The sequence below is a fragment of the Peromyscus californicus genome, unplaced genomic scaffold (assembly GCF_007827085.1).
Source record: "Peromyscus californicus insignis strain IS unplaced genomic scaffold, ASM782708v3 Scaffold_4__1_contigs__length_199733344, whole genome shotgun sequence".
Lineage (NCBI taxonomy): Eukaryota > Metazoa > Chordata > Mammalia > Rodentia > Cricetidae > Peromyscus > Peromyscus californicus.
Genome location: NW_026294562.1, coordinates 139,607,266 through 139,895,623, shown reverse-complemented (window position 1 = coordinate 139,895,623; position 288,358 = coordinate 139,607,266).

Below are 288,358 nucleotides of genomic sequence, written 5' to 3'. Positions count from 1 at the left end.
ATCCAGTATTTCTGTACTTTCCTCCCTTTCCTCCATTTGGAAATGTAATGAATATCCTGATCCAGTATATGTTGGAAATATGTGCTCTTCTTTTTTGTTTTGATTTTATAAGGTTACAGTTAAGAGACAGCCTGAATCTCAGAAGAGACTGTGAACTTCAGACATTAAAATAATTTTAATACTGTTATAGACTATGGGAACTTTTAAAGTTAGACAGAATGCATTTTTGCATTATGATATGGCTATAAGACTTAGGGGTCTAGGAAGTTGAATGTGGACCTTAAAAAAGGGAGTGGCATGATTAGGAGGTGTGGCATATTTGGAGTAGGTGGAGCCTTATTAGAGGAAATATGTCACTGCGGGGAGGTGAGTTTTGAGGTCTCCTATGCTTGAGCTATGCACACTGTGGCATCAGTTCAGTTCCTGCTGCCTATAGTTCAAGATGTAGAACTCTCAGCTCCTTTTCCAGCACCATGTCTGCCTGTGTGCCACCCACAGTGAAGATAATGGACTAAATCTCTGAACTGTAAGCTAACCTCAATTAAAGATTTTCCTTTCTAAGAGTTTCCTTGGTCATGATGTCTCTTCACAGCAATAGAAACCCTAACTGAGACAACAGATGAGGTTCACTGGGATGGCAAAGATGGCTTCTGGTAGATGTTTGAACATTGATAATGTATGTAGAAAATACCAATCACACACTCCTCCTTACAGGATACCTTCAGATTGAGACTTCTCCCCTACAGAGAATTCTCCCCAGTATTACCTAAACTTGCCTCCTTTTTCAGGTATATATCATTCACCTGACTATTCATTCAGCTGCATAAATAAGATCATTGATTAAGATGCATAAAATAAATGCACTGAGGTTCCAGGTACAGTTGGTACTCTCTATCAGAGCAAGCAAATCCTATCCAATTCCAACTTTTAAGTGCATGTCTCTTTGTTTCTGTCCATATTTCAGCCACTTGTTGCCATAGTTAACACAGTACCCAAAGCTCCAAAGAACACCATGCCACAAGTAAGTCCCAAAGGAAAAAAAATGCACCCCACCAGGAGATGTGATCCACAAGTACATAGAACCTCTTTAATGAAGTAATTTTTGAAAGCCTGTAGGAAGTAAAGCCAGAGTACAGGCAATGTCACCCTGCATAGTCTCTACAGAGAAACCACATGACAGAGCATATTCACAAGCTATGTCCCCTCAAAACATTCTCTGGTTTACTTCACTTTCACCTTATTATTCCTGTCAAGAATTTTGAACACTAAAAATATGCTATAACTAAAATAACAACCACCACAAAATCACACAAAGAAGGAAGAGCAACAGCATCAAAGGAAAGCCACATAAAGATTGATCAATCAATGGAGTAACATACTTGTAAATCACATGTAATAAGAATCTACTATCCAATATATGTTAAATAAAACTGCAACCTTAACAGTAATGTCTAAACTTGACGAGCAAATTTTATGAATAGAGATTTCTCCAAAGTAACTATCGCAGTATCCAAAAAAATTATACACACATTTTCAATATTTTCAGTCTTACTGAAATACAAATCTAAACAGCTTTGAGAAAGACTACACAAATCTAAGAGACATACTATTAACTGGAGATGTCACTGTATGCAGCATGCCCTTTGGCATATGTTGAATTCTTGTGTGAAATATTTCACAATAACAGAGAATTTAGGGATAAATTTACGAGATTGCAAACTGCCTGCTTGAAGTAACATGCCATTAGCTTTTTGGAAAAGCATGCAATGCTGGGAAAAATAAGACATAAAACTACTGATCCAAGGCCTTGCAGAAAAGGCAACTCATAGTTCAAAGACAATTTTTAAACTTGCCACTTCAATCCTAACCAACACAAACATTGCACCAAACCTCAAGAAAAAGAAAAAAAACATACCATAGACACTATGCCTGTATTCCAAAATATACTTACAATTTGCAGTTGCTAAAAGAAGATGTTGTTCATGGTCACTAAAGTTACTATATGATGTGATAGGTAGTCTCCTTACATGTGTATCAATCATTTACCAGGTACAGTGAATCATACAATGAATGTAAGAATGCACTTTTATAGTGTGGAAGTGTGGGCTTCTGGAAAGGCCCATGAATCTTCTTTGATGCACTTGTTCTGAATCTTCTGTGTCACCAGTATCCTAATTGTTATCATCTCTGCTAGCCTTAACTGTGAAGTTTGTTGCTGAGGACTAGCACTAGAGCAAGCAAGGGCTTCGTTAGTAATAGATAACAGACTGAAGTGCCCATCATGGCAATGCAACTTCATGTTCCCAAAGCATCTGAGTATGTTCACCTAAGTCAACACTTAAGATTTTCCAAGTACTGACCTGACTTAGACTTTACTTTTATTGAAAATGATTTTATTGTTTCTTTGTTGTTTGTGTTCTGACAATGTTTTTTTTTTTAATTAAAACTGCTCATCCATTAGCTCAGGCTTACTACGGACTTGCTATTACACTCAAACTCAGCCCATTTCTGTTAATCTATATGTCACCACATTTTCCGTGGCTTTACCTGTAAGATCCAGCTCCATTTACTTCCTTAATGCATTTTAAAAAAAAAATGTTATAGAATCTTTACTCCAAAATAATCCTTTGAAAAAGAATTAATTTGACTTGGATGTGGTTAATCATGACATTGTTGACCAAACTTTCAAAAGAATAGATTAAATTTGAAAACAAAAATCAGCGACTATAGCATCTTAAATTCCATGCATAAAAGTATGCTGGTATTTGAGAAAGGTTCACAGACAAGAAAGTTAAAACAAACAAAATCACATATTGATATTAAAACCTGCTTTACTACTACTGGTCACAAATAAATAAACATAGTATAAATTTTTCTTAGATATATTCCAGCATATTTGAAAATACCATTAAGGAACACCAAGTATATGGGAAGGGTGAAGGTCCCTAACAACATGTTTGATGACTGGATTTAAACTTAAATACCTCATAATAGAATGAGTTTACTGACTCCATAACGCAATCCTCTGAAATAAACACACAAATACATAAATAAATATCTTTTAAAAAGGAAATTTTGAAAGTACATAAAAGTGTTTGAGATTTACATTACTCTAAGAACTGTAGTGATAATTCTCTAGAGACGCCAGACTTTGTCTCTCTCTCTCTCCTTCTCTCTCTCTCTCTCTCTCTCTCTCTCTCTCTCTCTCTCTCTCTCTCTCTCTCTCTCTCACACACACACACAGGCACACATGCATGCATGCATGCACGCACGTGCGCACATGTGCATACATACACACACCACTACCACCCCACGTACATATATTTCTATTCATATATTTCAAAATACTTTGAAAACCTCTGCACACAATGGAAACATGGGTTATATTCTCTTGAGCTATACTCTATTCAACCATGCAACCACAATCAATTCTTTGTCTGACCTCATCTTTCCTGATACTCTTTGTAGCCTCCTGGGTATGATAACTCAAAAAACATCTTAATTCAGCCTATGATGCATTAAGACATTAATGGCAAGAATTTATCAAAGATACTTTGCTCAAGCATACTTTAGATGCTCTATTTCATTAACATTAGTATATTGAACGCTTGCTGGTTTGTGGATAATCCTGTTGTCTCTATGGGATGTTAAAACAGCTTACTTAATTTCTGAAAAAAACAGACAGCCTCCGTGATGGCTGCTCACCAGTGCTTTAGTTGGCTGTATTAATTCACATATTTTATTTAAATCACAGTGTTTTTATTGGGACTGACCCTCAGCACCTGGTCCTACACTCCTCAAACATATGTATCTTGATTTTCATGTATCTTCTGTCCTCTTTTACTATAGAACATTCTGAAAATTTTGACAATATTTACCTAGTAAGAGGATTTCTTTCTGTTCACACCTACATGAGGATTTTCTCAGGATTTTTCACTGCTCTGTATGTATGTATATATGATTATGCATCTGTCCTTGTTTGTTTTCTATTGCTGTGATAAACACCAGGACCAAAAGCAACTTGTTGATGAAATGGTTTATTTCATCTTACAGCTTATAGCACTTCATAAAGGGAAGTCAAAGCAGTAACTCATGGACTTGGGGACCTGGATTTTGGAAGTAAGAAGAGGCCACAGAACAATGCTACTTATTAGCTTGTTCACTATGGATCATTTAACTTACTGTTTTATACACTCTGGGACAATATACCCAGAATAGAAATTTCTCAAAATAGGCTGGTCCCTCCCTCATCAATCATTAATTTAGAAAACATTCCAAAGTAAATTCCACAAGGGTCAAATTAATGAACAAAATTCTTCATTTGAGATTCACTCATCCCAAATATGTCCATGTTGTGTCATGTTAACAAAAACTAACAAGCACAGTGTATGAGTATGAGAAACATCAGATTTGTGCCTGAATACACAATGCATAGCATGTTGGATTGCAGTGAGACCATCTACATCAAGAACTGCATGTAAAAAATGAATTATTACCATTTAAAGTCATACAAACAAAATAAACATCAATTAGTTCAGGTACATTTTGGGTTTAGTTATTCATTACCCAGGATTCACTCATGAAATGCAAGGGGTAAGAAAGAAATTAAAGCTCCAAGTGTGCAAAACCAATGAGCCTAAATATGTGCTGCCATGATCTTAGCAGTGAAGCCTGTGAGCCAGGACATCTGCCATTGCCCTCAAGGCTCCAGATCACAGCAGATTATTATATTATATTATATTATATTATATTATATTATATTATATTATGTTATGTTATGTTATGTTATGTTATGTTATGTTATGTTATGTTATGTTATGTTATATTATATTATATTATATTATATTATATTATATTATATTATATTATATTATATTAAACTATATAATTTATATTAAACTAGGAGTCCTTATGCTGCTCAGTATGCACTCACAGTGTACTGGAAGATTTTTTATTGCTTCTTAGACACTTCCCAGGTGTCTGTTTTGTTTCTTGCATTCTTTCCTGCTATTTCACTAGGATTTTCCCACCCATGTACAACATTCTGTTACACTAACAGAACTAACTAAATTGCTTTCAGCTGAAACAACAACACTTGGTCTTTGCGATCCACCAGTCCAGACTACGAATCCTTCTCTATTGCATTCGGCAGTACATTATGTGATGTAATTCTAGTATAGTTACAAGAGAACTCCTGATGTGGTCCATGGATTATAAGACACTCTGATATGAAATACATAAATATGAACCCCATTTTTAGTGGGTTAAATTATTTTTCTCCATGAGTGCCCATTTCTCAGGAGTACACATAGAGAATAGCCAGTATAATCAGTATGTTACTTGAAGAAAAATTATTCAATAAAATTTCAGCAATTTAACAAAATTAATTCATATGCTATTAGCGATAAGAGTTACTATTGGACTATTGCAATTTCTACTGTATATGATAACAAAAGCTTGCAGTTTTATATTGTATATCAATGTGAATAAAACCTCAACATTATCATTAAAAAATTCAATACACTCACCCTTCAGGTTTCTAGTCCACTGTCATTCATAATGTCATCAGGATGATCCATGTAGATATCCATATGGAGAAAATCTTCCCTCCTGACCAGATTCTAGGAAAATGACAGATGCAACAATTAAGTGGCACTGCTGAGCCTTTCTCATCCCACAGTCCACATAAAAATTCACATCAACTACCACTCAGTTACAGGGTGATAGTATAAAATTTCTTGGCTGTCAGACAGCCTAGGTCCCATTAAAGATACTGTCAGCAGATGTCATAGCTCTAAGCTCTCAGCGAGTCCCTGGTGACAGGTGAGAACTGACCCTGATGTAGTAATTCTTCACAGGAACAGCAGCACTCTCGTGTTTCTGTCTGATTCGGAAGGCTGAAGTGAATTATCCTTGTTGCAACTGAAGTAGGACTCCAAATCTGCATCAGGAATAATCAACCTTAAAGCAGAAGCACTGGCCTCAGAAATAAGATCAAATTCCAAGCAGAGATAACAGGAGCAGGTGACTCTGGGGGAAATCCCTGCAAGTCCCTGCACATGCTGGGTGTCTTGTGGCTCTGTCTCCTGCATATCTCAGGAGCACCCGCCCCCTTCTCTACTGAGCAGCTTGCAGTCAAGCCCCTGGCTAGAGCCTGGAATTAGCTGAGAGCTGGACTCCTGCCAGGAGCCTGACTGACAAAAAGTCTATGTGAATGGACCCATATCAACTCTGGTTGCCTTTGATTGGTGGGCTGTGTGCATGATAATAAAGAACAGATTAAGAACCAATCAGGAGAGAGATCTCAAACCTAGGAATGCAAAGTAAAGCCTGCTGTTGCCTGGGAGATCTCCATAGTAGCTGCTGCTCCTACTCCTCCCACAAATCCCACCCCACCCCACCCCTGGTGTTGCAACAGGCTTGGCGGAAGTGGAAGGAGAAAGAACAAATATTTATATTTCCACTGAGTTCTGGTTCTGAAAATTGACAACAGAATAAACCTGCCAGTAATGCCTGGAAGCTCAAGCCTGGATGTGGCCATTCATAGGCACAGTCGTGGCGCTTTATGAAAGAAAGTCTCCATTTCTGCCTGGTGACTCTGATTGTGAGTGTGTCAAACGGAGCCTGCTGCTGACTCTTTCCAATCCTCCTGTGACAGTTTCCACAAGACATGTGGTTTTCTGATAATCTATAGCACTGAATCACAATTTATCTTTGTTACAGCTCACAAAATAAAGGCTTGAATTACCTAAAGAAACGACTGACTCTACCCCTGATTGAGACATATACAGAATTAATAGGGAGTGTATTAATGTATCAGACTGGTAAAGAAAGAATTTAGGAGAAATTTATTTTAGAAAAGAAATAGTAAAATGTAAGCATATTTTCATCATTCCATATGTGGGAACATGGGAATTATTAAAATGCAGATATACACTGTGTGCATGCTTATGGAGAATGGATAACTTCTGAACTACTTTTCAGGTATCATTCATCTTTTCCAATAATATTTTACTTAATATTGATAAATACCTATAATATATCAGGAAAAAAACCTAACCCCAATTTTCTACCCTAGAATTACTTCACTATTTCTAGTACTAACATTCCATCACAACTTATCAAGATCTTTTATTTTGAATATGCACTAAATACATTTAGTGCTATCTGTATTTTTGTTTGATTGGTTTTCAAAAATATGCTAACACCATCTACTGAGACATCAACAGACTCTCATGGAAAGCCTCCCTGAAGAAGTTTGACTGCCCCTGTAGCCCATCAAGTGTCCAGTCTCTCTAATAAAGGTGGGACTTCATGAATCCTGCTTCTAGCCATAAGAATATTTCAGCTGGCTTGATCCTGTCCAAGAATTGTGTACACAGCCCTACCTATTATGAGTTCAACTATTACAATTGCAACTGTGCTGTCATGTCCAGCAAATACTGTTTCAATGCAGAGGTCTACTACTTCTGACTCATTTGAGACAGCATTTCTAACTGGACTGGATTTTACCATGTAGTCTGGTCCAGATGGCCAGCAAGATACAGAAGTATCTCTGGCTTTAACTGTCAAGACCTGGAATTGCTTGTTCATACCACTATGACTGTTTTCTTTGTATGTGTATGCTAGAGATAAAACTTAGGTGTTTATATCTTCAAGGCACACACAATGCTGGCTGAGCCATCTCCCAGCCCTGCAGATTTGACATTAAAAGCAAAAATAATTGACTGAATGTATTCTTACACTGGTGTCTACCCATCTCTTTCTCCAATTGGTGCAAATGGTGTCTGTGTCTCAGGGTCCAACTCTTGGTCCAATCAGATCTCTTGGTCCAATCAGAACTGGCAGAGTCTGTGTCTCAGGGAGCAGCTGTCATCTCAGAGGATGGGTATGTTTGAGGGGTAGATTAATATAGATAGATAGATAGATAGATAGATAGATAGATAGATAGATAGATAGATAGATAATTTGAGCTGGGGATATGGCTCAGGTTGGTAGAGGGCTTGTCTAGTATATGTGGGACTGTGAGTTTGATTAGAAGTGTGTGTGTGTGTGTGTGTGTGTGTGTGTGTGTGTGTGTGTGTGTGTATACATTTGTAATATACACTGATTGCTTGTTTGACATACCTTAACTGTCATCATAGAGCCTTCATACAGTAAATGATGGAAACAGATGCAGAGATCCACAACCATGCACCAGGCCAAGCTCTGGGAGTCCAGTAGAAGAGAGGGAAGAGGGATTACATGAGCAAGGGGGGGGGTCCAGATTATGATGGGGAAATCTATAGAGACAACTGAACCAAGCACAAAGAAATTCACAACCTTTAGACCGACAGCTGTGAAACCTGCATGGAACTGGACTAGACCCTCTGCATACAGGAGACAGTTGTGTAGCTGTGTCTGTTTGAGGGTCCCTGGCAGTGTGATCAGGATTTTGTCCCTGGTGTGTGAGCCTGCTTTCTGGATCCTTGCTCACTTTGCTCACCTTGCTCACCCCTGATAAAGCTGGGAGGTGCTTGGTCCTGCCTCAACTGAATGTACCAGGATTAGCTGTCCCCCTATGGGAGATCTTACCCTGTTGGAGGAAGTGATGAGGGGTGGGAGGGAAGGTGGGGGGTTGGGAGGAGGGATGAGAGGGGGATCTGTGGTTGGTATGTAAAATGAATAAAAAATTTTAAAAAATAAAAAATAAATATAAGAAGAAATCATTGACTGAATATATGTCTGAGGTCACACATAAACTCACTCTATGGAGTCTTCCAATTTTGTTCTACCCCAAATCTGTCTATGACTCCCTACACAAGTTCAATTTGATTTTCTGAATACTTGCCTAAAACCCTTAAAAATGGGAAATTATCTGAGTTGTGCCCCTCTGAGCCACAAACATGAACTAAACATTAGCAGCACAGAGCACTTTCCTATACATTCCATGCCACATGTGAACCATGCCTCTGCCAAAGTCCTCACCACATTGAATGTGCTTTACAATAATTTCCTAGTCTCTTTCATTTGAAAAGCAGCAGTTTATATGATCAGGTCCCACTGTTCACTAGGGATGCTATTCTATGCATAGCATAGGATTTGTTAATATGTGTGCCTGGAAGAATTAGTTTAGTTTGAAACAATGTTAGTTCTTCCAAATTTACAAGATAGAGAACAGTTATGTTACAAGAATGACAAATATTAATAGTAAGAATTATTTTACTCACCCTCCCAACTCCTTTCCTCCCTTTCCATTCCTGCTGGCCCAAATCCTTTCCAACTGCACCCTCCTAACATGTCACCCCTTTTCTTCATTCCTTCTTCCATGCTTGTCTGTTTCTTTCCACCTTCTTTCTTCTCCCCCTTCTTTCTTTGTTTTAATTTTTTACAAAATATGGCAAAGAAAATTCCAAGGATTTCTGAATGTTGACTTGACTTACCATAATCATAAGATTTCATACATAAAGTCAACAACAATATCCAATAAGGTTGATTGAGTTATTGGTAACATGTTATGAATATGAAACAAGTCCTGGCTCCCCTGGCAGCTTCTAGGCACTTACACAGAAGATATCATGACTGCAATAGCAGACATTGCTCCCAGTGTGACTGATATATGGACCATGTAAGGACCATCCCAGAGTATTTGTAATAAACATCATAGTGGAGAATAATTTTTCTCAGTAGATGTTCTGGAAGCCAAACAACAGGGACATAAATTTCACACTGTACATAAAAGTTTAAAGACTATTATATATGTGCATATAAACTCATGTGCAAGACTATACATACAACATAATACAGTATTTAATAAAGATAGTACATAGTATACATTTATTGTTCCTAGGTGAAAGGAAGACCTAACTCTTCTATCTATGTTCCTGTTGGGTGATATTCCAACAACAGAATGAATATTTACCTGTTTGTCCCAAACATAACACCAATGATAGAAAAACAACTAGATTTCAACCCAGTCTAGATCCATAAACTGATTATTCTGCCAAATATGTTTCATGGAAAATTGGCAATCTTTTTTAGTTTGTGAGTGTATTTTTTTATTTCTGTGGATTAACATTTCACAGATAACTCGTGGAGCCTCAGATATTACATTCTGCCATATTTTGATTAAACATTTCAATAAAATATGAATAATTTAGCACAATCCACTTTTTCCCTGTTAGTAAGATGCATTGACTTAATAATGGGATGCTGCGATCATAATTTATGACACAATTAATTATCATAATTTTGTGGTGTGTCCACATATCTTGAATATAAACGTACTCTTTATTATAAAGTGATTATAACATACTTATATTTGGTATTTCAGTTTCTCTACCTGCTCCAACTTTATCAATATGGTACATCAAACTACTGTTTAGTGAACAGATCCTCAGTCATTTTCTCTGGGCCATTCATTCCACTTCCACACCAGGAACTTTTCATCCAGTTCTCTTAATTTCTCTAATGTTGATCAGTATGGTGAACCTGGCTCTGCTTCTTGCCCAGAGCAGAAGAAAAAGAGAATGAGTTCATGATCTCCCTTGCTGTATGTGTTGTTCATTTTGGGTCCCTGGGTCATCCATCAGAGAGTCTCAAGGTTGCTATTGCGGCTGTGGTAGCAGCTGTTTTCTCTCCATGCAACATACCTGGCTGTTGGTAAAAGCCTTGGCTGTGCAAATCATGCCCCCCACTATCAGATCTTCTTACGGAAGACAGAGATAAACTTATTAACCTGGAAGGATAATTTCCCACATTAGGAATAGGTTTTTGTCTTCATCTATATTGCTTTAGGGGTGCCCTCTGTGAGGTTCTAATGAGGAATTAAACCTCCTAGTTCATTATCACAGAATTTTGTTCTGTTTCAATATTTTTTCTCCCTTAGGAACTCAAGTTCAACCCAAATCTTGCTAAATTTGCCTTCCAGTACACAACATAGATCTTTTCCTTTACTTTTCCATTCTCTTATCTTCTCCATATACAACACTAATATATAGACACTCCTTACATGCTGGTCTATGTCACTTAAAAATGCAAAGGACTTTCAATCTTTTAAAGATTATGCTGAACAAAGGGCTCAGCAAAGCCTCTAGATGTCCATAACAAAACCCTTGTTGTGAACCCAGTACTATCAGCCCCAATCAACTGGGCTTCATACATAGTCTTCCTCACACTTAGTTGGCTCAGGAGTGTGTACCACACCTCCACTATCCTCTAACATCTGATTTCCATAGGGTCTTCTTTGCTGATGCACAAGTATTCCTAATGGCTCACTTGAGACTGATACCATTTGTACTATGTCAATTGTTTTTCTAGGTCACCTGCTTCCTCATTACTGCATGACTCTTCCCAAGGGGATCCAGGTTTTGGGAACCCTGATAGTGCTTTATATTACTGCTCTAATCTGTATCCTATCCCAATATTGTGGGGGGTCCTTATTTACCTAATTACTATATCCCCATCTAATATTAACCTCACCTTTTAATCTGGTGTTATCAATCTGTCATTCCATCAACTCTGAGGCACAGAAACATTTTTCTCTGAAATCTCTAAGTGATGAAATACTTTCATTATTGCATGTGTTTGTTGAGTTGTCTCTACTTATCTCATTTGATCATCGCTACTGAATTTTTGTCCTCTAAAAATGCTCACTAAGAAGTGCAACTTTAAGGGAATAAAATTAGCATGGGATGTATAATAGTTGCAAGTTGATATGTAAAAATATGACCAGAAAAGGGATTTGTGATTTCCAATTGCAACTCAGGACAAATTATTTTAATTCCATTCATATACATAACTTACCACACTAAAGTGATAGGTCAGAACAGGACTCAAATGAACAGATACTAGATACTACATGGAGATTACAAGTCTAAACTCTGAGCCTTGAAAAAAAATAGAAGTAACATTTTACAGATTGAATTGGATATATTTAAGAATATATTTAGGAATATTCATGCAATATCAAAAAAGAGGAGCATAAGTTTGAAGGGGAGAGGGAATGGATATATAGAAAGGTATGGAAGGAAAGCAAAGGGGGAATTGTAATAAAAAATCTCAAAATAAAAATATGAAAGCAAAACAAATTTTAGTATAAAAATTCTTTCCAAGGTAGCACAGACAGGCCTCTTACCTTACCTAATCTCAAATAATGGAATGTACAGACAGGGAAGAGTTAAAAAAATGCATCCTTTTTTTTTTAACCATAACACACAGCATTAACATTGTACACCTGACAACAGCAGCTGGATTGAGAAGTGGAATCTGCGAGGCATTGATACTAGCAGGGTGAAAACAAAGGAGGCTGTGCACGTTTACAGTTCTTTGTTCTCAGATGGCCACTGCTACCAAACAAGAGAGTGTCTGTCAGCACAAGCTCCCATCCCTAAACTACCTCTGTGGGTTTTTTTTTTCCTCCCTCTCACCAGAGGCTCCGTGGGGGAGGGGGGAAGGGAGACAGAATCACTATGAGTTTCCCAGGAAGCAGACTCAGGAGACCAGCATTGAAGTGCAGATCCACTTTAGTGTGTATGTTCACCGGCATGTATGCAAGCATTATTGAATCAGCTAATGTCATATCCAGTTACTATTCAATGAGGACGAATGGCACACAACCCAAATTACGTGAGGATGTACGGGGGTCTGGGGGGAGGGGCAGTATGTCCAGGCAATGTGTCTGCAGACAAAGGGAAGGAAGCAGGCAATACCCTGAGCTCTGGCACCAAATTAGAGGGTCTCCAGTTATCTGGGACTCCATTATGAGTCATCTGGTGTTCCAGAGACTCAAATCTGCTCAAACAGCCACAGGAGGTGTTGGAGCTTCTCACGTACCCTTTTAGTGACACCATCTGAACAGAGACTGCCCCAATGGCCCTGCTTATTATACAAGCTCCCAATTTAAAGCCTTCTGTGCTGATTAGAACATTGCTCATAGCATAAGAATTCCTACAAGCCCCAAGAACAAGCAATAGTTGAGAGTGCAAACACTTTTCTTTAAAAATAATTAGGAAAAAGGGGGAAATGAGATTCATACACATCCACAAGAAAAATTAATATCAGCATTATTTTGGTTAAATTTCTTAACTTTTGATAAATCTGGATTAACTCCCACCTATAAGCAATGGGGAGGCATGGTCCATCCAGCTACACCACAGCCACTATTACTCAATGGAGGAGTCCCGCCCCACTACTAACAACAGGTTGAGGTTTTGCTTCTGTTTTCCCAGGAGCACAAAAACCCATTTAGGTGCCTTGCCCAACTGTCAAGCTGTACACAGAGAATGGACAGCCCTTAGACGACAATAGACATTCTTTCATGGGACAAGAGGGAAGATGATCTCGTCCAGGGAGACACTTCCTATGCGAAAGCAATATGCAGACGCGAGGAAGCCAGGAGGAGGACCCCAGAGTAGGAGACATCACCAATTTGGAAGACTTGCTTCAGATTTCCCCATAACTTGGGGAGCCCGTAAAGCCTTCATAACCCAGGTCCAGGTTCAGGCTTTGTTTTGGGCCTCAGTTAGAGTCTCACTGTGTCTAATGCCAGTCACCTTGAACTCTCACTTGCAGGCCATATACAGTGCCAACCCTAATGACACCCAATATACCTTTATTTGTATCTCCCAATACCAAACTCATCTTAACTACTTCTTGGCCATAAAACTCAAAAGACAGTACCTTACTGGGACATGGAATTTTTCTTTACATACCCTTTTCCAACAATTACATCAAGACATTATCCAAATTAATGCCACCAAGGTGGATATCATAACTTTGTCTGATATGACAGACTTTTTTAAAGGGGTAGCTCAAAATTTGATCTCTATGTTCTCTCCAGAAAAGCTTGTCATATATGGATTGTTGCCCCTGCTCTTGCAGAAAATAGTATTGAGTATAAAAAATCAAACACTCAAAAGGTATTCCTCATGGAACTATTTAGTCTTGAATTAATAAAAAAGGGGGAACATGAGGGGGTCAGTCTCTGTTTAGATGGTGTCACATGGAACATGAGAAGTACCAGCACCTCCTGTAGCCGTTTGAGCAGACCTGAGTCTCTGAAACACCTGATGACCCATTATGGAGTTCTAAATAACTAGAGACCCTCTAATTAGGCACCAGAGCTCAGAGCATTACCTGTTTCCTGCCCTTTGTCTGTAGACACACTGCCTGGACATCCTGCCCCAAGTATACTCTAACATAATTTGGGTTTCGTGCCATTTGGTCTCATTGGACAGTAACTCAATATGACTTTAGCTGAGTAGATAATGTATGCATATATTCCTGTGAACATACACACTAAACCAAATCTGTACCTCCATGCTGGTCCCCTGAATCTGCTTCCTGGGAAACTCATCGTGACTCTGTCTCCCTCCTCCCTCCCCCACAGAGCCTGTGATAAGAGCGAGAAAAATTCCACATGCCTCCAATTAATAACTGAAAGCAAATGAAAAGTTAATTTTCTCCAATGGAGTCTCACTGTATATATGAATCACCTGTAATGGCTGAGCACAGCACTAGATGGCTCCACAAAAAGCACTCGCTGTTTTGGGGAGTTCTTTGTCTCATAATGCTTTGTCAGTGATTTTTTTTTCTTTACAAGTCCTTTGCCTATATAGTATAACTTCTGGTTTATGTCTTTATCGGTTTTCTGTGGGAATCAGCATGTGTTTCTCTGCATCCATATGTGTTTGTTTTTACTTTTTCTTTGACTGTATTTCTTCTGCTTATTTGTTTTAGCCCATTCTTGTTTGGTTCGTAGTAATAGTAACATCAGCAGTGGTGGTCATGCTGGTGGTAGTAGTACTGGTCACTGTCATCATCATCATCACCATCATCATCATCATCATCATCATCATTGTCATACTAGTAGTAGTCATAGTAGTAGTAGTAGTAGTAGTAGTAGTAGTAATAGTATATGCCTGTTTTATATTCTAGTGAAAAAGAAAGGAAGGGAGGAAGGAAGGAAGGAAGGAAGGAAGAAGAAAGAAAGAAAGAAAGAAAGAAAGAAAGAAAGAAAGAAAGAAAGGAAGGAAGGAAGGAAGGAAGGAAGGAAGGAAGGAAGGAAGAAAGAGTGTAGCTTTGGGTGGGTTTGTAATTGCAGAGGATCTGGCAAAAGTTGGGGGAGGGGACTGTAATAAGTATATATTGTAGGAAATTAAATCTATCATCAGTAAAAATGAAACCCCACTCCAAAATAAAGAGGATGTCATCTGCTTAAGACATAATTTTTTAGAACTCAAGGTATCATGTGAGAGCTGTACTTAAATGCCATTTCCTCACATATAAGTTCCACAAAAGAATATGAGGAGCAACAAAGCCCCTTTCTCTTAAGGCTGAGATTAATCACCCTTCTTTCATATGAAGCCAGAATCCAAAACTTAGTAAGAATGATATATCTTAAAGGAGCCCTCAATGGAAGGACTTACATTATCTCTGGTTCCCTCTGATTGACTGAGTGTGTGCATTCACATAGAGAATGGAATTAGGACCAATCAAGAGAGATTTCAAGCAATTTAGGAATGAAAATCAAAATCCTGCTGTAACCAAGGAGATTTCCATCAGAACTGCTGTTTTATCTATCTCTGCCTCCTCATTGTGTGTTATAGCAGAAGTAGGAGAAATGAAAGGAAAACGAGAGAAAATTTGTAATCAGGCTCTGGGCTCTGATTCCAATGGATAATAGTCAAAGCCAGTCAGTTTTATATGGGTCTGTGCATACATCTGGCTGCTTGGACCTAGATACTTGCTCTTTACTAGAAAATCTCCATTTCTGTCTGGGCCCTTCTGGTTTTATTTTTTATTTTATTAATTTTTAATCTTTTTATTATTAAGATATTTTCTATTCATTTTACATACACATATCCCCCCTTCTTCCTCTTCCCACCCCTAGCCTTCCCCCTCAACTCTCCCCCATTCCCACCTCCTCCAAGTCAAGGTCTCCCATGGGGAGTCAACAGAGCCTAGTACATTCAGTTGAGGCAGGTCCAAGCCCCTTCCCACTGCACCAAGGCTGCACAAGGTGTCACACCTTAGGCACTAGGCTCCAAAAAGCCCACTCATGCACCAGAGACATATCCTGATCCCCCTGCCTGGGGGCCTCCCAAACAGTTCAAGCTAAACAACTGTATACAGAGGGCTTCGTCCAGTCCCATAGGGGCTCCAAAGCTATTGGTCCTGAGTTCATGGATTTCCACTTGTTTTGCTGGCCATGTCTGTACATTTTCCCATGATGATCTCGATGTCCCTTGCTTATAGAATCCTGAATCTCTCTCATCTAATAGACTCTTGGAGCTCGGCCTGGTGCCCAGCCATAGATCTCTGCATCTGCTTGCATCAGTAACTGGATGAAGGCTCTATGATGGCAGTTAGGGTGTTCACTAATCTGGTTACTGGAGTAGACCAATTCAGGCACCCTCTTGACTATTGCTAGTAGTCTAAGGAGAGGTCATCCTTGTGGATTCCTGGGAACTTCCCTAGCACCCTGTTTCTCCCTATTCCCATGATGTTCATTTATCAGGCCCTTCTGATATTAACTCTAGACTGCTAATCACAGCTTGCTGATGATTCTTTGCAATCTGCTTCTGTAAGTTTCTCCAGGTGCTATAATTATACACATGAGCCATAAATCAGGATTAAAACTTTATATCTATGAGAGCGCCCCACAAAGAGCTACTTGGATTAAAGAAAGAAATGGTGGGTGTCAGACCTGGCCAAACAATATTCCCTATGAGAATAAAGTGTCTTAAAGTTTCATAATGATAAAGTAATAATTAAAGAATACTTTTAGAAAAGAAAGTGGGAAATCTGTACATATTTTCACTATTGTTTGTATGTGTGTGTGTGTGTGTGTTCATACTGGTTTTGATGTGGGGCATGAACACATGTGTTTATGCAGGTGACAGCCAGAAAACAAACTCTGTTTTTCTCTATTGTTTTCATTTCTTAAAAACATTTTAATCAATATAAATATATAAATATTGTACATTCATAAAAATTCACCCTCCAAGCTCTAATCCATAATTCCTCCCTATCCCTAATTATCATTATTGTGACCTAACTTCATGAAATCTTTCTCTCTTCTCTTTGCCTGTGTGTGTACATGGGTGTGTATCTACTTTCTTATTTATTTTTGAGAATATAATATAATTACATTTCTTCCTTAACTTCTCTCATTCAAACACTCCCATATAAAACTCATCATTCTCCTTCAAATTTATGGCCTCATTTTTTATTAGTTGTTGCTGCATGTATATATGTATATGTATATACACACATTTTCTTAAATACAAACTGATCAGCCTGTCCAGAGATGCCTGAATGTATGTTTTCAAAGCTGATGATTTTGTACTAGAAAACAAACTGGTGCTTCCTTCCCTGGGAATGACCACATCTCTCTTTCCCAGCTTTGCTCAGCTGCCTACTCAACTCAGTTATTGACAGTCGTGTTGCTGAGACTTTATGGGTGGAGCTTCTGATATTACAAGGAGATACAATATCATATACAACCCCCTAATAATTTGACTCTTATAATTTCCTATCCCTTTTTCTGCAATACTCCATGAGCCTTAGGTTTGGGAACATTGTGTAGATGTATCCATTAGTACTGTGCAATCTTCCAAAGGACTAAGTCAAACAACAGCCCTAAACAGTTGTGATGCCTATGAGTCATATTAATGAACAGTGTGCATAATAAACCTAAGGGGCAAGTTGTGGATGATGACTCTGAGGAAACAGCATCTTACAGACCCAACAGGATGGGTAAGCCTGAACTGACAGAGTTTGTGATAGCAAATAAGACATGCACAGATTTAATTTTGTTTCTCTCAGTCCTACAGCTAAATCCATCAACCTCATCAGCAATATGACGTTATCATTCAATTCTGAAATGTATTTAACAGTTGTTGCAAAAACCCTTATTGGTTTAGAAATCCCTAAGGTCTCTGTGGCCAAAATCTACTAGGGAGGAAATCCACTGCTAGCACTAGGATTCCCAAATAATAATGTCAGGATTTCAACAAACATCTGCTTTGATCTTTTGTTGACCTTTCAACATTTATAGGCAAAGGCGATTGTAAACTTTCCAACCACTAGGGTATAACTTGTGCCTTCCCCAACCATAAAAAATTCCAAGAATTCTGCAAAAAAACTTGTAATTTGTACCCTTTGTTAAATAAATTCCGTGTTTTATTTTTCAGGAGCAGTCACATGTCTCTTAAATCTGCAAAACACTCAAATGTTAGCATTATGCTACACACACACACACACACACACACACACACACACACACACACACACATATATATATATGTGTGTGTGTATATATATATATATATATATATATATATATATATATAGAGAGAGAGAGAGAGAGAGAGAGAGAGAGAGAGAGAGAGAGAGAAGAGGAGAGAGAGGATGGGCAGAACAATGGCTCAAATCCCTGAGCCACTACAGTATATTTAATAATAGGATTTCAGAGATAAACTTGGTGTCTTTGTTAGAGTTTCTATTGCCATTCCCAGGCAGAAACCAGTCACACACCTATCAACCATGCCTGCGACTGCATTCCACACAGAAAAAGACTGCTATCCTGTGATTTCCCTAACCAGCAACCACTGCCCAGGTAGCTTCACCTTTGTGACATAACTCACAACACTCTTCCCTGTTCATGCCCCCGCCACAATTGCCCTACTCCCTTACATGGAAAAGCTACCACGGAAAAATTTACTCTCTAATATCCACTACTGCATGCAAATTTTGTTCAGTTCTTGTCTCCTTCCCCATATCAAGAACATCATTGATCTTCCCAGTCTCACGGGCAGTTTTATTGTATCTTCCCAACTGCTCCACAAGTTGATAAAATGTCTTCCCATGGAGACAGATTTACACATCTATAACTTCTCTTGATATCTCATTGGGAAACTAATTTACATTTCTACCAAATTTTTCTCTGGGTAATCAATGATATTTCATGGTTACCTAAGGAGCACAGGTATTGCGGGTTATTTGATCATACTGTGAAAACAGAAACTGTGTTAATAAAATCAACTTTGGGTCAGGGGCAGAGCCAGCAACTAGTGGACAGGAATTAGCCATAGAGAGTACAGAGGAGTCAAGAAGATAAACAGAGATGCTCAGGAAGGAGTAGGGAGGGATTTGAAGTTTTGTTGTTGTTGTGGGTTTTTTGGTGTTTTGGTTTTTTTGTTTTGTTTTGTTGTTTGTTTGTTTGTTTTGGACATTGTCTCTAGTTGCTCTCTTGCTAGGTATCCAGCCAAAAAGGAATGTCAGCTGGTTGCTCCTTGACCTCTCTGAGCTACCAGGTTTTACCCCAACATCTGACTTCCACAGCTTTATTGATAAATAGGATGATAGAGACTTAGTTCAACAACTGTATCTGGTGGCAGCAGCAGAGACTGTGCCCAGTGGGACCAGAAGACACTACCAGAGAGTGGTGAAATTAGACACGACACATCCCTATTAAGCCTGGAATGCCAGAAAGGAGAATCACTGCAGATGCTTGAAGTACAGCACTCTGACTGCAGCAGACTGGTGCTGAATCTCTTCTGGTACACTGACCCTGCAGGACTGAGTGGTGGCACCTACATTTAGTGCTTCTAAGGGATGCTCTGAAAATGTTTCCTTTAACACACGACAAACTACTTTTTTTTTAATTTATTTTGCAATACAATTCAGTTCTACATATCAGCCACGGATTCCCTTGTTCTCCCCCCTCCCGTCCCCCTCACCTTCCCCCCAACCCCCCCCCCCATTCCCATCTCCTCCAGGGCAAAGCCTTCCCCACAGACTGAGGTCAACCTGGTAGACTCAGTCCAGGTAGGTCTAGTCCCCTCCTCCTAGGCCGAGCCAAACAATCCTGCATAGGCCCCAGGTTTCAAACAGCCAACTAATGCAATGAGCACAAGATCTGGTCCCACTGCCTGGATGCCTCCCAAACAGATCAAGCCAATCAACTGTCTCACCCATTCGGAGGGCCTGATCCAGTGGGGACCCCTCAGCCATTGGTTCATAGTTCATGTGTTTCCATTCATTTGGCTATTTGTCCCTGTGCTTTATCCAACCTTGGTCTCAACAATTCTCGCTCATATAAACCCTCCTCATTCTCGCTAATTGGACTCCCAGAGATCCACCCGGGGCCTAGTCATGGATCTCTGCATCCAGATCCCTCAGTAGTTGGATGAGGTTTCTAGCACAACAATTAGGGTGTTTGGCCATCAGGGAAATGCAAATCAAAACAACTCTGAGATACCACCTTATGCCTGTCAGAATGGCTAAGATCAAAAACACTGAAGACACCTTATGCTGGAGAGGATGTGGACCTAGGGGAACTCTCCTCCACTGCTGGTGGGAATGCAAGCTTGTACAACCACTTTGGAAATCAATATGGCGCTTTCTTAGAAAATTGGGAATCAATCTCCCCCAAGATCCAGCTATACCACTCTTGGGCATATACCCAAGAAATGCTCAACCACACCATAAGAGCACTTGTTCAGCTATGTTCATATCAGCATTGTTTGTAATAGCCAGAACATGGAAACAACCCAGATGCCCTTCAACTGAAGAATGGATAAACAAAATGTGGTACATATACACAATGGAATACTACTCAGCAGAGAAAAGCAATGGCATCATGAGGTTTGCAGACAAATGGATGGATCTAGAAAAAATCATCCTGAGTGAGGTAACCCAGACTCAGAAAGACAAACATGGTATGTACTCACTCATAGCAGGATACTAGACATGAAACAAGGATGACTTGTCTGCTACTCACATCACCAGGGAGGCTACCTGGAAAACAGGACCCCAAGAAAGACACAGGGATCGCCCAATGACAGAGAAATGGAATGAGATCTACATGAACAGCCTGGTCATGAGTGGGGGTAATGAAGAGAAGGGTCGAGGGAAAGAGAGCTTGGGGGAGCGGGAGATCCCAGCTGGATCAACAACAGAGAGGGAGAACAAGGAATAGGAGACCATGGTAAATGAAGACCATATGAGAATAGGAAGAAGCAAAGTGCTAGAGAGGCCCACAGAAATCCACAAAGATACCCACACAACAGACTGCTGGCAATGGTCGAGAGACAGCCCGACAAACTACTTTTATACTTAGGCCAGTCACTTGTGGGCTTTGCGTCCTAACTCACTCAACTGGCTTGTACTTTAATTTCAGGCCATGCACACCTTGAATTAAAAGCAACTTTAGTTGTCTTTTCATTTCTTTATGTCATATAACTTCAGATTATTTCGCAGCTTGCTTTCATGCTAGAAAACCTAAAGAATAGATGAATTTGAACAAGTTTTCCTGATCCCCAAACCACCTACCCTTAGGTGCCTATGAATATCTATTCACAATGCATGGACCCAAGATCAAAACTTGGGTTAACAATGAATTCAGCACTGGAATGTCTATCCATATGGAACTTTTCTATATTTATCGACAGTGAAATCTGCCCTTTGCCTTCCAACCAAGGAAGATAAATGTCTCCATGCACTCCGGGTTAGGCATAAGTTCTCTCCCTATATTCTGTTGAGGGAATCTCCACACAGTCATAATCAAAGTTCACTTTTCCATGGGAATACAATCTTCCTACTCTCCTCATTGTTTTTGGAGATGGAGAGTGACTGGGATTTCCAACTGAGTACATGGTGGGATGGTAACCCTCTCAGAAGAAGCTTCTGGAGTGAGTGCCTGATAGACAAGGCCACATTGAAGTTCTCCACCACGACTTTCAATCAGTTACATGAACTTGAGGAGTTCTAAAATCCTGGATGAGATTGGTAAGAACAAACTTTGAGCAAACTCTGCCAGGCTCTGCCAAATGCAGGCACTCTTTTTTTTTTTTTTTTTTTTTGGTTTTTCGAGACAGGGTTTCTCTGTGTAGCTTTGCGCCTTTCCTGGTACTCGCTTTGGAGACCAGGCTGGCCTCGAACTCACAGAGATCCGCCTGCCTCTGCCTCCCGAGTGCTGGGATTAAAGGCGTGCGCCACCACCGCCCGGCTGCAGGCACTCTTTTCCTGAGGGAGAATAACTGTGCCTTACTGATTGAAACAAACTGTCTCCTCTATTGATATCAGACAGGCTTCTTTTCTGTCTTCTGTCACTCTGCACTGCCTCAGAAATCTGACATCTGGTGCTGGAACCCAGTAAAGGTAAAGGATTCTGCTGGTGGCATGAGCCCTCCATACAGACCTCCTTGGTTCTCACTCAGTTGCTAGCTCTTAGGGCCCTGACTGGGCCTGACAGTGCCATGTGTCTCTCAGGCAGTCATTCTTTAAATCTCCTTCACCACCCTTCTCTCTTCTCACTCCCCTTTATTGTTCTCAGACAAAATCTCACCTACAGATGAGAGGCCTTCCTCCATTAAACCAGACCATGCATCCAACACCTCCCTAAATGTTAGGACAAGGTAACCTTGGGACCTAGTTGAGATGCACACATTTAGGTCTTGGGGAATAATAAGTCCCTTTTGAGACTTTCTCAATGACTCTGAGAGCTTTCCACAAGCCTCGTGGTCCTGGGAGTCCTGGAAGTTACCACATTTGGGGATGCTGCTCCTACTTTCCAGGCACATTTGGGAAATCTGATACAAGGGTGAAGCTCTGAGGAGCTACAATTTTACCCTTGTTTTTACTTCAGTTTTACACCTTCCATGATTTCCTAATTACACACCTGCAGGCCATCTATAAACTAACCAAAAGTAAAACAATGAAAATGAACAAACAAGCAAAATCTGGCCTCAATATACCTTGGACAATGACCACTGCTGGCCTGAATTTGAGGCTTCCAATTGTAATATTTAAGCTGATGTATATAATTTCATAATATGAAATGAATAATGGTCTGAGACCTTCCTCCCCATATAATTAACAACTCACTCAAACCCTCTTCATCCCTATCACTCAGCTCCCACTTGCAATGTTGCCCAGAGCCTGAACTTAATTAACTCCTGTTCTCCCTTCTTCCAATTATCCACCGGGGATAATGCTAAGTGCGGCATAAATTCAAGATAATTCCCCAGCCTGGACAGCTTGCCAGGAAGGGCGATGAGGGACTGCTGGACCTATGAGGCAGAAATTGCCAAATGTAAGTGGAGTAACCACTTTTACTTTTCTACCTCTATGGAAACCCCAGGCATCCCAGCAGCCTTGTCAGCAAGTGAGTTCAGCACCCCACCTCAGATTAGTCATGAGAGCAGGACATATTTTTCTGGGCAAGACAAGTTTTTTTCTAAGTGGAGAAAGCCCCTTGGCTTCACATCTTGGAAGGAATACTGGAAACAAAAGTACATTGAGTCCTAATGTGCAACATTTCTACTGGATCTTCAAGCATGCTTATCATAACTGAGATAGGATAGTCTTTATGTTCCAGGTATTTTTTTTTTGCTTTATGCCTATTGTCTGCCTTTGTTTCTGCACCAACAAATGAAGATAATCTTGCTTTTGCTTTTATAGTTTTCTCTTTAATGGTCTCTAGGTTGCAGGTATTTAATATCTTTAGAAGATAAAAAAAATACTTGTTAATCTTTCCAAGTCATCTGACTCTACCTGTAAATACATACAAACTGGTCAAAACTCTACATAGAGGTAATTTTCAATTAATACATTATACCATATGTGTAACTTGGATTCAACTTTTGTGTAGTGAAATGAAAAGGAACAACAAATAGATATGAGAAAATTATTTAAATGGATGTAAAATATAAGTTATGTGTTTAATTTAAAAAATATCTTGATGAAAATGGATTTTTGTATGACTGTCCTAAGAATGAAAAAAATATAAAGATGAAAACAAAGTCATGAATACTTAGCCAAGTGGCAGAAGGTCTGAGTAAGTAACGTAAGTCTACAGAAAATTCAACTTAAGGATGACATGTGTTTGACAACTAAGGTTTACACACTTCTAGCACTATAATGGTCTGTTCACTGTAACAAATACTAACTTAAAAGATGTATATCTAATCATGTCTGTCTTTTCTAATTTTATTAAGCTTTAGCAACTTCGAGAAACTGAGTTATATAAAGAACTGTTGTTTTATAAAACTTTTGCTGTATAAAGATCAGGAAAATGCAGTTACCAGTCTTTCCTTAGGTAGTTTTAATGGCTTAAAGTTTACTTTGACACTAAAAGAACTTCAATTAAAAAATCCTAATTTTTGAGCCTTCGAACCTGCAACAAGAATAAATTATGAAATCCTAACCTTGTAAGAATTACTACCCTATTAAAAACTGTTACATCAAAGAATACTGAGACATAAAAATAAACGGTCAGTCAACTTATAAATGTGTTTGTAGCTATGTTAAGTATAAATGTAACTCATTTACAGAAACAAGCTTTGAAAGGAGAGCAATTTATAGTTCACATTATAGGGTCTTCTGTATGTATTGTTAAAGTTCAGTCTAAAACAAGTAACTCAAAACAAGGTTGAAGTAAAATTAAAGTTTATTTACTATAAAATAGTACTCAAAATTAGGCATAAAAACTTGGCTATGAAAGCTTGAGTGATTGAATAAAATGGGTTAAATTTATAAATATACTTGCCAAACAGGACATCCTGAAGCTCAAATAGTACCCTTTCTCTTAGATATGACCGACTTCCACCAGAGTAAACTACATGCTTATCTCATTATAAGATGAGGATACTTGTGGAAATAGCACTTGTCAGAAGTATGCTGGTCCAGTCTCCAGCTTGGTTGAACTGACAAGCTCCAGCTATGTAAGCCAGATCAGGAATACCACATCTTTCTATAGAGAAAATGAACTACTGCTCATATTTCACATGACAGGGGCATGAATTCTCTTTCCCAGTGTAGGATCTTAGAGTCTGTATCCCTATCCTAAATGTCTAAACAACAGAGAGGCAAATTACTCTCTCCTGAATGTCAGACAAACTTACATATAAGGATGCTGTGAACAGGGAAGTCTTGTACGTTAGCCTAAAACCCAACTTGTATGAGGCCTGCATGATAGGTAGTTCAGTTGGCCATGCCCCTTACTCTGGCTTTCAATTCTTCTTCCTTGCAAAACTAATTCCATGGTCCATATCTTAACCACCCGAGGCTGCCATCTACTCTGCCATCAAACTTATAGCTTTGGGTAATTACTCAGAATGTTGAAGTGGTATCTTTGCTAGAATATCCTATAAAAATGACTCAATAGGATTCTATTTATTTTATTAATTGTCAATCAGGTGCTGAATTTAACAGACATCCTTTACAAATCTTCCAGATGTTTGTTCCTAATGCAGGAGCCTGATGGGTAATTATAGTTACTTGTAGCAGGAATCTTAAAAGGTCTTATTAATAAAAACAAACCTGGAGCCAGGTATTAGGGTGAATGCTGAATGTTCAGAGAAACAGAACAGGCCACAGCTAACCTCACCTCGCCAACTTCTCAGCCTATCCTGTTTCCTCAAACTGGAAGTCTCTCAGTCCTCATCTGGAATGAATCTCAGCTGAATGGCTGCTAAAAGCCTAAAAGTTTAACCAGCTCTAGTTCCTTATCCTCACGCCTTATATACCTTTCTGCTTCCTGCCATCACTTTCTTGGATTAAAGGCATGTGTCACCATGCCTGGCTGTTTCCAGAGTGGCTTTGAACTCACAGAGATCCAGACTGATCTCTACCTTCAGAATGCCAGGATTAAAGGTATGTGTGCTACCATTTTCTGGCCTCTATATCTAGTTGATGTTCTGTTTTCTGACCCCAGATAAGTTTATTAGGGTATACAATTTATTGGGGAACACAATATCACCACAGTTACCTTTCCTCCTTTCCTTCTACAGATTTCTGGTACATGGTTCAGCAACTTCTACAACTACATTTTACCTTGCTAAACAAAATTTGTATTAATTATTATATTGAACTCTTAATGATTCCAACAAGGCTGTGATACAGCAGAACTAATGTATAATTCTGAACTTCTGCTTGGCTAGAAGAGGTTTCAAGCTTCTCCACCAAACTAATGGTCTTCCATCTTGTGATCAACAACAGTGACACAAATCACCAGTGCTAAGACCTATGAAAAAGCCCTCCAAAGACTGCTGAGATGGTTCTCTTGCCTGTTTTCTTCATTCAATAGAGACAAATGTGCTGTAAATATTTTATCTATTCCCTCAGTAAAATTTAAGATACTACTAAAACAGCTTCAATTTTTGTATGTTACAAATATGACCTCCCTTGCATAACTTGCTTGAAGAATAAGCACTGTTGCCAAATTGCTGTTTGGTATTCTGAACTACTGCTGGCTCTTCAGTTTTATTTGGGGAGCTTAGAAGGATCCTCCTCTTAGGCCACTCCAATTTCTGCCCCTTATACATTACCCCTCTGTCAGCTAAAAGGATGTAACACCCCTCTTTCTCCTTTGTGCTCTTTTTATCTCTGTTCATATTTGTTTACCATCTCTACATATATCTCTGTCTCATTATAACCTCACCTTTCCCAGCTGTAACTATTGATCCATCATTCCACCAACATTGAGTCATAAAAACCTGTTCTTCTGAGATCTGAAGGGGTTGAAATATGTCCACTTGTTCATGAACTTTCTTGACTTGTGTCTAGTGTTTCTTACTTGACTGTCTTTCCTGCTCACGAATTTTTGCCCTTTCAAAGTACTCTACAAGAAAGGAAACTTGAAGAGAATAAAAATAACACAGGGCACACAACAGGTGCTATATGTTGTGTAATAAATATCTTTAGGAAAATGTTTGTGATTCCAATGAACAACACAGACAAAGAAATATAATGACATTAGCCTGAATTAGAACAATGAAATGACTGGCTGGAACAAGATGCTAATGAAGAATGCTAGTCATTACATTGAGAGTGTGCATCAAAAAGGCAAAAGAAAATTTTGGTGAGTAATGTTCTTTTTATGGAAGTATGTATACAGCCTTCTTTCCTTGCCTGTCCTCAAAGAATGGAGTGGGTAGAAATGGAGGAGAATTAAAAAAAACTGTATTTGTCACATAGCAGTAACAACTTACAACTGACAGCTGAATTTGGATTGGAAGGAAGAAATTCTGAGAATATTATTGGCAACAGAATGGCAACAAAGTGGATAAGGTTACAATACTTTGCTTTCAGATGGCTGTTGGGTGCAAGATAAGACAGTGTCAACAAATGTTATAGCTCTAAGTTCCCGGTGATCCTCAGGATGGCAGGTTACAGCTGCCTGACACAGCAATCCTTCACAGAGTGTATCCACCAAGAGAGTGTAAGGTATAAGATTTCTCCTATCTCTGTCATTTTCAGAAAGCTGAAGTGAACCATCCATCTATCAGATAAAGCTGAATCTAAGGCTGAGTAATGAATGATATCCCTGAATGCAGAAATGTGGCCTCAGATGAGTAAAAATTTCTCAACAGTTGAAGTAAGTGCCTAAGCACTCTAAGGAGGACAGTAGTGAATCCCAGAAAGTCTGTCAAATTCTGGATTTCCATTGGTTCTGTCCAAACTGCAGATCTAGGCAGCAGTCCTTCATCTCTGGGATGTGCTTGATAGTCAAGCCCTTTGCTAGAACCTAGAACCATCTGAAAGCTGGACTCCAGCCCAGGAAACTGTCAAAAACACTGTGAGCATGGATTCATATTCGCTCTGGATGGATCTGATTGGCGGAGTGTGTGAAAATAAAGGATGGATAAAGTGCCAATCTTCACAAAGAAATGGAGAGAGGAAGCTCAAACCAAGGAATGTAAATCAAAATTCTAACCTAGGAGGACTCCATTAGGAGGGCTGTTACAGCCAGGTATTCTGCCTCCTTGTTTATTGCCACAGAAACAGGGAGAGGGAAAGGAGAAAGACAGAAAAGAATGCAATCAATCTCTCTCATCTCTGGCTACAAAGATAACACACAAAAACTGGCAGTGGTGCCAGGCTGCTGAGAATGTATCTAGCTTCATCATGGCTGTTTACTATAACCCTTTCATTTTTTTTTTTTGGCTGGGTTCTTCTGACTGTAACTGTTGGCTACTAAGTGAAATACCCTGGTGACCCTATTCAATCTCCCTGTGTCAGTTTTCCAGACTCTATGGTTATATTCATGAGTTATCAAACTGGATCATATTTTTATGTCCATTAGAATGCACTACTACAAAAAGTTGTTTGCTCATGTAATCCCTCTTCCCTCTCTTTGACTGGACTTCTGGAGCTCAACCTGGTGCTTGGTTGTGGATCTCGGCATCTGCTTCCATCAGTTACTTGATGAAGGCTTTATGATGACAGTTAAGGTGTTCACCAACTGATTATCAGGATAGGCCAGTTCAGGCACCCTCTCCACTATTGCTAGGGGATTTCCCTAGCACCAGGTTTCTCTCTTACCCCATAATGTCTCCCTCTATCAAGGTATCTCTTTCATTGTTCTCTTACTCCATCCCTCCCCCCAGCTCGACCATCCTCTTCCCTCATGTTCTCATCCAAAGAGGGTCATGATCATAATGGAGAAATCTACAGAGAGAACTTAAGCAAGCTCATAGGAACTCACAAAATTTAGACCAACAGCTGTGGAACCTGCATCAGATCAGACTAGACTCTGTGCATATGAGATACAGTTGTGGAGCTGAGGCTATTTGAGGGGCTCCTGGCACTGAGATCAGGATCTGCCACTGGTGCATAAGCTGGCTTTCTGGAGCCCATTACCTATGGTCAGGACACCTTGCTCACCCTTGAGGCAGGGGAAGGGCTGGGTCCTGCCTCAACTGAATGTACCAGACTTTGCTGTCTCCCCATGGGAAAACTTACCCTTTTGGAGGAGAGGATGAGGGGAAGGCCGGGGAGGGGTTAGTGAGAGGTGGGGGATTAGGAGAAGGGATGAGAGAGGGATCTGTCATTGGTATGTAAAATGAATATTTTTTAAAACCAAAGTTGTTTGCATTAAATAAAGATATGGTAGGTCCCAACCCTGAATCAGCAATATTATAAATAAGCATGGAGTGTATTATAAATGTCATATTGGTAAAGAAATCATTTAAGCTGCTTTTTAGAAAATAAATAATTAAAAGCTATGTGTAGTTTTACCATGCTCTCTCTCCCTCCCCTTCCCGCTCTCTTTCTCATGCATGTGTGTTTGTGTACCTGTTTATATGTGTTGACACACAGATCTTTTTCATTTGTTTCTGCAGGGAAAATACATGTGTGGATACATTTGATGGCCAGTGTGTGTGTGTGTGTGTGTGTGTGTGTGTGTGTGTGTAATATTTTCTGAAGTAGCTTAAAATATTTTAAAATCCAGGGAAAATGGAAGATTAAAAAAAGAAACCGTGCCTTTCAGACACAGCATAACTGACATACATATGATCTGACAGAGAATGTGTCATATTTCACAAGACCTGTAGAGGGCCAAACAAGATGCGTTCCCAGCACTGAGAAGCTAAAGGGAATATGCTCTCACATTTTTAACCAACAAGCTATCTCCAGTCGACAAAAACTTGCGAAGGAAAAATAAGTTTTCCCAAATGGACTCATACCATATATACAAACAATGCACAGTGTCAGGCATCATGGCCATCAGTAGCCCTCAAGTCAAAATGTACTACACTGTAGTTTTGGATATTTTTTTTCTCACAATGTTTTGTCTGAACCCTTTCTTGCCTTCCTTGTCTATTATCTATCACGCATTCAGAATTTGTGATTTTATGGGTAGTGTTGGTGTGCCCGTATCTTTGCATGTATATTCCTTCTTTTGTTTTTATTTTGCTTCCAGTGTTTTATTTTGTGTTTTTCTCTCTCTGTTAATTTTATCACATTCTGGGTTGTTTGTTCTTTTATTTTATTGTATATTTTTGAAAAGAGAGAGAGAGAGAGAGAGAGAGAGAGAGAGAGAGAGAGAGAGAGAGAGAGAGAGAAAGTGAATGGAGTTGGATGGATGGGGAGGTGAGGGGGATCAGGAAGGAGAGGATGGGAAAAACATAACAAGAATATATTATATTAAAATATTTTTGATTAAAAATACTTTATTCAATGTTAAAGTATATTGTGTTTATAAAATTTGCCCTTATCATTATCATCACTAGTCTATTTTAACTTCATGCTACCTCTCTCTCTCTCTCTCTCTCTCTCTCTCTCTCTCTCTCTCTCTCTCTCTCTCTGCTATATAACAAATGAGTCAATTTAGTGTTGCCTGCACATATGCATGGATGTAAGACAATTAACTGGAAAATGGGTAGACTCTCAGTACAAATATACCTGAAGGAACCTGACTCTCTTATCCCTAGTAGCCCATCAAATATAGCAGCTACTCCGACAGAGGTGGAACTTCATGAGTCCTTCCTCCAGCTATAGTGGGATATTGGCTGGTTTGATCTATTACAAGTCATGTGCATGTAGTCCTAGTTTTGGGAGTTCATGTGTCCAGATGTTGTTATGTGCAGCAAATACTCTTATGATGTAGATGTCTAGTACTTCTGGTTCATTTGAAACAGTTTATTTCAATGGAATAGAATTTACCAAGTGTCTCGGCTAGATGCTCAATGAAACTCAGAGTTCAGCCTAACACTTCCCCTCATGTCCTGAGAGACCTAGGCCACCCCATACCACCATGCCTTAATTTTCACATATGGCTTACAAAACATCGGCCCTATGAGTGTGTGCGCATGCACACACACACACGCAACACACACACACAACACACACACACAACACACACACAACACACATACACAACACACACACACAACACACACAACACACATACACAACACACACACACAACACACACACAACACACACACAATACACATACAACACACACACACTACACACACACAACACACACACAACACACACACATACACACACACAACACACACACAACACACATACAACACACACACAACACATACAGAACACACACACAACACACACACTACACACACACAACACACACACAACACACACACACAACACACACACACACACATACACACACACATCTATATATACATTGGTTGGATTATCTAAAGAAATGGTGTGTTCTAGCCATGGAGCCCCTTGTAGTATGGTAGTAGTAAAGAAATAATTTGAGAGGTATATTTTTAAAACAAAAATAGTCAAAATCTATTCATATTTTCACCAGTATTGTGGGTAATATATGTGTATTTTACTATTGTGGTAAGCACATACTCTGAATGTCTATGGAAGCTAGAGAAGTGCTCCTGGATTTTTTCTCTGGTACCTTCCTTTGAAACTATTTTTCTTCTTAATATACACATACTATATGTTTGAAAAGGTCCATGTCCTTTACCCTAGCTTTTTCTTCCTCTCCAATGTCAACTAATATTCTACCAAAATTTCATGTGTTCTCTTCTTTTAATGCACACTCAATCCGTTCAGTGCTGTCTATGTGCCTAGATGTGGGACCAAACATTTATTACTGGACTGGATTTCACCATGTAGACTAGGATAGCTCTTCAGCTAGATCCAGAGTTTTCCCTGCCTCTAAACTTCAATCCTCCAGATGGCTTGCACATACCACTATGTCTGTTTTAATGTACATACTAGAAATAAATCATGGGTGGTCATAATTGTAAGACAAGCACATTGCTGGCTGGTCTATTGTCCCAGCCACACATATTTTAACTTAAAATAATCAGCTGAATAAAAGGTAACTCAAATTTTCATTCACCCTGTCTGTGATAGTGTCCTCCGAGATCCACTTCTAAGCGTCATTTTTAGTTTTCTGAATACAGGACTGAAGTCTCAGGAAATGGACAAGTATCTGTGCTATTCTCCTTTGAGCACCACACATGTAGTGGAACAGGAACAGCACAGAGCTTTTTCCCACATATTTCTTGTCACACATTGACCAAGCCTTGTCAAAATCCCTGCATATAATCATTCTTCTTTCCAAAAAGTTCTTTCTTTCCTTTGATATTCAGTAATTTCTATGAATAGGTTTAACTGTACAAAATTGATGCCATTGTACATTGAATAGGTTTTATTAATGTAGTTGGATGGGAAAATTACACTTTGAAGTAATGTAAGTAAGTGAAGGGACCAAGCAGACACCATAATAGGCTGCTCAGTCTTCTCTCAGAGATCAGGCCTCAATTTCAGTTTCCTGAGACCTGAGCAAGCAGTTTCTGGGAGGGCCATTATCAAAAGACACAGTCCTTGCAGTAGCTCCCTTTCTGCATGTACTCTAACCGCTCAAGGTTCAGTCAGTCATTTACTGTCAGGGACCCTCACCAACTGAGAGCAATGTGTATGAGTCAAGGACAGAGCGTAGGATACTGAGTCAGCCCCCACAGTCAGTATGTGCTAGGCCAGCCAGCTTAGATGGCAGCTTAAGGACAGAGCCTGGGACTTGTCCAGGCCTGCCCAAAAATGATAATTGTAACCCCCAACCAGTAAATTCAAAGGTTACATACCCTCACCCTCATATCATAAGGATTATATCACTCACCCAATTATATGACACAAAGGCTTGTGCCACCCTGCTTGTGGTTTTTCCCTTTAAAAACCCTTCATTCTGAGAGTTCAGGGCCGTCCTCCTCCACCTGCTGTGTCGGCGAGTTGGACATGGACCAAACCCAGGCTTGCTTGTTATCAATAAACCCCTGTGTGTTTTGTATCAGATATCAACTCTTTGTGGTCTTGTGATGTAGGTACAACATAAGTATTCCAAACCATAAAATAGAACACAATTTTTACTGCAAGAATAGCATAAGTTTATTGTGATGATATATTGTGTACCCTATTAAACTTATCTGGGGATCAGAGGACAGAGCCAGCCACTAGATTAGATATAGAGGCCAGACAATGGTGGCACACACCCTTAATCCTATCACTTGGGGGGCAGAGATTCATCTGGATATCTGTGAATTCAAGGCCATACTGGGAACAGAGTTAGGCAGTGGTGGCCCATGCCTTTTATCCCAGCACTTGAGATCACATGCCTTTGCTTGGAAAGCACACACATCTTTAATCCCAGGAAGTGATATGGATGGGTGAAGAATGGTATATAAGGCGTGAGGAGACAGGAACTAAGCAGCAGTTCAACTGAGACCCTCAGGAGTGAGGACTCAGAGGCTTTCAGTCTGAGCATTCGTGGAAACAGGATCAACTGAGGAGTTAGCGAGGTGAGGTTGGCTGTGGCTTGTTCTATTTCTCTGATCTTTCAGTGTGCACCCCAATAACTGGCTCTGGGTTTTTCTATTAATAAGAACTTTTAAGATTCATGTTACAGTTTAAGGATTATATCACTCCCTTTCCCCACTACCATTCATCTCATTCTATTCGTGGTGGATATAATCCTTTCCAACACCTGCTCCCTTCTACTGCCATGTTATTCCTTTCCGTTTTTGTCCTCTCAATAGTCCTTTCTTCTTTATGACTGACTATTTTTAATTTCTACCTTCTCATGCTCCCTAATTTTATTGTTTTTGTTTACAAATATGACAATTAAATGTAAAAATACCTCTGAATGTAGCCTTGCTTTTCAGAAATTAACTAAATAATTTACATAACAAAACCATCAATAAACGTGGTCTCATCAGGGAGATCAAGAAACGTGTACTATTTATGGAGGGAAGATACAAGTAAAACAGAAGAAAAGAGAAGAAATAATAACAATAGGGATGCTTAAAAAGTTACAAGAAATAACACTACCAACTACATATCTAAAAATATATAATAAATATAAATAAATAAACATATTAAGTTTAAATTAACTTTTCTCATGTGATCAGGCAATGCCATCTCAACCAAACAAAATGCCAATAACAGGTATAAGAAGCCCTCCTTTGATTTGCTATTTGGGTCTGTCCAAGAGACTCTCAGACCATACAGATCATTTCTCTTGCCTGTGGTGGGCCCTGAAAGCTAGAGAGTAAGTCCCTATTGCTGAAAACAACATACACTTCAGACACAGGGTCTAGACTTCCTTGAGCTCAAATGAATCTGAATGCCTTTTACCTGAGAACTAATTTTCAAGGTACCAGAAAATGCCATGAAAGCTTTTAAAGGAAGGAAGCAAACAACAGTCCTACCCAGCGGTGACACCTATGAATCAAAATATCTACCAACATGACATAATAACCACTCAAAAAGGACTCATGCAGAAACTAAGATACCAAGACTTTTACTAGTGTCTACAGCAATCCTCAGAGACTTCCCTTCAATGTGGGTCTGGAGGAAGAGAAAAAGATTTTAGGTGGCCATACTCTAAGAAATATATGGTGGGCTGGCCGGGCGGTGGTGGTGCACGCCTTTAATCCCAGCACTCGGGAGGCAGAGCCAGGCGGATCTCTGAGAGTTCGAGGCCAGCCTGGGCTACCAAGTGAGTCCCAGGGAAGGCGCAAAGCTACACAGAGAAACCCTGTCTCGAAAAAGCAAAAAGAAAAAAGAAAAAAAGAAATATATGGTGGGTGTTTATGCACAGGCAGTGTGTATAGTTAGGTTCAACATAACCTAATTAGTCCATTGAATGTTACCTGCATGTATGATTTTCAAGCTGACCATTGGTACTAGGGAACCAAAGGTGGGGTTTTCCCTGGAAAAGGCCATATCTTCCTTTCTCAACTTTGCTCAGTTGCCTATCATTCTTTCTGACAAGGGATGAGGCCTTGTGTATTCTGTCCAGTTTAATGTACCCATGAAATCTCAATGATAAGGATATCTAAGGGAGAATAATATAAGGACTCTTCAAGTTGAAATGCCAATGTGGATGATGGAAAACTCATGTACCACTGCCAGTTGAGGAAATATAAGCAAGGATAGGCATAAGAAGAGATAGAGAAGCATTATTCTCCTGGGATGTGTCCTTGGATGTAACAGAATAGCACAAGATTTCAGCCCTAAAAATAGACACAAGCACAGAGAAGCACAGACACATAGACACAGACATAAACAGACACACACACACACACACACACACACACACACACACACACACACACACACACACATAACCCCCCATACACACACAAAAAGTGGAGGAGGCAAGGAGAAAGAGAAATAATTATATCTGTGTAGACAAATTTCTAAACAGTCTTATTAAATAAGAAACACAGAGCCAAATACAGGGGTGAAAGCCGTAGAGATCAGAGAAATAGGAATAGCCACCAACTAAACTTAGCTCACCATACCATCATAGCTTCCCAAGAGAACCAGCTTCTTTCTGTCTAACCTGCCCCTTTATTGCCTTGCTGTTCTAAATTCTTATTGGTTCTCAGCCCAGCCACCTCACTTCCTCATCACTGCTTGTCTGTACAGACCTCCAGGTCTCTATGGTTGGTACTGGGATTAAAGGCATGTGTCACCATGCTTGGCTGTGTCCTTGAACACACAGAGACTCTGCCTGCCATGTGATTTGATTAAGGGCATGTGCTACCACCGCCTGACTTCTTTTTATGGTTGGCTATCGATGTCGTCTGATCTCCAGACAAATTTTATTCATTAACATACAAATAAAATACCACCACATTTCAGCACAAATAAAGTATCACCACACATATGAGCAACATCGAATGAACATTAGATATAGTTGGACATTAGATATAAGTAATTATATGGATGTACCTACAAAAATTAATAAGAATAGTTCATGAATTTGAAAGCAAATGGGGCTCATATGGGGGGAGCTAAAGGTGAAAGAAGAATGGGTGGAAATAATCTAAATAAAGCACTTATGTGTGAATTCGTCAATACACATAAATACTTAAAAGATTACTAAAATATATACATGTATAAATGGAACTTCAATAATCACCTTACAATAGGGGAGACAGTCCCCACCTAGTTACTTTATGTCACCAAATAAAACCTCCAGTGTCAGGAATGAGTTCTTTACTGTTTAGTAATTCATTAGCAGGGTCAAATAGGCTTCTCGAAAATCATATTCTACAGAAAAGGCTATCAATTAATCTCCACAACCTGATGGTAAGGCCCTATTATGAGGCATACTGCTTATTTATGACATCAAGAAGTTTCACTCCTAGTGATTAGAAATTCTGAAGTTGGAAGGTACTCTGCACAGTACTGGAAGAGAACAGAAATCATCACTACCATCCAGATACAACCCCTGCCACCTACAACTGTGACCTTACTGTAGGATAAAGTGGGTATACAGTAACAAAAATGTTATGTAATTTAATAACCAATTTTTATTGGATTTAAGGGTCATTCCATAAGGTGTAGTCCATATCTGACACTGCTAATGGACAAGAACCTAAGTCTTAGGTGAAAACCCACTACTATTATTTGGCTAAAAGAAATCTAGCAATAAAATTACTCTTGTATACCAGTGAATTTTTCAACACTCATCAAAATCTTCTTGCTGTGGCTGGGAAATAATACAGAAACTTACAACTGGACAGCATGTTGATGATGAGAGACTATGGTGCACTTATTCCTAAATGGAATATCATCATCAAAACTCTCCCTTCATGCCTCTTGGATCTATGCAGAAGAGGAGGTGGAATGATTAGGAGGCAGAGGTGGCAGATGACTCCAATAAAACAGCACTTTCCAGATGCAACCTGGAGTGGTAAACCTGAACTCACAAAGAGTGTGACAGCAAATAAGACCTGAACAGGCTCAATCTTATTTCTCCAAGTCCCACATTCACAGCAATCCACATCACTATCAGTAGGACCTTACCTCTGGTGCCCAATGTGAGGGGCTTGACCCTTGGAAAAGTTAAGAAAGGTTCTTTTTAAATAGAAATAAGGGACAGGATCTTTTACTTCTCACCCAAAGAGTTGTGAATGTAAATTAGAGTATGTTAAATTAACAGAGGGACAGAGGAGAAATTTTCCTCAAGGCTTGTTTTGGCAGGGTGGTGACCACTATGGCTTCAGTGTTGAACTATCTTTTTTTATTGTTTGTTTTTTGTTTTTGTTTGTTTGTTTGTTTGATTTTTGTTTTTCAAGACAGTGTTTCTTTGTGAACTAGTCCTGGCTGTCCTAACACTCAATCTATAGACTAGGCTGGCCTCAAACTCACAGAGATCTGCTTGCCTCTGCCTCCTGAGTGCTGGGATTAAAGGTGTGTAACACCCACCTGCCAGCTCAGTGTTGAATTGCCTTTGATGACCATAGTCTCAGACACCTGAACATAATGAAGAGTAATGTCTGTATTCTGGCTCATGGGTTTTCCATTTATCTTACCAAACATCGGTCTCAAGGTGCACATTTTGTTTTTTCTAGGCTTCTCCCATCCTATTTGCTACATGTGTCCAAAGGGTTCCAGCTTCAGAGGGTGGCACATGGTGCTCTATATTACTGGTGTAATCCAGGCCCTCTTTTTTTTTTTTTTTTTTTTTTTGGTTTTTCGAGACAGGGTTTCTCTGTGTAGCTTTGCGCCTTTCCTGGAACTCACTTGGTAGCCCAGGCTGGCCTCCAACTCACAGAGATCCGCCTGGCTCTGCCTCCCGAGTGCTGGGATTAAAGGCGTGCGCCACCACCGCCCAGCTAATCCAGGCCCTCTTACAGTTGTGTCCCCCCATAGCTATAAAGAACATTAAGCAACACTTTACATCTGTCAGAATGGCTAAGATCAAAAACACTGAAGACACCTTATGCTGGAGAGGATGTGAACCTAGAGGAACTCTCCTCCACTGCTGGTGGGAATGCAAGCTTTTACAACCACTTTGGAAATCAATATAGCGCTTTCTTAGAAAATTGGGAATCAATCTCCCCCAAGATCCAGCTATACTACTCTTGGGCATATACCCAAGGAATGCTCAATCATACCACAAGAGCACTTGCTCAGCTATGTTCATATCAGCATTGTTTGTAATAGCCAGAACCTGGAAACAACCTAGATGCCCTTCAACTGAAGAATGACTAAATAAAATTTGGTACATATACACAATGCAATACTACTCAGCAGAGAAAAACAGTGACATCATGAGGTTTGCAGGCAAATGGATGGATCTAGAAAAAATCATCCTGAGTGAGGTAACCCAGACTCAGAAAGACAAACATGGTATGTACCCATTTCTCTTCATTTGTCCAAAATACCTGTTGGTGGATGCCAATACCAAATTATAAGCCTCACATAGCTTTTTATGGCAACAGTTGCTACCTTAAACCAGAACTATCACTCATAGCTGACATTCACCATAAGACAGCTTTTAGAAGGCAAGAGGTCTTTGTGCTCACAGATAAGCACTATGGAAACCAGGAATGATAAGCATGTAGACCTGTCTCTTCAGTGGAAGTGATGTATATACCTGTTTTCCAACCTAAACCTGCAAGTGGATGTTGTTAATAGCCTGGTGATCTGTGCTGTCTAGAGGACCAAGTTATATCCAAATTCCCCAGACTAATATGTTTATCCCATACTTTTCCTCCTTAGAACTTTAGTTTTGATTCTCAGTCAATAGAACGTGTGCTTATGTGTACAGGTGTCTCGTGTACTTTATGGCCTGATGACTTCTATGTTATCTGTATATCTGAGACCACACCATATCCTAGGCCCATAAGTTATAGAACCCATCTTGTTGTTATAGGACACATGTATTTTGCAAAAAAAACAATGTAATCATATTTTAAACTTCATTTGGCACATAGAATTGAGATTGTTATGAGAAAATCTTTTACTAAAATTGTACTATACTTCAATATGTCTAAAATAAACTGCCTCATGTCCAGCCCTTAAAGTTTGTACTAACACCAGCTACTGAGTTGTGTTGAACCAGGTTTCCTCTGTGCCTCATGTGGATTGTTGCTCTGCTGGGGGTAGCATTTGCAAAGAACCTCACCTCTGGTGCCCTATGTGAGGGGCTTGACCCTTGGAAAAAGTAAGAAAGGTTCTTTTCAAATAGAAATAAGGGACAGGATATTTTACTTCTCACCCAAAGAGTTGTGAATGCAAATTAGAGTGTGTTAAATTAACAGAGAGACAGAGGACAACTTTTCTTTAAGACTTGTTTTGGCGGGGTGGGTAGAATGGTATATGTGACCACTATGGCTCCTGGTGGTTACTCAGTGATTCACACTTGGGACTCACTCTCCCAGGTAATCTGACTGGAACTTAAAGTCCTCTAGCCTATGGTCCTTTCAGCCACCTTGTTCTTGTCAAGCTCCAGGCTTAGAACAGTGTCTGCGGCAACGTGGAGCTTGAAATAATGTCTGATGCGAGGAATAATGGGTAAGACACCATGAGCTAGTACTCAGAAGCCCCAGAGTTTAGATATTTGTTTGACTGATTTTTGTTTGTTTGTTGTTTTTGGTATTTTCCCTCACAGAGGGAATAATTCAATATAGCTAGATCAAAGGCACCATCATGGGAGAAGAAATAAATAAAAAAGCCAATTTCTAGCACAGGAACAATTGCAACTAGAACATAGAGCACCTGTGCCTGTGACGCTTAAATTTTCTGAGGTATTGGTCATTCAGTATATGGATAGCATTCTCCTCTCCTGTTTGGCTAGTCAATACTTAAATAAATACTTAACGTACATGATGAATAAACTATAATAGCTAACTTTAAAACTTTGTGCCGTGTCAATTCAGTTGGGTATTTGTCTACTATGATCTACCTATCACTATTGAGGATTTGGCTTCATTATGTAAGTTAAATTCTACAAATGTAACTCTCAGTTAAGTTCTATAAGAAATGTAAAACCGGAAGCAGAGTGCGTTACTAGACCACTAAGTAATGCTGCTAGTTAAGTAGTATCTCATAGAATTAATCCCTTACTTATCACTTACTATCCTTCCTCTCTCTTCATCTACTGGAACTATATATCAACAAGGTAATCTTATTTTAGAAATTTATGCATATCATAATTTTCCATAAGGATCCATAACTCCTTCTTTACAAGAAATTATAGACTTTATAATGATGGGAAGTATATGTTTTAAACAATTTATTGATAATGAGCCTATAGAAATAATTGTACCAGGAAATAAAATACAAGTAGAATACTTATTACATACTGACAATAATGCATTAATCTGTCACTCAGGATATGTCAATAATCACTACCCACAAGATCCTCTTTTAAAATTATTTGAAGAGTACCCCATGAGTATTTACTATAACTAGATCTAAAACCCTATTGAGATTGTTCTTAATGCTTTTACAGATGGACTGTGAAAAGGACAAGGAGCATATATTTTATATACAAATTCCAAATGTGCCACAAAAAAAGATTGTATCCATTCCTGCTTGTGGAGCTGGACAGTCTAAACTCAGTGCATTCAATCTGCTTTTATTCAATGTTTCTCAGCCACTGAATATTTTAACTGACTCTGCAATTTATTTAAATTTTTAAAGCTTATTGGATGGATTAAGAATGAATCAGAGACTTCCAGTCATGATGTTTAGCTTTGGAACTTGAGTTTGTACATTGTCACCTAAAGCTGGCATCCTGGAGGAAGACTGATGCTAAATATTTACTGACCTCATATATAAATTAGTACATGAAGGATAAGAATGCACTGAGAATGTAAACAAACCTAACTTGAGAGAAAAATATGTTGAAGAAGGATTATTAATGTAGAAACGATATAATGGAAGGAAACATCTGGAATGAGGGTTCAAGGATGGGGCCTCATAAACATAAATTTGGAATGGATGGGGCATGAGTAGCTTGGAGACAGAAACGGAAAAAAAAAGAATTTTTTTTTAAAAGAAGTATTTAGTATGCTCCTTCAGCTGAGTTTCCTTGCCTTTAAAAAAGAATATGAAAAGAAAAATAAATCAAGACTTATTGAAACATAACAGTAATACTAAACTGCTGACACCTCTGTCTCTAGAGAACACAAGCAGGAAAAGCATGCCTAGGAGGGAAGCCAGAAACAACCATGACTGTTGCTGGCAAGAGGGTGTTCCAAAGGGTTGGTTCATTGTGTTGTCTGTTCCTGACACTACAGATACTTTCCCTGCTGGTGCCTGGTCAAATGACACATATATCCAGTGGCACACACACTTGCAGAATTAACAAAATAAGGAATTTCATCTTGTCTTTTACATAAAATAAAAATAACAATGTAAGTAGTCTTAGGATGGATTTAAGAAGAAAAATAAGAGTAAATTGAAATTAAAAAGTGTTTTTTAAATATTTCTTCTGGATATTATGATGGCCAAAAAATATCAACGTAATTTCATGTTTCTCAAATTCCCTTGGAGTCCAAAAGAGGTTAAACCAAAGTTAAAATTATTAGGAGTTAGATTATTTTTTTAATATTTTTTATTTAATAAAATTTTCTTTCCTCTTACATACCAACCCCTGTTCCCCTTCCCTCCCCTACTTCCACTCCTCCCCCACCTCCCCATTCCACCTTCATCCCCTCCTGATAGAGGGTAAGGCCTCCCTTGGGTAGTCAACACAGGCTGGCATACCAAGTTGGGGCCAGACCTAGCCCCTCCCCCTGCATCAAGGCTGTGTAAGGCATCACATCATAGGAAGTGGGCTCTAAAAAGCCAGTTCATGTACCTGGAATAAGTCCCATTACCAGGAGACCCACAAACACATCAAGCCATGCAACTTTCATCCACATTCAGAAGGCCTAGTGCGGTCCCATGCCGGTTCCCCAGCTGTCAGTCCAGAGTCCATGAGCTCCCACCATCTTGGGTCAGCTGTCTCTGTGGCTTTTCCCATCATTATCCTGACACCCCTTGCTCCTATAATCCTTCCTTCCTCTCTTCAACTGAACTCCAGAATCTTGGCCAAGTGCTTGGCTGTGGGTCTCTGCATCTGTTTCCTTCAGTCATTGGATGTAGGTTCTATGATGGCAATTAGGGTAGACACTAGTCTGAATGCAGGGGAAGGCTAGTTCAAGCACCTTCTCCACCATTGCTATGAGTCTTAGCTGAGGACAATCGTGAGTTTCTGGGGTTTTCCCTATCTGCAGATTTCTCCCCATTCCCTTAATGGTACTTTCTGTCAAAATATCTCTTTCATTGTTCTTCCTCTGTCTCTCCCCCAATTCAACCATCTCCAGCCCTCATGTTCCCACCTCCCATCCCCTTCCCCCCTTGCCCACTCCCAGTTTACTCAGGAGATCTTAACCTTTTCTCCTTCATGGGGTGATCCATGTGTATCCCTCTTAGTGTCCTCCTCTTTACCTAGCTTCTCTGGGGTTGTGGATTGTAGCCTGGTTATCCTTTGCTTTGCATCTAATAATCACTTATGAGTGAGTACATACCATGTTTGTCTTTCTGAATGGAGTTAGATTATTTTAAAGATTTCATCTAAAATTATTTTTATTATAGCCTGAGAACCTGTTATGTCAGACTGTCTCTGTAAAATGTAGTAAAAACTAAAGCCTCCTAGTTTTTATAGCATGAACCTGTTATGATTTGATATTTTACACATTTTTATTTCATTTACAGTATCAGCTGAATATAAACTTTCATGCTTATATGGAAAATATCAATTGTTTTCTCCATCATGATTTTCTAGGATTATTTCCCAGACTATATATCCTATTATCTTATATGAGACTCTTCTTAAATGCAAATTAAAATTGCCCCATATAGAGTCCTATATATCCTGTTATCTGATATGAGACTCTTCTTAAATTCAAATTCAAAGTGCCCTGAATTTTAAAGATCACAAATCTTAAAGTTTAAGGTTTAAATCTTTAAAAGTTAATGACTATTGTTAATTAATTTTTTTTAATTTTGTGCTTGACCTTGGTCTGGCATAAATGGTAAGAGTCTGACAAGAGAATGTTAGAGGAGGGTCATGAGGGCTTCCTTCTACTAAAGGCATTATTTTTATACAGCATAAAGGCATTATTTTATATAGTATTCCAAGATTCTAGTGTATAATTAGTAATGGGTAGACATCAGCTTGATGTCTGAAACTATGGCTGACTGTGTCTAGGACCTTCTCTGCTGTCAAGTATGTAGAGACATGTGCTTGAATACTCTATGGGCATACATAATGCTTCTCTCTAACTAACCAGCGACAGAGCACAGCCTGTCACCGATGTGACATGAAGGTCTAGGAGCTCCAGGAAAATACCATTATGCCATATGTGGAATTTGACTTTGTGAAATAACTCTTGATACATTTCTTTTCTAGGACTCCCATTTGAACTAAATACTAATAATGGTTCTCTGCTTATGTTTACATATTATTTGAGCAATTTTAATAATTTAATAATCAGAGGAAGAAGCTATTGTGGAATGACACCATCAAATACTAAATTGGCAATTTTAAAAAATAAAAAAAGGATACTGTAGACACCCACCTAAATTTATGTTTAGCTATGCCAACTTTATTTTATTTTTACTTAAAAGAATAAAGCTTTTGTTCTGCAAATGTATTTTGTCCTAAAGAAGATACAACATAAATCACATGGTAAATGAAAAGTCAGAGAAACTAATCAATGGAAAGGGCCTGACATTCGTCTCACATCAGATGAGATTATATTTCTGTCTTTCCAGAAAATGAACAGATGGATCCCACTCTGATGCATTTGACCAGGATGGCATCCCTGAGACCAATGAACCAATGGGACTTCTGAAGGCAGAGGAAAATTCCAGCAAAAGTTATCCCAAGAGGAAGGGTAAGAAGATCACTTGCAGAGATATGCAAACTTTTAAAAATTTATCAAGCTGAGGCTTTGAGAAAACAACAAGGACACAATACTATTGACCCTAAAATGATACTGTTATGTATTCTAACTTTAATGCATGTTAACTTTCAGTCAATTCTGTTAATGTAGAATCCAAATGTTTTTTTTTTTTTATCAGAAGGGATAATAGATACACCTGTAATAGGAGACAGTGTGATAATTTTTGCAATGCTAAGGATAATTTTTATTCTGTAGAACAAGATAGTATACAAATATTTAGTCACATGAATTGGGGGATATTTTGGTTGTACTTATATAACTGATTAGTTAAAATGAAATAGTATGGATTTTAGAATAATTAAGTATTTTGTAGAAAACTCTGATAGCAGAATGTATTTTTGTATGAAGAGGAAAAGGGGAAGACCTGATGTAATCCTTACCAAAATTGCTATTATTGTACCTAGAAAATCACAATCTGTTGCCAGCTGTCTAGAAAATAATCTCTAGCACATGATAGTGAACAAAAACAATCTTTTTGCATCAGAGGAGACCCATATTTTCCTGGGCTCTTAAAACAAAATTGATATGGCAGAGTAGTCACTCACATGCACTATGCACAAATAACCAGGAGCAAAATAGAATCTACCTGCACCCATGTTCATAGGGCTTCTACTAATATTTGTCAATGGTGTTTTTCCTTCACATTGTTTATGCTTTAAATGTACATATATCCCTCCTCTTGTAATTCCACCTCTAATCATACTCTTCTCTCTGAAAAATAATGGCCTTTGCAATGGACATATTTTTGTTTTGGTTGTAAAGGTTTATGTGAGGTTGGCTGTATTACATCCATTTTGTTAAGTATTTAGAGTCAATCAATAGAATTAAGATAGCTTTCCCAAAAATTGTAATGATTCCTTGTATCTATTGAATCCTGTAATGGTTGCCGCCACAATGGCTCTTTATTGCCTATCTCAGAAATGATTACTGGAGTACAAAGAAAGGTCTCAAATGATGCCCTGTACCATTAGCAAAACTATCAATATAAAGCAAAAATATTAGCAGAGAATAATCAAGAGAGCATGAATTGAAGATCACAATTTTACAAAATAGGGGTACTATAGATTATTTGTTGCTCAAGCATAATCTTGGTGGCAAACAATTTCTTGGCATGTGTTGCTTTGATGTGTCAGATTTTTCTCATACTATTGATAATCAAATTAATTATTTGCATAAAGAGATAGACAAAATTTCTCAAGTTGCCTTTAAATGGCCATCTTGGTTAAGATGACATTCCCCTTGCTTGGTCCCCTGTTACCTATTCTTATAATCCACTTATGCATTCATATATGAATTAGAATACACATAGAGGCAATGCAATCAGTCAAGCTCTATATTACAGCCACTATTATTTCTTTGAAAACTTAGAAATAGGGAGATGTATGAGGGCATGAGGTCTTTGTACTCACAGATAAGCACTGTGGAAACCAGGAATGTTAAGCATGCAACCTGTTCCTTCAGTGGAAAAGATATGTGCCAGTGGTCTTTTCCAATAAGCAGCAGGTGGCAATTAAAGTTCGGGGTGTCAGCCCACCAGGAAGCAAAACTCTGATGGGTAAATCTCAGATAGGCAAGGCCCGGAGACCACAGACTCCAGAATGTCTTTTGCTTCTTGCCACTTCCATTTTTCTCTGGTATCTGCCATGGTGTGGATGGGGGTGAGGAGACCCCCATTACCTGTAATGTAGTGTAACATGAATTGCTAAATGGTCTTATTAATTAAAAAAAAACCCTGGAGCCAGATATTGGGGTGAAAGCTGAAAGATCAGAGGGATGGAACAAGCCAGCCACATGTTCTTACTGCTAGGAAATCCTAAGCCCAAGAGAGAGCTACTTCCTGTATACTCATGCCTATATACCTTTTTGTGCCCAGCCATCTTACTTCCTCTCTCTGTCCAGCTCTATCACTTCCTGTCTGTCTGTACAGACCTCCAGACCTCTATGGTTAACTAGTGCTGGGATTAAAGGCATGTGCCACTATGCCTGGCTCTGTTCCCAGTGTGACCTTGCACTCACAGAGATCCAGATGAATCTCTGCCTCCCGAATGCTAGGATTAAAGATGTGTGCTACCACTGACTGACCTCTATGTTTAATATAGTGGCTGGCTTTGTCCTTTGATCCCCAGACAAGCTTTATTTCTTAGATCACAAACAAAACATCACCACAATGCAGTGTGTTTATGTCATGGATATATCCTGTTCTACTGGGCATTTTACCTATGCATTTTTTGGAAGATGGTTCTTCCTAAGCTGCACTTTCTAATTGATGATAATAATGTGAGTTTAAATAGAGTTTTGATGATTGAAAATAAATACAAGGAAGTGTCACACAGCTAGGGCCTATAAGTTTCACTTAAGGAGCTGCACAGATCATAGTTTAGGTTAATGATTAAGAAAATCAAGTGAGTCCCAGCAGTCAGGTTGACTTGAATTCTCTTAATTTTAATGATGAAAGATGCATTCACATGTTTCAGTGCGTCTCATAGCTAAAAGAAAGACTTAGAATGACCTGAGGTTAGATTAAAATGTTTTGATAATAGTTTTGAAATTAAAAATCCTAGAAGTTCACAAGGACACACAGCTCAGGGATAGCTTTATTAGGTTAGGGATCAAAAACAAAACAACCCAATTATTAGCTAACATTCTTTCCTTGCTAGGACTGGTTGGTGATCAAAGATGATGATTAATTCCTTGTTCCCATTTCTTCCCTCAATATCTTGATATAAAATCTGTTGATGAGGGGGTATGTACCCTAAAGACTTAAAGTAGAGGTGACTGATTTTCATGTTTAAACATTTAGGTTTATGATTCCTTTAAGGTTCCTTATAAGATTATCTTTAAAGATAATCTAATAAGGTGATTGAATCTTTCTTTGTAAGCACAATATATAGCCTGCCAGCAAAAGAACTGGCTGAGAAAAATGCCCTGCTTGCTCACACTCTGTTAATCTATAACAAGTTCCTTAGATGCAAATATATGTGGATTTTTTATATGACTTTATTTCAGTTATGTAAGGGAAATGAAAAACATGTTTTTTACCTATATTCATTATAATAATTCACTCGCAAGTTAGAATGTAACCACATGCCTGAAAGATTTTGTTGGGATATATAAGCTATAGTGGAAAAATAAAACAAGAAGAATACAGAAGAAGAATAAAGAAAAGGACCAAAAGAAACCATCAAGAGAGTGTGTGACTTTTCCCTTACCCCCTCAGATAAAAATGGTCTAGTATGCCAACTCTGTGGATTCCTTTCAAGCCCTGCACTGCTAGAGGTTGGCCCTCAGGACAGCAGTAGATATGTATACCTGTTTTCCAAACTGAATGCTGAGAATTGATGATGTTAATAGCCTGTTCTGTCTGTATGGCTAGGCCACACTTGAATTCCCCCAGATTACTGTGTTTATTCCAGACTATTCCTCTTTAGAACTTTATTTTAATTTTGTTTCTCATTCAATAGAACCCAACCTTACAGGAGATGTCTCATGTACTTTAATGTCTGGTGACCTCTATGCTATCTGTATGACTGAGACCAACCATATCCTGGGCCCTTAAGCCATAGGTAGAGGTCACATGTACTTTGCAAAAAAAAAAAAATTCAAGGTAGTCATGCCTTATACTTTATCGTGCACACAGGTTTGAGATGATTGTTATAAGAAACATTTTCCAAAATTAAACTGTACTTAAATATGTCTAAAATAAACTTCCTGCTGTCAGACTCTAGAAGAGTGATTCTCAACCTTCCTAATGCTTCAACTCTTTAATACAGTTCCTCATCTTGTGATAACCCCCAGCCATAAAATTATTTTCATTGATATTTCATAACTGTAACTTTTCTATTGTTGTGAACAATGATGTAAATATCTATTTTCTGATGGTCTTTGATGATCTCTGTGATAGGGGCCTCCAAAGGGGCCATAACCCAACCCACAAACTGAGAACCGCTGCTCTAGAAGTTTGAACCAACACTGCCTACTAAATTGTATTGAATCAGATTTCCTTCTTGCCTCATATGGATCATTCCTCGCCTGGCCTTAGCATTTGCAGAGACCTCCCCCCCTACACACACATCTCACATCCACAGGAGTAGTCATGTTGCTTCTGCAAATGTTTAACTGATACTTCTATCACTGATGGGCCATTTGAAGGTAGAAACCCATCATATATCCTTCAAGCATGTCTGCTACTACACACCACACAGAAAAAGACCGCTATCCTGCTATCTTGTAATTTCTCTAACTTACAGCCACTGTCTAGGGGGCCTGACAACAGTGACATATCTCACCACTCTCTGTACTGTGTATTCCTCTACTGCTCTCCCCTTCTCACTGACCAGAACAAATCACCATGCAAAAATATCCTCTGCGATATTTACTAACTCATGAAAATTTTCTTCAGTTGCAGGTCTCTTTTCCCATGTCAATAACAACATCTTGGTTCTTCCCAAACTCGCCTGTAGTTTTGTTGTATCCTCCCAACTACTGCAAGTGCTGATAAAATTCTGTTAAATGGAGAGAGATATAGACAACCTCTACAGACTATGGAGGTCTGAAGTATAATGTTCCAGGGGGAAATTTGAGAGTCATTTAAAGATTCTCTCGGGGCCATTGCATATGTTGAGTTAATCTGCATTTCTCATGAAAACCAAAATACACAACTGTCACGTATATGCAGAGGGCCTAGGGCAGTTCCATGCAGACTCCCTGGTTGTCAGTTCAGTCTCTGTGAGGTCATATGAGCCCAGGTTAATTAATTCTGTGGGTTTTCTTGTGATGCTCTTGACCTCTCTGGCTCCTACAATCCTTCCTCCCATTTCTTCAGCAGGATCCCCTGAGCTCAACCTAATGTTTGACTGTGGGTCTCTACATCGGTTTTCACCAGTTGCTGGATGAAGACTCTTTAATGACTACTGGGTTGGGCACCAATCTATGAGTATAGCAGAATATCATTAGGAATCATTACACTGACTTTTTTGTTCTCCAGTTGCGTTCATTCAGCCTCTGGATGTTGGTGCCCTAGGCAGTGTCAGAGGTGGGCTCATTCTTGTGGCATGGGTCTCAGGCTGGACCAGTCATTGGTTGACCACTCCCACAATCTCAGCACGTCTCATAGACAGGGTAGACGGTAGCTCTCTGATATCTTTGTTGGCTTTTAGGACCCTATTCCTCATACTGGGTTGCCCTTTCTAGCCTTAATACAAGGAGAGATGCTTAGTCTTATTGCAACTTGCTATGCCATGTTCTGTCAATATCTGTGGGAGACCTGTCCTTCTCTGAATAGAAAAAGATGAAGAATGGGGGGGACAGAGAGGAGGAAGGGCGATGGACTTGGAAGAGAGGAGGGAGAGGAAACAAAGATTGGCTTGCAAAATAAGTAAATAAATATCTTTTAAAAAAAAAAGAATCTGTGTTTCTGGTAGCTGGGGCTGAAGAAATCTTATTGATGATTTGCAAGAAATGAGAACCACTAAAAGAAAACCTTTGCTTTACTGGAACAATTAATGTTGGTCAGCTATAGCTGAGAGATTAGTGGTGATTAAGAAGAGACCAGTATCACTGAAGTGAAATCTTCTTGGAAGTGTTTCCTGGGAATCAGCATGCTGAATCTGTCTTCTAGACTTAGCCAATGTTGTACCTCGAGCTGGTAACTGAATGTGGCAGTGTAAGAGTCACCCAGGTTGTATTATAGGTTTTGAAAACATGAAGGAGTTATGAAAAGCAGCTGGGGCTTGGAACTGTGAGAAGCCAAGATAGGCCATTGGAGAACATATAACCTCAGCGGCAGTTGAGCCCCAGAATTGAAGGGGTCATGGACAGGAGCTGAAGCTTGGCACCCTGAAGAGAGCCTAGGAGAGGCTACTAGTGAAACTGCATCCCAGGTGCAGAGACCCCAACATTTTGGAGATGTCAATACCATACCAGTGGAATGATCACAAAGAACAGCAGCATGTGTGTAGTGGAGAAGACCTGAGCCTAGTATACCAGACATGTATGCTGCAGTGGGTGGAGTCAGAGAAGTGACCCACGCACTCCGAAGGAGCCCAGATCTATAGCTGATCCCAGATATTGGACATTGAGTTATTTATACACTTGGAGTTTAGTTTTGCTTTGATATGAATGTGACTGTTCCCTGGTTCTTCTCTCTTGAAGAAAGTATTTACTTTATCTTTTGATTTTACAGGCACTAACAATTGAGAGATTTTGAGATTTTGAACTTTTGAAGAGATTCTGAACTTTACAAAGACATTGGATTTTAAAAGAGATTGAATTTTTTAAGGGGCTAAAATTCTCAGTGTTTGAACTTGAAAACACATTGGGACATCTAAAATTTGGAATGTTTATATTGTAACATTGATTTCTATGTGTGATCTTGAAGATGAAAAAAAAGAAAGGTTATGGCATAACAGTGCTACGTTTTTGTGACAAGTTAATACAACAATCTAGAGGCAGCTGAAAGGAGGGAACCTCAATTAAGAGAATGCCTCTTTAATATCTGGCTGTAGGGCATTTTCTTAATTAGTGGTTGATTGGGGGAAGGGGCAGCACATTGTGTTTGCTGACATCTAGGGGCTGGTGATCCTGTGTTCTATACAAAAGCAGGGTGAACAAGCCATGAGTAACAAAAGCTAGTAAGTGGCTTTCCTCTGTGGCCTTTGCATCAGCTTCTGCCTTCAGATTCCTGTCCTGTTTGAGTACCTAGCCTGACATCCTTCAGTGATGGACTATTGTTGTACCCAGAGTCCCCCAAAGATCACCAAGAGACCAATTCCGATACAAAAGCAAAGAGTCTTTGTATTGTTACAAGTTAACTCGGGACTCTCCTTTCCTACACAGCAGCAGAGCAGGAGAGACCCCAAGTAGTGATGAGGCAGGTTATTTATAGGGAGTAGAGCAAGGGGGGTGAAGCAAGGGGAGTTTGGGGTCTATTGGCTACAAAAGAGCAGACTCATGTTTGATGTTTTTCTCTCACCCGGAGGTGCTGTCCTTGGTTAGTTTGCAGCTGCAAGAAAACTATTATCTCTATTAGCAGTTGTTATGGCTACCGCATATTTTCTTTATCCTTACCTAGCGTGCTATAACTTTTAGTTGGCATCTTTTACTGTATGAGGACATCTGGTGGCGTTTTTCTGTAACTAGAGCTAGACTCAACATTGGGGGCTCAAAGGCATATTGTGCTGTGCCAGGGGCCTACATTCTGTTGGGTGTTTTTCACAGCTTGTCATGACTGCAGAACAGTCAAGAAGACAGGGGTCTGGGCAGAGACTTGGGTTCCTCACTATGATGTGGAAGTTTAAGCCAAAGGAACAACTCCCCAAGTCGCTCGGTTCATGGTTTTTCATCTTAGAAATATAAACCATAACTAAGACACCACAAAGCAGGCATATTGTTCTTGGCTTCTACCAAAACCAGCAGCTTTTCTAGTACCTGCCCCTGGGCTGCTGCCATTTAACAGAGGCTTTCCAGTTTTAGCCACCTTAGAGCTAGAGTAACATATCTGGAGAAACACATCTCCTCTAGTTAAAGTAAATTTCTTTTCCCTATGGTCTGAGTTTTCCAGTGCTGCAAAGGAAACCAGGATTTTTATGTAGTCAGGAAAGCCTTCTAAAACTGAGCCACATCAACTGAGCCTACTGTTAATTTTCTTGCCATTTTCTTCACTTAGTCCCAATCATTTTGGACCTCTAGAGTCTCTGGTGTCTTTCACCAGGACATCAGAGAGCATTGTGGACAGCTTAGAATGGAGGAATTTTAATTGTCAAAACTGCACATGTATGGAGGAGGTTCCTGCAAGGTCAGGGCTGCTGTTACCTGATAGAGTACAAACTGCTCATGTTGTACTTTGCTAGTGCTGCATGCTCCATCAGAGTTCACATATCTCAACCCATATGGAGCCCACCAGTAGGTGAAGGAGCAGTTTCCCATGTATTTGTTATGACTTTGGTGATAACTCTTGAGGAAACACATTAATGTCTCTCTTCTTGAAATCTCTAAGGAAGAACCATGTCAAGCTTCTAGTAGCCATGTGATTTTGGGACAATGATTTAAAGGAGCACAGGACTTCCAGGACTCATGAAAGATTTCCTACACTGAGAGCTTTGCATCCTAACTCACTCAAGTAACTTCTACTTTCATTTCGGGCACTGATTGCTTTAAAGCAGGATTTGTATCATTTTCTTTTCTGTTGGTCAGAAAACTTAAGACTATTTCAGAGTTTTCATTCGTGACAGAGAATCTAAAGCAATAGAGAAATTTGAACAAGTTCTGCATTCCCTCAGACAGCCTACCCTGAGTGGCCTATGATTAGCTGTCCACTATGCATGGGTCCAAGTTCCAGAATGGGGTATAAAGGGATTCAGCAGTGGAATTGCTATTCACATCAACATTTTCTATGTTTATCTATAGTGAAATATACCCTTTACCTCCCAACCTGGGAAGATAATTGTGTCTTGGAGCTCAAATCGTCAGGCATAATTCTATTCCTTGGATTATGCAGGTGAAATCCTCACACAACCATAATCAAAGCTCACAGATTCATTGAAGCACAATCCTCCTACACTTCTCATACTTGTTTGAGGTAGAGAATGACTGGGGACCCCCACTATACTACCCATGATGGAAGTATTTGCATCTCAGAAGGGAGCTGGGGCTTCTGGAGTTAGTGTCAGATAGTCCATATCCAGGTACTTCTCTACGATTTCCAACCAGGTATATGAACTTGAGTAGATAATTTTTTTTTTTTTGGTTTTTCGAGACAGGGTTTCTCTGTGTAGCTTTGCGCCTTTCCTGGATCTCGCGCCGTAGACCAGGCTGGCCTCGAACTCACAGAGATCCGCCTGCCTCTGCCTCCCGAGTGCTGGGATTAAAGGCGTGCGCCACCACCGCCCAGCTTGAGTAGATAATTTATAAAACCCTGGGTGAGAACTGTTGGACTAAACCTTGACCAACCTCTGCCAGACCCTGACCAACGCTCTTACTCCATTCCTGTGGAAGAGGATTTGTGCCATGCTGTTTGAAATAGTATTTTTCTTTCTGTTGAAGTGAAGCTGTTCTCTTCTAACTTCTGTCACATTATGGTGCCTCAGAAATCTAATATCTAGTGCTGAAAACCAGGAAGGGCAAAGGGATTCAGCAGGTGGCCTGAGTGCTCCAAAAAGACCTCTTTTGTTCTCAATCACTTTCTAGCCATGGGGCTTTGAATGGGCTTAGCAGGGCCATCCGTCCATCCAGCACTCATTTCTTTCACTCTCCTTCTCTGCCCCTCTCTCCTGTCATTTCCCTGTGTTTTGTTTCAGACACCAACTGTTGTCCACTAGGCCTTTCTCCATTCAAACTGACCATGAATCTAACACTTCGACAAATGTCAAGACAAAGGAAGGTATGGGACCTTACTTCAAAGCACTCCATTTAGGTCTTCTGCTATCACAAGTCTCATCTTTAGACATGCTCAGTTAATGGCTCTGGGAATTTTCCACATGCTCTGAAAACTCTTTCCTCTGGCAAGTCCTGAGAGTTTGGGGAAACCCCTCCAAACTTCCAGACACATTTAGGAAATCTGTTACATAGGATATATTGCCAAACCTTTTCAGTTTGTAGGCTCAATCTGGCCTCAATATACATTGGCCAATACCCATTGCTAGCCTGAATTTGAGCCACTCTAATTTAATATTTGAACTCATTTAGATAACTTCATAAGATAGAATGAAGAATGGTCTGAGGGCCTTCTCCCATATAATTAATAGCCCATCTGAACCCTTCTCATCCCTTCTATCCAGCTTCCTCTTGCAACCAAGCCCAGAGCCTAAACTTAATTAACTCCTGTTCTCCTTCACGAAAAGGCCTCCCATAACCCATGGGAAGGAAGCAAAAAGTCAAGATAAAGATTCAGCCTGGCAGCCTGCCAAAAAGAGCAAAGAGTGGCTGCAGAAGCAATGGAGCAAAAACTGTAAAATGAAAATGGACCAGCTATTCCTACCTCTATACCCCTGCTGAGACCCCAGGCATACAGGTGAGTCCAGGACCCCACCTCAGGAGAGTTACAGGGACAAGGCATGTTTTTTCTGTATAAGGCAAGTTTATTTCTATGTGGAAAAACAGCCTCTAGGCTTCTTGGCTTGTAAAGGAAACTGAAGATATAAATACATTGGGTCCTAATGTCTGGCAATTCTACTGGGTCTCCAAGACTGCTTCCCATAACTGAGATAGGATAATAGTCTTTATAATCTTGGGACTTCATTCCCTATGCCCATCATCTGCTTTTGTTTCTGCCCTACCAAATCTGAGTACTCTTTCTTTTCTTTTTTCTTGATTTATTGTAGATGGCCTCTAGGATGCAGGTACTTGTATAACCAGCAACTTGGTATCTTCATAAAACAAACAGAAGAAATACTTGTTAATATTTTCAGGTTGCCTACCTCTATCTGAAGATACAAACTGATTATAGAAATATAGATTACTAGGTTGGGTATTACACAGATTTAGATATCTTTTGGGTATTGAGAATATTAGAAAAGTGTCACATGCTGCATTATTTCATCCATTCAAAGTCATGGATATCTTTGAAGATATCCATTTCAGCTCTTGATGAAATGTAAACTTCTTTCTCTTAGAATCTGTATGGCCATTGAGGACATGGTTCAAAGAATGTAAATATACAAGCAGGGAAATATTGGGTTAAAACTTGTAATAAAAAAGGGTTCAGAGTTGAAGTATAAGTACAGGTCATCTTAATTTAATACACCACACCATATATGTAATTTGGCTTCCACTCTTATTTAGGAAAGTAACAAGATGTAGATATGAGAAAAAATCTGTAAACTGATATAAAATTTTAGATAGATATCTTCCTAATTTTTAAAAAGGGGTTAAAATATTTTGGCTAAGAGTAGATTTTTGTATGAGTTTTTTTTCTTCTACAAGTGAAAGACTAAGTGATGAAGACAAAGCCAAGAAAGCTTTTCAGCGAGTCACATTAGGTCTGAGTAACTTATGTACAAGGTTTATGAAAACTAGTACTTAAGGATGATAGATATTTGATGATTAAGATTTATACATGCCCAAGGTTATAATGCTATATTCATGTCAACAACAATTGATTTCAAAAATGTATATCCAATCATGCATATCTTTGTAAACTTTATTAACCTTTAGACATTTGGAGAAACTGTGTCATATAAAGAACTTTTACTTTATAAACACATGTTATAAAAGTATCAGGAAAATGAGTTTCCCAGTCTCACTATGGATTGTATATATTATTTAAAGTTTATTTTTGTACTAGAAGAGCTTCAATAAAAAACTGTGATTTTTGAGCTTCAGAAATTACAACAAGGATAAAATTATGAAATTATAAGCTTAAAAGAATTACTAATTTATTGAAAACTGTTACAACAAAGGTAACTAAGATATAAGAGTAAGTGGTCATGGGCCGTATAAATGATCAAATTATTTAATGTGCTTAGAACTATGTGTGTAGCTATGTTAAGTACAAATGTCATTCATTTACAGATAAGCTTGAAGGGCAAGTCCAAATTATAATTCCCATTATAGAGTCTTCATATATGTTGTTAAAGTTAACCCCAAAGTAAGTGACTCAAAATAGTTTAAAGCAAAATTAAAGATTATTTACTATAAAGTAATATTTAAAAATGGGAGGGTAAAACTTGTTATGAAAAATTTAATGGTTGAATAAAATTACAAGTGCAATGTACAGCAGGGCATTCTGAAGCTCAATTGGTACACTTTCTCTTGAATAGGACACAGCCTCCCCAGAGAAAATTGCATGTTAGCTTATTACATGATAAGGATACATGAAAAAATAAGACCTAACAGAAGTCTGAAATTCCTGCCTCCATCTGTGTAGACCAGACTTGTAAAACCTATAGGGAAGATGAATGACTTGTCATGACAGGGCTATGAATTCTCTTGTCTAGAGGATCTTAGAGTCTGCATCCCTAACCTGAATATCTGAAAAAAAATAGAGGTAAGTCACAATTCCTTAGCCCTCAATGCTTCCTGAAATAACATATGAGGAGTCTCTAAACAGGGGGAATCTTGTGTATAAGCCTATAATCTGACAATTATGGAACCTGCATGCTACTCCAATAGGCATGCACTCTATCCTGTCTTTCAATTCTTGCTCTTAGAAAAAGCTAATTCCATGCTTCATACTGTAACCACTAATGTTCTCTAAATTAAGGGAGCCTGTCAGATATTCTGTCTTCAAACTCACAGGTTTGGATAATTATTCAAAATCTCAAAGTGGTATCTTTGGATCTTTGCTGTACAACTCTACAAAAAGCATTGAATATGCTTCTATATAATTTATGAATTGACAAAAAAGGTGCTAAATTTTACAGAATTCCTTTAGAAATCATCCAGAAGCTTTTCTTTTGCAGGAATCTCACAGATAATTACAGTTAAGTTATCTTGCTGCAGAACTCTGAAACATGGTCCAGCCAGTTGTGCAATTGCAATTCACTTTACTAAACAGAACTTCCATGTTAATTACAATGTTAAAATCTCATTGATTCCCTCAAGGTTGTAATAGAGCAGACCCAATGGGTGATTCTGAACTTATCTGGACAATGGTAAATGTCTCAAGATCTTCTATCAAACCAATTACCTTATATCTTGTAAGTAACAATTACACAAATCATCATTCTCACTGAAACATATGAAAAAGCCTGCCAAAGATTGCTTAGATGTTTTTCATACATGTTCTCTTACTTCAATTAAGACAAAACTGCCCTAAATATTTTCTTAACTATACCCTCAGTAAAAATTATGATACCACTACTACCAGTTTCCTTTTTCATGTGTTACAGACACTAATGCCATCATATAGCTTGCAAGAATACACACTATCATCAAATGGGTGTGTGGTGATATATTGTGTACCCCAATAAAGCTTACCAGAGGATCAGAGGATGTGGAGCAAGGGGAACATTTCTCTACTGCTGGTGAAAGTACAAACTTGTACAGCCACTTTGGAAATCAGTATGGCAATTTCTCAGAAAATTGGGACTCAATCTACCTCAAGACCCAGTAATACTACTCTTGGGCATATACCCAAGGAATGCTCATTCATACCACAAGGACATTTGCTCAACTATGTTTATATCAACATCATTTGTAATAGCCAGAATCTGGAAACAACCTAGAGGCTCCTCAACTAAAGAATGAATAAAGGAAATGTGATACATATACACAGTGGAGTACTACTCAGCAGTAAAAACAATAATATCATGAAATTTGTAGACAAATGGATAGAACTAGAAAATATCCTCCTGACCGTGTGGTGGTTGCACCCGCCTTTAATCCCAGCACTCAGGAGGCAGAGGCAGGCGGATATCTGTGAATTTCAGGCCAGCCTGGGCTACAGAGTGAGTGCCAGGACAGGCTCCAAAGCTACACAGAGAAACCCTGTCACAAAAAAATATATATATCATCATCCTGAGTGAAGTAACCAGACTCAGAAGGACAAACATGGTATGTACTCACTCATACGTGGATACGAGATGAAAAGCAAGGGTAATCAAACTACAACCCAAAGCTCCAGAGAAGCTAGGTAACAAGGAGGACCTAAGAAGGATGCATGGATCGTCCTGGGAAGGGGAAACAGAAGAGATTTCCTGAGTAAATTGGAGGTGAGGGACACAATAGAGAGTAGGGGATGGGGGATGAGAACATAAGGGAACAGGATGGTCAAGCTGAAACAGGGATGGAGTGGGAAAGCAATGAAAGAGATATCTTGATAGAGGAAGACATCATAGGGATAGGGAGAAACACAATACTAGGGAAGTTTGCAGGAATCAACAAGGATGGCCCCAGCTTAGACTACTAGCAATAGTGGAGATGGTGCCTGAGCTGATCTACCCTAGTGATCAGATCAGTGAATACCCTAACTGTCATCATAGTGCCTTCATCCAGTAACTGATGGAAGGAGATGCTGAGATTCACAGCCAGGGACCAGGCCAAGCTCCAGGAGTTCAGTCGAAGAGAAGGAAAGGGGATTCTATGAGCAAGGGGCATCAAGATCATTGTAGGGAAAATCTACAGAGAAAATCAAACCAAGCTAGTGGGAACTCATGAACTTTAGATCAATAGCTGTGGAGCCTGCATGGGACTGGACTAGGCCCTCTGCATAAGTGAGATAGTTGTATAGCTTGGTCTGTTTAAGGGGTCCCTGGCAGTGGGATCAGGATCTATCCCTGGCACATGAGCTGGCTTATTGAAACCCATTACCTATGGTGGAACACCTTTCACAGACTTGATGCATAGGGAGGAGGGGCTTGGACCTGCCTTGACTATATGTACCGAGTTTTGCTGACTCCCCATGGGAGGCCTTACCTTTTTAGAGGATGAGATGGGGATGGGGTGGCAGGGGAAGGCTGGAGAGGGGAAGAAGGAGGGATGAGAAGGGGATATGTGGCAGGTATGTAACATGAATAATTTTTTTAATAAAAATGTAAAAAAAGAATATATATATATATATATATATATATATATATATATATATATATATATGCCTTGCCTGTCCTCCAAGAATACAGTATATAGAAAGGAAAGAGAAAACAAACAAATGAATAAACAAAAACTGTATTTGGCACATAGCAGGAACAGCTTGCGCCTGTCAGGAAAACTTGAATTGGGATGTAGAACCTCTATGCCTCCTAATGGCAAACAGATGTCAACAAACAGGATGCTAATATCACACTATTGTACTCTAAAATGGTCATTAGGTGCAAGGTAAGATAGTGCCAGCAAATGTTACACCTCTAAGCTCAAGGAGTACTAGGGCAGCATGGGAGAGTGTGCTCCTGACGTAGCGTTCTTCCCAGAGTGGGTCCACCAAGGGCGAGTAGGGAACAGCAGTTCTCCCATCTCTGCCATTTTCAAGTTGAAGGGAACCATCCTTCTCTCAGATGAAGCTGGAATCTAAGGCCAAGGAAGGAATGCCAACCTAACCTGAAAGCAGAAACATTGGCCACAGATGAGAAAAAATAGCCTCTATATGAGGGCTCTTGCCTTGACTTATTGTGCCTTGATTTGTCCTGTTTGGCTGTCTTCTTATAGGCCAGCTCTTTTAGGAAAGGAAATGGAAGAGCTGGGAATCTGAGGGAGAAAAGAAGTGAGGAAGGGTGTGTGCATAGTGGAGGGAGAGCTGTGGTTGGGATTTCCCAACAGATGAAACAGGTGCAAAATCACTCAAAAGAAGAACGGGTGGATCCCAGAAAACCCCCTGCCAATTCTGGATTTCTATTGGCTCTGTCACAGCTACAGTTCTCAGGCACAGTCCTCCTTCTCTGAATTAAGCTTGTTAGCCAAGCCATTTGCTAGATCCTGGAACCACCTAGGAGCTGGAGACTGTCAAAAACAGTATGTTCATGGATTTATATTACCTCTGATTGTCTCACTGTGTGAATGAAAATAAAGAATGGATTAAGTACCAATCAGGGGAGAGAGAGAGAGAGAGAGAGAGAGAGAGAGAGAGAGAGAGAGAGAGAGAGAGAGACAGAGAGAGACAGAGAGAGACAGAGAGAGACAGAGAGAGACAGAGACAGAGAGACAGAGAGAGAGACAGAGAGAGAGAGACAGAGAGAGAGAGACAGAGAGAGAACCAAGAAATAGACATATAAAAATCTAACCTAGGAGATCTACATTAGAGGTGGTGTTTCATCCAGGTATCCCTCATCCCTGTGTGCTGCAACAGAAGAAGGGAAAAAGAAAGGAGAAAGACAGGAAAAATGTAACTCATCCTAGGCTCTGGCTACAACTGACAACAGACAAAACCAGCTAGTAGCACCTGGATGAGCATGTATCTGGCTGCATGGGACAGCACTGTGGCTATTTCAATAAAGATTCCATTTTCCTGGGTCCTTCAGGCTGTGACTGTTGGCTGACAAGTGCAGCATGCTGCTGACCCTTTGTAATCTCCCTGTATCAGTTTCCCCATGTATTATGACTATATCCACGAGTTATCACACTGGATCAGAACTTTAAGTCTATTAGAGTGCCTTATAAAAAGCTACTAGGGGTAAATAAAGAAATAGTGTTTTCCAACCTTGATCCACGCAACATTCCCAATTAGAATGGAGTGTATTATAATATCTGATTGGTAAAGGAATAATTTAAGAGTAGAATATAAATAATCAAATCTATGTATATTTTTACCTCTCTCTGTGTGTGTCTGTGTGTCTCTTTGTTTCTCTCTTTCTCTGTTTGTTTTAACCTATTCTAGATTGTTTGTACTGTGTGTGTTTTCTAAACACAGACATAAGGCATGGAGTTGGATGGATGGGGAGGTAGGAAGGATGCAGGAGGAGATGACAGGGGAAGCATGAAAAGAATATAACATAAGAAAAACATTTTCAAGAAAAATATTTATTCAATATCAAATATATGGTGTTTGCAAAATTCCTTACCTATCCCTTCTATCACTATTTTATCTCAACTGCATGTACTGTCTCTCTCTTCTTTATTTTTTTTTTTTGGTTTTTCGAGACAGGGTTTCTCTCTTCTTTATAGAGTATGAGTCGGTTTAATGCTGCCTGCATGTGCATGGATATGAGGAAATCTACCAGAGAATGGGTAGCCTCTCAGTGCACACATCCCTGAAGGAACCTGACTCTTTCATCCCTAGCTGCCCATCAAATGGTAATGGCTACTCAGATCGAAGTTTAACATTATTATTACCTATTCCAGCAAGAGAAGGATATTGTCTGGCTTGATCTGGTACATGTTCTATGCATGCATTCTTAGCTGTTTGGAATTCATCTGTTCAGCTGTTCTTCCATGTCCCGCAAATAATCTTTACATTGTAGATGTCTACTCCTCTGGCTCATTTGAGACAGTGTTTTATAATGGACTAGAATTTGCCAAGTAGTTTAGACTGGATGCTCACTAAAAGTCAGAGAATGCTCTGTCACTTTCCCTTATGCCCTGGGAGTACTAGGCCAAACCACTGCATCTTGATTTTTACATACATACTTATTGCCAGGCAGCGGTGGCACACGCCTTTAATTCCAGCACTTGGGAGGCAGAGCCAGGAGGATCTCTGTGAGTTTGAGGCCAGCCTGGTCTATAGAGCGAGACCAGAATAGGCACCAAACTACATGGAGAAACCCTGTCTCAAAAAAAAGAAAGAATGCATACATATTTATTAATAAAACTCAGGTGTCCAAATATACAAGGGAAGAATGTTGCTGACAAAGCCAATTGCTATAAATTTTGATCTAAAAGTAACACTTTGAATATTATTCAAAGATCAGAAGGCTGCTTACTCTTTGTAAACTTCAAATTTCTTCCCACCAAATCTCTGAAACTTTCCTCTCTAATCTTCCTCATTTCAATTTTATTTTCTGAATACTGGACTGAAATTTTAGAAAAAGGGAAATTGTAGGTGCTGTTCTTCTGTGAGGCCAAAACATGGAGGGGAACAAGGGAAGTACAGAGGACAGTTTGTTATTCCATGCCACACATGGCCTAAGTATTGGTCAAAGGCCTCAAATATGTTCAATATACTTTTCAATTAGTCAAATTTTAGGATATCTTGCAATATCCTAAATGGTAGGCAGAGTCTCCTATATCATTTCACTTTCTATTTGGTCTACTTCTTACCCCCATGCTATATTGATGTGAACATTGCAGATACCAGTCCTTCTAGGTAAACTTTGTGATTTTCCTACCTTTCCTTAAATGTCATCATTTCTCAAAACTCAGTTCTTACCAGGACAATAGAGGCTTGGTGGCTCAAAGCCATGCCTGTTGAGTGATATTCCCTGAGGAGATATGACTGAATGATATGAATGAATGTCTGTTAAGTCCATCCTGGGATCAATAACCTAACAATTGCAAAACAATTTCAACCATCCCAGATCAATGACCCCAGCTGAGTGATTTCTGTTATGGGACCATGGGTAACATAAAGCCAGCTACATTACAAAAGACTCATCACAGAGTGGATAGTGATTCAGGGAAGGTGAAGCAGAAGAGATTATAGCCCTAAAAACAGGCAACTTCCCAAACAAATATTTACTATTTATAATCTCTCAAAGTAAGTTCATGAAATGTGTCATTTCTTCACTTCCTAGGTGCTAAAAGCTTTCCTTACTGCTACAGGTATGAATCTTCATTACAGAGTAAACAGTAACGAAACAAAAAGTATTCTTCTATAGGTAATATGAGATAAGTAGCTATAGAGAGACTAATAAGAATCAACAGTGCTCTGCTTTTGTTTTCCTTCAAGATTTAAGCTTGGATTTAGAAAGAGACAAAAGAGTGAAGGTCTGTTTATATGGTAGGACTGAATAAAACAACAATACATAGATCCTACAAAATTTAGCTGAATATAAAATACATACTAAGTTATTTAGGAAAAAATGACTGTTCTGCCAATTACATCAGTGACATGATTGTCAATCCTCTTATTTTATGTGTATATGTGCATATATATATGCATTTATGTCTATGCATTAACATTTCATAGGTAAAGGCAATGGACCGGCAGCTATTACATTCTAGTCTATACTGATTTAAAATGCTCTAGTGAAATATCAATAATATAACAGAATTTATCTAATGCCTTCTGGTTAGATCCATTGATTAATAGTAGAATAAAAATTGTAAATTGTGTAAATAGTAATATCATAATTGTGTGTTGTTTCCTCATATATTTGAATATAAACTTACCTTTTATTATAAAATTACTACAGTATACTTACATTTGATGTTTCCATTACTCTGCCTCCTCAATCTTCCTCAGTGTGATTCATCAAACTGTCCATCCTTTTCAACAACTCTCTAGTAAACAGCTCCTAAAAGAGAGTCAAATATAAGACATGTGTTACAGAATTGATCCTGTCCACATTGTCTGTTCATAAATTCCCACCATAGAACTCTTAGAGTACAACCACCTGAAAACTTTTACAACTCCTCCAGACCACAATGAAAGGAAAGTCTCTGAGAAATGCTATGAACACTAGTAAAGACTTCGCAAGTACAAATTGCTTATAATTCTGGGTTGTAATGTAACTACTGAAATCAAGAAGTAGAGGTATAAAATGAATAATTGCCAATAAAATCAAATAAACCTCCATGATTCAAGGTGGATTTTTAGCTTGGTTCTACATTTTTCTAGGATTCATTTATTTCCAGGATTCATTTATGAGAGGAAATGGTTGGAAAAGACCATGAAGCTACATGTGTGCAAAGTGAAAGACCCTACATATTTGCTGCCTTGGTATGACAAATGATCATGTGGACCAGGTCAGTTGTCACTCTTCTTCCAGACTCTAGGCCACAGGAGTTAATTTTCTAACTGAATACATGAACATGGTGGAGATGCATCATAGTTATGTATATTAAAGTAGTAGTCCTGATAGTGTGGGTTCCCATGGAGCTTAGTGTGTACTCACAGTGAATTGTAGGTTTTTAATTGATGAATGGACCTTTCTCTCTGGGAGACATATTCTCTCCTCTGTTCTTACTCAATTTTGTCCTATGAATTTTTTTTTGTTTGTTTTTTTCAAGACAGGGTTTCTCTGTGTAGCTTTGCGCCTTTCCTGGATCTTGCTCTGTAGACCAGGCTGGCCTTGAACTCACAGAGATCCGCCTGCCTCTGCCTCCCGAGTACTGGGATTAAAGGCGTGCGCCACCACCACCCAGCTTGTCCTATGATTTTCACACTCCTGTACAGCATAATCTTTAATACATCCCCTGATAAAAACCTTGGACTTTCTGTATCTCCAAAATTGGAGATTCAACTCCAACTCTGTTGCACTGACAAAATACAATGTGATATAATTCTGGTTTATGAGTGGAAATAAAACACATAGTAACAGGAAACTCATTCTGGACTCCCCCCACCAAAAAAAAAAATCAGCAAATGTATTACTACATGGTTTCTATATACACTTAAAGAAAACAGTATCTTAATACTTAAAGAATCCATGTAAGAAAAAACAAAAACAAACAGACAAACAAACAAAAAGTCTACTATTCTCTATGCAAAGGGTGATTTTTGGTCCCTATCACTGGCACAACAGTTCGATGTCTTGCTAACTGTTTTAATTTCAACTTGACACAGGCTAGCATTATAGGATAGATGGGAACTTCAATTGAAAACTGCCTCCAATGCCAGGCAGTGGTGGTGCATGCCTTTAATCCCAGCACTTGAGAGGCAGAGGCAGGCAGATCAGTGAGTTCGGGGCCAGCCTGGTCTACAAAGCAAGTTCCAGGACAGAGCTGTTACACAGAGAAACCCTGTCTCAAAAAACAAACAAAAAATACCTCCATAATCTCTGACTGTAGGCAAGCTTGTAAGGCACTTTCTTAATTAGTAATTGATTTGGTTGGGACCAAGCAATTGTGTGTGGTGCCCTCCCTGTGCAAGGTGTCCTGGTTTCTATTAGAGAGCAGACTGAGCAATACATGAGAGTAAACCAGTAAGCAGCACCCCTTCATGCACTCTGCATCAGCTCCTGCTTCCATGTTCCTGTCTTGATTGAGTTCTTAGCCTGACAACCTCCATGGATATACTATGATGTGGAACTGTAAGCCAAAGAAACTCTTTTTCCCCTAGTTGCTTTGGTAGTAGTGTTCCATATCATATTACCCCTAACAAAGACAGAAGTTGGTACCACAAGTCATAACCATATTGTTTGGCAGAGGATGTTAAAAGGAGACAGGAACTTTGGGCTAAAAAAGTCATTGAGGTTTGAGTGTCCATTAGGCTGTTACGTAGGTCTTTGGTAGATAGGAATATTGAGGGCAGTACAGGCAATGCTGTCCTAGCTTGTGACATAGAAGAGAAATGCAAAGACTCTACCAGACCATTTGTGTGATGAGTCCGTCATGCTGGATCCACTTTAGCTGATCAGTCAACTGTGGTTAACAAGAGATCAGAACCACTAAAGTAAAATTTTTGTTTTACTGTGTAAATGGATACTGTTCTACTGGTGCTGAAAAATTATCTGCATTTAAGAAGAGCCTAGCCTCATTGAAGTGAAGTCTTTTGGGAAGTTGTTTCTTAAGAGTCAACACACAGAAGCTGTGTTCTAAAATCTGTTAAGGCAATTCCTTCTGTTAGCAGCCAAAACTTGAACTGTAAGAGTCACCCCACTAGTACCTCTTTGAAGGCATGAAGGAGTCATGGGTGGCAGCTGAGACATGACACTGTATGACATATCTATACTCTTTGAAGAGAGCGCAGAGGAGGCACTTAGTGGAAGTACAGCCCTGTTGCAACAGAAGGCTCCAGCATTTTGGGAGATGTCAGCACCTTTGGACAATCACCAAGGACAGCAGCCAATGTGAAATGGAGCTGTCCTATGCTTGGGAGATAATTTGTTCTGCAGAGGGCAGAGCCATAAAAGTAAATCCAAGCCATCTGGAGTTGTCCAGAAGATTGTGATTGGATCCCAGACATTAGATACTAAGTTGTTTATACACTTGGAGTTTACTTTGATTTGATTGTGACTGTGTCCGGGTTCTTCCCTCTTTTAGTAAGAAAGTATTAAGTTATTTTTATTTTTCATTTCATAGGAGCCAACAGCTCAGGGACACTGGATTTTAAAGAATTTTGGGTTACAAACATGTTTGGATATATTAAAGAGGCTGAATTTCTAAGTGTTTGAATATTTAAATTCTGGGACCTTTAAAATTTGGAGTGTCTATATGCAATTTTGATATTAATATATGATCTTGGGAATTAACAAGAAAGGAAACATCATGGCTTAACAGTGATAGGTTTGTGTTTCTAATTGGGAAGGGATTAATTGTGCTGGGCAATTTAATGTTAATTTGACACAGGTAATAGTCAATAGAGAGATGGAAAGGTCAATTGAAAAATGCCTCCATAGCACCCAGCAAGGCAAAGCGACAGTCTACAGAATGGGAAAAGGTCTTCACCAACCCTACATCTGACAGAGGACTGATATCCAGTATATAAGGAACTCAAGAAATTAGACATCAAAATGCCCAACAGTCCAATTAAGAAATGGGCTATAGAACTAAACAGAGAATTCTCAACAGAGGAAACTCAAATGGCTGAAAGACATTTAAGGAATTGCTCAACATCCCTAATCATCAGGGAAATGCAAATAAAAACAACTCTGAGATACCACTTTATGCCTGTCAGAATGGCTAAGATCAAAAACACTGAAGACACCTTATGCTGGAGAGGATGTGGACCTAGGGGAACTCTCTTCCACTGCTGGTAGGAATGCAAGCTTGTACAACCACTTTGGAAATCAACATGGCACTTTCTTAGAAAATTGGGAATCCATCTCCCCCAAGATCCAGCTAAACCACTCTTGGGCATATACCCAAGGAATGCTCAATCATACCACAAGGGCACTTGCTCAGCTATGTTCATATCAGCATTGTTTGTAACAGCCAGAACATGGAAACAACCTAGATGCCCTTCAACTGAAGAATGGATAAACAAAATGTGGTCATATACACAATGGAATACTACTCAGCAGAGAAAAACAATGACATCATGAGGTTTGCAGACAAATAGATGGATCTAGAAAAAATCATCCTGAGTGAGGTAACCCAGACTCAGAAAGACAAACATGGTATGTACTCACTCATAGGAGGATACTAGATGCGGAACAAGGATGACTGGACTGCTACTCACATCACCAGGGAGGCTACCTGGAAAACAGGACCCCAAGAAAGACACGGGGATCGCCCAATGACAGAGAAATGGATGAGATCTACATGAAAAGCCTGGACATGAGTGGGGGTAATGAATTGTGAGGGTCGAGGGAAAGAGAGCTTGGGGGAGCGGGAGATCCCAGCTGGATCAACAACAGAGAGGGAGAACAAGGAATAGGAGACCATGGTAAATGAAGACCACATAAGAATAGGAAGAAGCAAAGTGCTAGAGAGGCCCACAGAAATCCACAAAGATACTCACACAACAGACTGCTGGCAATGGTCGAGAGACAGCCCTAACTGACCTACTCTGGTGATGGGATGGCCAAACACCCTAATTGTTGTGCTAGAAACCTCATCCAACTACTGAGGGATCTGGATGCAGAGATCCATGGCTAGGCCCTGGGTGGATCTCTGGGAGTCCAATTAGTGAGATTAAGGAGGGTTTATATGAGCGAGAATTGTTGAAACCAAGGTTGGATGAAGCACAGGGACAAGTAGTCAAGCGAATGGAAGCACATGGACTGTGAACCAATGGCTGAGGGGTCACCAACCAGATCAGGCCCTCTGAATGAGTGAGACAGTTGATTGGTTTGGTCTGTTTGGGAGGTGTCCAGGCAGTGGGACCAGGTCCTGTGCTCATTGCATGAGTTGGCTGTTTGAAACCTGGGGCTATGCAGGATCGCTTGGCTCGGCCTGGGAGGAGGGGACTGGACCTACCTGGACTGAGTCTACTGGGTTGGTCTCAGTCTGCGGAGGAGTCTTTGCCCTGGAGGAGGTGGGAATGGGGGGTGGGCTGGGGGAGGGTGAGGGGGACGGGAGGGGGGAGAGCAAGGGAATCCATGGCTGATATGTAGAACTGAATTGCATTGAAAAATAAAAATAAAAATTAAAAAAAATGTCCCATGGGAAATTTTGATTAATTGTATTTCTAAACTATGATCCCCATGATGTGTCAGTAGAGATTTAAGAGCTGATGAGATTTAAGGAAGAACATGTTTGAGCACCTAAGGATGATCAATTCAGACTTCTCTATGTCTACTTTTCAATCTCTGTCAAAAATTTCCTCATCATTAGTGTATGTAGATATTTCGTGGGACTTTACATTTCATAGAAACAATTATAGGAGCTTAGCAATATACTGTCCTAAGACAAAATATTTATGTGAGTGTATATATAAATTTAAAATTAAAGTTAAATAAAAATTAACTTCATTAAGTCTAATAATTGAAATATTAAAATTTTCAGATTACAGTAAGCACTGTTTGAATAATATAGTGACTATATAGTGAATCCTTACAAACTTACCATGCATCAACATCCATTTGAGTATAGCTTAACTTTCTTATAAAAGAAGAGTGCAATCACCTTTCACTAAAATACTTGATAGAAAAGTTCTTTCCATGGAAATATGGGCAGGACACTTACCTTGCTTGACCTCAAATACTGGAGTATCCAGACAGGGAAGAGGAAACAAGAGTATTTGCCACACCGAAGAAACAATAAACACCTGAAAAGAAAATGTTGATTAGAACAGAACATAGAATCAGTGAGACTCTTGATGGAAGCAGGCAGGAAACAAAGGAGGATGTCATTGTTACAGTTCTCTGCTCCCAGATGGTCATTCAGTACCAGGCAAGAGAAGCTCATCACAAGACCCCCTCCCCAAACCAGAATATAGCTCCAATTAATAACTGCAAGCAAATGAAAAAAATAGTTTCCTCCAAAGGAGTCTCACTGCTTGTACAAATCACCCTTAAGAGAGGATCCAATGCCCAGCAGTAGATGGCACACATAAAAAGCACTCAATAGCAATTTTGGAAATTCTCTGTCTCATAATCCTTAGTCAGTGTTTTTTTTTTAATCCTTACATGTCCTTTGCCTATATGTAATGGTTTATGGTTTTGTGTTTTTGTGGCATTTATATTTGCATAGACATATCTGTCTTTGCATCTATGTGTTTCTTGTGCTTTTCTTTGGCTATTTTTCTTCTGTTTATTTGTTTCTTTTCTCCTATTCTGGTGTTTTATTTATGTTATTATTGATATTTTACTATTATTATCATCATCATTATTATTACATGTCTGTGTATACTCTAATGAGAGAGAGAAAGGGTGAGTGTAGATTTAGGCAGGAGGAAGTGTGGGGAATATCTTAAAAGAGTTGGAGGAGGGGAAACCATAGTCATTATGTATTGTATAAAATAAAATCTATTTTCAATAAAAAGAATCCCCCCCCCAAAAAAGAGTGTCAGCAAATATTTCAGATCTGAGCTCTCAGAGTTTCAGGCTGCCATGTGAATGGTGTTCTTAGATAACAATTATTCACATAGTAGGTCCATGAAGGGAGTGTTAGGAGCAACAGGGCCTCTGTCTTTGTTAGATACTGAAGGATGAGATGAATCACATTTATTGCAGATGAAGCCAAAATCCAAGGCTGAATAAGAATGATGTATGAAAGGGGAAAAGTGGCTTAGGAAGCAGTAACACATTTCCTGCACAGGAAATAGGAGCAGGTGATTCAGCAAGCAAGAGGGGAATCTTAGCAAGTACCTGCCTCTGCTGGATTTCCACTGGCTCTGTTTCCTGGCATGTTTCAGGTGCCGTCCTCCTTCACTGCTGAGTAGGTTATAGTCAGGTCCTGGCTAGAGCCTGGATCTAGCTGAGAGCTAGACTCCAGCCAGGAGCCTGACTGGAAAAAGTGCTGTGTGAAGGGACTTATATTCTCTCTGGTTGCCTGTCATCGCCAATTATGTTCAATCATATAGAGAATGAATTTGGGCCAATCAAAAGAGAGATCTCAAGAGCCTGCTGTAACCATGGAGATTTCCATTTGAGCTGCTATTTCATGTATCCCTCTCTCCTCCCTGTGTGTTACAGCAGGAACAGGGAAAGTGAAATTAGAAAGGCAGGAAAAAATGTAATTTAACGTGAAATGTGGCTACAATTGAAAACAGAGAAAGCCAGTCAGTGGTGCCTGGAGCCTGGACATGTATCTGGCTCCTTGGGAATAGATCCTGGCTATCTATAAAAAAAGCTTTTATTTCTGTCTGGATTCTTATGAGTGTGACTCTGAACAGCCAAGTGATGTCTGCTGCTGATGCTTGGCTATCTGCCTGTGTCAGTTTCCATAAGTGCTGTGAATATATGCATGAGCCATCACACAGAATTAGAACTATTAGAGTGACCTACAAAGAATTTATTAGATTAAAGAAAGAAATGGTGAGTTCTACCCCTGGTCAAGCAATATGCACAATGAGCATGGAATGTCTTGAAGTGTCAAAATGGTAAAGAAATAATTTAAGAGGTATTATGAAAAAAAAGAAAATTTCAAAATCTCTGTGTGTGTGTGTGTGTGTGTGTGTGTGTGTGTGTGTGTGTGTGTGTGTGTGTGTTTGTGTGTGTGTACATGCAGTTCTGGTGTGATGAACACATGTGCATGCAGGAAACATACAGAAGACAAACTCTCAATTTTTTCTCTGTTGTCTTCATTTCTTAAGAATATCTTATTCAATATAAATATATAAATATTGTGTGCTTTTAAAACTCACCATCCAAAAGATAATCCAAAAATTCTCCCCTAACTCTTACATCACTATTTTGTACTAACTTGAAGAAATCTCTCTTTTCTTTGTGTGTGTGTGTGTGGGGGGGGGGTGTGCATGTGTTTTTGTGTGCATCTGTGTGCAAGTGTTCATGTAAGCATTGTGTGGCTGCTTTCTCATTTTTATTTTTGTGATTATAATTTAATTATAACATATCTTCCTTCCCTTCCCACCTTCAAACCCTCCCATATACCAATTCACACTTTCCTTCAAATTTATAGCCCCTTTTTTCACTAATTATTGTTGCATGCATAAATATATACATATATTATTAAATATAACCAGATCATTAAGTTTAATGCTACTTGCATGTACGTTTTCAAAGTTAAACTTTGGTATGAGACAAATAATTGGTGTGCTCTGCCATGGGACAGGCCACATCTTCCTTTTCCAGCTTTCCTCAGTTGCCTATAGTTCTCTGTGTACAGCTGAGTCATTGTGGGCTTTCCCTGTCCAGTTTGGCATTTTCATTGCTGTCATTCTTATTCAGCTCATTTTTGGACAGTCGTGTTTTGGAGAGTTTTCAGGTGGAGCGTCTGTTATTACCAGGACATACAATACCACAGCATACTCCCTGATCATCTGAGTCTTTCAACTTTTCTGCCCACTGCATTGTACCATGAGCATTAGGTGTGGGAGGGCTTTGTAGATGTATTTATTAAGATTTTCACGGTTCTGAAGGAGGAAGATAATCTAAAGTCTTACACAGCGATGAAGGGTATGAACCACATCAATGAACAGTATGGCACAATAATCTTAAGTGTGCAGTAGTAGCACACATATCTTGGTGTGTGTGCTACATATCTCTCTTTGCATTATAACCTGCCCAACAAGAGGAAGACAATGCTTGGTACTGGAAACCTAGCTAATCACTCAGTACTTATGAAATTATAGGTAAGGAAGGAGAATTGACAACCACAATTTTACTAATCCAACTTAATCTCTAAAAACAACTTATAAACAGTTGTTCTCATACACTCAGATGAATTTAGTCTTCTTCCCTCATCAATAAACTCCCCATTATAACAGAAGGAGTTCATTTCCGAAAACAACAGCCAGTCAAAATATAGAGTTGCAGAGCCCGGGTTCCCTCTCTTCTTAATACTAACTGAGTGCATTTAGGGCTGCCTCTATTTTCATGGATGTTTGAAACTCTACTGGAAGCTTGGTATATTATGGGGGTAAATATTACTGAAGGAAATAAATTCTCTCACAGTTTATCAAATGCCAACGACTACTAAATAGGCGTAGGACTTCAATAGCCCCTCCAACAGGCATCCTGAGATTTTAGCTAGATTGACCTGGTATCTAGGATGGCTAGCCAGCAACTCTCAGAGATCTATCACTGCCATCATGCCCTGGGATTGAATTCCCAGAGCACTATTTCTGAATTTTTACATGTATATTCTAGAAATAAACTCAGATGCTCATAATTTCAAAATAAGTATGTTGCTAACTTCACCAACTTCTGACTCAGGAATATTTTACCTTAAAAGGAAAAGTAATCCATTGAATATAATTCAAGGACCACAGGGATATCTACTCTATGTAATCCTGCAATATTCTTGTAACACGTCCTTGAATTTTTCCTTGGAGATCCTCCTAAAGTTTCAATTTTAGTTCCCTCAAATCTTAGAAAATGGGAAAGTGTCAGTGCTATTCTGTGTGAGCCACAGCTAGTGGAACAAGAGAGGCACAGGTGATGCTTCAATATATTCCATATCACATGTAAGACAAGCATCTGTCAAAAATACATTTATTCTAGTTTCCAGTAAGGTTGATTTTAGAATTCTTTACAATATTAAAGTGGTAAAGAGGGTCTCCTGTGTCTTTCATCTCTGTGTTTGGTCTACTCCTTACCACTGTGCTATGTTGGATGTGAACACTGAAGGTAGGAGTATCACAAAACCTGTAGGTAAACTTTATTATTTTACCAACTTTCCTCAGGTGTTATCATTTCCCAAATCTTAGCACTCACCGTGGTATGAGAGGCTTAGTGATTCAAAATATATATACATTCTTCATGATGGAATGTAATGTTCATGATGGTGAGTAAAATAAACTTATCACATGATCAAGGAAAGAAATTATGACAAATACTGCAAACCTGGCCAACTATCCACATATAGCTCATGAACCTTGAAAAACAGGTCAATTTAATGAATCAGTATTGTTTCTAGTTACACTTTAAATATTTGTCTTTATATCCACAGATTAGTGTAGCACTCACCCTCAACAAAGTAGCTTCATTTTGCAGCAAAAGGACACAATTACAATAATCCACAGGTCAAAAGCAGCTGATTGTGCTATGCCCAAGACCAACTGATAAGTTTAAAAGTATCATCCAACACTCAAGCCTCAGAGAATACTGGGAAAGAGGTGGCAGAAATACTTTAAGATCCAGAGGAACAGTAAGTCTTCTGTGAGAAATTGCCTTCTACACATGACTGGGAAGCTGCATCCATGAAATTTCAACCATAAATCTACTTAAAGTAGGGTAATATGATGAGACTCAAAGTTTAGCTGCCAATGTAGGTAATGGGAAAGTCACAAGGTCGCACTGCTAGATGAACAGGTAACAACAGAGGCTAAGAGAGAGAGAATCAGTCTTTTTAGAATGAGCCTTTGAAGGGAGAGAATGCCTAAAGAGTTCAGCACTAAACACACATGCACACACAAACACACACACACAGTTAGTCATTAGATATACATACAGTTATTACATACTAACTGTACATACTAATAATACATACTAACTGCATTATAAGATATACAGTTAGTCATTATATATACATAATTATATATGCAACTACAAAATGAATAAAAGTAGGCCAAGAATTTGAAAGCAAATGGGGCATACACGTGCAGAGCTGGGGGTAAAAGACAAAATGGTGAAAATGATCTAAAGAATTACTCATGCAGAAATATGTCCAAAAATACTTTAAAAGTTCCTAAAATGCATATATTTATGAAAGGAATTTAAATGATTTGCCTTGCAATGGGGGGGTTGCAGACCCCAAGTAAACATTTTAGACCATCGAATAAATCTTCCAGTGTCAGAAATCATTTTTTTAATTAAGCCATTCATTAATGAGATAAAAGACCCCTCAGCCACTACTGGCTACAGCTAAGAATATTGGTTATTCTTCACAGCCTAATAGTAAGGTCCTATTCCTAGAAATACCACTTATTTATGACATCATAAGTGGCGAGAATGAGATTGTGCAGAAATAGTAGCTTCACTACTACTGACTGAAAATCTGGGTATTGGAAGGTATTCTGCACTCTAATGGAAGAGAAAAAAAATCATTAATACTGCCCAGATACAAATGTTCTGACCTGCTGTAGTGATATGCCTGCACAATATATTGGTGCACTTATTTCACAATTGTTATTGAAGTAATCATTCATTTTTTATGGATTTGTGATACAATCCATAAAGCAAAGCACATATCTGACAGTGTTAATGTGACTAAAAACCTAAGAAGAGATGGGACAGAGCCTACTGAAAAACCTGCTAATATTATACTAAAGGGACCTAGCAATAAAATGACTCACATAGATCAGTGTATTTTCAACAATCACTAACAAAGCTTCTTCTTCCAGTAGATGGGAAATAACATAGACTCATAACTAGGCATTCTAAGGATAAGAAAAATTGGAGCAATGTTCCTAAATGAGATGTCTTCACCAAAACTCCCAGTTCAAGCCCTCAAAGATCCATGCAGAAGAAGAGGTGGAAAAATTGGCAGAGTCAAAGATGGTGAATGACTCCAAGGAAACAGTATCTGACACCTTCTGCACTGCTCTACCCATGGCAAAAGTACAGTGAGATCGTGTTCTCTAGTGCTGTGCTACAGTCATGATTTAGGCTGATTCCCTGCAACATTAGAGTGGCTCTTTTTCCTTCTGTGATCTTAATTCCAACTGCTGCCTGCTGTCCATGAGACCCGAATGCTGATAGAGGTCCTTGATAGTCATGCCCCAGTGATCCTTGCAGGCTTTCCAGGTCATGTGCCTTATGTAAACCCATGTGCTACGTGGTCGTGTAATCACACAGCATGACCATGTAATCTATGCATATGTGTGGACCCATGTGCACATGCGCAGGTTAGTCCTTCAAAGGTGGGCCTGTGTACCCTGCCCTCTCTTTTTGCATGTTCACAGGCCTGAGCACATCTTCATTTTGTTTTCCTCTTTCTTTTTTTAAATAAAACTCTTGTTAGTGCGTTTTCCGTGTTCGCGACTTCTCCTCGCAGGGTAAGTGCACTGCAAAAAAAAGAAAAAAAAAAAAAAAACCCAACATTTCGGTGCTATGACTCAGATGCCCTCCTGGCACTCTGAGCCTGGGAACCTATGCTGAGGTTCTGCCCCGACCATGACAGCCGCCTTCCATTTGCCTGGCCATCAGACTTCTGCACACAACATTAGCCTTCTGATTGGTGAGTTAACCCCTTCCAGCCACTTGGACCTGTGGGAACGACCGTGGATTGTCCAGTACCCCACCACTCTCTCTGAGGCTGGGGGTGCCCTTGGCCATAGCCTTCACTGCCTATGGCCCATCCCTAATGCTGGCTCAAGTTTCTATCCATTTCCCACGTCTGCACTTTGAGATTTATTCCTCGCTGTCAGACCTGCTGCATCCTCTGGCCCCATACAGCCTACACATTTCAGTAGTCTGATGAGATTCTAAATCCTGTAGGACTCCCAGGGAGTCCCTGCCTGCTCGAGCCTAGGCCCCCATCCCCACTTGGCAAAGCATGGCAGTGGCCTGTGCCCATTTATAGACCCACTCTTAGTCCTGGGGACACCTGGAACTTTGGCCTTGGGTCATTGCATTTATTCTTTTTATTTTATTTTTATTTTTTCCTCTCTGCTGCAGACATGGGAAATAAGTCTTCCAGTCCCATCAGTCCCATCTTCCCCCTAGGATGCATTCTGGAAGCTCTGAAACCTCTCAGCTTAATGCCTTACTTAAAGATCCCTAAGCTTATCCACCTCTGTACTAAGAAATGGCCCAAGTATGCTTTAGCTAATAACAAAAGCTGGCTGCCTGGTGCCTCCTTAGACCCCGATACTTTACGGGAACTGTCTAACTTCTGCCAGCAAACAGGCAAATGGAAAGAGTTACTCTATATTCAGGCTTTTTTTTCTATCTAAGCTCTAAACCTTCCCTTCTCTATTCCTTCTCTCCTGCTCATGTGCTTCTAGTTATCAATCCTGAACCTGGGGAAGTTCTGACTCTAGACCATGCCAACAAATCTCTGCCTTTCTGAACTTCTGTTCCTGTTTCCACTGCCACTTTTGCTCCTACCCCCACCCCCAGGGCTGCCACTGCTACTCCCATGGCTTTCTCTTCTCCTCTGATACCAGCTGCTTCCAAAAGCCCGCCTCTGGCTCCAACTTTCACACCTCCCACTACCCGCTCTTGGACTGCTAAGGGTTCGGACCCCAATCATGCCAACCCACAGACCATTCTTCCCTTGTGAGAGGTAGCCGGGGTGGAAGGACTGGTAAGAGTTCATGTCCCATTATCTCTTTATCTCTTTCAGAACTCTCTCAGATAGAACAAAAACTGGGTTCCTATACTTCTAATTCTACTTCCTTTATTAGACAATTTCAATATATTACTCAATGTATGTATATACATGATATATATATATAATATATAATATATATACATATATGACACTTTCTAATAACCTACTTCCTGAGGAGTGCAGGCACATTTGGGAACAGGCAAGAACACATGCAGATGAGACACATCAGACTAACCCCACCCACCCACCAGGGGCTGAAGTGGTCCCCAACCGGGACCCACATTGGGATTATAATACCCAGGGCAGGTCTCTAGCCAGAAATAGATTTATCACCTGCCTCCTGGCAGGCCTCCAAAAGGCTGCCCTAAAGCCAGGGAACTATGAAAAATTAAAAACTATAATTCAAGATAAGGATGAAAATCTGTCTAATTTCCTAGAACCTCTTATGAAGGCCCTCCTTCAATATACCAGCTTAGACCCTAAAAGCCCAGAGGGTAGGCAGTTACTTATGACCCACTTTGTCTCACAGAGCTTCCCCAACATTAGGGCTAAGCTTCAACATTTGGGGAAAGGCCCCTTGACCCCACAGGCTGAACCATTAGCAGTGGCATTTAAGGTGTATCATGGGAGAGATGAGAAGGCCCCAAAACAGAAATATCAAATGTGGCACATGCTGTCTGACCGGCTCCCAGAAAACCACCAGGTCCTTGCTTCAAGTGTGAGCAAGAAGGTCACTGGGCTCAGGTTTTCACTCTCTCCGCCAGGCCCCCCATGGGCCACCACCAGGGCCTTGTCTGAGGTGCCACCTAGAGGGGCATTGGTCTGTTGACTGCCCTCATGCACCTGGTGGCATGGGGTCATCAAATCAGGATCACCCACCTGACTACCTCCTGGGCTTGGCTTTGATGGAGGATGACTGAAGCTGCCTGGTTCCCATCCTGACCACGCCCATCTCACACCAGAAACCCAGGGTAATCATAACAGTAGCTAGACAGCCCATCTATTTCCTTATGGACACCAGAACCACCTACTCAGTCCTGATGGAGTTTTGGGGCCTGACCACTCCTTCTCATCTACCTATTTTTGGGGTAGGGGGCAGCTTTACCCACCTCATCAGACCCCACCACTTAATTGAATTTTCAGGGACGTTCCTCTTACACACACACATTTTCAGTGGTGCCAATCTGTCCTGTAACTCTAATGGGAAGATATTTCTTAGCCAAACTGAGAGTATCTATTTCATTTGCTCCCCACATTCACCTCACTCCAGACTTGCCAGCAACTCCTCTCCTCCTCCTAGCCACCCACTCTACTAACTCTAACAGTTCATTTCCCCTGCTAGCCTCTCAGTTGGACCCCAAAGTCTGGGACACCCAGAACCCTTCTATTGCTAGGCACCACCACCCCTATTATTATCCAGTTGCAGGACTCTACCAGGTATAACACCGAAGTTCAGTACCCTCTCTCACTCCAGAGCCTAAGAGGACTTAAGTCTATCATTTCTGACCTCAAGAAAAAGCTGCTCTGCCCAACCTCTTTGCCTTTTAACACCACCATACTTGCAGTTAAAAAGTCTAATGGAACCTACCACCTGGTTCAAGACCTCCAGCCCATTAATTCTGCAGTGGTCCCCCTCCATCCAAAAGTGGCTAACCCCTATACTCTGCTGTCCACTATCCATTTAGGAACTTCACACTTCTCAGTTTTGAACCTCAAGGATACCTTCTTTTCTATTCCTCTCAGCCCTCAGTCTCAAAATATCTTTGCTTTCACTTGGACTGACCCTGACACTCATCTGTCTACACAGCTAACTTGGACTGTCCTGCCACAGGGATTCAGGGACAGTCCACACCTATTTGGTCAGGCTCTGGCCTGTGACCTGCTCTCTCTGTCCCTCCCTGGCTCTAAGTTAATACAGTATGTAGATGACATTCTGCTCTGCAGAGCTTCATTAAAACTTAACCAAACTAACACCTCTGCCCTTCTAAATTTCTTATCCAGCCGAGGTTACAGGGTATCCCCTTCTAAAGCTCAGCTGTCCACTTCCCAGGTCACTTATTTGGGTCTAACTATTACTCCAACCCATAAGGCTATTACTATAGCTAGAAAGCACCTAATTTGCTGGGCGGTTGTGGCGCACGCCTTTAATCTCAGCACTCAGGAGGCAGAGGCAGGCGGATCTCTGTGAGTTTGAGGCCAGCCTGGGCTACCAAGTGAGTTCCAGGAAAGGTGCAAAGCTACACAGAGAAACCCTGTCTCGAAAAACCAAAAAAAGAAAGAAAGAAAGAAAGAAAGAAAGAAAGAAAGAAAGAAAGAAAGCACCTGATTCAGTCTCTTGCAGTCCCTTCTACTAAACAGGAGATCTGTCTTTCCTGTGAATAGCTGGCTTCCTATGGTCCTGGGTTCCATCCTTTTCTCTCCTTACTTGCCCCTTATACGAGGCAGCTCAGGGCTCCCCTCACAAGCACCTTCTTCACCCTGTTACTGAACCTTTCCAGAAGCTCCAGCAGCCTCTCCTTCAGGCCCCAGCACTTCATTTTCCAGATCTAGCCCGCCCCTTCTCCCCCTATGTAACAGAGAAGGAGGGATTTGCCCTGGGAGCCCTAGGGCACCAGCTGGGACCTTCCTTTGCACCTGTAGCATACCAGTCAAAGAAACTAGATCTTACCACTCAGGGATGGGCACCCTGTATTTGCACCCTAGGGGCTGCTAAACTCCTTTTTCAGGAATCAAAGAAGCTAATCTTTGGGTCACCTATTACTGTCTTCTCTCACCATAACCTGTCTCATCTCCTAACTTATAAAGGCTTACAAACATTACCTCCCTCTAGGGTTCTTTCTCTCCAGGTGGTGCTACTGGAAGATGTCACACTCACTTTCAAAACTTGCTTGCCTCTTAATATATAAAATCTCCTCCCTCAACCTAACAGTTATTATTCCCCATCTCATCCCTGCACTGAAACCTTGGAGGAACTGTTGCCACACCCTTCACACATACAGGAGGGCACATTGCCCCTGGTCACTCACACCTGGTACACAGATGGCAGCTCCTTTTTATATGAAGGGACCCATAAAGAGGGTTATGCCATAGTGTCAGACACTGAGGTGATAGAAGCACAGGCATTACCCACACACACCACTAACCAACAGGCTGAGCTGACAGCTCTCAATTGTGCCTTCCAATTGGCACAGGGACAATCCCTAAATGTTTACACAGACTCCAAATATGCTTTCCATATCCTCCTGTCCCACGCTGCTACCTGGAAAGAGTGTGGGCTCCTTACAACAAAGGGAGGATCCATATTTAATTCAAGCCAAATAATGACCATGCTAAAAGCTTTCCACCTCCCCAAGGCTATAGGAATTGTCCACTGCCGGTCTCATCAGACCATCATCTCCAAGGGAAATAACCGGGCTGACCAGGCAGCCAGAACAGCGGCCCTCCAGGGCCAAGTCTCACCTCACCCACCACAGAGAATCCATACAGTACACCTTACACCCACACAGGGAACTCCTGACGCTAGGAAAATTCTGTCCTATCTACACCAGCTCTTTCACCCTAATAGTCTTGCTCTGTCTCAGTTCATAAAAGCCCACCTGCAGCCCACCTCTGAGGACTTGCAGTTCTTAAGCACTATTACTGCCTCTTGTGAAATTTGCCAAAAGACAGACCCCAAAAGGAAATATAGAAGTCAGCATTTTCCCACCCACCAGGTCAGAGGTTCCCTTCCAGGGACTGACTGGCAACTCGATTTTATTCATATGCCCACTGTCAGGAGAATTGAATAACTCCTTGTGATTGGGGACTCATTTTCAAACTGGGTGGAGACATACCCAGTTTCTAATAAGCAGGCTCAGACAGTTGCAGATCTCCTTCTCCAAGAAATCATTCCTCCGTTCGGGATTCCTGCATCTCTTCAGTCTGATAATGGTCTGGAGTTCACCTGCCAGATTTCTGAGACACTAGCTAAGGCTCTTAATATTCCTTGGCATTTTCATATCTCATACCATCCTCAGTCCTCAGGAAAGGTGGAGCGCACCAACCTATCTTTAAAATCTACTCTTACTAAGATGTCACAGGAACTTCACCTCGACTGGTTAAAATTATTGCCTCTGGCTCTTTTCAGGCTCAGAGCCTTTCCCAAAAAGCTTCTTTCAATTTCCAGATTTGAACTGATGTATGGGAGGCCGGCCTTAATACCAGGCCTCCTACCCAAATCTTCATCTCTTCCAGATGGCTGTTAACTCCTCTACTCTGTCATCTCAGGTCTATTCTATGGGACTTTGCAGACCATTCCTTACCTCAGCCATGTGATAGTTCCTGCCCACCCACAAACCACATTGGAGATCAGGTTCTTCTTTCTCCTCCAGGCCAGCACCTCTCACTCTTTTCTCCTAAATGGCAGGGACCCTTCAAGGTAATTCTTGTAACTCCAACAGCTGCTAAGCTCGAGGGCTTTTCTCACTGGATTCACCTGTCCCATCTGAAGCCTTTCACTTCACCTCCACCCCAGGAAAATCTCTCTTCATACACAGTCACACAGACAGGGCCCTGCTCTCTTAAGTTCCAGAGGACACCAGGATCCACTGACATGCCACCAATTGCAGAACAGTGAGGTTTCAACCCACAAGATTCTCCTTCCTGGTTCCCACTCCTAATTAAGTACTCAGATTAGAAAAAAATTTCCCTAAGCTCCAGAAACCAGCTTGAATTCATCCAGATGGACTGGATCTGCTTCAGAATAAATATAACCCAAACTTTCCTGGTCCCGGAACTACCTCCTCTCCCCACCCACCTCCCCCTGGGACCCACCTCCTCCCCCTGCCTACCTCACCCTGGAATCCCCTCCAAAACAAAAAATAAAAAATAACATTAATAATTCTTTTTTTCCTAAGTTCTCTCTGTCTCGCTAGTGTTCTCCCAGATAAAAACAGTCATGGAGCCCTAAGCTGAGACAGATGGATAGCTCCAGGACAGCAGATGGTAGCCCACCATCCCAGGACATCTGACTACCTCAGAAGCCCCTTTCCACCCCCGCCCAAGAGTCAACCGGTGTCCACCAAGTCAGTTGGAAGCAGTTTTCAGGAGACACAACACCCGCATACCTGCTCATCCACCATCTTTTATAAAAACAAAGAGCCTAGAATGATAGTCACACCCCAGTGATCATGCATGCTTTCTGGATCATGTGTCATACGGAAACCAATGCACTATGTGGTCACATAATCACACAGCATGACCATGAAATTTATGCACATGCATGGACCTGAGTGCTCATGCTCAGGCTAGCCATTAACAGGAGAGCCTCACCTACCCTGCCCTCTCTTTTTATGTGTTCACAGGCCTGAGCACAACTTCTTTTTGTTTCCCTCTCTTTTTTAAATAAACTCTCGTTAGTGGGTTTGCTGTGTTCGTGACTTCTCCTCACAGGGTAAGTGCACCAGAAAAAAAAAAGTCCTAACTATGCAACTCATCCCCACCCATAATATTTCCATTCACAGAAGAGAATAAAGCATTGATTAGTCCAGAGGCATAATTGCACTGATCAGGGATAGGCTTGACTGTCTTCCCCTATATTGATTTAGGCTGGATGCTTTCTGTGAAATCTAGTTGGGATTTACTTATTTATTGCTTTTTATTAATTTTTTAAAATTTATTTTACATACAGACCACAGTTTCCCCTCCCGCAACCCCTTTCTAACCTCCACCATTTTCTCCTCCTCTGTCTCCTTTCGAAAAGCTCAGGACTACCATGGGAGTCAACAAAGCATGGCACTTCAAGTTGAGGCAGGGCCAAGCTCCTCCCCCTATATCAAGGTTGGGCAAGGTAACCCAGTTTGGAGACAGGGTTCCCAAAAGCCAGTTCAAGTGTCAGGGACAGATCGTTATCCCACTGCTAGCGGCCCCACAAACAGATCAAGCTACATAACTGTCACATAAATGCAGAGGGCCTAGGTCAGTTCCATGCAGGCTCCCAACGTCTGGTCCAGAGTCTATGAGCTCCCACAAGCTCAGGTCAGCTGTCTCTGTGGGTTCCTCGGTCATGACCTTGACATCCTCACTCAAACAATCTTTCTCCCTCTCTTCACCTGGTGCTTGACTGTGGATCTCTGCATCTGCTTCCATCAGTTACTGGATGAATACTCTCTGTTGACAATTAGGATAGTCACCAGTACAATTACAGGAGAAGGCCAGTTCAGGAACCCTCGCCATTATTGCTAGGAGTCTTATCTGGGGTCATCCTTAAGGATTCCTGGGAGTTTTCCTGACCAGTTTTCTCCCTATCTCTGAAATGTTCCCCCATCAAGCTATCTCTTTAATTATTCTCCCTATCTGTCCTGCCCCCAATCAGCCCAACCTGATTCCTCATGTTCCCTTACATCTACCCCCCTCCACCTCCAGTTTACCCAGGAGATCTCCTCTATTTCCCCTTCCCAGGGAAATGCATGTGCCTTTCTTTGTGCCTTCCTTATTACATAGCCTCACTGAGGCTGTGGATTTTAGCCTGGTTACCCTTTACTATACACCTAATATCCACTTATGAGTGAGCACATACCATGAGGTAGGAAGTAGCCTCGAATGCATTGGCACTAGAGACCACTTCCTGAATATAATAGCAGTAACACAGATACTGAGATCAACAATTAATAAATGGACCTCCTGAAACTGAAAAGCTTCTGTAAGGTAAAAGATACTGTAAGACAAAATGGCAACTTAGACAATGGGAAAACAACTCCATGAACCCCACATCTGACAGAGGGATGATTTCCAAAATATATAAATAACTCAAGAAACTAGATACCAAAATAACCCAATTTTTAAAAATGGGGTACAGATTTCAACAGAAAATTTTCAACAGAAGAATCTCAAATGGCTGAGACAAACTTAAAGAATTGTTCAACCTCCTCAGCCATCAGGGAAATGCAAATCAAAATGACCCTGAGATACCATCTTATACCTGTCAGAATGGCTAAGATCAAAAACACTGATGACAGCTTATGTTGGAGAGGATATGGAGTAAGGGGAGAGGATATGGAGTAAGGTGAACACTCCTTCACTGCTGGTGGGAGTGCAAACTTGCACAGCCACTTTGGTGGTTTCTCAGAAAATTGGGGATCAATCTAACTCAAGACCCAGCTATACTAATCTTGGGTGATACTCAATCATACCACAAGGACCTTTGCTCAACTATGTTCATAGCAGCATTATTCATAATAGCCAAAACCTGGAAACAACCTAGATGCCCCTCAATCAAAGAACAGGTACAGAAAATGTGGTACATTTACACGATAGAGTATTACTCAGCAGAAAACAAAACAATGACATCATGGATTTGCAGGCAAATAGATGCAACTAGAAAAAAAATCATTCTGATTTAGGTAACCCAGACCCAGAAAGACAAACGTGGTAAGTGCTCACTCATAGTGGATACGAATTCTAATCAGCATTTAAAGCCATACAAAAGTATGTTGAAAAGTACTTGCTCTCTTCAGTTGTTTGGATTAGGAACTTGAACATAACACAAAATTTGCCTTTATGTACCACACCTAAGCTTACTCTGCTTACCCTTCTCTGCCCTCCTCCAGGATACAATCTCATGTTACAGACAATCTTTGCAGGCTGGTATAAATTACTTACACCTGCCAAGGACTTTCTAAGTTTACAAAGATCTAGACACACCAAAGAGATCAGCAAAACTACTAAATCTCCATGCCAGCTTCAAGATTCTTGGTGGTCCCATGCCTTCCTTAAGTCAGTGGTGAACACTGTACTATCAGTCTCAGTCAACAAGAAATCAGTCATTTCTTTCCTTATACTTGATACCTTCAGTAGTTCTCTCCCCATCTCTTCTGTCCTCCAGTCATTAATCCCCATGGGAACTTCTCCAGTGATGTATCAGTGTTTCTCATGGCTCATATGAGACAATCATCAGGGACTGGTTAGACTTCTACTGCCTCCGTTTATGTACCCTATGTAGAAAGGGAGATATGTGGCCATGTTGCTCAGTTTCTCTCCCTCCACAGCTCACACTCTCATCTGTTCTGTCCCCATATCCAGGGAAAACACATAGCAGGCTGTGAGAAATTAGTTCTTTGCTTGCTAAAGCTTTTCTGTTGTTCTAGCAATTTCAGCACTGAATTTTCTTTGATGATCCTTTCCTGAGAAGTATGAATGTAATGAAAAGTAATGTCTGCTTTCCAGCTCATGGATTTTCCATTTATCTTTACCAAAAGCAGGACTCAAGTTGTATCTTTTGCTTTTTCTATGTCACTCCATTCCCATCACTACAAGATTCCAATGGATTCCAGGTTTGGGGGTGGTAGATGATGTTCTGTTTTTCAGATCAAATCTGAGCCCTCTTACCTTTTGCCCCCCGTAGATATAAAGAACAATAGCAGACACTTGCTTTTCTTTTGTCCAATATAACTCCTGTACGGAAAACCAATATCTCATTGTTGGCTTCGCAGATCTTTCCTGCTACAGTTCCCACATTACACCAGCAGTATTACTCAGAGCTGACACTCACCAAGAGGCGCATCTCTCATTATGCACAACAGTAGCCATGTTGTCTCCACAGCCACTCACTGATACTTCTGACAATTATATGCCATTCCCAGGCATAAACCAGTTACTCATCTCTCAATCATGCCTGCCCCCACATACCAACAGAGAAAGACTGCTATCCTGTGATTTCCCTAACTTACAATCACTGTCCCCCGATGGCCTCACCTTAGCAATATATCTCACCACACTATATTGCTGATGTGTCTTCCACTACCTCCTACTGCCTTACAAGGAAAAAAATATAAAAGTCTCTCTCTAATTTCCATGAACTTATGCAAATTTCTTCAGTTAGTTGTCTCCTTCCCCATATCAAGAACAACAGCATTGCTCTTCCCAATGCTACCCGCAGTTTTGTTGTATCCTTCAAACTGCCCCAATGTGCCAATAATATTCCTTCTGATGAAGAGATATTTAAACATCTACAACTTCTCTTGAGATCCCAAATGGGAAACTAATTTACATTTCCACAAAATTTTACTCTCAGGGAACCAATGATGTTTCACATGTACTCAAAGATCACATGCAATGGGCTACTTGCAGGAGTGTGAGTAATGCCACCCAAGTTGCAACAAAATTCTTTCCCTGGCAGGGATGATAGCTTTCCCATAGTCGCACTTCATCTTCCTTGGTCTAGACACTCTAGCCTTTCCAAAAGGATATTTTCACTTCTGGAAGAGTTGCATCAAGTGGTGGCAAATAATTATATGGCTTAGAAAATACTCCTGTGCAAGACTTATATTTGGAGAAATCCATTATATGCCATTATTAACCACAACTAAACCTTCATCACAGGATGACATTTGCTGTTCATCACATTGTTGTCTGGCCCCTGGATGAAGAGGTGGGAGGTCTTTCCCAGAGACAAACTGCTGACTCCAAAAGCTTGACACCTGTAAATTCACTACTGACTATATGGCCAACCAACAGAAAATAGTTGCATGCAGCTAGCGAGTTCTTTCAATGTAGTCCTCAAGGTCTTAGAAACAAGAAATGCCTGGTTTGGGGACATTCCTATTTATTTTATATTCTGAAAATGCCTTAACATGAACTACCTGTTAATATCCACCTTCCCAAATATGTTTCAATACATAATAACAGGGTCAAACTTTCATGGTTGGAACTACTAGAATCTGTATAGGAAGCACTCACTAACAGGAAGGAACTTCAACAAAGAGTAGCCTAAAAACATCACAGGGGTGGAGGGGACTTCTAATTGGTAGAAAAAGAGGTTATAGTCCCAAGGATTATCAATATGGACAGATCTATAGCATCACAGGTAAACATCTGCATCAACACTCTCTTCCACTAGTATAAAAATGTCCTTGCATATCTGGAGAATCTCAAGCCATAAGGACCAGGCCAGAATAAATCTAAGGGGATGGTATCCAAGGATGAAAATTAGTGCTGTGGGATGTCCTGTATGCTGTGAATGTGTTGCTCTGATTGGTTGATAAATAAAAAGCTGATTGGCCAGTAGCCAGGCAGGAAGTATAGGTAGGATAAGCAGACAAGGAGAATTCTGGGAAGAGTAGGCTGAGTGAGGATATGCCAACCTGCTATCCAAGGAGCAGCATGTAATGGCACACAGGTAAAGCTATGGAACATGTGGCAACATATAGATTAACAGATATGGACTGAGTTTACATGTAAGAGCTAGTCAGTGGTAGGCCTGAGCTAATGGCCAAGCAGTTTTAATTAATATAAGCCTCCGTGTGTTTACTTGGGTCTGACTGGCTGCCAGACTGCAGGGCCATGGAAGCCAGGTGGGACCAGGAAAACTTTCAGCTACAAAGAAGTGCCCAGAACAATATATCAGTGAAACTAGATACTATATATCCCTATTAATCAATGAAAGCAAGAATCTAAGAAGAGAATCACTGCAGATGCTCAAATAAAGAGTCTGACTCCATAGCCACAGTGCTTGACCTCTTCTTGTTCTCCAGACCCTACAGTATTGTTTGAACCTATAGCTAATGTTTCTAGGAGCTGTTCTGACAATGTTTCCTTTAACCCACTACAGACTAATTTTTTTTTACATAAGCTAGGCAAAAGCAGTGTTCCTCTATATAAGGTCTGTGCATCAAGAATAATCTTAAAGGGTAAGCAATGGGTATGTACACAGTCTAGAAGACTTTGCTGATAACCAACAATGTTTAGAACAAAAGAAGACATAGTGGAACATCTTCCTGATCTTGTTTATCTCCCACTCTGGAGCATCTTAAAGAAATTTTATTGACATAAATATGGGTACATCTGTACTCTGCTCTTTCATTAGGTACCATGAAGAAAACAGGCCTCTTCAGATTACTGTATCTTATCCATGTGATGCTTTCATTGATATAACCTTAAAGAATTCCTTATCTTGCCTTGCCTATGAAAGATTCATGCTTTAAACATTCCTCTAGAGTAAATGTTTCCTTGGACTCTTTTGATTTGTCTTTCATTCAAAATCTGTAATTATCAAAATAAGCAGAGTCAGGAACTTAGCACATGTAACTAGAATCTAAAAAACATGAATGTTCAGCTTGTTAAGCAACTGGAAAGTAAAAACTACAGTTGGGAGTGCCTAGTACATGATGAAGCAAAAAGCAGAACAGACAGAATGGACAGACAGAACACTCCATCTCAAATAAGTAAAATAAAAACAAAAGCAAGATTACAGTTGGTAGGCAAAAAGAGTAGGCACTAAGAGCCAGTGGATTCCTAACATTTCTGACTTCCCAAATGTTTACGGCTGAATTTTCTCTGTTTCTTGGTGGTGCTACTGGAAGGAGTTGGTCTGTATCTAGTCCTGAGCTGCTGCAAATTAACAAGAGAATCACAATTTTAGCCATTTTAGAGCTAGGAGCACTTGGCTAGAGACATCCTTAAAACACCTTTATGTAGAGTAAATTTATCAGCCCGTGGTTTGACAGTTCCAGTGTTGCAAAGGAAACCCAAAACACTATGTAGTTAGGAAAGTCTTCTAGAACAGTAACATAGTGTCAGGCCCTGCAGTTGATTTTCTTGACATTTCCTTCCATTGTCACCCATCATCTTGGCGAACTCTAGAGCCTCTGATTTCTTTCAAAAGACAAATAGAGAGCATTGAAAACACAATTGCAAATGAGGGAGCCTAAAGTGGAAAAGCTGTATAAGTGTATAGAAGAGCCAGAGCACTACAATCTCCAAGAGAGTACAACCTGCTCATATTGTACTCTGCTCATACTAAACATGATGCTCCAGAGGAAGTCATATATCTCAAAGTATATGCAGTCTACTGGAAGGGGAATGCACATGTTTCCAACTATGTGCTGTGACTTTGTGATAACTCTTGAGGAAATATGCTTCTCTTCTTAAAATCTCTAAGGATGAACAATGACAAGTTTCCAGTAGCCATGTAATTTTTGGACAATGATTTAAAAGTCCTCATGGCTTCCAGTACACAATTAAGGGGTCCTCCATGGAGACAACACATCGCAATCTTAACTCACTTAATTGGCTTCCAATTTAATCTCAAGCCATGCCCATCTTGAATTTAAAGCAGGCTTAGTATCACTTGCTTTCCAATATATCATATCATAAATCTTCAGATTACTTCTGACTTTGCCTTCATGCCACAAAAGCTATAACAACAGAGAAATTTGAACAAGTTTCTACTTCCCACCAACAATCTACCCTCAGATGCCTATACTTGGCTATTGATAGTGCCTGGGCCAAAGATCCAAACATGGGATAAGAAGTGATTCAGCATTCACATGATTATCCACATGAACCTTTACCAGGTCTAGAGTGAAAAATGACTTTTGCTTTCCAACACAGAAAGATAATTGTTTCCTCATCCTGTGATAGGAAAAAAGTGAACATAAGAACAGCTCAGAAAAAACACAGTATGTGCTTGAGGATTGTTTTGAGGTAAACTATTTCAAATAGATATGGTTATTAGTTATCTCATGGTATTAAGGTGTCTGTAATAAAACAAACAATCTGGATATTCATACACATAAAGGATAAAATGAATCTCTATTAAAATGTCTCAATAATGACTCCAACATCTTAATTTTTAACAGGGATCCCTTAGTTAAATTCTGTTAGATGATATAAACGTGAATTTAATTATGTTTATGATGAAGACAAAAGACAACCAAACCCCCCCCAAAAAAAAACCCACAAGCAAACAGAAATCTCTCTATAAGCTGCCTAGGCTACCTTATTTTTTTATAAGGTTTACCTGAACTTACAGGGTCAATAATGTTTAACATTAAGCATTAATTTATTACATTACTCCATGAATGTACTTTGGATTTGACCTGCTTTTATTATGGTGTTGTTGCACAATATCTTCTAAACTAAACAATTTCCTTATTCAGAAAACTAGCTATGGCTGCTTAAAATAATTACAGCTGAACTTACTGATGTACCTTCAAAAAAGTGAAGACAGGCAGAGTCATTAGACCATTTCCTGCTGTTCAGTCACTCCGCCCAAGTAGTCATATGCAACTTGACCCTGTTAATATGAGACCACAAGGGTTTACTTTTTTATAAAAACTGGGGTGTACAGGGTAAAAAATTTAAAATGACAGTTTTAGCATGCAATATCCATGTGTCAATTTCCCCAAATACTAGGATTATATTCATGAATCATGACACTTTATTTCTATTAGAGTATCATTTAAAAAGCTACTTGGATTAAATTAAAAACATGTGGTTTGTAGTCCTGATCAAACAACATTCCAAATTAGTGTGGAGTGTATTAAAATGTCATAATTGTAAAGAAATAATTTAAGGGTTATTTTAGAATTAACTATTAAGATCCAGTGGAGATGGAAGACACAAAGCATACAATGCCTTCTACACATAACAAGACTGGTCCACATATGAACTCACAGAGACCATGGCACCAAGCACAGGGGTATACAGGTCTAGGCCAGATAGCATCCCAACACTGAGAAGAGGAATAATAGATCATGATTTCCCATTCCTAAGCATTAGACTATCTCCAACTGAAAACCACTCACAAAGAAAAAAAATTAGACTTCTCCACTGCAGTCTCACTGGGAAACCAAACTACACTAATGGCAGGCCCCCTGCCCAGCAGTAGATTGCCAACTCAAAATGAAGGAAATTGTATTTGGGGAATTATTTTTCACACTCTGCTTTGTCTGGACATTGTTTGTTTGTTTCTATTTTTGTGTTTTTTACTCTACTATTGTGTTGCTTATATATTATGGGTTCTAACCTTGTTTTTATGAACATTCTGTGTGCCCGTGTGTCTCTGCATGTATATAAGCTTTTCTATCACTTGTTCCTTTGATTTTCTTTCCTCTTTCTGTTTTTTATCCTATCCTGGATTGTTTACTTCCAGTTTGTCTGTTTCTTTTCTGAAAAGAGAAAGAAGTCATGGATGGGTGGGAAGATGGGGAGGACCTGGGAGATGAGGGGAACACCACAATCAGGAAAGTGTCCATGCAAAAATATTTTTAAGTAAAATATTTTATTCACTGTTTACATATGTTTTATTTTTCAAAATCCTCCCCTATCCCTAGTATCACTATTTTATCTCAACTTCATGTACTCACTCTCTCTTCTTTATACCAAATGAAGTGATTTAGTGGTGCATGCATGTACATGAATGAGGGACAATATATATATGAGAATGGGGAGTCATACAGGGCAAAGATCCATGATGAAACCTGACTCTTCCATCTCCAGCAGCCTATCCACCACCATTACCTACTCAGATGGGAGAGGAACTTCATGAGTCTGTAAGATGAATTGCTAAACAGTCTTATTAATAAAAAAAAAAACTGGAGCCAGATATTGAGGTAAAACCTGAGAGATCAGGCAAACAGAAAGAAGCCAGCCATGTTCTTACTGCTAGAAATCCTCAGCCAAAGAGACAACTACTTCTTGTATACTCATGCCTATACGCCTTTTTGTCCCTGCTATCTCATTTCTTCTCTCTACCCAGTTACATCACTTCCCTTTTCTGCCCATCTGTGTCACTTACTGTCTGTCTGTACAGACCTCTAGACCTCTATGGTTAGTGCTGGGATTAAAGGCATGTGTCACTATGCCTGGCTTTGTTCCCAGTGTGGATCTCTGCCTCCCGAATGTTAGGATTAAAGGTGTGTGATACCATTGCCTGACTTCTATGTTTAATATAATGGCTGGCTTTTCCTCAGATCTTCAGATAAGCTTTATTAGGGTGCACAAATAAAATATTACTCCATGAGTCCCTCCTCCAGCCATGGTGGGATATAAGCTGGCTTGATATGGCACAAGTCACAAGCATATAGTCTTGGTGTTGGGAGCTGATGAGTTCAAATATTCTCTCATGCCAGTAAATACTATTAAGATGTAGATATCTACCAACTCTAGCTCAGTTGAGACAATCCTTCTCGGTGGACTAGAATTTACCAAGTTGTCGGCTGGCTGGCCAACAAAATTCAGAGATCTGCCTCTCAGTTCACCTCATGTCCTGTCAGTGCTAACCCACACTGCTATGCCTTGACTTTTACATATATTCTATAAATAAAATTCAGGTGCTCATATCTGCAAAGGAAGCATATTGCTAACTTAGCAAACTCACAAATCTGGTATATTTTGATTTAAATGGAAAAGTGACACACCGAATATTGCTCAAGGACCACAAGACAACTCACCTATGTAAACTTCCAACCCTATAATCTTCTAACACATCCCTGAAGTTTTATTCTGAGCTCGCTCCTCAAGTATATATTTTAGTTTTCTGAATACTGGACTGCAATCTTAGGAAACAAAAAAAAGTCTGTTGTTCCCCCATGAACTCTAAATATGTAGTAGAAAAAGAATCACAGAGAACAATCCATACCACACATGGCCCAAGCATCTGTCAAAGGACTGAAGAATAATCTATTTTCCAATACTGTCCATTGTAGAATTTCTTACCCTACTAAAATGGTAGAGAGTCTCCTATGTCATTCAGATATGTTTAGCCTGTTCTTTACCGCCATGCTACGGTAAGGAAAACACTGCAGATAACATGGCTACAAAACTTCTAAGTAAACTTCATGATGTTATCATGTTGCTTGAGTGTTATCATTTTGCAAATCTTATCCCTAACCAGGGTATTAGAGACTTTGTGGCTCCAAGACACATCCAGATGTTTTATATTTCTGGTCAGTAAAGCAGACTTGATTGCTGTAAGAAAGTGTCTTTATTTATAATATGGAAGATGCAGTCACAAAATCTCAATAATAGAGATGTCTAAAGATTAACAAAATGACACAAGTTCACATGACAACGTGATTGTCAGAAATCTCACAGGCTTCAATACTAGTTGAAGAGCTACAGGTAATTAATGAATGTTAAGAGAGGGAGAATCAGTCTTCTTCTGGGACAAGTCCCTTGATGAGTTATTAAATCTCAAGACATCAGCCCTAAACAAAAGTATAAGAGAATCACCTAATAGACTCAGTAATCAGTAGTTAAGGATACATAACTGTTTTATACCATAATAATTAATAAGGGTAGGCCATAAATTTTAGAGCTAATGTGGTAATAAGATTTAACCCATTCCTGCTGCTGGAGGATTTGTGGCATAATATGTCTAGTTGGGGAATTGTCTCCTTTATATATGGTGACTGCATTAAAATTACATTCATATATGTATATATTTTCAAAAAACTTCTACAGTAATAGGTACAAAAAAGACTTACACAATTTCAAACTAGATAAATCCCAGCATTATTAAAACATGTGAACCCAAAGTCCAACTCCTAATCAGGAATCAATTTTCAATTTGTATCTGTTGGGAAAGGGACAATCTGATTTTCAAATGGAACGTTGCTGAGACTAGGAACCACACTCCAGTGATGACACCATGCCCAAGAGTTGGTAGTCAATACCAAATGTAATGCTTGCTTTCGGTATGTGTTCACATTTTATTGTGGTAGTTTTTGTTTTACTAGATTTAGTCTTGGTTTTCATTTTTTTTCTTTGAGAGAGAGAGAACAGAAATAACATGAATGAATGAGGGCAGGGATATGAGAAGGAACTTGGTGGAGTTGGGAGTAGGAAAATTTGATTAAAATATACTACAAGAAAAAAAATCAATAAATTACAAAACGTGTAACATACATGAACAAGTAATGTTATATGCATGAAATATCCACTGAAGAGAAAGAGAGAAAATCAGGATTTCATGAATACACATGCTGGAATAAAACCTTGTCAAGAACTAGACAAAAGTAAATAAAATCTAACCTACACTGGAAATATGAAACAACACTATAAATTATTTGATAAAACTTAAAAATTGTGTCTAATGCTGCCTTGTTCAATCTGTTTGGCCTAATATCAGCAATAGTGATTACATACATTACCTGCTTTTCACTCACAACAGAAGATGAGGCATCCTGATATTCATGAATTTTGGGTCTGGCCCAGCTCCACTACCAACTCAACACTTAGACTTGGAAACAAAAATGCTATTTGGTGTTTCCTAATAAACACAATAGGTGAAAATCATATGCTCATGAGATAGAATGTTGATTAAAACTGGAGACTTTGCTCATATCTTATTCTCAAGCAGGATGACTGTAAAGGCACATATCTAAAATTTGGTGTGTGAAACCCTTTGTAAATGGATCTTCTGGGTAGGCCTCTCTAGGGTTGTCGCAGTTCATGCATTCCATGCTTATCAATAATATCTAACTGTGATCTAATTGGGAGCTCATCACTATATCCTCTGTCTCTCTGATATCACAGTAAGGAGGGTTGTGTATATTATATGTCTTCTTTGAATGTACATTTGTTCCCTTTTATGCCATTTCCCTCAGTGATGAGGCTGACAGTATGTGAGTTTGTGTGTTTGTTTGTGACAAAACAAAATCTGTACTATAATCTTCACAAGCTATGATGAAGTACCCATATAAAAATGTGAACTACTACATAACTTTCAAAATCATCCCTTGGGGTCTATTTGATAATAAAATAGTTAAAACTATAAAAGGGAAGAGAATTATAAATCCACATGCCTAATGACAATTACCTGGAAAGAATGAGAGTTAATAATCAAACCAAATCCCTCCAACATATAGAAAATATTGCCTATTATGTAAGAAATTAGCACATGTGTGGATCCTTAAAGGATAGTACATCTGTGCGTTAAATAGTAACCAAGAATATTCACGTATACCATCTCCATTTCACATTGTCTTGGAAGGTTTCCTCAAAGCAGTTAGTGAAGAAAATAAATACCATACATATCTGGTTGTAGGATGTCTGGAGCTCAAGGCAAACAATATTTTTACTATTTTTGTGAAAGGGCATAAGGTTGTGTAAAGTAAAGCACTCAGTAATAAAAAAATAAAATTGGGTCTAGTAACTTAAGCAAAGTCCAGAATATAATAACAAAATATATAGTTCAATCTAATAATTTACATGAGCAATCAATTATCCAAAATGAAATTGGGAAGCAATTGGTTTTACAATACCATAGGCTGAGAGAGGGGTCTCCTCTGGTGTCAGCTTCTCGGGATGCAGGGAGGAAGGACAGCTTTAGTGCTTGAGTTCCAACCTCATGAGCAACATAGTCAGACTCTGTATCAGAAATAAATGGCATAAATTAAAGGATAACACAGAGATAAATAAATATGAGTATTCTTAGAGATATAAACATGTATTTAAGATTATTAATAATATGGATTTATATTTTTAAATGTCACAATTCACTGACTTTAGGGAACCAATAATTCTCAAAGCTATTTAGAGATTTAAAGTATCCCATCCACAGTGAAGAGATACTACTTTTTGCTCTACGTAAAACTCATTTAAACTTCACAAGAAACTGCCATAAGATAGGCAACGTGGACACAATATTCAGATAGAAAAGCAAAGATGGAGAACTTGAACATTCTGGTATATGTACACAGTTGTGTGCAGGCAAGGCCAACAACAGATCTCTTCCTCCATCCAATTCCACCTTATTTTTTTTGAGACAGAGTCTGTCATTGATCCTAGATGTCAGCAGCCTATTGGACTGGTGGATCAATTCTGAGATTACAATGGGATTTGTGTGTGTGTGTGTGTGTGTGTGTGTGTGTGTGTGTGTGTGTGTGTGTGCATCTGTGTGAAACATCACTGAATCTCAAAAACTTCAGGTATTTGCAGAAGACACAATAATTTTCAAAATCATTGAGACAAGTGGATACAAAAGTGGATATGAAAATTGAATTGCTTACTCAATGACACACAAAGGAGATTAAAATTTCCCATATGATGAATATGAGAAATTATATAAATAATAGTCTGAATAGCCATTTCTGTAAAGCAGCTCTATGAGGATTCAAGAAGTAAATTTAAAAATAAGTAGAAATATTAGGGGTGGTCAAAATGACAAGGAATCATTATTTCATATTCATTACAAATTATCTAATACATATAAAGTATGTGCATAGATTAAAAGATATTAAATACACTCTGGAAGATAATCTGCCCACCAGTGGCCATGAGTACTTAAGAAGAACATCAGAGCCATTCAGGAGATATATCTTTTTAAATTGTTGGTAAGGGAGTCCAGAAAACTACTAAGAGTATAGTCTATTCCAACTGCCCTTGGTTGCTTCCAAGAAGTTGAAGTTAAGTCCATATTGCTGAAATACTGTGTTTTTGTTATGGAAGTATAAAAATTTGAAGAGGACCTTTAAAAAACCCTGGTAACTGGGGATAAGCTTTCGAAGACCACGTAGGTTTTAGGAAAGCTGTTTATGAAGAAAAGTATTAATTGTCCAATTTAGTTATGATACTTTTGAATGACAATTACTAACATGGCTAGATTTCACTAAAGGTGCACCACTGGCTTATATATCTTATAAATAACTAATATCTACATAATTGAACTCAAATCCTCCTTTAAAAAGTCCATGGAACTTAAGCCCCCATACCACCACTTTCATAAAACATTGTAATACCTAACTGCATTACCATTATTGTCATTATATCTATAGAATAATATAGAGCAAGGAAGAACAAATGAATTCAGCAGGATTTATTTATACACTAAAATGTATATAGGTTTATGTGTGCATATATGTAACAATAATAATTAATGAAGAAGTAGTGAATTTGAGAGTGGAGTGAGGAATACACAGTAAGAGTTTAAGAGACAGTGATGTGGATATTATAAAAATACACGTCTTGTATTAAATTCTCGTATATTTACATAAAAAAGAAAAGAATATAGCATAGGGAATTAGAAAACATTTTCAGCAGAATAGTAGGATAAGAGAGGAGCATTTGAATGAAAATGACCAAAACTCATATAAAAGTATAAAAACACTATATTTGTTAAGAAAGATTAATCCAAAAAGAAAAGAATAAACAAATCAGATCCTACATTAAACTGGAATTTCATGATTTTAAATGGAGGAAATACTGAGAGACCTAAAAGATAAATATTTTCTCCACAGTTAGAAAGGAAAAGATACAAGAGGATGCCACTTCACAGAACACTTACTGGACATTGTCCTCAGGACAATTACTAGATAAAGTGAACAGTCAGTGTTTCTATGGAATGTAACATAAACTACATCGAGTTGGAAAGAATATGTTATTTCTACAGATATATTAAGACATACACACAATATATGAATTTAAAAATATGGTCAGCAAACATTCTAATACATGAAAACATAAAAAAATGTAATTGAATTTTACATGCAAGAAATTAGTGATTGAAAAGGAAAAGGGAAAAAACACCAAGATTTACAATACCATCAGCTAGGTGTGATAACCATGTCTTCAGTGAAACTTTCTCAGAAGTTGTGGAGAAGTACTTCCTGTGAGCCTGAGTCTGAGATTATCATGAGCAAGCTTGTCAGACACTACATCAGAATCATAAAATAAAAAGGAAAATGTTTAGGAATGAATAGTGAGGAATAGTAAAACATGTACTCTTAAAAGAAAATCATTGTCATAATGATTAGTAAGATCCACACAAGGTTTACAAAGTCCCACATTCCTAGACAGGTAGTTTTAATAGCAACATAGATATTAGGTAGAGTGGGCATACAGAAGATCTTCATATGTGTCATTATTTTCTCAAAATGATAAAAAAATTCTAAAATTTGTACAGAACCACAAGAAATCCAGTATTGATGAATTTATCCTGAAAATAAGAACAAGATAGGAACATTCTACTCATACTTCCTGTTTTCAAAACTTACTGGAATATCTGACACAACACACACACACACACACACACACACACACACACACACACACACACACATGCACACACTTATAAATATAAAATTATTTGACATAAGGGCTCAAAAATAACATTTACTAATAATCATTTAACTCATCTTATAAATATACTAGGTAAAAAGCTTCTCAAGTGTTCTGTCATAATTGGATAACACAGTAAAATTAGATTTTTAACTTGCATAATATTGTGGGATAATACTATGTGATTATTTCATAAGCAGGCTACAGGACTGCAGGGCCCAGGGAAGACCAGAGAAACTTCTAGCTACAAATGGCGCCAAAATGTGGGACCTAAAACCTGAGAAAGCTTTAAAAAAAGATTCTAAAACAGAACTAAAAACAGCTTTCTAGTTGTGTAGGCTTGAGTGCAGCATGGTGGATTTCCTCCAACGTACGCAGTGGCATCTCTAAACTGCACAGTGCACTGCTTTGTGACAGATTTAGCTTCTGCTAGTACAGATAAAAAGAGGTTTCTGGGCTACACGTTGCTGAATGGAAGCATAGGTCCACTGCTTCCCATAGTCAGTGGTGAGTCTACTTCTGAGAGCTGGCAGTAAACACAGTTCTGTCATGTTGGGAAGCTGAGGGGGGTGGAGCCAGCAGACAAAGCTGCCATTTCAGTCCTAGTAATGCTATAATTTAAAGCAATAGATTCACAATAACGCATATTCAGATGGAGCAAGACTTTGAATGGTTTACAGTATGTGTAAAAATGTATGTAGGCTTGGAGGACAGAAGAAAATGAATATAGACAGTTATATAAAGAAATAGTTTTAAAAAATAAACTCTTTAAAGAGACAGTAAAGGTAATATAAAAAATAAGCCATATAAAGATGGATATTACACTGAGAATCTGGATTGTGTTTTCTTTGATATTTTTAACTGCAGAAAGACATTTGATTATAAAGGCTGCTAAATTAAGCCTATCTATATATATTAAAGTCATGTTAGTTAAGTTTTCTAGGTATACATAGATATATTTCAAATAGGTAGGTAATCTTCAAACACTTCAAAGACCAACAGAATATGGCATTTAAAATATTTAAAATGTTTTAAAAACTTAGACTTTCTGGACAACAAGACACGTCGGCTCCTGGCAGCACTGATTTGCTTCAGACAGAGAGATGGGTGTCAAAGACACTCCATATGGAGTTTATATTCTTCTTGGCAAAAATTGCCATTTGGGCAAGAAACTGTTCTTTTTTTGTTGAGTTACACTGTATTTTTATTTCTTTGAGGCAGAAACTATAAAATACTGAATTATTACTTCACAGAAAAGCTGCTATTTAAAAAATTCAACTAACATTGACTGCTGTCAGATCAGTTTCTAGATTTATTGGCATAAGAAGTAGATATAAACTGAGGTGAAGGCAAGGTCAGGTCAATATTTATCTTGTGAATCAATAGATTTGGATATGAATAAAAAGTAATGCTAAATACAAGTGCATGGTTGGTAGGAAGATGAAACAGCAAATAAGAAAGTTTGTAGTTGGGATTGGATATCATTTACACTCGGAGTATAAAAGGGTCATAATTCTAAGTAACAGTAGCAAGAATATAAGATACATAATGGAGACATACAATATTTGTGTCTCCAGAAGACAATCATTGTATTATTAGCTATTAAAATTCTTTTTCATGTTAGCTCTTATTTATGTCTTAGGAGAAAACAGAAACAAGTAGGAGGATACTGAGTTCTAACATGGAATTGTGCTAAATTTTTTAACCAGTGTCACTTGAAATATTGTTTCTCAGAATGAGCTATAATTTCTTGGATACTTATTTATCATTTGCCTAACAGCTCACTTGTGTGCTAAGATACCCCATATACTCTAGACACACAACTCTTTAATTACTTAAAGGGATACTGTTTTCTATATTTCCTAAGCAAATTCTCATAAATTCTCAGCTCCTCATATCAGTTACAGATAACAGAAAATTGTCCAATATTTACTGAGTTTTAAGTAGAGAAATCTGAAATACTTGTTATTTTAACTTTTTTTCTTATACATTTCTCTACTTAAAACTCAGTAAATATTAGACAAGAAAATGTTCTTGCCTGCACTGCTTGACAAAATATTGTATGGACTGGACATGTAGGACCTATAGAAAGGTGACCACTGAACTTTGCAAGGCAGATGGTCCTTCTGGTTCCTGCTTCACAGAAGAAACTGCCAGACATTCTACAGGATATAGAAAAAAATTACTGAGAGACTCGACCTATGGGCTGAAAATGGATGCCCCAACGTTACAGAGGAACTTTGGATGACTGTCCAGGCATCCAGCTGTCACTGTCATTCTAGATTTTTGAAAGTTGCTTACAATGCACTTCCTGTTTACTTAGATAATATTGTATCCTTCTGGGGTCTTTGACGTAGTTGAAGACTAGATAGTTATAATTATGCTTTTCCTTGGTAATGATAAGAGATAAGATAGATATGAAACTTTATTTTTTTATTTTTTTTTTTTTTGGTTTTTCGAGACAGGGTTTCTCTGTGTAGCTTTGCGCCTGTCCTGGAACTCACTTGGTAGCCCAGGCTGGCCTCGAACTCACAGAGATCCGCCTGGCTCTGCCTCCCGAGTGCTGGGATTAAAGGCGTGCACCACCACCGCCCGGCGATATGAAACTTTAGACTCACAAACTTTAGGATACATAGATTATTTCCTTTAATTTTAGAAAATATAAATAGACTAGATATTGTAAGTATAATTCTTTCTCGATAACTGTTTTATTATATATAATTTTACTATGTTAAAAGTTAAAAGTTTCCTTTTTAATTAAACAGAAAAAGAGAAATGCTGTGTGATAATGTTTTGTACACTGGTTTAATAAAATGGTGATTGGCCAGTAGTCGGGCAGGAAATATAGGCAGAATAAGCAGACAAGGAGAATTCTGGGAAGAAGAAGGCTGATTCAGGAGAAGTTAGCCTGTCATCAAGGGAACAACATGTAATGGCACACAGGTAAAGACACAGAACACATGGTGACATATAGCTTAACAGAAGAGGGCTGAGTTTAAGTGCAAGAGCTAGTCAGTAGTAAGCCTAAGCTAATGGCTGAGCAGTTTTAATTAATATAAGCCTCTATGTGTTTACTTGGGTCTGTGCGGCTGCAGGACTGCAGGGTGGGTCCAGGAAAACTTCCAAGCTACAACATAACACATAGAGTTTATTTTTTTTAATTTATATATTTAGGAGTGTGTGTGTATGTGTGTGCATGCATGCATGTGTGTGTGTGTGTGTGTGTGTGTGTGTGTGTGTGTGTGTAAAAACAAACAATGCTAAAGAGGCCATAAATTTAAATGTGAACCAAGAGGGTTATATGAGCATATTTGGAAAGTAGAAAGGAAAGGAGAAAATAATGCAATTATATTATAATGTCAAAAAAATTTTAATATAGTTAAATAAAAAAGCAGATCACATCCAAAAACATAGGTATAATTTTTAAAACATAAAAAGAGCATATGTCATAAAAATAATCACTCTATCCAGGCGGTGGTGGCTCATGCCTTTAATCCCAGTACTTGGGAGCCAGAGGCAGGTGGATCTCAGTGAGTTCGAGACCAGCCTGGGCAATAAAGAGAGTTCAAGAACAGGTCCCAAAGCTATACAGAGAAACCCTGTCTTGAAAACCCCCCAAAAAAATCTCTGAGGAGTTAATAAAAACAATAATTTCTAAGGTGTGCAGCCATAAATTTTATTGAAAAAGAGATAAGTATCCTCTAGGCCCTCTCTAGTGGATTGGGATAGATTGGTGTGTTTCCATAGGCTCTTACCCTGGCACATGATGGTGCAGCTATGAAAATTTCCTAAAGATCCAGGCAGCAGAGGAAGAAATAGAGGAAGCCTGGTATCAAATAATTAACTGAAGGGTATACCTCTGAAACTTTGAGGAACAATGGTGCCAAATTCAGTTTCTCATCAACTTTCGACACATAAGTGTCAATAGCCATGCTCAAAACCCTAAAACCTTTTCTTTCATATGAAGTGAAACAAATGATAGTGGAGAAAATATATCTCATTCAGAAGATTTAAAAATGAAAAAAAAATTTATTTTACCAAAACAAGCACACCCACAAATGGTTATGACATACTAACTGGTCAGCCATGAAAACATAAAATAGTAATATTAGACAGACGTAGCAGGATATATATTTTATTTAGAAATATATATGTGCATACATACAGTTATGTGCATGTAACATCAAATAATGTTTTTAAAGGGCATGAATTTGCAAGAGAGCATGTATAGGAGGATACAGAGGAAGAAAGCATAGGGGTAAGTGTAAATATGTAATTATATTATCATTTATATAATAATAAAGATATTGTTATATAATTATATTATTATCTCAAAAATTAAAGAAATAATTTTTAAAAATATATATAAAAATAAACTGTACCTTGATATACTTTCTTGCAATTTATCTTTCCCTGGAGAGACATGAAGAAAGGCCCATTCATCCAAGACAGGGCATCCATAAAATTAAAAGAAAATTGCTCTAAACTTCTGTATGGTGAACCAGTGAGCTTATTGGGGTGACAGATGGGATTCAGGCACACGCATCACCAAAAGGTCAACCTAGCAGCACCAATAACTTGGGACTCGTACAGAGCCAGACCTTCTATACCATGACAGCCAGCAGCTCCACTGGAAAGACCCCACTATCACAATAATTATTTACTATGCATACAAATGAGGCAGTTTTAAGAAGCCTTTTCAAACTACTAAGTTCATGAGCTTCTTTAATAGTGTAAGTGAATGCAGCACCCCTAGTCTAAGAAATATCCTCCCAAAAGGAAATTCTTTAATTCACAAAAGCAGATTCACAACAGAGAAAATTCACTAAGCTGGGTGATGTAAGGAAAGACCATGTGGACAGAACAAAAACATCCAATGTTCCTCTATTCACTTATTACTTAACTCATCTCAGGTTGAGAATTAGGTAATGAAATGGTAAGAGTGCCTGATTCTTGGTATAATTTGAGGTCTGAATGATGTGAGTAATCAGTAAAATGGTCACATACATATGTGGACAAACTATCAGTAGTATTTTCTAATATTAATTCTCGTGTCACAATATATAATTTAAAACTAAACTCATTTTTGTGTAAAAATGAATAACAGCCCTTAAAATATGACATAATAGGGTGGGTTTTTTTTTGCTCATTTATAGGGAGAGCAGATTTCAAGATAGGATTTCTCTGTGTAGCGTTGGCTGTTCTTAAACTCATTCTACAGACCAGGCTGGCCTCAAACTCAGAGATCTGCCTGCCTCTGCCTCAAAAGTGCTGTGATTAAAGGAGGGAGCCACCACTGCCCATCCATAATGAATTTTAGCACTTCAATACTTACATAATTACACACTTTTTCAGTAAGTATAATACCATTACTAAATGAAGGAAAATATCGATAAACCATACATTCTCTAATTCAGACACAACTCCATGAAAAATTTTCCCATCACTATGTCCACCATGTCTCCACACTGCCATGCTTTGTACTGATCTAATGAATTGGTGGTGCAGCATTTCTTTAGAACTCCCACATGATCCAGAAGCAATACCTTTCTAAGCTGTAAATGTCATACAGCAGGTTGTTATAAAAATGGAGTCTCTGGGCCAGGAGGAGGTGGCACACACCTTTAATTCCAGAACTTGGGAGGCAGAGCCAGATGGATTTCTGTGAGTTCGAGGCCAGACTGGTCTACAGAGCAAGATCCAGGACAGGCACCAAAACAGCACAGAGAAACCCTGTCTCAAAAAAAAATGGAGTCTCTGAAAGGACCTGATGGGATATTATTTTTACTATTTTTTAATTAAAACTTTTTTTCTTTCCTTTTACATACCAACTCCTGCTTGCTCTCTCTCCCCTTCTCCTGCTCTCCCACCTGACCCCATCTCACCCCCATCCCCTCCTCATAGATAGTAAGGCCTAATGTTTTTTAAGCAAGCACTTGTAAGAGTAAGAATAATCAAATTAAGACTGCATTCTCACTAACATATCATCACTACTTACAAAAAAACACTAGAACTAGTGGACTAAACATTTTTAGTATGACCTGAGTCATCAGAGAGCCTAAGGGTTGGCACTGTGGCTGTAGCAGACTCTGTTGACTCTTCATCCAACATACCTGGCTGCTATTGAAAGCCTGGAATGTGCAAATCCTCCTCTTAGCAGCATACCTTTTCACAGAAGAGAGGGGAAAAACATATTAATCTGGAAGCATAATTCCGCACATGAAGAATAGACTTAATTATCTTCACTTATATGGCTTTATTATAGAATTTTATCAGTGAAGTTCTAATGAGGATTTAAAGTCTTCCAGTTCTTTACCACAAAACTATGCTTTGTTTCAGTATTTTTCCTTAAGAACTCTGCCTCAACACAAATCTTGACAACGTTCCTTCTAGTGCACAAAATACACCTCTCCCTCTGCTTATACATTCTCCTGTATCCTGCAAGATGCAGTATCACTCTATAGACACTCTTTACATGGTCTTTGTCACTTAACAATGTAAAGGACTTACAATCTTTTAAATATCTTGCTGAACATAAAGCTCACCAAAGCCAGTAAATGTCCATGACAGTCTTAAAACACTTGCTGTGAACATAGCACTATTAACAGAAGCAACTGGGCATCATACATAACTTTTCTCATACTTAGTTCCCTCTGAAGAGTTCTTGCTCCACCTCTACTGTCGATTAACCTGATTTCCCGGGGGGCTTCACTGTTCATGGACAAGTATGATATGGAAATATAGGATATAGATATGAAAGGATAAATGGTGGATTGTTGAACCTACTTTTAAAGAGCAACTTGTTTAAAATGTTTTACATTGGTATAGATTTTAGTTTATTGATAAAAATGTAAGGTTAATTTTTTATACTATATATATATATATATCTTCTCTTGTTTAAGGTATTATATTTGTTTAACTCATTTAAATTATAATGAGTAATTAATAAATATAGATTAATAATTAGTCTTCTATGATAGTAAAACTTATAGTCACGTTAACTTTTCTAGATATACGTAGATATAACTCAATTAGCTAGATAATCTTCAAACACTTCAAAGACCTACAGAATATGGCATTTAAAATGTTTTAAAAACTTAGAATTTCTGGACAGTGAGACACGTCTGCTCCTGGCAGGATCAATTTACTTCAGAGAGGAGGATGGGCATCAAAGACCCTCCATATGGAGTTTATATTCTTCTTGGCAAAAATAGCCATTTGGGCAAGAAACTGTTCTTGCCTGGACAGCTTGACAAAGTGTTGTATGGACTGTACATGCAGGACTCATAGGAATTTGCCCACTGAACTTTGCAAGGTGAGATGGTCCTTCAGGTTCCTGCTTCACAGAAGAAACTGCCAGACATTCTACAGGACACAGAGAAAAGTGACAGGGACTAGGCCTATGGACTGAAGATGGATGTCCCAAGGCTACAGAAGAACTTTGGATGACTGTCCAGGCAGCCAGCTCTCTCTGTCCTTCTAGATTTGAAAGTTGCTTACAATGCACTTCTTGTTTACTTAGATAATATTGTATCCTTCTGAGGTCTTTGATGTAGTTGAAAACTAGATAGTTATAAATTTCCTTGGTTAGAATAGGATATAAGGTAGATAAGAAACTTTAGAGACACAAAGAACATTTTCTTTAATTTTGCCAAATACTAATAGACTAGACATTGTAACTGTAATTATTCCTTGATAACTATATTGTTATATATAATTTTACTATGTTAAAGTTAAAAGTTTCCTTTTTATTTAAACAGAAAAGGGGTAATGCTGTGTGATAATGCTTTTGTACACTGGTTTAACAAAATGCTAATTGGCCAGTAGCCAGACAGGAAGTATAGGCAGAATATGCAGACAAGGAGAATTCTGGGAAGAAGAAGGCTGAGTCAGGAGATGCCAGCCTGCCATCCAGGGAACAACATGTAATGGCACACAGGTAAAGACACGGAACATGTGGAAATGTATATATTAACAGAAATGGGTTGAGTTTAAATGTAAGAGCTAGTCAGTGGTAGGCCTGAGCTAATGGCCAAGCAGTTTTAATTAATATAAACCTCTGTGTGTTTACTTAAGTCTGAGTAGCTGTGGACCCGACAGGACACAGGAATATCTGACTAAACAAGTATCCCTAAAGTGATCTTCTGTGTGGATCTGATGCATAGATGATGTAACATTTGTTAAGAAAGTCTCACCATCTTCCATAAAATTTGTATTTACATCTATTGCAGCTTTAAATGTGTTTTGTTGCTGAAGCAATCTATGGAAGACTTGAGAGGGACCCTCTGGACCCTATTATTAGTGGTATTAATTATTTTTGTCTGTGAGATAGCATTTCTTATGAAACACCAGGAAGTCACCTAGAGCATCTGGTGGCTTTCTTGAAGAAAAATTATTCATAAAATTTCAACAATTTAACCAAATTAATTCATCTACATTTAGTATCAAGATGCATTATTGAAAACTTTAAACAACAACTATACATATTGAGTGCTTACAACTTTATGCTCTATATCATGTGACTTTATATTTATCATGAAATAAGTGTACTCACCCTTCAGGTTTCTAGGTCACTGTTGTTTCATGGCCATCAATATAATCCATCCAGATATCATCATGAATCAAACTTCCCTCCTGACCAGATTCTATGGGAAAGAGAGATATAACAGGTAAGTGTCACCCCTGAGTCTCTCTCACCTCATGGTCCATGAAGAAGGGGAAATGATTCACCACTCAGCTACAGAGTAACAGTAAATTCTTGGGTTCCATATTCCTTATGCCAAACACATCAAATAAGGTGTGCTTTGTGAACTTTTCTAGATTTCAATAAATAATTAGTCCCTCGGTGCTTATGGTTTTTTTCTCAACCCTGCTGGCACATTGTCTTTATCACTCCTTTTTGAAAATGTTGAATGCTGTTGGGTTGGTACACACTTCATGCATACACATGGGAAGCACTAACTGAAATCATTGGTTTTGAAGGACAAATTAATAAATTACGACAGAAGGAAGATGTGAAGTTTAAATTCAGATTGGTGGAGTGATGGCAGATATGATAAAGCTCTATTCGATACATATATGAAAATTTCAAAGAATAAGTCAAATGAAATTAAAACAATTGTAAGTCTCAGACAACCTTTTGATTGATTGCACTTTTCATCTATGATAGGATGTAATAAATCTATGATCCCCACAGTGTATCTGTAGAAGCTGGTGGGCTTTTAAGTAAGCACATGTTTAATACCTGGGCATAATTATATTTAGACAGGTCTATTGCTACTTTTAAATCTCTGTCAACAAAACTTCATTATTATTAGTGTAACCAGTCATTTCCTTTGACTTCCCACTTTAGAAAACCAATTATGAGAGCTTAGCAATATACTGCTCTAAGATAACAAAATATTAATGCAAGTTTACATTAAAATTAAAATTAAGCTTAAAAATATTTCAGTAAAAAAGCCATCTGATAATTGAACTATTAAAATGCAATATTACTGTAACTACTGGAGTAAGAAAGCTTGAGTCTTTATATGGTTGTCCAGGCATTCATCCTAGCAACATACAAGAAAATCTCCATTTCTGCCTGGAGCCTTCTGATTGTGACTCCAGGTTGTGAAATATAGCCTGCTGTTGACTCTTTCCAGTCCTCCCATGTCTGTTTCATTGAATGTTGTGATTATGTGATGATCCATCACACTATATTGTGTCTTCATGTCTACTATAGCTCACTAAAGAGAAACTGCTTGAATTATTTTCAGAAAAGGTGGCTCCTAGCCCTGGTCAAGCAATAAATGCAAATATCATGAAGTAAATTCTAGTTTCATAGTGGCAAAAAATAATTTAAGAGTTACATATTTAAAAGAAAAATTGTCAAAATCTACTCATACTTTCACCGTTTGTAAAAGAAGGTAGATAAATACAGAAGAAGGGCAAAATAACAATAGGGATGTCTGAAAAGGAATCACATTATCAACTATTTAAAAACTATTTTATAGATAGATAGATAGATAGATAGAGAGAGAGAGAGAGAGAGAGAGAGAGAGAGAGAGAGAGAGAGAGAGAAAGAGATCTATGGAGGGGTGTGTGTGTGTGTGTGTGTGTGTGTATGAACTTTTCTCATCTAAACTGGTAATGCTGCTTCCACCAAACAACTCCCCAAAACAAGGTATAAAAGCATCATTTATGTTGCTATTCAGGTCTGTCCAAGAGACTCCCAAAACATACAGTCTATTTCTAATGCCTATAATTGGCTCCCAAAGTTTGGAAGTAAGTAGCTACTGTTGAAGAAAACATACACTTCAGATACAGGGCCTAGAGGTCTCTGAGGTGAAACTGTCTTGAATGTCTCCTGTCTGAGGTCTAGCTTTCATGATACTAGAAAATGCCATGCAACCTTTTAAAGGAAGGAATCAATCAGCTGTGACACCTAAAACCACAACAACTACCAGCATGGCACAATAAACCTAAGTGTCCAGGAATGACTTTAACACTAACCACACATATTTAGCAGTAACCAAGAGCACGTTAATTGGACTTAAGGCACATTCAGCTTGAAGAAATTAATGCTCAGTACTGGGACTACTGAGTACTAATAAAGTCATTACTCTTAGAGGAAAAACTATGAAAATTTACAACTTTAATACACAAGCATAATCCCTAAAATCAATCTACAGTTTTCCTTATACCTACATATATGTGAACTTTCAACCATCAAGAAGGAAACTTCTCTGTGAAACAGTGGGAGACCAATCAAAATGGAAAATTGTGGAATATAGCCACATTGTATAAATCGGCAAAATATTACTTCACCCAAGGCTTTGGGAGCATTATAGTAGAAATCTCAGAAAGATTGAAAGAGCAAAAGGAACATGGAAATTGCTGTAAGATATCACGACTGCAATAACCAACAATACTGTTATTGTGACCAGCAGGAATAATATGTGAAGACCATCCAAGATTATCTGTAATACACAACAATGAAGAAAAGAAAAAAATCAGAATATGTTATGGAAATGAATCACATGAAACGGTGGTTAAAATGTTCTGACCTGATTATAACATTACACACAAAAATATAAATATTACATATGTATAAATATATACAGACAACCTAATACAGTACTTAATTTATGACATGCTTATTGACCCTAGAAAAAGGTACCAAAAATGTCCCATTATTATGTTCTTCTTGAGGAATATCTTTCAAAACTATGTCTAAATGCTAAGAGCATTCCTCTTCCTTACAGGTGTGAATGTCTCATTTGAGAGGAAATGGCTATGAAAAGAAATAATCTTCATAGGTGAAATGAGATATGAAGTTATAGGAGACTTAAGAAAATCAATGGTGATGTAGTTTTCTATTTTTCATTTTCCTCCAGATCTTAGCTCAGATTTAGAAAGAGACAAGGCAGTGCAGGTATGCTGATGTGTTGTTAGGTCTGAATAAAATAATAATGTGTATATGCTATAGACTTAATTTAGTTTGATACAAATCAAAAACTCAGTTATTTGGGGAATATGACTATATTTCCAAAATATGTCATTGACATAATTGTCAACCCTCTTATATTATGAATATATGTATGCATTTCCATCCATTAGTTCACATTTCATGAGTAAAGAAATAGAGTCCCAGATACTACATTATGCTCTATATTGATTAAACATGCACCAGTGAAATATGAATGATTTAACACAATTTAACTAATACTTTGTGGTTAGATACTGTGATTAATAATGGATAGTTACATTTATAAATTATATTATCACCATTGATCACAATTTTGTGTTGTTTCCACATTTATTTGGATAAAAACTCACCCTTTATTGTGAAATGATTACAGCACACTCACAAGTGATATCATTTCTCTGCCTCCTCTATCTTCCTACACATGGTCCATCACATCATCCATCTTTGCAACTACTCCTGAGTGACCAGCTTAAAGAAAGGCAAATACCACCCTTGAGTTGTAGAATTGAGCCTCTAGGTCCACACCCTCTTGGGTCTGTGCATAAATAGCTATCAAATAACTCTTAGTTACAGTATGACCACATGAAAACATTTATGCTACCACCAAACCCACATTGAAAGGGAAGTGTCTAAGAATGCTATGGACACTAATAAGGCTTTAGTATCCCAGCATGTAAATGAGCTTGTCTAGGTATTCTCTATCATCGTAATTGTGCATTACTAGTTAAGTGAGATTCTCTCCTTGATCTAAGATTTTAAGAGAAAAATACATCCACTATTGTTTATATTTGAGTACCTTTTTTTTTCAGTTGATCAAACAGTCCTGACCTCATGTTCCTTCCTTCCCATGAACCCTAGAAAATGTAAAAAGTGGAATAATGAATAGAACAGGCAATCAGGAGTAAAATGGTCCACTAGCACAACTAAGTATACTAAGAAATGAATAAACACCCTCTACACATTTCATGAGTTATTGGTTGAGGATTGAAACAATTGAAAACATTATCAAGTTTAATATTGCTGAATACGTCCATCCTTTAGTTGAATGCACAGTACTTCCTGGCAATATGAAATCTAATTAGTAGGGGTGAAGTATCTACTTGAATACAAAATGAAATTCTCAATGTTTGATGATACAAGAAAGTATCTTTAGCAAGAGAGCCTTTCTATCACGTTGTTGGTGTAAAAAGTAGCTTTAGTAATACTAATTTATGTTTGAGAAGAGGGTATATGGGAACTCTATGGCCAGGAACCTAACAAGCTGGGTCATTTAACCCATTCCTACTACTGTGCTGTGGTATGTTGCTCTGTATACTGTGAAATTGTGTTGATCATACTGACTGATAAATAAAATGCTGATTGGCCAGTAGCCAGGCAGGAAGTATAGGCGGGGTAAGCAAACGAGGAGAATTCTGGGAAGAGGAAGGGCTGAGTCAGGAGTTACCAGCCAGACATTCAGGAAGCAAGATGTGAAGGCAGAACTGAGAAAAGGTACCAAGCCACATGGCTAAACATAAATAAGAATTATGGGTTAATATAAGCATAAGAACTAGTTGATAATAAGCCTGAGCTAATGACCATAGATTATGTAGTTAATATAAGCCTCTGTGTGCTTACTTGGGTACAAGCACCTGCAAGAATGGTGGGTGAGAGAGATTTGTCCTAACTGTGGGCCAGGCAGGACACAGAAAAACTTCTGACTATACTACTGGAGGTTTCCTTGGTGGCATGCCTAGCTGGGAAATTGTCACCTTTACATATGGCAAATGCATTAAAATTACTATCATATATGAACATATTTCAGGAAGCTTCCACAGTAATAGGTATGGACAAACTTCCAAAAGTTCAAACCACATACAACCCCAACAATGATAAAGGGTATGGAAACAGAGTCCTACTTTAGAGATATATTTGCAACTTACATCTGTTGGGAAAGAGAAAACCAGATTTCTCAAATGGGTTCATTGAGAATATCAACTACAGTCCAGGGTTGACACCATGCCCAGGGTCTATAAGGCAACAAAAAATGGAATTCTTTTTTGTTCATTTCTTGCTTATTTTTTTGTGTGTGTTGTTAGGGTATTTATTATGTTGTTAGTTTTTCTGTTTGTTTTCAATTATTTTCATAGAAAAGGAGAACTAAAGAGAGAGAGACAGGAGAGAACATTAAATTGGGTGGATAATGAGATAGGAAGGATCAGGATGGAATATGGAGAGGGAAATTTTTAATTAAAATATAATATATGAAAATATTAATAATTGGTAAAATTTATAATATATGTGAAGAACTTAGATGCTATGCATGGAATATTTACTGGGAAAGAATAAAGAAAAATCACTAGTAGCTGACTAAGCATGCTGGAGTTTCAACCTTGTAAGGAACTAGACAAAAGGAAACAAATTCTGTACTACACTGGAATTAAGAAACAACACTGTAAATTTAATTGTGCGTAATACTGCCTTGTTCAATGTGTTCTGTTCAGGCTCAGGAATAGTGATCATGCAGATCACATTGTCTTTTTTCAAAACAGAAGGCAATGCACCCTGTCTTAGAAACATGAAAGAACTCTTGTTTCTCAATTAAAACAGTGAATGAAAATCTTTTGCTCAAGATTTACATTGCTGACTCCCCATGGGAGGCCTTACATTTTCGGAGGAGTGAATGGGTAATGGTTTGGGGAGAAGCCTGGGCGGTGTGAGGGGGGAAGAGAGGGGGATCTGTGGATTGTATGTAAAATGAATAAAAAAATTTCTTAATAAAAAAAGATTTAGAATGCTGATTAAAATGCGATGCATTAATTTTCCCCAAAAAACCTGATGAAAATACAAATCTAATTTTTATAGTTTTGACATATGATTTGCTAGATTCTTGGATATATGCATTCTGCTGCAACCACACTGTGCAAGGTGTTTGTTCATAACGTTTTCTCAGGCAGGATTACTGTAAGGGCATATTGATAACAATTTGGTATTTGAAAACCCTCTGTAAATGTGTCTTCTGGGAAGGTTTCTACAGAGTTGTAGCAGTTCATACATTCCACGCTATCAATGAGCTGTAACTGTGATCTAACTGGAAGTTTATCACTGTGTCCTCTGTGCCCATGTCACAGTAGGGTTGGTTTGTGTAAGATTTAAGGTCAATAACCTTATTTCCTGGCCCCATTTACGTCATGTCACTCTGTGATGAAGGTGACAGCACATGTGTTTCTGTGTAGAATCTGCAGAGGCAAAAAAATCCATACTGTAATCATAATGATATATGATATGGTAGCCACACAAATGATGAAATACGATGAATAAAATTACATGTATTAGAAAAACCAAACCAAACAAACAAAACAGCCCACAATTTCCATTGGTTCTCTCTTGGATATCCTGAAACAAAGCACATTTGAAATCTGCAATATGTGTAAAAAATAACAATTTTTAGGGAAGAATTCGAGACTTGCTCAAGAAGTGCAGCATCACCCATGGATCATTTCCACACAGAAAATGACATTATAGTGAAACCATGGGCATGAAGGATGGAATTCTCTCACATAATCTGATCAGAATTTAGCAATGATATTGATTTACTATATCTGCTGCATTTTAACTCTCCAGTCACATTAATGGATTTTCCAAATATATATGTATGTATATATATTTAATGTGATGTGTACAAATTTGAAAACCATTATATATTAAGAAACCTTTATGTGATGATATTGAGTAGTTCACTTTGTCATTAGATCAATGTGAAATATTGTCAATTGAATTGCATAATTTGCTTTGAAAACATTTTCAATATTATTATATATGCCATTGTTTGCTCAGCTGATACAGAGGCCATAGAGGAGTACTGCTTACTGGCTTATTCCCCATGAGTTGCATAGTCACATTCTTAAAGAACCTAGGACCACCAGAAATGGGGTGGCACCATACACAATATGCTGGGCACTCCCCACCATCAGTAATTAAGAAAATGCCTCATGGGACTTCCTACAGCAAATCTTTTAAATTTATTTTTTATTTTTTATTCTTTTGTTTTTGTTTTTTCGAGACCGGGTTTCTCTGTGTAGTTTTGGTGCATTTCCTGGAACTCACTCTATAGACCAGGCTGGACTCAAACTCACAGAGATTCACCTGTCTCTGCCTCCCAAATGTTGGGATTAAAGGCGTGCTCCACCACCTCCCAGCCTACAGCAAGATATTATGGTGACATTTAAAAATAAATTTCCCATTTTGGTGACTATAGCCTTTGTCAAGATGAAATAAACTAGGCAATATGTGCATGGTAATGTTGGGCCAGTGACAGGGTCTCTAGCTCTGCTACACAATGATAAATCCCAGTCACTCTCTATGACCCTCTCATGCCCTCAATCCCAGAACTACCTGAGTGACAAGTATATTTCCAAGGTCAGCTGCTAGTATGAGTTCCAACCTTGGCTGCCTATGGAACACAGCTTCTGTGTACTAATGTTCAGGATACACTTGCTTGAAGACATCACCTCAAGAATGCTGGTCTCTTCTTAATCACAGCTGATTCTTCAGCCCCATCTGAGCAACATCCATTGTCCCAGCAATGCAAAGATTTTTTTCAAGGCAGGGTTTCTCCATGTAGCCCTTGATATCCTGGAACTCACTTCATAGACCAGGTTAACCTCAAACTCAGAGACACCTCTGTATCTGCTTCCCAAGTGCCAGGATTAAAGTCATTCACCACCACTGCTAAGCTTGAATATGTACCTAGACTGACCTTAAACTCACGATCTGGCTTTCTCCACTTCTTTATGTAAGATCAGATCCAGTTCATGAGAAAACGCCTTTCAAATTATTAGTAAGGGAGTCCAAAATACTACTGTCCTTGGTTGTTTTCAGAGGGACTTAAGTGGGAGTTAAGTCTTTATTGCTGGAATACTGCATTTTTGATATGCAACTATAAAAATTTGAACAGGAGCTCCATAAAACTCTGGTACTGTAGGATTAGCTTTCAGGGACCAGGAAGGTGTTAAGAAAGTGTTAAGGAAGAAAAGTTTTAAATTGTCCAATTTAGTTATGATACCTTTGAATGCCAATGCCAGCATGGGTACATTTCACTGAAAGTGTACCACTGGCTCATATATCATATCAATTAATAATATCTACCAAGGAAGAAGAAAAAACTCAACAAAACAAGTCACAAAATACAACTGTAATTTCATGATAAAACAAAATGCCATGCAACCTTTTTAAGGAAGGAAGCAATCGGCTGTGACACCTAAGAACCACAACAATCACCAGCATGACACAATAAACCTCAGAAACCAGCAGTGACTTTAATACTAACAACACATACTTTATCAATAATCAAGAGCTGTTTAATTGTACTTAAGGCACATTGAGCTTGAGGATATCGATGCCCAGTACTGGAACTATTGAGTACTAATAAATTCTTATTTTAGAGGACAAACTATGAAAATTTACAGATTTAATGTACAAGCATAATCCCTAACATCAATCTACACAGTTTTCCTTATACCTACATATATGTGTACTTTCAAGCATCAAGAAGTAAACTTCTCTGGGAAACACTGGGAGACCCATCAAAATGGAAGTTTGTGGAGCATAACCCCATTTTATAAATCTGCAAAATATTACTTAACCTAAGGCTTAGGGAACATTATAGTAGAAATCTCAGAAAGATTGCAAGAGCAAAAGGAACATGGAGATTACTGTGAGGTTATGAATCTTAGGAGGTTATATTTGGTATATATATATATATATATATATATATATATATATATATATATATATAGAGAGAGAGAGAGAGAGAGAGAGAGAGAGAGAGAGAGAAAGTATACACGCTCAGGTAATAACAATGAATAACCAAATAGTCCATGAATTTCAAACACAGTAAGGGGGAATATATGAGAGTGTTGGAAAGAGGAAATGAAATGGATAAATGATGTAACTATAATAACGACCACAAAATAAAAGAAAAAGATTTAAATAGACCAATCCAAATGTCTGAATAGTATTTATGGAATTACTTATAATCTTTTGTACATGAAGCAAATGATGAACCACTAAGTAGCTTCCAGAGCCTTTAGATTGAAAGGTATCATGACAGCAATTACAGACAATACTATAAGTGTGACCAACAGGAATACTATGTGAGGACCACCCAAGATTATCTGTAATAGACTCCAATGAAGAAAAGAAAAAAATCAGTACATGTTATGGAAATGAAACACATGAATGGGTACCTAAAATGTTCTGACATGAATTTAACATTATACATAGAAATATAAATATTACATATGTATTAATATATACAGACAACCTAATATGGCACTTACCTTATGACATGCTTATTGACCCTAGAAAAGGGTACAAAAAATGCACTATCATTATGTTCCTGTTGAGGGATATCATTCAAAAAGATGTCTAAATGCTAAGAGCATTCCTCCTCCTTATAGGTGTGAATGTCTCATTTCAGAGGAAATGGCTATGAAAAGAAATATTCTTCATAATCTTCATAGGTGATATGAGATAAGAAGTTACAGAAGACTTAAGAGAATCAATGGTGTTCTAGCTTTCTCTTTTTCTTTTTCTTCCAGAACTTAGCTCAGATTTAGAAAGAGACAAGGCAGTACAGGTATGCTGATATATAGTTAGGTCTGAATAAAATAATAATGTGTGGATCCTATAGACTTAATTTAGTTTGATACAGATCAAAAACTCAGTTACTTGGGGAATATGACTACATTGCCAAAATATGTCATTGACATAACTGTCAACCTTCTTATTTTGTGAATATATGTATGCATTTCCATCCATGAGTTTGATTTCATGAGTAAAGATATGGAATCCCAGATAATACATTCTACTCTCTATTGATCAAACATGCACCAGTGAAATACCAATAATTTAACACAATTTAACTAATACATTCTGGTTAGATACTTCAATTAATAATGGTTAATTATAATGCTAAGTTATGTCATCACAACATTGGGTTGTTTCCACATTTATTTGGATAAAAACTCACCCTTTATTGTGAAATGATTACAGCATACTCACAAGTGATGTCCTTTCTCTGCCTCCTCTATCTTCCTCCACATGGTCCATCAAATCATCCATTCATTGCAGCTAATCTTTAGTGACCAGCTCCTTAAAGAAAGTCAAATACCACCAGTGAATTACAGAATTTAGCCTCTTGGTCCACACACCCTCTTGGGTCTGTGCATAAAAACTCATCAAATAACTGTTAATTACGGTATGACCACATGAAAATGCTTGTGCTTCCACCAAAACTACACTGAAAGGGAAGTGTCTAAGAATTCTATGGACACTAGTAAGGCTTTGGTATCCCAGCATGTTAATGAGCTTGTCTAGGTTTGCGCTATCATTTTAATTGTGCATTACTAGTTAAGTGAGATTCTCTCCCTGATCTAAAATTTGAAGAGACAAAATATTTGCAGTATTGTTTATATTTTTGAGTACCTTTTTTTTCAGTTGACCAAACAGTCCTGACTTCATGTTCATTCATTCCTATGGATCCTAGGAAATGGAAACAGTGGGATAATGAATAGAACAGAAGACCTACAAGGAGCACATGATAATCTGATGATAAAATGATCCTACTGTAAGAGAACTACACTTTCAAAGGACAGGCAGTCAGGAGAAATGGTCCACTAGCACAACTAAGTATACTAAGAAATGGATAAATAATCCTCTACACATTTCATAATGAGTTACATACTGGTTGAGGATTGAAACAATTAAAAACATTATCAAGTTTATGGTGCTGAATACAATCCTTTATTTGAATGCACAGTACTTCCTGGCAACATGAAATCTAGTTAGAAGGGGTGAAGTATCTACTTGAACACAAAATGAAATTCTCAATGTTTGATGATATAAGGAAGTATCTTTAACAAGAAGGCCTTTCCATCACGATGTGTGGTGTAAATAGTAGCTTTAGTAATATTATTTTGTGTTTGAGATGGGGGTATATGGGAACTCTTTGGCCAGGAATCTAAGAAGCAGGGTCATTTAACCCATTCCTACTACTGTGCTGTGTATGCTGTTCTGTATACTGTGAAAATGTGTTGCTCAGATTAACTGATAAATAAAACACTGATTGATCAGTAGCCAGACAGGAATTATAGGTGAGGTAAAAAGAGGAGGAGAATTCTGAGAAGAGGGAGGGCTGAGTCAAGATTCACCAGTCTGACACAGAGGAAGTAAGATGTGAAGGCATAACTGAGAAAAGGTACCAAGCCACATGGCTAGACATAAATAAGATTTATGAGTTAACTTAAGTGTAAGAGCTATTTAGTAATAAGCCTGAGCTAATGGCCAAACAGTATATCATTAATACAAGTCTCTGTGTGTTTACTAGGGTCCAAGCAGCTGCAAGACTTGTGGGTGAGAGTTATTTGTCCTGACTGTGGGCCAGGCAGGACACAGAAAAACTTCTGAATACATTACTGGAGGTTTACTTGGTGGCATGCCTAGCTGGAAAAATTGTCACCTTTAAATATGGTGATTGCATTAAAATTACTATCATACATGAACATATTGTAGGAAGCTTCTACAGTAATAGGTATGGACAAAACTTCCAAAATTTCAAACCACTTACAACCCCAACAATGATAAAGGGTATAGACACAGAGTCCTGCTTTAGAGATATATTTGCAATTTACATCTGTTGGGAAACAGAAAATCAAATTTCTCAAATGGAGTCACTGAGAATATCAACTACAGTCCAGGGCTGGCTTCATGCACAGGGACTATAGGGTAACAAAAAATGGAATCCTTTTTTATTCATTTCTTGCTTGTTTTGTGTGTGTTTTGTTATGGTATTTATTATTTTGTTAATTTTTTTGTTTTCATTTTTTCATAGAAAAGGAGAACTAAAGAGAGGGAGACAGGCCAGGTGGTGGTGGTGCACGCCTTTAATCCCAGCACTCGTGAGTCAGAGGCAGGTGGATCTCTGTGAGTTCGAGGCCAGTCTGGGCTACCAAGTGAGTCCCAGGAAAGGCGCAAAGCTACACAGAGAAACCCTGTCTCGAAAAACCAAAAAAAAAAAAAAAAAAAAAGAGAGAGAGACAGGAGAGAACATTAAATTGGGTGGGTAATGAGATAGGAAGGATCAGGATGTACTAAGGAGAGGCAAAATTTTATATACAAAATTATAAATATTGGGTAAAAATTATAATATACATAAACAACTATAATTCTATGCATGGACTATTTACTGAGAAGGAATAGAGAAAATTACTTAGTAGCTGAGTAAGCATGCTGGAATTTTAGCCTTATAAGAAACTAGACAAAAGGAAACAAATTCAGCACTACACTGAAATTATGAAACACCACTGTAAATTTAATTGTACATAATGCTGCCTTGTTCAATGTGTCCTGTTCAGGCTCAGAAATAGTGATCACAAAGACCACATTGTCCTCTGTCACAAGAGAAGGTAACACCTCCTGTCTTACAAACATGAAAGAATACTGTTGTTTCTCAATAAAAACAGTGAATTAAAATCTTCTGCTCAAGCCTTACATTGTTGACTCCTCATGGGAGGCCTTACATTTTCAGAGGAGGGAATGGGTGATGGGTTGCAGGGAAGCCTGGGAGGTGAGAGGAGGGAAGAGAAGGGGATCTGTGGTTTGTATGTAAAATGAATAAAAAATTACTTAATAAAAAAGATTTAGAATGCTGATTAAAATGGGATGCATTACTTTCCTCCAAAAGCTGATGAAAATACAAATCTAATTTTTGTAGTTTTGACATATGATTTGCTAGATTTTTGGATCTATGCATTCTACTGCAACCACACTATGCATGGTGTTTGTTCATAACTTGTTCTCAGGCAGAATTACTGTAATGGCATGTTTGTAATAATTTGGTATCTGAAACCCCTCTGCAAATCTGTCTCCAGAAATTTGTAGGTTTCTCCAGAGTTGTAGCAGTTCATACGGTTCATGCTATCAATTACATGTAACTGTGATCTAACTGAAAGCTTATCACTGTGTCCTCTGTGCCCATGTCATAGTGGGACTGGTTTGTGTATGATTTAAAGTCGCTAACCTTATTTACTGGCCCCATTTATGTCTTTTCACTCTGTCATGCAGGTAACAGCACATGTGTTTCTGTGTAGCATCTGCAGAGGCAAGAAAATCCATATTACAGTCATCATGATATATGATAAGGTAGCCACAAAAATGAGGAAATGTGGTGAATGAAATTATAGAATTGTTGCAGGACTTAAGTAAAGTTCTATGACAACAAGGTGAACACATTTGTTTCTGTTATTGTGGATGATGTATGGATGACTTTAGATGCAAGATGGGACTTCTGAATTCCAAATATACAAAATAGAAGCACTTAATAATCATTTTGAAAAGCACAGAAGTGAGGAATTTGATATGGCTTCTTATATCTTCCACCCAAGGACATAGAAGCAGGTTTTCTCACATAAAATAGGAATGTGGTCTGGAGAAATATTATATTATTTGGCCAAATGTGGTAGTTTTATGGCTAACTTTGGAGGATGAGGTATATGTCAAAGGCTTACAAGAAATACAGTTTCAAATGCTGCTCTGCAGAGCAATGAGTGTGAAGAGGGAGATGTGTGGGATGATATGGAAGTACTTGCTACTAAGTGATCCTGTGTTTTCCAGCTCAGGTGTAGAATTTTTATCCTCTTATGTGAATCCTAGGTTACTACAAGGGTGGTGCTCATGTCTTTTCTCATGCATTTGGATTAATCGATTTGTGTGCAAGGAACTCTAAATTATTAATGGTTAAAATCTGTTAAAATAATTTTGTCTTCAGGTTTATGCACTTTACTTACCATCAATGATAAACTGAAGGTAGGATGTGGGAAAAAAAGGAAAATAGAGTTCAGAGTGGGTGAGTGACTTCCTGAGCAGGGGCACCTGGATTTGGCATGATGGATAACATGGGAGTGACACTCATTTTCACTTTCAACACATCCAATTAGCATCTCATGCATAAAGTTTTTCTATGTACTTCTGAAAGTAGATTCCACTAAATAAAATAGACTTAGGACAATAATAGTTTGATGTTATTTTGTAGTTTCCTCCAATATTAAGATGTGAGAGATAGTGTCTGTGTTTCCCAGATAATTTAGCTTTGTATTGTGGACTCCATGCAAACATGTGTTAGTGTAAACACCATTGTTGAAAGTTCTAGGGATCTACATAGAATACTTCATCATGTCTACTCTTTTTCTCCATTTTACACCTTATGACTATATAACAATATACTTAAGGCTAGGTATGTTGTTCCCATAACAAACAAGTGTTTTCAATACTAAAAACTATACTTAAACGTCATCCCAATGGTCACTAATATGGATTTGTCTCAAGGTCCAGGATAAGGAAAATAATTTAGGCTCAGCTCATCTGAATCCCCTTCCAAGCTCATAAGATTGTTGCTTTGTTTCATTTCCTGACAACTCATGAAAATTTCCCTTGTGCATAATGGCAGATATTTAAAGAACTGAGGCTACTACTTATCAAATAACTGAGAAACAATACACATACAAAGTGACACTTTCAAAATCATTCCACAGGGTCTATTTGGTACCAAACTCATCAAAGCCCTGAAAGGGCAGATCCACATGCCTAAAGGATATAAATAGGACTGAATACAAGTTAATAATCAAAATAAAAATATCCAACATATATAAAATATGATATATTATGTATGGAAGCAGCACATGTGCAGATCATTACAGAATGGTACTTCTACAGTTTTGAATAGTAACCAATTAATAAGCCTTCTCGCTTGTTCTTGACAAAGGCTATAGTCAGGAAAATTGGAACCTTAATTGAAAATGTCACCATAAGATCTTGCTGTAGGTCGGGTGGTGGTGGAGCACACCTTTAATCCCAGCACTTGGGAGGCAGAGACAGGTGGATCTCTGTGAGTTCAAGGACAGCCTGGTCTACAGAGTGAGTTCCAGGAAATGCACCAAAACTACATGGAGAAACCCTGTCTTGAAAAACCAAATATTTAAAAATTTTAAAAAAGATCTTGCTGTAGGGAGTCCCATGGTAAATTTTCTTATTTACTGATGGTGCGGATTGCACAGCCTATTGTGTTTGGTCCCACCCCATTTCTGGTGGTCCTAGTTTTTTTTAAGAATTTGACCATGCAACTTATGGGAAATAAGTCAGTAAGCAATACTCTTCTATAGCCTCTGTATCAGCTGAGCAAACAATGGCATATATAATAATATTGAAAATGTTTTCAAAACAAATTATGTGAATCAATTGACAATATTTCACATTGATCCTTTGGCAAAAATGAACTATTCAATATCATCACATAAAGGTTTCTTAATATATAATGGTTTTCAAATTTCTACACATGACATTATATATATATATATATATATATATATATATATATATATATATATATATATATACATACATATAATTGGAAAATCCATTCATGTAACTGAGGAGTTAATATGCAGCAGATACAGTAAATCAATATGATTTCTGAATTCTGACCAGACTATGTGAGAGAATTCCTTCCCTCATGCCCATAATTTCACTGTAATGTCATTTTCTGTGTGGAAATGATTCATGGCTGATGCTGCTTTTCTTGAGAAAGTCTCACATTCTTCCCTAGAAACTGGTGGGTTTTTTTGTACACATAATGCAGACTTCAAACAAGTTTTATTTCAGGATATCCACAAGAGCATGAATGGAAATTTTGGGATGTTTTGTTGTGTGTTTTGGTTTTTATAATACATGGAAATAAACAAAGGGACCCTCAGAGGAAAGGTACTGTCAGGATAACATACTATTTAAATTAAACAGATGCATATCTGGATGACATTATTTGTGGAATTAACTATGTATGTGTATAAGATGTCTATTCATAGGAAACAACATAGAAAATCAGCTAGACTATCTTGATCATTTGAAGAAAATTATTAAATGAAATTTCAATGATTTTACAAAATTAATTCATCAACTCTTAGTGATGAATGTCATTACTTGACACACTAAATACCACTGTCTATGAAAATAGATGCTTACAATTTTATGCTATATAGTCATGTGACTATACATTCAACTTATCATTAAAAATCCAGTGCACTCACCCTTCAGGTTTCTAGTTGACTGACAATCCCCACAGTATCAATGTGATCCATCTAGATATTCACATGGAGCAAATCTCCCTCCTGACCAGATTCTCAGAGAAAGACAGATAAAACAATTAAGTATTACAACTGAGCCTCTCTCACCTCACAGTCCATGCAGAAATGCATGTGAACTACCACTCAGTTACAGGGTAAGAGTGACCACCTGCCATTCATGTTGTTTACTCCTAATGCAGACTTGGAGAAATTTTCTAGATTCCAATTCATAATTTGTCACTCAGTCCTTGTGTTTTCTCTCTACACTACCTCTGTTTCCTTCTCTTTCCCCTACCTTGTTGAAAATGCTGAATATTTTTTTCTGGGCACACATCCTATACACATATATGTGAATCACTAATTGACCATTGGTTTTGAAAGATAAATAAATGAATTATTATAGAAGAAAGACACAAAGCTGGAATTGAGATTTAATATGGGCATCATGGATGGGTTGAAGGGTAGAGAATAGGTAGATATGATAAAGATCTTATATATATATATATATATATATATATATATATCCTAAGAATAACTAAAATTAAATTAAAATGTCCAATGTAACCTTTAAATTGATCGCCATACTAAGCTTTGATAGGATATTGGCAAACTATGATCCATATAGTGTATTTCTAGGAGTCAACGTGTTTTTAAGCATGCACATGTGTGAGTACCCAAGGATAATGAAATCCAGACTGTGCTATGGCTACTTTACAATCTCCTTCAATGAAAATTACACTGTTCTCAGTATAATTAGATAGTTCCTGTAACTTTGTACTTCAAAGAAACAGTTACAAGCACTTAGAAATACACTGTTCTAAGATACTATTGTGGTTTGAATAACAATGTCCCCCATAGACTCATAGATTGAAAGGCTTGGTCTCTAACTAGTACCACTTATTAGGAGGTGTGACCTTGTTGCAGGAACTGTTGGAGGCAGTAAAGTGGGGCTGTGCTTTGAGGTTTCACAAGCTCAGACCGGGCCTAGTGTCTCTATTCTTGTTGCCCCAATGCCAGATACTGCCTAACACTTCACTTAGGGAAAATTTCTTTTTTTTTTTTTTTTAGTTTTTTTTTTTTTTTATTTTGCAATACAATTCAATTCTACATATCAGCCACGGATTCCCTTGTTCTCCCCCCTCCCGTCCCCCTCACCTTCCCCCCAACCCCCCCCCCATTCCCATCTCCTCCAGGGCAAAGCCTTCCCCACAGACTGAGGTCAACCTGGTAGACTCAGTCCAGGTAAGTCTAGTCCCCTCCTCCCAGGCCGAGCCAAACAATCCTGCATAGGCCCCAGGTTTCAAACAGCCAACTCATGCAATGAGCACAAGATCTGGTCCCACTGCCTGGATGCCTCCCAAACAGATCAAGCCAATCAACTGTCTCACCCATTCAGAGGGCCTGATCCAGTGGGGACCCCTCAGCCATTGGTTCATAGTTCATGTGTTTCCATTCATTTGGCTATTTGTCCCTGTGCTTTATCCAACCTTGGTCTCAACAATTCTCACTCATATAAACCCTCCTCATTCTCGCTAATTGGACTCGCAGAGATCCACCCAGGGCCTAGTCATGGATCTCTGCATCCGGATCCCTCAGTAGTTGGATGAGGTTTCTAGCACGACAATTAGGGTGTTTGGCCATCCCATCACCAGAGTAGGTCAGTTCGGGCTGTCTCTCAATCATTGCCAGCAGTCTATTGTGTGGGGACCTTTGTGAATGGTAAAGTTATTTTTCACTCTTATGTATTACAGTATTTAAATTTTTTCATCAAGAAATTTTTTTATAGAAAAACATAGTAAATACTATTATAGGTGTTTACTTCTCTAAATTCTTCCCCTTTATCTAGGTTTTGTTCAAAATATGTTTCCCCATGGACATCTTTGCACTATTTTTAGAATATTAGCTTTCTTTCTTGTAGGATATGTAAGATCATTGTGGGCATGGATCTAAAAAAACTGTAAAATTCCAAATAGAGAAAGTATTTGCTTAAAACAAGAAGGGTTAATACTCAAAAGTCTATGTAAAAGTCATCTTAATTTAATACACTATACTAGGTTGTAACTTGGATTCAACTCTTTTTGGTTTTTGGAGACAGGGTTTCTCTGTGTAGTTTTGGTGCCTGTCCTGGATCTTGCTCTGTAGACCAGGCGGGCCTTGAACTCACAGAGATCCACCTGGCTTTGCTCCTTAGTGCTGGGATTAAAGGCATGTGCCACTGCCTTGAAGCTGTATCCAACTCTTGATTTGGGAAATAAGAAGAAACAATAAGTAGATATGAATGTATAAGCATAGAAAATAATTAAACAGATATAAAATAAATTATATGTTTATAATATTTAGTGTCATATATTTTGTATAAGAATTGAATCTTATCTGATGATTTTTGTCCTATGAATGAAAACATGACCAAGGAGGACAAAGTCATGAAGATTATAGTCAAGTTGCAGATGGTCTGAGGTGCTGTGGGATGGTCTGTATGTCAAATGTGTTGCTGATTGGTCAATGAATAAATCACTGATTGGCAGTGGCCAGGCAGGAAGTATAGGCAGGACTAACAGAGAGGAAAATTGAGAGAACAGGAAGCTGGGAGGGGAGACACTGCCAGCCGCCATCAGGACAAGGAAGATGTAAAGTACCGGTAAGCCACAAGCCACGTGGCAAGGTATAGATTAATAGAAATGGATTAATTTAAGCTGTAAGAACAGTTAGCAAGAAGCCTGCCACGGCCATACAGTTTGTAACCAAAATAAGTCTCTGTGTTTACTTGATCGGGTTTGAGCGGCTTGGGACTGGCGGGTGAGAGAGATTTGCCCTGACTGTGGGCCAGGCAGAAAAACTCTAGCAACACTGAGGTAGTTACACAATATTTATGGAAAATAGGATTTAAGGGTGATATGATTGATGATTAAGATTTATGAATTATTAAGGTTATAAAGGATTGTCCATGGTACCAAAAGCTGAATTAATTTATAAAGATCAAATAACAAATGTCTTTGGTAACTTTATTAGGCTTAAAAAGTTTGAAAAAACCTAGAGAACTGTTATTTTATAAAAGTATGTTAAAAGAGAACAATAAAATGAGGTTACCAGGCTCTCAAGAGACTGTATTTATATTTTAAAGTTCATGTTGTTAATAAAAGAGTTCAGTTCAAACACTATACATTGTGAGTTCAAAATTGTAATAAGGATAAAATTATAAAATCAATCTCATGAGAGTTTAAATTTTATTGAAACAAGTTACACCTGAAGTAATTAAGACATAAAAATTAAATCATCGGTCACCACATAAATGTTCAAATTATTTGATATGCTTGGAACTATGTTTGTAGCCATGCTAAGAACAAAAGGTAAATTGTTTACAGAAAGAGGGAGTGACCAATTTATACCACCCATTATATAGGAATTCAAAACTAGTTTAAAATAAACTTAAAGTTTATTTAACATAAAATAATATTCAAAATCTGTATGAAAATTTTTTATAAAAAGTCAAATGCTTGCCTGGCAGCAGTGGTGCACACCTTTAATCCCAGCACTCGGTAGGCAGAGCCAAGAGTATCTCTGTGAGTTTGAGGCCAGCCTGGTCTACAGAGCTACAGAGCAAGATCCAGGACAGGCACCAAAACTATACAAAGAAAGCATGTCACAAAATACCCAAAAAATGAAATGCTTGAAGAAAATGGGTTAAATTTACAAATACATTTGCATACCAGGATATCCCAAAGATCAAGTGCACCCTTTATCTTGAGTAGGACACAGCCCTGCCAGAGTAAATTGCATGCTAGCCTCATTACAGGAAAGAATGCATTGGAAAATAAGACCTGTCAGAATCTACTGCTCCTGTCTACAGCTGTGTAGGCCTGACCAGCTCCAGCTATGTTGGCCATATCAGGAAAATCTCCACCTTATCTATATGGAAGATGATTTATTCAACATTCCTCACATACCAGGGTGCAAATTGTCTTGCCAAATGAAAGCTTTTAAAGTTTATACTCACATTCTAATTGTGTAAAAAAACAGAGAAGCACAAGTCAATTACTCTGCTTTCAGTGTTTCCCATAATGTCGTATCAGGATGCTGTGAACCAGGAAACCTACCTAAGCCTATATCACACAACTGGTGTGGGACCTGCATAGGAGGTCAATTGGCCATGACTTTCACCCTAGCTTTCAATATCTCCTCTTAGCAAAAAGCTTATTTCATGGTTTATACTGTAACCACCTATGTTTCCTGATTAAGAAAGGCTACCTGATACTCTGTTCTGAAACTCACAGCTTTGCGTGATTATTCAGAATATCCAAGCAGTGTCTGTAAAATATTGTGAACAATCTTATAAAAATGACTCAATAGGATACCTTTTCTTTTCTGAATTTTCAATCACATGCTGAATATAAGTGACTTCTTTTACAAAGGTTACAGGCATTTGTTCCTTGTACAGGAATCTAATGTTAAAATATAGCTATTAACAGTTACATTGTGCTTCTGTAGAACTCAAGTACATAGTCCAGCCAGTGTACAATTGCATTTCATTTTACTAGGCAAAATTTAAATTAATCGTTATGTTAAATTATTAAAATTCCATACAATAAGGTAATAGTGGACACACAATAGATGATTCTGAACTTATGCTGGCCAGTGAAAAAAGCCAAAAATCTAAAGGCCTAGCATCATATGATTAACAACAATGACATAAATCAACAATTTTTTCAACTCTTACAACAAAACCTGTAAAGATAGCCAGAACCTGGAAACAACCTAGATGCCCTTCAACTGACGAATAGATAAATAAAATGTGGTACATATACACAATGAAATACTACTCAGCAGAGAAGAACAATGACATCATGAGGTTTGCAGGCAAATGGATGGATCTAGAAAAAAACATCCTGAGTGAGGTAACCCAGACTCAGAAAGACAAACATGGTATGTACTCACTCATAGGAAAATACTAGATGTAAAACAAAGATGACTAGACTGCTACTCACAATTCCAGGGAGGCTACCTAGAAAACAGGACCCCCAGAAAGACACAGGGATTGACCAATGACAGAGAAATTGATGAGATCTACATTAACAACCTGGACGTGAGTGGGGGTAATGAAGGGAAAGGGTCAAGGGAAAAAGAGCTTAGGGGAGTGGGAGATCCCAGCTGGATCCAGAACAGAGAGGGAGAACAAGGAAAAAGACAACATGATAAATGAAGACCTCATGAGAATAGAAAGAAGCAAAGTGCTAGAGAGGTCCACAGAAATCCACAAAGATACCTCCACAATAGACTACTGGCAATGGTCGAGAGACAGCCCGAACTGACCTACTCTGTTGAGAGGATGGCCAAACAATCTAATTGTCATGCTAGAAACCTCATCCAATGACTGAGGGAACCAGATGCAGAGATCCATGGCCAGGCCCCAGGTGGAGCTCCAGGAGTCCAATTGGCAAGAAAGAGGAGGGTTTGTATGAGCGAGAATTTTTGAGATCAAGATTGGAAAAAGTACAGGGACAAATAGCCAAACTAATGGAAACACATGAACTATGAACCAATACCTGAGGAGCCCCCAACAGGATCAGGCCCTCTGGATAAGTGAGACAGTTGATTAGCTTGATCTGTTTGGGAGGCATCCAGACAGTGGGACCGGGAGCTGTCCTCATCACATGAGCTGGCTGTTTGGAACCTGGGCTTATACAGGGACACTTGGCTCAACCTGGGAGGGGGGAACTAGACCTGACTGGACTGAATCTACCAAGTTGAACTCAATCCCAAGGGGAGTCTTTGCCCTGGAGGAGATAGGAATGGGGGGTGTGCTGGGGGGAAGGCGGGGGAGGTATAGGAGGGAGGAGAACAAGGGAATCTATGGCTGATACGTAAAATTAAATTAAATTAAATTAAATTAAATTAAATTAAAAATAAAGACAAAAAAATTCTTTAGAAGGTCTCCTTAGCTCTTCCTCCAATAAGGAAATAATATCCCAAATTATTTTATTAATTATATACGTAGTAAAATTTATCATAGTACTAACAGTTTCAACTTCATATGTTACAAATTCTATCTCCTTCACATAGCATGCTTGAAAATACACACTATCAGCTAATAGCTGTCTTGTGGTCTGGACATTTGACATCTACTAAGTTTTACTGTGGCCTCTTTAATGGACCCTCCTCTGAGACATTCTAATTGCTTCCCCTTCTACATTGCTCCTTTTCTGATTAAAAAATGGAATGGTCTTTTCTCTCCTTTGTATTATTTCTCCATGTGCCCATATTTATCTATCATCTCTACATGTGTCTCAATCTCATCCTCCCCTATCCTTTTCCAGAACTTATTATCAATACATTATCCCATCAAATTTGAGGCTTGAAAATCTCTTCCTCTGAAATCTCTCAGTGGTGAAATACATCCATTCTCTAGTGTGCTTTCCTGACTTGTCTCTACTATTACTCACTTGACCATTTCTCCTGATCCTGATAGAGTGCATGGATTCATATTAGCACTGGTTGTCACTATTGTCTGCTGTGTTTATAAAAATAAAGAATGGATTAAATACCAATCAGAAGAAAAAATGAGAGAGATCTCAAACCAAGGATAAGATACAAAAACTGTAACCTGGGTATCTCAATTAGAGGTACTGCTACAACAAGATATCACTCCGCCCTGTATGGTGCAACAGAAACAGCGAAAGAGAAAGAGGAAAGGCAAGAAAAAAGGAATTTACTAGGGACTCTGGCTGCAATTGACAGTGGATAAAAGAGCCAGTGATGCTTGGGGGCTGAACTTGTATCTGCTGCTTGGGGGTTTATCATGGTTATCTACAAGAAAGCCTCAGATTCTGTCTGTGACATTTTGACTGTGACTCTGGGTTGCCAAATGCAACATGTTGTTGACACCTTGCAATCTCCTTGTCAGTTCTCTCATGTGCTATGATTATATTCATGAACTATTACACTGGATCAGACCATTCTCTCTATGTGGCTGTGTGTATATGCATACAATTGTTTATTTTTTTTAGGTGTAAGACAAATACATATGTGAATGCAAGTGTTTGCCAAAAGTCAAACGACTATTCCTTGATTTAAAAAATTGTATGTCTTTAAAAATATTTGCTGAAAAGGAGGCAAAAATAATTAAAGAGCCAGTAGGGTTGGAAGATAAAATGAAGCAAATATTTCTAGATGGAACAGGACTGACACACAAAGGAACTCACAGAGACAGTGGCAGTAATCACAGAACCTACACAGGAACAATACAGTTCAGGTCCCACCCCTGGGAGGGGGAAGTCATGATCTCCTGTACCTAACCAAGGAGCAGTCTACAATTTACAACTACTTACAAAGAAAAAAAATGGATGTTTTCCAAGTGAAGTCTCACTTAGGATGCAAACAGAATTAAAAGGAAAACCCCTTGTCAAGGAGCAGTCAGTCATCACAAAATTAACTCAATTGTATTGATGGAGTTTTTGTTTTTCTCTAATAATACTTTTTTAACATTATTGGTATTTGGCTTATATGATAGGATGAATAGTAACAACTTTTAAAAATGTTTTATATTGCTATGAATTTTAGTTTATTGATACAAATTTGAAGTGGATTTTGTTGTGTGTGTGTGTGTGTGTGTGTGTGTGTGTATATACACACATATACTCTTGTTTTAGGTATTATATTTATATAACTCATGTAGATTGTAATGGATAATTAAAAAATACAGATCAATAATTAGTCTTCTATCATAGTCAAACTTGTAGCCATGTTAGTTAAATTTTCTAGGTATACATAAATACAATTCAATTAAGTAGGTAATCTTCAAACACTTCAGAGACCTACAGAATATGGCATTTAAAATGTTTTAAAAATTTAGACTTTCTGGACAGTGAGACATAGTCTGCTCCTGGCAGCACCGATTTACTTCAGAGAAAAGGATGGGCATCAAAGTTACTCTACATGGAGTTTATCTTCTTCATGGCAAAAATAGCCATTTGTGAAAGAAACTGTTCTTGCCTGGACTGCTTGATCAACTGGACATTCAGGACCCATAGGAAGGTGACCACTGAACATTGCTTGACAAAATGGTCCTTCAAGTTCCTGCTTTGCAGAGGAAACTGCCAGACATTCTACAGGACACAGAAAAAAGTGACCGAAAGACTCTAGGCCTGTGGGCTGAAGACAGATGCCCCAACTTTACAGAGGAACTTTGAATGATTGTCTAGGGTTCCAGCTGTCTCTGTCTACTCTCGCAAGACTCCCAAAAGTTGCTTGCATCTTTCTCCCATTTCTCAGGTAATAGTATATCCTTCTGAGGACTTTGATGTAGTTGAAGACTAGATAGTTACAATTTCCTTAGTTATGATAAAAGATAAGTTAGATATGAAACCTTAGACTCACAAACATAGGACAGATATGTGAGCTTCTTTAATTTTGCCAAATACAAGCAGACTAGATATTATAAATAGACTAGATATTATAAATAGACTAGATATTATAACTGTAATTCTTGTTTGATAATTGTTTTGTTATATGTAATTCTAGTATGTTAAAGTTAAAACCTTCTTTTTTGAAAAAAAGAAGAGGAGGAAGTGCTGTGGATGATTGATTGATAAATAAAATACTGATTCGCCATTAGCCAGGCAGGAAGTATAGGAGGGAAAAAGAGGGAGGAGAATTCTGGAAAGTGGAAGCCTGAGGCAGACAGCCTCCAGGCTATCGTCCATGGAGCATCATGTAAAGGAAGCAGAAAAAGAATAGCAGGTAAAACCATGGAACATGTGTTGACATATAGATTAACAGAAATGGGCTGAATTTACGTGTAAGAGCTAGACAGTGGTAGGCCTGAGCTAATGGCCAAGCAGTGTAATCAATATGAGCTTCTGAGTGATTATTTTATAAGTGGTTGTGGGGTTCATGGAGCTGTGCAGGACTCGAAAATACTCCAGCTATACACACACACACACACACACACACACACACACACACACACACACACACATATATTAGTTTGCAAATTTGTGATTTTATGTATGTCCGATATGTGCACGTGTCTTTCTGTGTATATGGACTTCTCTTATTTTTTCTTATCAATGATATCCACTGTTGGCACTTTGCATTAGACATAGTCCTAGACCACATATTCATGGCTGGAACTGGGAAAAATGAACACTGGACATTTTATTCTTAAATATCAAAACCTTAAAGCAACAAAAATAATCTAAAACTTTTGTGATGAATGTAATCTTGTATGTAGAAAAATATTGATATTCTTAGTTTAAAAAATAATTTCAGTAAAGTAGTAATGCATACAAAAATAAAAAAATTAAATTGAGTTTTATATGCAAGCAATTGACACTCAAAAATAATGTTAAAAATCAAATAGTTTTATACAGTGAGCAAGTGAGGTGGCTTATATCTATACTGTGAGCTCCTTAGGATCCAGAGGAGCAAGCATGGCTTAAGTGATGAGATTCAAGTCATACTGGGAAGCACACTGAAACTCAGTATCATAAATCAAATATATTACAGTAATATCTGCCGAGCTTAGTCATATTCCTATGATCACAGCTCACTAGAGCCTGAATCAAAAGGATCACAAGTATATATGAGTTGTAGACCTGTCTGAGTAACAAGAGAGAACCAATGAGAACTTGTGGCATCTAAATGCAAAGATTATTTGATAAAACTTTAAAATGCATTTGCCATTGATAAGGAAATATTCCTTTTTTAAGATTGATTTTTTTTGGAATGTATACAATGCTCTGCCTGCAAGTATGCCTGCATACCAGAAGAGGGCACCAGATCTTATTATAGATGGTCGTGAGCCAAGTTAAATCTAGACATATTTTCCTGCTGTTTCAATTTTTCCTGAAGAGACATAAGGAGTCTGTTGGTCCAGGTAGGACATGCATGCCAGGACACAAATTTAAAAAGGACCCATCACGTCCATAATGGTGAACCAGTGGGTTTAGTGTTCTTACTTACATTACTTAGCATGTGTCATGTGTGACACAAAGGCAGCTGTATTACCAAAAAGTCCAAAGCAGTGTTGAAGAAATCTACCAAAATTTCAGCCTAGAGTGGTGGGAATGTCCTTCTGTATGCTGCAAATGTGTGTTGCTCTGATTTAGTTGATAAATACAATACTGATTGGCCAGTAGCCAGGCAGGAAGTATAGTATAGGCAGGAGAAGCAGAGAGGAGAATTCTGGGAACAGGAAGGCTGAGACAGGAGTTGCCAGCCAGACACAGAGGAAGCAAGAAGTGAAGGCAGAACCGAGAAAAGGTACCAAGCCACGTGGCTGAACATAAATAAGAATTATGTGTTGATTTAAGTGTAAGAATTAGTTAGTCGTAGGTCTGAGCTAATGGCCAAGCAGTTTTAATTAATATAAGCCTCTGTGTGATTCCTTGGGTCCAAGCGGCTACAGGGCCTCCGGAGCTGGGCAGGACCACAGGAAAGCCTCAGCTACAAATGGCTGAGCTACTCTATGGCGGGTTCTTGGCATGCAGGCTTGACGTGCATGCTGCTCAATGAAAGCATAGACCTACTGCCTCCCATAGTGATGGGACAGCATGGTTACCAGAGCTGGTGGTCAACGGTTCCACCATGTCAGGAAGCTAAGGTGGGTGGAGCCAGCAGCCAATGATGCCATTTCAATACTAGTAATACTGTAGGTTAAAGCAACAGGCTCACAATAAGATAGATTCAGATGAAATAGCTTATAATGTGTGTAAAAATGTACACAAGCTTGGAAGAGAGAGAAAAAGGAATATATGCAGTTATATAAAGAAATAGAGCCGGGCAGTGGTGGCGCATGCCTTTAATCCCAGCACTCGGGAGGCAGAGCCAGGCGGATCTCTGTGAGTTCAAGGCCAGCCTGGGCTACCAAGTGAGTTCCAGGAAAAGGCGCAAAGCTACACAGAGAAACCTGTCTCGAAAAACCAAAAAAAAAAAAAAAGTAATAGATAGTTTTTAAATATAAAGTCTTTAAAGAGACAATAAAGGTAATATAAAAAAAATAAGCCATGTAAACATGAATATTACACATAGAATCTGGATAGTGCTGTCTTTGATATTTTTAACTGCAGAAAGTCATTTGATTGTAAAGGCTGCTCAGTTAAACTGCTCAGGTACCTTGACTTCAAAATTTGGATCTAAGGATATGTTGATTTGGAAAGGAGACTCTGCTCTTGTTTCCACAGAATGCAAGAGGCTATGGATTTGTTCCAGATTAAGATACATCAGGTTTCACCATCCAAGACCCACTGAAAGGTGTCTAATAACACCATGGCCCAGATGATCCAACATCCAGAATGGTTTCAAGGCAACTTGCTCAGAGGATACAGCCTGACAGACAATTCCATAATTCTCAAATTTTCTTTGTGTCCCCGTAAGAATACAGCACCCTCATCCAGCAGGAAGGAGTATGAGAAGATATGCCCAAATTTTCAAATATACCAAGCTTGCTTTGGAGATGGAATTGGCTCACTCCTTTTCTAAACCCAAGCATATTGCTAAAAAACAAAAAGGTTGAGAGATTCTTCTGCCCCATATCAGAAGAGCACTCTGGTGTGGGACAAAGGAAATCCAGTATTTTTATTTTTAAATAAAAATTTTTAAAGCAGGTTGATTATAAATGCAAACTATTCCTAAAGAAGTAAAGTGGATAGTATAGATATGATAGGATGAAAGGGTAGATTAATGAACAACTTATTTAGAAATGTTTTACATTGCTATGGATTTTAGTGTATTGATACAAGTTTAAACTTATTTTTGTTATACTGCATATATATATATATATATATATATATATATATATATATATATATATGCTTCTATTCTTGTTTGAGGTATTATGTTTATGTAACTTATTTAGATTATAATGGATAATTAAAAAATACAGATTAATAATTACTCTTCTATGATAACCAAACTTACAGTCATATTAGTTTAGTTTTCTAAGTATATATAGATATATTTCAGACAGATAGGTAATCTTCAAACACCTCAAAGACCTACAGAATATGGCATTTAAAAGTTTTTAAAAAAAAACTTAAGCCGGGTGGTCGTGGCACACGTCTTTAATCCCAGCACTCGGGAGGCAGAGTCAGGCGGATCTCTGTGAGTTCGAGGCCAGCCTGGGCTACCAAGTGAGTTCCAGGAAAGGCGCAAAGCTACACAGAGAAACCTTGTCTCGAAAAACCAAAAAAAAAAAAAACTTAGATTTTCTGGACAGGGAGATATGTCTGCTCCTAAGAGGACTGATTTATTTCAGAGAGGAGGATGGAAATCAAAGACACTCTATATGGAGTTTATCTTCTTGGAAAAGATAGCCATTTGTGAAAGAAACTGTTCTTGCCTGGATTGCTTGACAAAATTTTGTATCGACTGGACATGTAGGACCCATAGGAAGGTGACCACTTACAAAACGGTCCTTCAGGTTCCTGCTTTGCAGAGGAAACTGCCAGACATTCTACAGGACACAGAGAGAAGCAACTGAGAGACTCTAGACCTGTAAGCTGAAGAATGGATACCCCAACATTACAGAAGAACTTTGGGTGACTGTCCAGGCAGCCAGCTGTCTCTGTCAATCGAGATTTTTAGAAATTGCTTACAATGTTCTTCCTGTTTACTTAGATAATATTATATACTTCTGAGATCTTTTATGTAGTTGAAGACTACATAGTAATAATTTTCTTTGGTTATGATAAGTGATAAGACAGATATGAAACCTTAGACTCACAAATATAGGATATATAAGATATTTTCTTTAATTTTGCCAAATACAAATAGACTAGATATTGTAACTGTAATTCTTGCTTGCTAAGTGTTTTGTTATATATAATTTTACTTTGTTGAATTTAAAACCTTCCTTTCAAATAGAAAGAAAATGGAAAATGATAGGAATGCCTTCTGTACGCTGTAAATGTGTGTTGCTCTGATTTAGTTGATATATAAAACACTGAATGGCCAGTAGCCAGGCAGGAAGTATAGTATAGGCAGGACAAGCAGACAGGAGAATTCTAGGAACAGGAAGGCTGAGTCAGGAGTCGCCAGCCAGGCACAGAGGAAGCAAGATGTGAAGGCAGAACTGAGAAAAAGTACCAAGCCACGTGGCTAAACATAAATAAGAATTATGGGTTGAATTAAGTGTAAGAGTTAGTCAATGGTAGGCCTGAGCTAATGGCCAAGAAGTTTTAATTACTATAAGCCTCTGTGTGTTTACTTGGGTCCAAGCAGCCCTGTGGCCTCAGGAGTCAGGCAGGACCACAGGAAAACCTTAGCTACACTAGAGCTCCCGAGCCAATGTGAGAGAAACTCCTGTAATGAGTGTCTCACTCCTAAGTTTCTATTTGTATAAAATGCTCTGTTGCACTGGTTCTTCTTTATGTGAATTGACCATCACTTCTGACCCTATATTTTCCTTTCAGAGTTAACACAATAAGAGAAATTTAGGCCAAGCAGTGGTGGCACACACCTTTAATCCCAGCACTCGGGAGGTAGAGCCAGGCAGATCTCTGTGAGTTCGAGGCCAGCCTGGTCTCCAAAAAGTTCCAGGAAAGGCGCAAAGCTACACAAAGAAACCCTGCATCGAAAAACCAAAAAAAAAAAGAGAGAGAGAGAGAGAGAGAGAGAAATTTAGTTGGAAAAAATTAACTAGGGAAGCATGGGAGTCACAAGATGGTGAAAATAAAATGTGAAAACAGTTTTTGATTCCAAAGAACACCACAGACAAAGCAAAATAATTGCATTAACACACATAACAGCACAGTAAAGTGGATGGTAAGAAAAGGTTGCTTCTGAGGAGAGCTTAGTCAATAGGAGGAGATTAAAGAGTGAGTGAATGATGTGGAAGTGTGTGAAGGAATGTAGCAGAGTAGAGGAAAGAAATGTGGAGAGAAGAGAGATGTGGAGCTATGTGAAAAAGGTTATGTATCTATGTGAATAGATGTGGGGCTGCAGGAGAGAGATGTATGTATGTAAAGAGAAGTATGTAGCTGTATGTAAAGAGAGTAGCTCTGGAGTCAGATACATTTCAAAATGATATTTTTCAAGATGAAGTAAAAGAGAGAGTTACCATCAGAAAATGTGTCTTTGTTTATCCCTCAGATAGAAATGTCTAGCTCTTGCTGCATTCTTGTGTTTTTTTTTTTTTTTTTGCATACCATGGAGGCGGTTTTGGAACAGACTATCCCAAAGGGTACTGATACCATTCACTGTAGTTTGTGTGTACATGAATGGGTGACCACCTACTAGAGCATGAATAGCTTCTCAGGGCAAGTATTTCTGAATAAACTGACTCTCACTCCTCCTGAGGCCAATCAAATGACACTAGCTTCTCAGATTTGTGTTTGGCTTCCACACACACTTGTTAGGATTTGGATGGCTTGTTCTAGCACAAGAATTGTGTAGGCAGACCCAGCTGTTGAGACTTTATGGGTTAAATGTGCTGTAATGTCCAGCAAACACTCTTTCAGTGCAGAGGTCTACTATCTCTTGCTCTTTTGAGATAACACTTAACACTGGACTGAATTTCATCATGTTATCTAGGATAGCTGGCCAGCAAGATCCAAAGGTCTCTCTGTCTCCAAACCTGAAGTTCCAGGAAGACTTGAAAACACCAGTATGCCTCTTTTGAATATGGAAAATATGGGTGATCATAACTAGAAAGCAAGCACATGTATGACTGAGCACTCTCCACAGTCGTGTACTTTATAAACTATAATAACCAATTGAATATAAATTCAAAAATCTCCATGCTACTCTCGACATGTAACTATCAATTTTTCTTCTACCCTATCTCTGCTTTGCATCTGAGATACTCCTCTAACGTTAATTTTAACTTTTAGATACAGACCTAAAATCACAGGAAAAGGGGAAAGTGTCTGTTCTGTGCCCCTGTGAACTACACAAATATATGGAATAAAAGAAACACTGATGGCTCACCTGTATATTCCTTCTCACATATTAACAAGCCTTGTCAAATTCCTCATCTACATTCATTCAATTTTCCAATAATCTCCTGCTGTGGTATGTCGTTCTATATTCTGTGAATATATGATTGATTGATAAATAAAATGCTGATTGGCCAGTAGCCAGGCAGGAAGTATAGGTAGGGTAAGTGGATGAGGAGAATTCTGGGATGAGGAAGGCAGAGTCAGGAGAAGCCAGTCTGCTGTCCAGGGAGCAGCATGTAATGGCACACAGGTAAAGCCATAGAACACACGGCCCCATAAAGACTAACAGAAATGAGCTGAGTATAAATGTAAGAGCTAGTCAGTAGTAAGCATGAGCTACTGGCTGAGCAGTTTTAATTAATATAAGGTTCTGTGTGTTTACTTGGGTCTGAATGGCTGTGGACCGGGTGGGACACAGTAAAACTTTCAGCTATAATCTCAAACTTTCTTTCCTTGTAAATCAGTGATTCGTAAGAACAGGGTTCTACTATTCTACAATTCTGCAATGCATAGAGATTGTCAAAATGGTTAGTTGGGGAAATTAATATAGTTTGAAGTAATGTAAGAAGGTCTTGCAAATTATAAAACAGAAGTACTCAATGAAATAAGTATATACTAAGGATTATTTCACTCACCTTCCAAACTATAATTCATCCTATAGTATTACTGGTATTACTGCTGACTGTAACACTGTCCAACACCCCTGCATATCTCCTGGCATGTCACTCCTTTCCATCTTTACATTCTCTCACTCTAACTTTCTCCTCTCTTGCTTGCCTTTCTCTTTCTTCCCACTCTGTCCCTTATATTCATTGTTTTGTATTTTGCAAATATGGCAATAAAAAATTCAAACGACTTCAGAAAATAGCCTTCTCTCTCAGAAATCAAAATATTCCATATAATATCACAAATATAAGTGCTTTGATCAAGGAAATAAGAAAATGCATTCTCTTTGGGAGGGAGAAGTTAGATAAATACAGAAGGGGAGCAAAATAATAATAGGGAAGTCTGAAAAGACAAAATGAATCAGACTATTGACTATTTAACTAAAAACTATTGTATATGTGGATATGTGTGCATATAAAAATATATATTAATCCATGGAGATATATGTACATATATTTAAATTACCTTTCTCATCTGATCTGGCAATGCTGCTTCCACCAAAAAAAAAAAAAAAAAAAAACCAAAACAGGTGTAAGAAGCCTCATTTGAGTTGCTATTTAGGTCTGTCCAAAGACTCCCAAAACAAACAGCCTATTTCAGTACCTGTGATTGGCCCCCAAATGGAGAAAGTAAAATGACCTGAATATCTCCCCACTGAGGACTAGCTCTTATGATAGCAGAAAATGCCATGCAACCTTTTACAGGAAGGAAGCAATCAGTTGTCTGACCTATGAACCACAGCTCCCGCCAGCACGGCACAGCAGACCTAACAGTGCAGCAGTGGCATGCACACTTTAGCAGGAAGTAAGAGCTCCTCAGTTGGACTTAAGACATGTTCAACTTGAAGAAACTGATACCAGTACTGGAACTTCTGAGTGCTAATAAATTCATTGTTCTTAAAGACAACCTACGTAAATTTACAACTTTCATAAACACATAATCCCTAACCTCAACCTAAACAGATTTCCCTATGCCTACATATACATGTACTTTCACACATTATGAAGGAAACTTCTCTGTGAAGAACAGAGAGAAACCAATCAAAATGGAAATTTGTGGAGCCTAGTCACCTTGTATAAATCTGCAAGATAATACTTCACCTTAGGCTAAGGGAACATTATAGTAGAAATCTCAGAAAGACTGCAAGAGCATAAGTAACATACAGTTTTCTGTGAGATTATGAATCATAGGAGGCTATATTTAGGGATATATATATATATATATATATATATATATATATATACATACATATATATGTAAGTAATAACAATTAATGATCAAATAGTCGATGAATTCCAAATAGAGTAAGAGGGAGTATATGAGAGTAGGGGGGAAAAGGAAATAAATGGGAGGAATAATGTAACCCTATTATGATCACAAAATAAAAGAAAAATTTTTAAAAGACCATCATTAATGTCCCAGTAGGATTTATGAAACTACTGATAATATTTTGTACATCAGGAGCAAATGCTGAACCACTAAGGAGCTTCCAGAGCTTTTAGATTAAAAGGTATCATGACTGCAATAGCAAACAAGGCTCTCAATGTGATCAACAGGAAAACTATGTGAGGATCACTCAAGATTATCTATAATAAACCCTGGGGAAGAAGAGAAGAAAAAATCAGAACATGTTCCAGGAAATGAAACACATGAATGAGATAGAATTTTATGATATATAGTTAATGTTATACACAAAAAAATAAATATACATAGGAAAAAATATGGATAACCTAATACAGTACTTAACTTAGGATATGCTTATTGATCTTAGAAGAAAGTAGAAATAAGTCCTATCTTTATGTGCCTGATGAGGGATATCATTCTAAATGAAATCTGAATGCTAAGAGCTTTCCTGCTTTTTACAGGTGTGAAGGTCTCATTTCTGAGGAAATGGCTATAAAAAGAAATAATCTTCATAGGTTAGAAGAAGCTAGGAGATAAGAAGCTACAAAAGACTTAAGAGAATCAATGGTATTCTGGTTTTCTCTTTTTTCTCTTTCTTACAGGATCTTAGCTCAGATTTAGCAAGAGACAAGTAGTGCAGGTATGCTGATATGTTCTTAGGACTGAATAATGTAACCATGTATAGATCCTACAAACTTAACTTAGTTGTATACAAACCAAAAACTCAGTTATTTGGGGGAGATGACTATACTGCCAAAATGTGTCATTGACATAACTGTCAATCCTTTATTTTGTGAACATATGTATGCATTTCCATCCATGAGTTCATATTCATGAGTAAAGGGATGGAGCACCAGATATTACATTCTACTATACACTGATTAAACATGAAGCACAGAAATATCAATAATATAACACAAATTAACTAATACTTTCTGGTTATATAGTTAAGTTAATAATGCCTTGTTACAATTATAAATTACATTATCAACAATCATCACAATTTTGTGCTGTTTCCACATATATGTGCATAAGAACTCACCCTTTATTGTGAAACGATTACAGCATACTCACATTTCTCTGCCTCCTCAATCTTCCTCATCATGCTCCATCACATTATTCATTCTTTGCAAGAACTCTTGAGTGACCCGCTCCTTAAAGAAAGTCAAATACCACCTGTGAGTTGCAGAATTGAGCCCCTTGGTCCACACCTTCTTGGGTCTGTGCATAAATAACCACCGTATTACTCTTAGTTACAGTATAACCAACTGAATACATTTATGCTATCACCAAAACCACACAGAAAGGAAAGTGTCTAAGAATGCTGTGGACACTGGCAAGGCTTTGGTATCCCATCATGAAAATACAATTGTCTAGGTATGCTCTTTGATCCTAATTGTGCACTATTAGTTAAGTGAGAATCTCTCCTTGATCTAAGATTTTAAGAGAAAGAAACTTTCAGTATTGTTTATTTTTGAGTACCTTTTTTTATCAGTTGATCAAACATTCCTGGCCTCATGTTCCTTCATTCCTATGGATCCTAGGAAATGGAAACAGTGGAATAATGAATAGAACAGAAGGCCTACAAGGAGCACATGATAATCTGATGATAAAATGACCCTAGTGTAAGAGAACTACTCTTTCAAAGAACAGGCAGTCAGGAGGAATATTGTCCACTAGCACAACTAAGTATACTAAGAAATGGATAAATATCCTCTACCTATTTCATAATGAGTTACATACTGGTTGAGGATTGAAACAATTAAAAACATTATCAAGTTTATATTGCTGAATACTTCCATCCTTTATTTGAATGCACAGTACTTCCTGGCAACATGAAATCTAGTTAGTAGGGGTGAAGTACCTACTTGTACACAAAATCAAATTTTTAAACTTTGATGCAGAAGAAAAAAAGAGAAAAGGGGTTCTAAGCAGGTGTGTTATGTTCCTGAGCAGAAAAATCACTGAGCTGGATTTGGTAGGTGGATAAGCATATAGGCTACAGTAGCCTTCACTTTCAACATATCTAATTAGCATCTCAGGTATAAGGTTATTCATGTATATCTGAAAGAACATTCTATTTAATAAAATCTATTTTAAACAATATTGTTGTATTCTTTTAGTTTTTTACAATATCGAGGTGTGAGAGAGAGTCACAGATATTTAGTTTCTTATTTTTGAACTATATTCAGTCATGGTTATGTTAATGTAAACAACCATTGCTGACAGTCCTAGGAATCTACTGAGTAAACTCCATGATTGCCAGTAATTTTACCAATTTTCCTCCAGTGTCAATATTTTCCCCATTGTATTCACTACCAGGATGTTAGATTGTACTGAATGCCATATATGTAAAGTTTTTCCACAAAAAGCAAGGGCCTCAATAGCTCAAACCCACACCTCCTGGGGCATCATCCCACAAATGAAAACTAGTTTTATGGTCAAGATTGAGGAGAGCAATAAAGGATGAGCTAGTCTGTATCCCTTTCCAAGCTCGTATTGTTGTTGCTCTGCTTCATTTCCAGACTACTCTGGAAAATTTCTCTTGTGAATACTGGCAATTATTTTAAAAACTTGTGCAAATATGTAACATTCAAAATCATTCTTTGGGGTCTAATATATCACAAAATAGTTGAAACTATAAAAGGGAAAAATTATAAATTTACATGCCTAAGGACGATAACCTGGAAAGAATATTTGTTAACAATCAAAATAAAAACCTTCATCATGTATAAAATATGATGTATTGTGTATGGAAGTAGCACATGTGTGGATCCTTAAAGGACAGTACTTCTGAGTTTTGAATATTAACCAAGAATATTCAACCTTGCCATCTCCATTTCACAGTGTCCTGGAAGGTTTCCTCAAGCAGTTAGAGGGGGAAATAAATACCACACATTTCTGGTTCTCAAGTATCTGGTGCTTAAGGCAAACAAGGTTTTACAAATTTTGTGAAAGGACATAACCCAGTGTAAAGTAAAGCACCCTGTAATAAAAAAAAAGGTACTTAGGTCTAATAACTTCAGCAAGTTTCAGAATATAATAAATATATATTCAATCTAATTATTTACATGAGCAATCAATAATCTGAAATGAAATCATATGGCAAGTGGTTTTATAATACCATAAGCTCAGGGAAGTGGGATCCTCTAGTGTCAGCTTCTCAGGATGCAGAGAGGAAGCACGGCTTCTATGCTTGAGCTGAAATCACAGTAAGTAGCACAGACACTGTATTAAAAAATAAATGATATAAATTAAAGGATAACATAGGGAAAAATGTGAATATTTTTAAAGCTAAAAATGTGTATTTAAAACTATTAATAATATGCAATTAAATTTTTCAATATCGCAATTCATTGACATTTAAAGGCAGTAATTCAGTATATATTTTTAAAGGCCAGTAATTCACTCTGCTAACTCCGTTTCCCAGTATAATGTCTTTTATGGATCAAAAATCCTAAAAAAGTAATAACATAAAACAGCAACCATAACACAATAATAGATAAAAAAATAAATTAAAAATGAAAATCCACAATATAACCTGACATAACTAAGTAAAAGACATAACTCATTCAAGAGAATCAAGCATTACTAAACATCACAAAGGTTAAGTTCACTTATAAGGAAGTATAAAATATTTGACCACACTATTTTTTTTTTTTGGTTTTTGAGACAGGGTTTCTCTGTGCAGCTTTAGGTGCCTGTCCTGGATCTCGCTCTGTAGACCAGTCTGGCCTCCAACACACAGAGATCCTCCTGGCTCTCCCTTCCGAATGCTGGGATTAAAGGTGTGTGCCACCACCATCTGGCACTTTGACCAGTCTAAAATTAAAAGGTGAATATGAGAACTACAAAGTAATACTCTAAATAGCTATTTCTGCAAAGCAGCTCTTTGAGGATTCAAGAAGTAAATTTAAAACATAAAATATTAGAAATACTAAAGATGGTCAAAAATGACAAGGTATCATTATTTTATATTTATTCCAAATTATCTAATACATATGAATTATGTGTGTGGATTATAGGAAATTACACATACTTTGGAAGAAAATCTGCCCACTAGGGGCCATGACTACCTAAGGAGAAGATCAGATCCAGTTCATAAGAAAACGCCTTTCAAATTATTAGTAAGGGAATCCAGAAGACTACTGTCCTTGGTTGTTTCCAGAGGGGCTTAAGTGGAAGTTAAGTCCCTATTGCTGAAACACTGCATTTTTGATATGCAACTATAAAAATTTGAACAGGAACTCTATAAAACCCTGGTAATAGAGGATTAGCTTTCAGGGACCAGGAAGGTGTTAGGAAAGTGTTAAGGAAGAAAAGTATTAAATTGTCCAATTTAGTTATGATACCTTTGAATGACAATGACCAGCATGGCTAGATTTTACTAAAGGTGCACCACTGGTTTATATATCGTGTCAATTAATAATATCTACCAAGAAGAAGAGACTCAACATGTTAAGTCACATATACAACTGTAATTTCATGATAAAATGGGTGTAACATCTAGAGTCCCAAAAGGTTCAGTATTTTCCCCAAAGTTAGAAAGGATATAAGAGGATGCCACTTCACAGAACATTTACTGGACTTTGTCCTCAAGGCAATTACTGGATAAATTGGACAGTCAGTGTTTCTATGGAATGTAACATAAACTACATCTAGTTGGAAAGAACATCATGTGATTTCTATGAAAATAGTGAGGCATACACAAAATATATGGATATAAAAATAAGGCCAGTAAACAAAGCAGTACATAAAAATAAAAAAATGTAATTGAATTTTACATGGAAAAAATTAGTACTTGTAAAAGAAAGAGATATAACAGCAAGATTTACAATACCACCAGCTAGATGTGATGACCACGTCTTCTGTGAAATCTTCTCAGAAGTTGTGGAGAAGCACTTTCTCTGAGCCTGAGTCTGAGATTAACATGAGCAAACTTGTCAGACACTACATCAGTATCATAAAATCAAAAGGGAAATGTTTAGGAATAAACAGGAAGAAACTGTAAAACATGTATACTTAAACGGAAAATCATTGTCATATGATTAGTAAGATCCACATAAGGTTTAGAAATCCCCACATTGCTAGTGAAGTGGTTTTACTATTATTATGAATGCAGTATTCACATCTTTCCAAATAACAGTGTAGAGATTAGGTACAGTGGGCATACATATCCCCATATGTGTCATTGTTTTCACGAAATGATCCTAATTATTCTAAATTTGTACAGAACCACAAGATTTCCAGTAGTGATGAAACTGTCATGGAAATAACGAGGTAAGACCATTATAATAACATTTCCTGTTTTCAAAACTTACTGAAATATGACATGACACACACACACACATGTGTACACACACACTTATGAATAAAAAATTTTTGAGATAAATTAAGGGCTCAAAAATATCATTTATTAATAATCATTTAACTCATCATATAAATTGTCAAAAGATATACTAAGTAAAAAGTTTCTTAATTGTTCTGTCATAATTGAATCACACAGTAAAATTGGATTTTTTACTTACATAAAACATGTAGTTGATTTTTTATTTATGTAATTAAGAGTGTGTGTGTGCGTGTGTGTGTGTGTGTGTGTGTGTGTGTGTCTGTGTGTGTGTGTGAAAACAATGAAAAAGAAGTCATAAATTTACAAGTGAACAAGGAGGGTTATATGGGAGAATTTGAAAAGAAGAAAGGAAAGGGAAATATGATGCAATTATAGTATAATGTCAATTTTTTAATACAGTTAAATAAAAAAGCAGATTATGTACCAAAACGTACATCTACTTTTAAAAATTTAGAAACATCATAGGTCTAAAGCTGATCTCTGAAGCATTAATAAAAACAATACTTTCTAAGGTGTTAGTCATACATTTTATTGGAAATTAGATAAATGGCCTCTATGCCCTCTCTGGTGGATTGGGATAGTTTGGTGTGTTTCCACAGGCTCTTACCCTGGCACATGATACTGGAGAAATAAATACTTCTAAGGATCCACGCAGTAGAGGGAGAAAAAGAAGAAGCCTGATATCAAATAATTCAATGAAGGATATACCTCTGGAAATTTGAGGAAGAATGGTACCAGCTTTCGTTTCACATGAACTTTAGACAAATAAGTGTCAATAGCCGGGGTCAAAATACTAAAATCATCTCTTTCATATGAGGTAAAACAAATGATGCTGGAAAATATACAACTCATCAGGAAGATTTGAAAAAAAATTATTTTAACAAGGGAAGCACACATAAAGATGGTTATGAAATACTTAATGGTCAGGCCTGGAATCATAAAAATGTAACATTAGAGAGAACTAGCAGAGTATACTTATTTATTTGTAAATATATATGTATATATATATGGTTTTTTGCACATAACATCAAATAATGTATTAAAAGGACAAGAATTTGCAGGAGAGCACAGGGGGTATATAGGATGAATTGGAGCAAGAAAGGATGGGGTGAATGATGTAATTATAATATAACCTCAAAAATTAAAGAAGTAATTTGTAAAAATTTAAAAAATAAACTGCACCTTAACATATTTTCCTATTATTTATCTTGCCCTAGAGAGGCATGAAGAAAGGTCCACTCATTCTGGACAGGGCATCCATAAAATTGCTCTAAGTTTCTATATGGTGAACCACTGAGCTTATTGGAGTTACAGGTGGAATTCATGCACATGCATCACCAAAAGCTCAACCCAGCAGCAGCAAGGACTTGGGACAGGTGCAGAGCCAGATCTCTTCCATGACAGCCAGTGACTCCATTAGACAGAACCCACTTCCACAATAATTATATATATATATATATGAGGAAATTTTAAGATGTCTTTTCAAACAGCTAAGTTCATGAGCTTCATGAATAGTGTAAGTAAATGTATGGGTCCCTAGTCCAGGAAATACCCTCCCAAAACTAAATGCTTTAATTCACAGATAATAGATGCACAACAGAGAAAATGCACTAAGCTGCATTATTAAGAAAAGACCACGGGGACAGAATGAGGACATCCAAGGTTCCTCTATATTACTTAACTCCTCTCAGGTTGACAGTTAGCCAAGGAAACCATAAGAGTGCATGATTCTTGGTGTAATCTGAGACTGGATGAAGTAAACAATCAGTAAACTGGTCGTAGGTGTGAACAAATTACTGTAGTATTTTCTAATGTTAATTCTTCTGCCACACATATATGATTCAATCATCAACTCCTCATATTTGTATAACACTGAATAACAGCCATGAATAATATGACACAATAAAAATTTTTGTAATTGTTTATTTGGGGTGAGGCAGATTTTGAGACAGGCTTTCTCTGTGTAGCCTTAACTGTTCTTGAACTCTTTCTGTAGACCAGGCTGGGTTCAAACTAAAAGATCTGCTTGCCTCTGCCTCAAAAGTGCTGGGATTAAAGGAGGGAGCCACCACTGCCCCACCAAAATAAATTTTAGCACTTCAATCCTTATATAATTAAACACTTCATCAGTAAGTATAATACCATGATTAAATAAGGAAAATATTAATAAACCATATATTCTCTAATTCAGACCCAACTCTATGATAAGTTTTCCCATTACTGTATACACCATCTCTCCACACTACCATGCTTTGTACTGATCTCATGACTTGGTGTACAGCATTTCTTTAGAACTTCCACAAGACCCAGAATCAATGTCTTTCTAAGCTATGAAATTCCCACTGCAAGTTGTTAAAAAATGGAGTCTCTGAAAGGAGTTGAAGGGATATTTGTAAGCATGCACATGTATGAGTATATAAGAATAATAAAAAAAAAAACACTGCCAGGCGGTGGTGACTCTCGCCTTTAATCCCAGCACTCGGGAGGCAGAGCCAGGCGGATCTCTGTGAGTTCGAGGCCAGCCTGGGCTACCAAGTGAGTTCCAGGAGAGGCGCAAAGCTACACAGAGAAACCCTGTCTTGAAAAACCAAAAAAAAAAAAGAATAATCAAATTAAGACTGCATTCTTCCAAACATATCATCACTACTTACAAAAAAACACTATTACTAGTGCACTAAACTTTTTTAGCATGACCTGAGTAATCAGAGAGCCTAAGGGTTGGCAATGTGGCTGTGGTAGAAGCTGTTGACTCTTCATCCAACATACCTGGCTGCTGTTGAAAGCCAGGACTCCTGCAAATCATCCTCTTGGCAGCATACCTTTTCACACAAGAGAGAAAAAACCATATTAATCTGAAATCATAATTCTCCACATCAAGAATGGTCTTGATTATATTCATCTATATGGCTTTATCATAGATGCACTCTGTGAAGTTCTAGTGAGGATTTAAAGCCTCCCAGTTCCTCACAACAGAATTATGCTTTGTTTCAGTAATTTTCTTGCGAACTCTGCCTCAACACAAATATTGACAACTTTCCTACTAGTACAAAAAATAGCCTCTCCCTCTACTTATACATTCTCCTGTATCCTCCAAGATGCAATACCACTCTATAGACACTCTTTACATACTGGTCTATGTCACTTAACAATGTAAAGGAGTTTCAATCTTTTAAATATCTTACTGAACATAAAGCTCACCAAAGCCAGTAAACATTCATGAGAGTCTCCAAAGCCTTGCTGTGAACATAGCACTATCAACTGGGCATCATACATAGCTTTCATCATACTTAGTTCCCTCAGAATATAGCTTGCTCCACCTCTACTGTCCTTTAGCTTCTGATTTCCCTGGGGACTTCAGTGTTGATCGGCAATTATCCATAATGGATCACATGAAGCAGTCCATCAGTGAATAATATGCTGTGTTCTACAACAGTATATGCATTCCTTGTCTCAAGGGGAAAAAATAGTTATATTTCTCAGTTTCTAGGCTTCAACGGCCCTAAGATTAATCTTATATGTTCCCTTATAACCCCACTACACAGGTCAGCCTGTGAGAGAGAGAGAGACTCATTTTCATCTAAAGCATATTCATAACACCAGGATTTTCTAAGTTGAATTATCTTTGATTATCATTATATCACACATTTGATCAAAAAAATAACTATGCCTAAATGCTGTCTCATAGAATTTCCATTGTATCAAAAGCAGTACTCAGGTGGTAACTTTTTGTTGTTATAGATCATATGTTTCCTATTTAATACATGATTCTTCCCAGGGTTTCCAGTTTTGAGACTCCTGGCACTGCTCTATATTATTGCTATAATCTGTGCCCTCTTTCCATATTCTCACACAAACAAAGAAAAAATCCCATACCATGATTTCTCCTTTTTTATCCAGTTTGCTCCCTATGTCAGATGTTAATACAAGATCCCAGCCTCATAAACCCTTCTTGCTACAATCCACAACTTACAACTAAAGTCTCACCCTTGCCAACTGACACTGGGATATATGCCTCATCAGTAGTAGTATCCATGTTGCCTCTGCAGCTGTCCACTGAGAATTATGCCTTAGATGGGCCAGTCCCAGAACTGACTCTATGCATCCAACCAACCACAATTCCTGACACAGCATATGAAAGATAAAATACCATCATGCTGCAATTTCTCCTGCCAATAACTCCTGCCAACATAGCTTCTTCTTAGAGATGTTTCAATACATCCTTGTATTATCCATGACTGGGCAACTAACCACAAAGCACTGTACATTCAATATTTCCTATGCAATATGTGCTCCTTCATGCAAATTTGGTTCAATCATTTGTCGCTGTGGAATTCACTTTCCATACACTGGGAAGATATGTTGCTCTCATTGTTAATAAAAAGCTGAATGGCTGAGGGCTAAGCAGGATGTTTGGGGAAGTGAGAATGCTGGAGAGAAGAAGGGCAGAATCAGAGAGATGTCTTGAGATACAGAGTGAGCAGGATGTGAAATACATATGTGAGGTAAATGAGCTCCAAGGCAGCACATACATTAATAGAAATAGGTTAATTTAAATTATAAGAGCTAGCTAAGAACAAGCCTAACTTAATGGCTGAGCATTCATAATTAATATTAAGTCTCTGTGTGGTTATTTGGGGCACAGCTGGCAGGACAGAAAGGTCTGCCCACCATTTGTCTTATTCTCTGTATCAAGAACAACATCATTGATTTCAAAAAATATTCTGCAGTTTTGGTTTATGCTCCCAACTACCACAAGAGGGACAAACACACCTTCATTTGGAGAGAAATGTAAACTATTCCTGCAACTCCTACTCAATATGTTCAAAAGAGCAAACCCACTTACAATTCCAGCAAGAAAAGTTCTGGGAAACCAGTAAGGTTATTGTTCTTACTAACACCACAGAGATTACATGATAATTACTGCAGTGTGTGTACTATCAACCAAAAGCTGGAGAGGAATATCTTTTTCTAGCAGGAATGATTGCTTTCCTATAATGGCATAGATGGGGTCTCAGTCCTTGGTTTTTCCCTGCCCTATATACTCTAGTCCCTCTCTGAGTCCCTGTAGACTTAGGGCAGAGTTGTATAAAATAGGTGGGAGGGATAGGCTGTGTGATCAGATTTCCATCTTCTGACTGTGTCTGTTCCTCTATATGGCAGGAAAACAGTAAACAAGCCAAGATAGGATATCTGGTCCTTCAAAACTACCCCAGCTAAATTTGCCATGCTGTGAGTTGAATGATGTAAATGATGCTTCTGTAAAACATAGTAATGTAAAAGTCCAAAGGAAATATTTAGAATTATCTGCTCATTAATACAGAGTTAATAGTCCTGGATTGTCACTCTGGGAAAGGTTTATATTAGGTGACTATCACATTATGAGCAGCTTCTAGTTCTTACCCAGAAACAACTGCTGGCTATGTGAACTTCGGACCTGTGTCTTGGCACTGAGTTTAGGGACAGCTAAAAAAAATGGTTCTTTATAGCTCTGCCAGCAAAGTTTCAGAGTTGTGTTCAAGCCTGCATTCAGTCCAAAGCTTTGTGCCTACTACTCCACACATTTACAACATGAATTTCCTACTGCTATCCACGTTCCCTATTACATTTCACTACACAATCATGAAATTAAGGATTCAAGGTTTGAACAAGTAGTACTTTTATAGAAAATAGGTGGATTTATATCAATGAGAGACCTCAAGCCCTCAGAGGAGTGGGTTATTGAAATGAGAGAAAAGTATACGTAGTCCCAAAGACCATCAGGATAGAAAGACCTATGGTATGACATGCAGATATTTATAAGCAGAGTCAGCCACTAACATAATAAAATTTTTTCAAGTCTGGCCACATGTGAGCTGTTTAGGTCAGGCCAGAGGAAGGCTGAGAGGGTGGTGGCTAAGGTGGAAACTAGTGTCCTGAATAGTAGATCAGTCAAAGTAGACACTGCACATCCCTCTTATTGTTGAAGTCAAGAACATAGAATAGAATAACCACACGAGCTAAGGATACATCGGTCTGACTTAAGAGTCCTAGTGTGTGACCACTTCTGTTTCGCCAGATCTTCAGGGGAGTGGTAGAACTTCAAACTCATTATCCCCTGTGTTGCTGGTAGGGGCTGTTTTAAAAATGCTTCCTTTATACCAGTACAGGTTACATTTTGACCTAAGCCAAGTAACTGTGCTGTTCCTATATCTAAAGCCTATGGATTAAAAGTATCCCTATACGTGAGGACATAGTCTAGGAGAGCATCTGTTGAGAAGGTACTTAGAGTAAAGAAGGGACAGCTGTGAATGAATATCTGCTAGGTTAATGCTGCCATCTACCAGATACAGGTAAACAGACCCTGACTCTGCTACATCATTTTTCTTTTGTGAGATCATAGATCTCACCCCTTTTAGAGCCTACAGACAGGTTAAGGTACATGCTCCCAACTGTACACCAGGACTGTCACAATAAAGCTTTGAGGCAATAACATGGCTCTACTTGAGAACTCGATGGAAAACAAGGACAAACTATGAAGAGCCCTGTGATTCTGGACCACAGAAGTAAACCTAATCAGGAGATCCAGGATTCATGGAAGGTTTCCTACATAGAGACCACACTTTCCCTCCTAAACAACTCAGGCAGTCTCCACTGGAAGTTTTGGCTTTGCCAAATTGGAACTCAGAGAAAGCTTGATATCATGTTCTCTTTAGCACATTTGAAAAGTTCAAGACTATTTAGGAGTTTGCTTACATTCCAGAGGCTAGAGACAGATGAATTGGAACATGGTTTCCTTTCCCCAACATATCTATTTCCCTAATCTCAGAAGTGAGGAATGTGGGACAAGCCAGTTGTTAATCTTCCTCAAATCTCTAAGATAAAAGAGCTAATATTCTAACTGAATATATGAGTATGTTGGAGATGCACCATAGTTATTGGTATTAAAATAGTAATGGGCATCAATGTGTATGCACAGTATGTGGGATATTCTTAATTGATAACTGAATATTTCTCTAGGGGCATGTTGTCTAATATGTTCTTCCCTTGTTTATTTTCCTGATTAGCAGGACCATCCTCAGCATAATCTGCAATAATTTCCCTGTTACAATCCTTGATCTTTCTGTGATCTACAATTGGAAACTCAATTCCATCTCTTTTGCACTGGCAGGACACAGTATGGTATAACTATGGTATATAGTATATATACTAGTATATATAGGACAACTAGAGGGAGAGGAAACTGAATCAGGATATATCATATAAGAAAAGAATCTATTTTCAAAAAAAAGAAAAAAGAGAGAGAGAGAGAGAGAGATCAGAACATCTATAGCAAGACCTTTTCTTTGCTCAGACAATACATTCTGGTCATCTAGGGCTGAAGAGTGAGTATTGATTAAGAAGAGATCAGCATGTTTTCGTGTCTAAGTATTCTATTAGGTGTCCTGAGATTTAACACACAGGAGCTGGGTTTCAGTCACAGTCCAGATCTACATCCTGCTGGCAGCCAACTTGGTAATATAAGAGTCACTCAGATGGTGTGGTGTTTAAAGGCATAAAGTGTCAAGAAGAGTAGCTGAAGCTTGGCACTCTGTAAGAGCTAGTGTCCCTGTCACTGGACTGGCACAAAAGATTCATGTGTGTGCTGGCTAGTTACTGTGAACTTCACACAGTTAGTAAGACACAACATGACACAAGCTAGAGTAATTTGAGAGATGGGAGCCTCAGTTGAAAAATGCCTCTGTCTGTAAGAACTGGCTGTAGGTGAGGATTGTAATGCATTTTCTTAATTAATGAATGATGGGGACAGCCCAGCCCATTGTTGATGGTGCCATCTATGGACAAATGGTCCTAGGTTCCCTAAGAAGGCAGGCCAAGCAAAATTGTGGAGCAAGCAATTCAGTAATCATCACCCCTCCATAAGCTATACATCAGCCACTGCATCCAGGAACTAGCCCTGTTAGGGTTTCTTGTCTGACATATTCCAATGATGTACTATTATGTACATATGAAATAAACCCTTTCTTCCTAATTTGTTTTTGGTGTTTTATCACAGAATTAATAACCCTAAGACAATGTATGCGGGAAGATATCCTCATACATGTGAGCAAAGCATCATATAACTCTTAGTTACAGAATGACCACATGAAAACTTTTATGCTTTCACCAGACACACATTGAAAGGGAAATTTCTAAGAATGCTGTGGACACTAGTAAGTCTTTGGTATCCCACCATGTAAATAAGCTTGTTTAGGTATGCTCTATCATCCTAACTGTGCATTACTAGTTAAGTGAGATTCTCTACTTGCTCTAAGATTTTAAGGGAAAAAATGCTTCCAGTATTGTTTATTTTTGAGTACCTTTTTTTTCCGTTGATCAAACAGTCCAGACCTCATGTTCCTTCATTGCCATGGATCCTAGGAAATGGAAAAAGTGGGATAATGAATAGAACAGAAGCCCTAAAAGGAGCACATGATAATCTGATGATAAAATGACCTTTTGTTAAGCGAACTACTCTTTCAAAGGACAGGCAGTCAGGGGGAAAATTGTCCACTAGCACAAGTACACTAAGAAATGGACAAATATCCTCCATCACCTTTCATAATGAGTTATTGGTTGAATATTGAAACATAGTTGCATGCAGAATACTTTCTGGCAACCTGAAATCTAGTTAGTAGGGGTGAAGTATCTTCTTGGACGCAAATCAAATTCTCAATGTTTGATGAAATAAGTAAGTATGCAGCCGGGCGGTGGTGGCGCACGCCTTTAATCCCAGCACTCGGGAGGCAGAGCCAGGCGGATCTCTGTGAGTTCGAGGCCAGCCTGGGCTACCAAGTGAGTTCCAGGAAAGGCGCAAAGCTACACAGAGAAACCCTGTCTCGAAAAAAACCAAAAAAAAAAAAAAAAATAAGTAAGTATGCTTAGCAATAAGGACTTTCCATCTTGTTTGGGTGGTGTAAATAATAGCTTTAGCAATATTAATTCATGTCTGAGGTGGGGGTATATGGGAATTCCTTGGCCAATTATCTACCAAGCTGGGTCATTTAATCCATTCTTGCTTCTTGTATAATATTCGAGGGGCCAGCCTTAATATTATATATCCCAGGGACTCAGGAGAGAGAACTACGAATGGCGAGGACTATTGTCAGGAAATAGAATCTCAGCACAGAATCTCTTGGTCCAGTCATTTATTCTTCCAAATCTTCTTCTTCATCCTCCCGTGCCCTGGGAGTCCCATTATATATACACTTACAAGCAGTAATCCCTTAGTAGTGCAAAGCCAGGCTTCCAGGGTCAAACAGAGGGGTGATAAGAATCTCATAGAGGGGCAGTAAGTGTTAATTATCATTTGCAACCCAAAAGGCAAATGACTAATGGGGAAATGAATTAACTAAAGACTAAATTCAGGTAATATCTCAGAAGAGGGATCTTATGTGCTCAACTATAATCTTAAACATGGTTGGTAGAAAATGTTAAGAACCTATAAGTTGCTAGGTCAATGGAAGAAAATAAAACTGCCTTCTTTTTTTCTGTGGCTCCTATCTGGCCAAGAAGCTATCTGCCATTTCTCTGCAGGGTGGGAGAAAGTGTGCTCGGTCACTAGGCAACAGGTGTACAGCTAGATGACTCTGGTGATAGTTAAAGGGAAATCTGGAACTAGAGAAAGGATTTGGGAAAGGAGGAAGTTAAGCTTATTTGGCACATCCATCAGGCAGTCTCAAACAGGTATTCTGGATACTTAAGTCTGTTCTTACAGAGTACAGAGGTATCTCTGATAAGGTAATTTCCTCTGGATGTGAATGGTCCTGGCCAGATGCAGCCAATGACAATAATTACACGGAGGCTTGAACTGGGGTTCTGGCTGTGTATAGCTGTCAGCACAGGTTATGCAAATATTCCTTTAGTAGAGGGAATATGGTGCCCAATAAATGATGGGAAAGCTATAAGCACACAAGAAACTCATGGCAGAAAATGGCTGATAATCAAAAACCAAATATCACCAAGGCTCCTTGAGCCTCAGCTTGACCTCTGGTAGGCCCTTGGCTTCTTCCAAGTATTAGCTTTGTCATAATCAGCTGAAATCCTACTTTGTATATTTTTGCAGCTTGTAGCACTTGTTACTGGAGATTTACTTGGAGGCATGCCTACCTGGGACATTTTCATCTCTACATATGACGATAGCATTACAATAACTATCATACATGAACATATTTTAGGAAGCCTTTATACAATAAAGGTACGAAAAAAATTCCAAAAGTTCAAACCACTTATAACCCCAACAATGATAAAGGGTATGGACACAGAGTCCTAATTTAGGGATATATTTGCAATTTATATCTGTTCTGAAAGAGAAAATCAAATTTCTAAAATGGAGTCACTGAGAATATCAACTGCAGTCCAGGGCTGGCTCCATGCCCAGGGACTATCAGCCAAGATAAAATAGAATCCTTTTTTAGCTATTGTTCACTTCTTTCTTGTTTGTTTGTGTGTGTGTGTGTGTGTGTGTATGTGTGTGTGTGTGTGTGTGTGTGTGTTGTTGTGGTATTTATTGTTTTGTTAGTTTTTCTGTTTGTTTTCATTTTCATTTATTCTTTTTTTTTTTTTTTTTTTTTTGGTTTTTCGAGACAGGGTTTCTCTGTGTAGCTTTGCGCCTTTCCTGGGACTCACTTGGTAGTCCAGGCTGGCCTCGAACTCACAGAGATCCACCTGACTCTGCCTCCCGAGTGCTGGGATTAAAGGCATGCGCCACCACTGCCCGGCTCATTTTCACTTATTCTTAAAAAAAGAGAACTAGAGAGAGAGAGAGGAGAGAACATTAAATTGGGTGGGTAATGAGATAGGAAAGATCAGGATGGAATAGGGAGAGGGAAATTTTTAATTAAAATATAATGTATGAAAATATGAATAACAGGTAAAATTAATAATATTAATGAAGAACTGTGATCCTATGAATGGAATATTTACTAAGAAGGAATAGAGAAAAATCACTAATAGCTGAATAAGCATGCCAGAGTGTCAACCTTGTAAGGAACTAGACAAAAGGAAACAAATTCTGCACTACACTGAAATTATGAAACACCACTGTAAATTAAATTGTGCCTAATGCTGCCTTGTTCAATCTGTTCTGTGCAGGCTCAGGAATAGTGATCATGCAGATCACATTTTCTTCTGTCACAAGAGAAGGCCATGCATCCTGTCTTGGAAACATGAATGAACGCTGTTGTTTCTCAATAAAGACAGAGAGCCAAAAACTTTTGCTCAAGATTTACATTGCTGACTCCCCATGGGAGGCCTTACATTTTCAGAGGAGGGAATGGGTGATGGGTTGCGGGGGAACCTGGGTAGGGGGAGGAGGGAGAAAAGGGAGATCTGTGGTTAGTAAGTAAAATAAATTTTAAAAATTCTTAATAAAAATGGTTTAGAATACTGACTAAAATGGGATGCATTAATTTTCCTCCAAAAGCTGATGAAAATACAAATCTAGGTTTTATAGTTTTGATCTATGTTTTGCTAGGTTCTTAGATCTATGCAATCTTCTGCAACCACACTGTACAAGTTTTTTGTTCATAACGTTTTCTCAGGCAGGATTACTGTAAGGGCATATTGGTAACAATTTGGTATTTGAAAACCCTCTGTAAATGTGTCTCCTGGGAAGTTTTCTCCAGAGTTGTAGCAGTTCATACATTTCATGCTATCAATGAGATGTAACTGTGATCTAACTGGAAGTTTATCACTGTGTCTGTCCTCTGTGCCCATGTCACAATAGGGTTGGTTTGTGTAAGATTTAAGGTCGCTAACCTTATTTCCTGGACCCATTTATGTCATTTCACTCTGTGATGAAGGTGAAAGAACATGTGCTTCTGTGTAGCATCTGCAGAGGCAAAAAATCCATATTATAGTCATCATGATATATGATAAGGTAGCCACAAAAATGAGGAAATATGATGAACAAAAGTATAGAATTGTTACAGGACTTAAGTGAAGTACTATGACAACAAAGTGAACACATTCATTTCAGTTAATGTGGGTAATGTATGGATGACCTTAGAGGCAAGATGAGACTTTTGAATTCCAAATACACAAAATAGAAGTACTTAAAAAACATTATACAAAGCACAGAAGTGAAGAAGTTGATATGGCTTCTTATAACTCCCACCCCAGGACATAGAACCAGGTTTTCTCATTCAAAATACAAATGTGGTCTGGAGAAATATATCATTTGACCCAATGTGGTAGTTTTATGGCTAACTTGGGAGGATGAGGTACATGTCAAAGGCTTTACAAGAAATACAGTTTCAAATGCTACACTGAAGAGCAATGAATATGAAGAAGGAGACATGTGGGATGACATGGCAGTCCTTGCTACTAAGTGATTCTGTGTTTTCCAGCTCAGGTGTAGAATCTTTTTTCTCCTTTGTCAATCCTAGGTTACTACAAGGGTGGGGCTTATGTCTTTTCTCATGCATTTGGATTAACCCGTTTGTGTACAAGGAACGGTAAATTATTAATGGTTTAAATCTGGTAAAAATACTTTTTTCTTCATGTTTATGTACTTTACTTGTAAGCAACGGTAAACTGAAGGTAGGATGTGGGTGAGAGACTTTCTGAGCAGGGGCACCTGGATTTGATATGATGGATAATCACGGAAGCTACACTCATCTTCACTTTCAACACATCTATTTAGCATCTTGTGCATAAAATTATTCTATGTACTTCTGAAAGTAGATTCCGATAAATAAAATGTACTTAGAACAATAATAGTTTGATGTTATTTTATAGTTCCTTACAATATCAAGATGTGAGAGACAGTGTGTGTGTGTTTCCCAGATAATTTAGCTTTGTATTTGTGAACCCCATACTGTGTTAGTGCAAACATAATGTGTTAGTGTAAACACCATTGTTGACAGTTCTAGGAATTTACATAGTATAATTCATGATGTCCACTCATTTTCTCCATTTTACACCTTGCTGTGGGATGTTCTGTATGGTAAATGTGTTGCTGATTAGTCATTAAATAAAACACTGATTGGCCATTGGCTAGGCAGGAAGTGTAGGCGGGACAAGGAGGAGAATAAAGCTGGGAAGTGGAAGGCTGAGTCAGAGAGACACTGCCAGCCACCACGATGACAAACAGCATGTGAAGATGCCGGTAAGCCACGAGCCATGTGGCAAGGTATAGATTAATGGAAATGGATTAATTTAAGCTGTAAGAACAGTTAGGAAGAAGCCTGCCATGGCCATACAGTTTGTAACCAATACAAGTCTCTGTGTTTACTTGGTTGGGTCTGAAGGGCTGTGGGACTGGCAGGTGACAGAGATTTGTCCTGACTGTGGGCCAGGCAGGAAAACTCTACCTACAAATGGCGTCCAACGTGGGGCAAGAGTTTCCACCTAAAACTGAGAAAAAAGATTCTAAAACGGAGCTAAAAACAGTTCCTAATTGTCTCTCTCAAATGAGCAGCAGCTGCTGGTTTGAGCTCCTTGTGGGTTTCTGGTATGCGTGCTCGACCTGCAGTTTGGCGGGAATGAGGCCTTTGCAAGTGGCACATTAAGCTGCATGGTGGATTTAGCCTTTGCAGGTACAAAACAAAAAAAGAGGTTTCTGGGCTACACGCTGCTTGGATAAAAGCACAGAGACTCACGATAGCTCCCACAGCTGGTGGAAAACGCCATGTTGGGAAGCTAAGGTGGGTGGAGCCAGCAGCTACAGCTGCTGCAGTTTAAGGCAATAGATTCACAATAAGACAGATTCAGATGTAATAGTTTAAAATGTGTGTAAAATATATGTAGGCTTGAAAGAGACAAAAAAGGTGATATATAGAGTTATAGATACAAATACATAGTTTTAAAAAATAAAGTCTTTAAAGAAACAGTAAAGGTAGTATAAAAAATAAGCCACATAAAAATGGATATTACACAGAGAATCTGCATTGTGTTGTCTTTGGGATTTTTAACTACAGAAAAACATTTGATCATAAAAGATGTTGAGTTAAAGCAATATGTATATTTTAAAGGTACCTTGACTTCAAAATTTGAATATAAGGATATGTGGCTTTGGAAAGGAGACTCTGCTTTTGTTTCCACAGAAAGCCAGAGGCTATGGATTTGTTCCAGATTAAGATACATCAGGTTTGACCAGCCAAGACCCCCTGAAAGGTCTCTGATGACACCATGGCCCAGATGATCCAATATCCATAATGGTTTGAAGGCAACTGGCTCAGACGATGCAGCCTCATGGACTATTCCATAATCCGAAAATTTTCTTTGTATCCCCATAAGATACAGCGCCCCAATCCAGCAGGAAATAGTAAGAGAAGCTACGCCCAAATTCCCAAATTATATGTAATTTTACTTTGTTAAGGTTAAAACCTTCCTTTTTGAAAAAAAAAAAAAGGGAAGTGCTGTGGGATGTTCTGTATGGCAAATGTGTTGCTGATTAGTCATTAAATAAAACACTGATTGGCCATTGGCTAGGCAGGAAGTGTAGGCGGGACAAGGAGGAGAATAAAGCTGGGAAGTGGAAGGCTGAGTCAGAGAGACACTGCCAGCCGCCACGATGACAAACAGCATGTGAAGATGCCGGTAAGCCACGAGCCATGTGGCAAGGTATAGATTAATGGAAATAGATTAATTTAAGCTGTAAGAACAGTTAGGAAGAAGCCTGCCATGGCCATACAGTTTGTAACCAATACAAGTCTCTGTGTTTACTTGGTTGGGTCTGAAGGGCTGTGGGACTGGCAGGTGACAGAGATTTGTCCTGACTGTGGGCCAGGCAGGAAAACTCTAGCTACAACACCTTACAAGGATATCACAATAGACTTAAGGTTAGGTATGTAACTTTCCCATAACAAGCAAGTGTTTTCAATGCTTGAAACCATACTTAAATTATACATCATCCCAATGGTCACCAATACATATTTGTCTCATGGTCTAGGCTGAGAAAAATAATTTAGGCTTTGCTAATCTGGATCACCTTCCAAGCTCATATGATTGTTGCTATGTTTAATTTCATGGCCAATCATGAAAATTTCCCTTGTGTATAAAGGTAGTTATTTAAAGAACTGAGGCTACTACTTAACAAATAACTGAGAAACAATGCACACATAAAGTGATACTTTCAAAATCATTCCATTGGGTCTATTTGGTATCAAACTTATCAAACCCCTTAAAGGGTAGATCCACATGCATAAGGATATAAATAAGACAGAACACAAGTTAATAATCAACATAAAAACCTCCAACATATATAAAATATGATATATTATATATGGAAGCAGCACATGGACAGATATTTAAAGGATGGTATGCTGTGGATATCACTCTGTATAAATAAATACTGATTGCCTGGTAGCCAGACAGGAAGTATAGGCGGGACTAACAGAGTGGAGAATTGAGGGAACTGGAAGGGGAGGAGGGCACTGCCTGGAGCTGCCGCCAGGACAAGCAAGATGTAAGGTACCAGTAAGCCATGAGCCACATGGCAAAATATAGATTAATATAAATGGGCTAAATATTAAAAGAAGAGCTAGACAATGATAGGCCTGAGCTAGTGGCCAAGAGGTTTAAATAATGTAAGAGTCTGTGTGTTTATTTTATAAGTGGGCTCTGAGACTGGTGGGACTTGGAGCTGGAGAGAAATTCTCCAGCTACAATGGTACTTCTGCAGGTTTGAACAGTAACAATAATGAGCTCCCTTACCTTCTCCCTTTTTCATTGTCATGGAGTGTTTCAAAAGTGCTACTGGAGAAAATAAGAATTATACATTTCTGTTTCTTAGATGTCTCGAGCTTCAGGCAAATAATCTAATCTACAATTATTGTGAAGGGCATAACCTTATGCATTGAGAAGTATTAAGTAAGCCAAAAATGTGCTTAGGTCTAATAACGTCTGCAAACAGTAAAGCATAAAAAATAGAAAATTAAATCTAATTATTTACATAAGTAATCAAGAATCAAAAACAAAATTTGAAAAGCAATTGATTTTACAATACCATCAGCTGAGAGCAGCAGTATGAACTTCTCAGGATGCTGAGAGGAAGCATGGCTTCAGTGCTTGAGGTGCAACCATACTGGGCAGCAGTCAGACTCTGTATCAGAAATGCCTCACATTCCTTAAATAAAAAACACAGGGATAAATGAGTATAAGAATACTTAAAACTATAAACATGCATTTAAAATTATTAATAACACCAATACATTGTTAATGTTTCAATTCATAGACTTTAAGAAGCCAGGTATTATCAAAGCTATTAGCAACTAAGGGTATCCCATCCAAAGACAAGGCATCTTACTTTTTGTTCTAGGGCCAATCTCATCTAAAATTCACAAGGAACTGCCATAGCACAGCCAACATTAACAAAATATTCAGATAATGAAAAGTAACAAAAGAAGACTTGAACTTTTGATCTGTTTCAAAACTTACGACAAATTAGTTTCAATAAAGACATTTGGATATGGTATACAGTTAAACATAGAGTAGCAAAATGAAACCATTTGCCAAAATAAACACTAAAATAACATTTGTGTATGTGACCGTGGGTGTGTGGAGATGCTACAATATGTGCACAGGTGTGTGGACACAAGGACAAGATCAAATCTTTTCATCAATGCAATTCTGTGCTGATCCTAGAATTAAGCAGCTTATTAGATTGGCAGCTGAATTCTGGGATTTCAGTGGCAAACCATCACACCCTGTGTGACTGTTTGTTTGTTTCTGTAACTGGTAAGGATCAAAACTCATAACTTCATGAAAAACACTTCACAAGTGGGCAATCTCCCTAGTTTAAAATACTTATATTTCTCATTTAATGAATCTGGGTTTTCCAATGGCTTTAGGAGACCCCAGGGAAAGGGTCATTTCATCATCAAGGTGTCATGACCCACAGGTTGAGAACTGCTGATGAAGAGCTAATGATTGTGAGAATGAAGAGGTAAGTACACAGAATGTATTGGAGAGACAATTAAGTAGCTACTGTAATCTTGCATGAAGTTCTCAATATTTTAAAATAACACAAATAGTAAGGAGACTTAGAATATAGTTATTCAACAGAAAACACAGTAGAATGAGCCAGGATAATTGAGATGAAAATGACTAAACTCATTATGTGAATGTATGAAAACATATTTATTAAGAATGTTAAATAAAAGGAAAAAACATCAAAATCAGGCACGTACAGAACTAAAATTTCATGGATTCAAATGGAAGGAAATACCTAAGATTCAAAAAAGGCTCAGTGCTTTCCCAACATTATAAAGGAGAAAATACTGGTGGATGTCACTTCACAGAACATTTCTGGACATTGATCTTGGGCAAATTATTGGAGAAAAAGAACAGTAGTTCGATACACTGTCTTTTCCTTATAACAAGGAAGACAAATTACTTTTAGATGGAAAGAAATAACATGAAATGCACAAAAGTATCCAAATTTTAAAATATAGTCAGCAAATCTGAAATTATATAAAAATATAAAATTCCACACAAATTTACACACATGAAGCTGTCAATGAAAAATGAAAGGCCAAAAACCCTTCCATTTTCAATACCACCAGGTGTGGGGTGTGTGTCTTCAGAGAAAGCTCCACAGGAGACAGGGGAGAAGCACCTCCTCAGGGCCTGAGTCAGAGACTGTCATGAGCAGTATGGCAAGACCCTGCATTAACATCATAAAAGGAAAGTAAATATTTAGAAATAAATAGAGAGTAATTGTAAAATATGTACACTGAGGCAGTAAATCATTTTCATATGTTTAGTAAGATCATTATAAGTTTTAGAATGTCCCAAATTCTAGACAAGAAGTCTTAACACTATTATCAATACAGCATTTACAAGGAAGGTAGAGATTGGGTGCAGGGGCTATCCAGGTTCACATATATGTTGTTATTTTATGCTAATGATCAAAATAATTGTAAAATTTATATAGAACGATAAGAAACCCAGTATGAAATTAAGAATGAAATCAGAATACTCCACATATACTTCTTTGTTTCTTTTTTATATTAAAAACAGATTCTTCTCTCATACCATACATCCCTACCAGACTTCCTACTCCTCCCAGAACTGCCCTCAACTTACCCTGTCCCCCAGATCTAATCCCCTTCTGTTTTCCTTCAGAAAAGAGCAGCCAGTGCTCCAAGTCAGCAACCACACAGGACAAATACATATGATTAGACAAGCCAAAAGTTCCTCATTATTGAGGCTGGACAAAGCAAACTAATAGGAGAAAAAGAGTCCCAAGAGCAGGCAAGAGGGTCAGAGACACACCCACTCTCACTGTTAAGAGTTGAACAAAAACACCAGCTAACGGCCATAACATAGACTCAGACAACCAAGTACAGACCCTTGACGGCTCCAGGTTTGCCACTTCAGTCTCTGGAAACCCATATCAGACCTTCTTACTGATTCAGTGGGCTACATTCTCCTGGTGTCCTCCATCCCCTCTGACTCCTACAATCCTTCCTCCTCCTATTCTGTGGGGTTCCTAGAGCTCTGAGAGGAAGGAGCCAATGGAAATCCCAAATTTAGACTCTTTCTCTGCATAATATCTGGCTGTGTGTCTCTGCACCCACGCCCATATGCTGCCAGAGAAATCCTCTCTGACGCCAACTGGACAAGGCATTGATCTTGTTTCAAAACACATGACAGTGTGGCACCAAACACACACACACACACACACACACACACACACACACACACACACACACACACACAAATACAAAATTACTTGAGATAACTTGAGGGCTCAAATATATCATATACTAATTATCACTTAACTAATCTTATAAATTGTCAAAAGATGTACTACATAAAATATTTCTCAAAAGTTCTAGGACAAGTGTACTCACCCTTAAGGTATCTAGTGGACTGTCATTTCCACAACATCAATGTGATCCATCTAGACATCCACATGGAGCAAATCACCCTCCTGACCAGATTCTCAGAGAAAGAGAGATAAAACAATGAAGTATTACAACTGAGCCTCTCTCACCACACAGTCCATTCAGAAATGCATGTGAACTACCACTCACTTACAGGTTAAGCATGACCATCTGCTATTGATGTTGCTTACTCCAAACCCATCATGTAAGACAGTCTTTGAGAACTTTTTTAGATTCCAATTAATAATTTGTTCTTCAGTTCTTGTATTTTCTCTCTACATTACCTCTGTTTCCTTCTCTTTCCCCTCCCTGTTGAAAATGATGAATGTTCTTTTCTGAGTACTTATCCTGTACACATATATGTGAAGCACTAATTAATCATTGGTTTTGAAAGATAAATAAGTAAATTATTATAGTAGGAGGACATGAACGTGGAATTGAGATTTTATATGGACATCATGGATGGGTTGAAAGGTGGAGAATGGGTAGATATGAAAAGATCTATTATATGTGTGTGTGTGTGTGTGTGTGTGTGTGTGTGTGTGTGTGTGTGTATGATTCCAAAGAATAAATCAAATAAAATTAAATGTCCAATGTGACCTTTAAATTGATTGCCATTCTAAGCTGTGACAGGATATTGGCAACTTATGATCCATATGGTATATTTCTAGGAGTCAACAAGATTTTAAGCATGCACATGTGTGAGCACCTAAGGATAATGAAATTCAGATAGAGCTATGGCTACTTTTCAATCTCCTTCAATGAAAATTACACTGTTCTCGGTATAGTCAGACAGTTCCTGGGACTTTGTACTTCATAGAAACAATTACAAGAGCTTAGAAATATACTGTTCTAAGATAATGTCATAGTTTGAATAAGAATGTCCCCCGTAGACTCATAGATTTGAAGGCTTGGTCTCTAAGGAGTACCGCTATTAGGAGGTATGGCCTTCTTGGAGAAGGTGTGGCCTTGTTGGTGGCAGTAAACTGGGGCTGTGCTTTGAGGTTTCAAATGCTCAAGCCAGGCCTAGTGTCACTATTCTTGTTGCCTCAAAGCCAGATACTACCTAACACTTCACTTAGTGAAAATTTCTTACAAAAAATGGTAAATTTATTTGTCACTATTATGTACCATGGTATTTAATTTTTTGATCAAGAAAATTTATATATAGAAAAATGGCTAAATATAACTATAAGTATTTACCTCTCTAAATTCTTCCCCTTTATCTAGGTTTTTGTTTAAAATATGTTTCCCCATGGATATCTTTGACACTATTGGTAAAATGTAAGCTTTCTTTCTTGTAGGATCTGTAAGATCATTGTGGGCATGGATTTAAAAAAAACTGTGAAATTCCAAACAGAGAAGGATTTTGCTTGAAACTTATAACAACAAGGGTTAATACTCAAAAGTCTATGTACAGGTAATCTTAATTTAATATACCATATTAGATTGTGACTTGGATTCAACTCTTTTTTTGTTTTGGTTTGGTTTGGTTTTTCAAGACAGGTTTTATCTGCGTGGTTTTGGTGCCTGTCCTAGATCTCACTCTGTAGACCAGGCCGGCCTCGAACTCACAGAGATCCACCTGGCTCTGCTTCCTGAGTGCTGGGAGTAAAGGCATGTGCCACCGCTGCCCAGCTGTATCCAACTCTTGATTAGGGAAGTAAGAAGAAACAATAAGTAGATATGAATATTGAAGCATAGAAAATATTTAAACAGATATAAAATAAAAGATAGGTTATAATTTTTAAGTGTCAAATATTTTGTATAAGAATTGAGTCTTGTCTCGTGATTTTTGTCCTATGAATGGAAACATGACCAATGAAGACAAAGCCAAGAAGATTAGAGTCAAGTTGCAGATGGTCTGAGGTAGTTACACAATATTTATGGAAAATAGGATTTAAGGGTGATATGATTGATGATTAAGATTTATGAATTATTAAGGTTTTAAAGGACTGTCCATGGTACCAAAAACTGAATTTATTTATGTAGATCAAATAACATGTGTCTTTGGTAACTTTATTAAGCTTAAAAAGTTTGAAGAAACTTAGTCATATAGAGAACTGTTATTTTATAAAAGTATGCTAAAAGAGAACAGTAAAATGAGGTTACCAAGCTTTCAAGAGACTGTATTCATATTTTAAAGTTTATGTTTTTAATAATAGAGCTTATTTCAAACACTATACGTTGTGAAGTTCAAAATTGTAATAAGGATAAAATTATAAAATCTTAATCTCATGAGAATTTAAACTTTATTGAAACTCGTTACAACTAAAATAATTAAGATATAAAATTAAATGATCAGTTACCACATAAATTATCAAATTATTTAATGTGCTTCAAACTATGTTTATAGCCAAACTAAGAACAAACGTAATTTGTTTACATAAAGAGGGAGAGACTAATTTATACCACCCATTATAAAGTATTCTGTGTATGATGTAAAACTTAAACTAAAGCAAGTAATTCAAAACTAGTTTAAAATAAACTTAAAGTTTATTTAACATAAAATAATATTCAAGATTTGTATGAAAACTGTTAATAAAAGATCAAATACTTGCCGGGCAGCAGTGCCACATGCCTTTAATCCTAGCACTTGGGAGGCAGAGCCAGAAGGATCTCTATGAGTTTGAGGCTACCCTGGTCTACGGAGTGAGATCCAGAACAGGCACCAAAACTACACAGATAAACCCTGTCTCAAAAAACCAAAAACAATAAAAAAAGAGTTGGATCCAAGTTACAACCACGTATGGTGTATTAAATAAAGATTACCTATATAGAGACTTTTGAGTGTTAACCCTTCTTGTTATACGTTTTAAGCAAAATCTTTTTCTGTTTGGCATTTTACAATTTGTTTTAAATCCATGCTCACAATGATCTTACAGATCCTACAAGAAAGAAAGCTTACGTGTCAGCAATAGTGCCACACCTGTATCTGCTACTTAGCACGTTATCATGGTTATCTGCAATGGAGTCTCCATTTCTTTCTGGGACCCTCTGATTGTGATTCTTGGTTGCCAAATGCAATAGAGTGTTGATGTTTTCCAGTGGAGTCTCACTTAGGATACAGACAGCATTAAAAGGCACGCTCCTACTCCAGGAGCAGTCAGTCAACACAAAATTAACTCAATTGCATTCTTGGATTTTTTCTTTTTCTCTTATAATACTTTGTCAAGATTTTTTAAACATTATTGATATATTGCTTATATATTATAGCTTCCAAATTTGTGCTTTTATGGGTGTCCTGTATGTGCATGTGTCTCTCTGGGTATATGAACATCTCTAGCTTTTTCTTTGTTAATCTGTCTCTGTCTCTGTTTCTGTCTCTGTCTCTTTCTCTAAGTCTCTCTCTGTCTCTCTCTCTGTCTCTCTATCTCTCTGATTCTCTCTGTCTCTCTTTCTCTCTCTTTCCTATTCTGGTTTATATTTGCCTGTTTGTTTTCTGAAGAAAGAGATTAAGAAGACAAGAACTCAGATGAGTTGGGAGGTACAAAGAACCTGGAAGAGATAAGGGGGAAACCATGTTCAGAGAAGATTATATGAAAAAAATATTTTCAATTAAAATATTTTATTCAATGTTAATATATATTGTTTGTAAAATTCCTCCCCATTCCTACTATCAAAATTCTATCCCTGACTTCATGTACCCTCTCTATCTCTATCTCTATCTCTCCTTCATTCCAAATCAGTCACTTTAGTGCTGCATGAATGTGCACGGATGTGGGACAATCTACTAGAGAACAGATATCCTTTCAAGGTAAACATTCCTGAAGGAAACTTACTTATCTCCATCAGGCCATCAAATAAAAATAGTTATTCAGATAGGAGTGGAAATTCATGAGTTTCTCTTCCAGATTTAGTGAGATATTGTCTGGCTTGATCTGATATCATTCTTATCCATGCAGTTTTAGCTGTTGTGAGATAATGTGTTCAACTGTTCTGTCATGTCCAGAAAATACTGTTACAATGAGTTGTCTACTACCTCTGCTAATTACAGAAAGCATTTTTAATGGACTAGAATTTGCCAAGTAATTTAGGCCAACTGAGAAAAAAAGTGTGTCCATCACTTCTCCTCATATCCTATCATACCCTGGGAGTGCTAGCTCACACTCTACCTTGATTTTTATTTTTACATATTCTGTAAAGAAAAGTCAGGTGCTCGTATCTGTAAGGTTGGTATGTCCCTGGTCTGCACATTTTGACCTAAAAAGGAAAAGTAACACCCTCAATGTTTTCCAAGAATCACAAGTCTATTTACACTATGTAAACCATGAATCTCCTTCTATCTCATCTCTGAAGCTTTCCTTTGAGATCCTCTTCATATTTCAGATTTAGATTTCTGAACACTGGACTAAAATCTTAGGAAATGTGAGATTGACTGTGTTCTTCCCTTGTGAGCCCAAAAAGTATAGTGGGACAAGAGAGGCACAGAGGGGGCTCTTATGTATGTTCCATGCCACATATGCCCCAATCATCGGTCAAAGGCCTCAAATACATTCAACTACTCTTCACTAAGTAAAACTTTAGAATTTCCTACAATATTAAACTGTTAGAGAGAGAGTCTACTATGTCATTCAGATTTGCATTTGGTCTACTCCTTGCCACCGTGCTATGTTGAGATACATGCTGCAGATAACATGGCTGCAAAACTCCTAAGTAAACTTCATGATTAATTTGTCTTTTCTTAAGTGTCATTATTTCCCAAATCTTATATTAGAGGCTTGGTGACTCAAAGCCATGCCTGAATTGTTCATAATATTTGTGGTGAGTAAATTAGACTTACATCAAGGCTAAGAAAAACTATATTGCTGGATATTGCATGCCTGGTGATCTGCCCATTGCTGGTGAGGTTATAGATCCTGAAGGAGAGCTTGTAACAGCATATTTATAAAGCCACTAAAATTTCAAAGTATATTTCAATTATTTATCCCTTTATACAGAGATTAGTATAGCTCTCACCCTAAACCATGAAGATTCATTTTGAAGGAGAAGGACCCCATGCCAAGGAGTAGTTAGCTAACACAAAAAGTATTCCATGTTGTGTTTCAGATTTTGTGTGGATATTTTAGTTTTTGGTGTTTTGATACTTTTGTCCTTTGAGTTTTTCATTTGTCTGCTTTGACACATACTCTCTCTTTCCCTCTCTATCTATCTATCTATCTATCTATCTATCTATCTATCTATCTCTATAACTCTATCTCTCTCTTAGATTAGGAAGTGTGTGATTTGTGGACAGAGAGAGAAAAAAAGAAGGGAGAAAAGAGAGGACAGAGGCATGCATAAGGAACATAAAATTGAGTAGGTAGGTAGATATGTAAGATTTGGGAGGAGCTGAAAAGGAGAATAAGATTGAAACATATTGTAAGACCTGCTCTGGTGATCTGATGGCCAAACACCACGGCTGTCATGATAGAACTCTCATCCAGTGTCTGATAGAAGCAGATGCAGAGATCCATGACCGAACCCCAGGTGGAGCTCCTGGAGACCAATCAGTGAGAGAGAGGAGGGATTATATGAGCAAGAGATATTGAGACCGTGATTGTAAAAATCACAGGGACAAATAGCCAAACTTGTGGAAACACATGAACTGTGAACCAATGGCTGAGGAGCCGCCATGGAACTGGATCAGGCCCTCTGGACAAGTGAGACAGTTGATGAGCTTGAACTGTTTTGGAGGCCCTCAGGCAGTGGGACTGGGACCTGTCCTTGCTGCACGAGCTGGCTTTTGGGAACCTAGGGCCTATGCTGAGACACTTTGCTCAGCTTTGGTGCAGGGAGGAGGGGACTGGACCTGCCTAGGCTGAGTCTGCCAGGCTGGGTTGACTCCCCAGGGGAGACCTTGCCTTGGAGGAGGTGGCAATGGGGGTATGTTGGGGGGAGGGCTGGAGGGTGAGAGGAGGTAGGATGGGGGAATCCGTGGCTGATATGTGAAATTAAGTAAATTATAAAATAAAAATATGTAATAAAAAAGAAAAGAAAAATTAAATGAAAATTGAAAAAAATGTTATTAACTAATATCATAAAGATCCTCCAGTTCATAGAAAATATTTTATACCATGGTTCTCAACCTTCCTAATGACCTTTAATATAGCTCCTTGTATTGAGGTACCCCACAATCATAAAATTATTTTCATTGCTACTTCATAAGTCTAATTTTGCCAGTTATGAGTCATAATGTAAATATCTGAATTTACTCCTGTGACAGGCTGGTTTGATTCTCATAGGGGTCATAACAAACAGGTTGAGAATTCTTTTATAGTATAATTAGTAAAAATGACCAAAGTATGTAGATTTAGTTTAATTGCATAAAGAGTTCTTGTAGCATACTGCCTTACAATAATGTTTAAAGACTACATGATGGTCTCAAAGTACACAACAAAATCCCTCCTAAATATCTTCATAATTTGAAAAAACACTCAAATATATGCTATGGAAATGAAATCCTATAAGCTTCTGTCACTGTAGCACTTGTCAAAGTCTAGTATTTCTGCAAATTAAAAAGCAATTAATGATATCCACTGTTAGCACTTTGCATTGGGCATAGTCCTAGACCACATCTTTGTGGCAGTAATTCGGAAAAATGCACACTGGACATTTTATTCTTAAACATCTAAACCTTCAGGCAACAAAATTAATCTAAAACTTTTGTGATGAATGTAACCTGGTATGTAGAAAGTATTGATAGTCTTAGTTCAAAAAATAATTTCAGTAAAGTAGTAGTGCATACAAAAATTTAAAAAAATTAAATTGTGTTTTTTACAAGCAATTGACACTCAAAACTAAATGTTGAAAAGCAATTGGTTTTAAACTACAGTGAGTGATTTTAAACAACTCTATCTACACTGTGAGCTCCTTAGGATCCAGAGAAGCATGACTTAAGTGATGAGATTCAAATCATCCTGGGAAGCACACTGAAACTTGGTATCATAAATCAAATATATTACAGTAATACCTGCCGAGCTTGGTGGTGTTCCTATGATCACAGCTCACTAGAGCCTGAATCAGAAGGATCACAAGTGTATATGAGTTGTGGATCTGCCTGAGTAACAAAGAGAGCACTGATGAGAACTGGTGGCATCAAAATGTAAAGACTATTTGATAAATTTTAACATGCATTTGCCATTGGTAAGAGAATATTATTTTTTAAGATTGATTTATTTGTTATGTACACAGTGTTCTGCCTTCATGTATGCTTGCACACCAGAAGAGGGCACCAGATCTCATTACAGATGGTTGTGAGCCAACTTAAATCTAGACATATTTTCCTACTGTTTCTCTTTTTCTGAAGAGATATAAGGAACAATCTGTCAGGCCAGGTAGGACATTCATGATAGGACAAAAATTTAAAAAGGACCCATCATGTCCAGGCTAGTGAACGACAGGGTTTAGTGGGCTTACTTACAGAACCATCAATAAGCATACATGATGTGTGACACAAAGGCAGCTGTATTACCAAAAAAGTCCAAAACAGTGCTAAATAAATCTACTAAAATTCCAACCTAGAGCTCCCAAGCCAATGTGAGAGAAACTCCCCTAATGAATTTCTCACTCAAAATTTACTATTTATATATACCACCTTGTTGCAGTGGCTCATCTTTATGTGAACTGATCACCACTGCTGACCCTATATTTTCCTTTCAGAGTCAACACAAGAAGAGAAATTTAGTTGGAAAAAATTAACAAGGGAAGCATTTGAGAAACATTTTATTATTCCAAAGAATAACACAGACAAAGCAAAATAACTGCATTAACATACGTAACAGCACAGTAAATTAGATGGTAGGAAAAGGTTGCTTTTGAGGAAACATTAGTCAATAAGATGAGATTACCAGTCAATAGGAGGAGATTAAAGAGTGAGTGAATTATGTAGTATTGTGTGAAGTAACATAGCAGAGCAGAAAGAAGAGATATGTGTAGAAGAGAGATTAACAAACCAAACTAGTAGGAACTCATGAACTGTGGACCAATAGCTGTGGAGCCTCAATGAGAATGGACTAGGCCCGCTGCATATGAAAAACAGTTGTGTAGTTTGATCTGCTTAAGGGGCCCCCTGGCAGTGGGATCATGATCCATCCCTGGTGCATGAGCGGGCTTTTTGGAGCCCACTGTCTATGATAGGACACCTTACACAGCCTTGGAGCAGTGGGTGGGGCTTGGATTTGCCTCAACTGAGTGTATCAAGCTCTGCTGACTGCCCATGGGAGAAGGCCTAATAGGAGGTAGGAAAAAGCTGAGGGGTGGGAGGAGGGAGCAGAGGGGGATCTGTGATTGGTATGTAAAATAAATAGAAAATTTCTTAATAATAATAAAATATATAATTTTTTGAAAAAAGAGACTGGAGCTATGTTAATAAAAAGATGTATCTGTGTGTAGAGATGTGTGGCTGCAGGAGAGATTTATGCATGTAAAGAGAGGTATGTAGCTGTATGTAAAGAATGTAGTTTTGTGAAGACATGAATTTCAAAAAAAAGATTTAGCAAGATGAATTAAAAGAGAGAGTTACCATCAGAAATTGCGTGTGTCTTATTTAGCCCTCAGATAAAAATGTCTAGCTCTTGCTGCATTCCTGGATTTTTTTGCATACCCTGGAGGTGGTCTTGGAATAGATTCTCTCAAAGGTTGAGGATACCATTCAGTGTGGTCTGTATTACACAGATGGGTGACAAACTACAAGAGCATGAATAGCTCAGGGCAAGTATCTCTGAATAAACTGACCCTCACTCCTCCTGAGGCCAAATAATTTTCACTAGCTTCTCAGATTTGTGTTTGGCTTCCACACATAAGCCCCTCACTTGCTGAGATTTGGAAAGCTTGTTCTAGCACAAGAATTGTACAGGTAGACCCAGCTGTTGAGAGGTTATGTGTTCAAATGTGTGATAATGCCCAGCAAACACTGTTTCAGTGCAAAGGTCTACTATCTCTTGCTCTTTTGAGATAACATTTAACCCTGGACTGAATTTCACCATGTTATCTAGGTTAGCTGGCCAGCAAGATCCAAAGGTCTCTCTGTCTCTAAACTTGAAGTTCCAGGAAGACTTGAAAACACCTTATCCCTCTTTTTAATATGGAAAATAGAAAGAAACCATGGGTGATCAAAACTAGAAGGCAAGTGCATGGATGACTGAGCACTCTTCCAAGTCCTGTACTTTATAAACTAAAATAACCAATTGAATATAAATACAAACCTGCCCGCCCCCTGCTACTCGCTACATGTAACTATCAATTTTTCTTCCACCCTATCTCTGATTTGCCTCTGAGGTACTTCTCTAATGATAATTTTTGTTTTTGGATACAGAATTGAAATCCCAGGAAAGGGGAAAGTGTCTGTTTTATGCCCCTGTGGACTACACACATGTATGGAATAAGAGAAACACTGATGGCTTACCTGTATATCCCTTCTCAAACATTAACCACGCCTTGTCAAAATCCTCATCTACGCTCATTCAACTTCCCAGTAGTCTCTAACTTTCTTTCCTATGTAAATCAGTGATTTGTATGAACAAGATTCTACTGTTCAATAGGAATGCCATTCTGCATTGCCTAGAGTTTGTCAAAATGCTTAGTTGAGGAAATTAATATAGTTTGAAGTAATTTAAGTAGGTCTTCCAAATTACAAAACAGAACACAATTATAACTATTTAATGAAATAAGTATATACTAAGGATTATATTACTCACCTTCCAAACTAATTCATTCCATTGTAATACTGCTGAATGTAATGTTTTCCAAAATCTCCCCACCTCTTCTGGCATGTCATTCCTTTCAAACTTTACATTTCTTCACTCTATCTTCCTGCCTTCTTGCTTGCCCTTTTCTTTAGTCCCACCTTCTCTGCCTCTTACTTTCATTGTTCTGTATTTTACAAATGTGGCAATAAAAACTCAAAGGCCTTAGAAAATAGACTTCTCTTTCAGAAATCAAAGTATTTCATATAAAACCACAAATATAAATGATTTCAAGGAAATCAGAAAAGGCATTCTTTTTGTGGAGGGAGAAGGTAGATAAATACAGAAGGAGGGCAAAATAACAATAGGAATGTCTGAAAAGACATAAGGAATCACACTATTGACTATTTAACTAAAAACTATTATATATATGGATGTATGTACATATACAAATATATATGGATATATATATATATATATATATATATATATATATATATATATATATATATGTACATATATTTAAATGAGCTGTTACATCTGAACTGGCAATGCTGTTTCCACCAAACAACCCCAAAAGAGGTATAAGAAGCCACATTTGAGTTGCTATTTAAGTCTGTCCAAGAGACTCCCAAAACAAACTGTCTATTTGTAATGCCTGTAATTGGCCCCCAGATGTGAAAAGCAAGTCACTATTGCTAAAGATAACATAAACTTCAGACACAGGCCTTAGGTCCTGGAGCTAAAATTGACCTGACTGTCTCCTCCCTGAGGACTAGATTTATAACAGAAAATGCCATGTAACCTTTTAAAGAAAGCAATCAGTCAACAGTCATGCTCAGCTATGAACCACAGCAACCAACAGAAGGCACAATAAAACTAAGAGTCTAGCAGTGACTTTAACATTAATCATGCATACTTTAGCAGTAATCAAGAGCTCTTTAATTGGACTTAAGGCATTTTCAACTTGAAGAAATCAATGCCCAGTACTGGGACTACTGAGTACTAATAAATTCATTGTGCTTAGAGGACAACCTACTAAAATTTACAACTTTACTAAACAAGCATAATCCCTAACATCAACCAAAACAGTTTTCCCTATACCTACATAATATGTGTAGTTGCAACCATTATGAAGAAAACTTCACTGTGAACAGAGAGAGAACAATCAAAATGCAAATTTGTGAAACCTAGTCATATTGTATAAATCTACAAAATATTACTTCACCTTAGGCTAAGGCAACATTATAGTAGAAATCTCAGAAAAACTGCAAGAACATAAGGAACATGGAGTTTTCTGTGAGATTATGAATCTTGGGAAGTTACATTAGGTGTGCGTGTGTGTGGTGTGTGTGTGTGTGTGTGTGTGTGTGTGTGTGTGTGTGTGTCCAAATGTGTGTGTGTACATATATATATGATGGTAATAACAATGAATGAACAAATAATCTATGAATTCCAATTAGAGTAAGGGGGAGTACATGAGAGTGCTTAAAAGAGGAAATGAAAGGAAGAAATGATGTAACTATATTATGATCACAAAATAAAAGAAATTTTTTAAAAGACCATCATTAATGTCCCAATAGGATTTATGAAATTATTGATAATATTTTGTACATATGGAACAAATGCTTCCACCATTAAGGAGCTTCCAGAGCTTTTATATTAAAAGGTATCATGACTGCGATAGAGGACAATGCTCTCAGTGTGACCAACAGGAAAACTATGTGAGGATCACCCAAGATTATCTATAATAAACACCAGTGAAGAAAAGAGAAGAAAAAAATCAGAACATGTTCCAAGAAATGAAACACACGAATGAGCTACAATTTTATGAAGTAAATTTAACATTACACACAAAAATATAAATATTACATAGGAAAAAATACAGACAACCTAATAGAGTACTTAACTTAGGATATGTTTAGTAATCCTAGAAGAAGTTAGAAATAAGTCCTATCTTTGTGTGCCTGTTGAGGGATATCACTCAAAATCATGTCTGAATGCTAAGAGCTTTCCTCATTTTTACAGGTGTGAATGTCTCATTTCAGAGGAAATGGCTATAAAGTAAATATTCTTCATAGGTTAGAAGAAGCTAAGAGATAAGAGAATCAATGGTGTTCTAGTTTTCTCCTTTTCTTCATCCTAGAGTATCTTAACTCAGATTATGCAAGAAACAAGGCACTCAGGTATGTTGATATATTGTTAGGACTGAATAAAGTAACCATGTATAGATCCTACAAACAGTTTAGTTGTATACAAACCAAAAACTCTGTTATTTTGGGAAGATGATTATACTGCCAAAATGTGTCATTGACATAACTGTCAATCTTACTTTGTGAATACATGTATGCATTTCCATCCATGAGTTCACATTTCATGGATAAAGGAATGGAACTCCAGATATTATATTCCACTCTATATTGATTAAACATGCACCAGTTCAATATGAATAAAATAACACAAATTATCTAATACTTTCTTGTTAGATACTTTGATCAATAATGCATTGTTACAATTATAAATTCCATTATCATCAATCCTCATATTTTGTTGTTGTTTTCACAGATATTTGGATAAATCTCACCCTTTATTGTAAAATGTTTGCAGCATACTCACAAGTAATGTCATTTCTATGCCTCTCAATCTTCCTCATCATGGTCCATCAAATTATCCATTCTTTACCATTCTTTACAAGAATTCTTGAGTGACAAGCTCCTTAAGAAATTCAAATACAAACTTTAGTTGCAGACTGAGCCTCTTGGTCCACACACCCTCTTGGGTCTGTGCATAAATATCCATCGAATAACTCTTAGTTACAGTATGACCACATGAAAACTTTTATGCTTCCACCAAAACCACACTGAAAGGAAAGCATCTAAGAATGCTTTGAACACTAGTAAGGGGTATCCCACCACGTAAATATAATTGTCTAGGTATGCTCCTTCATACTAATTGTGCATTACTAGTTAAATGAGATTTTCTCCTTGCTCCAAAATTTTAAGAGAAAAATACTTGCAGTGTTGTTTATTTTTTAATACCTTTTTTTTCCAGTTGATCATACAGTCCTGACCTCATGTTCCTTTATTGTCATGGATCCCAGGAAATGGAAATAGTGGGATAATGAATAGAACAGAAGCCCTACAGGGAGCACATGATAATCTCATGATAAAATGACTCTCCTGTTAGAGAACTACTCTTACAACAGACAGGCAGTGGGGAGTAAAATGGTCCATTAGTACAACAAGTACACTAAGAAGTGGATAAATATCCTCCGTCAACATTCATAATGAGTTATCGGTTGAGTATTTAAATAATTAAAAAAACAAGAGCAAGCTTAATATTAATCAATATTTCTTTCCTTTAGTTGCATTTGGAGTACTTTCTGGCAACATGAAATCTAGTTAGGAGGGGTGAAGTATCTACTTGGTCACAAAATCAAATTCTGAATGTTTGATGCAGAAGAAAAAAAGAGAAAAGGAGTTCTAAGCGAGTGTGTTATGTTCCTGAGCAGGAAAATCATTGAGCTGGATTTGGTAGGTAGATAACCATGTACACTACACTAGCCTTCACTTTCAACATATCTAATTAGTATCTCAGGTATAGGGTTATTTATGTATATCTAAAAGAACATTCCATTAAATAAAATCTACTTTAAACAATATTGTGGTGTTCCTTTAGTTTCTTAAAATATGAAGGTGGGGGAGAGAGTCACAGATATTTAGTTTCTTATTTCTAATCTCCATTCAAAATTGGTTATGTTAATATAAACAACCATTGCTGACAATCCTAGGAATCTACAGAGTAAACTACGTAATTGACAGTAATTTTATCAATTTTCTTCAAGTGTCAATATTTTCCCCATTTTATTCATTACCAGGATATTAGATTGTACCGAATGCTAGATATGTAAATTTTTTCCACAAAAAGAAAGGGCCTTGACAGCTCAAACCCACACCTCTATTGGGCATTATCCCACAAATGAAAACTTGTTTCATGGTCAAGGCTAAGGAGAGTAACAAAGCCTCAGCTAGTCTGCACCCGCTTCCCAACTCGTATTGTTGTTCTGTTTCACTTCCGGACTACTCAGGAAAATTTCTCTTGTGAATACTGACAATTATTTTTAAAAAAATTGCACTACTATGTAACTTTCAAAATCATTTCTTTGAGTGTATTTGATAATAAAGTTAAAACTATAAAACGGAAGAAAATTATAAATCCACATGCCTGATGACAATAACCTGGAAAGAATATTTGTTAACAATCAAAATAAAAACCTCCATCATGTATAAAATATGATGTATTGTGTATGGAAGTAGCACATGTGCAGATCCTTAAAGGACAGTACTTCTGAGTTTTGAATATTAACCAAGAATATTCAACCTTGCCATCTCCATTTCACAGTGTCCTGGAAGGTTTCCTAAAGCAGTTAGAGGGGGAAATATATACTACACATTTCTGGTTCTCAAGTATCTGGTGCTTAAGGCAAGCATGCTTTTTACAATTTTTTGTGAAAAGACATAACCCAGTGTAAAGTAATGCACCCTGTAATCAAAAAAAATGGACTTAGGTCTAATAACTTCAGCAGATTTTAGAATATAAAAAATATAAAATTCAATCTAATTATTTACATGAGCAATCAATAATCTGAAATGAAATATTATGGCAAGTGGTTTTATAATACCATAAGTTCAGGGAAGTGGGATCCTCCAGTGTGAGCTTCTCAGGATGCAGGGAGGAAGCAGGGCTTTTGTGCTTGAGTTGAGATCACACCAAGCAGCACAGACACTGTATCAAAAATAAATGATATAAATTAAAGGACAACATGGGGATAAAGAATGTGAATATTCTTAAAGCAAAAACATGTTTTTAAGAATATTAATAACGTGCATTTATATTTTTAAACATCAAAATTCATTGAATTTTAAAGCCAATAATTCACTCTGCTACCTTAGTTTCCCAGTATATAATGTCTTCTATAGATTAAAAATCCTAAAAAAGTAATAACATATAAAACAGCAACCACAACACAATAATAGATAAAAAATAAATTAAAAATCAAAATCCACAACAGGTCCTGATATAACTAAGTAAAAGACATAACTCAATCAAGACAATCAAGTATTTTTAAACATCGCATAGGGTAAGTTCACTTATAAGAAAGTATAAAATATTCAACCAGTCTAAATTTAAAAGATGAATATGAGAACTAAAAAGTAATACTCTGAATGGTAATTTCTGCCAAGTAGCTCTATGAGGATTCAAGAAGTATATTTAAAAAATAAAGAATTAAAAACACTAAGGATGGTCAAAAAAGACAAGGAATCATTATTTTAAATTCACTCCAAATTATCTAATATATATGAATCATGTGCATGGATTACAGGAAATTACACACACTTTGGAAGAAAATCTGCCAACCAGGGGCCATGACTACCTAAGGAGACCATCAGAGCTAGTTCAGGAGAAAATGCCTTTCATATTATCAGTAAGGGAGTCCAGAAGACTACTAGGCATATAGTCTAATAGCACTGCCCTTGGTTGCTTTCTTGAAGTGGAAGTTAAGTCCCTATTGCGAAAATAATGCATTTTTGATATGCAACTATAAAAATTTGAACAGGAACTCCATAAAACCCTGGTAATGGAGGATTAGCTTTCAGGGACCAGGAAAGTGTTAGGAAAATGTTAAGGAAAAAAAAGTATTAAATTGTCCAATTTAGTTATGATACCTTTGAATGACAATGACCAACATGGCTAGATTTTACTAAAGATGCATCACTGGTTTATGTATCTTATCAGTTAATAATATCTACCAAGAAGAAGAAAAAACTCAAAAAGTCAGGTTATGTATACAACTGGAATTTCATGATTTTAAAAGGAGGAAATACCTAGAGACCTAAAAGATAAATATTTTCTCCACATTTAGAAAGGTAAAGATACAAGAGGATGCCACTTCACAGAAAATTTACTGGACATTGTCCTCAGGGCAATTACTGGAATAAATGAGCAACAGGAAGTTTCTATAGCAAGAAACAAAAACACCGTCTAGTTGGAAAGAACATCATGTGATTTCTATGGAAATTGTAAGACATATACAAAATATATGGATATAAAAATAAGGTCAGTAAACAAACTAGTGAGTGAAAATATAAAATTATAATTGAATTTTACATGCAAGAAATTAGTAATTGTAAAGGAAAGGGAAAAAACACCAAGATTTACAATACCACCAGCTAGGTGTGATGACCATGTCTTCAGTGAAACCTTCTCAGAAGCTGTGGAGAAGCACTTCCTCTGAGCCTGAGTCTGAGATTATCATGAACAAGCTTGTGATTCCCTGCATCAAGATCATAAAATAAAAAGGGAAATGTTTAGAAATAAATGGTGAGAAACTGTAAAACATGTACACTTCAACAGAAAATCATTGTCATATGATTAGTAAGATCCACATAAGGTTTGGAAAGCCCCACATTGCTAGTGAGGTGGTTTTAATATTATTATGAATGCAGTATTCACAAGCAGTGCAGAGATTAGGTACAGTGGGCATACAGATCTCCATATGTGTCATTCTTTTCACTAAATGATCAAAATTGTTCTAAATTTATACAGAACCACAAGATTTCCAGTAGTGGTGAAACTGTCCTGAAAATAAGAAGAAGGTAAGGGCATTCCACTCACACTTCCTGTTCTCAAAACTTACTGAAATATGACATGACACACAAACATGTGTACACACACATATGAATAATAAAATTTTGAGATAAGTTAAGGGTTCAAAAATATCATTTGCTAATAACCATTTAACTCATCTTATAAATTACCTTATAAACTTATACTAGGTAAAAGGTTTCTCAGGTGTTCTGTCACATTTGGATAACACAGTAAAACTGGATTTTCACTTACATAATACATGTTGTTGACTTCATTACTACAGAATTATGCTTTGTTTCCCTATTTTTACTTAGGAACTCTGCCTCAACACAAATCTGACAACTTTCTGTCTACTACACAAGTTAGTACCTCTCCCTCTGCTTATACATTCTCTCATATCTTCCAAGATGCAATACCACTTTAAAAACACTCTTTACATGCTGGTCTATGTCATTTAAAAATGCTAATGACTTTCAATCTTTTAAAGATATTGCAGAACATAAGGCTCAGCAAAGCCCAAGAACATCTCAAAGCCCTTCTGTGAACACAGTACTATCGACTGAATCAACTGGGCATCACACATAACTTTCCTCATACTTAGTTCCTCAGAAGTGCTTGCTCCACTTCTACTATTCATTAGCTTCTGATCTCCATGGAGAATCCACTGTTCATGGACAAGTGTCCCTAATGGCTCACATGAACCACTCCATCAGAGAATAATATGCTGTATACTACAGCACTTTTTGCATACTGTGTCTCAAGGGGGAATAAATAGTTACATTTCTCAGTTTCTAGGCTTCCACAACCCTAAGACTGATCTTGTGTGTCCCCTTGAAGCACAGCTATACAAGTCAGCCTGTGAAAAAGTCTGATTTTCTTGTTTAAAGCTTAGTCACAACACCAGGATTTTCTATGTGGAATTATCTCAGGTTACCATGTCTCAGACATCTGATCCTCAATAATACCTATGCCTAAATGCTGTCTCACAGATTTTCCAATGTATCAAAGGCAGCACCCATACGGTAACTTTTTCTTTTTATAGATCATATGACTCCCATTTACTACAGGATTCACCCCAGGGGTTCCAGTTTTGGGGATCCTTGGCAATGTTCTATATTATTCTTACAGTCTGTGCCCTCTTCCCATTATCTCACACAAACAGCAAAACATCCAGCCACACTATTGCTCCTCCTTTATCCAATTTGCTCACACTGTCAGATGTCAATACAAAATCCCAGCCTTATATCCATTTCTTACTGCAATCCACAGCTTACATCTCCAGTCTCACCCCTGACAACTCACACTGGGACATGTCCCTCATTACCAGTAGTAGTATCTATGTTGCCTCTGCGTCTGTCCACTGAGACTTATGCCTCAGTTGGGCCAGCCCCAAAGCTGACTCCATGCATCCACCCAACCATAATTACTGACACAGCATGTGAAGATAAAAAGACACTATATTGTAATTTCTTCAATATATACCCCCTGCCAACATAGCTTCACATTAGAGATATGTCATTACATACTTCTACTATCAGTGGCTGAACAACTATTCCACAAAACACTGTACAGTAAAATAATCATGTAAATATTTCCTGTGCAATGTGTGATCCCTCATGCAATTTTGCTTCATTTATTTGTTTCTGTTGAACTAGCCTTCCATACACTGGGAAGATGTGTTTCTCTCATTGTTAATTAAAAAAAAAACTGATTGGTCGATGGCTAGGCAGGATGTTCAGGTCAGAGAGAATGCTGGGGAGAAGAAGGGTGGTGTCAGAGAGACATCATGAGATGCAGAGGAAGTAGGATATGAAGTATGTATATGATGTAAACAGGTATCATGGTACACATTGATTAATAGAAATGGGTTAATTTAAGTTATAAGAGCTAGCTACAAACAAGCCTACCTATCAACTGAGGATTTATAATTAATATTAAGTCTCTGAGTGGTTACATGGGAAGTGGCTGGTGGGAAAGAAAGGTCTTTCTACAATTTGTCTTATTCTCCATATAAAGAATAACATCTTTGATTTCCAAAATTAATCTGAAGTTTTGTTTTGTACTCCCAACTACCATAATTGGGACAAACACTCCTTCATTTGGAGAGAAATGTAAACTATTCCTACGACTCCTGTTTAATATGTTCAAAAGAGCAAACCTATTTACAATTCCATAAAGATAATCCCTTGGAAACCAGTAAGGTTATTGTTCTTACTTACACCACATAGATTACATGATTATTACTGCAGTGTGTGTACTCTCAACCACATAGATTACATGATAATTACTGCAGTGCGTGTACTCAGAAATGCTGCAGCAGAATGTCTTTTTCTAGCAGGAATGATTGCTTTCCTATAATGGCATAGATGGAGCCTCAGTCCCTAGTTTTCCCTGCCCTATATACTCTAGTCCCTCTCTGAGTCCCTGTAGACTTAGGCCAGAGTTGTATAAAATAGGTGGGAGGGATAGGCTGTGTGATCAGGTTACCATCTTCTGACCATGCCTGCTCTTCTATGTGGCAGAAAAACAGTAAACAAGCCAAGATAAGATGATCTTTCAAAACTGTTAGAGCTAAACTCCCAGTGCTGTGAGTTGTCTGACTCAAAAGATAGTTCTGTTCAACACAGTCATTTAATAAGTCCAAGGGAAATATTTAGAATTATTGGCTCATTACAAGATAGTGGGATGGTCCTCTGGAAAAGGTTTGCATTAGGTGGCAATCACATTTAGGTTATGGTACCATAATTAGTAGCTTCTAGGTCTTTCCCAGAGACAATTGCTGGCTATGTGAGCTTCACATTTGTGTCTTGACACTGAGAGTAGGGCCAGATAACAAAACTGGTTCTTTAAAACTCTGCCTGCAAGGTTCAGAGATGAGTTGAGGCCTCCATTTAGTCCATAGCTTTTTGCTTATTGCTCCACACATTTTCAACATCAATTTCCTACATTTCCACATTCCCTATTATGTTTCACTACACAATCATGAAGCTAAGGAATCAAGGTTTTTTTTTTTTTTTTTTTTTGGTTTTTCGAGACAGGATTTCTCTGTGTAGCTTTGCGCCTTTCCTGGAAATCACTTGGTAGCCCAGGCTGGCCTCGAACTCACAGAGATCCGCCTGGCTCTGCCTCCCGAGTGCTGGGATTAAAGGCGTGCGCCACCACCGCCCGGCGGAATCAAGGTTTTAACAAGTAGTACTTGTATAAAAAAATATAGGTGGATTTTCATCGAGAGGCCTAAAGCCTTCAGGTCAGTGAGTTATTAAATGAAAGAAAAGTATGCCTAGACTCAAAGATAATCAGGATAGAAAGATCTATGGCTTGATATGCAGGTATTTACAAGCACAGTCTGCCACTAAAATAATAATAATTTTTCACTTCTGGTGACATGTGAGCTGTTTAGACCAAGCTAGAAGGAGGCTGAGAGGGCAGCAGCTAAGGTGGAAAAGCAGTGTCATGAATAGAAGATCGGGGAACCTAGGCCTGACACATCCCTCTTATTATAGACATCAAGAACCTAGAAGGAGAATCACCACAGGAGCTAAGAATACAGCAGTCTGACTTATGAGTCCTAGTGCTTGACAACTTCTGGTTCTCCAGTCTCTGCAGGAGAGTGGTGGAACTTCAACCTCATTAGGCCCTGTGTTGCTTCTAGGGGCTGTTCTGAATGTTTCCTTTATACCAGTAAAGGTTCCACTTTGACTTAAGCTGGGTACCTGTGTTGTTCCTATATATAAAGCCTGTGGTTTAAAACTTATCCCAATGGGAAAGAACATAGTCTAGGAGACCATTTTTTGAAGAGGTACTTAGAGTGAAGAAGGGACGCTTGTGAAATAGATACCTGCAAGGTTAGGACTGCCATCTGCCAGATACAAGACAACAGACTCTGATCCTGCTACATTATTTTTCTTTTCTGAGATCATACATCTCACCCCCTTTAGAGCCCACAGGCAGATGAAGGTACATGTTATCAACTATACGCAAGACTACAGCAATAAAGCTCTGAGGCATTACCATGGCTCTACTTGAGATCTGTAAGGAATAACAAGAACAAGCTATGAACAGCCCTGTGATTCTGTATAAAGAATAAACTAATCAGGGCATCCATCATTTATGGAGGTTTCCTACACAGAGACCATACTCCCCCCAACCAAACAACTCAAGTGATCTCCACTGCAAGTTTAGGGTTTGTGCTAAATTGGAACTCAGAGAAAGCTTGGTTTTGCTTTCTTTTTGGTACATCTGAAAATTTTAGGACTACTTAGGAATTTGCCTATATTCCAGAGGCTAAAGATACCTCCACATAGGTTTTGCCCTTATCTAAGAAGTGAGGAATGTGGTCCAGGCCATTTGTTAATCTTCTTCAAAGCTCTAAGAGAGAACAGCTAATTTTCTAACTTAATATATGAATATGTTGTAAATATTCCATAGTTATAGATATTAGAGTAGTAATCCCACCTCTCTGGGTGCACATGTGCCTCAATATATATGCAAAATACAGGGGAGCCTCTTAATTGATGACTGAACATTTCCATAGGGGACATGCTGTATAATATGTCCTTCCCTTGTCTTTTCTGATTAGCACACACATCTGTTGCGTGATACTTTATTGTGTTCTGAAAAATAAAGCTTGCCTGAGACCAGAGGGCAAAGCTAGCCATTAGTTAACAATAGAAGACAGGAAGTGGTAACACACATCTTTAACCCCAGCACTTGGGAAGAGGAAGCTGGAGATCAGGAGTTCCAGGCCACCCTGGGCTATATGAGACTGAACCAGTCGAAAAGAGAAAGTCCAACTGTGGTGACGCACACCTTTGATCCCAGCACTTGGATCTCATGCCTTTGATCCTAGCACTTGGGAGGCTCATGCCTTTAATCCCAGCACAATCAAGAAGTGGAAACAGGAATATAAGGCAGGTAGAGACAGGATCTTGGGACCATTCAGTCTAAGGATACCTAGAGACAGGATCCCCCGCCCCCGATTTGGTCTGAGATTTCGTAGAGTTACAAGGTCTCTAGTGGTTAGCTGCTCTGCTTCTCTGATCTCCAGGTAAGCTTTATTTGTCAGAACATAAACAAAATCCTAAGCATAATCTGTAATAATTTCCCTGTTACAACCCTAGTCTTTCTGTGATCCACAATTAGAGACTCAACTCCATCTCTTTTGCAATGGCAATAAACAGTGTGGTGTAATTATGGCATATGGCACATATTCTAGTATATTTAAGACAATTAGATGGAGTGGAAACTATAATCAGGATATATTATATGAGAAAGAAATCTATTATCTATTTTTTAAAAAGGAGAAAGAAAGAGAGAGACCAGAACAACTATGGTAAAACCTTTTCTTTGTAGACAATGGATGCTGGTCATCTGGGGCTGAAGAGTGAGTTGTGAATAAGAAGAGATCAGAATGATTGAGGCTAAGTATTCTAGTGGGAATTTTCTGAGATTTAGCACCCAGGAGATGTATTCCAGAAGTAGTCAAGGTTACACCTCGTGCTGGCAGCCAAACTTGGTAATATAAGTGTCACTCAGATGATGTGTTTAAAGGCATCAAGGGGTCCAGAAGAGTAGATGAAGCTTGGGACTCTGTGACAGAGTTGATGTCCCTGTCACTGGCATAACATGTTCCATATGTGTCCTGGTTAGGTTATCATCAATTTGACATAGTGTCCTTGGACATATGGGAGCAGCAATTGCAAAAAAAAAGTCTCTATAAGATCTGGCTGTTGGTAAGGGTTGTAGGGTATTTTCTTAAGTAAAATATAGAGTTGGAGCTAAAGAATGGAACCATGTCATATTTCTGATGTTCTGTTAGGATAGAGTGAAATAACCATAGATATATGTGTAGATTAATCACAATCTATGAGATAATTATATTGAACATGTTTTCAAAACTGATCAATTGTGTGAATCATTTGCTAACACTTCACCCTTATCTAATGGTGAAAAATAACTCCTCAAGAGCATAACATAAAGATATATTGACATCATTTTTCTCATATTTATACACAGTATTATAGACATAAATGGGTTTTGCAAAACCATTAATGTGACTGAGGAGTTGAAATGAAGCAGATATAGTAAATCAATATGTGTGTCTAGACTTCCATTTAAATCAGACCATGTGAGAGACTCTTTCCCTCACATCCATGGTATCCCCACAATGTCATCTGCTGTGTGGATCTGATGCATGGATGATGCAACATTTCTTAAGACAGTCTCACAATCTTCCATAAAATTTGTATTTACATCTACTGCAGCTTCAAACATGTTTTGTTGCTGAAGCAGTCTCTAGAAGATGGTGTGTGGGAGGTGGTTATTATATTGTATTTTAGTTTATTTTCATACATGAGTGAAAACAGGAGGTTACTCTCTGAATACATACTGTCAGATCAACATAACATCATTCAAACCAGACATATGCAAATCTGCACCCTATTATTCATAGAAATAACTATTTTTGCCTGTGAGATACCATTTCTTAGGAAACACCATGGAGAATCAGCTAGAGCATCCTGTACCTTTCTTGAAGAAAAATGATTACATAAAATTTCAAAAATTTTACCAAATTAATTCACCTACATTTAGTGACAGGAGTTATTATTGAAAAATAAAAATAACTATTGTACATAATGGATGCTTACAACTTCATGCTGTATATTCATATGAGTTTTTATTATCATGAACTATGAAGTGTACTCACCTTTCAGGTTTCTAGTTCACTGTCATTCCCACGGCCATTGATATAATCCAACTAGATATCAACATGAAGCAAATCTTCCTCCTTACCAGATTCTATGGGAAAGAGAGATACAATAGTTAAGTGTCACTCCTGTGTCTCTTTTACCTCATGGTTCGTGAAGATATGCAAATGAATTAACACTCAGCTACACAGTAACACTAAACTTTGGGGCTCCATGTTGCTTACTACAAACACATCAAGTAAGGCGGGCTTTGAGAACTTTTCTAGACTTCAATAGATAATTAGTCTCTCGGTACTTATGTTTTTCTCAGCTCTACTATCATGTTCTTTTTATCTCTCCTTGCTGAAAATGTTGAATGCCCTTGGATTGGTAGTCACCTCATGCATACAACATGAGTAGCACTAATTGAAACCATTGTTTTGAAAGATAAATAAATAAATTATAATACAAGGAGGATTTTAAGTTGCAATTGAGATTTGGTAGAATGATGGTGGATATGATAAAGCTCTATTAGACACATACATGAAAATTTCAAAGGATAATTCAAATAAAATTAAAATAATAGTAAATCCCACATGATCTTTTGATTGATTGCACTTTTAAATTGTGATAGAATGCCAGCAAACTATGATCTCCACAGTGTATCTGTAGAAGCTGATGGGCTTTTAAGTAAGCACATGTTTAATACCCAGGCATAATTACATTCGGACAGTTCTATGGAAACTTTTTAATCTCTGCCAATGAAAATTACATTCTTATTAGTGTAACCAGATATTTCCTTTGACTTCTCATTTTTGAGAAACAATTATGAGAGCTTAGCAATATACTGCTCTAAGATAAAAAATATTAATGTAAGTTTATATTTAAATTTAAGCTTAAAACTGTTTCAGTTAAAAAGTCATCTGATAACTGAACTATTAAAATAGCATATTACTGTAACCATTATTTGAATAATATAGTAAATTCTTACAAACTTACCATGTATCAGTATCCACTTGGGTATCAGGTTAACTTTCTTATAAAAGAACAATGCAACACACTTAACTATATTTTTAGGTCTCTGCCTCCTCCACCTTCCTAAAAGTAGCTCATTCAGACACCCAGCTCCTAGGTAAGCTGCCAGTGTAAATCTCCTAATGGAAAGTCAGATCATCATTTGAGTTGGTAAAGGGAGCCTCACAGAATCCCTGGGAACCTACTAGCTTCCTCCAAACCCATGTTGAAAGAGAAGAGTAGCTTTTCAAAGAAAATGCTGTGCATGGTTAAAAAAAAAAAAAAAGAAGTGACCTCACCACTCCCTCCTCTTTTGTATCTATTTATCTATTATCTGCTATATAAGTATCTCTATCTAATCACAACGTCAACTTTTCCAGCTGGTGTTATCAATCCATCATTCCATTAACTTTGAGGCATGTGAATATCTTCCTCTGATACATCTAAGTGATGAAATAGATCCACCATTATTTGTGCTTTGTTGAGTTCTTTCTAAAAATGTGTCACTTGACCATCATTATGACCCTGCATTCTTACCCTCTTAAAATATTCCATAAGACAGGAAACTTTCAGGAAATAAAGTTTACATAAGATGATGGTTCTCAACCTTTGGGTCTCAACCACTATTGGGAGACAAACCACCATTTCCTGGGGTTGCCTTAAACCATCAGAAAACACAGATATTGACATTATGATTTACTGCAGTAGCAAAATCATAGTTATGAAGTAGCAACATAAATGATTTTTATGATTGTGAGTCACCACAACATAAAGAACTGTATCAAAGGGTTGCCACATTAGGAAGGTTGAGAACAACTGACATAGGACATATAATAACAACTGGAATATTTGTACTAAATATGATGGAAAATGATTTATGATATCAAACAGCAACTCAAAGTAATTTAAGCGCATTAACTTACATGACTTACATCACTGAAGTGACCGGTGGAAACAGGTGCTGATAAGAACAGGTTAGACAGATTAGTCAATGAAGATTACACGTCTAAACAATCAGCCCTGAAAATAACAACACACGTTACATTACATGCACTGAATAGCTTATAGGTAAGAATACATATGTAGCTATATGTATGCAGTATCAGCTAGTGAAAAAGTTGGCCATGAATTTGAAGGAGAGTGTGAATTGGTATTTGGAAGGTGTGGATGAAAACGAAAGGGAAAAAAAAGTGAAGTCATGGTCCCCGAAGGAGAAACTAAATTTGTTAAATCAACATAACCTCTACAATTTATAAGCATTTGTTCTTACACCCAAGGATAAGTTTACTCTTCTCCCCTCACCAAGAAACTTCACTTTCATGGGGACCATTACAAAAAAAATATTACCAATCAAAATACAGAGCTGTGGAGCTTTGTAATACCCATTGAGGGCTGCCTGTTTGCAGATACATGTACAGAAATATATGGGATCACGGGTAACTTTTGAGAGCAAAAGTCCCTGGAGAAAACAGACTCTTCTTTCTCCATAGTCCATAAAATGCCAGTAGCGACTGAAATATGGGTGAGACTTCAGGAAGTCCTCCACCAGCTGTGCTGACATTTTCGCTAGTTTGACCAGTACAAGCAAGTCTTGTACAAGCAATCTTAACTGCTGGGAACTCCTGTGTGCAATTCTGCTATCATGTTCAGCAAATACTATTTTTCATTCAAATGTTCACTACCTCTGGGTCCTTTGAGATAGCTATTCTCACTAAAGTTCACCAAATAATCCTACTTCGCTGGCCAGCAAGAGTCACATATCTACCAATGCCCATCATATTCTGGAATTGCATATACACACTATTATCCTTGAATTTTCACTCCTATATTCTAGAAATATACTGTGGTGCTCATAATTAAAAAGGTAAGTGTGTTTCTGCCAGAGCCAACTTTCCACCACCATGCTATGTTACAGTGAACACTGCAGGTTACAGTGCTGCATAACTTCAGGGTGAAATTCATGATTTTCCTAATCTTCCTTAAGCATCATCATTGCCTAACTATTAGCCATTACTGGCGTATTAGAGGCTTGGCAGTTCAAATCCATATGTGAATTGTTTGTGTTATTTCTGGTCATTAAAGTAGACAAATACCATGGTCAAGGAAAAAATATGTCAAACAGTGTAAACCTGGCCAGCTATTCACAGACACTAGGATAATGGACCTTGGAAAAGAACTTACAGCTGCAAATCTTTAGAGCCAGTAAAATTTTATCTGCATTTAAAAGACATCCTTTTACCCACAGATTAGTATAGCACTCATCCTCAGGAAAGTAGCTTCATTTTCCAGCAGAATGATACAATTACAATAATCCTCTGATCAAAATGCAACTGACTATGGTATGCCCAAAACCAATTGATGAATAAAAGAAAAGAAAAACTCACTCAACACAAAAGACTCAGAGAGTATTGTGGAGGAGGTGTCAGAAAGACTATATGATCAACAGGAACAGTATGTCTTCTGTGAGAAAGTGTCTTCTATATATGACAGAGAAGCTGCATCAATTAAATCCCCAAATAAGAACACATAAAGATTAATAATACAATGACACTTCAATTGAAATATCAAAGTGGACGGGGGAAACTCACAAGCTCCAACTCCTAGCTGAAGAGTTACCTGTACTGACAGATGCTAAAATATGAAGAATTGGACTTCTCCAGGGATGAGCCTTGGATGGGCCAGATGAGGCCAAGAGATTATCCCTAAACACAAGCACACACCCTCTATATAAGAAATACACAATTGCCGATGGGTTCAGCAGTTTTCATTAATTACACAAAATTATATGTATGAAACTACAAAAAATTAATAAAAATATGCCATGTGGAAGTTTTTCTGCAATTCTAAGAATTTTAGTGTTGAATTGTCTTTGATTATCATTGCCTCAGAAACCTAAACTTATTGCTACATGAATTCAATGGACTCCACCTTTGGGGATGGCAGATGATGCTCTGTATTACTGGTCTATTCTGTGCTCTCTTATACTTTTGACCTCTACACCTATACAGAATACTAACTGAAATTTGCATTTATTTTCTTTTATCCAATATGCATACTGTATTGGAAGTCAATACCAAACTGTCAGCTAAACAATGCTTTTTGTTATGGTTCTTACCTTGCACCAGAAATATCCCTCAGAGCTGAAACTCACATTGAGACACATTTCTCATTAACCACAGAAGGAGCCATGTTCCCGGTGCAGCTGCTTGCTGATAATTCTGTTCCTGATACGGCATTCCCAGGCAGAAATAAGTCATACACATATCAAACATATCTGCTACTGAACACCACAGAGAAAAACACTGCTCTCCTGGGATTTCCAAAACTCACATCCATTGTCCTGGTGACCTCATCTTAGTGATATATCTCACCCCACTCTGTATTGCCCATGCCTCTACCATGAACCCCCAATTCTCTTATAAAGACAAACAACCAGGTAAAATTTCCTTCTGTAATCTTCACTGATTTGTGCAAATTCTCTTCAATTACCCATATCAAGAACAAAAGCATTGCTCTTCCCAAACAAACTACAGTTTTGCTGTATTCATCTACAGTTTTCTTGTAATCCCACCCAAAGTTTTCACCAGATTGCCCTTTCATTGCAGGGACTATAGCTTTTATAGACCTGCACAGATGGGGCCTCCTACCTTCATGATCTCTGATCTATATACTCTAGCCTGTCCACAAAGCCATTTTCACTTTTGTCAGGCTTGCATAAAACAAGTTATGGCAAATGAGTTATATGCCCTGGATGATAGTTTTTTGCAAGACAGTTATTTGGAAACATTGTGAGGGGGGAGTAGAATTATGAGGCAACTATCAGCCATACCTTACAGGCTGCCTGGTTCTTAATCAATAGAATAAAGTGTTTTTATAGGACATTGGATCAGTCCAGTGACCAAAAAGTATAAAATATCTTACGATTCAAAACTTAAAGGAGGATTATTAAAACTATGTAAGTAATATTCCTAATAGACATTTCTGCAAAGCAGTTTTATGAGGATTCAAGAAGAAAACCTGAAGAAAAATAGAAACACAAAGGATGGTAAAAATGACAAGGAAATAATTTGTATAATGATTTTGTATTTTATATTTATCCCCAAATTAGCTATGTGAGATATACATATATGTGCATGTATTTAATTGAAATTGGGGGCATAATACACCAATCAGGGGAATATATATATATATATATATATATATATATATATATATATGTGTGTGTGTGTGTGTGTGTGTGTGTGTGTGTGTGTGTGTGTGTGTGTGTAAAATCTAAAAAACCTCTAGAGATATACAAGAGAAAACTCCTTCTGAGTTGTTGGTAAGGGGAGTCCAAGAGAATACTAAAAGAGTATACTCTATTACTGCTGTACTTGGTTGCTTCCAAGAAATGGCTGGTAAATCCCTATTGCAGAAATCACTGCATTTGGATCTGGATCAATGAGAAGTTTAACTTGACCTACATAAAAGCCTGATCTGTGGGGACTAGCTTTCAGAGAAAAGTAATACCTGGAAGGCGTTAGGAAAGCAGTTAAGGCTGGAAAGTAATCAACTGTCCAACAAAGTTATGATGTCTTTGAATGAGCAGCATGCCTAGATATCACTAAAGACACACCAGTGGCTCTTATAGCCTGTCAGTAACTAATATCTACCTAATTGGATCCAAGGCCTGCTTAACAAGAGAAAAATTATGCCTCATAATGTAAACCAGCAAAGGTCATGTGACTAGTGAGCACATGGAACTTAGATGACCTAGCCACCACTTTCATAAACCTCTATAATTTTTAACTGCACTACTAATTTTATGGTTTATACTCACATATTGTTTTCAACCCAGGAACACTAATGGGATTCAGCAGGCTGTGTGTGTGTGTGTGTGTGTGTGTGTGTGTGTGTGTGTGTGTGTGTGTGTACTCAACAATAATAATAATGAAGAGATCATGAATTTGAGAGTGGAATGAGGAGTACACAGGTAGAGTATGCAAGACAAAGATGTAGAGATGTGGAAATCATGTAAATACATTAGTCTTTCATGAAACACTCAACTTCTTAAAATAAAAAAATAAAACAAATGGTCAGGGGACTTAGAAAGTACAGTTTCAGCAGAAGAGTAGGATGAGACAGAAGAATTGGGATGAAATGACCAAAACTCATTATATAAATGTATGAAAACATTATATTTATTAAGAGAGATTAATCTAATAAAAAGAAAAGACTCAACATATCAGGTCATATATACATGAATTTCATGAATTTCAATGGAATGTAATACCTAGAACGCTAAAAGTTTCAGTACTTTCCCAAAAGTTAGACAAGAAAAGATACAAATTAATGCCACTTCACAGTCTTTTTTTTTTTTTTTTTTTGGTTTTTCGAGACAGGGTTTCTCTGTATAGCTTTGCGCCTTTCCTGGAACTCACTTGGTAGCCCAGGCTGGCCTCGAACTCACAGAGATCCACCTGGCTCTGCCTCCCGAGTGCACTTCACAGTCTTTTACCGGACACTATCCTCAGAGAAATTAGTGGAGAGAATGAACAGTTTCTATGGCAAGAAATATACACTACATCTAGGTGGAAAAAACATTATGCAATTTCTACAGAAATATTAAGACAGTCACAAAATGTATGAATTTAAAAGTATGGTCAGAAAACATGCTAATGCACAGAAACATAAAAACTTAGCTGAGTTTCACACACAAGAAACTAATAATTAAAATTAAAAGGCAGGAAGCCCCTCAAATTACAATACCACCAGCTAGATGTGAGGTCTGTGTCTTCAGCGAAAGCTTCCCAGGAGAAGGCAGAGAAGCATCTCCTCAGTGTCTGAGGCAGCAAATGATGAGGTCATATGTCAACATCATAGGAGAAAAAAGAAAATGTTTAAGAATAAATACTAATTGAGAAATATGTATACTTAAGCAGCAATCATTATCATATTATTAGTAAATCAAAATAAGGTTTAAAAAGTACAAAAGTCCTGGTCAAAATGTATTGATAGTATTATAAATGCAATAGTCACAAGTACTGTAGATATTGGGTGCAGTGGGCATGCAGGTCCCCATATGTGTCACTCCTTTGTCCTAATGATCAAACTAACTAAAAAAAATTGTAAAAAAACAAAAACAAATCTGGTATCAACAAAACTATCCTTAAAATAAGAACAAAATCAGCAAGTACCAATCGCATTTCCTGTTTTCAAAACTTAATGCAATGTGACAACACACACAGAGACACAAGTACACACACACACACACACACACACACACACACACACACACACACACCCCATATACAAAATTATTTGACATAAGTTGAGGACTCAAATATATCATTTACTGATTTTAATTTAACTCATCTTAAAAATGCAAAAAAATAGTAGGTAAAATGTTTCTCAAAAGTTCTAGGACAAGTGGACACAACATGAAAATTGGATTTTCGTTACTTAACACTTATAGCTGATTGTTTATTTATATATTTAGGTGTGTTGTGTGTGTGTGAGTGTGTGAGTGTGTGAGTGTGTGAGTGTGTGTGTGTGTGTGTGTGTGTGTGTGTGTGTGTGTGGTGTGTCTGTTATGTGTGTGTGAGAGTAAGAGAAAGAAAGAGAGAACAATTAATGAAAAAGAGGCTATGAACTTCAAAGTGAATAAGGAGGGTTATATGGCAAGATTAGGAGAGAACAAATGAAAGGGGGAAATGAGGCAACTATATTAAAACATTAAAAATTTTAGAAATATACAATTAAGGATAAAAAGATCATTACAGATCAAAAAGATCATTAATAAAGAATAATCAAAGATCATATACTTTACAAATTAATCTCTGAAGCATTATTAAATACAATTGTATCTAAGCTGTGTAGCCACAGAAATGACAAAAGAAAGAGATAAATGAGCTCTAGGTTCAATCTGGTGAATAGGACTACCTTAGTGTGTTTCCACAGGATCCTCCTATTCTGATACATGATACTGCAGAAATACAATTTTCCTAAGGATCTGGGCAGTAGAAGAAGAATAAGAGGAGGCCTGATGTCAAATAATTAACTGAGAAATACACTTATGAAAATTAAGAATATACTGATGGCAGCTTGAATTTTATGGTAACTTTATACAAGGAAGTACCATAGCAAGGCTAAAAAGACTAAAATCTTTCTTTCATTTGAAATAAGGCAAAAATTGCTGAAAAAATACAACTCATCCAAAAGGTTAAAAAAATAAGAAATTTTATCTTAACAAGGGAAACATGCACACTAAATTCACTACCAGATGGTCAAAATTGAAAATGTAAGAACAAGTAAATTTACACATACTTAGCTAGGATGTGTGTGTGTGTGTGTGTGTGTGTGTGTGTGTGTGTGTGTGTGTGTCTGTGTGTGTGTGTTTGTGTAGCCTTACACATATATGCATGTAACAAAAATCTAAAATGAGGCTGTGTGTGTATGTGTGTGTGTATAGCCATACACATATATGCATGTAACAAAAACCTAAAAAAATCCACAAATATGAAACAGAACAAGGACAGTTGTATAGTATGTTTTGGAAAAAGAATGAAAGAGATACTTTTTTTAAATATGTAAAAAATTTATACTGGGCTTAGGCATACTTTCCTGTTATTTATCCTTTTTTTAGAGAGAAAAAAGCTCCATTCATCCAGGACAGGGAATCTATGAAATTAAAATTAAAAATAAATACACTAATCTTCTGCTTGTGAGCCAATGAGTTTTGGGGGGTTACAGATGGAATTCAGACACATGCATCACCAAAAAGCTCAACTCAGCAATGGTGATGACTTGGGATTGCTGCCAAGTTGGAACTTCCCTCCCATGACTGCCAGCAGCTCCACGGAACAGCCCCAACTGCTACAATAGTTACTTCCCACTTATATACATGAGGCAAGTGGAGGAAGTCTTTTCAAACTACTAAGTTCATGAGCTTCCTTAACAGTATAGTGAATAGAGTGTGTCCAGTCCAGAAAATATCCTGCTCTGAATCTTCTTTGTCACCAGAGGTCAAAGTGTTAGGGTCTCCATCAATCTTAACTGGAAGTTTGTGGCGGTGGGATGAACACCAGAGTAATGACGGGCTTGCTTAGTAAGAGTGAACAAACAAGACACAAGTGTTCGCCATGCAAAGACAGCTTCAATACATGTTCCCTGGGTCTCAGGCAAGGTCATGTAAGTCATCACGTAGGATTTCCCAAGTACTCTGACAAGACTTAGTCCTTACTTCTGTTGAAAAGGATTTTCTTTCTTTCTTGATTTTTTTTGTTCTTCCTATGAAATTCTTTTATTTAAGACATCTATGCAATCTTTACACAAAAATAGCATTAGAAAAGAAGTAATTGTTCTCATAAATGGATGATAATGATACTGTTGAAAAAAGTAAAGAACTTAGTGAAATTGAAGTGACTGAAATGACTATAACCTCTTCTATTGTAAGTATAAGGATATACAGCTTTTCTAGAATGAGTCCATACAAAAATATTAAAAGTAAACAACTTCAAAATACACATATTAAAATCACACTTTACTACAAGGGGTCATAAATAAGTAAAGTAACATAAAATAAAAAAAATTTCTCTTTTTCAAATACAAATTCAAATATTGGAAAAGAGTATTGAGGGTCAAAATTAAAGTCTCCCTTGTCAGGACCCTTTCTACCATGTGTGTTGACTTCATTTGTTATCAGGAAAGAACATACCAGAAAGACTGAACTGACTTTATAATGTGGTCGTTGCAAGTCCTTGGGGATGGGGCTATATATATATATATTTTATATTTTAGGTTTTCTATTACTATGATGAAACACTGTGAGCAAAAGGAAGATGGGGAAGAATAGTTAAAACTTCCAGATCACAGTTCATCATCAAAGGAAGTCAGGTAGGGCAGGAACCTGGAGGCAGGAGCTGGCAGAGATGCCATCTAGGAGTTCTGCTTACTGGCTTGCTAGATTTGATTTGCACAGCCTAAGTTCTTATAGAACCCAGGACCACAAACCCAGTAGTGGCACCATGCAGAATGGGCTGGGCCCTCCCCTATCAATTGCTAATTAAGAAAATATACAACTGTCTTGCCCACAGCTCAATATTATGGATGAATTATCTCAACTGAGGTGGCCACTTCACTAATGAGTATACCAGTGTCACATTGACATAAAACTCACTACCATGTTTTATTGATGGATATCCAGAAGAGGGACAATGGAAATTTTGGGTTTTTTGTTTGTTAATACATGGCAATAAACAAAAGAGTCCTCACAGGAAAATACTGTCAGGATAACACACTATTTAATAGGCAGATGCACATCTGGATGACATTATTTGTGAAATTAATTCTAACTGTCTACAAGATGGCATGTCATAGGAAACAGCATAGAAAATCAGCTAGAATATCCTGTTCATTTCTGGAAGAGAATTATTAAATGAAATTTCAACAATTTTACATAATTAATTCACCCACTATCTGTGATGAAAATTATTATTGGGCAATTTAAATACCACTGTCCTTAAAAATGGATGCTTATAAGTTTATGCTATGTATTGATGTGATTATAAACTCAACTTTATAATTAAAGCAGTGCACTTACCCTTCAGGTTTCTAGCAGACTGTCATTCTCACAACATCAATGTGATCCATCTAGACATCCACATGGAGCAAATCTCCCTCCTGACCAGATTCTTAGAGAAAGACAGATAAAACAATTAAGTATCACAAATGAGACTCTCTCACCTCACAGTCCAAGCAGAAATGCATATGAACTGCCACTCAGTTAAGGGTAAGAGTGACCACCTGCCATCCATGTTGCTTACTCCAAACCTATCATATAAGGCAGTCTTTGAGTACTTTTCTAGATTCCACTTAATAATTTGTCCCTCAGTCCTTGTGTTTTCTCTGTATACTACCTCTGTTTCCTTCTCTTCCCCCTACCTTGTTGAAAATGCTGAATGTTCTTTTCTGGGTACTCATCCTGTACAAATATATGTGAAGCACTAATTGATCATTGGTTTTGAAGAATGAATAAATAAACTATTATAGAATGAGGATATCTAGCTAGAATTGAGATTTATATGAGCATCATGGATGATTTATAGGATGGAGAATGGGTGGATATGATAAAGATCTATTATATATATATATATATATATGTGTGTGTGTGTGTGTGTGTGTGTGTGTGTGTGTGTGTACTTAACTTCAAAATATAAATCAAATAAAATTAAAAAGTCCCGTGTGACCTTTTGATTGATTGCAATTCTAAGCTATGATAGAATATTGGAAAACTATAATCCATACAATATATTTTTAGGAGCCAATGGGTTTTTAAGCATGCCCATGTATGAGTACCTAAGGATAATCAAATGTGCTATGGCTACTTTTTCAATCTCTGTCAATGATAATTACATTGTTTTTAGTGTAACCAAATAGTTCCTGTGGCTTCATATTTCATAGAAACAATAATGAGAGCCTGGTTTCAATAAAATTTAAATTCTGAGATTGAGATTTTATAATTTTATCCTTATTAGCTCTTCTCTTCTTTCAATAAGGAGAAAACTGCCCTAATTATTTTAATAATTATACACTCAGAAAAATTTATAATAGTACTAACAGTTTCACTTTCATATGTCACAAATACTACCTCCTTTGCATAGCATTCTTGAATAATACACACTATCACCAAAAAGCTGTCCTGTGTTTTGGATATTGCTATCTGCTAAGTTTTACTATGGCCTTTTTGATGGACTCTACTCTGAGACACTCTAATGGCTGCCTCTTCTAAACTGCTCCTTGTGTAATCAAGAAAGATCCCTCCTTCATATTATTTTTCTGTGTGTCTACAGTTATATAACTATCATCTCTACATGCATCTCAATCTCATCCTCCCCTATTCTCTTCCAGATCTTATTATCAATCCATCATCCTCTGAGGCATGAAAACTTAGTCCTCTGAAATCTCTAAGGGGTGAAATACATCCATTCTCACGTGTGCTTTCCTGACTTGTCTCTACTATTTATCACTTCCTAGTCCTGATATAAGGCATGGATTAGTATTAGCTCTGGTTGCCTCTGCTCGACTAAATGTGTTTATGAAAATAAAGAATAGATTAAATACCAGTCAGCAGAGAAAATATGAAAGAGAGCTCAAGCCAAGGAAGAGGTATCAAAATTTTAACCTGGAGACTCTCCACTAGAGGTACTGTTTGAACAAGATATTACTCCTCCCTGTGTGTTGTAGTAGAAACGGCAAAAATAAAAGAAGAAAGATGGGGGGAAAGTGATTTACCAGAAGCCATGGTTCCAACTGACAACAGATCAAACAGCCAGTAGTGCTTGGGGGCTAAACTTGTATTTGCTAATTAGGGCTTTATCATGGATATCTATAAGAAAGCCTCCATTTCTGTCTGGGACCTTCTGATTGTGACTCTGGGCTGCCAAATGCAACATGCTGTTGACACTTTGCAATCTCCCTGTCAGTTCCCTCATGTGCTATGATTATATTCATGAATTATTACACTGGATCAGACCGTTCTACCTATGTGAGCGTGTATGCATATACAGTTGATTTTTTTATGTGTGAAGTAAATACATATGTGAATGCAGCTGTTTGCTGGAGGTCAAACTACTAGTCCTTGATTTTAAAAAAGTGTGTGTGTTTAAAAAAAAAGACTGCTGCCGGGCGGTGGTGGCACACGCCTTTTATCCCAACACTCGGGAGGCAGAGCCAGGTGGATCTCTGTGAGTTTGAAGCCAGCCTGCACTACCAAGTGAGTCCCAGGAAAGGCGCAAAGCTACACAGAGAAACCCTGTCTTGAAAAACCAAATATATATATAATTAATTAAAATATTTTATTCAATGTTAATATATATTGTGTTTGTGAAATTTCTACTATCAAAATTCTATCCCCAACTTCATGTACACTCTCTCTGTGTATCTCTCTGTCTCTGTTTCTTTTTCTTTCTCTCTCTCTCTCTCTCTCTCTCTCTCTCTCTCTCTCTCTCTCTCTCTCTCTCCTATTCTGGTTTTTATTTGCCTGTTTGTTTTCTGAAGAAAGAGACTAACAAGACAAAGACTTAGATCATTTGAGAGAAATGGAGGACCTAGAAGAGATGAAGGGAAAATCATATTCAGAGAACATTGTATGAAAAAATAGTTTCAATTAAAATATTTTATTCAATGTTAACATATATTGTTTGTAAAATTCCTCCCCATTCCTACTATTAAAATCCTGTCCCCGACTTCATGTGTTCTCTCTCTCTCTCTTTCTCTCTCTCTCTCTCTCTCTCTCTCTCTCTCTCTCTCTCTCTCTCTTTCTCTCTCTCTCTCCCTCCCTCTCTTCTTTATTCTAAAAGATTCACTTTAGTGCTTCCTGAATGTGCATGGATGTGGGACAATCTACTAGAGAACAGATATCCTCTCAAGGCAAACATCCCTGAAGGAATCTTACTTATCTCCAGCAGGCCATCATGTAGACGAATTTCTAAACACTCTTATTAAATAAGAAACACAGCAACAAATACAAGGGTGCAAGCCATAGAGATCAGAGCAATAGCCACCAACTAACCTTAGCCAACCACATCGCCATAGCTTCCCAAGAGAGCTTCTTCCTGTCTAACCTGCACCTTTATTGCCTTCCTGTTCTGCCTTCTCATTGGCTCTTAGCCCAGCCATATCACTTCCTCGTCACTGCCTGTCTATACAGACCTCCAGGTCTCTATGTTTGGTACTGGGATTAAAGGCATGTGTCACCACATTTGGCTGTGTCCTTGAATACACAGAGATTCTGCCTGCCATGTGATCAGATTAAGGGCATGTGTTACCTACCACTGCCTCACTTCTGTTTTTGGCTGACTATGACCTGTGATCTCCAAGCAAACTTTATTTATTAACATACAAATAAAATATCACATTTCAGCACAAATAAAATATCACCATACCATCAAATAAAAATAGTTATTCAGATAGGAGTGGAACTTCATGAGTCCCTCTTCCAGATATAGTGAGATATTGTCTGGCTTGATCTGATATCAGTCTTGTTCATGCAGTGTTAGTTGTCGTGAGATAATGTGTTCAACTGTTCTGTCATGTCCAGAAAATACTGTTACAATGAGTTGTCTACTACCTCTGCTAATTAGAGACAGCATTTTTCAATGGACTAGATTTGCCAAGTACTTTAGGCCAGTTGAGAAAAAAATATGTGCCTGTCACTTCTCCTCATATCCTGTCATACCCTGGGAGTGCCAGCCCACACTCTCACTTGATTTTGATTTTTACATATTCTATGAAGAAAAATCAGGTGATCATATCTGTAAGGTAAGCATGTCTCTGGTTTGCACATTTTGACCTAAAAAGGAAAAGTAACACCCTGAATGATTTCCAAGGATCACAGGTTACTCACTCTATGTAAACTGCTAATCTTCTTCTACCTCATCTCTGAAGCTTTCCTTTGAGATCCTCTTCAAGTTTCAATTTTAGATTTCTGAACACTGGACTAAACTCTTACAAAATGGGAGATTATCTGTGCTCTTCCCATGTGAGCCCAAAAAGTATAGTGGGACAAGAGTGGCACAGAGGATTCTGATGTACATTTCATGCCCCACATGGCCCAACCATCTGTCAAAAGCCTCAACTGCATTTAATCTACTTTCCAGTAAGTACAACTTTAGAATTTCCTACAATATTAAACTGGTAGAGAGAGAGTCTACTGTGGCATTCAGATTTGCATTTTGTCTACTCCTTGCCACCATGCTATGTTGAGATACATGCTGCAGATAACACAGCTACAAAACTCCTAAGTAAACTTCATGATTAAACTATCTTTCCTTAAGTGTCATTATTTCCCAAAACTTACACATTAACAGGGTATTAGAGGCTTGGTGGCTCAGAGCCAGGCCTGAACTGTTGACAATATTTCTGGGAAGTAATATAAGCTTATATCAAGGCTAAGGAGAACTATGTTGCTCGATATTGCATACCTGGTGATCTGCCCACTGCTAGTGAGGTGATAGATCCTGAAGGAGAACTTATCACAGCATCTTTTTAAAACCAGTATAATTTCTAACTACATTTCAAATATGTATCCCCTTATACAGAGATTAGTATAGCTTTCACCCTAAACAATAAAGATTCAATTTGAAGGAGGTAGAAATTAACAGAGAATTCCACAACTACCAAAATGTAAAGAATAAACATCCGGGGTTCCCAATACAAATGGATAAATCAAAATAAAAGGAAGGAAGAAAGGAAAAGGGAAAAGAAATCACATAACACACAGGACTCAAGAGAACTTCATGGAAGATGTGGAAACAAGGATGTAAGATCCAGAGGAACAGGATGTCTGCTGAGAGAAAGAGTCTTCTACATGACAGGGAAGCTGTACCATCAATATCTCAACAAACAGAGATACTAAAGATTCGAAAAGCGACAGCATAGGTTGTCATGCCAGTGTGACTGGGGGAAATGTCACAGGCCACACTGCTAGCTGAAGGCCTACAGTTAATTAACAGATGCTAAGGGAAGGAGAATCAGATTTCTCCTGGGACAAGTCCACTGATAAGTTATTAAATCTCAAGATATCAGCCCTAAGCACATGCATGCACACACACACACACATGTATATATATATATATATATATACATGTGTGTGTGTGTGTATGTATGTATATATGAGCAACACTTAATGGGCTTTAAGTTGGTAGTTAAATATATAAAATTGTATTATGTGACAACTGACCATGAATTTGAGAGCTAATGGGCACACATGGAAGGAACTACAAGTGGAAGGGTGGAAATAATCTAAATGCAGTATTTTGTATGAATATCTCACAAATGACTTTGGCACTCCCATACATATAAATGAAATCCATTTAAATGGAATTACCATACAAGGGGGACAATCCTTACCTAAGCATATCATGACACCAAATAAATCTGGGGTCCGGAGTGGATTATTTCTTGTTGTATCAATAGCCAATGGTGTTCCATACCCGCCTCCCAATATCACAGGCTATTGTCAAAAGTATCAGTTACTCTCCATTGCTGAAAATACCACGTATTTATGACATCAAACATGGAGAAATCGATCTAGTTCCCACTACAGCTTCACTGTTACTGAATAGCACTCACTGTGTTGGAAGGTACTCTGCATGTGGCTTCAAGAAAGAAGAAATCACCCATGCCACCCAGCTACAAAACCTGAAACCCTCAGTAGGGACCTCCCTGGAAGATATGCTGTTACAATGATGGTATCAATAATTATGGGAGTAAACAAAACTTTAGAATTGGATTTTAGGGTCATTCCATAAGTTTGAACCTATATCTGATACTGCTAAAGTGGTCAAGAAGAACCTGAGACTAGATAGGTCCAGGGCTAATCTTCAAATTAAACTTAACATTATTATTCTGCTATAGGAAAATATCAATAAAGTAACTCATGATGGCATAGGTTGGTGTATCACTTAACTCTATCAGAGAAGCCTATTCTTGTAGTACATGGAAAATAACTCAGGCAATCACAACTGGACAGTGGAAGGAAACATTGAATCAGTTGGTACCTTGGTACCTAAATGGGAAGTCTTCATCAAACTGTTATCTTCAAGCCTAAGGGATCAATGCAGAAGAGGAGATGGAAAGATTGTAAGAGCCAGAGGTAGTTGACTCCAAGGAAAAAGCCCCTTCTATACACAGCAGGACATATAAACATGAGACCGCACAGAGAGTATGGAAGTACACAAAAGACCTGCACAGTTTCAAACCAGACAAAAATCCCTGCAGTGAGCAGGGGGAGTGGAAAAAAGTCTGGCTGCTAACAAGTACCCACTGTTGAAAGAGAAATAAGTTTTCTCCAATGGTGTGTCACTGAGTTTCTCAATCACAATCCAGGGCAGGCCCCATGCCCAGCCATAGTTAGATAACACAAAAAGTACTCCATGTTTTGTTTTGGATTTTGTGTGGAATTTTACGTTTGTTTTTTTTTTTTTTTGGTGTTTTGGTCATTTTTGTCCTTTGAGGTTTTTTTGTTTGTTTGTTTGTTTGTTTGCTTTGTCTCTCTCTCTCTCTCTCTCTCTCTCTCTCTCTCTCTCTCTCTCTCTCTCTCTCCCTCCTGCCTATCTTATCTATCTATCTATCTATCTATCTATCTATCTATCTATCTATCTCTGTCTCTCTATCTCTCTCTTAGTTTAAGAAGTGTGTGATATGTGGAGAGAGAGTAAAAGAAGGGTGAAGAGGGGAACAGAGGCATGCATTAGGGACATGAAATTATATAGGTAGGTATGGTGAGGATTTTGGAGGAGTTGAAAGGGAGAATATGATTGAAATATATTGTAAGAAAAAATTATATGAAAATTGAAAAAAGGATACTTGTTAATATCATAAAGTTTCTCCAGTTCATAGAAAATATTTTATACTATGGTTCTCAACTTTTCCTAATGCTGTTACCCTTTAATGTAGTTCCTCATGTTGTGGTGACCCCCAACCATAAAATTACTTTCATTGCTACTTCATATGTGTAATTGTACTACTGTCATAAATCATAATGTAAATATCTGTATTTACCCCTATGAAAGGCTGGTTTGATCCCCAAAGGGGTCTTGCCCAACAGGTTGACAACTGCTCTTTTATGCTATGATTAGTAAAAGTGACCAAAATATGTTGATTTAGCTTAACATACATTAAGCGTTCTTGTAACATACTGTCTTACTATAAGAATAGACAAAGACTAACATGATTGTCTCAAAGTACACAGGAAAAGGTCTTTGAGAACCCATAAATGCATTCATGGTTTGAAAAAAACACTCAACAATTAGTGATGGAAATGAAATCTTGTAAGCTTCTGTGGCTGTAGCACTTGTCAAGGACCAGTGTTTCTGCAATTGAAAAAAAAAATCAGTGATATCCACTGTTGTCACTTTGCATGGACATAGTCCTAGAGGACATCCTCATGGCAGTAACTGGGAAAAAATGAACACTGAACATTTTATTCTTAAATATCTAATCCTGAAGGCAACAAAAACAATATAAATCTTTTGTGACAAATGTAACCTTGTACGTAGAAAAGTATTGATAGTCTTAGTTCAAAAAATAATTTCAGTAAAGTAGTAGTGCATACAAAAATAAAAAAATTCAATTGTGTTTTATATGCAAGCAATTAACACTCAAAGTTAAATGTTGAACAGCAGTTGGTTTTATACTACAATGAGTGAGTAAGGTGGCCTGTATCAACAGTATGAGTTCCTCACGATCCAGAGAAGCAAGCATTACTTGCTTCTTGCAAGTCATGAGATTCAAATCATACTGGGAAGCACACTGAAACTTGGTATCGTAAATCAACTATATTACAGTAATATTTGCCAAGCTTGGCAGTGTTTGTGTGGTCACAGCTCACTAGAGCCTTAATCAGAAGGATCACAAATCTGACAGTACCACTGTCATGTTCTGGGATTTCAGTAAACCCCAGTAGATAAACCTCACTGCACACTCTCCTATTCTCCACTTTCCAACAGCTATCAATAAATCGAGTTCCTGATCTTTTTGAAGTAAAATCTGTTGAGGATGGGAGAGAAGCAAACACACATTTAAAATGAAGTGAGAGAAACCAGCAATAGAAAGCTGTCTTATTGATCTCTGTTGGTATCTGTTGGCAGTATCTGCCCAGTCAGAAAGCCCAAAGGACAGACAGACAATATGCCTGGCTTGGGGTGTGTTGACCTGTAGATGGAGCACACAGGATCGAGTGTTTTTCCAAAAAAGTCTCTTAAAGGGAAGAAAAGATGTCAAATAATTTTTAGAAATAGTTTCAGCTTTTTATTTAAGTCCTGAGTTGATTTTTGCATATGGTGTGAAGTAAGGCTCTGTTTCAGTTGTAAATTAAAAAAAAAAATATTTGATTAACTTACAAAACAATCCCTGCACCTAAAACTCAGGATTGTTGTGAAAGAGGAAGCAGAAAAATTGCAAGAGCCAGAGGAGCAGGGATTTTGCTGTGAAATTGTCTCCTAGAGTCGTTGGAAAGGTTACACTCCTGAAATCTCAATATGGCTACCTAAGCTAGACTTGAACAACGAAGACACCAATGGACATGCTAACATGGAAGGGGGGAACTTGTAGGGTCTGAACCCTAGACAAAGACTATGGCACTTGAGGCTGCTAAGAGTGGGAGAAATGGTCTTCCTCAAGAAAGAGCCCCCATTTCCCACTCCCCACCTACACTCCCATTCCATTGGTTATCCAATACAAAGTGGTCAGACCTGATATTAAATACATATAGAAAACAAAACAAAAAAAAAAGGACCACAAGTATATAGCAGTTGTAGACCTTCCTGTGTAATAAAGGGAGCACCAATAAGAACTGGTGACATCTGGGAACTCATGAACTTTAAACCAACAGCTATGGAGCCTGCATGAAACTATACTAGGCCCTCTGCATAAGCCAGACAGTTATGTAGCTTGGTCTGTTTAAGGGGTCCCTTGGCAGTGGGAATAGGATCTAACCCTGGTGCATGAACTGGATTTTTGGGACACTTTTTACAGTCTTGATGTGTGTGTGGGGGGGTGGACCTGCATAAACTGAATGTACCCGGCTTTGCTGACTCCTGATGGGAGGCCTTACCTTTTCAGGGCAGGGGATGTGGGGTGGTTTCTTGGAGAAGACTTGCAGGGAGCAGGAGGAGGGATGAGAGGGGAATCTGTTGTGGTTGGTATGTAAAATGAATAAAAAAATTCTTAATAATAAATTAATTGAAAAAAGGATATTTGATAAAAATTTAAAATGTATTCCCACCAGTAAGGATTTTTTTTTTTACAGATATATTTATTTTTATGTATACAGTGTTCTGCCTTCATGTATGCCTGCACACCAGAAGAGGGCACCAGATCTCATTACAGATGTTTGTGAGCCAACTTAAATCTAGACATATTTTCCTGCTGTTTCTCTTTTCCTGAAAAGACATAAGGAACGATCTGTCGCTCCAGGTAGGACATGCATGCCAGGACAGAAACTGTAAAAGGTCCCATCATGTCCAGGCTGGTAAACTACAGGGTTTAGTGGGCTTACATACAGAACTATCAGTAAGCATGTGTCATGTGTGACACAAGGGCAGCTGTATTACCAAAAGAGTCCAAAGCAGTGCTGAAGAAATCTACTAAAATTTCAGCCTGAGCTCCCGAGCCAATGTGAGAGAAACTGCTGTAATGAGTGTCTCACCCAAATGTTTCTATTTGCATAAAATGCTCCGTTGCGTTGCTCATCTTTACGTGAATTGACCATCATTCTGACCCTATATTTTCCTTTCAGAATCAACACAAGAAGAGAAATTTAGTGGGAAAAAGTTAACATGGGAATCATGAGAGCCACAAGATGATGTAAAAATAAAATGAAAAAAAAAACCTTTTTTTTTGGATTCCAAAGAACAACCCAGACAAAGCAAAATAACCACATTAACATACATGAAAATACAGTAAAGTGACTGGCGGGAGCAGGTTGCTTATGAGGAGACATTCGTCAATAAGAGAAAAAGGAGAAAGAAAAGTTTGTTGACTAAAGTTCTTTCCATAGGAGTATGAACAGTCTTCTTCCCTTCCATTCCATTCAAAGAAAAAAGGGGGGGAAAAGGAATGGACAGAGAGAAAATAAAATATAGGAACTGTTTTTTCACAGACAGCAGTGACAATTTCACCTTGAAAGTAGAGCCTGTACTGGAAAGGAGTATCTCTGAAATACTTCCTAGCAGCTGGATAGTAAGAAGTGATGTCTGTCAACATTATATGTCATCACTCTCAGAGGGCTGATGCACACCAGTAAGATAATAAGTGACATTGCTCTCAGCAATCAGAAAACCTCAGGATTTCAGATTAGAGCTGCCCTTGACACAGCAATTCTACACAGAGTGGGTACCCCCAAAGTACTGTAAGAAGCAGCAGACCCCAAGTCTCTATTATATCAAAGGCCGTATCCTTTTAGATGAAGCAGGAATCCAACTCTGAGGCAGGAAGGAAATATCTTAAAGCGGAAGCAGTGGAAGTGGAGACAGTAACAAATTCTCAGAAACAGAAAGAGGAGCACAATCTCTCTGAGCAGGGCTGTGGGTAATCCCTGCCTTTACTGGGAATCTATTGGCTCTGTTAAAGCAGAAGAGTCTTCCTTCTATAATGAACAGCTTGCAGTCAATCACTGACTAGATCCTGAAACCAGCTGAGAACTGAAGTCCAGCCAGGAGTCAGAACAGTAAGAACGCTAGGTGCTTGGGTTTAGATTAGGTCTGGTTGTCTCTGTTGACTGAGTGTGAGCAAGCAAATAAAGAATAAATTAAAAGTCAAACAAGTGACTCAGAAGTTAAGAGCACTGACTACTCTTCCAGGAATCCTGAGTTCAATTCACAGCAACCACATGGTGGCTCACAAAAATTTATGATAGGATCTTATGTCCTATTCTGGCGTACAATTATACATGCAGAGCACTCATAAATAAAATATAAGTAAATGATTTTTTAAAAAAGAGAAAAACCTAGGAGTGGAAATAAAAGCCTACTGTAACCTGGGGGAGTTCTCTGTTGGAGCCTGCTCAATCTCTTCTGCCTCCTACCTGGGTGTTGCATGGTGTTGACTTTAACTGACACTAGAGAAAAACTGCCACTGTGTTAAGGAAGCTTGAGCCTTTATCTGGTCATCGAGGCACTCATCCAGACAACATACAAGAAAACCTCCATTTGCATGTAGAGTATGCTGATTGTGACTGTGGGTTGTCAAATATAGCCTGCTGTTGACTCTTTCCAATCCTCCCATGTGTGTTTCATCATATGCTGTGAATATATGATGACCCAGCACAATATATTATGTCTTTATATCTATTATAGCTCACTAAAGAGAAACTGCTTGGATTATCTACAGAAATGGTAGGTCCTAACCCTGTTCAAGCAATAAACCCAAATATCATGGAGTATATTATAGTTTCATAGTGGTAAAGAAATAATTTAAGATTTACACATTTTAAAAGAAAGATTGTCAAAATCTACTCACACTTTCACCATTTGTTTTTGGGAAATAAATGTGTATTTATTTCATTGTGGGGAGCACATAGCCTGCTTGTCCATGGGAACAAGAAGAGGACTCCTGGTATTGTTTCTTAAGTAACTTAATCCTTTTAAAACTATTTTTATATTAATATATACACATATTATCTTTAGAAAAATCCAACCTCAATTCTCTAGGCTTGAATTCTTCCCCAATGTCCACTAATGTTCTATTCCAACTTCATAGGCTCACTTCTTTAATAGATACTCAGTCCATTCAGTGCTGTCTGTGTGTACATAGATGGGTGATCACCTACTAGAGCATGAATAGCCTGTCAGGGCAAGTATCTCTGAATAAACTGACTCTCACTCCTCCTGCAGTCAATCAAATACACTAACTTCTCAAATATTTTGTTTGGTCTCAACACATATGCCTCTGGCTTTGCTGGGATTTGGATGCCTTGCTCTAGCACAAGAATTGTGCATATAGCCCCAGGTGTTGGGAGTTTATGTATTCAAATGTGCTGTAATGTTCAGCAAATACTGTTTCAGTGTGTAAGTCTATCTCTTGCTCTTTTGAGATAACATTTAACACTGGAATGAATTTCACTATGTTATGTAGGCTAGTTGGCCAGCATGACCCCAAGGTCTACTCTGTCTCTAAACTTGAAGTTCCACGATTTCTTGCAAACACTAATATGTCTGTTTTTAATATGGAATCTAGAAATAAACTACTAGGTGATCATAACTGTAAGTCAAGCACATGGATGACTGAGCACTCCCCCAGCCTTGTAATTTTTGAACTAGAACAATAAACAATATAATGCAAAAAAGTTTCGCTGCTACTCGCTACATGTAACTACCAATATTTCTTCCACCCTATCTCTGATTTGTCCTCTGAGATACTCCTCTAGTGTTAATTTTAGTTTTTGGATACAGAATTGAAAACTCAGGATAGAGGAACATGTCTGTACTGCTCCCCTATGAACTACACACATGTATGGAACAAGAGCAAGACAGATGGCTCACCTGTATATTCCTTCTCACACATTAACCAAGCCCTATCAAATTCCTCGTCTACATTCATTCAATTACTCAATAATCTCCCACTTTGTTTCATATGTAAAACAGTGTTTTGTATGAACAGGGTTCTACTGTTCAACAGGAATGCCATTCCTCGTTGCATAGAGTTTGTCAATATAGTTAATTGGGGAAATTAATATAGTTTGAAGTAATGTAAGTAGGTCTTCAAAATTATAAAACAGAAGCCGATTATAACTACTAGAATGAAATAATTATATAAAATAATTAATTGTAAGGATTATTTCACTCACCTTCCCCAGTATAATTTGTCCCATTGTATTACTGCTGTCCATAACACTTTCCAGTGCACACCACCTCTCCTGGCATGCCATTCCTGTCCTTCTTTTCGTCCTCTCACTCTGTCTTCCTGCTCTCTTGATTGCCTTTTTCTTCATTCCCATATTCCCTGCACCCTTCTTTCACTGTTTTAGATTTTACAAATATGGCAACGAAAATCTCAAGGACGTCAGAAAGCAGCCTTATCATTCAAAAATTTTAAAAAAATATAAAACTACAAATAACAATGATTTGATCAAGGAAATCAGAAAAGGCAGGCTCTTTGTGGAGGGAAGAGTTAGGTAAATACAAAATAACAATAGGGATATCTGAAAAGTCATAAGGAATCAGCTTATAAACTCTTTAACTAAAAACTATGATATATGAATATATGGATATATATATATATATATATATATATATATATATATATATATATATATATATATATATATCTTCCACCAAACAACCCCCAAAACAGATATAAGAAGCCTCTTTTGAGTTGCCATTTAGGTCTGTCCAAGAGAGTCTCAAAACATACAGCCTATTTCTAATGCCTGTGATTGGCCCCCAGAAGCGGAAAGTAAGTCACTATTACTGAAGACAACATACACTTCAGACACAGGCTCTAGGTCCCTGAGCTGAAACTGACATGAATGTCTCCTCTCTGGGTCTAGCTTTCATGATACCAGAAAACGCCATGCAAACTTTTAAAGGAAGGAAGCAATCAGCTGTGACACCTATGAACCATAACATCCAGCAGATGGTACAATAAACCTAACAGAGCAGCTGTGGCATGCACACTTTAGCAGTAACCAAGAGCTCTTGAAGTATACTTAAAACAAGCTCGACTTAGAGAAATCGATGCCCAGTACTGAGACTACTGAGTACTAATAAATTCATTGTTCTTAGAGGACAACCTATTAAAATTTACAGCTTTAATAAACAAGCATAATCCCTAACATCAATCTACACAGTTTTCCCTATGCCTACATATATGTGTACTTTCAACCATTATGAAGGAAACTTCTCTGTGAACATAGGGAGAACAATCAAAATAACTAGTCACATTATATACACCTAGAAAACATTACTCAACCTAAGACTAAGGGAACATTATGGTATAAATCTCGGAAAATTGTAAAATAAAAAGGAACATGGGGTTTTCTGTGAGATTATGAACACTAGGAGGTTATATTTGGGGATATATATGCATGTGTGTGTGTGTGTGTGTGTGTGTGTGTGTGTGTGTGTGTGTGTGTAATAACAATGAATGAACAAATAGTCCGTGAATTTCAAAGAGAGTAAGGGAGAGTATACGAGAGTGTTTGACAAGAGGAAGAGGATGGGACCAATGATGTAACTATATTATGATCATGAAATAAAAGAAAAAGTTTTAAAGAGACCATCACTAATGTCCTGATAGCATTTATGGAATTACTGATAACCTTTTGTACATACAAAGCAAATGCTGAACCCCTAACAAGTTTCCAGGGCCTTTAGATTGAAGGTATTACGACTGCAACAGCAGAAAATGCTCTCAGTGTGACCAACAAGAACACTATGTGAGGACCACCCATGATTATCTATAATAGACACCAATGAAGAAAGGAAAAAAATCAGGACATGTTCCAGAAATGAAACACATGAATGGGCTAAAATGTTCTGACATAAATTTAATATTATAAACAAAATTGTATTATATATGTATGAAAATATACAAACAATGTAATAGCAGAAGTTAAACTTAATTAAGGACCTGCTTATTGACTCTAGAAGAAGGTAGACCTAGAAGGTCCCATCTGAATGGTCCTGTTGAGGGATGTTCCCTTGAGAGATATGAATGAATGTGACCAAGGACAGAACAACAATTACAAAAACAATTGAGTTGAGTGATTTCTCATGGGTTACATAAAGGCAACTAAATGCATTAAAGAAGCTTACCAAAGAGTAGGTAATGACTCTGGGAAGGTGCAGAGGAGGAAAATACTGCCATAACAGCAGGCAGCATCACTAAAGTCACCTTTCCCCAAACAATTGTTCACTGTTAGTAATTGCTCAAAGCACGTTCCTGTAACTTGCTGGTGTCTGAATGATGTATGAATGCTATGAGCATTCCTCCTCCTAACAGGTATGAATGTCTCATTCAGAGGAAATGGCACTGAAGAGAATTATTCTTCATAGGTGATATAAGAGGCTACAAAAAGACTTAAGAGAATCAATGGTCTTCTAGGTTTTTCTTTTTTTTTTCCTTCCAGGATCTCACCTCAAATTTAGCAAGAGACGAGGTGGTGGACGTATGCTGATATGTTTTTAGGACTAAAAAAAGTAACTATGTATAGATCCTACAAACTTAATTTAGTTGTATACAAAACAAAAGCTCAGTTACTATGGGGAAGATGACTATACTGCCAAAATGTGTCATTGACATAACTGTCAACCCTTTTATTTTCTGAACATATTTATGCATTTCCATCCATGAGTTTACATTTCATGAGTAAAGAGATGGAGCCCTAGATATTACATTCTACTCTATATTGATTTAACATGCACCAGTGTAATATCAATAATATAACACAATTTAACTAATACTTCCTGGTTAGATACTTTGATTAATTATGGATAGTTATAACTATAAAATATGCTATCACCAATGATCACAATTTTGTGTTGTTTCCACATATATTTGAATATCAACTTACCCTTTATTGTGAAATGATTACAACATACTCACAATTGATGCCATTTCTCTGCCTCCTCAATCTTCCTCCACATGGTCCATCACATCATCCATTCTTTGCAATTACTCTTGAGTGACCCGCTCCTTAAAGAAAGTCAAATACCACCTTTGATTTGCAGAATTGAGCCTCTTGGTCCAAACCTTCTTGGGTCTGTGCATAAAACCCATTGTATAACTCTTAGTTACAGTGTGGCCACCTGAATGCTTTTTTGTTGTAGAATATTATTTTAAGGTGTGTTACTTTTGTTTACATTGCAGTTGTTGAACTCTGTGAAGCTGTGTACTGTGCCTGTCTAAAACACCTGATGGTCTAATAAAGATCTGAACAAGGCAGCAGAAAGGACAGGTGAGGTTGGCAGGCAGAGAAAATATATGGAAGGAGAAATCTGGGAGGGGGATCAAAGAAGAAGCCAAGAGAAGGACAGGGACATCAGGGGCCAGCCACCCAGCTCCACAGCCAACCACGGAGTAAGAAGCAAAGAAAGGTATTCAGGAATAGAAAAGGAAAAGCCCAGAGACAAAAGATAGACAGAGTAATTTAAGTTAAGGATAGCTGGCAAAAAACAAGTCAAGCTAAGTCCGGGCATTCATAATTAAGACTAAGTCTCCACATGTGATTTATTTGGGAGCTGGGTGGCAGGCCCCCCAAAAGAGCCAAAACAAACAACAACACTTTTGTGCTTCCTCCAGTCCCACATTGAAAGAGACGTGTCAAAGAAGGCTGTGGGCAGTAGTAAGGATGTGGTATCCCAGCATGTAAATGAGCTTGTCTAGGTCTGCTCCATCATCCTAATTGTGCATTACTTGTTAGTGAGCTTCTCTCCCTGCTCTAAGATTTGAAGAGAAAAATATTTCAGTATTGTTTATTTTTGAGTGTCATATTTTTTTCAGTTGATCAAACAGTCCTGACCTCATGTTCTTTCCTTGCTATGGATCCCAAGAAATGGGAACAAAAGGACAATGAATAGAACAGAGGCCCTACAATGAGCTAATGATATTCTGATGATAAAATGAGCCTCCTGTAAGAAAACCATTCTTTCAAAGCACAGGCAGGAGTAAAATGGTCCACTAACAAATACCCTCCATCAACTTTCATAATGAACCATTAGGTGAGGGATTGAGATAATTAAAAAAACATGATCAAGCCTAATATTGATGAATACTTCTATCCTTTATTTGTATGCAGAGTACTTTCTGGCAACATAAAGTCTAGTTAATAAGAATGAAGTATCTACTTCGGTACAAACTCAATTTCTCCATGTTTGATGATATAAGTTAAGTGTTATTTTTAGCAAAGATCCTTTCCATCAGGTTGTAGATTGTAAATAATAGCTTTAGCAATAGAAAATCATGTTTGAGGTGGGAATGTATGGGAGCTCCTTAACCAGTGACCCATCAAGCTGGTTCATTTAACCTATTCCTAGAGGTTTAGTTGGTAGCTTGTCTAGCCGGAGTATTGTTCCCTTTACATATGGCAATTGCCTTAAAATTACTATCATAAATAAACATATTTTAGGAAGCTTCTACAGTAATAGAAACGAACAAAACTTTCAAAGTCTCAACCCACTTACAACTCCAACACTGATAAAGAGTGTGGACAAAAAGTGCTGATCCTAATCTGGTACATATTTGCAATTTACATGTGTTGAGAACGAGAAAATTAGATTTCTCAAATGGAATCACCAAAAATATCAACTATAATACAGGGCTGGCTCCATGCCCAAGAGTAGTAGGCTAACATAAAATGGAAACTGTGTTTTTTAATCCTTTGCTGTTTGTTTTGTGTCTGTTTTGTTGTGGAATTTGATGTTTTGTTAGGTTTTCTGATTGTTTTCACTTTCTTTAAAGAAAAAGAGAGAACTTGAGAGAGAGAGACAGAGAGAGATAAAGACAGAGACAGAGAGAGAGAGGAGAGATAATATTAAATTGGGTGGGGAGGGAGATAGTGAGGATCAGGATGGAGTTGGGAAAGGGAAATATTTAATCAAAATATACTGTATGAAAATATTAATAAGGGGTAATATTTATAATATACATGAACAAGTAAGATTCTATGAATGGAATATTTACTAAGAAGGAAGAAAGAAAATTAGGAGCAGCTGAATATGTATGCTGGAGAGTCAACCTTGTAAGGAACTAGACAAAAGGAAACAATATCTGCACTACACTGGAAATAAGAACACTACTGTAAATTTAACTGTGCCTGATTCTGCCTTGTTCAATCTGTTCTGTGCAGGAATGGTGATCACACAGATCACTTTGTCTTCGTTCATAACAGAAGCCAATACATACTGATCTTGAAAACATAAATAATCCAAAAATGTTGTTAGGCCTAATAACATCTGCAAACTGTAAAGCATAACAAAATATAAAACTCAGTCTAATTATTTACATATGTAGTCAACGATCAAAAACAAGCTTTGCAAAGCAATTGATTTTACAGTACCATAAGCTGAGAGCAGCGGTCTCCAGTGTGAGCTTCTCAGGATGCTGAGAGGAAGCATGGGTTCACGTCTTGAGGTGCAACCTCACGGAGCAGCAGTCTGACTCTGTATCAGAAATGCCTCACATTCCTTAAATGATAAACACAGGGATAAATGAGTGCAAAAATACTTAAACCTGCAAACATGCAGTGAAGGTTATTAACAACACCAATATATTTTAATGTCACAATTCATAGACTTTAAGAAGTCAGAGATTATCAAAGCTATTAGAGACTAAGGGTATCCCCATCCAAAGATAAGGCACCTTGCTTTTTTTCTACGACAAAACTCATCTAAACTTCACAAGGATCTGCCATAGTATAGCTAATGTTAACACAATATTCAGATAATGAAAAGTAATGATGGAAGACTTGAACTTTTGATCTGTTCAAAACGTATACAAATTAGTTTCAATAAAGACATTTGTATATGGTAATATAGTTAAAAATAGATTAGTGAACAGTAGGTTCATATGCTGTCCTTTACTTATGAAAAGGAAGAAAAACTAATTCTAGTTGGAAAGAAATAACATGAAATGCAAAATAAATCCAGATTTTAAAATATGGCCAGCAAATCTAAAATTACATGAAAATATGAAATTCCATCCAAATTTACACACAAGAAACTAACAATGGAAAATGAAAAGCAAAAACCCCTCCATTTACAATACCACCAGCTGGGTGTGGGGTCTGCGTCTTCAGTGAAAGCTCCACAGGAGACAGGGGAGAAGCACCTCCGCAGTGTCTGAGTCTGAGAATGTCATGAGCAGTACGGTGAGATCCTGCATCAACATCATAAAGGAAAACAAATATTTAGAAATAAAAAGTGGGTTATTGTAAAATATGTACACTTAGGCAGTAAATCATTTTCATATGTTTAGTAAGATTATTATAAGGTTTAGCATTCCCAAATTCCTAGACAAGAAATCTTAACATTATTATGAATACAGTATTCACAAGGAATGTAGAGATTGGGTGCAGTGGGTATCCAGGTTCCCATACATGTTATTATTTTGTGCTAATGATCAAAATAATTGTAAAATTTATACAGAACAATAAGAAATTCAGTATCAATGAAATTATTCTTAAAGTAAAAATAAAATCAAAACATTCCACTCATACTTCCTTGTTTTTTTTATATTGAATATATTCTTCTCTCCTACCATACATCCCTATCAAAGTTCCCTCTCTTCCCAGAACTCTCCCCTCAACATCTCTTGTCCCCCAGATCCAATCCCCCTCTGGTTTCCTTCATCAAAGAGCAGGGCTCCAAGAGACAACAACCAAACAGGACAAAAACATATACGATCAGACAAGGCAAAAGCCCCTCGTATTGAAGTTGGACAAGGCTTCCTAATAGGAGGAAAGGAGTCCCAAGAGCAGGCAAGAGGGTCAGAGACACACCCACTCTCACTGTTAGGAGTCCAACAAAAACACCAGCTAACGGCCATAACATAGACTCAGACAACCAAGTACAGACCCTTGAAGGTTCCACGTTTGCCTCTTCAGTCTCTGGAAGCCCATATCAGACCTTCTTGCTGATTCAGTGGGCTACATTCTCCTGGTGTCCTCCATCCTCTCTGACTCAGACAATCATTCCTCCTCCTCTTCTGTGGGGTTCCTAGAGCTCTTAGAGGAAGGAGCCAATAGAAATCCCAAATTTAGACTCTTTCTCTGCATAACATCTTGCTGTGGTTCTCTGCACCCACACCCATATGCTGCCAGAGAAAGCCTCTCTGATGCCATCAATATCTTGTTTCAAAACGCATGACAGTGTGACACCAAACAAAACACACACACACACACACACACACACACACACACACACACACACACACACACACACATATATATATATATATATATATATATATATATATATATATATATATATACAAAATTACTTGAGATAAGTTGAGGGCTCAAAAGTATTATACAGTAATTCTCACTAACTCATCTTACAAACTGTCAAAAGACATACTAGTAAATGTTTCTCAAAAGTTCTAGGACAACTGAATAACACAGGAAAATTTGATTTTTAACTCAAATAACAAACATAATTGTTTTTTGTATTTAAGTATTTAGGGGTGTGTGTGTGTGTGTGTGTGTGTGTGTGTGTGTGTGTGTGTGTGTAAGAACAACTAGTGAAAAGGGCATGAATTTGAATGTGAACAAGATTCAACTTTATAGGTTCCAGGAAGCTTCTCTTGCATTAGGTTTCCATAACATCCCTAAATGCTCACCTAATTCAGGTGTCTCTCCATGTACTCTCTTCCTCCATGTCTCTCTCCCACAACTGATCACTCCTTTTCCCATCCACACTGAATCTAGCAAGGACTCCTAGTAATGGAAGATATGGAGCCTGAAACAATCAACTTCTGTAACCAGCCTAGGCTCCTAGTGGTGGGACTAGTACACCAACCCAGTCAAAAAATTTATGACCCACAACCTGACCTGCCTGCAAGATGTGTTAGGGGAAAGGTGGCTCAGACCTTCTGGGAGTGGCCAATCAATGACTGGTTTAACCTGAGGCCCACACCATGAGAGAGAGCCCATGTCCAACACTGCCTTAAGGCCAGGATCCAGAAACTGGATGGTTTAGAGACACAGGGTAGAACCAAACACAACTGAAAAAAAATCAAGGAAATGATTCCTAATGATATTCTGCTATGCTCATAGGATCAATGCCTAGCCAAATCATCAACAGAGAGGCTTCCTTTGGGAGATGATGGGAGCCAATACAGAGACTCTGAGTCAAACATTAGATGGAGCTCAGGGAAATCTGCAGAAAAGGATGAGGAAGGACTGTGGGAACCAGAGTGGTCGACACAACCAGGAGAACATGGCCCACAGAATCAACGAAGCAGGGGTCATAGGGGCTCTCACAGACTGAAGCAGTAGCCCTGGAGCCTGCCTGGGTCTGCACCAGGCCCTCTGCATACATGCTGTGGTTCTTTAGCTTAGGGATTTTGTTGGACTCCTAACAGTGGAAGTTGGGGTGTCTCAGACTCTTTTGCCTGCTCATGGGACCTATTTCCTCCTACTGGGTTGCCTTGTCCAGCCTTGATATGAGGCTATATGCCTAAGCATATTGCATCTTATCACATTGAGTTCAGTTACTATCACAGGGAGGCATGCTCTTTTCTGAAAGAAAATGGAGGAGCAGTGGATCTGGGGGAGAGGGGAGGTGGGGGGAATTAGAAGATGAAGAGGGAGGGGAGGCTGCAGTTGGATGTATTGTATGAGACAAGAATGAACTGAAAAAAGAAGTGAACAAGGAGGTTATATGAGAGAATTTTGAGAAAAGAAATGAAAATGAGAAATGATGTGACTGTTAAAATCTCAAAAACCTAAAAATAAAATAAAAAGATCATATACCAAAGTATATCAATGATTTAGAGTAATCAAGACCATATATCTTAAAATTAATCCCTGAAGCACTCTTAAAAGCAATAGTTTCTAAGTTGTGCAGCCATGGAAGTTACTGTAAAGATAAACGTCCTCTATGTCCCCACTGGTGGATGGGACCACCTTGGTGTTTCCAAGGCAGAAGTTGTGATGCTGTTTCATGATCCTGGACAAACGCAAATTTCCTACGGATGCAGGAGAAGAGGGAAGATAAGAAGAAGCCTGGTCAAATGGATGGAACTAGAAAATATCATTCTGAGTAAGGTAACCCAGACTCAGAAAGACAAACATGGTATGTACTCATTCATAAGTGGATACTAGAAGTAAAGCAAATGATAACCAGACTACAACCCATAGCCCCAGAGAAGCTAAGAAACAGGGAGGACCCTACGAGGGATGCATAGATCGCCTTGGGAAGGGGAAATAGATGAGATCTCCATGATTAAACTGGGAGTAAGGGGACAATCAATAGAAGGTAGGGGATGGGGAATGAGAACATAAGGGAACAGGATGATTTATCTGGAACAGGAACAGATTGGGAAAGCAATGAAAGAGATACCATGATAGAAGGAGACATCATGGGGATAGGGAGAAACCAGGTGCTGGGGAAGTTCCTAGGAATCCACAAGGATGACCCAGCAATAGGTTTACCTGAACTGGTTTACCCCAGGAATCAGATCAGTGAATATCCTAACTGCCATCATAGAGCCTTCATCCAGTAACTGATAGAAGCAGGTACAGAGATCCACAGTGAAGCACCAGGCCGAGCTCCTGGAGTCCAGTCAAAGAGAAAGAGAAGAGGGATTCTATGAGCAAGGGGCATCAAGATTGTGATGGGGAAACTTACAGAGACAACTAAACAAAACTAGTGGGAACTCATGAACTTTAGACCAATACCTGTGCAGCCTCTGTGGGACTGAACTAGGCCCTCTGCATAAGCAAGACAGTTGTGTAGCTGACCTGCTTAAGGGGCCCCCTGGCACTAAGATCAGGATCCATCCCTGGTGCATGAGCTGGCTTTTTGGAGCACACTACCTATGGAGGTACACCTTACACAGTGTTGATACAGGGGGAGGGGCTTGGACCTGCCTCAACTGAATGCACCAGGCTCTGCTGAATCCCCATAGGAGGTGTTACCTTGTCAGAAGAGGAAATGGGGGGTGGGTTGGGGGGAAGGCAGGGGGCAGAAGGCGAGAAGAGAGGGAGATCTGTGGTTGGTATATAAAATCAATTAAAAAATTCAATTAAAAAATATACATTCTAAGCCGGGCGGTGGTGGCGCACGCCTTTAATCCCAGCACTTGGGAGGCAGAGGCAGGAGGATCTCTGTGAGTTCGAGGCCAGCCTGGTCTCCAAAGCGAGTTCCAGGAAAGGCCCAAAGCTACACAGAGAAACCCTGTCTTGAAAAACCAAAAAAATATATATATATACATTCTAAAACAATAAAAAATAAAAAAGAAACTCATCATGAGGGCACATTATAGTTCTATTGACCTCCATGATGATCCTTTTAAAATTTCCCTTTCACAGTTAAAGGCTTTCAAGTCATCCAACACTGGGTTCACTTTTTAATGCAATTTTTGACTATTTTCACTTGGAACACTGGACTCACTCCCATATTTTCCTACTGAAACACTCAATGAAATGCTGGTCAGTGAGGACTGGTCTAATAGTAAAGGAATGTGAATCTAAACTACACCATTTGTATGTCCACTTCCACAGAATTCTTTTTTTTTTTTTTAGCTTTCTCCATCAGAACGACTATTTACCTAGAATGTTGAATCTAGATTTGTGCTCAGAATATTTTTATTACCTTATAAGGTTCCTTGAAAACTCAAAATTTTCAAGGTCTGAGATTCTCTAGTAAAACAAGAAGCAATACCTTGCAGACAAAAAATTCTAAACTATACATCAAGAAACATGAAGAGGACACAGACTCTGCCAGCTCTGACTGGACCCAAAGCGCCTTCGTTGGACCCAGTAACTGATGGAAGCAGATGCAGAGATCCATAGCCAAGAATCAGGTCAAGCTCCAGGAGTCCAGTCAAAGAGAGGGAAGAAGTGTTATATGAGCAAAGAGGGGTCAAGATCATGATGGTGAACTCTACAGAGACAACTGAACCAAGTTCAAAGAATCTCACGAACTTCAAACCAACTGCTATAGAACCTGCATGGGACCAGACTGGCCCTCTGCATACAGGAGACAGTTGTGTAGCTGTGTCTGTTTGAGGGGCCTCTGGCAGTGTGATCAGGATCTATCCCTGGAGCATACGCTGACTTTCTGGATCTCATTACCTATGGTTGGATACCTTGCTCACCCTTGATGCAGAGGGGTGGGGCTTGGTCCTGCCTCAACTGAATGTACCAGGCTTAGCTGCGCCCCCCCCCATGGGAGAACTTACCCTGTTGGAGGAAAGGATGAGGGATGGGTCAGGGGGTGGGGAAAAGGTGGGAATGGGGGGAGTGGGAGAAGGGTTAAGAGGGGGATCTGTGGTTGGTATGTAAAATGAACAAAAAAAATTAAAATTACATACATGATAATACAACCCAAACCCTCCAATATAAAGAAAATATTATTTATCATGGACAGGAAATGTGACCCAAATATGATTTAATTTAAAATTCATAGTTAATGTAAAAAACAACTTTAATATAAGACTGGATAAAAACTGTATGATCCTTTCCAAGCATACAGAGATAAACTTTGAAATTCCCAAAATGCATTTATGATTTGAAGAAAAACACTCAAATACAAGTTATGAAAATGAAATTCTATATGCTTAAGTGTATGTAAAATAAGTACATATATTAAATCGCCCACAATTTAAGCAATTTTAAAAATATATCAATGATACCCACTTCCATAAAAGTGGAAATCTTTTTGGGAAATCTTTCCCATAAAAAGGTTTCTTCTCTCTCTCTCTCTCTCTCTCTCTCTCTCTCTCTCTCTCTCTCTCTCTCTCTCTCTCTCTCTGAAACACACACACACGTGCATTTTATTTATATATATATTAAAACAGAGATCCACCACTGGACAATATGGAGAGAGTAAGAGACTATGGAAAACTCAGTCTTAAATGAGATGTCTCTTAGAATTCCATTTTGGGCTTGAGTTATGAGGAAGAGGAGGCAGAAAGAGCGTAAGTGCCTAAGGCGAAGAATGACTCCCATGGAAACAGCGTCTTCTAGACACAGTAGTAGTGACACACACATGAACTCACAGAACTTATGGCAACATGCACCGGGCCTGCACAGGTTGAAGCTAGATAAGGTCCCAGCACTGGGAGGGGGATGTTAACACAGACACAGGCTCCTATCACTAACCAAGAGGCTATCGCTGATTGACAGATTCTTAAAAAGGAAAAATTAGTTTTTTTTTAATGGAGTTTCACTGGGTATATGGACCACACTTAAAGGGTGGCCCTATGCCCAGAAGTATATGACCAACACAAAATGAACTCAATGGTATTTTGTAGATGTTTTGTCTCATATTGGTTTTTTTTTGGACATTTTTTATATTACTGGCCCTTAGCTTGTATATTATGGTTTCTAACTTTGTGTTTTACGTATTTTGTTCTCTCTCTCTCTCTCTCTCTCTCTCTCTCTCTCTCTCTCTCTCTCTCTCTCTCTGTTTGTTCTTATGGGTTTTTACTTTTTATTATAGTTTATTTGGTTTTCTGTGTTGTTATTGTTGGTTCCTTGATTTTTTGTTTTCTTGAGAGAAAGTGATATAAAGGACATGAAGACAGGTAAGTGGAAAGGTGAGGAGGATAGGGAGGATTTGGAGGAGGAGAAACTGATCAGAATATATTATATGAAAAAAAGTCTTACAATGAAAGAAATAATCTTTATATGTGTAGTCAAAACAGTGAAAATTGAAACAAAGATACTTTACAAATAATACAAGTTAAGCAACCTCGAAATACAACTTATAGACTCCAGAGAGTGCAATAAACCAAAAACAGAGCTTAATTTTGGTATAACAATGCTTACCAATGGGAGATCGGGAATGGGGAGGAAATCCTGAGCATATGAGTAGTTAGCCTGTACACATCCCCTAGGGGGCGGGGTACACTCAGCACATTTGTCTCTTTACATCTTCCCTTCAGTTTTTTCATTGTACTTTTGGGCATTTTAAGGACCATTAAGTGATAACATGAAAAGTAACAACCACCACAGAATGATAGACAACAAATCTAAGAACCTCAACAATCCCACAAAATCCCAAGTACACCATAACTAAGTAAAAGGATAATCAATGAAGTAACAAATTTTAAAAACACACAGGTGAAAACAAACTACTGCCCTGAATAGATTAAATGCTTTGCCACTTTAAAGTTAAAAGAAGAATGTCTTACCTACATAAATAATTTCCTGAACAGACATGTCTCCAAAGTAGTTTTACAAGGATACAAAAAGAGAATAAAAACAAATCAATATTTTTAGTTTTGGGGAAGCACACATCTAAATACTTTTAAGACAGACTGAACAACTCTAAGGGGCATACAGCTAAGTGAAGTAAACTTGTGAAATATCTTTCAAAAGAGCAATTGAGAAACAAAGGTCAAAATATCAAGTTATAGGACAATGTACATTGAACTCTGTGTAAACAGTATTCTGAGGCTTTCTGATACTTTTTTGTTGTTGTTGTTTAGAATTTCATGTGTGGTCACTGTATTTACATCATGTGTACTCTTCTTCGGCCTCCCAACTCCACTAATGCTCCACAAACTCTCATAAAACTCACACCATCCTCTACAGTTTTATAGAGGCTGAATATACTTAATAGTAATACCTGATCTCAAATATTTAATCTATGCACCACTCACTTGTTTCTCTGTTCTGGAATATAGATTAAGATCCATGAAGGAAGTTTTCCTGATGGCTCAGCTGGTCAGGTCCCCTTTAGGCTTCTGCTGTGGCTTGGGGGTTTAATTCCATGTTGAACTGAAATGATTCACTAGAAAAAAATCAGGAGAAATAGTTTATTTTGACATACATTTTCGAGTTAGGTCCCATCACTAGGGAAGTCACAGTGGCAGGCAGGGGCTTGAGACAACTCATCTCATTGTATCCATGGCCAAGAAGCAGAGAGCTGGTCCATTTGTTTTCTACAGAGAGGAAGAAAGACAGTATGGAGTTAGGTGGGCTAAAAGGTGAGGAGGGCTTTGTAGAAGTTGGGGGAGGGGAAACAATGATCAGAATATAGTCAATGAAGAAATATTCTCAATATAAATAGCAGAGAGCAGTGAATGTATTCATACTGGTGCTCAGCCTGCCTTCATTTTATATAATCTAGGGTCTCCTACCTACAAATAAGGTGGTTCTTCAAGTATCAACTGACAAAACCAAGATAGGCTCTCACAGATAATTTCCAAAGGGCTTGCACCAAAATTATTTCAGATTCTGTCAAGTTAATAATTAACACTGAACCATCACCATAAGCATACAGAGTGTTATAGTTAATATAAAAATTATTTTTTTTAGAAAACACAATAATTTCCCTTTACAAACTTCTGAAAAACAAAACATAGATTAAAGGCTTTCATCAAGTCTTTAAATGATGCCAGTGTAACCTAATAACAAAATGCCACAAAGGTGGAAGAATATTATAGACAAATATGACTTAAGAATACAGAACAGGGACCAGAGGTAAAGCTCAATAGTTAAGAGCTCTGTCTGCTCTTTCAGAGAACCCAGGTTTGATTCCCAGCACCCACATGATAACTCACAAATGTCTAGAACTCCAGGTCCAGGAGATCTCACACCATCTTCTGGCCTCTGGAGGCACCAGACAGGTATTCAAAGACCTACATGCACATAAATAAAATTAAAGATAAGTTTTAAAATATGAAAGAAAATGTCTTCAAAAATATTATTTAAACAAAGACAACAAAAGAGGAGCAAGAGCAATCATAGGTGACTCACAAATATTCATTTACTATGTAAAAGATAGTTAATATGTTACACTATACACATGGAAAAATTATAAAAATTAAGTAGTCACCTATAAGGCAGAGGAAATATTTCACAAATCCAACACTTATTCACAATAAAATACTCAGAAAGTTAGATAGAGAAAGGAATTTATTAAACCAAATTAGTATCAGGAAACACACACACACACACACACACACACACACACACACACATCATTATATCTTCAAAGGCTCAATTTTCCAGATCAAAAAAATAAACAGACGTGTACTCTCTGTATGTTTCTAACAAACTTTTGTTACAAGGCTACTCTCAGGTATATTAGGTGAGGAAATAATATAAGGAATCATGTGTTTACCATAGCCCATTGATCAAGCCTAAACAAATCATAACACACCTATAGGAAAATGACATAACTTTGTGGTTACAAAAATTCTAAGGAACACAAAACTCTTCTTAAAATATAAAAGGAGCCAGGTAGTGGTGGCACACACCTTTAATCCAAGCATTTGGAAGGCAGAGCCAGGCTGATATCTGTGAGTTCAAGGCCAACCTGGTCTACAGAGCGAGATCCAGGACAGGCACCAAAACTACACAGAGAAACCCTGTCTTGAAAAAACCAATATATATTGGAGTTCACCAATGCTGCAGTGCAAATGATCAAAGTAAATGTTTTTCTACTGCATTTTTTCTAATGCATTAAAGCTGCATTTCTACACAAAATATGTTCCAAATATGAACTCAAAAAACAAATATATTAAAGGAAAATATGACAGGCTTGGTGATGTGCCCCTGGCCACAGCTCACTCAAGCCTAAATCAGAAAGATCACACAAGTTTAAGAGCCAGAGACCTGCCTGGGCAGCACAGAGAGAACCTTTGAGAACAGCCTGCTTCTAAATATAAATACAATTTAATGAAATTTTAAAATGCATAGACCATTGGCAAGGAAAGATTCTTGAACTAGGTCAGGATATACTTCTTTGCTGCTGTGTGTATTTTCATGAAGAGACATAAAGAGGGGTCTGTTTGGCCCAGATAGGACATGGATGACAGCCCAGAAATTAAGGAGGTCCTATAAAGTCCAGGCTGGTGAACCAATGGAAAGGTGATGTTTCCCAGAATGCATCTAACTATCAAAAGTCATGTATTACAAAGTGTCACTAGTTGGATCCTTCAAATTTATTTTATTACTTATTTTTAATTATGTGTAGTGGTGTTATGTGCACGTTAAGTGACGGAGCCTTCTTATATGTGTACTGCGAACTGAGGACATTATATGATTTTAATGGGAGGCCCATCTCTCCAGCTCTTAAGTTTCTTTAGATAATCTACAAGACAATGTCTGAAATTGTATATTGAGAGAAGTGAGGTATATATACCACCATTCAAACCACTGCCAATAAATACAACATTTGAGGGGAAAAGAAAGGAGAAAGGTCACTGAACCTTGAGCAGGATGCCAGAGGTGATGTTTGGAATTTTGGATAAAAATGAAAGCTGTTCTGGCCTTCTACGTCTATAGGTTCATTCAGCTCTGAAGCTTAGCATTCATTTCCTGTGTTTGGGGATGGTAATTGTACCATATTAATACAAATTGTTATATTTCATTTTTGTTTTTCAAACAGGTTTTGACTGTGTAGCCCTTGCTGTCTTAGAATTCACTCTGTAGACCAGGCTGGCTACATACTTAAGATATCTGTTGCCTCTGTCTCCCAAGTGTTAAGATTAAAGGCATGCACCACCACCTCCCCATGCTTAGATTAAAATGTAGATTATGGGTATCGAGATCAGTTCTACAATGCTTTTGCACCAAGCATATTACTACCCACGCTGTTTATCCAGTTCAGTTTCTTTCATTTCTAACCTTGAGCAACCTACTAAATATTTTAATAAAAAATATGATTCTATATGTTTCATTTTAATGTTAAGAAATTTCACTTCAGAACTTGTAGATTAAAAAATATGTATTAGTTTTTTTTCCTAATCACATTTTATTTAGTGTGTGCATCGCATGTGTGAATGTGCTATATTGTGTGCACAGAAGTGAATGTGCTATATTGTGTGCACAGAAGTCAGAGAACAAGTCAGTTTCTTCTACCATGTGAATTTTGGGAAACTGGGCTATCAGGCTTGGCAGCAATAGCCTAGAGGTTTGGTCCTCAGCCTTGGCTGTTCCACATCTTCATTTCTGGCAGTAAGTCTAATGTGGTTTGTCCCAAGATATAGAAAATAATGACAATCAATGGAAATGTGGCTATATAATAAAAGATGGTGACGTTCAGTTAGGGGTTCACATGACTGTTCACTTCCTTGTTTGCATAAACATACTATGGTTAAGTAAGGTGTTGACATGACAGGAAGGTGAAGGCCATATAAAACCCTCCGAACTGTCTTGACATTTGCTTAATTAGAAAATAACTTCAACATAACACTTTAATCTATATTTTAAAAAACTAAGCATGGGGTGGTGGTGGTGCATGCCTTTAATCCTAACACTTGGGAGACAGAGGCGGCAGATCTCTTAGTTTGTTGCCAGCCTGGTCTACAGAGTGAATTCTAAGACAGCAAGGGCCACACAGAGAAACCCTGTTTGAAGAACAAAAACGAACAACAACAACAAAAGCATAGAGGTGCGTGCTTATAATTTATAAAACTGGGAAGTCAAGACAGTCATAACCCTGGTGCTCCCTGGTCAGTCAGTCAGCATAATCTGTGAGACTTGGGTCCCAGTGAGAGAGTCTGTGTCAGAAACAAAAAAAAACACAACAAACAAACAAACAACAACAACAAAAAACATTGTGGCTATATCTAATGAAATGACTCAAAGGTTAGGGACATGGCTGCTGTTCCTGAGGACCTGGGTTCAATTCCCAGCAATCACACAGTATCTCACAACCATCAGTGACTCCATTTCTAGGACATCCAGTGCTCTCTTCTGGCCTTAGCAGGTACCAGGCACAGAAGTGCTGCACAGATGTAAATATAGGCAAAATAGCCATATGCATGCCTGGTGGTGGTGGCACAAGCATTTAATCCCAGCACTCAGGACACAGAGGCAGGCCAATCTCTGTGAGTTCAAAGCCAGCCTGGGCTATAGAGTGAGTTCCAGGAAAGGCTCCAAAACTAAATAGAGAAACCCTGTCTCAAAAACAACAAAAACTAGCTATATGCACAAAATAAAAACAATTAAATTTAAAATAAAAACCAATGAGGCTGTCTTTTGACAAACACCACCACAGGTTAATCTCCAGTGTCCACTGGGACATAAACACATGTTGTTCATGAAGACAAACACATAGACACACACACAAAAAAACCTTACCACAAAAAAGAAAAGAAATGAAACAAAGATGCTAAGACTTAGCATTCTTACTGTACATTGTACTGAAGCTTGCCATAAGAGCAATCCATGAGCAAAATAAATATTATGTATGCTTATTTATAATATGTCTTTTCCACAATACAGTTAAGATAAACTGCATCTATTTGCAAAGGACATAATCTTCTGAATTGAAAAAAAAATCTAGGAGCTGGAAGATGGCTCAGCAGCTACGAGTACTTGACACTCTTGCAGAGGAACCAAGTTCCAGTCCCAGTACCCACATCAGGCAGCTTAAAACTGGGTATAACTCTACCTCCAGGGGATCAGATCCCCTCTTCTGTCTCTGTCATAATGCCACTCATGTACACATATCCACACGTGATTACACAAACATACAGGTAATCAAAAAGCAACCAAAATGAGAGAGAAAAAAAAAAGACCACATCCACAAAACAATATGATTATAAATAAAAATGAGTTCATTGGAGTATCAGTATATATGATAACATCAAATTTCAACTGTATTTCATAGACAAAAACTAACCACTGAAAAACGAAACTCAGATAAGAATTACATTGACCACACTATCATGGAGGTCTGTGTCTACAGCACATGCTGCAGTTGGATGGGAGAAGCCTTTCCAAAGTGCATGAGCCTGAGAACAGCAGCATCAACATAGTGAGGTATCCTCTTTTGCTTTTGGTCTTGTTTTGTTTTAAAAAGCAATAATAACAAACAAAATAAAATTAAAAAATAAAATATTTAGCAATTTATATGCTTTTAAAGAAAGAACTGCCTGGGAAAGAGGAGAGACAAGAAGGCAGAAAAATAAAAGAAATAAACAAAATAAATAATTATATAGGCTAAGTGCACTTACATTTATTTACGTTTTGCAGAATAAAAATTAAAATAGGACCATACAAATTTTAAAATTCCCCAGGTTCATTGATTATAAAGCTAAATATTGTTAAGATAACATCAATTTCCTGGGCAGTTAGAGATTAAGTAAAGGTCCAATCTACACCCTAGATATTTTACTACTGTCATCAAAATGAACAACACAGTGCTTAAATTTCTAAGGAAAAGCAAGCAGCTACACTGTGTACTCAAAACAATCCTGAAAACCAATGAAATGTGGACTACTTGACACATACTGCTGTGGATATCATTCTGTATAAATAAAACACTGATTGGCCAGTGGGCAGGCAGGAAGTATAAGCGGGACAAGCAGAGAAAAGAATTCTGGGAAGTGGAAGGCTGAGGCAAGGAGACACTGCCAGCCACCACCATGACAAGCAGCATGTGAAGATGCCGGTAAGCCACGAGCCATGTGGCAAGGTATAGATTTATAGAAATGGGCTAATTTAAGATATTAGAACAGTTAGCAAGAAGCCTGCCATGGCCATACAGTTTGTAAATAATATAAGCGTCTGTGTGTTTATTTTATAAGTGAGCTGTCAGACTGCCGGGGCTTGGCGGGACCGGAGAGAAAACTCCAACTACAACATACTCCTTCCTTTCAAAACTTATGACAAATTGATAGTGGTTAAAACATTTTGATACTGTTTATGGTTAGATTTGCAGATTAGTGAAAAAAATCAGCATTCAAAATTAATCCTTCTGTTTCTAAGCAACTGATATGTTGTTGGAGAATACGCAGCAGACAGATGAACTTATCCCGCACAGCTTCTGCATAAATACCTGACAGGCTGGCACATACTTGCTAGCTGTGTCTTTTCACATCCTCCCCTTTATTACTTCACTTCTCCCGTATTCTTCCTGCAGTGGATTATAAATTGAAATAAAGTATTAACACCTAAAATACCAACAGCAAAACAAACAAAAATGTTAACAGAAACAAAATGTAGAGTGAAAAAGGAAAATACAGCTCAATCCATGGAGCAAAGAATGATCTTCAAATAGCTGACACGGATGTATTTTCCAAAATACATAAAATACCCTGCAAGTTAAAAGAGAAATATCTTAATGAAAAGTAAATATTTAAATAGACATTTCTCCATAGTAGTTATAGGAATATTATAATAGCATATTAAAACTTATCAATACTTCCCATTCTTAGGCAATTACATGTAAAAATAGCCATGAAATGTACTTTATAATTCAAGAGGCACAGTATTAAACAAAAGAATCAAGAATCAAATTTGAAAAAAAAATCAAAATACTGCATAAACTCATTTATGTGACACTGTGTAAAGGGTAAGTAGGTAATAAACTAATAAAATTATCAATAACTACAATGTGCTTGGGTCACGGGAAAGTTGAATAGGTGAGATTAACATAATTTTTATATGGCTCTGAAAATAATTTGTATGCCTACACTCTCTATAAATTAAACAGTAAGTTGGATTTTCCTACGTAATAATATGGGCAAAACAGTATAACTCTTTTATGACTATATGAAATATCCCTTATTTCTGTAAATAGTGGGGAAACAGGATCTGACCCAGGTAGCTAAGAAAATAAGTGGAGATTCCAATCCCAAATGAAAAGGGAATTGTCTGAGAACATTGCATTTAGTTGGTAACATTGCTTCCTTAGTATGAACTTCTGATTCGGCAACCACTTTGCAAGTATCTTTGGGTTGATTTCTCAAATCAATGAATATGGGGGTTATGTATGATTAAAGGAAATGGATAGACTGTTGATATGCTACTGAATTTGATCATACCTGCGGTCACATTTTTACATGGTTGTGGGCATAAACATACTTGGTATAAAATTTTTCTTCTCTAATAAAATCTTCAATGAAAGAAACTGGGAATCTGTAAAGAAATGATGGATTTTAGGCTTTGGCAGAGAGCAAACACAATTAGCATAGGTCCCCTTGTAGCATCAGAAGTTTAAACAAAATCAAAATGCTAGAATGCAGGTTAGAAAAGGAAGAACATCTAAATTAGTATTTGATTTTTCCATCCTATGAAGACCAAAAGGAAAGATCCAATTAAATACAACTAAGGCATGCAGGTAGGGAAAGTTATAACATTTTAAAGATTGCCCAAAAAGGTAGATCACCTGAGTTCGGCTATCCCCCTTCCCTTAACTCCTCCAACAAACCATTCTCTGGTTTCTACCAGAACTCTAAGCCAAACACACAAATCTAAAGATTCAAAGCTAAAACCCACATATTACAGAGAACGTGTGCTGTTTTTCTCTGTGAGCCTGGCCATTGGTGGCTGCCAGAGGTGTAGGAGAGTAAGTTTTCTTTAGGAGTGTGGCGAGGGGTAGCTTTCCCAAGCTCTAGTGGATGGCTGAACATCCATCTGCATACAAGGAGCACTCACCTGACTCAGTAGGTTATTAAGGGGGAAAAAGACAAGAATTGGGAGGGGCACATTGAGGGGCAGGGAGGAGCAGGGGGCAGTTTGGGGATAGATTCGATCAAAATACATTGTATACACAAATGAACTTCTCAAGAAATAATTTAAACAGCACATTTTAGAAACCAAACAAATTAAATAAACACAATGTAGTTTTTCAAAGGAATACTGTTAGTTTAACATTTTGCGTAACAGAAACATGCAATAATAAAAACATACACACCAAACCCCAAGCACAACCTTTGCTTTAGGCCATGCGAAAACGGATCCCTTAAAAGATGGCTAGATACTATTATTTAGCAATGATGAAATAAAAACATACCAGTATTTGGCAATTCCCTTTGTTTGCTAAATTATTTAAGGATAATCGAAGAATGAAAACACAGTTCCTCACAGTATTGCTTGGTAGGAATACAGGGGACATATGGAAAAAGAAAAACGTTGAATTTCATGTTATGATTTTGAGGCACATGGTAAAATCACGAAGATGTTTTGAGTACACCGCATAGTACAAAGCAAGACGCAGACAAGGGAGAATCTGTACCTATGCTAAGAACCCCTAGAAGACTGCCCACACCGCAGTACCTTTCCACCCACGCTATTACAATGAACCCCTCTTCAGACTCTGGATGCCCATCACTGGTCACAGTCCACAGACCTCAAAGCTTACCCCCTGCCAAGGTTTTCATCCTGAAGAGAGGCCTGCCTTGTCGGTGATGGACCCTCCATTTCATTCTCTGCGCAGCTGCGGACCCTGCCCCTCCGCAGCTTCCCAGCAGGCTGTTCGCAGCCTCCACCTAGTGGACACTAGATGGCAACGTAAGGTGTCAGTCTGAATTTCTGATCTAGAGAATTATCCAAACCTGAAAATATAAGCAAACTGACATTAACCTATTGTTCTTGTAGGGTGGAGTCACCAAAAACAGAGAAAGGGAGAGAAAGGTGGACATTAGCAAGCACGTTCCCCAAGCCTGCTAGCCCGTGTGCCTAGCAGTCCTTTCCATGAAACTCATCCTCTGCCTACACCCAGCCCTCCAGGAAATAGCGTAGCAAACAGCTTTCTATGCTTTTCTCACAGACTTCTTGGATTAGAGGATATTTTAAGAAACAATCCAGATGATAAAAAAAAATTTCAAAATTCATCTTCACAAGAAGCAATTCTTCTGGGAGATACATCCACATTTTCTCCTTACCTGATTCCTCTCACCTGCCCGGTCTCCTAGCTTCGCCCTTCCTGGTCCTGCATGGTCACCAGGGTTGTTCCTCGCTGTGCAGCAAATCCACATTTCTCTTGTCATCTCCTGGCCTGCTGCCATAGACACAGTTTTTCTCCACCCCACATCCTTGCCTGACTCTCTTGCCCTTCATCTTCCGAGTACCCTTCAACTTTTCTCATGAAGAATGCATCCCACCTAGCTCTGATGCTGCTCTCTGGGTTCCCATGCGGCTCTTCCCACTGCATTTTAGATTCAGGTTTTATGCAACCTTCGAAAACGAAATACCAGGGAACATGAAAAGTGTGTTCATGGTCCTCCCTGTAAGTTCACACATGTAAAGGGGAAAAGGGGCACAGATCCTCCTTTGTACTGGAGTCGCATGGGAAATACTTAATCTCTCAAATGCCTCACCTATTTTCAACCTGTTTTCCAATAAAAACAGACCCTTGATTTGAGGATTTGAAGTTGAAGACTAAGATTTTTGTCTTCCTGCTTGTGTTCTCAAGTTAAGACACAGCCTCTGATCCCCACTGCAAGTCCTTTCTCTTACCACCTGTTACCAAGCCCTGGTTAACAGGCTGACAATTGGCTTCTCACCGCATCTGCAGCTTTTCTGGTTAAACTGTCTCTCTTAAACCATCATCCAATATTCAGCTTTATTGACCTGTCTCTCTAGACAAATATTTTCAAATCTTTATTAGTTGCCACCTGTTGCCAGTATCACTCTGTGTACTTAGCCTTTAAAATGTATAAGATTTTTGGCCTGGTAGCAACATGTCATGACCTTCACTCTCTTCTCGTGAATGAATAGGTCCTGAAATTTCTATTATGTTCTAAGAGATCACTTCTATCAAAACTTGCAGACTATGATCCATAAAAAATGTGGAAATCACACAGAGAATGATGGAACTTTGGAAAAAATCTGAATAATCCCCCTCTTGCCCCAGTTTCACTTGCTTTTATTTACCTGCTTTAGTTGGCATTAAAAATAGACAACTTTTGACATGCGCTTGTAATCTCAGCCCTTGGAAGGCAGAGATAGAGAAGAGGATCCAAGGCTTTGGATCTGTCTCAAAAAGCAAGGTGTACACCTCCTCAGCAAGGATACCCAGTGTTGATCTCCACATCCACACACTCACCCATAGATAGATACACAGATAAGTAGTGTGATGGATATTCTTGGTTGTCAACTTGAAAACATCTGCCATTAACTAAAACCCAAAACTGGAAGGCACACCTCTGAGGGATTTTTGTTTAATTTGAAGTAGGAAGATTCACTTCTAATACAGATCTTTGAGGTAGGAAATACCTGCAATCCTAATCATTTGAGCTGAGAAAACCCACTTCTAATCTGGGCCACAGATTCTGCTGGAAGCCTGTATAAGAACATGGAAGAAGGAAGCTTTTGCTCTTTGCCTGCTTGCTCTTACCTTGCTAGCAAGTCAATTCCTTCACTGGCTTTCATAATTCCAGCCTATACTGAAGACCAGTCAAGACATCCAGCCTCATGAACTGAGCAGCTTCTGGATTCATGGACTTTCCATTCATAGCCACCTCTTGTTGAATTAGCTGGCCCAAAGCCTGTAAACATTTCTAAGAAATCATATAGAAATAAATATAAATATAGGTATAGATAATAGATGGAGAGAGATTCATTCTATAATTTCTGTTACTTCAAAGAATCCTCACTAATACAGATAGCTAGATAATAGATGGTGATAGAAAGATTAGATCTGTCAATTAATATAAGTTTTCTGAGAGCAATTGCCTAGTGAAGTCCTTGCCTATATGTCTAAAGTTCATTAACAGGGGAGGGAGAGAGGGAACAAAGGGATACAAAGAGGGAAGGAGGTGGGAGGGAGAGAGAGTTGAAGAATGATAACATATTGTGTTACACGCCTGAAGTCCCATGTATTTGGGGAAAATGAGAGAGGAGGATCACCTAAGCCCAGGGGTTTGATTCCAGCCTTTATAGCACAGCTACACATGGAAAGTTTGCCTTAATAATGATTAAACACATATAAAATAAAGTAAAGCAATGAATCCTCCTATACTCCTAACTTATATTCTATAATTATCACTCTTATGATAGATATATCAATGCTTTTTCTTTACTGCATTGTTTAAGGCAGATTCCAGGTGTCTTGGAGTTATATCATTTTATCGCTACATACTTTAGCATTCACCTCTAAACCAGACATTTCCTCACATAATCACAAAGCTAAATTATGGCCTATAATTGAACGATTTTTATCTGATATCAGTAACTTTCCCAAAGTATTTCATCATTGCTGTTGTTCTTGAATTGGACTTCAAAGGAGACCTCACATTGTATTTTAAGTAGATGTGAAGTTTCTCCCCACATACTTTTAAAAACAGAATCTCATGCATTTCAGGCTGACCTACAATTCACCATGTAGCTGAAGGGTGTCCTTGACTCCTGTTCCTCCTTCCACTATCTTCTGAGTGCTGCAAGTTTACCAACATAGACAACTCACATTAAGACTCAGAGATCTCTATTTTTTCTGAGTCTCCTTACTTATTATCCCTTATATCCCAATCATCTTTATTTTGACACACCATAGACTTCTTGTAGAAATAATATTTCTCTGAAATTGATTTACTGGGATAAGAAGATAGCTCGGTTGGTGATGTGCTTGCCGTATAAGCATAAGGAATTGAGTTCAATCTCCATAGCCCATGTAAAAAGCCAGGTGCTGTGGCATATGCCTGTAATCCTAGCACAAGAAAGGCAGGGACAGAAGTAATTGAGGATTACTGGTCATGCAGAGTAGCTGAATTGTGAGCTCTATATTCAGTGAAAGACTACCTCGAAAAGTAAAGTGGAAGAATTGAGAAAGACACCTGTCATAGAAGCCTATCCCCAACACGAACATGTCCTCATGCATTTGTATCTGTAAAGACAGGTGCAAGTACATATGAACACATATATACACAACAATGATGAATACACTGATTAATACCTAACGATGAGTATTACTCAGGGACATTTATATCAAAAGAAGGGTTTTTATAGCACGTCTGATCTCTAAGAATGGATTTTACCATATGACCTATAAATTTGCTCAGATTTTATGTCCTTGATGTCTACAACGTGGAAGTCATAAAAGCATACTCAGTAGAGAAAGAAAGAAAATACTCACATTGGAAGTCGCATGGTGGAGCAATCTCTCACCAGTCTCCCAGTATCTTCTGTCAGAAATAACGTGTGACCAGAGAAGCTTCCTATGGAAACAGACGGGAAGGGATACAGAGACCAACAGCCAGACATTATGCAGAGAGAGAGTCTAAATTAGAGATCTCCATTGGGTCCCTCCCCTCAGAGCTTGAGAAATTCCAAGTGTGGGAATTGTAGGAGAACAGGGCCCACTGAATCAACTAAGCAGGGTGCATATGGGTTCAGAGACTGAAGAAGCAACATGGGGCCTGTATGAGTCTGCACCAGGTCCTCCACGCATATTTTGTGGCTATCAGCTTCCTGGTTTTGTGGGTCTCCTAACTGTGGAAGCAGGTGTTTCTGACCCTTTTGCCTGCCCTTGGGAGACCTTTCCTCCTGTTTGGTTGCCTTTTCCAGGTTCGGTGTGAAAGCTTTTGCCTTGTCGTATTATATTTTGTTTTGTCATGTTTGGTAATTGTCTCTTGAAGGCCTGCTCTTTTTTGATGGGAGACAGAGGCTGAGTGGATCCAGGAGAGAAGGAAAGTGAAGGGGGAGCTGGGCGGAGTGGAGGGGCAAACTGTGGAAAAGAAAAAAAATAAAATTTAAAAAAGAAAGAAAATACAGGTGGGATGTGAATCATGTTTATAAGGCTTATCAAGGTTATCTTCCAGCATCTTTCAGGTCACTCCATTGAAACCACTGATACCTTCCATGGTCCTCGGAATATATCCTATGAGTGACCAACGACATCACGAAGCAGAACAATCTACCTCCAAATCTGCTTAATATCATTAATTCTCTGAACATATCTCCCATGGATAGCTATGAAGATGGATTACACCTGAACTGACTGATTGACTCCCTGCCAATCATCTTTTTCCTTGCCTTAAATCACACTTACTCTCTACCCTCTAAATGTTTGCAAACACTTTTGTCTGAGGAATCATATTTGAGACATGATCTCCTATCCTCAGACTTGACCATGACACAAGGAAGTCCTCTTTGACAACAGTCCCTTCACGACTGGCCTACGAGGCAGGCAGCAAAGTTGGCCTAATTAAGAAGCAATACTATAGCATCTTTTAGTCAAGCAATGTATTTCGTTTACATTTTTCACAACACAGAAGGTAACTGTCCTATTTTGCTATGCACTGTTGTGATAAACGCAATGAGCAAAAGTAACTTGGGGGAGAAAAGAGTTTATTTATTTTTTTTAAAGTAACAGCCCATCATATAAGAAGTCCAGGTCTAGAGCTCAAGGAAAGAACTTGGACATGGGAATTGAAGCAGAGACCGTGGAGCAATGCTAGTCACTTGCTCCTTTCCACAGCTTTCTCAGCTTGTTTTCTTATACAACCAAGAACTACTCACAGTAATAACTGATCAAAAACTGTGTCAGAGACCTGCCCACAGACCGATCTGAGGCAATTCTTTAATTGACATTTCCTCCTTCCAGATAACTCAGGTCTGTGTCAAACTGACAAAAAATATGTAACCAGCACAATGATGTGAAAATATCCAACCTCTAGGGATAGGTAAGATAGATCAGTGGTTAAAGTGCTTGCATGCTATGCAAGTATCAGGTCCAGAATTTGATACTCAGCACCCACAAAAAAATGAGGGCTTACCATGTTACTGCAATCCCAATGCTGGGGGCAAGGAAAAGCCAAGTGGACCTCAGAGGCTCTCAGATTGCCAGGCAAAACAGCAAGCTCCGGGTTCAGCAAAAGTCTCTTTTTCAAAGTAAACAAGGTTAAGAGGCCTTTAAGAGCCGGGCGGTGGTGGCGCACGCCTTTAATCCCAGCACTCGGGAGGCAGAGCCAGGCGGATCTCTGTGAGTTCGAGGCCAGCCTGGTCTACAAAGCGAGTTCCAGGAAAGGCGCAAAACTACACAGAGAAACCCTGTCTCAAAAAACCAAAAAAAAAAAAAAAAGAGGCCTTTAAGGAAAGGTATTCCAATATCAAACTCTGGCTTCCGCTTCAGCCCATACAGGTGAGCACATAAATACACACACACACACACACACACACACACACACACACACACACACATGCATATACCACACATAGAAAGAAAGAGGAGGAGAGAGAAATAAAAGGATGGGGGGATGAAGCAGGGAGATGGAGAGAAGGAGAGAGGGAGAGAGGGAGAGGTGAAATGGTGGAAGTAAAGGGAGTGAGGGAGAGGGAGAAAGAGAAGGAGGAGTTGGAGGAAGGGGGAAACAGAGATTCTAAAATGTTAGATCAAATAAGATTCAGATGAATCAGAATATTGAGATGCCTTAATTTACACATAGATATTTTCATATAGATAAAATTCCTATAATTGTAGGACTTTACAAATAATTATAGAAAGATGCTCCTATCTGCATAATAAGTTGACAGTGATATAATCATTTCATTTAATATATCTTAAGATTTCCTTTGACATAGAGTGTATGACTCCCATAAAGATATTTTTAGATAACATGTTACCCAGGGAGACCTTGAGATCAAAACCTCTGCCTGAATTCCTTTATTGTCACAAATGCCAGTAGAACTGCTTCACTTGGTTCCTTATTTATATCAAGACTTCCACCTGGAATCACATAACTGTGGTACAGTATTGATAATCTGAAGGAGAATGTATTAAGATTTTGTGAAAAAATAATAAGGGTTAGATATGCTTTGCTACATGGAAAATTATAAATGGATAGAATATGCTAACTAATGGTCTGTAAGACTACATATCAAACAGAGAGAGAGAGAGAGAGAGAATGTCTGAGACTCACTTCGCACCAACTTCTGGCTTCAGACAGCATTCAGCCTGGGTATGAAAAGGATATTGCTCAGATTTCTAAATTAAGGTGACTCCGATGAGAGTTTGAAGAAACTTCAGGGCTTGATACCCCAGGGACCCACTCAAGAAAAGATATCACTGCTCAGCAGCAGGATTCCGGAGACTCCCAAAGGTTGCTTCAGGAGTCTGAAACAAGAACACAGCTGAAACTGAGGGAGGAACCACTTAGAAGTATTAGCGGTATTTCACACTAACACCTGCCTAAAGTGATGCTTCTCCTTCTCTTCATCTACACTTCAAGATTCACAGGGCATGGGGAAGAGGTAACACAAGTAATTTTGACTATGCAGTGAAAATTGTTCTTAGCTCAAATACAATCCCATTAATTAATAGTAACTATAAATATAGAAAACAATAAAATTAATTTATACCATATTCTATAATTAAGCTCAATATTAATGACATACAAAAATGTGCATCACCCAATGAGATAAAATTCCCATTTCCTGTTTCATAATAAGTACCCACCACACAGGTAAAAACATTTAAATGAGACCCATCATAAGGAGGCTATGTTTAGTTAAAGCTGACTTAGAAATAAAATGGAGGCTAGGATTTAAATGGAAATGGCTTACAAGACTGTTTTCCATATACTGGAAGATTAACTGTTGGCTTCTATACACTTTGTAGCTTAGCAGTTAGATAAAGGTGATCAATATATTGAAAATCCGCAAAATATTTGAGAAGAAAACTACCCTGGATTTGTTGTTCAAAATTGCAATGCAGTTGTGGGTTGGTTTTTTTTTTTTTTTTTCTTTTTCTGTCTTCATCTCGGACCCTGCAGCCACTGCTGTGTTGATGCCTCAAAAGAACAGGCTTGTCATCTATGAACTCCTTTTAAGGAAGAAGTATGGTTGCTAAGAAGAGATACAAATAGAATGATTGTTTAGCTGCAAATGGTCTGCTAAAGACAGAAACTCAAAGAAAATCTGTCATGTTAAAAATAAAAAACCTGTAGAGCCAGCCATATGCATGTATAAAAGTATAAATTGAGTAAATGTAAGAGCACAGATAAATACATGCCATTTGAAAATTTTTTAAAAATGATATTAATTAAAGTCAAAGTTGAGTTTATCTAGAATAATACTGGGGATAAATGCTATTTTATAGAAATATATTTTTCTGTAAGAGGATCTAGAAAACAAAACTATCTGATACTGCACACTTATCTTTTAAGTGCATGAACTAAAAGCTAATAGAACCTCAAGGACAGGTAGAGAAATAAAAGTTTTAATTGAAAATTACAATATCATATCTTAATGCTTAGTGAAATGGAGAAGAAATTATTAATAATGGATAATGTTGGAATTACACCATTCACTAATTTGATTGTCACCTCCATAATGTTATGCTTCATCCATAACATCTGAATACTCTTTAAATTAAACACAGAACACTTGGTAAGGAGGACTATATGTTTGAACAAAACATCAGCCTAAATAAATCTAAAGCACACACGCGCGCGCACGCACACACACACACACACACACACACACACACACACACACACACACATACACACACACACCAGAAAAAAAAACATAAGGGAGGGAGAGAGAGTGACAGAAAGAAAGAAGGAAAGAAAGAAAGAAAGAAAGAAAGAAAGAAAGAAAGAAAGAAAGAAAGAAAGAAAGAAAGAAAGGAAGGAAGGAAGGAAGGAAGGAAGAGAGAGAGAGAGAGGGAGAAGGGAGGGAGGGAGAGAGAGAGGAAGGGAGGGAAGGAAGGGAAGTAGTACCATTCATTTAAAATAACATCTGTCAGCAAATAGTAACAGGCCGAAGCACAAAGTTGTGAATAACTAGTAATGACCTATACCTAAAATATGTATCTAACATTTCAATGGTATATACTAATGCGTCCTGTTTAGAAGTTAAAAAAGGAGGAAAAGTCTCTATTCCACATTCCACCCACTTTAAAGGAAAGTTTAGGTAGAGGGAAAAAACAGAAGAGGACAAGAATGGGAAGGAAGAGAGGAAGGGCCAGGGCTTAGGACAGTGAGAACAGGAAGGAGAGGGTTGAAGCTGTCAAGCTCAGAAAAGAATGAATTAAGTGTTATTCAGATGATATGTGTAGGTTGAAAATTTCAAGAAAACTACTAAAAATTCCTACAATTGGTGCTCGAATTTAATAAGGTTACACAATCAACACAGAATACGCATGTGAGTGTTCATGCTTCTGCGGGGATATATTAAACCAAAATTGGAAACTGAAACACAAAACCATAAGAAAATAGTCTTGAAATTTCATTGTTAATGTGATGACAAAGGTGACCATCATTGCTACTCAGTAATTCAAATTTGAGTTAATATACCATGCCTGTCACATTTGCTGAAATTCTTACAACTGAAGAGATCTCAAATGGTGTTTCAAATATTTTATAGTCCAGATACTCGGGAAAACAATAACAATTTATTGTAAAATGACACTGCACCTTCCTTTTGGCCCAGCAATCTCATTCTTGGTCATTCATCCCAATTAAAAAAAAAAGAAAAGAAAAATGTAGCTGGGCATGGTGGTACATGTATTTAATCCCAGAACTCAGGCGGCAGAGGCAGGTGGATCTCTGTGAGTTTAAGGCCAACCTTGTCTACAAATCTAGTCCAGGACAGTCAGGGCTGTTACACAAAGAAATCCTGTTTTGATAAACAACAAAAAAAAAATAAAATCTTGTGCATGTGCAATAATGATTTGTTCATAGCAGCATTACTTTTCCTGTCCCTAAAGTGCAAATAACCTGAATTTTCTTCAATAGGCAAAGAAAATAAAAACAATAATAGTGAATATAGTCCTAGTAATACATGAGAATAGATTTTTGAAAGAATATACGTATTTCAATACATTAGTCAGAGTGAAAAAAATTCTCAGAAGTTTGGAGAGGTAGTCCACAGGGTAAAGCACTAGTTATTATGCTAGAGAACCTGAGTTTGATTGCTCCACACTCGTGTAAAGCCTAAACAGTGACGTGACGCTTATTTTTAATCTGTGCACTTGTTCAGCTAGATGGCAAGTGGACACAAGATAATTCCCTCAAGGCAGCAATAAGAGGCTTCGTCCTAAAGAAGAAGGAAGGCAAGGACAAACACCTGATGTTGTCTTCCAGGTGCACTACACACACACACACACACACACACACACACACACACACACACACACACACACAGAGAGAGACAGAGACAGAGACAGACAGACAGACAGATAGATAGAGACAGAGACACACTCACAATTTAAAAGATTATCTTCTATATGATTTCATTTATACAACTTCAAAACCTAAAAGTAGAGTTACGGAAAGTAAATCTGTGTAGGCCAGAAGAAGTGGAAGAGGATAGTACCAAAACACAGTAGCAAAAAAGGATTTAGGGATGGGGTTGTAGAAAATTCTGTATCCTGAATTTGATGGTTATTACACAAATACATGAATGCAATATGATTTTACAGTGCATTTTCAATTGTTGAAAGCAAAAGATATGTAGTTCAGTTAATGCTTTTTCACCAATATCAAATTTCTGGTTTTAACACCATCCTACAGTTACACAAAGTGGTCTTGTTGGGAGAATGCCTAGACAATGCATCAGAACTGTAATTTTATAGTTTATAAAGTGTGATACTATTAAGCATAGCTTATGGTTCTGTTACGCTAAGCAAAATTCCAGGAACCAACACATTCCTTGCATGCTCACTTCTCTGTAATCTTGATTAGGTATAAGTAATAAGAGGGGTAGTAAGATGGGGTCTTCTCACTTCAGGATGTCAACTGGAAGCAAAACCTTTTATAGAAAATATGTATCTTTGATTTTCTCAAAGCCAAGACTCCTTATTTCACTGTTCAGGATTTCACAACACATTGGCCATATAAGGAATTAACTAATTCTGTAGGTTACCATTATCCATTCAGGAACATATTTAAGTATAATTCTAAAAGGAATTATTCTCCATTCTGTCTGCTTACCTGTGGATCATGACAAAGTGAGAAGTCAGTGTAGTGTATCAACAATTCATGAATGTAGAGGATAAGAAAAACTGAAAATCAGACAAAAGTGAAGTACAAGAGAAACAACTTATATCTCACACTTAACACTGAGTAACATCATTTGTGTTAATAAGATGCCCTATCAGATTATCATTGCTTAGGTTTTGTATTCATCTTTACAGTAAGAGAGAAACTTCTTGCAATCTCTAAGATAATAGCTGATAAGTATTTAACATATTCTGTTATCTGACAGGAAAATTGGAGAGTCAGAGATTCTCAAAGTAGCCCAGCCTGCCCTCAAATTCAGTGATCTCCCTACCCCAGGCTAATGAGACTGGGATTACCAGCATGAGCCATAACATCTGTCTTATTTGTCAAAAATTTGATCAAAGGGTTTCTATTGAATCATGCACACTATAACAAGTAACTGTTAGCTTAGGTAATTCACTAGCAGGTGACTCTAATCCTCTGTGATAACCTGAAAATTTAAGTGAGAGGTGCATTAGTAATACAGATGTATTTCAAAACTTAGTCAGCCCTGAAAACATACATGCAAGTAGCATTATGCAGATTGAGAAGGTTGTATTTAGAAATATATATATATATATATATATATATATATATATATAATGCATGCAATAACATTTAATGAAATAAGAGGCCACAGATTTTAAGGAGAGTGGGGTGGTGTATATGGGAGGGTTTAGAAGAAGGAAAGGCAGGGAGAAAAGTTGTAATTATATTATAATCTCAAAAATTAAAAAAATAGTAGAAAAGAATTTGAGTGACCACTGCACATGAATTCTAACAAGATGTGTGGTGCATTCCTCCTGCTTTCAACATATATTCTTCAAGAATTAAAGGAATAAGACATCCTTTTCCTCAGAATCATGTCTCCATATTGATTACGATGGAAAAGAATTTCAGGACATCTTGAAAACAAATCTTCATTGCAATTTTTAAAATCTAAAACAGGAGTTTAAATTTCCTCTGAAACAGTAATTCTAAGAACAAAAATGAAAACAACAAACACCAGAGCATCTTAGCTTCTTTTACATGTGCAGCACTCACACTACCATCTTCTCCTCAAACCCAGTATGTCTCAATCAGTGATCTGCCTTAAACACCATTGTTTTTCCTCTGTGGTTACATTCTGCTCTTTCCACTCTGGTTTATTATGTATACTCAGTGAATCCACCAGTTAGCCACCCACAAACACATTTGCCAAAGAAATGTGACAGGTATAAGTAGAAGTATTATGCAATATTTAAATAGTTGTTAATGTGAAATGATTGAATAATATAATTTATAAATTGCATGTGGACATTTAGGATATGGAAGTTTATCTTTATATCATATAAAAATAATAGTGCAAGATGATAACATAGAAAGAAATAAGAAAGCTTGGGTTCCCATGTGCTGATATATAGATTCGAGGGGCTCACATCCATTTACCTAGAAATTTAATTCCAAACTACTTTCTACAAAATAACATGTTGGTAGTGATGACAAATGTACAGATATATGTATTTCAATATTGTTTGGGCAAACTGAAGCAAACATACATGCAAACTAAGCCAAAAAAATGGAAAACACAATATATGCTAATCAAATAAGGATATATAATATGGTAATATGTCACTTCATAGACTTAAAACAGATTTCTAAATACTACCAACAATCCAATGCTTGTTTAATATGTTTAGATATCTAAACATCCACAGTAAAAAACAAACAAACAAACAAAAAACACTACCAGGCACTAGGACAGTGAGAATGAGCATTTGTTGTACCTCCCCAAGGGAGGCCTTACCTTCTCCTAGGAGGGAATAGGGAGTGGGTGGGAAGGGGAGGCTGGAGGGGCAGGAGGAGGGAAGAGGGGGATCTTTGGTATGTAAAAAGAATAAAAAAAAATCTTTGTTAAGAAAAAAAAAGAAACTCTGGGCGGTGGTGGCACACGCTTTTAATCCCAGCACTCTGGAGGCAGAGCCAGGCGAACCTCTGTGAGTTCGAGGCCAGCCTGGGCTACCAAGTGAGTTCCAGGAAAGGCGCAAAGCTACACAGGGAAACCCTGTCTTGAAAAACCAAAAAAAAAAAAAAAAAAAAAAAAAGAATGAGCATCTGTGCCCAGTGGTGAAGAAGATGGTATAGGAAGACAGTATTTTGGCACCACTTAATCCTTAAGAGCCTTTCAAGTTGTTTACCTATTGCACCCTTACTGCTCCTACCTGAGACTCTGTACAACACCTGACACATTTATTTTCTGAGTAAGAAAATATTCTAATCAACTGAAAGGGACAATAATATTAATTCACGATTGTGCTATGGCACAATATATCTACCCAAAATCAACTCAGTGATGCTGGTAGACTTTATATGTAGTCTAAAACACCAATAGTAATACACGCACTTATTCTGCACACATTGGTTGAAAAGCATATGATGGTTACAAAATGCAGAATTCAAAAGTCGGACTGTGATTTTTTCATTGTATAATTTTTTACTATGTATTATTTGAATTCTATCGATTTTTTTCCTTCAAAAATTTTAAATGCAACATAATGAAATGATTAACCACATATAGTTCTGAATATTTTATAAAAAAAATTCCAGGGCTATAGATGGACATGAATCCTAAATGTCATAAAAGATTTTGATGTTGGTACTTTTCGGATTCTGTTTTGTCTTTTCTGTTCATTTCTTTCTTTAAATTCAGAATACCAAAAAACCAACTAGCAGATAACCATTTACAATGTACAAAAAAGAAAATCAGACCTAGACTTGCTTGTCATAACTAATGTAGTCTTATTAAACAAAATAAAAACAAAAAAGAAAATTCAAACCTATAAATTTAAATACTTGAAAATTATGTTGACTAACGGAAGAAAGAAATGCACATATACTACTATGTTACAGAACTTTGTGTACTTGTGCACAAATATAAACTTGATAAATATTAAAATATGCATCCCCGTTTTCTAAGTAGGGAAAAAAAGTTTAACTTCCATATGTTGTGCTGGAGCAGAATATGTGCTTGAAAACAGGGCTGGCTAGGAAATTCCAGGTCCAGCCACAAACTCTGAAGGAAAGCGCCTAGAGAGCAGGAAACTGAGACCTGCTCACCCAAGCTTCTGAACTGCTGCCTGGACAGGCAAAGGATAAGCACCTGACTGTCTCACTGACAAATAAGAGCCAGACTAAGAGTGGCCCTTGCCAGATGCTGTCTGTGCTGCCAACACGTGACTTTCCCAACATGCCCTGCTACTGAGCCAGCCAGTATACCTGGGTAGGTCTCCGGAGAGTGGCCAGCCTGGTGCACTGGTACTGAGCAGTCCCCTAGGGGCCACTGAGGAGGCCAGAAGTTCCCTGAGTACCAGAGGGTCCGCCACCCTGCCTCTGAGTTCACCCACAGTCAGCTGAAAATCACCTGTGGAGCACAAAGCACAATGAAGTTCTCCTCATTAAAGAAACACTAGTTTATACATTTCAGACCTTTTTTTAACAGATCGTTCCTGAATTCGTTAAAATTGAAATGTTTAAGAGAATAGACTACAATGTTCCAAAACAAGAATTTTTATGAAGATTTGGAATCAACAAAATAACAAATCAATAATGACAGATTGTTAAAAGTAGGAGTTAGGTACTTACTTCCCAAATTTTAACTTTTTTGTTTTATTTTTTATGCTTAACCATTACCTAAAGTTTAATAGAAAAATTATAAATATTTCTGATCTCATGTGCCCAGCTTTCCTAGCAAAAATTTACAATTGCTATTTTTTCACTTAAAACAGATAAAATGTTAGTTCTCATTTAATTATACCTTTTAATATAGAATTCATATCATGATGGCCTTCTTGGGTCTTACCAGTTTTATTAGTATCTTACAGGAGGTATGAAATTTACAATAATACTTATGTCTGCATATTCTGCAAGACTGGAAATAATTAAGTATGTACCAGTCCATGGATTTAAATTAAATGGCATTTATATTTAGGAATACAAAATACAGAAATCATACATGTATGTGTATAGTTGAATATTTGTGAAGTAAAATAAGAAAATGGTAAAAACGGCAATGTCTCACACGTTGCAGGTTACTCCCGGTCCTACCTAATGTTCACTGAATTAATTTCCTACAAAATCAAGAACGTGTACTAATAAAAGTTCATATTTAATAATGTAGAAATGTGGGGATTTTCAACCATTTGTAAAATAATATGAACTTTCTACCTTTTATCATATATGTAAATAATTACATATATAATGAATACTAGATGTTTTAAGTGAAAGATAGCATTTTTATATTTTTTATAGTTAAGTTGGTCACATGAAATCAGAAGTTTATGCAATTTTCCTATTAAACTATTGGTAAAGGTTAAGCATGAAAGAGTAAAACTAAAAATAGTTACTATCTTGATATTATTTAGTACCTGTGTAGTATGATATACGAGTACGATACATAATTATCTAACACAAATAAAAGTTCATAATTTTTTTAAATATTAAAGACAATTTTCTAAAGAGAAAAATAAATTAGAAAAATTTACAATGTACAAAAACAAAATCAGACCTAGACTTGCTTTTCATGACTAATGTAGTATTGTTAAACAAAATAAAAAGAGAAAATTCAAACCTATAAGTTTAAATACTTATAAATAGTGTGACGAACAGAAGAAAAAATGCACAGATACCACTACTTTACACAACTTTATATATTTGTGCAGAGTATAAACTTGATAAATATTAAAACACACCTCCAAATTTTCTAGGAGGAAAAAGAAGTTTAACTTCCATATGTTCTGTGGGAGCAAAATCTGTGCTTCAACGCAGGGCATTTAAGAACACTAAAATAAACAGATTACACTAGCTGTGTTAGCTCATACAGGGAGAGTTGAAGCATGAACACTGCACATTTAATGTCATCATTTATTGTAGAATCAATATGATGGTCTTCTGGGGGCTTAAGAATTTTATTACTAGTGAAGTATGAAATTTACAATAATACCTTTGACAGTATTTTCTGTAAAACAGAAAACAATAAATCAAGTATGTATTGATATTCCATAGATAAATTAAGTGGAATTTATATTTAGTAACATAAAGTATAAAAATGATGCATGTCTATCCAATGATAAAAATACAGTGAGGTTCTTCATACTAAACACTGGGAAAATGAATATCACATATAGCTAGTTTCATATATTAGCTATAGAACTTTTCATGACAGTTGTAAAGAAATATGTAGATTTGATTTAGTTGCAATTGAAAATGTTATTTGTCTTAGGTAGGGTTTCTATCACTGTTATAAAATACCAAAGCAATTTAAGGAGGAAAAAGGGTTATTTGGCTTACATATCCTTAGTGATAATCCACTGAATGAAGCCAAGGCTGAGGAAATCAGGGCAGGAACTGAAGCCTGGAGGAATATTGCTTGCTGGCTTGCTTTCCATGGCTTGCTCAGCCTACTTCATTATACCAGCTACCTGGACCCACCACACCAATCATAAATCAAGAAAATGCTTCATAGACTTGCCTGCAGGAAAATCTGCTGGACACAATTCCTCAATTGAGATTCCCTCTTCCCAGGTATGTCTAGGTTGTGTGAAGTCAACAAAAAGCAACCACAACATAATTTAAAGGTGATGTATAATGACATTTGTATCTTTATCGACGTTCAAATCTCTGTCGTCACATTGGTAGAAATCACCATATCCATACAGGTGGAAATACAAAGTTGAGTACATTGTTAAGGTCTTGAAAATTTTGAACATGTTCATTTTAAAAGGCAGTGTGCAAATAAATAGAAAAGGATTGTTATATGCCAACCTTTTAACTATTCCCTTGTTTCTGGTTTATTATTATTTGTTCCCTGGCCTCTGCTTTGCTGTTATTTGTTGTTTTGTAGCCAGAATTTCCATATGTACCCAGGATGATGCTGAACTCAAAATCCAAATGCCTGAGCCCTTTAAGTCATGTGTATATATTTGTACTGTCCTGCTTACCAAAACAAAAAGGTATTTTAAATCTGTTCCTCATTAAGTCCATCAGCACTAATTTTTGGGGCTGTTTCCAGAATCTGATTTCTGTTTGCAATGCCTCTCACTACTGAGGATCTGGGTTCCCAGCCCTTGGTTTTAGCTTACCCATGTACTTCCGTTTTTGAATGCCAGGTGGCAATGTTGAATAACTTTATGATAGTTCCCTACACTTTTTAATAGATACTTAACAACCGAATGAAATGGATTTTAACCAAAAACAGAGTTGTCAGGGCTATCAAACCTCTTTCAAGAATAGGAGATTAGCATAAATTCTCCAGGTAGAATTTAAGGGCTTTATCAACTGGAGATACAGTGAATTCACAAATAATTCCAAATACATCCAATTGAGGGACATTTTGCAAAAGACTCAGATAGAGACCTTCAAAGGCAACATGAAAAACAATGAAATGGACAGTTCAGCAGATCCCAAGGGGACATGAAGAGTAAATGCGATTTGCAGAATAGGATCCTGGAACATTGCTGCTTGTTTTTTTTTTTTAAACGTTTGTTTTTAAATTGATACTGATAACAGCATCCTAACTGTGTGAATAAAATGAGAATTGTGTGTGATAAAATAACTTGTCATTACCATGAACTAATATGGCTGGCTAATTCCAGCTATGACAGTTGTAATATTTTCATGAAATAAAAGGCTACTTCAAGTACTTAGAATGCTATGAAGTCTTTCAGAACAACGTAATACATTCTTAAGTTTTCAGTAAACAGGTGAAATTAACAAGGATTTTTGTTCGTTTGTTTTTTTTACAAATTTCCCTCTGGTTTCAACAACACAGTTATCAAAGCTGAAGAATTCTAGACAGAACAGGAGTCTGGCATTTCTCTTAAAGCCATAAAAATACACTAGAGATTATCACATGCCCTGTGATTATTTTTCACATAACTTCAAGTATTCAGAATGCTTTTGAAGTAGTGTTGGCGGAGAAGCCCTGTTCAATGCAAGGAAGAGAAACAGAGTCTTTTATGCCACATATTTTCCAAACTGTTCTCCCTCTCTGCCTCTCTCTGAGTGTGTCTCTCTGTCTCTGTCTCTGTCTCTTTCTCCCCCTCTCTCTCTCTCTCTCTCTCTCTCTCTCTCTCTCTCTCTCTCTCTCTCTCTCTCTCTCACACACACACACACACACACACACACACACACAAACACATACACATATGTGTGCTCACACTCCCCAAGGTGAAAGAAATCCTTGAGTAAGAAAGAAGCAACCACGTCAGTGGTTTTGAGATGGCATAAACTGAAAACACAGAGAAAATGCATTAGAAAACTGGAGAAAGTGAGCAAACATAGTGACCAGAGGTTGGGAAACAGAAAACTGATAAATGTCACTGTTAAAGAATTGAAGGACCTACTCATGAATTTTTTTTTGAACCACAGCAAAATGGCTTACAAGTAAAATGTTGAGTTGGTAGCCTTTTGTTTTTATCATAAAATACAACAAAAGGTACAGATAAGCTTAAGAATAAATTGCTCAATCCATAAACTAAGTTTTTAAAGAATCATAGAGGAAACAAAATGTAGGGAAGAACTATTTTTCATGTACAAGCCAAAGAAAACCCAGAAATTTGTAATAAAACCTCACTGGTTCTACCATGCCTTGTAATGAGGAAAACAACTCATATACTAAGGCTTTAAATATCATCAGCATGTGAATAATTTCCACGTTCTTGATTTTTTTTTTCCAGAGCTGAGGACCGAACCCAGGGCCTTGTGCTTGCTAGGCAAGCACTCTACCACTGAGCTAAATCCCCAACCCACCACTGAGCTAAATCCCCAACCCACCACTGAGCTAAATCCCCCAACCCACGCTCATGATTTTTGCCTCCAGCCCAGACTGTAAGTTGTGCATGCATATAAAATACAGTTAACTTGAAATCTGTTTGAATTTTCACCAACTTATTCTTCACATTAAAAATCAGAACTTGCACTTGGCTTTTTTTTTTTTTCTTCCCACCATTACACTCCCGCTTTGAGTTCTCAAGTATGGGAAAAGTCTTCTAACTTTCTCTCCCAGTGACTTTGAAGTTGTTTATTGACTGTGAGTGGTCTAACTCAGCCTGTGTGTGTCACATTATCACATAGCTTCCATTCCATAGTAATCCACAGTCCTCCCAGCACAAGAACCCATCAAAATCTTTGTGAACACTGGGATGTATGGACAGAAATCCAGTAGACAGGTTGTGGGAAAATGTGTGGCTCCGTTTTTCTAATGATCTCTAAGCTAAATGACTGCGGGTCGGGGGTCTGGGGGAATCGAATGATCAGCAGCTCGGGAAAGAGTGGACAGTGAGAGGCTTTCCAAGAATCACCTCCTGTCCTTAGAAAGCTCCGTAAGACTTTCTGCCTGTCACACAACCATGTGGGGAAAGGAAGCACACAGAAGGTGTTAAGTCTCACCGGTTAACAAACAGGCTGCTGAAAGACCCAGTCCTTTGCTAGGCTCACAGCCACCACCATTTCTTTGCCCACATCGCCGGCACCTGTTCTGGTCAGCCACAAGAGAGTAGGACTTCAGGGTGAGATCCTGGGAAGCAGTGTTCCAAGATGCACTGAGGCCCTTATTTACTGGGCATTCTTCCCTGCACCCTTCCTTAGTGTCTCTCTGGGGATAGGCGTCAAAATCACTCCAAAGCTGTTAAAACCAGGGCGGGTCCTCACAGAATTCCTAGTGGATTCTCTGACTGGAATAAACTGCGAATCTGCATTTCTAACAGTGTCGCATTAATGTGGATGCCTAGCAAGGATCTGAGCCCCCAGGGGATAGACCCTGGGGTCAGGGGCCTGATGAGGGGCATCAGGCTCACATGCTGAGGTGATCCTTTTCTGAGGCAGCCCACCCACCTCTAGCTTGTCAAGGCACCCAAATTCCCTATGCAGCTGCTCTTTCCAAAATTGGGATGTGTTATTTGACACGAATTCTACTTTGGTGACCCACACAGCACATTTCCAACATTTCCAAGCCCTAACAAACGCTGCAGTCAGAAACTGTCAGGGGACAGAAAGAGGCCTCTTCTGTTCCATGCGGCAGCCGCCTGTTGGCGCAGTAACCTGAGCAAAGGAACACTTGTGGCTTGAGAGCTGCGCTGGGAGGGGCTGGAGCAAAGAGCCACAGCCCGAATCCCTCTCCGTCCCCCGCCCCTGCCTAGCCCTCGATCTTTCTAGAAGCTGCCAGACTGGCGCAGTCGCAAAAGTAGACTCTGCAATGCTGTAGTAAGAGTGCGCAGGCGCCAGGAAGCCCCCTCCCCGAGCGAAGGGAGCGCCTGCAGTGTATTTTCACTGCGCATGTGCCAAGAAATCCCCCTCCCTTCTGAGCAGACCCCTGCACTGCGGTGAAAAGAGTGCGCATGTGCTAGCAGGCCCCCCTTCTTCCAAGACTGTGAGCTGCTTCTCAGCCCATCTCCTTCCGGCCTCTCATTTCAGGTGATTGACACTAGATGAGGCCCCCAAGGGGTGGCAAGTGCTTGTAAAATGGTGGCTGTGAGAGACCGGCTCACCTACAGAAATGTAATTGAAATGTTCTCAGTTGCTGGAACAGAACCCAGGTACCTGCCCCTGACTCCAGGATGACAGTTTAAAGCAAGGAAGTGAGCTAACTCTGGGTCAATTAGCCAAGGTCAGATTAGCTCAGATTTCTGAAATCAGGTTTTCCTAAGCTTCAATGAATTTAAGGCTCTTTGGCCTCACAGCCTTGCGACGGCATTTGCAATTGACCTCTGACTTTCCTGCTTCTTAAATCATAGGTTATCAGTATCATCAGTTTTTAAACTTCGGGCGAACCTATACCAATTAGGCTTTGAGCTTCCATGGAATGTTAATAACTCACAGGTATGGAAAATTATGAGAGGCATAGAGAGCCTGGAGGAGGAGAAAAGACTTCATCTGTAACCAGACGTCTGGAGGCAGAGGAGAGGCAAGATTGCAGCCTTCCTGGGTACTGCCCTACTTATAAATGCCTGCACAGTTTTTCCCTGGGCCGTTTTTTCCCCCTGCTCGGGCAAAGAACCACATTTTCCCAGTAGACTCAAGTTTAAACATTCTGGTTTTGAACTGGCTGTGATCCAAGCCACACCTTCAGCATCCTGTCCCAGAGCCCTGCTAAACAAGGCTTCTCTGAGTGGCACGGACCGGGGAGCACAGCAAAGCACTTGTGTCTCACCTTATTTTAATACTTACTGAGGTTCAGCACTGTTACTGGAACACTACATAGAGCTGCTATAGATTCTCCTTCACACCTCTGTCAGGAACTCACATAACCCCACAGTTTCGTCAAACGGGAAGGTGGCTAGAAAGAACCCGGTACAGAGCTGAAACCTGACCTGAGTCCACCACACCTACTTTGAGTATCTGAAATAAACCCTTAACATGGCTTCCTGCCTCGACCCCTGTGCCTCCCGACAGCCATATCATCCGTACAGCAGGATGAGTCGCACTGAAGTAAACCTCTTTTCAAAAAAGCTACAATGGTAGCTTATTCCACCGGGAGTGGGAGCCAGAAAAATCACGCCGAACACTCTCTGAATAGCCCTCTGACTCCGGCTTCTTCCCAACCACACAGACCCTATTGTCATTCACAGCATATATGAGCTCTGTAGTGTCGTGTCCCGTGCCTAGGAAGACTCATCTTCCACTTGTATTGATTGACTCAACTCTTGTAAATTTTTGATCAAAATTCAAGTCAAACACGTTTTATCCGGACTCCCTTGATTAGTTTTGAAGTCTCTGGCATCTAGCACACTCAATCTTCGTGTGCTTTGATTTTTCTTGTCTGCTATATTCATCACCCTTTTATTCGCTGTATTAATATGCATAACATGCAAATACAGTGAGATCCTGATAAAAATCTACATGGAAGAAAGCGCCTTTATTTTACGCACAAATGTTTCGAAAGCTCCTAGGAGCGGATTACAGAATCAGCAGAGTTCAAAGAAATATTTGTTAGCTAAATAGATAAGTAAGTGGATAAATAAATCGTGAGGTCTTAAGATGAAATGACAGGTTAGGAACTATGAATATTCTTAGAGAGAATAAAAAGTGAATAAGAAAAAATGCTAAGGCAAAATTACTGGTCTCTGAAACAGTCCTCAAAAACTCTTTGGATTCTTGGCAGGGTGCAAGGTGATGGTAATGAAACCCCTCCGTACCATTTGCTTTTTCTTTCCTTTCTACACTGTCCAGAACAAAGCTCACCAAGCTCTCACTGCCTTGGAACACAATGTGCTTGCACTTGGGCATGAAACCTGCTTTCCCTAGAAGTCCCCAGTTTCGCAATGGGTGGCCTCGTCTTTAATATCTTGGTCTCTGTGTGTCTGAATCACATAGGAAGTCCTCAGTACTCACTCCTGTCCAGCAGCCACGGAAGGTTTCGAGGGATTAGTTGTCTAGAAAGAGCAGTAAGACTGAGAAGACTCATAGTTCCATTTTTGAAATCAGAGCGAGTCTGTCTTGGAGCCTCTGTTTTGTGATCCTAGAAGTCTCTAGTAGGAAAGAAGTTTTTTTTCAATGCCTTCAAAATGGGAAATATCCTGACACTTATAGCGATTTTACTTCTACACACGTATATTTTTTCAGAGAGAATAAAAATTTTGAGGTGAGAATTATTTACAATAGCAGAAAAATTAGAAATTATCTAGTTGTCTATGAATATATGAATGACTACAAAACACGGTGCCTATGACCCTGGGTATAACGGACTTAATAGTATATGGAAGGGAGGTAAAAATGGTCTGTGAGATTTACGAATTGAGAACAATTACAAATCATACAATTACAAATCACACAAAAAAATCTGTGTTTTTCTGTAGACACATTTGATTGTGTATTTAGATTCATCAATCCTTTTTAGATGCTGTTCAATTTGAAATAGGGATTTCATCTGGTTGTTAGATGGGGGGCATGGGGCACAAATTCTTACTTTACACAATGAATCATTATTTATATATTAAGAGTAGGTATGATTTTTGTCGTTTTAAATGCTCTGCTTCACTGGCCCCATCATTGCCCGGTCATCGGTGCTTGTGATGATCAGAATCTATTCTTTTCAGCAGCTGCAGAGCTGTATGGAAGGCATTTTCCTCCAGCCAGAGACTTCCTGCTCTGGTTGCTAGATGGCAGTATAACCTGAATAGTGAAGACACCCAACTGCCATAAGAAAAATGAGGATAAAATCACTTTGAAACAGCAAAGTTGGATGTGCCTGGAGTTGATTCCTCCTCAAGGAAGTGGGGATTTGTACCTTTGGTTACAAGCAGATGTTTGAGGATTTGGGTGGAGGGGAAGCAGGAACCCTCCTGAGTCTGAAAATACAGCTATCTTAGGAACAAGAGCCTCCTCAGCTTAAGGCATTTTAAGTTCTCCTTCATCACCCAGACTCCTGATCCCACACAGCCTTGGGAAATGGCCTAAACGCACAGGAGAGCCCAAAGTAGACTCGGGAACCTACCATGTTGGAATCTACAGAAACAAGACGTAAAAGGGCAGCCTTGAAAAGAGTTGCTGCAGAGGATTTGGGGAAATGGCTGACATTTGGCAATTGTGTTTGAGGATAGGGTGGTGTCATGGCACTTCACACATTTCAGATGACAAGAGGAACCAAGTAGAAAAGTCTTTCATCAAATTTTAATTGTCCTGAATTTTGCCACTTTACGCTGGGGTCAGATAGACTGCCATGGTTGGGTTGGTGGAGCCAGCTGGACAAACAAAAACCCTTACTTGGAGGGTTTTCCTACCATAAATATGAGCGATAAATTAAAGAAAGGCAGTGTATACTTAGTGGCAAAAACCTGTAATCCCAGTGTTCAGGAGGCTGAAGGGGAAAACAAGAAGGAGGGGGAAGGAGGAAAAAGATCTGTCTTTAATCTATGTATACATGGAGATTTATCCAAACAAATTCAAATAATTCCCCCCAGGATAAGGTTGAGACATTAAAAATCATTTCACAACATTTGGTTAATTTCCATTGGGAGAAACTGTAGCTAAAATACTATCTCATATCATTAAAAATAAATAAATCCAGTGGTCTGAAACCAGGGAAGATAGTTTTTAAAAAGTGAAAAAGGTAAGATACCGGCTTCGTGGAAATATTTGCAAATTTTCTAACTACATTACAAAAGGAAGTCCTATAAATCACTGGAAGAAAAGGCTGCTGAGGTGATGGGAAACTAGGCAAGTTATATGAAAAATCAAATTATGGCAACATGAGATTTAAATGTGTATATTGATGATTTGTATTTCCATTCTCCTTTCTACAACAGCATGGCCCCATGGGCATTGCTGCCCTACGGCACTGATAGGCTCTTGCCAGAGGCTGAAGTTCTGGAAACAATTAATGTTAATGGGGAATAAGAAAATCATTTTATTTTCCAAGCATGTAATTATTGGTGTGATCATGAATACATTTTATGTCTTAAAATTACATTAGAAAACCCCGCAGGGAGATTAGGAACAGCCTGAATGGGGAACGCTTTGTTACCTTTATCTGCAGGGAGTTGGAGGCAATCACAAATGTTTAAGAAAATTTGTGCGTTGCATATTTTGAAATGACTAAACTGTTACAGAATTTTCAGAGCATATACTCATCTCTATGTGTACTCACATATAACAATGAACATAAAAGTCCTTAATATTCTGCTTAATACAAAATAGTTTTCTGTTGATTCTTTCCAAATAACATCTCAAAGGTTAACAAATAAATATGACATTAAGGGTCATATGTAGTTACTGTGATAATCACAAGCCCCTGTCCTGCTCAAACACAAAAATGCCTGCTGTAGGTTTCCAGCTGGACCTATCCATCCATGAAACCTACTCTGGGCTTCCGGCCAAGGAAGGACTAGAGCCTGGAATGGTGGTATGTCTTTAGAGTCCCTGAAATGTGTCAGAGGTTGCAGCATATGTTCCTTTAGGATTTGGGGACAGTTAGAAATTGAATTCAAGAATGTTTCTTAGTGGGGTTTTTTTGGTGTGTTTGTTTTGTTTTGTTTGTTTGTTTGTTTGAGAAAGACACACAGAGAGAAATGAACTCAAGAATGTTTCGTTTTGTTTTTGTTTGGTTTTTGTTTGTTTTTTCTGAGAGAGAGAAATGTATTTGTATGTCTATATGTGGGAATGTATGTTTATGTGTGCATTTGTATATGTGTGTTTGTATATCTGTGTGAGTGTGTCTGTGTCTGTAAATGTGTGCATGTTGTGTGTGCATCTGTGTGAGTATGTCTGTGTGTTTGTCTGCATATGTGTGTCTGCATGGATATCTGTGTGAGTGTACCTGTGTATAGGTGTGTGTGTGTGTGTGTGTGTGTGTGTGTGTGTGTGTGTGTGCACGCGCGTATCTCTCTGTGCATCTGTATGTTTCTGTGTGAGTGTCTGTGTGTGCACGACTCAGTATATGTCTGTGTGCCTGTGTCTGTGGGTATGTATCTTTATGTATGTGTGTGTGTGCATCTGAGCGAGTATGTCTGTATGTGAGTCTCTGAAAGACTGTGTTCTCTCTGTGTGTGTGTGTGTGTGTGTGTGTGTGTGTGTGAGAGAGAGAGAGAGAGAGAGAGAGATAGAGAGAGAGAGAGAGAGAGAGAGACTGAGTGTTTTTGTGTGTGTCTGTGTGTGTATGTGTCTGTTAAAGTCTATCTGTGTACCTGTGTGTGTATGTGAGTCTATTGGAGAATGTGTCCATGTTCATGTCTGTGTCTGTGAGTGTGTGTGTGTATGTGTGTGTGTGTGTTCATGTGACTGATCATGAGTATTTGCATATGTTTTGTTGTGTGTGTGGTTGTGTGTGCATGTGTATGTGTGTATTCTCCCTGAGAAATTGGCTTCAGTGGTCTTCAGAATAAACTGAGATATAAGGGCAGGAGGAAGATCTCTCTCTAGGATTATACACATTATTACCTTCCTGCTGGGGTCTAGAAGAATTTTGTTCTCATCCTACCATGCCAATATTCTTGATCATGTCTCTGTTGATATTCTTGCTGTTCAATTCAGGTCTCTTGATAGTGATCATCAGACAAGGCCTTGCATCACTCCTGCCAGCATTGCCCTCTCCTACCTGACCCCAGCTTATGATCCTTCAGAGCTCCCCAGTCTACCCTTTTTGGTTGCCTTTCCCTGCCCCTTTTGGGGCTATGCCAGGTTTTGTTTGTTTGCTTGTCTGTTTTTCATTTTTTATTTCAAATGGAATGATGTCAAGGTTCCCTGGAAAATACTGTGCCAATCTTCACCTTCTTTTCAGCTTCTCAGTGCTAACTTTCACCTACCAAAGTGCCCCGTCGTGCCTACATCAAGAGTCCTCTGGGTCTATTTAACACTCTCACTAGCTTATCTCAGAGCAAGCTCCTTTAGTCATGCTGAGGCTCATTAGCAGGATCACACTTATTTCTGTATGTGAGGACCAAGAAATTAATTTGCTTGCCACTGTGAAGCCAAGGATGGGCAGGAAGCAGACTACTGCAAACAGAAGATGAACTGCTCGACCTCTGAAGCCATCTTGTGCCCACCATACCATAGTGATCAAAGATGCAGAGGATGGGCCTGCACCATATCAAGGCAGCTGGGCAGGTTCCACCAGACTCAGTCACTTTGCACATTGAGGGTGGGGCACTGTTGAAGGGGTGCTCTCCTCAGCAATCTTTCCTTCTTGAAGCCTGATGTAAACACTGCTGAAGGGGCTGAGAGTCTGCAGAAAATTGGCTCTGAATACCAGGTTTCTTCAGACAAATGCAACAGAGCATTCTGGGTTATGCTGGCTTTAGCTTGACACCCGCCCACAGTTACCCCCCTTTCCCCTCATCCCAATTCCTAGTCCTGGTCAATTGGGACCACAGAAGAATAACCAGGTGCAAATATCAAATTTTCCTTTAAACTGCTGTGCTCATTCCATGTTCCAGAATCCTGTCAACTGCTTGAAAATTCTCTTACAAAAAGCAGCTGACTAGTTTCTGTGATTAAAAGAGTGTGGGATGATCCCCCCGCCTGTGGTCCCATAACCTCTTCTTATATACTTGGTTAGTATATTCACTGAGAGGCAATGAAATTACTTTCTCTGGCTACATTGGGAATTTTCTTTACATTAAAACCATTCTACATTATGACAATGGGATGATCTGAGGAGGCTAGACAAAAAGGCAACACCAAGGGATTCTGCGTATGGGTTCTTGAAATGGGGGTGTGGTCTTAAGAACATGATGACAAAACACAAGTAAACAAAAGAGTAGACCTAAAGGAGAAACAAATTAACCGTTTTTAGGAGAGAGAGACAGAGGGAGAGAGAGAGACAGAGACAAGAGAGACAGGAAGAGAGAGAGCAGTGCTGTGCTCATGCACAAATACACATTACCATGAGTGTCCTGGCTCCAAATCAAGAGGTGAGCCCATACAAGTAGAAGCCGCAGGTTGGCATGGGAGTTCTTATGAGGCTAATCCCAGTCTCCACTACTGACTTTACACCCTTTCTTCTGTTACCAAGACTGGACAGAATTTTCTTCAAATTGATACAGTCAAAAGCATTCTAATCTCTGCCCACTAATGTCATTCAGTAATCTACTTACTAAGTTTTTCAGAGATTCCAGAAATATGCAGCTTCTAGCTATCAAAATCTCTGAAATAAAATTAGAGCTGATACCTGGGCAGTGGTGGCGCATGCCTTTAATCCCAGAACATGGGAGGCAGAGACAGGTGGATCTCTGTGAATTTAAGGCCAGCCTGGGCTACAGAGTGAGTTCCAGGACAGGCTCCAAAGCTGCACAGAGAAACCCTGTCTTGAAAAAAAATAAAAAATAAATATTGGAGCTGACAACTGCAAAATTCACACCTATGCACTCAAAAATTTCCAATTTGAGTTCATGTTTTGTCCCAAAAACTGCCTCAAGACAAGACTTTAAGCTTTTTTTTTTTATTAATGGCCAAATCACCTTCCCAGTTGTTAAAAAGACCAGACCTTCAACTAACGTTTGCTGTGTTTCTGTTCCCTGTCTTTGCTTCTGGGCATGCCATCACACTTTCCTGTTTGTCCATATGTCTAGCCATTGTAGACTGCACAGTATAAACACTCTTGATTGTTACATGTTCTTAGGATAAATACATGTATACTGTTATCTGTCAGTCAACAGCAGGGCTACATTCTGAGCAATGTATCCTGTGAAGAGCATGGTGTTCTCTTAAACAAAACATCATTATATGATGCATAAATAAACAGTTAACTTGGCTGAACACAACTGCAAGCAGCCTCTTCTGCAGATGGTGGAAACCCGGGCTCAGTTCAGGTTTCCAGTAGGAAGTCAAGCCTACCATTTATGCATCATTTTAGGATCACTTGGAGTTGGACAGAGTGGATTTACAGAACTGGAGGTCTCCCATGTGACTCTTATTTCTGAAACTCTCCCATGTCTATCTGATTTGACTGTCACAAACTCTGTCTTCTGGCATTAGTATCCCATACAGATGCAAGTTTTCCAATTGTATTTTCAGCTACCCTTCATGGCACAGAGTTGGAACTTATCTAAAGCTAATATCCTTGAAACAATGGAAAATACTTCAAAGTATTAGTCTAGAATCAACCCCATCCCAGACTATCTGCTTTTTGTGTCTCTCAGGTAATTTCAGAAAGTTACCTTTGTGTCATATTTTAGATTTCTAAGTCAAAATTCTGTTCACTCTAACATTTAAAGATACATTTAAGGAATTTTCAATTTAGGGTATTATGTTTAATATTAATAATGTGTGAGGCAGGCAAAAGGTGTGCACAAGCAATTTCAGCTACTAAAGTGGCCGAAGAATGTGAATTCTCAGTTAAACTCAGGAGTTCAGGGAGCATTGGAAACACAAGCCCTTATCTCTTCGGCACGTTAACAGAACATGAAGTCAATAAAAGTTTGATATAGAATATGTATAGTTTATATTTATGGATAGATCTGTATTTTGTTTCACCTACTTGTAGGACCCAAGAACTTTTTCTGCCATGGGAAGCAGAACTTCACATCAGCTGACCAGAAGCATACCCATGTTTGTCCACACACTACTAGAAAACACCACGGATCAACTTATTTGAGAAGGGCAGAAGATAAAGGTGTCTATTAGTGCATAGAGGTTTTCTATTCATACTTTTTTTTTCATTTTCACATACTATGTATTCTTCTGTGGGTTGTTAAAAAAAAAGATCTAGTAGGGAGGCATAAAAGCAGATAAAAATAAACATTATCCCTTCTCATGAACCTATCTGAGAGAGGATGAGGGGGAATTGAACACTTGGAGAGGGCAAGCAGAAGATGTTAGCTCAGGACAAAGAGCTCTGCATGTTGAGTCTGTTTCATCTCCCCCACCGTCCCCCCTCCACCCATGTGCTGAGGGAGGCGATCTCAGACGCATATGACTGCCCATCCATGTCAGAAACACAAAATAAGTTCTTTGTTTTAATAAACAGAATGAAATAACACATCCTGCAGCTTTAGACAGGACCCTCTTCGGGGAGTTAGGGACCTGGATTGAGCAGAGCAAAGACAGGAAACATGGCTCTGTTTTCCTTCTCATTCTTTTTTTTTTCTTTTTCTTTTCCCTTAGAGATTGCCATTGTTTCCATTGAGCCCTCATAAAGCATCTGTCACTCCAAGTACTGACCTCACCCCACAGGAAAACACAATGTGATCAATTCTAGTCAAGATTTCAATTAGGCGATTTCTTTCATTTTATTTAATACAATTTTCTTTTCTTAAAATCTTACAATCTTGGAATATATTGTCACTACTTACATTATATGGCCAGCTTCAAGATGCACAATAGTTTTTGTTTTGCTTTGTTTTGTGTGGCCCTAAGGAGGCTTCGCCAGAGATGAGCCTCTTCACAATGTCCTTAGTAGCCCACAGACGTGGAGAACAAGCAGGTAGGAGGGAAGAAAATGAGCTGGTGATGTACTGCATTTGGTTAAAGAATGATAGGGAAGACGGGACTAAGAACAGTGGCTAGGGAAGGATTCGAAGCACAACACGAAGGAAAATCTCAGAGTGGTCACTGGATTAAACTAGAAACCAAAATGGCCCCATGCCCAGGCTTTAAAGGCGAATGTGGCTTTCTGGGAGGATACAGGGCCCACCTCATTCCATATGCCATGCTACACCATACCATAACTACTTCTCATAAATGGCAACTTTGAAACTACTCTATAGGCTTACAAAGAACCATGGTTTGAGATTTGAAATTCTTGTATATGCTCTAGCTAGCAGTGTGTATGTGTTTAGAAGGCCTAGAAAGATAAATGTAACTGGTGGAGCCTATAGCACACGGCAAAGTTATTCTAATCCCCTGTCTCTAAAGCCTTCCTCAAATCATGTCACAGGTGTTTCCTCAGTATGAATGCTTGGTCCGTAATATATGTACCACATCTCAGGCTAACCCTCATGTCCAACTGTAATACCCCAGGGTCTAGAGTTGAGCAAGGCTGTTCTGCAGAGTCTCTGCAATGACAGCACATAGACCAGGAAAAGCAGCTGAATGGAACACTGCTCGCATTTCTTAGATCTGGGCAAGGCTTCCTAAGATACATCTGTTTTCTTAATTCATTCTTTATGAAACCATTACTCACCTCCAAGTTCATAACTACATGCCAAATTTCAGACTCTTCATCCCCCACTCCTAAGACATTAAAATATGGATATTAGCTTCTCTAAATCAAGAAATTTGTACCTCCAATAAAATAGCTGTCCCACACAATCAATGCTACAGACAATCTGCAGAGAGGGCCACACATATTAAACTATGGTAAATGTGTCCTTGCACTTTAGATAAGAACATGGATTTGTTACAGTGCATAGATGTTTCTTCAGGGAGGTGGGAATGAGAGTGAAACCCTGTCTTATCTCTCATTTCATCTCTCTCCTGCCTGCACACATCTACCTACCACACTGGTAAACATACAGACAAAGTGCCTTAACTGGTCCTTGCAAACATCTCTGATATGGGAAGGACCCATGCACATGTTCCCTTTCCCATAAACCTGATATCAAGGCACTTTGCTTATTACCCAGATAAAATTTTGCTGAAAGAAGAGTTATCAAGTATATTGATACCTCTCATCCTGTAAATTATATGATCAGTAAGGATTTGTTTTGGACCATACAGACATAAGAGACTTCAACCTGGGAATGTGGTGGCAGTGACACACAGCATCTTGTTTAGCAGAGAATGGTGCTGGCAAAATCACACACATCACTCTTCTTTCAGGTGCTTTGTGACTCCTCCACTTCCCAACCTACCTCAGTATAAATGTACATTCAAGACCCTTTCACTTCCCATCTGTGGCATTCAATATTACTGATTGATAAAAACCATATCTCTTCATTCCTTTTTTAAATGTTATCTTTACGCTTAGATTACACTCAGTATAATTTATCCATTTTCAGAAATCAGCTCAATTCATGCAAAAGTTAATGACACTCATGACAATTAGACTCTTCCTACCTTTCAATTCCATACGCATCAAGCTAAAGCTATCACAAAATGCTATGTACTCTCTTCTCTTTTTCTTAGTAGTTTTGAGCTCTATTCATTTTGCTGTGAGTCAGTAGTTTACCCCTTCTCATAGATGAATAGTGTCCTACTCTACAGATATGACAGAATTTGTTAGTTACTCAATTGCTGAGAAAATTTGGGGTATTCCCTGTTATAAAAGCCTGAACATAATACACATAATATTTTAACTAATTCTGCAGGTATAATTTTATTTCTTTAAGTTTGGGTGGGTTCTAAGGTAAATATATGTTTGTTTGTCTAAGAAAGCATCAACCTATTTTGCAGAACACCTGCATGGTTTTGTCCTCACAGAGCGATATATAAGAATGTTGGTTGTTTCATTGCTCTGGGTTTTGGTCTCTTATGGGTAAGCAGCAGCATTTTCTGGGATGACAATTCTTATTCCCTGATGGCTAGCCACCCTGAGCAGATTCTACAGCAGCTTGTATGTCTTTCAAGTTGAAGCCTCTTTGTTTTTCAGTTTTCACTGAGTTGTTTGCCTTATTTCTGAATCATAAGATTGTTCTCTTTACATAATCTGGATATAATTTGCTCCCTAGGAATAGACATTGCTGATAATTTTTCAGAATTTAGGGATTTTCTTTCCTTTGGGATGAAAGTATTCTTGGTAAAAGTCAAACAATTATTTTTTAATGTAGTTCATATTTTGAATCACTAAACTTAGCCCAACTTGAGGTAATGAATATTACCCCCTTTGTTTTGTAGAGGCTTTACCATACTGTCTTTTCATTCACTTCTGAAATCCATCTCTGCTTGAATGTATGCATCCTGTGAGATAAAAGTAACAGCTCGTTTCTCCCCTTCTGGTGACCAGGTGCTGCAGACCTCAACAAAAATACTGAGTTGCTGATTGAATGATCTTTGAATCTAATATAAATATATATACATATATGTGTATATATGTTAGTTTTAACTTACCTATGTAACAACTGAAGGTGAACTCGATGCCTTAACTATTGATTCTTTTGTTCATAACCATTGTTTCCATTTACATAGATCTTTTTAAAATTATCATATCAATTTTTAGTGCTGAGGTATTGCACACATTTTATAAAGCACATCTGTCTACTTTCATGTTTGTTTTGCTAATATAAGTACTAGTTCATTTTTTTAATCTCAAGCAACATGCCAAATAATAGTCAACAGACCTATAATCAATTCCTATTTTGACATTGTGTCTGATAGCCACATTAGATGTAGTGTCCAGTTTTCTGTGGATTCCTCAGGTCTACATAACACTCACTTAAGATTTCAGTCTACTTACTCCAACCATTGTAAGTGATATGTTGGGGGTGTGCGTGCATATTCGGGTGTTCATGTGTGTGCTGCAGAAAAAAAGAACTCTATAGAAAACGAATGTTTTTAGGAAGGGTCATGTTTGCAGTTGAAAGGAACACATGGGGAATATGAAAGCTGAAGAGTATGAGAAGCTTGGTTAAAAAAAATAATAAAAAGACAAACCTTTCGCCCTTTGAACTTAGAAATCTCCAAGGGTAAAGCTTAAGCAGAGACTCTGGCAAGCACCATGATGACATCTCCTGGAGGAGAAGCCTTTTTTCCCTTGCTTGACAGTTAGCTGGCCCTTCCCAAGCTCATCTAAAATGTTACATAAGACTGAGAACTTCCCAGACATTTTTCTGAGGTCTATGACTTCCGTGATGATCTAACACTGCAGATTCAGTTTGCTTCTCATAATCTATTATAAATAAAATTATATGAAAGGAAACATTTATTTTATCTTTTCCTCTACTAAACATAGTATTTTGATATTTGTGTATGCTGTATCATCCATCTGTCAGTAGCCCTTTTTCATTGGGCAGTAGCACTCCATTGATAAATATGCCAAGTGTGTACCTATTACTTGTTGAATGGCATTTGAGTATATTCTATATAAGGGCTATTAAAAATAAATTTGAGTATGAGAATTTCAGCAGTGTTTTTCTCAGACATATAGTTTTACTTTTATGAATAAATAACTTGGGTGAAGTTATTGGTTTGGCATATTGTGGTGCAGAACTATTGATCTGAAGGCTGTTTAATTCTTCAGATGGCATAGTTACTGTTTTTTAAGTCTCCTAAATGCACAGAAGTCTAGTAATGAATGTATGTGCTTCTACTAAGCACACTGAAGCAGTATCTCCATTCACAGTTTCTTTTGAGGGCTGGTCAGTTACCCATTTCTCTGTTTATGGCCATGACTTTCTATTCAACATCAAAGGTGAGGAAAACAGATCTTTCTGTCCTCCTGGAACAGAGTGTAGGAATGCTCCCACCATGTAATATTTTGCTAGCTGTTAACAAATTCAGGATGTTTGGAGTATTTTTGAGGTCATTTAAAGATTTATTACTGTTTGGTTCTTTTTTTCTATTATTCAGATAAAAATATATATTTTGACTCTTTAATAAAAAAAATAGATTTTCATATTTTACATTTACTTGCAATTAAAAAGGATAAACTTCACATTCTGGCATGCATATATTCTCCTATAATAAAGAAAATCCTACAGATGAAAACAAAGCCACTTAACCCTCCTCCAGCACTCCCTTACCATATCCAAGTATGTTCCCCAGAGATGAAAGCAGCTTATCTATCTGAACCCTGCATTTGCTTTTTTATCTTTAAATATATGTTCTTTTCATCACTTGCTTTTTTTTTCTTGATTGTGCACTGCTCTGGTCTATTGTGAGCTGATTTCTTTCTTGTGATATTTTACTATTTGAAGATAATATAAGCCACTAGGAACAGAGATTCAGTTTCCCAAAGTTACCTTTTCAAACTGTAAGCTCTGAATGCTGATCGTCTGCCTGACCACTGACAGCCTGCCAATGGAGTAACCCTGTGTCTTGTCACCACAAAAGTTAAGCAGCATCTTTCTGGATCTTCATTTCAGTTTCCTTGCAGCCAGCTGCTGCTTGGTATTGTTTTTGCTGTGGTGCTGGCTGCATTGTGCTAAGCTATTGTATGTTGTAGTGACACAGGTATTTTAAAACGCCTTCACTTTAATCTAATGTAGTTCATGTTCTGTTTCGTTCATGCTGCAATCGTGTAAGTACTGATGGAGCCCTTCTGCCACATTCTCTCAAGGATGCAGATAGCTCTGACCTTCATATATCCTGTTACTGGTCTTTCTTCAGGCTTTAACTGCACAGACTATAAACCTGCAGATTCATATGGGAGATTTCATTTCCCACCCTGACTTTATTCTCACTAAAGCTCTAATCACCAAATAAGCTATGTGTTTATCAAATTCACTCTAGTATTTATTTCAAATCATGGGCACAGCAATTCAGGAAAGGGGAGTGGTCATGTTGCTAAAGTTATAATTTGTAGTTATTAAAAATAGTTGGAGAATGAGGTCAATAAGTTCACGGCTTCTGGCTTCAATAGCATTACAAAATTTCATATCATGGGCCAGAAAATGACCAGATATTGGGCCACATGCAAGTAACACTAATGTTCTGCAAGGAGGAGGAAGGGCATGAATTTGAGACCAACCTGAGCTACAAAAAAAAAATGCAGGCCAGACTCATATAAACAACAAGAAGCTGTCTCCATAAAAGAGAGCGGAAGGGTGAGCTGAAGAGGGCGAGGGAGAGTTAGAGATGAAGTTCATAATTGGAACTATCCAGATTCTTGAAATTAGATGAAATGAGCTGAGAGAGGGAAAGAGGGAAGAAGGGAGGGAGGTAAAAAGGAAGAAAAGTAGGGAGGGGTAGAATTGTCAAGTGTTCAAGGCCACTGAAATCACTTAAGGCAGCAAGCTCCATCTCCATGCTTTTCAGAGGCCCCTCAAGCAGGAACAATCTATTTTATTCTGCACTGAGAAAGGTTAGCCAGATTCACCATGTTCTCAAACCAATAAACAAAAAAATATTAAATATAATTGCAGCTTTTAAATGAAATCATAAAGCAAATACACTAGCTTTTGTCTTGAGCGCCACTGGAAAAATCTTATGGGAATCAGATTATCAGACGAGGAAGGACTGACCAGTATGTATAAAACCGGAGTTAGGGTATGAGGGTGTATGGTTCTTCTTCTTACAGCCACTCTCTTCTTTCAAAATATTATTCAACAAATTTATAAAGAAAAACTCCACATATAATCAGAAATATTATCTTATATTATGAGTTATTATAGCATCTATTCCATCTAATAATTTTACTAGTAATACACAACTCTTTCCAAATTTAGTCATTGTAGAAACTATTCACAGTGATTTGATACTACACCTCTGGAGAAGTGTTTCTATGCTCATCCCTTTTTAGTTGGGTGGACTTGTGACTATTTCCATGGACAGGGGATGTACAGGATGGTTTGTGGAAAGCTGAGCTGAAGTCATGGAAGAATCCTGCTCATATTCACAACACACAGTTACCATAGGACTTTATACACTGAAAAACTCAGACCACACACAGAATTCATGTTGCTAGCTCCAGCCTTTAAATTGCCCCTGTCCAGGAATATCATAAATGATAAGAGGAAGCTTCTATAAGCTCCCAGTTTTGCCTGCTAGAATCACCCCCCAGATATTTCTGTCTTCACAGTTTGGGTCTCTGATACAATGTGGAAGATTACAGACTTCTTTGATGGGCCCATGTTCATGGAACAGTTATGCAAGAAAGAACCTGCTCTTTGGGGTTGTTTGTTAGGCAGAACTCAGTGGATATAGCATACATCTTTCTTGAGAGTTCCCTGTAGTTAATATGCTTTGGCAATGAATGGGAGATTTACTATATAAAGCATCTTACCACAAATGGTCTCAGAAAGCAAATGCAAGGACCTCTGTAAATTAATGGATGTAGGCAAACCGACTCATTTTTCTAAGTGAGGCAGTGTTACCATATCACATTTTACAGATGTTTATGCCTTCCATACTCTTAACTCACTAATGAAAAAGTTGGAATTCCTAGTTAATATCTTTTTTTGAAATATATGAGATTTCTCCTTCCTCATTTAAATTAAATTAGTCCAATAAAAACCAAAACACACTCAATCATTTCTGCGAAGGTAGCTGGAATGTACTGCTCACTACATTACTAATTAAACAACAGTTTTAAGAAGCTCATTTATAAGACAATTGAATAAGGTGTTGGTAAAAAAAAAAGCTTGTTGTGCTCTCAAAATCTGGCTACTTTACACTGCAGATCCACGGATGTCTTAAGGATGATGTACATCTCAGAACAACAGACCCTGGGAACCAGGTGTGACATTCCTTGTTGGATGGAAGAATGAGACAAAAGAATCATGTTTGGTACTATCCTGAACTACATAGTGAGATACAGTCTGAAAGGAAAAGGAAAACAGTCAAGTAAACAAATACAAACCACTCTGCTGCAAGAACTGAAGCTTAGAGAACACATTTTCTCCATTTGGTACTGTATAACCAAGTGGTGTGATCTTTCCTAGGAAAGGCTATTTTTCCACTCAAAGAACTCCTTGGTGACCTGAAGTTCCTAGTATAGGGTTCAGGACACAACCCTAAATATTTCTAAAATGATAAAAAAAAAACCAGCCTATCAAAGCAAAGTGCATATTGCTATGATCAGTACTTACTTGGCTGTCACATTGCTCTTGATCCAGAGTTCCTTATATCTCCTTACTCTATGGGCATTTTATCATCCACATGAAAGTGCTGTGTTTGATATTCCATAGTGATTAAGATGTTTCTAGAATATATGCCTTTCCATCTATGTATAGCATAGGTTCCTGCTTCTTCTGTCTGGGATGGCTCATGATTACAGGTGAATGTGTTAGGAGAACAGTCACACCTGCCATGCCTTCCTCTATAACTATATGCAATGAGAATTCTCCAAACATCCATAAAATCCCCAAGACACCAAACCAACAGACAAATGAAATACATTAGAAAAAGAAAAAGAATTTAAACAAATATTTCCAAAGAAAATACAGAAATGAGTATTGTAAGCAAGAAAGATGCTCTGAACCACTGATTATTTAAGAACTCAAATCCACAGAAGTTACCTTCCCATGGACGTTAATGAAAATCTGAATTATGGAGAACATGCAGATTATTACAGCTTTTTAACCACATTTCTAAGTATGTAAAATGTGTAGACTTATTTAATGACCCATTGCTAGAATTACAAGAATTCCTCTCCTGGATATTTAACAAAAGTAATTAACTAGTGGCCTCAAAGATATATTGGTATATCTGTGTTTGTGGTATCACTGTCTGCAATAGACAAAATGCAGGGCAAATCAAGCCTCCATTGACTAATGAGGGGATAATCAAAGTACTGCCTATACATGAACCAGTATAGTATTCAGCCCAATAAAGCAATGCCATCACTCTCTTATTTGAATACTTGTGTGCCACAAACTGATACATTAGTTATCATGTGTTCAAAGTTGATACTACCTTCTAATGCTGAGTAAATCTTGTTTGTGTAAGTGCTTTCTAGGATGTTTATACAATGAAAAAAACCACCTAAATATGCATTTCTCAGAATTAGGCTATATCCCTGTTTCTAAGTAGTGTGTGAAACATGTTCACACAAAAATTAGTACATTAAAATTTCAAAAAGTATTATGTTTTGTAAGAGCAAAAATATAACTACAAATGAATGTCTATCTGTTGGAGGAAGAGATAATTAAAATATGGTATATGCTTCAATTGAATATTATATGGTCATAAAATGAAATGTTAAATTTTTCTACAACATGGACAAACACTAAAAACAATTTGCTAAGCAAAAGTAACCAGTCACAGAAGACTACATATCTTATTATTCCACTTTTATAAAATAACTACAATAATCAAATAATTAGAAACAGCAATGATATTAGTGTTTGTATACGGCTAGGAAGTACATGAGATTAAAAGATGATAATAAAATGTACAGAGTTTCAGTTTATTCTAGACATTTTAAATTTATTGAATTTGTTTCTAAATTCTCTTTCTCTCTCATACATATACACATACTCTTTCTCTCTTCTGTATATGTACATGTGTGTAGGTACATTTACACATGGAGGCTTTAGGTTGATGGCATCTTTTTTTCTGAGACTGTTTCTCTTATTGAACCTGGAGCTCCAGTGCTGCCTACACTAGCTGCCCACCAATCCTGTTTTTATCTTCCAACACTGGAGTCACAAGCACATACACCATGTCTGCCTTTTTCCATGAATACTAGGGATCCGAACTCAGATATTCATGCATGCAAAGCAAGTATTTTAAACATTGAGCCATCTCCATAGCCCTTAAGTTTATTCATCATTATTAAAACTTTGTAACCATATTAAAATTCAGGATTTAAATGATTAATTGCATGGTATATGAATTACACATCAATAAAGATGTCATAAACAAAAAAGTAAAGAGCCCTGGCATAACACAGATGGAGAAGTAGGTAGAGGATGAAGAAGATCACATCATAAACTTGCCACCATTTTCTATATTCTAAAGACAAGAAAAGGTCTATATAGCTTTTCCCCAAATACTTTAGTTTACGGACATACTTTTCCCAGCCTGCACACTAACCTAGTATATTCCTCTCCATATTCTAAATGTATTATTTTCTATTGACTGGTGCATTATTAAGCTTAGTGTCATTATCATAATTAGACCAGAAGGATTCTGTTCACCAGAGAAATTAATTTCATTTTATATCACCATAGGCTGAAATTTGAACCCTCCGTTGTGATAAACCATGTAGCAGGTCTTCAGTAGCCTGTCTCAGCACTGAGCAGAAAGAAGCTTCCACCAAGGTGCCTGTCACTGAGGACAAGGCTGCCAAGATACAGCTCAGACCTGGAGGCTGAGAGTAGCTCACTCTGTACTGTAACTATCCTGCTAAGACTCTCATTCTTGGGACTGTTGGCATGGCTGTCCTTCTCTCTGTTGTAGAGCACATGTAGGATCATGCATCTTGAAGGTGTCCTCGTGCCACTGACATATCTTAAGGAAAAGCCAGAATCATGCTACCAAAAGGAAACGGTGTAAAAAAGGAAAGGTGACACGATTGCATGTTGTTAAACCCAGGCTCTGTTTATCCTTTCCCAGAATAGTTAGTATGAAGGACAAGTTTTATGAGAGAGCAAGAAGAGGTGAAGGAATGACTCTCTGCTACATGATGAAGGGTAGGAACATTGCCAATAAGAAAGAGCCACAAAACCTTTTCAAGCTTTTGGAACTGAACTAATACTTATACTTTTGTCCTCAGAAAAGAAATCTGTGATTAAATATCAGAAATCCCGTTTCCTTAAAAAGTCCAGTTATCAACATTTTAGAAAGTAGAAATCCCAATAACGTGCACTAACTAACATCTACCTCTGAATCCTATCCTGATGGATTCCCTGTGAGACTGAAGCTCTGCTCATGGAATTTACCATAAACACACCTCAGGACAGACCAAACAGCGTGTGTTCTGTTGCTTCCATAAGGTTTCATGGAGTGTATTCATTTTTCTAAGCCCTCAACTCACCATTGCCAAGGTCCAATCTGCTTTTGATTTTGCATGTATAAGCAGCTGATCAAGAGGATGTTTTCCACTCTTTTCTCCAACAAGTCAGTATCCACCACAGTGAATGGATGCTGGCAAAAGTGCAAGATAAATGAGGAAAAATTTAAATCAGTCTGTGCATAAGTAACTAAAAACAAAAGATGAGTGCTTGGATTTGGAAAAGTTTTGTCAGTAACCAGCATACATTAACCATGTCAAGGGTGATAGTAATGGTATAGTTATGGGCTGGATTGTTTCTTCCATAGTAAACATGTTTTTTGTTTGTTTGTTTGGTTGGTTTTTTGTTTGTTTGGTTGGTTTTTCAAGACAGGGTTTCTCTGTGTATTTTTGGTGTCTGCTGTGGGATGGTCTGTATGTCAAGTGTGTTGCTGATTGGTCAATAAATAAATCACTGATTGGCCAGTGGCCAGGCAGGAAGTATAGGCGTGACAAGGAGAAGAATAAAGCTGAAAAGTGGAAGGCTGAGTCAGAAAGACACTGCCAGCCGCCACGATGAGAAACAGCATGTGAAGATGCCGGTAAGCCATGAGCCACATGGCAAGGTATAGATTTATAGAAATGGATTAATTTAAGATATAAGAACAGTTAGCAAGAAGCCTGCCATGGCCATACAGTTTGTAAGCAATATAAGTCTCTGTGTTTACTTGGTTGGGTCTGAGCGGCTATGGGACTGGCAGGTGGCAGAGATTTGTCCTGACTGTGGGCCAGTCAGGAAAACTCTAGCTACAGGTGTCTGTCCTGGATCTCGCTCTGTAGACCAGGCTGGCCTCAAACTCACAAAGATCTGCCTGGCTCTGCCTCCTGAGTGCTGGCTGGGATTAAAGGTGTGTGTCACCACCTCCTGGCTTGGTAAACATGTTTGCTTTAATATTTACCTATGTGTGCATAGTTTTATTGCAAAACAGTTATAGAAACAATTTACTTGTGGGCTGCTTTTACAGTGATATTCGAATGCCAACAAGCACACCTAATGCTGAAATGCCATTCTAAAGTTAGACAAAAGTCTAATAGAACTCCTTTGAGGAACACTGAATGGTAGTGCTGAGAAAGAAAACTAGCAACAGAAATAGTCAACATCTAGCAGTCAGAAAGAGAGTTCCAAAAATGAGTCCAAACTAATATAAGTGAACAAGTAAATGAACAAATGAATACAAGGGACATAATGCACCGCAAATAAATCCATGCAATATAGTCACCTGATCTCTAGCAAGAGCAGAGTAGTAAAATATTGGCCAGGGTTGGGGAACTAGATTCTTCAACAATAATGTTGGTAAATCTGTGTTTATGCCTGCACAAACTTGGGACTGGACTGTTTTCCCAAACCATACACAGGTCTCTACTTACTGTGCCTTGGTTACTGAAGTATAAGATACTAAACTATGAAGTTACTACAAAAGAACAAAGGGGAAACAAAAGTTTTATGGATGTGATGTCAAACACACACAGACAATGAAAACAAAAACAGAAAAGTGAGACAACATAAAAAAGTTGAAAATGCCAACATTCACACACACACACACACACACACACACACACACACACACACACACACACACATAAAAACAAAGAAAACATAGCTTTGGAACGGGAGAAAATACAAGGAAACCCTGTGTTAGATAAGTACTATCCAAATGTATAAGTAAGTTCAACAACCTAACAATAGAAATAAGTAGATAGATGGATAGAGAGACAGACAGATAGATGACAGATAATTTAAAACCTCAAATTTTAAATTTTACAAATGACTTAAAACGGTGTTTCTCCAAGAAGAAACAAGGAATTACCAACAAGCATTTAAACAATGTTCAGTATCATCATTAATCATTGGACTAGATCAAAATCACAGAAAAATATTTATTCACACCTGACTGCATAGGGAATTATACAGAAATCACAACCCTTACACACAGATGGCAGAAATGTAAAATTATATATACAATTGCTCTGCAGGAGAGTATGAACAGGTCTAAAAATTAAAATAGAATTACTATGTGACTTGGGGATGCCAAACCAAGGAACACATGCATTAATTGGAATATTATTGTACCATAAGTGAGACGATGGCTGAACATGGAGGAAACTTTTCAGTGAGATAAGGTAGTCATGGCAGAAAAAAGTCCTGTGCAGTTTCACTTATAAGATATAAAAATAATTCAACTCAGGTAATCACAATAAACTATATCAGTTGATGAGAGTAGAATAGAGTGAGCTTGCTACATGCAAGATGAATGTCATAGAGATATTTCACAACTGATGCCTAAAAATTGCATTGTATTGTACATACAAAGTTTGCAAGTAGATTGCATGTTAATGTCTATAGGAAATACATAAATAAATAATGAACCCAAGCCAGACCACTTCCCAGCAAGAAGGAGGAGCTGAGACACATCCTAGCCCAAGCTGTAGAGCAATTGTGGAGCTGCTGGGAGAGAGAAAGAGAGAGAGTATTTTCTGTAATTATTAAGCTCCTGCTATGTCAACCACTCTAGAGTGGAAGATTTATATTCAAGAATATTGGGTAGCACAATGTAGTCTTGAAAGATTAAAAAGCATGACACAAAGTTGCATGGGCAAGGAGAGGGAGGATAAATGGGGCATGAGTTGGGACATGGACACGATCAAAACATGTTATTTAAAACTCTCAAAGAACTAACTTTAAAAAACAAAATGTAAACAAAACTCAATGTCATGGCTAACTATATTATACTTTTTAATCACAAACCTCTACATTAAGTTGGCAAACAATTTCTAGATAGTCTAAACACTCAATGCAATTTTAATCAAATTCCTACTGCCTTATTTCTTTGCAGATATTGAAAAGTTAATTCTAAATTTCATCAAAAATAGAGTAAAATTATAATAAACAAAACACCCTGAATAATAATAACAAAGTTGGAATACTCAGTTTAGAGTTCCTGAATTCAACACCCACACACATACAAAGCTACAGTGATCAGAATAAAATAGCTCAGGTATTTAGATGAAGATTTAGTTCAATCCATAAACATGAGAGTATATAATATAAACAGATTCATGATCACTTAAATTTGTACTTTTCACATGCCTTTAATCCCAGCACTAGGGAGGCAGAGGCAGGTGGATCTCTGTGAGTTCGAGGCCAGCCTGGTTTCCAAAGCGAGTTCCAGGAAAGGCGCAAAGCTACACAGAGAAACCCTGTCTCGGAAAAAAAAAATAAATAAAACAATTCAATGTTTAAAAACATGCTTTCAACAAATGATGCTGAAAAACACACACGAATATATGTATACATGCAAGCTGGACTTCTTGCTTATATACATCCAGACACTCAAACTGACCATAATTTTAAATGCTACTGTAAAACATCTTAAAAGATAACCAGGGAAGTGGTGGCCCACGCCTTTAATCGCAACACTTGAGAGGCAAAGCCAGGTGGATCTCTGTGAGTTTGAAGCCAGCCTGGTCTACAGAGCAAGATCCAGGATAGGCACTAAAACTACACGGAGAAACCTTGTCTCAAAAACCAAAAAAAAAAAAAAAGATAAAAATAGGTTTACATGTCTACATACTTACGGTAAATAATAGATTTCATATACAGTATCAAAATCATAGGTCACAACCCAAAATAAATTAGGTTTTTATTAGAATTAAGATTTATTATGACTCAAAGTACACCGTTAAAAATGAAAATAAAATCAAAAGATTGGCAGAAAATATTTAAAGATCATATATGGTCTATAACTACATATTGCTTAGAACATACAGAAAAGTCTATGTGTGACTGAGTGTGGATGTTAGTCCACGTTTTTGTGTATTGGCATGCATGTGTATACACAAGCATGTGGAGTCTATGTAACTGCTTCAGGAGTTACTCCAAAATGCCCTCACCTTGGTGTGTGTGTGTGCATGTGTGCGTGCTGTGCTTGTGCGTGTGCATGTGCGTGTGCGTGTGCGTGTGCGTGTGCGTGTGTGTGTGTGTGTGTGTGTGTGTGTGTGTGTGTGTATTTGAGACATGTTGTCTCCATGGCCTAGAACTTACCAAGTAGTCTAGGTTATCTAGCCCATTGGCTTCAAGGATCTGCCTGACCTGACCTCTCCAGTGCTGTGATTACAAATGCATATCACCATACTGAGCTATGACAGCTTTAAGACTTATATATTTTGTTTTATTTTATTGTCAACTTCTAGACAGTATCCTAGAGTAATGTCCATAGTCTGTGATAGTGCAAGGTCTCTGGGACCTCATTGGCCAAGAACTCTTCCATTACTAGCACCCTCTATGCTCTCAAGATAACACTTTACTATCAGCCTTAATCCATGCATTATGGATGAGTCCTCATGAGCATATTACTTCTCTATAGAATTAAAAAGAGCAATTAAATTTCAACTTATGTTTTGGAGAATGTGTCCAACGTATTGCATGCCTTTTAACACATTTCCCTTTAAGAACCAAATTCCAAACAACAGTGTTTTCATTTTTAAATTTATTTATTTATTTTACATTCTGGCCACAGTTTCCCCTCCCTCCTCTCCTCCCATTCCCTCACCCCACCTCCCTTCCACTACTATCCCAATCCATTCCTCCTCTATTTCTATTCAGAAAGGGGAGAATTGAGTATCAACAAAGCATGCCATACCGAGTTACAATAAGACTAAGCACCTCCCCGAGTATTAAGGCTGGGCAAGGCCATCCAGCATAAGGAATAGGTTCCCAAAAGCCAGCCAAAGTGTTACAGACAGCCCCTGCTCCCATTTTTAGAAGTTACTCAAGAAGAACAAGCTATACAACTGTCACATATATGTAGAGGGCCTAGGCAGGTCCCTTGCAGGCTCCCTGGTTGTTGCTCCTGATTCTGTGAGTTCCTATGAGGCAGGTTAATTGTTTATGTGGGTATCCTTGTGATGTCCTTGACACCTGTGGCTCCTCGAACCCTTCCTCTCTCTCCAGCAGGATTCCATGAGCTGGATCTAATGCTTGGCTGTGGTCTCTGCGTCTGTTTCCATTAGTTACTGGATGAAGGCTCTCTGATGACAATTCGGGTAGTCATCAATCTGATCACAGGAGAGGGTCAATTCAGGCTACAAATACACTATTGTTAGGAGTCTTAACTGGAGTCATCCTTGTAGATTCGTGGAAGTTTCCTCTGCATCAGGTTTCTACCTGATCCCCAAATGCCTCCCCTTTCCAGGCATCTCTTTCAGTACTCTCCCCCTGCATCCATCCCCAACCCGATTTCTCAAGTTCCCATTGCCACCTGACCCCATTCCATCTAGGAGATCTCTTCTTGTTTTTTGTTTTTGTTTGTTTGGTTTTGGTTTTGTTATTTTTGGTTTTTTGAGACAGAGTTTCTCTGTGTAGCTTTGCGCCTTTCCTGGAACTCACTCTTTAGCCCAGGCTGGCCTCGAACTCACAGAGATCCACCTGCCTCTGCCTCACGAGTGTTGGGATTAAAGGTGTGCACCACCACCGCCCGGTCAAGAGGTCTCTTCTATTTCACCTTCCCAGCGAGATCCATGGATTTCCCCTGTTGGACTTTCCTTGTTACCAGCCTCTCTGTGCCTATAGATTACACCATGCTTGTCCTTTACTTTACAGATAATATCCACTTGTGAGTGAGTACATACCATGTTTGTCTTGCTGATTATCTGACTCAGGATGACTTGTTTCTGAGTTCCATCCACTTGCTTTCAAATTTCATGATGTCATTGTTTTTAACAACTGAGTAATACTCCATTGTGTAAATGTACCACATTTTCTTTATGCATTTGTTGGTTGAGGGGCATCTAAGTTGTTTCCAGGTTCTGGTTATTATAGATAAAACTGCTATGAATATAGTTGAGCAAGTGTCCCTGTGGTATTATTGAGAATCCTTTGGATATATGCCCAAGAGTGGTACAACTTAGTCTTGAGGTAAATTGATTCCCAATTTTCCAAGTAACTACCATAGCGATTTTCAAGGTGACTGAACAAGTTTGTACTTCCACCAGCAATGGGGAAGTGTTCTCCTTGCTCCACATCCTCTCCAACATATGCTGACATTTGTGTTTGTGATCTTAGCCATTCTGAAAGTGTAAGATGGAATCTCAGAGTCAAGGGCCAATTTACCAAAAGCAATCTACAGATTCAATTCATTCCCCATCAAAATTCCAACACACTCTTTACAAACCTTGAAAGAACAACACTTGTAACTTCATGTGGAAAAAAAAACCTAGGATAGCTAAAATAATTCTGTGCAATAAAAGAACTTCCAGAAGTATCACAATCCCTGATCTCATGCTCCACTAGAGAGCTATAGTAAAAAAAAAAAAAAAAACAGCATGGTATTGACATAAAAACAGACAGGTGGATCAATGGAAGCAAATTAAAGACTCAGACATAGAGCCAGGCGGATCTCTGTGAGTTCGAGGCCAGCCTGGACTACCAAGTGAGTTCCAGGAAAGGCGCAAAGCTACACAGAGAAACCCTGTCTCGAAAAACCAAAAAAAAAAAAAATCCACACATCTATAGACACCTGGTTTTTTTTTTTTTTTTTTTTTTTTTACAAATAAGCCAAAATTATACAATGGAAAAAAAGAAAGCATCTTCAACAAATGGTGCTTACATAACCGGATGTCAGAATGTAAAAGAATCCACATAGATTCGTATCTATCACTCTGCACAATACTCAGGTCCAAGTGGATCAAAGACCTCAACATAAATCCAGTAACACTGAACCTCATACAAGAGACAGTGGGAAGCAGCCTTGAGGACACTGGCATGGGAGACAACTTCCTGCATAGAACACCAGCAGCGCAGACACTGAGGACAGTAATTAATACATGGGACCTTATGAAACAGGAGAGTTTAGTAAGGCAAAGGACACTGTCAACAGAACAAAATGGCAGCCTACAGAATGGGAAAAGATCTTTACCAACCCCACATCCAACAGAGGGCTGATCACCAAAATATATAAAGAGCTCAAGAAACTAGACATCAAAACAACAAGTAATCCAATTTATAAATGGGCTACAGACCTAAACAGAGAATTCTCAACAGAAGAATTTCAAATAGCCAAGAAACACTTAGAGAAATGCCCAACATCCTTAGCTGCCAGGAAAATGCAAAGTCAAAATGACTCTGAGATTCCAAGGCATAGTCTTTAAATGTCATGTTTGTATACCAATTTCTACTTCTCAGTTCTGCCACTGTGAGGCCATAGGCCACAGTGTGGGAACAGAAAAGGGAAATCACAGTGAAAACAAAAGCATTACCTTTGTCAGTTTTCACTTTTATGCCTACTCTACATACAATGCCATGTTCTACATAAAGATACAGACTTGTAGCAGTGCTTTTTAGGATCATTTTGCTGGCATAAACAAACAGTTTTGTAGGCAACACGTGAGATTCTATTCCAATGTCTACTAATTAACAATTCAACAAGAAGGGTTTAGAGAGACATTAAGGCAGGTACGTTCTATTGTAGGGATTGACATAACCCCATTCACAAGCTTCCATATCACATTTGTTCTCCTAGGTGAGCAGTAAGCAGGCAGGAGCTAAGATGAGATATAGGAGGCTCCATGAACACCAGAGAAAAAAACGGGAAAGCCTGCTCATCAGAAATGCTTGGTGACTAATAGCCGTGATCATTGCGTCTCCCACCAGGTTCACAACCCCATTAAAAATGTAACAGGATTATAGTTAAGAAAAAATTCTCTTATCTGTTGACATAAGGACAAGTATTTGACTATTATTAGAGAGAGATTATGCTGGTTTAGTAAATTAGTGGCTGTAGATTCTCTTCCAATAACCATTATTTCACTAGCACTGAGAACTTTGCTAGTTTTCCAGTAACAGACATAGTTTCTCAACTCTTGAGTGGATCTTAAGTCCAATTAGTGATATTTTGAGTACCACCAAGATGTGTGTGCCACTAATGTAGCCTTAATGATATTATGCTGTGCTGGTCATTGATATGATTCATAGTCATGACACCTGGGTAGGACCATTGGTTGATTTCCTCCCTTGGAAGTTTGTGCTATACCTTTTGGTAACAAGAAAGCTAGTCCTCAGAGAGAAAGCATTCAGGTGAGTTCCAACTCAGGGATTCCTGGAACCTGTTTCTGAAGTACATGGTGTCTTCAGTAATATAAATCTAGTCTTCCCTTGTCATCAAGGAAACTTCTCTTTGCAACAGGCAAAGAAAGACCACTATAGAAAACCACTACCCATCAAAATTCAGAGTTGTGGAGCCCAGTCTCAATGTACATATTTACAAAGTACTCTAACACTGAAGACCAAGGCAACATTGTGGACAAGGAGGCAGAAAAACTGCAAAGTCAAGATCAGCAAGTTGTCTGTGAGATTGTGTCTCAAAGTAATGTCAGAAGCTGTACCAAATATGACTTCCCAAATGTGGCCTCAACAAGAAAGACATAAATGGACATGCCAAAGTGGATAAGGTAATCACCATGAGGCCTCAACCCTACAGAAAGAACTATAGGCATCTAAGGAATGCTGAGATTAGTAGAAATAGGCTTCCCCAGGAAAGAGCACACCAGATGGTATCCAACACCAAATGGTCAGCCCTGTAAACACACATTAAAGTAACATGATACAGACTGTATGTGATGACAGATGCTGAAAAGGGAAGTCATGCATTTGAAAGAAAAGCAAGGAATGACATAAGAGAGACTTTAGAAGGAGAAAGGGAAGGAGAAATGTAATTATATCATAATCTTAATTTTTTGTAGGACAAAAAATCAGTTCCCTGGCAGAGCCCATTCAATGGAATGACTGCAGCTCCAATACAAGGCAGCTACACAGAGAGAGATCATGGAGACTGAGATCCACCATGGAGCTCTGCTGACAGGAAGAGGTCTCAGTTTTCATCAGATGCTCTCTTACCTCTCTTCCGTCCTCTCAGGCCCTGCTTTGATGAGCCACTGCTTTTTCATGTGTCCAGCTGTAAATGTTGTCTGTATTCATGCTTATCTGTGACTCCTCCAGAGCCATCTCCACCGAATCTCAAGTTATAAACAGAGAGAATCACAGATAAGTGGGAAGAAGCTTCTAAAGAGCACCCTGAAAACTCTTTCCACAGAAAAGCAAAAGCACATATCCTGACAAACTATTATCTTAGACAACAGTTGGATTTTACCTGTTTACTAATCCATTGTTTTCTATAACAAAATAGCTGGAGGCTACAAAGTTTCTAAAGAAAAGAAGTTTATTTACTTCACAATTCTGATAGTTGGAAGTTTGTTTGCCATATATCCTTTGCCTCTGTTTAAGTTCCATATGATCACATTACAAGATTGTAGGGCTAACAAAAAGAGATAAAGCCACAAGCAGAAAGTTTGAGTTATCTGGACTGCTGGAACACATCTTAGGAACTGGACAATGAGATTCTCTTTAAACTACATTGAGGTGACATGACACTGGTCCTCAGAAACAACTGTTTCAGATATGTGCATAACTCACGGCTCTGTCTCAATGCTGTGGCAAGTCCGGGATGCTCAAGTTCAAACTTCGGCAATGATGAATGTGAGTAAGCAGGAATACAGCTTGATGTCTGCATCAAGACTTGTGGTTTGCTACACTCATAATTCATGCACACTCTTTCCTTTGCACGTGCAGTCTTAGATGAGAATCCTTACATAAAATTTAAACAAGAAGCCTCAAAACACTTCGAGTTTCTGTTTACTTGACATTTTTAATGTGAACGCCATGACCAGTTCCAAAGTGTTATAGGAGTTATGCAGAGTCAATGGTTTTGTGAACAGAGAACTGATTGTTTCATGATGGCTGCAAGGTAAGAAAATATGATGATGCTCCCACCTGGGCACAATGGGTATGTTGCAGGCCACTGAAGACGCAATATCTCCTTTGAGGACAGAAATCAGGAAATAATCCAAGATAAACCATGCTCATTACTTCATAGTTTTAGGTGAGGATTGCGAATTGAATTCCCTTTAGTGAAACATTGAGAAAACAAGCAACAAATAAAAGCTGAATTTGCATCAATTTCAGTTTCATAGTGATGACAAATGTTGTTTAAATTATATTGTATTTTAATTGAGGCAGTAAATATATGTGATATAGGCACAATGTGATGTTTCTTATATATTTACATCATCAAATCAAGCTAATTACTATACACAGGCACAATGACTTGCAGGAAAATAATTTAAATTTAGTTTCTTAGCATTTTTGAATATGCATTATAAGTATAGGCATCAAGCTTCCCAATAGATTTCAGAATCCTTATTCATTTTGTCAGGATGACATTTTTTAAATATTTTGAGTAATATTGGTCTGTTTCTCCTTCCCATTTGTCAGCTTCTGGTAACCATCTTTCTTCGTTTGTTTACATGAATTTCTGTTTTCGATGTTTCATGTATCATGACGTGTTGATCTTTCAGTACCTGCCTTACTTAAGCATAATGTCTTCCAGATCCAAGCACACTGTTGCTGTTTGAAGACGAAATAGGCAACTGTGATTATAAAATCCATTAACTTTCTTGTTCTCTCACAGGCAGGCACCTGGGTGGCGTAAACATCCTTTTACTGTGAGCAACGCTGCATGAACATGGCTCAGAACTCTTCCTGTGATTCTGCTACTCCATTAGGATAAATCACCACCCGAGGTGGTTGAGACACATGATGGTTCTCTTATCAGCCTTTTGGGGAGATTCTGTGCTATTATCTATAATTTGCTGTATCATTTCAGAATCCTGTTGACAAAAGTATAAAATTTTCCTTTTCTGGACTAACAAACTATCTGAGCTCTATCCCCAGAAGCCACATAAGGTAAAAAGAGTGAACTGAGTCCACTAAGTTGTTTCTTGGCTCCTCCATAAAAGTAATCTCCACCTCATGCGCTTATAATAAAAATTTAAAACTTAAAGGTTTCCTTTTCATCATATTTTTGACAATATTTATAATCACTTAACTATATTGTTTTTGAAGAACATATCTCTTTCTCATTGTTACGTTCAGAATACCTGAGTTAAAAGCCAAGTGGCCATAAGTATGTAGTTTCATTTGTAGTTCTTTATATTATTCTATTTGTTGAAGTGTCTATTTTTATGCTAGTATCATTTCGTTTACTAATCTTTGTAATATTTGAAAACATGTAACATGGTGCCTTGATATTCAATCCTTTTCCTAAAGATTGTCTAGGCTATTAGGAATATTTCCTAGCCTCACCAAATTTTTTAAGTTTTATTCCTTTGAAGATGATATCGCAAATTTGACTACTTTAAATATGTTCATCACTTTGGGTAGCAAGGTTATTCATACATTCTTGAATAGCACTCTTTCCTGGAAAAGGAATACTCTTAATCTTTATAAATTGAATATTTGTCTATCCTTTGTAAATGCCACTACTCATCATTTTCAGAGATAAGAAGCTAAAGAGAACCCAAAAACTGCCTCTGTTGGAACGATGAAGGAAGTGATGACACTTGAGAAGACCCCTGTGCTCTTCAAATGGTTGGTATCTAAGACACTCCACCTTTCTATGTCATTTAGGTCAAATACCTGAAAAACGGCTCACCAGTGTCAATCTTAGCACTTAACAAAGCATGTTCTCTTAGGACCTCCTCATGCTGAAAGCTGGTGTGTCCTTGATTACCAGTGCTTGTCTACCTGCTAGAGAATTTCCATTTTATCAACAGGCCATTGCCGCCTGATTCACTCTTGTGAACAGAATCTGTTTATTTGAAATACCATTCCATGGAGAGTGGATGGGGGTTGATAAAAATTCTGAATGTCTTGCAGACACAGAATAGACTTCTCAAGCACACACACACACACACACACACACACACACACACACACACACACACACCACACCACACCACACCACACCACACAGTGTGTCTTCAGTGGCACAGAAAGTGTTCTCAATCCACAGCCTTGAAAACAAAATTGATTGAGGTGTACTGGCCAGGGAATGAGGGACTGTTCTAGCAAACACCCTACCCGCAGAGGCACAGCACTCCTCATGGTTACCACCCTTCTAATCACAAGGCTTTACACCCACGCGTTCTGCAGGGGCCCTGTCCTACCACAGAGGCCCAGCAGGCCCAGCAGGGCCAGGCATTCATCTAACAAAGTGCGCGAATCTGGGTAGAATCACGTTTTCACTTGTCTCCATGGTGACAAAAAGCAGAAAACAGGCAATCAAGGATAATAAGCCCCGTGGGCAGCCAGAATCTGTGAGAGCAAATTAAGCCCCCATCTTTCTTCCTCTTTTTCCCCACCCCCATCACCTCTTGGGATTATAAACACACGTCAAACCCAGGCTAGAGGGGCCCTTCACTGCTCGGTGCCATGGCAACTGACTCATTCGCCTTCCTCCCTCCATCCTGTTTTTCCCCATTAGCCTGGATACAGCACCTTTCTGAGAGGAAAAAAAAAGAAAGAATGAAAGAAAAAGAAAAACTCAAACAATCTGGTGACGATATGGCCACTTCACAACAACCAATCCCTGAGCCTGACCAGAAGAGGCTTTTAGGGGTCGGCGACCTAGACAGGACAGAATGCAGCAAAGATGGATCATTCACCCAACCCAGAACAAAACAAACCTGCTTTTTTTCCATGCAATTTTCCTCTTTCTTCCCCTACTTATTTATTTTGAAAAATTTCAAACCCAAAGAAATGTTGAAAGGATAATAAAGTAGTCTTCTATAATAGCTTCACCTAAATTCACCAATTATTTACAATTTGGCAGATTAGCATTCTTGCTCACTATTTATCCATCCACCTCCACCCCTATTTATCCACCGACAATCCATCTTCACATATTTGCTTTATTACTGCACAAATATGATGGCATTATAGCTTCAAAGGTAATTCAACTGAAAAATGTTAATATATATCCTCAATCTTCCACATGCCTTACGGCTTTTAATTTTTATTTTATTCAAAATCTGAATAAGGTCTATGACGTTGGTAAATTTGTCTCTTTAGTCTTTTTAGGTCCACAATAATTACTGCCATCCTGGCCTCACTGTGTGTGTGTGTTCATACACATACATTAAATTATTTTAGGATTATACTGTGAAGAATTTGTTAGTTATATCTCATTTTGTGTATTAACTTTTATATCACAGAATCTTTGGTATTTTCTTAATTTAATTTAATCTCTATCCACCCATACCTAGCTAACTTCATGTTGTTTCACTCTCTCTTTCCCTCTTTCTCCATAATAAAAACAAAAATAACACAGAAAATTAAAAATAAAACAAAAATTAAGACTTTTTAAATTTTTTATTGTATATTTATTCTGCCTATATATATATATGTGGGGGGATGTTCAGAATCATCCTCAAGTCCTAGAACAGGAAGATGTGTATCTATAAAAATCAAGATGGAACTGGGCAATGGTGGCACACACTTTTAATCCCAGCACTCAGGAGGCAGAGCCAGGTGGATCTCTGAATTTGAGGCCAGCCTGGTCTACAGAGTGAGATCCAAGACAGGCATCAAAACTACACAGAGAAACCATGTCTCAAAAAAAAAAATCAAGATGGAGTAAACCAGATAAAGATATGCATAACAGAGTAAATACATGCACAACAAGAACATCCCCTAGAAACCATGTGTTTGGAGTACATGTAAGAGGGGGTTAAAAATGGAAAAACAGCCTTACACTCCATCCCTATGCTATGATCCATGAGACAGGCACAGGTTCAGATGAAAAACATGGAAAGACAAAGAAAAATCTTTAATTGCTGATGATCAGGAATGGCAGAATTGTCTGTAGCTATCTGTGTATACTCAGTATGTGCCCTTGCTTGGTTAAATATCACAAGTTCTATCCCCAGAAGTCTCAATATGATTTAGTTTCCAATGGATACCGCTTCTCTCCAGATACTTATTTCTTGACTGTGGCTTAGGTCAGTCATATGGAACATGGATCCCCTTATTTCCTATTGCAGTCTGAGGCTCTTCTCAGAGCCTCTGGTGTAAGAACAGCTGGTCAGGGCATGTCTCATGTTTCCAAGCTCACGCAAGTCATTCTTTGAGTGCCTTCTTTCTGGCCATTTGGCCAACAAGAGCCCTTCTGGCTCTCTGATCTCTTACCTCACCCTGGTCAACTTTCACAGGATTTTCCATTCCTTGTCTTAAATATATCATGGCAGCTGTTCTTGTCATTGCAGGTTACATGTTGCTTTGCCCCTTATCAATCCTTATTCCTGCTGTCACTTTAGATACTTTGAAAAACTGGAAAGGCTAGGAACAGGAGAACAATACACCTCATAATCATTTCATTTCCTAACCTGCTTGTGCTTCTTACTGGCGCCCTGGATTTGTGTAAATTATTTAACTTCTCTATACTATATTCTCATTTTGCAAAGTGAGAAAAACAAGCATAACTTACCAATGTCATAGATGCCCAATTTAAATGAGTTAACTGTACAAAGTCCTTACAATAGAACTATGCATCTCAGGACTGTTGTGGAAGACTTTTGCCTGGTGAGAGCTTTGGGAGTGCATTGGTTTCTACAAAATCACAGGACTTCTGGGATACAGGATGGAGTTAGATATATGAGCGCTTGGGCTCAGTAAGTGCCGAACACAAAATACTGAAGACCAGAAGATTTCAGGAAAAATGAATCAAGTTTCCAAACTTGTCAAAATTTGAGCAAATACATATTTTTGTGTATTTAAACCTCCTGTATCATTAACAATCAAATGAAACCATAGGTATCTTATATCGATACTTTAAACGATTTATTTTTGATGTGCCTGATAACCCCTTTATTTAACAAGATCATTTTCACATGCTGGATCTGCTTGTTTTGTTTGGTATCAAATCCTGCTATCTGGTTGTGTGAGCTTCTGGGAGAGGCTCTCTGGACTCTTTCTATCTGATGCATGTGACATGAATAAATGCTTAGCCTTCATCACCTAGTTATTTCCCAAGGGATCTACCTCTAAATCTCATAATATTGGAGCTGGAGCTTCAACATTTGAAAACTGACAAAGACACTAACATCTCTTTCATTTCTTTCTGTCTCTCACCTCTCAGTGTAAGTGCCCTCACATGGAAAATACATTCATTTCCTACAGACAGCCTCAAAACTCTCCTTTGTGGTATTTGAAATCAAACTATAAGGTCAAGCATGAATAGCAAGCATTCTCCCACTAATACCCACCCCTAGCCTTTGTGTTATGGGTACAGAGTCTTTCTTTATAGCTCAAGATGGCCTTGAATTTACAATATGACTACCTCAGCCCCCTCAGTGCTTGCTTAGACTGAAGACGTGCCACCGAGCTTAGGCTTCTAAAAAATCTTAAGTCCTTTCAACATTACCTCTAAAACTAATGGTTCAAATTATCGTCGGAGGAAATGCTATATCATATATGGGTGAGACTTAAATTACAGTTCACCTGGACGCAACATTCCTCTGTAACTGTGAGCCTGAGAATTAAACAAGCAGGATGTGCCAAAATCCTATGGCCCTGTCATCCCTATTTCATAGGGGAAAAAAACCTTTTGATGAAGGGTAATCCTCCAAAGCAAGCCAGCTACAGATCAAACAATGCTCTGGAACAACCCCCTGATAGTCCTTACCCTTTCTATTGACAAAGAAACATGCTCATATCTGAATAGTTCTGTAATGTCTTCAATTTTGCTTCACAATTACATCTTTGAGTTATTTTTTGTTTCTGACTGTTATTACTGGCCATTTTACTTCAAAATATCCATTAAATGCATAATAATTTTATGAGTATAGCAGAATATCATTAAGAATCATTTCACTGACTTTTTGCCAGTCATTTTTGGTTCTATCCTAGGTCTCTGGGCTTTCCTGCCTCTGGTTCTTGGCCCTCCAGTCAGCATCAGGGGTGAGCTCCCTCTCATTGTATGCATGTCAAGATGGACCAGTCATTGGTTGGCCACTCTAACAATTTCTGTGTGACCTTTATCCCAGAACATCTTGTAGGCAGGACAAATTGTAGGCTGAAGGTTTTGTGGCTGTGTTGCTGTTCCAATACCTCCACTGGAAGTCTTGCCAGGTTACAGAAGATGGCTGGTTGAGGCTCCATATCCTCCACTGCTAAGCATTTTAGCTAGGGTCACCCTCATAGATTTTTAGGGAGATTCCATTGCACTCAGTTTCTGGTTCACAAGATCTAGTTTCCTATACAACATTAGACCTTTAATAGAGTTCAGCCAGTGTTTTGTCACTATGTACAAAGGCCACCAATGTCTTTTCTAGCAACACACTCCTTATTTCTGAGATCTCATCTTAATGGTATTTAGAATCCATGTTCCCACCAACTTTTATTCCAGACAAGGAAACAGGGTTTTCTCCCTATCTCTTCTCTCTTTTTTTCCATTCCCTCATGAGAATCATCTGTAAAAAATATCTTATGGCAAACTTTGACTCTTCTAGCATGCAACTCTAAACTTCTACAACTTCAGTCAATTATTCAGTTCCAAAGATGCTTCAACATATTTAAGTATCCGTTATGGACCTTTACTTCTTGGAACCAACTTCTGCCTCTGTAGATGTCGTAACAGTTCAAGTTGCTATATCATAATGCCACATAAGCTAACTTGCTTTAAGCAACATAAACCCATTATTCATAGTTCTGGGGTCTGTATTCTGAGATCTGGGTGCTAGTATGGTTGGTCCTGGTTACATCCACTCCAGTTTGAAAAGAGACATTTTCTCCTCCACAGGATCAAAAATGAACTAGTTGTCTTTCTGGCTTATTCTTACAAAGTCACCAATGTCACATGTGAAGCCCCACTATCATGTTAAGATCAGCTTCCAGAGGCCATATCCACAGACTCTCACACAGGTTTTAAGCATTAAAATACTAATTTGAAGAGGGAAAAGTAAGTATTGATCATATAAAAAAGTCTTCTTGATATTCTTTTTCTTTTGGCTCTGATATATTGGTAAAAACAATTTTGCAAACACATTTATTGTTCTTTTATATTAATGATTATTCACACTGAACACAGAAATCATGATAACTAAATTATCTTGCTGCTTACAAGAAAACATTACATTGCTTTCTGGATTCAATTATTTCTGTTTAGAAATATGTCAGTCTTGTTGTAGTTCCTTTAAACAAAATGTGTCGTGTTCTACTGGCTTCTTTCAAGGTTGTTCTCATTATCCACAGTGTCCAACATTTGCAGTAATGATTTGCGTTAACCCTGCCACAGTTTCACTGGACTTCTTCAATGTGTTTATTTATGCTGCATCAATTTTATCAAGTTTGCACACAATATTTCTTAAAAATGTGTAGTTTTTACTCTAGATCTTTATATTTTTATTTCAAGTGTTTGATATTTTCACTGTGTCCTAGATGCATCAGATGTGATTTTATTTACTTTTCTGTAATTATTTTTATGTATTTACTGTTGAAATGTCTCCCTATTTCTTACTTACTTAAGCTACTGGTTCTTAATTTTAGCCCTTTTGTCTCTAATGCTATAATAAAATTTGGTCTTTTACACATTAACATTTAAAAACATATCTTACCTCTTCTCTGTATTTTTCTTCTATGTGATAAAACTATTAATAAAATTTGAAATGATACCATCAACTAACCTGGTTTTCCTGAACATGACGAAAAACTACTTAGCCAGTTAAATCACTTTAAACTGTTACACATAAAGTACAGCTACCAATAATATTTATGATAATTCGTGAGAAAATAATATTGGATTGCATTTTCCTATAGATAATACTTATTTCTGAAATTTAGCTGATACACTACATTATATGAATGAATTTCAGGAGTAATATTTTTTGTTTCCAGAAAATTTATGTAAATTACTTCACATAAGAATAATTCTAAATGGCTGTACTTTTCTACACCAACCACGTAAAAGTGAATCTGATGAGACAATGATCTCGAGCTGACAGTTAATGACCAGATAACATTGACTAGAAAACAACATGTCTTTCTGTACGAAAGCTAAGTTGGCCAGAAAGAACTGTGCCACTGTAACAAAAACAAAGATTTGTAATATTCTAATCAGAATGATATCTCTGTTTCTCTTTCTTAGCATATTTTTCTGGATGTCTGCCTACAAACTTTGTTCTTGTTAGCTCTGTTTGAACAAACAGACCTGCATGTTGTTTGTGCTGAAGAACAGCTTTAAACTGCCCGGCTCTACTTTTACATGTTCCTGCTTGTAGCAATATGAATCGCATAGCATGTCCTCAACAGCTGTGCTTGTCTCAAAGCCAGAGAATTCTTCTAGGAATGAGCCTGGGCATTGAGAGGAGAGGCTAACAACCCAGCTAACATAATTGCATAAGATATGCTCTTCGCTTAATTTGGAGGACTGTGCTAAGGACTCCTTTGTCTGTCATTCACTTGCTTCTCTTGAAATTTCATGTTTTATGAATTATTTAAAATCACTGATTACAAGTATATTTGTGCATACATTATAGAGACCTTCATCAGGGATCTCCTTAATACATTTCAAAGTCCAGTGTTCTACAGTGCCTGTCAGCAGAGAAACAGGTGGGTAGCAGTGAGTTAATGTTCAGCAGTATTTTGTTCTATCTCCATAGCAACAGGATA